This window comes from Haliotis asinina, chromosome 4, assembly GCF_037392515.1.
Source record: "Haliotis asinina isolate JCU_RB_2024 chromosome 4, JCU_Hal_asi_v2, whole genome shotgun sequence".
Lineage (NCBI taxonomy): Eukaryota > Metazoa > Mollusca > Gastropoda > Lepetellida > Haliotidae > Haliotis > Haliotis asinina.
Window position 1 is genome coordinate 58,427,643 of NC_090283.1, and position 276,531 is coordinate 58,704,173.

Consider the following 276,531-nt stretch of genomic DNA (forward strand, 5'->3'; position numbering starts at 1 on the left):
TAGTTGTTTTTTCCGTTCACTCCGGGAGAGAGCATAACTATTAATTAATTTTAGTAGTGATATACACTTGTGATCTTATTTAATAATAACCACGTTTTGCCGGAAGATAAGGGTGAACTTTGACATGCCTTCAGACATGAAAAACAAAGGGCTGTCTGAGAGACAAATAGGGCGTCTGACAGATATAAGAGAGCAAGGATATAATGTGACTAGGGAAGATGTGTTTGCTATGGAGGAATTCCGTGGCGAGAGTGACATATGGGCAGTATTGGACTTTCAGCCCAATGACCATAGGCCAACCCCACACCCCATGAATGTTGCGTCTGGTGGAGAGGCCGACGGGTCAGAGGCAGGGGACATAGCTGGGCTTTCCCAAGAGGCTGAAGGTGATGACCCCGACTATCAGGGCCATTTGTCTGGTGGGAAGGAGTGTGCCGGTGGCAGCCCCCCTGGGCGGAGGCAGGGAACACACGAGGGATTAGCAGTGGTGTTTGCAAAAATGATGAACACCATGCAAGGCCTAGATCGCAGAAGTGAGGAAACAGCTTCTCAGATACTGGAGACTGAGCGGAAGTATGATAGGATGATGCACGTCCTGGAGAACATGGACAAGAGGTGGTCAGCCGACAAGGAGGACATGATGTCAGCCATGTCCCTCTTACAGCAAAGGTCGGAGGACCAGTCAGTAAGGACCTTGAGGGACCGTCAGTCAGCAGGTTACCCAGAGGAGGAGTGCAGGGATGGCCCATACAGGGGGAGTGAATTTGATAGGCCCCGAGAGGAAGGAGTGGACAGATCAAGTCAGAAGTCAACGGCGCCAAGGGGATTCAAATCGGAATCCATAACTCCCACCCTGCCCCAAGTGGGGAATGCATCAAAGCCAAGACTGTCACAAGGGGAGGCTAGGGGTACGGATGTTCGCCCAAAAGCCCGAGGGGATCAGGCGGACACCAATATACAGTGCATGGGTATGGGCCCCGTGACTGACTTGATGAAGGAGCGGAATGCTAAGAAGTCAGCGTGCTATGCACCCCCGGGAGAGGCACTGGGGTGTAGAGTGGGCCTGCCCCACCGGGATTCAGGGCTCGGGCAGGCAGAGCAGGAGGAGGGTCAGGATGGCGTGGCGGAACCCTTTACGGGTGGACAGGGCTTGCAAAATAGGAGGCAGGAGCCCCATCAGGGTGCACTACAGCACCACCAGGACGAGATGTACCCAGGCACCCCTGGTGGACGGCGGAACCAGGGGCCCCGCCCGGCAGATCAGGAGGATCCCGGATAGCCTCCTCAGCACTGAGCTATGACGGGAAGGAGGCTTGGGCGCTGTTCAGGCTTAAGTTTGATAAGTTGGCCGAAAGGGAAGGATGGTCAGAGAAGGACAAGCTCTTTCCACTGCGCTTTTGTGTGCGAGGGGAGGCATGTGCTTTCTTTACCACATGTCAGCTGAGGGACCCCTATTTGTCCTATGGACAGATGATGAATAAACTGCAGAAGAGATTTGGCATAGTGGAGCCTCCACTGTCAGCGAGATTCAGGTTCCAATCCCTAAAACAGGAGCCAGGAGAATCACTGGAAGATTGGGCAGAGAGACTGGTGGCTACTTCGTCCCGAGCATTTCCGGGTCTTCCAGAGGACTTTGTTGAACAGGAGACCATAACCAGGTTCTGCATGGGATGCGAGAATTGGGAAGCAGGGAACTTAATCTACAACCTCAAACCTACCTCACTTGAAGACGCAATAGAAGCAGTGAGGCACTATCAACACAACTCCCAGGTGCCTTACAGCAAACCCCGTCAGGAGTTGCGGACAATGTCAGTAGAGGAGCCTGAAGAGCCACCAAGGGAGGTACGGACCTCTCACAGGTCTGAGGGGGATACTAAGAACAATGTACAGGTGGTCACAGATTTAGCTAAGAGAGTCTCACTAATAGAGACTGAGTTGGGGACGTTGCACAAGGAGGTGAAGTGTAACAGGTCGGAAATATCGCAGCTGGTACATTCAGTGCAGGAGCTAACAACTGCAGTGAGGAAGCTGGGGAGTGCGAAACCACCCATATCTAGGCCGGTGATAGTAAACAACGCCGGTCGAGACCTAAAAATGAAAGGTGGATAACTGACATGGCCCATATCCGCATTGGGGGTGTTACATACCGGCAAGAGGTGTTGGTGGCGCCGATCAATGACCAGCTCATCCTGGGATTGGACTTCATAGACAAACACTGTACCAACATCAATGTCAGACAGAGGACTATTGGCAGGTGCGAGATTCTTATGACACTGAAGAAGAGGGAATCAGGGGCATGTAGAGTAACCGTGGCTCAGACAACCTTGCTGGTGCCCCAATCTGTCACCAGAGTACCATGCTGTATGAGCCATGAGTTGGAACAATATGTGGTGGAGCCAGTGTCGGGAGTCGAACGGTACATGCTGATGCCGAGAACCTTGCACCAGGGTCACCAGTCCCTGGTGGTGTGCTTGGTAAACACGGCGGACCATACAGTCAAATTGCACAAGGGCCAGCTGGTGGGTCAAGCCTCAGTAGCCGAGGTAATGGGCCTCGCCCGAGGGGAGGGCGACAATGCCCAGAGCATGGTGTGCCGGGCCTCTCCCACAGAGGAGTTAGGAGGGGGGGATGTTGAAACAATCATCCCGGAACACCTGAAGGACTTATTCACACGGTCGAAGCAGGCATTGGGCCCCAGTGACCAAGTTGAACTAGCCCATCTGTTGATAGATTTTCAGGATGTGTTCGCAAGGCATGACTTGGACTTGGGCGACTTCACGGCCATTGAACATGCCATTATCACTGGAGAAGAGCGTCAAGCACCATATGCGACGAACGCCCTTGGGTTTCGCCAAGGAGGAGGAGGCTCACTTAAAGAAAATGCTGGAGGCAGGGCTGATCCCCCCTTGGGGATCAGAGTGGGCGTCCGCCCTGGTGCTCATACGCAAGGCTGACGGCGGCGTACGCTATTGTGTAGACTACCGCATGATGAACGAGAAATGTCAGAAGGACGTGTTCCCACTTCCGTTGATAGACGATTGCTTGGACACTCTGGCAGCAAGCTCCTGGTTTTCGAAACTGGATGCCAAATCGGCATATTGGCAAGTCCGTATCAGGGAAGAGGACTGTAAGAAGACAGCCTTCATGACCAAATATTGCCTCTTTGAGCATGTGAGGATGGCATTCGGGCTGTGCAATGCCCCAGCGACGTACGCCCGAGTGATGTCCTTGATACTTGCCGGCCTGAGCTGGGAGATTGCTCTAGCATTCTTAGACGATGCGGTGGTGACGGGACAAGCTGTACCTGATCATTTCCAGAATCTACGAACAGTATTACAAAGATTCAGGGAATACAAGTTGAAATTGAAGCCACGGAAATGTGAACTCTTCCAGAGAGAGATTGAATTCTTGGGGAGGATAGTGAGTGACGAGGGGATTAGGGTGAACCCCACCAGCCTGGGACCGTTGGAGAACTTCGAATGGAAGAAGGAACAAGAGGAAGGCTTCCAGGCCTTAAAGCAAGTCTTGCTGCAAACCCCAGTGTTGGGTATGCCCACCAAGACAGACCATTTTATTCTGGATACAGACGCCTCGGACTTGGCTATCAGGGCAGAACTCCTACAGCTGCAACAAGGCCCGGAGAGGGTGATCAGCTCCGGGAGTTTCTCACTAACCCCAGAGCAACGGCAGTATTGCACAACACGGAAGGAATTGCTGGCAGTGGTCCGGTTTACTCAACAGTTCCGCCATTACCTGTTGGGGCGGCACTTCCTGGTGCGAACAGACCACAGTAGCTTGAGGTGGCTACTGAATTTCCGGGTGCTAGAGGGGCATCTGGCTCGCTGGCTAGAGGAGCTAAGCCAGTATGATATGAGAGAAGAGCATCGCCCCGGGGCCAAACATCAGAATGCCGATGGGCTGTCCCATCTGGCGGATGAGGCCCCATGCGACAGTTACCGGCGATTCATGGATCTGCGGGACCTTCTCTGTAGGGGTTGCAGATACTGCCAGAAAGCCCACCAACAGTGGGGTCAGTTCCATGGAGAGGTGGACTATGTGGTCCCGTTGGCAGGTCGGCCACGAATGGTCAGGGCACTGTCCATGGCAGAAGGAAACACCCACGTGGCGGGAGGGCGTGGGGGAGAGGACTCCCAGGAAACAAGTGAGGACCAGGCAGAGGAGTCTGCTCACTCGTTGGAGGTGCACCGAGCAGGAACCACTTAGGACTCTAGCAGTGCCGGAAACCCCACAGAAGGGAGTAGAGGATCCCTGGAAGGGTACAGGGAGATCCTTGGCCACGGCCCAAAATGAAGACAGCGACCTCGAGCACCTACGGAAGTGGTTGGATGAGGGCAGCATCCCAACTGACTCAGAGCTCTACCTGTCCAGCCCAGCTGCAAAATCTTATTGGGTGGATAGGGATTTCTTCAAAAGAAACGGGGAGGGGGTGCTGGTGAAAAAAGAGATCCCAGAGGTACAAGTCTCAGAGAAACTACTGATCCCGAGAAGTTTGCAAGGAGAGGTCTTGGGACATGTCCATGACATACCCATTACTGGACATGTGGGAGTGGCCAAAACCAAGGAGAGACTAAAGGAGAGGTACTATTGGTATCGATGCGGGCAGGACGCCAAGGACTACGTAGCCGGCTGAGCCGTGTGTAGCCGAAATAAGAAACCATCAAGACATGCCCGGTCGAAGGTGACTTCATTCCATGCAGGCGCTCCAATGGAAAGGGTGCACTTGGATTTCATCGGCCCACTACCAATGAGCAGCACATACTGATGATGGTGGACCAATTCACCAAGTGGGTGGAATGTATACCCCTTCCGAGTCAGAAGGCAGAGGTGACAGCCCGGGCAGCAGTCAATGAGTTCTTTGACAGATTCGGCTTCCCTTTCCAGATACACACAGATAAGGGCCGAAATTTCGAAAGCCAGTTGTTCCAGGAGATCTGTCAGCTGCTGCAGATAACCAAGACACGAACGACAGGTGGAGAGGTTCAATAGAACTTTGATGCAAATGATCCGCTGCTATCTGTCCAAGTCCCAAACTACCTGGGATGAGTACTTGCCCCAATTGGCAAGGACTGTTGTCCCTGTCGGCGTGGCGATGGGGGGGGCGCAATACCGATTGCCAGTTCTTGTTGTTTCAGGAATCCGCATTTGACTCACCCGGAGAGATCATCTCAGAAATGGAAAAGAAGTTGTCAGTTCGAAGAAGAGAGAGGAGAGGCGACCCAACTTCTGGCGAGGCCAGACGCCCCACCTGAGCGGAGGTGGTGGCCCGGGGGTTAGGAGGACGGTATTGAGACGCCTGATACATCACCTACATTTCATAGTCAGCTGCGACAAATGCATCATTGAATTTCCCAAACATCTTAAAATGAAATTACAAATGGTCTTTGCCACCAATACCAACTGTCAAGATAAAACAAAACGAAAACTACTGGGTATGAAACCGAACACTGTGCTCGAAAGACTGCGCTTGTTTGAAATGTAAACAAAGAAAAATCCGATTTTACACAGTGTAGCACTTTCGGAATTTTTTCAACATTCGGCCGTCTAAACATTGCCTACAATGGCTCAATACGCCTATTATATTCAGGGGAAGAGTATCGTAGCAAGAAATAGCAAGAAATAGCAAAGATCCTTGAATCAAGGAAAGAGTCGTCGCAAAATCCTGTGTACCCTTGTCCGCGAATTTTGAAAGAAATCGGTCATCGGTAGTGATGTCACATATCCACATTGTTGCACATATTAGGCAATTTCTTTGAGGTGAAGTTCAGTTGAACATGAGTAAACACCATGGCCATATCATACCGATTGCACTTTCACTATATCTATATCGTGATGTATATTTGGGGTATTGTTAAGGTATTTTTTCATGAAACTGATTTCAGTGTCTATCCATGTTCAACATTATATCATATGTGGGTATAGGGTGTACGTTTTAATTGTTTGAAAGGCTTTGATTGTTTGAATTGTTACAAGTGTGTATTTCTGTATATTTTTTGTTATTAATTAAGTAATAATTATTATTGGGTCACAACGTTTACTGTTTTGTGAATAGTAATTATAATGGGTCACATTTCGTATAATAGATGATCCACATTTTTAAGATTCTCGCAGCAGGCTTGTCGGGGAATTATCTGCCCTTGACTTCCTGTTTGTTTGCTACTTCCGAGAGACATTGCTAGAGCATTCTACAGTGTGGGCGATGGCCGCAGGTGCACGTGTTGCCGTGTTGTGAGCGACACACATTCATATTAATTCGCTGGAGTTTAACATTCTTTTTTTATCATCTTTATTTCCACGGTTTACATGATACATGTGTGGTACATTCAGGTATATGTCAAGGAAGGTATAAGTAGTTACACAATGTATATTTGCTTGCAAAAGATATTTGCATGCTATACCTTTAACACACTTTCACAAATCCCAATCATGAAATAGATACATACTCCATTCCAACTGCAATGATTATTGCAAATGCACTTATAATATAATCTCTGGGTTATTGCACCTGAATAGATTATGTAGAGATGACCAGAAGGTGAAGAACTCGCAATTGCTACATGTAGAATATGCATTGTATTTTGTGATTTCATAGTATGTTACTATCTCCCTTACTACATGATTAAAATATGGAACTTGTTGTTTTGTTCTGTGTGTATATATTACCTGTTTCACTACAAGACATATTGCATTTAAAGAGTTATTGTTTCTCCCTTTAAACCCGAGTAGAATATTTTCTGGTGTAAACTCAATTTTGCCGTCAGTTGCAGTCTTAAGCCAGTTGGCCAGGTTCTCCCAAATCTTTCTAACATGACAGCAACCGTAAAACAGATGGATAATTGTTTCTGTTTCTTTCGTACAAAATGTACATATAGGTGTGTCATTTAGTCTAATTCTGTTTAAGAAAATGCTTGTAAGAATAATATCGTATAGTATCCTCACCCGTAGCCATTTCAAAGTACATAAACTACATTTTGTACATCGATTTGACATAATGTATGTGTTTCGTAACATTGTGTTATCATATTGTATTTCAAAGACCCTTTCCAACTTTTTATGTGCGTATGATTTGTTATAGTTTGGATCTAGTAGTGAGGTACAGAACGTTTCGATGCCTTTAACCTTCAAATTTAATTTGGATATATTAAAAGGTAGTATTGGAGAAAATGGTATTGTTATGAGAAGGGAAATGTCTTTTCTTTGTTATGGAAGATTTGATACTGTAATATATTAAGATATTTATTTTGACTCGATATATTTTTGCAGCTCTTCATGAGTGTAAAATTCTCTTGTAGTGGGGTTCATTAGATCATATATAAAGTATATTCCTGCACTGTACCAAATTTTTTTATAAAAAGTGACATGTTGCCTACTTTTAACATGTAATTAAACGAAATACTTTGACTTAATATATCCCTTGAATTTAGAGTCTTGTATTGTTTTTGTAAATAAGATCCCCATGCAGAGATGAAATCTCGCCAAAAGGGGTTTCTTATGTAAGGTTTTATGTGTTTTTCCATATATTCAGGGTCTGCTAACCAAAGTCTCTTGTAGGTAATTATACAGTTTTCAGCCAGTGCTTTCCATTTACAGGTACTTGAGTATAGTCTCTTTATCCATGATATTTTACATGCATAAATAATGTTCTTAATAAGTGGAAAACTAATTCCTCCGTACTCAGGTGGCATAGCGAATACATCCCTTCTAATTTTATCAGGTTTATTTTTCCATACAAATTTGAAACATACTTGGTGGAATTTATTTATTGTTTCATCTGGGCGTGATGGAATTGAAGAAAATAAATGATTTAATTTTGCTAGTAGTACTGACTTCAAAATAACATTTCTCCCAATGGGGCTAAGTGTTCTTGTTGACCATAACTTCATTTCATTCTCTACCGTTTTTAATTTATTTTCATAATCTAGTTTCACCATTTCATCAAGGTCTACATAAAAAATGACACCCAACACCTTAAAGCTGCTTTGGGTCCAATCTAAATGCCAGTCTTTACAAAGTTTATATCTACATCCTTTCTTAGAACCTGTCCAGATCAAACTTGTTTTGTCTGCATTAATTTTTAATCCAGGGAACCTTGCAAAGAATGATAAAGTATTCAGTAAGGCATACATACTACTCTCTGTACCATCTAAAGGTAGGGAAGTATCATCGGTGCAAGTACATATTCAATACTTCCTTTTTCAATACCTTTTATATTTTTTATTGTTTCTAATACGTATAGCCAAAGTTTCTGCACATAAGATGAAAATATATGGTGATACAGGATCTCCTTGACGACAGCCCCTAGCTATAGGGACAAAAGTGCTGACAAATCCATCACAAGTACACTTGATTTCATATCATTAAAATACGTTCTAGTCCTCTTCTGAAATCTAGGTCCGAAATTAAAAATGTCAATACGTTTAGGATAAAATTTCTTTCGACTGAATCAAAAGTCTTTTCAGAATCAGTCATGACTAACAGTCCTGGTATTTGGTAGGATTCTGTGTATTCCATTAAGTCGTAAATTAACCTTGTGACCTCACCAATATATCTTCCTGGTACAAAGCCCTTTTGATCCTCATTTATTTTTATTGGAAGTATCTTTTTCATTCTATTGGCTGTAACCGCTGAAGCAATTTTATATGATGTGTTTAAGAGAGAAATTGGCCTCCAATTTTTTAAAATATTGTTTTGTTTTGTTTTCTGTTGATTCTTGTTTCTGAGTAATTGATAGATTTTCATTTTGATACGCATAATTCAAAAGAATTTTAAAAATTCCCCTGTAAAACCATCACGTCCAGGACTTTTGTTGTTTTCCATGTTTTTAATGCCTCTAAGGTTTCTGCATATGTTAATTCACCCTCTAAAGTTGCGGTATTGTCTTCACTTAGTTTTGGTATATCGTAATTATTGAACAGGGAATCAAGATTAATTTGTGTGCAGTTTTCATTTTAATAGAGTTTTTTGTAAAAGGTTTCGGTTTCGTTCAGTATTTCTTCTTGATCTCTAATGGTTGTTCCATCATTTTTTTTAATTTCTGACTTAGATTTGTATACAAAAATTCTAAATTCCAAATTTAAAAAGTATCTACTTGGTTTTTATTTTGTTTTATTTGTTTCAAATTCATAAATTTCATTTTTTCATTTATTGTGTCTAAAATTTGTTCTTTGTTTGTTGTGGGTTGTCGTTTTTATCCAGTTCTATCTGTAAGTCATGCAGCATTGTTTCTAGATCGATGATTCTCGTCTTGTCCTTTTTTTCTTTCTTTATGCATAGTAAATTGTTAGGCCTCTAATCTCCATAAGAATCATTTCCCATAGTAATTGATCATTAATTTGATATTTTGAAATTTGGTCGTTGGTTTTAGATTTATATTTGTTGAAAGTATTCTTGATAGTTTCTTTGACTAACTGTACATACTTTGGATCTTGTAATAAAAAATTATTGAATTTCCAAAATCCTTTACCTCTTTGTGTTTCAGATAGAGATAATGTTATTGAAATAAGTGAATGGTCTGAATCGATACTTGGGCTTATATCACAGTTAGTAACATTTTGTAACAGATTATGAGAAATCAACAAATAGTCTAGTCTAGCTTGTTTAATTGGAGTAGGCTGACGCCAGGTAAATCTTCTCTCGAAGGGGTTAGTTTCCCTCCATGGATCTTTTAGGTCTAAAATATGAATAAAATTAGAATTTTTTCTCTAGCTTTTGTTTTATTAATATTTTGAAAATTGAAAGTATCTTTCATCGGGTCTTGTACTGTATTCCAATCTCCACATAAAATAATTTGTGACCCTCCTAATTGTTCCACGTGATCTTTAATAATGTCATAGAATTCTGGTGAATCTTGGTTTGGGCCATATATGTTTGCTAATGTGTAAAGTGTTTCACATATTTTCACATTAAATATTATATAATTTCCTGAAACATTCTCGACAACCACATTTTCAACTTTGAATTCAAAGTTATTATTAAGTAGAACAGCTGTTCCTCTGGCATTACTTTTGAATGTTGTCATATAGCACTGACTGTAGCCCCATTGTTGCCAAATGATTTGTTCTTGATCTTTAGTACAATGCACATCTTGTAAACAATAAATGTTAGCTTTTTTTCGTAAGAATCGAAACACTTTATTTCTTTTAAAAGGATTATTTAAACCCCTACAGTTTAGAGACACAATCTTGATTTTTTTTCTTTTTCAATCATTTTCAAAGGTACTAATTTCTTCGGCCCATAATACTATGTAGTCATAAAAATGGCATAGGATGGGATTTGTGAAAGTGTATTTATCAGTGGCATATTTTGTGGATTTTTCATTGTTTTGTATATGGAAATAAGAATTCAAACATCTTAAAAGTATGACTGTAAAAAGCACTTCCGACATCTGAAAACCAAAATAAATTAATGGTTTCTTTAGTACACTCTTTGTTTTTAAGAAACTTGACATATGGTTCTTTATTCTTGGAGAACTACAAACGTAACACTACTATTTCAGGCATTGTATTTTTATCCCTGTAATACTGTTAAAGCAATATATTGCCATTAGTGTAATATCTAACTCACCACAGTATACAACTAGAAGGGTATGTTTACCAGAGATGTGTTACATGACGTTCAAACAATGAAATGTACCTTTAGTTCTGTTAGATCTAGTATCACAGTATACATTACATAGTGAAATTACATTGTAGTTATTATTACATAAGTTACTGTTACGGATCATGAGCACAGTTATTCCTGTAATTAATCTTTACAGAAGTGTGAATTAAACGTAGCATTATATGTTCAAACTTTGTGTGTGACTTTGTATAGACTGTATGGTTTTGATCATTTATGTCAGTTGCACAACATTTGGTTGTAAGCTTAATACCTTACAGATTAACAAGGTATGGTTATGTCTATATACATGTGTCAGTCACTAAGTAAATAAACATCCCACTTACAGCTTGCTCTGGCGTAAGCAGTTTACAATACACTGACAACTGGAGGCTAGCCCTGAAGAGTTGTTCATTGTTATATGTAGCTTGGGAGTATCAGTGAGTAGACCGATGCAATAAAACATGTTATATTACTTACAAATCTTGTCCGTTACTCTCTCATTTGCAGATATTGATAAGTTTGGACAAGTAAACAATTTTGACGAGTCCCTTGAAAGTTTACTTATCAGGTTTCCACTGTATCACAGATAAAAATGTGTATTAATTTTCGCAACTTTGTTTGATTTTGTGTGTAACATATAATTTCAATGTGATTTGTATCAGTCATATACAAGAGAAGCTGTGTCACTTTGAAGTGGAGATTAGGAGGCTTGACGTATGGTTGTCCTTTTTAGCGCAACTACAATAGTATGTACTGCATTATACTACTGACTGGCGTTGTATAATCGATAATATTTTGTCAGTTCAAATAGTATGTTATCAATAAAGTAGTATCTATCCCACAGCAATGTGCACCTAGGAGGATGTATTCAGCATAAATGTATTACAATAGACATTGCAGTGACAGTTACTAATCAAAATACAGATCAAAACAGAATTATATGTATGGATTGTAGCTGAAAAAGGAAAGGAGCAATACATAATTACCGTACATCACATAGTTCCTGATCGTGTTCTATATCCTTCCTCGTCTCTATGGATGTGTACACATCCGGTTAAGAGAGTTTAACATTCTGTCTCTGCGAACGCTTTATCTACTGCTGTCAGACCGCTCGCCGTGTTACACTCTGCACGACTGTTTCTCTCTCACACTAAAACTTTGGTGAGTTTGCTATACTTTATATTTTGTGACCCATTGCCTTAGATTTTGTCTCACTTGTATTGTATTTGAAATCGGTATTGTTATGTTTACTTCTGACTTTGTATAACTTGCTCTCATTGCCTTAATACAAGATTTCAATATTTTAAACTTTATTCTGTTTTGCTAGTTCACAGGGGTTTTTCCTACATTGTTTGTCACGGTAAATTGTTAACCGTAACAGAATATTATTTACATGGGAAATTGACTCAGTAAGAGTACGATACCACATTTTGATCCTCTACACAAGTGTAGGAAGATCACACGTAGCCATTACTTCAACATGTGCTTTAGCTCCTGTACATGTGATGTACAATATTCAATACTTTTGGGACAAATATTGCAGTTTCATATGAACAGGTTAATAAACAACCATTTAATTCAACCCTATAAGTAATAAGTATTAATGAAAATGATTTAATTGTATGAATGTATAGGCACACATGTTTAAAGGAATTGTCTTGTTCATTGCATTGGTTTGTGTCGTTTTTGTAGTCAAAACAACTATGAAAATTGACCAGGTGCGAGTTTGTCAAAAACGTTTCATGATTCATTATCATTGTTTTCGATAGTAATGTCAATTCAAATTCGATTAAAACATATCCTGATGGCAACATATCTAACTCAAACAATACTTTGTGGGAAATTGTTTAAAAATATATAAACCAGGTCATGTCGACTTAATTTGGACAAACCTTACGTCCATATTCTAGTAGTTCCATACTAAAAGGCGATCTCTTTGTAGCTTTAATTGTATACTTATGAGCTGAAATAAATACATAATCATAAGAAGAAAAGTTTAGATCCTAAATGAATATTCAGCGAATATTCAGGCGTTGTGAAATTTTCATTTACGCTAAATTGATGCCAGTCAGGTGTGCGTGTTGCTCACAATAAACTACATGGTAAAACCGTCTAATTGTTGATATATTCAGGACACTATTTCAGTGGTAAAGCCATTCATTTTATGTTTTGTCCAAAAAGTGTTGAATTTTGACACAGAAGCCGAGATCTTTTACGCATTGAGTGGAAATTAGGTAAGATATATATACTAATCAGCAGGCCGGTGTCGTCTTTTTCTGACGTCACAAAATGTACAAAACATACCATGACGTCAACTAAAATGTCGCATTATTTTCAGTTATGTCATTACTTTTGAAGATGTGTCTGTTACTCCTTTCACAATGATGCAAAAGTAACCAAAATACATCTACACAAACAGGGGAATATGGGAATCTAAAAACTAAATTATGTATCGGATAGGGCCATCCAAATCGCTATTAACTGCTGTCTCACGTAGTACATTGGCATCTTCTCTTACAAAGTGTAAAATTACCTAAACATATCCTCTCACATTGGGGAACTTTGTACTGGAATAGTTTGGTTCACAGTGAACAAAACATAACGAAAATATACGGTCCGTATCTACAGCAATTTCTCTCCATTTGATCTTGCATTGACCTAATGTAAAGCATAGCGGAATTATGCCCCCTCATCTTTATAGGTGCATGACCTCCCTATCGACGTTTGACGTCATAGAAGAAAATCCATTTTTGACATTTATTGCGGGTCATTTTTTAAATTTTGTTTTACTGATATGGTTGAATTGAATTGCTGTCCATTAACCTGTTCAACTGATACTGAATATTGTGCACCACATGATCACAGCTGCAGCACATATGGTGTACTACATTAGGTGTGTCAATTTCATATGTGAATTGTTATAAAAAAATTAAAACCATTAAAACAACTAAAAAACAAAAAAAAAAAAAACCCAAAAGAAACAACAACAAAAAAACAAGAAAAAAATCCACACATCCTATATCCACGTATGATATCATGTTGTTGAACAAGGATAAATGTAGCTACAGAAGTTAAACAATATGTGTACGGTATATATCATAATACTGAGAGTAATCAAAATAGCGCGGTTGTGTTTACTCTTGTTCAACCGACCCTCGCCTCAAAGAAATTGCCTAATATGTGCTAAATGTTGACGAATGACGTCACTATCGCTGACCGATTTCTTACAAAATGGCGGCTTCGCTGACAAAGATTTTGCGAGGACCCTTCCCTAGATTGAGGAATCGTTTGTAGATGTCTAATTGCTGATATGTTCAGGACACTATTTAAATGGTAAAATCAGCCATTTTAAGTTTGTCTTAAGAGTGTTAAATTGTGACATAGAAGCTGAGACCCTTTACACAATAAATGGAAATTAAGTCAAGTATCCCAGTGTTAGGGGTTTTCGACGGTGTAAGACAAAAACGTATTTTTTATCCTTAATATCAATTTAAGTTTTGATTTTGCTAACCTTGAGTGATAAAGGTATATTCATCTATTTCACAACAAAGTTTCATGTGTTTCCAACAAAAATAGCGTTTTTACATCGCATCGGCGAAACTGCAGTCGTTTGTCACATCCGGGTATTGTTGTATGTGTTTTCGACGGTGAGCCATACCTTTCCCTCCGCACTGCGAGAGAGTGTTTTGATCACGTGGCTTCCTGCTTCATACATAACCTGTCACTAGCAGACGACTGATCTTGTTGAAGTTTGCTCGCTGTGTTTTGTTATATAGGCAATTGATTTTGCATCTGAAGTGGTATTAACGATCGAGGGGAAATAATATTGTTGTTTAATTGCTCTTTACATAACTTAATTTCTTGATTTCAATTGTCAATAAAACGTCTCACGACAGGAACTGATCATTCGCCCTACCGATGAAACTGTTTGGGCACTCCGATCGCGCACGTACTTCCTCGATATAGCGCTAGCAATGGAATCGTCGAAATCACCAGAACGTCGAATTCAGCTCGCTTTGGGATATATACTAATGAGCATTATATCAATGTCGTCTTTTTCCGATGTCGTAAAATGCATAAAGCCAGCAATGACATCAACTAAAATGTTGTACTATTTTCAGTAATTTCGTTACATTTAAATATGTGACCATACTCTGTTAATAATGAATTTGTCAAAAATACATCTGCGCAAACAGAAGAATACGCGAATCTAAGAACTACCTCATGTATATCGGATATATCCAAATCGCTATTACCTGCCGTCTTACAAACGGTGAAGCTACCAAACCGTATCCACTCAGATTGGGGAACTTTGTGTTGGAATAGTTTGGTTCACTGAGAACTAAACATAACGAAAACATAGCGTCCGCATCCACAACAAATTCTCTCTAAGTGTTCTGAGTTGGCCTATTGTCAAGACAAGGGGAGTTATTGCCCCTTATTGTTATACGTGTATGACCTCTCTGTCGTCGTTTGACGTCATAGAGGAAAATCCTTTTTTGACATTTGTTGGGAGCCATTTTTAATGTTGAGCGTATAACGTTATGTATAAGCACATAAACCCATTTCGATATGGACATAACGTCGTTCAGATATCAAGCTGCATTTTCCTAGCTCACACTTTCCCAGAAGATGCCAAATTGAAATAATCGCAGCACGGTGCCTTTTATCGGTGCACGACAAAAAGCGGACAAATTTACTGTTTTAACACGTACAAACATTTTTGACAGTGTTTAGTAGTGTCTATTTCTCAAACCGCCGGGGTAGTCGCACTTATATTTGTGCCAGCGGATAGGAAATGTTATATTCTACATATCTGTGTAACTTTATATCGAAGATCACGCGAAAGCTGTTCTCGCTCAACGTTCACTTTTCAGTCCTTATGAAACCGTGCGCCTTTAAAAAATTGTGACACTGTATTTATGTTGGTTTGTTTGTTTGTTTGTTTGGGATTTTTGGGTTTTTTGTTATCCATTGATGAACCTGTAACGTGTGTTGGGGTGGTGGTGTTGCCTAGTGGTTGCAGCGTATCGTTCATCTCGCCCTTAACAATTTCTAAATTACCTCGCCTTGATATTGCTGGAATATTGCTAAAAGCAGCATAAAACAAAACTCACTCACTCGCTTTAACGTGTGTTTATTTTACATTTGTACTATTTAGATTGTTATCTTCCTGTGTTATGAACATTTAGTTTTTCCTAAACGTTCGTATTTCGAAACCTTTGTTATTTCATTTACAGTGAGAGATCAAAGGCTCCGACAGTACGAAATCGGTGGGTCAGAAACCCATGTGAGAAACTGGTATCAAATACATGTCAGATTGCTTTCTAATCCCGTGGACCCTTGAAGGTCCGTGGTAGAATACGTCTTCAGCAACCCATGCTTGCTACAAAAGGCGACTGTGTTTGTCGTAAGAAGCGACTAACGGGATCGGCTGGTCAGGCTCGCTGACTTGGTTGACACATGTCATCGGTTCCCAATAGCGCAGAACAATGTTCATCCTGTTGATCACTGGACTGGTACAGACTCGATTATTTACAGACCGCAGGCATATAGCTGGAATATTGCTGAGTGCGGCGTAAAACTCAACTCACTCACTCATTCTAATCCAAAGACACATCGTTCTGCACTGGTAGCACCTGCCATTCGCTCAAGCGACATAACATCATACAGGGACCAAAAGTTTTTCCCACAATGACCGCCATAGTCGGAGTTCGTAGCTGTTTGGGTTTTCAAAGTCAAAGTGAGGGTAGAATATTGTGAAAATAATTGAACTTAGTGCCAGGATAACAATTTTTTACACTTTTCTGAATGGATCACAAAAACAAAGAGCCGAAAAACAAACTAATGTTGACACCCGGTGTTTGCAAAGACCTGACGCTCTCCACTGCTAGCACCCGCAAGCGACAAAACTAGGTACACAGCAACATTCCCGCATACAAAATGAATATATTTTTACTACCTGTCAGGTCAGCCAGGACTTGTCTGTATGTTGGTGACGAAGAGAATGCGGAAAACTACATTTAATATGCTGATCTTATAGAAGAAATGTCCCGGAGGTGTATGTTTTATTTACATGGGACAAATAAACTGTCTGTCCACCTTTCTTAAGGTTAATGAAAATACCGAAGGAGCTCTCCATACATGATTAAACACCCATTTCGGTTGATACAGGATACTATTATTTTCGAGATAAGCTCTATTAAGCAGAAATTTATTTTGCACAGAGAAATTTGACGCGGTTTCATTAAAGATATGGAGTATACATGAAAAGAATCACACACACACACACACACACACACACACACACACACACACACACACATATATATATATATATATATGGCGAGAGAAAGAGATGTGTGTGTGTGTGCGCGTGTGTGTATATATATAGTACAGACTTGGCTACGCTGAACATACTTTTAAATAAACAAGCTTCTTTTTTTTGCTGTAGCGTAAAGTTAAAAGTATCATTTTATATTTATAAGAACTAAGATTTATTACTTCTAGCTGGCTGATCTATTCCCTTTGAGTGTAAATTCTCTTTGAGTGTAAATTCGAAATATTGTTGTAAACATCCCCTTCAAATCTCTTAATAGTATTTATGATTTTTTAAAAATTTTTAATATGGTTTTAGGTAGATTGGGATAAATGGGTTCGGTGTTTTTGTTATTCTACTATAACGGCATTATATACACGCGCCTCGTCTTTGGAAAACACCTCTTGCCAATACTGTAAAACCTTGTCATAAAATGTGGCGAATCTGAACTTCTATTTTTTTTTCACCCTCAATAGGCTTACACCAATGACGAGCTGCACTCTGATTGGTCAAAAAAATGTACCAGTATTATTTTCATTTCTTGGCGCGTTAAATCGTGTTGGTGCAAGCCTATTGAGGGTGGAGGACAAGCATGGCAGACTCAATCTCTCGATACCGCTAATTTCCCAATAAAGTCGTGTATTGCAGGTAAAAGAATAACCTGTTTCATTTGAGAGGTTGTAGAACGAAAGCGGAATATCTAGCGATTAAGAAAAGGTTATGGTTTTTCGCCGACCGGGTGTTTGTAAGTCAGATACATACTTCTTCTCCGAGAGGCGATGATTTTCGTAGGCAGGTTTTTGGCGTACAAATGAAAAAGTCTTTTACTGAGTTCCAAGAAACGTTACTCGGTTCGTAGTGCACAGAGTTTAATAATTTTGGATTTATTCGAAAGGGAATTTATCTGGCTTTATGTCAGTAAGAATTGCAACTGTATATTCTACAATTTCCCACTCAAATTTGCCCATACTCGAGAGTGCGGTGTTTGACAACTTTGTGCGCGTTACATCCCTTTCCTTCTTTATATGTATATGGATATCGGTGTAGGCTTGTTGGAGCCAGGACGTATTATTTTCAGCAATACAAGTCCCAGTGTATACTACTATATGTATATTGATATCAGTGTAGGCTTGTTGGAGCCAGGACGTATTATTTTCAGCAATACAAGCCCCTGTGTATACTACTATATGTATATTGATATCGGTGTAGGCCTGTTGGAGCCAGGACGTATTATTTTCAGCAATACAAGCCCCAGTGTATACTACTATATGTACATGGATATCGGTGTAGGCCTGTTGGAGTCAGGACGTATTATTTTCAACAATACAAGCCCCAGTGTATACTACTATATGTATATGGATATCGGTGTAGGCCTGTTGGAGTCAGGACGTATTATTTTCAGCAATACAAGCCCTTGTGTATACTACTATATGTATATGGATATCAGTGTAGGCCTGTTGGACCCAGAATGTATTATTTTCAACAATACAAGCCCCCGGGACGTAAACACAACTGTGCAGATCCTGATACCTTTCGGTATGCACTTACCGAAACAATTCATCAAAAATGTCAATTCAACCTATAAAGTTGAAAGTAAGTAGCGCAAGTGGGTTGCACAGCAACTAGAAAATGACCAATCTTCGTACATGCGAGCGAAGCGGGCAAAGGTTGGCAATGTACTTTCCTCGCTTCGGTTCTAAAAATATTTTTCATGTCAAAATAAAATATCGTCACCATCAAAGGTATACACTCATTTGTTCACAAGGGTGTGCTCTCACATTCCCAGCCCCATGTTGAACAATTACTCACGTGAAATATTTATATTTTTCTAAGTTATAAGAATACCGTGTACTCGTCTCGCCTTTCTCTGCCCATCTTACTCTAGATCTAATAAAAACACTTTCAATACACTTTGTATTTTCCGTTTAGTATAATCTCTACTTACATCCATAATTCTATATAGCTGATCCATTCCCATTTTGAGGCAGGATGATTAAATTCGCCATCAACATGGTCTCAAAAATTACTTATTTCCTCCACATAAGCACAGTCATATAACAAAGATATGTTAAGTTTCTAAAAGTTATATTTGATCTGTTGTTCTAAAGATCTCTAGAAATTAAATCTATGGTCTGTCCTGATGTTAGCTACAGTTTTAATCTTACATAATGTGACTTTTTTACAAGGGGGCACTAAGTGAGCCCAAACTCCATCCTGGACTGATTGTGGTTACTTCTTCATGTATCAGGATTAAGATTCCTCCTAGGAAGTTAAACTTCAGCTTCGAGTACATCGATGATCTACTATATCGGTCAGTAAGCACCAAATCGCCTAAAGTCTTCCACTGACTTACCCGTCTGAGCTTGAACATAAAGAGACAAGGAAACCGTTCAACTGTTCCATATTTACATGTACGCATAAAAATTCAGAGGGCCAAAAGTCTCTTCACAAGACAAAAATGAGATCAGATTTCCAATAGTCTGCCTAACCAACATTCTAATCGCTCTACAACCTCTGTGCAATTGTACCATAAATTATAACGTACAAAAATGAACACATCTACTGGAAAGTATACGTTGTTGAGCACTAAAAAAATAAGGCTGGTACTATGGGCAAAGGTCAAGGTCGAATGTCGTCACTTATCTGTTTTGTTGTATGACGTTTCCATATTTTCAAAAAGTATTTAAAAAACCCTCGTCTTTTGTTGCTTGCCGTAAATGTTTCAAAACCGACGCCGTTGTTCTTATTCTTATTTTGTTTGAAATTCCATTAATTTTAGCTACAATGACGGTGACGTTATTCAGGGCATTAAGGTTCGTTCTCACGATGCGACGTGTAGAAAACTTGTACTATCTACATATAGGATTTTAAAATCGGATCTAAATGAGTTGATACTCGGTCTTTTCATCTGCCCTGCTTTGTCGGTTTTCTGCAAATGATAATGTCCTTAAACATAGGGTTACCCTTATATTAGAGCTAAAATGGATGCCTACTATCAAAAATGAGCGAGCCACTGTAACTTCATAATGCCCGCTTTCAAATACCTCGGACTTCTGCAAATGATAATGCCCTGAAAAAAAGCGTTACCCTCATAACAGTTGCCCGCTCATTTCTCGTAGCGGGTTCACGTACTAATGATAATTCTGTCCATTTCACACATTTATTGAACGGAACATAACGTCACCACTGTTGTCATCTCAGGGAACATAACGTCACCACTCATATCATCTTAGGGAACATAACGTCACCACTCATGTCATCTTAGGGAACATAACGTCACCACTCATGTCATCTTAGGAAACACAACGTCACCACTGATGTCATCTAAAGGGACATAACGCCACCACTTACATCATCTCAGGGAACATAACGTCACCACTCATGTCATCTTAGGGAACACAACGTCACCACTCATGTCATCTAAGGGGACATAACGTCACCACTTACATCATCTTAGGGAACATAACGTCACCACTCATATCATCTTAAGGAACATAACGTCACCACTCATATCATCTTAGGGAACACAACGTCACCACTGATGTCATCTAAGGGAACATAACGTCACCACTCAAATTATCTTAGGGAACATAACGTCACCACTCATGTCATCTTAGGGAACACAACGTCACCACTCATATCAACTTAGGGAACACAACGTCACCACTGATATCATCTAAGGGAACATAACGTCACCACTCAAATTATCTTAGGGAACACAACGTCACCACTCATATCATCTTAGGGAACACAACGTCACCACTGATGTCATCTAAGGGAACATAACGTCACCACTCAAATTATCTTAGGGAACATAACGTCACCACTCATGTCATCTTAGGGAACACAACGTCACCACTGATGTCATCTTAGGGAACATAACGTCACCACTCATATCATCTGAGAATTGAATCAACACAATACACTGAGCAAATATGTTTAGGACCACCGATCCATTTCACGAAGCAGATGACATTTTCCTGTTGTTGTTTTTTAACAAAATTGTTGAATATCTAAAATGCTTGTCAATGCCCCAATCATCTATTTGTCTTCCTAAAGGTTAGCTTGGAATATCAGTATCTCATGCCTGAAATTGCAGTCTTATCATTCGAAGGAATATGCGGCGTTGTTTTAATAGGTAAAGTTGACTTTTCGTCTGCTAAATATTAAATAGATAATAACTACATATAGTTAATTGTGTTTCATTTAACTTTTTAACATGTTAAAAGTTATCTGTTACTGAATCATGGTGGCTAAATCAGAGTAGCAAGGGGGAAATATTTTTATCCCATAATTTTGTTCCTATTTCTCTGCACGGGCTGATTTTCGTCCATATTTCCGCTGGTGATCGACCGGGAAGAAATTTATATAACCGGTTCCAGAGAAATGGTTAGTGTTCAAACAATATTTCCAACTTTCTGTCATATTTTTATTATGGTCACCAAAATTGTGTACAGAAAAACTGAAAATACCTTTTGACATTGATAAGTCAGTGAGAAATATCTTTGTACACAAATTTGTCGGTTTGGGGATTACTCAGTACCAGACTCAGTAGATTTATTAGTGACTAAAAATATAAAATACAGACAACTCACCAAAGATTACTCTTTTTTGATGACAAAGTATGGGAACAGTAAAAACCTGATATAGTATGTGTCAATAATTATACAAGACACAACAATGCTGGAAAATTAGGCGGACTTACTGATTTATGCTTTAATTATCACTCTCTGAATCAGTCTCGGTGTCTGAATCACTTGCAAGTCCTCAGTCAATCACTAGTCTGTCAATTTCCCTTTCTACTGCGATTTCGCGTTGCCAGCAACCATCTTCAATTGTTTTAACATGTTTACAACATTCCGACCATTCTTTTGCACCAATTGCAGACATCCTTTCATTTACGGCAACTCTTAAGGAACTTTTTGTGAACTGCAAGTTTTGTGAAGCGACATAATTTTTCACATTTGCCCAAATTAACTCAATCGGGTTTAGTTCTTCGTGGTATGGAGGGAGACGTAGTACATCATGACCATATTGCTTCAACATTGTGTCTACTCTGTAGACAGGGCCCTATTTGTTGGATTTTGAAAGAAACAATAGTTCGGCTTTAAGCATTTTCTCATCAAATGAGATATTGTGCCTTTGTAGCCACGCTTTTAAGTCACCTTTTCTGTTGGCGGTTGTCGGACATTTGTCCACTTGCTTGCTATGATATGGTGCATTAACCATAACGATGGCAGAGTGCAGTGGAAGATTTGGGATCAACCTTTCCTGGAGCCATTTGGAAAAATTATCACACTACTGTTAAACACATATTAGATGATCCTGCGCACTAAACGTATTTGTGACAAGAGAGGCGGTACAACGAATTGGGCGAGTACACTTGGCTGCTACAGGTAGCTTGACGATTATGCACGTGCAATACATGCTAACCGTGACATGAAATCAACACCGCTACTGATTAACACCTGTCTCGCTACTGTGTAACACCAGTCTCGCTACTGTTTTACGCCTGTCTCAATACTGTTAAACAGATTTCAGTTGTAGTAAAAAACGTCCAAGTTAGGAAAACATGGGCAAATAGTTCATTCTCAGGCAAGCATACAACATTAAATTCAAGTCAGCTTTGGACAGTGAAGCAGTGTTCTGTATAGCGGTCTTCACACTGCAAACTAAAGTTGGACAACATATGATGTTGAAATTTTTAAAGTTCTCAAAATCGTGCTTTCACATGTCAAACGCGTTATCAGACTTTCGTGTCATTTGAGCGCCATGTCACTAGACAATTTCGTTGATTGTGATTGGTCGTTTCTGAACCACGTCAAACTCCAGTTTGACAACATTTAAAGTTTGATGGAAAAGTTGGTGAGAATAGAGACCGATCCTATTTCTCGACAACAGTTTGACAACTCTGAAGTTGGTGCTGGTGGCGAATTGCTGGAATGTTCACACTTCACACATGTGTTGTCAAACTTCATTTTGTCATGTGAAGACCGCTTAACGAATCAGACCATCACGAGCACGAATTCAAGCTTCTACACGTCTTTGCACACGTCGTGGGGTGTCCTACCATTCTCTCTGTGCAGCCTGTTCAAGTTCATCAAGAATCTGCGGGAGAACATGAAGACCGTAAACACGACTTCCTAAAAGGTCCAAAGCATGTTCAGTGAGATTAATATCAAGTGGTCTTGCAGGCCAGTCCATGTGGTGTTGTTGATCTTAAACAACATCATTAACAACTCTTTCTCGGGCATCATCATCCGGGCATTAACATCTATAAAAATGAAGTGAGGACCCGTTTGTTGTACGAGAGGAATGATTACAGGCAGGTTTAACAGTAGTCTTTAACCTATCTGGCCACATGTGTGAAATGTGGAGCACATTCAAACCACACAGGTTGCATGTTGTTTCTGAGGGTGGTTGTTTCTGAAGGTGATGATGTTCTCAATATCAGACAAATCAATTTGACAGTAATTAAAGGTTATGCATTCTTGGAATATTTTCCTTTCAGTAACATGCCGGCAAAACCTAATTCCGAAATAGATAATGATATTACAATGAAAATACTTTTTTCGTTTGTTTGTTTTGGGGTTGTTGTTGTTTTGTTTTGTTGTTGTTTTTTTTGTTTTGTCTTTTTTTTTGGGGGGGGGGGATTATATACTGGATTCTGATAAAGATATTACACTCAAAATATTTGTCTTTTGTGACGACTATATACTGGACTCTTTTAGTCATGAGCTGGGCACAAATGAATTCAAAGAATCCTGAAAGATAAATGACATGGATATTCCGGCAAACGGCAGATATCCATCAGATTTTTAAAGCAGGTATATATATGTATATATATGTGTAAAGGAATGTATGCTATACATACTTGACACATATCCTTCTTCCTACATAATATATTTATCTATATGATTCTCAGTTGGATAAATCACCTTGATATCTATCTTTATATCCTGAATAGACATATCGGCATTTAAAACAGAGAAATGTTGCGTTGCAAGTCAGTTCACTGTTCACGGGGCTGTGTGGTAGCTTAGCGGTTACGCTGAGGACACGAGTTCCTCGTGGGTGCAATGTGTCTAGCCATTTATGACATTCACGTGATATTGCTGGAATATTGCTAAAAGCAGTATAAAACCAAACTCACCCATTCAAGTCCCAGTTCGTGATAAAGGTAAAGGTTATGTAAAGTTAGACACATCCCATCATTGTAGCACTAGACACGTCCTATGGCGATTCCCGTTTAACCACACTTACAACTACATTGTGGTACTACCACGGTTAACACTTATTATTCATCGCTAGGGGGACACCCAGACTGATTTGACATACTGTACCAATACTGGGGAATCGTGACAAACAAAGGCTTTAATGACTGTGTTTGATGAGGCATACATGTACAACTGCTTTTTGTTGGGCAAGCACTAAATAGCAGGCATAAGTTAGGACTAGTACATAAGTCATGATCAGTTAGGACGCTAGCACGCACGTACACACTGTATAAAAATAGTCTACAATAGTTTGGAAATGTCAGCTGTTCAAGGACTGGCTGACCAAAAATCTGACCAATCCTGAACAAACACAGTCAGTCCATGTACTATGTTCTTTTTTTCTGGCTGTTTTGTGGTTGATTTGTTTTTGGGGTTTTTTTTGTTTTTTTTTTATTTTTATTTTCCTTTGGGGGTGTGGGGGTGGGGGGTGGGGGGTGGGGGTGTGTGTGTTGTTATTTAAAAGAAACCTGAAGTGTGCTTTTCACTATATATTAGGTCATATCTTGTTTCCCAGAAAAAAACGCATTCGATGTTTTTGTTTTGCATGGGCAGATTTTACATATCGCTAGTGAGACCAGGTTTTACTTTCTGCAGTCATCTTTCCCGAACGCTAAATGAACATCAACATTCAAATGATTATAGGAGTGTTCGAAATCAATTGAAAAATATCGTTCGAGAATAAGCTGAAAGTGCAAATGTTTTCCCTTGCAAGATTGGAATTACAGACTTGTAGGCAGACGATCTACCACAAGGCCATTGGACCGACGAAAGAAATGAGGTAAAATTGTCAATATAATTTATAGTGTTAATGTCATCAAATTGATTTAAGTGCGCTTCAGTTATTGTTAAGTAGCTTCATTAAATGATCATCTACATTGTAATTACCCATCATTGACCATCATTTGTAACACTTCTCCTTGGTTTTGACAGCCAATGTAAAACCATCGGGGTCGGGAAATCCCTCCCCGTTCCGGTTTTACATTGTCTACCCAAACCGAGAAGTGTTACAAATAGACCGTCCTTCGCATAAAAACTCCGCCAAGGACGATGGGACTGGCTATGTTTTACAACACTCACACTCACACAAGTATATGTATATACTCTAGTGTAACAGTACAAGCTCTCTCCACAATCGATGTCTTCGCTAACCCTTGCGATATGGAGTGCTTCGCAGAGCTGAACAAATGTGTCCCTTTGTGTTCAGGTTTCAGAATGCTTATTAACATTTCATGATTTGAAATATTGATATACAGCTTGTATTGATAAAAAAGGGCTTATTTAAAGGGCAGGATTTATCTTTCATCTCGGAAAATTTCTTTTATAAAAACTAGAGTCAATCGATCCCACATCTGATTATCAGATAAAACTGTACAGCATTCTGTGCCAGACCTGGCCCTTTGTGACACGTCTGAGGACTTTGGAGTGAGTGAGTATGTATTTAGCTTTGTATTTGTATTTAGCTTTTAGCAATATTCCAGCAATATCACGGCAGGTGACACCAGAAATGGACCTCACACATTCTACTCATGTGGGGAATCGAACCCGGGTCTTGATAGGCGAACCTACAACTTAAGGCTACTATACCACCCCACTTGTAATACCTTTGAGAGGAACAGTCAGGTGTGCGAGACAGGATGGAGACAGCACGGCACAGGTACACGAATCAACAACTTGGTCGGCACCTGTGCACAGGCTTCAAGTTAACCTGTCTTTCCACTCCTCCCTCGTAGAGAACTGTGTCAAAAGTTTAATGATATGTTTAATTACTTTTTCACATTTAGCACATAAATTCTGGAAACATCACACAGTTGGTCTGATGTTCTAATTATGATCATTGTTTCACTGAGAGTTACATGTTTATTAGTTTTGAACCGGTCCAGCTTTGAGTCCATATGAGTATAGTTAGGACACCCGGCAAGCTTACAATCAGACTGAGCGGTGGGGTAGTCTAGTGGTTAAAGCGTTCGTTTATCTCGCCAAGTAACGGGTTCGATTCTCCACATGGCTATAGCCCGTTTGCAGTGAAAGTGTACTGAGTTAGTGAGTTTAGTTTCACGCCACACTCAGCAATATTCCACCTATATGAAGGCTGTCTGTAAATAATCGAGTCTGGACCAGACAATCCAGTGATCAACAATATTGGCATCGATCTGCGCAATTGGGAACCGATGACATTTGTCGACCAAGTCAGCGAGCCTGACCACCCGATCCCGTTAGTCGCCTCTTACGACAAGCATAGTCGCCTTTTGTAGCAAACTCATTGTCCTGAGTCGGTAGCCTTACTCAGAGAAATATTGTACTGTCTCTGTGCGTTATTGGTTTGACATCAAATTGAAAGGGTGTTTGTTTAAACTCAGTGTCCAAACACACGGCTATACTGTCCATAAAATATAGGGGAATCTTCACATGGTTACAGAAAGTGAGTTAGTGAGTGACTATCCGGTGATCAACATCATGAGTACTGATCTAAACAATTGGGAACAATGACATGTGGCAACCAAGTAAACGAGCCTGACCACCCGATCCCGTTAGTCGTCTCTTACGACAAAGATACATTTCTGAAGATACTCACCAGGATCTCAACAATGAATGCGCATATGGTGTGTTCACATGGAGATAGGCATTTGATCGTTGGGTCAGATGTGTTCGAAGGCAACGATGAAGTGTAATCTAAACTTACATTCAGCATTACAGACCAGAGCCCTGATACACAAAGCATTCCCAGGCTACTACATTCATAAACCCTTGACTCACTGTGGAGTAAGGGGCAGTAGGGTAGTGGTTCACTCCAACGGAACACGAAAGACCCAGGTTCGATTCCCCCATGATCACAATGTGTGAATCTTTTTCTGGTTCCATATTGCTGGAATATTGCTAAAAGCGGCGTATCACTCACTCACTCACTCTGAGGTAACAACAGTTCCCAATGCTTCAAGCACTTTATGGATTGGCACCCAGCCCTTGTGGCACGTAGTCTGTGGACGAATCAGTACTCAAGATCTATAACAGACTCTCATAGTCTCGGCCGCCTACAATTAACTACATGATGTTGTTATACACGGTGGCGGTGGTGTTGTCTAGTTAAAGAGCTTTTTGGTCACGCACATGGGTACTCTGTGTAAAACCCATTTCTGGTGTCCCTCCAGTTATATTGCTGGAATATTGCTGAAAGCGGCATAAATTTCAATTGCTCATTGTTATCCCAAGTTGCCCTTATGACTACCCTGGTACGCCTCGGGGATCTGAAACATGTACTTTTCAGAAACAAAAGATCTGATGTACATTCTACGCTGTTAAATGCTGTTCAGGACCAAAACATCATCAGTCACATCCAATGTTGTTATTTTTATTTCCCAATAACATACATAAATGAAAACGAAAAAATACAGGATTTTAAAAAATAAATACATGTGTATGTCCCATTGTCTAAGATTCACACGAAAGCCGCGGCTTCCTCAGGATGAATTCATTAAAATCCATTTCCTGTCTGCTACTGGGGGGACAATGTCAGCCTCATTGTAGTAAGATATCAGAGGCGGTGTCACCTTGACTCAAGGATAGAAGCTGATGATGATCATCAAGTGAATCTGGGTGAGTTCAGGGGAAATCGTGGAGTAAGGTCCTGTAGAAAGATCCTTCATTACGGTCCTGGAGAAAGAACCTTCATTACGGTCCTTGAGAAAGATCATTGAGTAAGGTCCAAACAAGCTTTTGCTCGAGACATTCATAGCCCTACGAATTCCTGAAGCCGAAATATCAAAGTTAAGAATTCTTAGGGCTACAAACGTTTCGAGAATAAGGGCCCTTGAGTAAGATCATGATAAGGTTCTCAAGCAAGGCCATGGAGTAAGGTGTTAGAGTAAGATCCTGGAGTAACGTTCTGGAATAAGGACCTGGAATAAGGTCCTAAAGTAAGGTATTGGAGTAACATCCCAGAGTAAGGTCCAGGAGAAGCTTCTTGGCAGTCTAAGTAAACTTAGCCTCGGTACTTTTCGTTATACTCCACTACTGACTTTAACATAACCATTAAGGGAGGTCGTGTTAGGTAACCTTTGAGATTCACCAATCAGAATACAGCTCACCAGATCGCAAGAGTGGACATTCGCACATACCTTTGTAAATTTGTATCTCGGAAAAAGTTCGTACCCGAACGATTCCGAGTGTTATTTAGCGTACGCTCGCTTCCGGGTGATGCACAGGGCGCACGTTACAACTACGACAAGGGTGAGTAAACAGTCACTGAAAATAGTGTTTTGGCCAATATTCAAGGATGTCAGCTTGCGGAAATATTAGCTAATGGTAACCATGTCAACAGAAATTCCAAAGCGTATATACTGCAGGTCAAATAACTGTGTTATATGCGGAGTTTTGTTTGTAGAGAGATCTATGTCAGTGACCTGAATTGTCCCTCCTATCCCCAAGTAGTAGCCGTTGCCTGATTGGTTAAATCTATTTAAGCGTCTAGCGTTTGATTGGACGGTCAAAGGTCGCTCAAAGGTTACCTGACGCGACGTTCTACCAGGGTTTGTTAGACTCAGTTTTGGAGTGTAACGAATAACACTGAGACTAGGTTTACTTAGACTCAACTTCTTGACCATCCTGTTCCTGTGATCTGGGACCTACTTCCCTTCAGCTGTCATTGCAGCCATTACAGCACACTGTTTCCTGTGGTTTATCAACCCTGGCCTGTACTTGTACACTTTCCCACACAGACATTTAAACACGGCACCCTCGTGGATAGATTCCTGGTGGTACTTCATGGAACTGTGTTTGATGAACATCTTGCCACAATAGGGGCAGGGCCAGCGTCTCTGAGAAGGCCTAGAAGACGGGCTCTGATCACCCTGACTCAGCTGCAGAAGCTGAGGATCACTTAGTTGGATGTGGGACAGTTCAACAGGGTGGAAGTGGAGAGGCTGAGAAGGTGCTGCAGAAGCTTCCTCTGTCCGGACATTGTCCTCCTCCTTAGAGAAGCCCGGAAATGGTGGCGCCAGATTCGGTGAAGCTGACTGACCTACAAAACATCAAGTTGAGATGGGTTATTGTACTTACAATGTGCTTGATAAAGTATTGTATCAAAAACAATCTTCCATGACAAATACATTTGTCCGTTTCTAGACTGAAATCTATTGCCAAAAGAACACATACACAAAGAAGTTAGTTAATCCCCCTGACATATCTCATTACTAAATAAGCCTCGGTCTTAACCGCGTGGAGCATATCTGGGACATGATTGGCCGTCGTGTGCAACAAAGGATCCTCCTGTACAGAACCTCGTCCAACTGCAAGCTGCTCTACACAAAGAATGGCATAAACATGCTCTTCAGAGGATCAGGAGGCTGACAGGGAGTATGTGGAAGTGACTGCTGGCTGACATACAGTCACATGGAGGTTGATCTTGAATGTAAGGCAAGCAAAGCGACATGTTGAATGTTCACAATCACCCAAAAATTCAACATTCCAGGGACATATTTGTACAAACATTCTTCAGCGTGAAAATCAGTGGGTGTTTTCAAGCAAGCAATATCACAATGAAATCAACATCGATTCCAATCATCTGTCATTTTCTTATGTGCCAACGGATCATACCAGTGAGGACAACTCACGACTTTTTTCATCTTGGTTACCAGGAAAAGGTTATTGTACATGTTGAAAACCTATCATAGCAAGAATACAGGGAGTCCTTCATTAAGCTATTTGTGTGTTATAACTTATTATCGACAGCCCCCGAACTGTCGCCTACTCTATGCGGATACACACCTTGCACTGCAAGATGATGTTTAGAAGTACACAGTGGACCGTGATATGATGAGATGTTTCTTTCAGTTGCGGAAATAGATTTTTGCATTACTCAAGACAGCAACAACAACACTGCCCTCAAACCCCTTGTGCAGAATTAAATCACCAAGCAGGGCCGGGTTAGTCTATTGGTTAAAGCATTTGCTGGTCACACTGAAAACGTGTTTTCCATTCCCCATATGTGTTAATGAGGTTTGTGCGGCATGTGACAGTAAGAGCGCCTTTTTATGTTACGCAGTTATTTCCCTTTATCTTGCTCCTAATCATACGTCATGACATTTTGGCCACACAAACATTTATCCTGACGTTAACCTGGGCAATAGTTATCAAGTTTAAATAAGGTATGCTGTTGTAATTGGAGATAATGTTGACACCCTGTAGTAACATATATTTCTTTTAGATTTTGAGTGAATAGAGTGAATGTACTGTATAAAATGCATTTTTATACAAAAATCTTGTTATTGTACAATTAGTTTTTTTGAGTGATGAATCAATACATTTTTTCAATTCCCGTTTTTAGAAGATAATTAATCTGTCAAATCCTACATACTGCCATGTAAATTGATTTTCCTGCTTTATTTCAGATCAGTAGTGACATGGTTTTTTTTAAAAAAAAAAACATATTGAATAATAGAAGTAAACAATATACTTTTAAGAGATTTTTATTGACATAATACTTTTTTACAGAAGGTGCCACGAGAGGGCGCCACTTGTCTAACAAATGCCATGGTGACTTCTATTTTTATTACATAATTACACTTCGGACACAGGTTTCTACAAAAGTGATATCGAATTTCTTCACCTTCTGATATTTGCTATGCAACCTCCTTGAGGCCATTTCTAGACTGAAAATTATTGAATCAATCACTCCATCAGTCCTTATGATTCGCCAGCCAGCCTCTCCACTCACTCACTCACTCACTCACAAAACACATTTAGGCAATGTATCAGGATCCATGAAACATTGATGTGTCACCACACGAGATGATACATCCCGATAATACTTAAGTAAATTATGAAGAAAACAAAACAAGAAAATAGAAATCTTAACAGGTCGAATGTAAGTTGATTTATTTTGAGACAATGCTGAACCCATTGTGAACCTAATGAACAATTAATCCATTTAGTTTGAATTTCTTAAATGTGTCATTTGAGAGTTAATTAGTTAACAAAGTTAAGTTTTAATTTGAATTTTTTATTTATCTCGGTTTTTCAGCTAAACTCCAAGTGATTATTTAAAGTATCAAGATACCTTCCCCCAACATTTTATTATGACGATAATCGTCTCGCAGGTTCCTTGCCAATAGTTTCATGATGTATCTTCTCGCCTCATTAAACTGGCTTTGGGACATATTGTCTCGCCCTTACGCATATACAATGTGTCTCAAGCGCTGTTGTTCCAGATGTGCAAAACACTTTTAAAATGACCATTGGTTGTCAATAATGACTGTGCGATCCAGGTATGGTTTACCTATAAACAGTTCAAATTAGACAGGGAAGTGGGGTAACCTAGTGGTTAAAGCGTTCGCTTTCACGCAGACAAAGACACGGGTTCGATTCTCTATATGGACACAGTGTGTGAAGTCCATTTCTGGTGTTCCAGTGATATTGTTGGAATTTTGCTGAAAGCAGCGTAAAACCAAACACACACTCACTCAAGTTTTTTCTATATCGGTTTTGAAGGTCAAATCAATGACACCTAAAATTGCTAGGGAACGTTCATAATCAATGGCTAAGGGAGGTGGTGGTGATATTTATGTAGAAGCATGTACAATGTGAAGTACAAAGCCCCCACCCTAAGCCCCAGCCCCCTCATTCACATAATTTTTAACATTAAACATTTCACATAATTATTATTATTATTTTTTAATTCATTTACAAAATTGCCCATCGCCCCCTTCCCCTCTTTAAAACCAGTCTCTCGCGCACATGCACGCACGCACGCACGCGCACACATTACCATAATTTATGAACGGCCCCTTACTTAGGTATGGTGCAGAGCTGTCTGCGTCATTTGATAAACAGGGCATGTCTTTCTGTGCAGCCAAATTCCATTCCTTGATCTGAAACATCTTCCACAAGGGCAGTTGAAGGTCAAGTTCTTGTGTATGGTACGGTAATGGTGCTTCATGACCCGGATGCTGGACAACAGCTTGCCACAAACCGGACACGGAACTTTGTTTCCTTCACCTCCCCTCACGGTAGAGGTGAAGGTCGCCCGGTTCACAAGGTCATTCATGGTAAATGTGTACGCTTCCATGTCAGGTGACTGAGGCTCTGCTAAACCAACCGATCTGAACTCACCTGAAAGTATACAATTAGTAGATGCTATTTACCTAACAGTATATTTGAAATATCGGCATTTACTTAATAAAAATGTGGAAATCTGGAAGTTTATATTGGTATATTGTGTTGGATATTTCATGGTTGTTTTGGTTTGGTTTTTTTCTTTTGTTTGGCAAGTCGAGTCAAGAAATAGATACTCAGAAATTGAAAACGAAATTGGGATATGATGATACGTGTCAGACAAGTCAGCAGACCTGACCACCCAATCCCGTTGGTCACTTCAGGACTAGCATCGGTAATTGAAGACCAGCGGATCTTCATGGGTCAAGACAGCATACGATATTACTGTGACAGACTTTTGTGCACTTTGCATGGGCAACGTGCACTTACAATTCTTGAAATTCTTTCACTGCCGGGTGCTACCTGTTATCGGCACCGAGTCTACGCCTAAGCTGATGTTCAGCATTCACAAGCAGGGGATGATTTAAATCGTGTTCAGTGTGTGGAGTAGGGTATATATTGGCCTTTTACTTCAGGGAAGACAAGGAGTGAGTGACCGTGTGAGTGAGTGAGTGAGTTTAGTTTTGCGCAGCTTTTAGCAATATTCCTGCAACATCAGAGTTTGATACACCAAACATGGGCTTTATAGACTGAACCCATGTGGGGAATCGATCCCGGGTCTTCGGCAAGGCAAGTGAACACGTTAACCACTAGGCTACCCCATCGCCCATCCTTGTGACTATGTAAGGAGGCAGCTGTGACCCACACGACTAGAAAATACAGCTCATGATGCAGGTATGGCTATACGGATGATGCAGCCAACACTATCGAGCAATACATAGTTGGGTGAGTGGGGTTTTAAGTTGCTTCAAGCAATATTCCAACAGCATCACGATGGAGAACACCAGACATGGAACCTGGTTCTTTGGCTTGACGGTTAACGCTTTAACCTCCAGACTACCCCCTCCACACCTGGTTCACCTAATATTGTGTCCAATTTGGGGTTCAGGGAGTCTATTCTGAAATTAACTCAGCGGAAATCTGCCAACTGGCGGGAAAGTACCATCCCTGTTATAGCCCCAGCCATGGCCAACAGCCATCAAACGTTCTATTGAGTGAATAATTATGGTTTTACATCGCTCTACGCAATATCACAACAGGAGGCATCCGTAATTGGCTTCAAACAACTTTCTTCTATTCTTTTACAACATGTATCTAGACTTCTACTGTTTCTCCCCTTGACAGTTGGAATTCAGTGCTAACCGATCATTGACACTGTTAAAGGTAAAGCGGAGATCGTGGATGTCAACTTCTGTAATACGAGGAACACAAGGCTCTGGCATATATTCTTACTCCACCATCTGGTGAGGATTTAAGCCAGAACCACAAATTTCACCTGTACATGTGCAACACTTCTCATTATCATTCCAACAGGTATCTAGAGTTTTAAGATTTTCTGTTGCAGCAATATTTAAGTTTTATTTTTTTCATCACTATTCTAGTGATTTCACCAACTGTGTTTAGCAACACAGACTAGCAGATTGGTTGTTTGAATGGCCGTCCATTCTTTCAGATATGAAGAGACACATCATGCCATCAGTAATCCTTGGAACCCATCCAAACCGCGAACATCCTTGGGCGTGAGTGAGAAACTTTAGTTTTAAGCCGCACTCAGCAATATCCCAGCTATATGGCGGCGGTCTGTAAATAATTGAGTCTGGAACAGACAATCCAGTGATCAACAGCATAAGCATCCATCTGCGCAATTGGGAACAATGACATAAGATAACCATGTCAGCGAACCTGACCACCCGTTAGCCGCGTCTAACGACATGCATAGTCGCCTTTTATGGCAAGTATGGGTTGGTGGAGACCTGTTCTACCTCAGATCTTCACAGGTCTGTTCTTGGGAAGCATGGTGTAATGTTTCAGTCTTGGACAAAAGCGTTATATCTCAACCGAAGAATGAACTAAGACTATGAGGAACGAAAACCACGGGCAGGATGAGTGAACACTTTAACCACTTGGCTACATCATATCCTCTTCCTCATCAAGACATTGAGCTTTCCTGAAGACTGATTTTGACACACATCAACTAACAATGACTTTGGGTTCATTAACCATTCAATAAACCACATGATTCTTCTACGATTCCAGAACCCATTTCTGGACTTGAATTTCTTCACAAGAGGTCAATAAAGTGAAGGTCAAGTTGTGATTTTTGTAAGGCATTGAGCTTTCCTGAAGTCTGGTTTTGTTTTCAGTCACATCAACTGACACTCGTGTTTTGATCATGAACCATCATGAACCATCACAAATCAATCTGTGATTCCAGAACTCATTTCTAGACTTGAATTTCTTCACAAATAGGTCAAGTTATTATTAATTTATTATCAAGACACTCAGCTTTCCTGAAGACTGATTTTGTTTTCAGACAAACGTCAGCTGACACTCGTGTTTTGTTCATGAACCATTCGATAAACCACACAGTTCTTCCTATGACTCCAATATCCATTTCTGGACTTGAAATTCTTCCCACAAGGACAATCGAAGGTCAAGTTATCATGAATTGTACGATGGTGATGCTTCATCGCACTGAGACAAGAGAACAGCTTCCCACAGACGCTGCAGGGGACTCTAGAATCTGCTAATCCTGAAGTCGAAATGGGATGAAATGTATGTCCAGAGAACCACCTGTTGATGGGTAATGGGTGTGTCTCATCACTATCCTGCTCACCAATGGAGCGAGTGAAACCAACCGAACATTCATCACCTGAAAGTAACAAAAGGCTCGGATAAGTTTCACATCATCTACAGATCTGTGAGCAAGAGTTTTTGAGTAAGGAAAGTTCAACATTAACATAAGGAGCTCATCACCTGAACTTCAAAGGTAGGAAATAATTAATCTACATATTACCCATAAAAAACAACCTTACTCTCATGACAACATAGAAAGTGGGTTAACCTTCACTTAAAGAGGCAATACCACAGGCTCCTTTCACGACGCAACCTTTACTAAGGTTAACCTGAACTCCCACTCTTTAACATTACACAAATGTTACCTTACTGAAATGAGGTCCTGGACAACAAGAAGTTCTGATATGAGAAACTTGATCAAGTCAACAAGACGTTCGGACAAGTAAATCTAAAAGAGGCATTGGCCAAGTCAGCAAGATGTTCGACAAGAAAAACTTTAAGAGGAAACAGCCAAGTCAACAAGATGTTGTGACAGGAAGATCTAAAAAAAGCATTGATCAAGTCAACAACATGTTGTGACAACATATGTCATATTTGGGATTTCACTTTCTTAGTAAAGTACAAAATCTAGTACTTTTTTCGGTTGAGTCCCATCCGGGATTCGAACCCGCACCCTCAGAGTCAGGCACCTAAACGCCAGCACACAAAATCAGCCGCCTAGCCCGCGGTATGACATATGTTGCATTTGACCACTTTCTAAATGGCATCGTGTAATCACGTTGTGACAACATGAAAAGCTTAAAGAGGCATTGACCAAGTCATCAAGTTGTTCTGACAACATGTAAAAATACTGATTAAACCAGCAGTGGATGAATTCTACTGGACGCATTATTTAGTCTTAGTAAGCATAGGTTCAGTATTATTCGTTACACTGTCATACTGAATCTAACAAATCACAGAAGGTCACGTCAACTAACCTTTGAGTGAACTATGACCGCCCAATGAAACGTGAGACGACCGAACGGATTTCACCAATCAGACAAGGGTAATTATTTAGATGGAACTTTCAAAATGTTTTCTGGATTTTCTTTGTCTGGTTTCTGATGACACGGTTACTATCAACTCACATTTCCGCAAGATGACATCCAGGAATACTGACATAAACACCATTTTTCAGCAACTATTTCCTCACTCTTGTGAGTTATGGCATTCTCTTCGTGTATCACTCGGAAGTTAACGTGTGGAAAATAGCATTTGGAATCATTCGACTTCAAACATTATTTAGGTATCTATTAGTTTGTGCGAATGTTAACTTTCGCAATTTCGTAAGGTGTGTTCTCATTGGTCAGTTTGATGACATGACCTTCTACTAGGGTTTGTTAGACTCTGAAACAGAAGTGTAACGAATACTGGTGAGTCAGCGTGAGAAACAACCACAGACCCGCCAGCCTGTGTCTTCTGCATGACAAGTATTAGATGACCCATGACCTGACAAATGACCCCAATTTATATATATGGAAACAGCCCCCCAGAACATTCTATTTGAAACAAGATGGAAACAGGTTGTCGTCTAAATATTGAACAGTTCAATTTCCTCGTGAGAATCGTGTTTTGGTTGTTATATCATATTACTGGATACTGTTAAACAGAAGCGGCACTGACTGCATTGCAAGTGCTTAATCCCCAATCTACCTCATGTACCTGAAACAACCAAGTGTATTTGTCTACATTCCCTGCCCCGCCTACCTCAAACGTCTCAAGCGCGTTTACTGCGTCAAGCACTACTTGTCAAGCAGTAGTAACATTCATTAGGGTCATTCCAAGGTCAAAGGGTCATTTAGTAATATAACACTATCCGGGCTAGTAACCGTCAGGCACAGACCAGCAAAATTTGGAGACTATTTTGCACACTGTACCGAGTTAACTGTGCCTGAGGGGGTAGCCTAGAGGTCAAGGCGTTAGCTCATCACGCTTTGAAGCCCCACATGGGTACAGTGTTTGAAGCCCATTTCTGGAGTCAACTGCCGTGATGTTACTGGAATTTTACTATAAACTGACTGACTGACTCTGAAAAACTGTGAAATAATGAGCTAATATGGGTGTACCAAAAGCTATTTCTCATCAAATGTAATTCCCAATTGTGAAGAAATGGATGACTCTCAATGACGTATTTTATTCAAAGATCAGTGCCACAGACGTTTCAAATATCTGTTGAGAGAGGTGCGTACATCCAAGTACATATCAACAAATATCAGGCAGTCCAATTATCACCATATTGTGCAATCAGATATAACTCACAACAATGTTTTCCCACACAATTCTTTTTCTAATAAATGAACTCTGGTCAAAGAGTAAATGTACTGTGGTTATTATGTTCATATCCAATACTCTCTTGGAGGATTCCATGGCAACAAGAGCTCCAAGATCCATGGTTTGTAGGGGTGTGAGGGTATAGAAAATTTACGATACGATACATATCGCTATATATTGGAACGATGCGATACGATTCGATGCACTTCACGATATGCTACTTTAGTTATTTTCCTTAAAAACGTATATTTTTATATCAAGTAACAGTGTAAATTTTCATATAACTGTCAATTTCTCGTGAAAATTAACAATTATAAGGTCAAGGATACGTATCACGATGCGAAAAAAATCGATATATTTATCGTCTGATAAAGTATCACGATACTACGATATATCGTCACAGGCACCCAGTATTCAGCAGAAACAACACCCAGTGAAAAGTAAAAACATTCATTCATCTATGACGTTCTCGGGAGATATTTACCTTTTCAACAGGGTTCAGGTGCCGAGTCATGGAAATAGGACTGCATTTTTTCCATTTGGTAAACTTGGCACTTTGATCGATGATTGAGAAGCCCAGGTCTATACTTGTAAACTTTCCCACAGACACATGCATGGGTTATTTTATCATGGACGGCAGTTTTGTGGAAGCTTAGTGTCGAGCTGCCAGAGAACACTTTGTCACACTGGGGACATTTGAGGGTCGCTTTGTGGGTCTCGCCTGACAAGTGGGGAAGTGGAGACCTATATGAAACCATCATGGATTCAGGCAACTGCCCGAATTCGGAAATAGATTGGCCTTCAGCTCCTCCTGGAGCTTGTCCGAAATTCCCACCCAGAAAGTGACTGAAACCCACTGAGCTCACCGCATCTGCAAGTAACAAAAAGCTCAGTTGAGTTTCGGTCATGATAAGAACTGTCTATTGATCAGAGAGATCAATAATCGTTAACTAAATATCAACCAATCGTCGATAAATATTGAAGCAGTATTTTTATGTTAAAAAGGCCAAAAACCATTTTTCCTTAAAGAAGATGCGAAAGAAATGAAAGAAATATTTCTTGTCTCTAGTTAGAGGTGGTGTAATTAGGTATGGATGTCCAGAAAGAAACATTCTCAATATCATCTGTTTGTAACTGACAAACAGAGATGAACTTAGTGTATTCTGTGTGTGAATTTCAACTTCACAATGCCTTTTTCATTGATGACAACATTTTCATAGTGATAATCACAAACAATTCTTCCCATCGATATTTCTGATTATCGATCTTCTCAACGAGTCACGACGATTAACATCAAGGCTACTACCAAACCAGGCCTGTCCGCTCTGTGCCAAGACATGACTGTCGTATTGTGCAGTAGTGTACTTAAAGGCAACACATCAGTTTATTGTGAAGTGGTGTCTTATGATAAACAAGCCAGACTTGTATGTAAATTCTTAACTCAGATGTTTTGGATGACCTTCAAGTGATTACCCTTGAAGAAAAAATGTGTCACCAAGCGTGGCAAACATGAAGAATACATTTATCCTAGCATCCGTCCAAGCATGGCAAACATGAAGAATACACGTATCCTAGCACACGTCCAATCATGGCAAACATGAAGAATACACGTATCCTAGCATCCGTCCAATCATGGCTAACATGAAGAATACACGTATCCTAGCATCCATCCAAGCATGGCAAACATGAAGAATACATGTATCCTAGCACACGTCCAGTCATGGCAAGCATGAAGAATACATGTATCCTAGCATCCGTCCAATCATGGCAAACATGAAGAATACGCGTATCCTGGCATACGTCCAATCATGGCAAACATGAAGAATACACGTATCCTAGCACACGTCCAATCATGGCAAACATGAAGAATACACGTATCCTAGCATCCGTCCAATCATGGCAAACATGAAGAATACACGTATCCTAGCATACGTCCAAGCATGGCAAACATGAAGACTACACGTATCCTAGCATCCGTCCAAGCATGGCAAACATGAAGAATACACGTGTCCTGGCATCCGTCCAATCATGGCAAACATGAAGAATACACGTATCCTGGCATCCGTCCAATCATGGCAAACATGAAGAATACACGTATCCTAGCATCCGTCCAATCATGGCAAACATGAAGAATACACATATCCTAGCATACGTCCAAGCATGGCAAACATGAAGAATACACGTATCCTAGCATCCGTCCAATCATGGCAAACATGAAGAATACACGTATCCTAGCATACGTCCAATCATGGCTAACATGAAGAATACACGCATCCTAGCATACGTCCAATCATGGCAAACATGAAGAATACACGTATCCTAGCATCCGTCCAGTCATGGCAAACATGAAGAATACACGTGTCCTAGCATACGTCCAATCATGGCAAACATGAAGAATACACGTATCCTAGCATACATCCAATCATGGCAAACATGAAGAATACACGTATCCTAGCATCCGTCCAATCATGGCAAACATGAAGAATACACGTATCCTAGCATACGTCCAAGCATGGCAAACATGAAGAATACACGTGTCCTAGCATACGTCCAATCATGGCAAACATGAAGAATACACGTATCCTAGCATACATCCAATCATGGCAAACATGAAGAATACACGTATCCTAGCATCCGTCCAATCATGGCAAACATGAAGAATACACGCATCCTAGCATCCGTCCAATCATGGCAAACATGAAGAATACACGCATCCTAGCATACGTCCAAGCATGGCAAACATGAAGAATACACGTATCCTAGCACACGTCCAATCATGGCAAACATGAACAATACACGTATCCTAGCACACGTCCAATCATGGCAAACATGAAGACTACACGTATCCTAGCATCCGTCCAGTCATGGCAAACATGAAGAATACACGTGTCCTAGCATACGTCCAATCATGGCAAACATGAAGAATACACGTATCCTAGCATACATCCAATCATGGCAAACATGAAGAATACACGTATCCTAGCATCCGTCCAATCATGGCAAACATGAAGAATACACGTATCCTAGCATCCGTCCAATCATGGCAAACATGAAGAATACACGTATCCTAGCATACGTCCAAGCATGGCAAACATGAAGAATACACGTATCCTAGCACACGTCCAATCATGGCAAACATGAACAATACACGTGTCCTATCATACGTCCAATCATGGCAAACATGAAGAATACACGTATCCTAGCATCCGTCCAATCATGGCAAACATGAAGACTACACGTATCCTAGCATACGTCCAATCATGGCAAACATGAAGAATACACGTATCCTAGCATACGTCCAATCATGGCAAACATGAAGAATACAGGTGTCCTATCATACGTCCAAGCGTGGCAAACATGAAGAATACACGTATCCTAGCATCCGTCCAATCATGGCAAACATGAAGACTACACGTATCCTAGCATCCGTCCAATCATGGCAAACATGAAGAGTACAGGTGTCCTATCATACGTCCAAGCGTGGCAAACATGAAGAATAAACGTATCCTAGCACACATCCAATCATGGCAAAAAATGAAGAATAAACGTATCCTATCATACGTCCAAGCGTGGCAAGCATGAGGAATACACGTATCCTAGCACACATCCAAACATGACAAACATGAAGAATACATGTATCCTAGCATACGCCCAATCATGGCAAACATGAACAATACACTAGCTGGAATATTGGAATATTGCTCAGTACGGCACTAAACAACATACAATACAAACCAATAATGACCCCACTTGGGGAAATGAGGCTTGTTTTGCTGCACAATGTAATTCCAGATTTGACATGGTATGATTACCTTTTGTCTGTTAAATGTGTTCATTTCAGAGAATAGGTGTTAGTCTACAAGATTTCCTGAACCAATGGGCCTAGAATCGAGACTAAACTAAGGTCTGTAATGTTCTGATCGTGCACGGTTTCCGTCAACTTGGAAAATACCATATTCTAGAACTCTGAGGATGATAAATATTCTCCTTTTCAGAAAGTTACTGATGCAATCCAGCGCAGCTGACTAATCTTGTACGGAAGAGAACATCATTAATTGATACTAGTATACAAGCTCTTTCTTGGGGATACATCCACTGCGAGAAAGAGGTTATATGTATTTCCATAAAATGTGCTCCTCTTCATCATAATGGCTTGTAAATACCACTTAAGGAAGATGTTCTTGTATACTAGCTTCAAAACTGTTTTGTCCATTTGAGATTATTCAAGTTGAAAGATATCATAAACTTTAAAAAAGAGAAAGCATTGCCCAAAAAATCATTGTTCATGTCTTCCTTATAATATTATGAACATTAAAAGTCATTACAAATATAACCTGTTTTTGTCAGCTGAATAAATGCAGTTTCATAATTTAAGCCTTGGTTTAACTATTTTTTACTTTGTTACCAAATGGGTCACATTTCATTATTGTCAAGTCAATATTCTGATAGTGTACTCCCAGTATTATTAGTGCTGGAGTAGTATAGGGAATGGGGGTTTTAAAACACTTTCACAAAAATGTCTCTACAAAGCCTTATTTACTAAATAAGGCTTTGGTTGGGCCATTAGCTCTTGCTACTATTACCCCTACTATAAAAAAGTTGGCGGTAATTACTGTGCCTTAGTAGGAGGTAATACTGTGCCGTACGGTACGATCAATAATTCTTCTCTTACAAATCCCCTACCCGGCCCACCCCTCAAGTAGTACAAGTTAGGTTCGTCGGCTTTCATATCCACTTTATCTATGTTGTAAGTTTTGACTGACCATATAGGATCGGTGGCCCGCTTACGGCTATCGCCCCTATGTTATGTTTATATCGATGAAACAGTTTAACGTGAACCGCCTACGATCTCTTTGGTGTTCATAATAAAGGCTTGCTGGGCTTTTTGTATCCCCTGTTCTATGTACTTTTTTTTCACGTCCTCACTGATAGCAGACTTACGAGATTTGGATCGAATATCTTGTTTCATTCCGTTATATTTTTTGAGTTCAGAGAGGATTGAACGAAACTCCTCTTCTGAGATCTTACTGTCAGAGAGTGCCGTGGAAATTCGCTCACTCACTGTGTTCAGCTTTGCTTCAGCCAGAACCCTGATCTCGTCGTGTTTCAATGCCTTACGATTAAGCCTGCGTGATACTAACTTAAGCGCCAACCCTACCAACCCTGTCACCCCAGCCGTTATTTCAATACCTAGCACTATAGGTGCAGCCACGATGGTGGTTAACAACCCAACGCCTGCCGCCCCTAGTCCCATGCTGGTTGCCATAAGGGTAGTGTCAGCCCCGTTCACGATATTGAAAGCTCTATTATACTTTTTACATAGTGCTTTCCGCGTGTCACGGTCTTGTTCTAGTTGACGTTTCACATCACATAACTGCCTCAAGCGGAATCCATCTACGGTTTCCAGCGTTTTCGCTACTTCCTCTACGACTGGGTACAGACCCATCCTATAATGTATATTTTGAAAGATATTTTAATTGGGTTTCAGTTAAAAATCTATCAATGAATTTGAAGTCTACAAGTTCTAGACCATCAGTTATGGTAATAGGTAAGAGGCTAATAGACTTTTCTGTTGTAATATAAACTCCCTTACGGAGGCTTATTAAGTGGTTTATAGGACCCGTGGTATCCCGTTGTATAACAATACGACAATATTTGTGTGCGTGTACGGCATGCCAGCGTATTGACACCCCGGGTAAAATTTGGTGTACTATTGCGATGTTTTCCTGGTTAAAGTAGACTTCTATGATGAGTGTGAAAGAGGAGTATATTCTATCAATGCTATAAGTATCATTGCTAAATGTTATTTTAGTTTTTAATAATACAGTCATTAACCTATTTTTCCTGTTACTTCTTATGGATAATAATACCTCCGGAATGAAATCCCCGGGCCAGATACCGTTATTCCTAATCTTAGAGACAAAACTATTTTCGTTTAATATGATATAAGGTGAGGTGAGTGTTAAGTTGAGCAGCCATTTTGGCTCTTTAAAATCTAATAACGACACCCGTCTGTACACGTTGTCTTCGAATTGTAGGATGTATAATTCACCTTCCTCACCAGGCTGATCGAATCCCTCCGTATCTCCCAGGTCGTTAAGCGTAGTGTTGGGATGATGACTAGTCATTATTATACTATTACGATATAATTTCCAACTGGTTTTCTGATAATAATTCAGGGGTTAACTTCATACCCATGAAGTGTATGTTGTCAGGCAGGAAGATATTGATTAGTGATATCTTGTTTTCCACGATCACGTTGACCCCCTGTAGACTGGTGTTGGAGCCGACACCCACCCGCACGTAAACGTTGCAAACTTGAAACTGGTGTCGTTTCCCCCACCCGAGTTTGATCCCCTTCACGATCTCGACATCATTCACCGATGGTTCCCCTAGGTAGACTTTGATGAACAGTGTTGAGTTTGCCGGTAGATCCTCTAGTATCTTGACCACGCCTTCGAATTCAGACACCAACTGCAATTTCACGTTTTGCATGGCCGGTTTACTCGATAGCATGTGAGCTGCTATAGTGTTGACTGGGCTGACGACTATACTACGTCTCTGAGTTGGGACGTAAGCCACGAGCAGGGTTCCATTGTTCACGACTTTGTTTAGGTGGTTGTCTTTGTTATCCGTGAACACGTAAGGGGAGACGAGTTTAATATTGAGAAACCATTTGTTATCGGGTAACAACACCCACTTGTCATCTTCGGTGAAGACGAGCATATATGGTTTGTTTTTGACGACGGTAGTGCTCTCAACATCGTCTAAGTCGAACAGTTTACCTTCGAACGATGGGTATATTACCCAATTATTATCACCGGTGTTGACAAGGGAGTACTTAGTGTTTACTGTTGCTCTTGTGGTATCTATCATATCACTTAGGGTTCCACCGGAGGGGATTTCAACGCGTTTGTAAATGTTGTTTTTCAGTTGCAAGGCATACGATTTACCATCTACTCCGGGAGCGTCGAAACCGCGTGTGTCTCCGAGGTCGGAGATCCCGATATTGACGCATTTTTTCACTCCGGGCCCTTGTGCGCTGGTCATGTTACGTGAAGCGTTAAGCTGAGGTATCCTATATTTACAGGATTATGATTTATATCTAACACCGATATTGTCAGCTCAGGTATGTTGCCCTGGGTTAATCTCTTATACTGCCGTGGTGAAAATGACTCGGTTCTACCGTCGTTGAATTTCTCAGTTTTCACCGGCACTGCTCTCAGTATAGTGGAAGGGTGACCTCCTTGAATGTTATACGTTGTGCTCACCTGACCGAGATGAATGTATAGCTCTCGGTACGGTACTAGGTCGGGTAACTTAGTGCCTGTGACGGTTGTTGTTGGTTTTATCTCGTCAGGAGACATACCGAGTATCCTCGCTAATGGTCGGCCTAGCCTCAATGAGGTTCTTCCGTTGTTGATTAACACCACTGTACCGTTTGAGTCGTTCATCTTGAGTTCGGCTCCCAGGGGTTTGAAGACCTCGTCGTTTAGAGAGCACACGCTGTAGTAGCCGTCAGTTATCTGGCTGCGAGTTCCACTGACGAACAGTTTATTGTTGCTGATATTAATGTTAGTCCATTGCGGTAGGTAGGTGATATCGCAGAGTGCGACTTCGAGTTGACCTGACGTGTTATCGATCGCGTGCGTCAGCTGAACGGCCTCACCGCTCGTTATTCCTGGAAGTGTTATGTACATATTATAATATATGAATTATATATTATAATATGGATTTAGCACACTTGAAAATCGTGGTGAATGCAGATGGTACGGGGTTTAAAACAACCTTTATTGATATCTTTGAAAAGTATGTCGTGTCCGTTAATAACGCGCAGGCGGTGGTAAACTGGAATCAAAACCCAATGCAGTTTTGGCAGAACCAACTCAACTTTGCTGTGTGGTGTGCGACGACAGGGTCGGGTGTGACACCAGACTACGGTATAGACGAACTGAGTAAGGCGGTTATTTTGTTTCATATTTATTATCAAACGAGACGAATATTGAAGGAAATAAGTGCTCCTCTTCCCCAAGATAAAGCGTGGAGTATGACGAATAACCCCTATGATAGACGCGCTTATGAACGTATTTGTGGGGAGTTTGAGATTCCAACGAATAAAGACTTTCGCCTTCCTGGTGTGAACCATGGTCTCGGTATAGTTCTCGTGTACTTCTACAGGTCCGGAACATATTATGCCGGTTCTAAAGATGGTTCATACAACCCAAACCGTCATACATTTACAGGCCCCACAACGAATGAAAAGATCCATGTCAGCTGTATAAAGCAAACCAGTCCTGATGCAGCCACAGCCTGGACTAAAATGATCTCAAAAACATCGAAAGGATTCACTCGTGCTGGTACAATACGCTTGAACGACTCGATTCGAACGTACGTGTGGGCGCTGTTGGGTGCGCAGTCGATGACGCGTTCCAACATCCTCGGTAAGGGAACTGCTTACGACGCTCAGACACAATTCGTTTCCAACGTTGAGGATGCTATCAATTCTCCAGTTGATCTCCCGAGGGCCATCGACCGTTACCAAAACGTGTTAGAATACGCCAGATCGAAAGTCAATTACGTGTTCGGCGTGGGGTTGTACATGGCTCCGAGTGATATGCAACTGAGAATAAAAAAAGTGGTGGGTTATAACAACAAAATAGTCATAGCCACGGCGGACCAAAAGTTGGGTATCAACCCCGATATTAACACCCCCTATATCCCACACATCCCACCACGTGAAAAGGGTATAGTGGCGCCACCCCCGGGGCCTAAAGTTCATGTGCCCCCCACACACCCCCATATTCATGTGGGGGTACCCCCCTATCAGCAGCATATTGATAATAAAACAGCCTTAGTGGTTGGTGGGGTAACTTTGGGACTTATTTGGTTAAAGATTTCTTAGCCGCTACGTACACCAGACCCGCCACGGCGACGATGGCTGCCCACAGGTTTTGACTGAGCCACATGGCAGTTTTAGACAGAGCGCTCAACAACCACGAGACGATGCTACCCAGGATGCCGGGAAGGGCTTCGGCGGCTTTACCAGCCAGTTTAGCTAGGCCTTCCCCGAGTTTTTTTATCCAGTCTTTAACACCCCCACCGCCACTTGGAGTTCCGCCGCCGCCGGCAGGCCCCACAGGGGTTCCCCCCGTCAGTGACACCACCAGGGTTGATATAATGAAACCCAATGCAGTCAGAATGCTGGCGATGGTGATCCCTTGCTCCCGGAACAATATCCGAATCCTGTTGGCTAAAGTTGTATCCTCATTCAGTATTCTATCGATTGTTTCCCGAATACGACTGATCTGGGATCGAAGCTGTTCACGATTCGAGGAAGCGGCTTCCAATCGTGTACGTCTCTCGTCTTCTAAATCGCGTAGTCGTTCATTGATACGGCGCTTCATATCATCGTTTTCAGTTTCGTTGAGTTTGGTTTTTTCCCTAGCGATGTGCTCGTCGATTTCGTTCAGTTTCCCCATGTTGTTCACGAGTTCTCCACGCACGCGTTTCACGGCTTCGTCTAAGCCGCGCAGTTCCCTTACCGGAAAGTCAAACCCCGGTAACGGTTTGTCCCAGTAGGTGCTCAACAGTTTTTCTATGCTGTCCGAGGCTTCTGTAGCACGCTCTGGTGTCATTTCATCTCTAGTGGTGAGGTGGGATCTGGTAGCTTGCAGATCTTCTTTAACGGCCTTAGGTATTGCACCACCGTAATCATTCATGTTTAGATTTTTACGGATAAATTCAACACCATAGCGGCTGGCTAGAGTTGACAAGGCCAGTGGTTTTTTATTGCTCTTGTTAAAGAGGTCAACCCCTGGGTCAGACTTAAGGCGTAGAACACCCTTTGTATCAATAAAAAAATCCTTATGGTATCGACCCTGTGGTTCAACGTAGTTTTTATCTCTTCTTAAACTTTCGAAATAATCATCTACCGTTGTTTCCAAGAGTTCTTGGTTCAATGGTGAACTAGTAAATGAGGTCTCCTGCTCATCATCGAATGCCTGGGCACTAGCGCCCGGCATCTCCGTCATATCTATGTCTTCATCCATTAGTATTAAAAATATATTTCTTTTATATAACAATGTACGGCAGAAAATTAGATCCTTTCAGAAAATTGAGAGAGCCATTAGGTGCCAGAGCCGTGCGCCAGTCGGTGACTATCACCAACAATCCCAGCAAGATAGACCAGAATCAAACTCTGCTGGTTAGATTTCCAAACCTTGGTGAGAATGACCTCATTGTACCAGGCACTGTTCGACTGGCGTTCAATATCACGTTGACCTCCGACAACGACAAACGCGAGCTAGTGCGGAACGTGGGTCGAGCTATCATCAAGAAAACGACCGTCAAGATCAGCGGTAACGAGGTGCTGAGCATCGACGACAGCGACGTGTTTCACTGCTACAAGGATCTCTGGAAAAGCGAGGGAGAACGAGTCAATGATGTGTACCAGGGTATCAGCAAATCAACCCGGGCGCGCATAGGATACGTCTTCACGACAGACCAGCAAGACAAGCTATCGGACGGTGAAAAGGCCATCGCTCTAGCATACGGGAATCGATTCTGCGTGCCGCTCGACTTCGAGTTGCTCACGGGACACGCGCCGTTTTACCAGGCCGCGCTGGGTGATAGGCTCGAATACGAGCTCACGTTTAACGACTATAGCAAAGTATTGCGTACGCCGAACGGTGATGAGGCCAGTTATACCATAGTGAACACGTAAGGGGAGACGAGTTTAATATTGAGAAACCATTTGTTATCGGGTAACAACACCCACTTGTCATCTTCGGTGAAGACGAGCATATATGGTTTGTTTTTGACGACGGTAGTGCTCTCAACATCGTCTAAGTCGAACAGTTTACCTTCGAACGATGGGTATATTACCCAATTATTATCACCGGTGTTGACAAGGGAGTACTTAGTGTTTACTGTTGCTCTTGTGGTATCTATCATATCACTTAGGGTTCCACCGGAGGGGATTTCAACGCGTTTGTAAATGTTGTTTTTCAGTTGCAAGGCATACGATTTACCATCTACTCCGGGAGCGTCGAAACCGCGTGTGTCTCCGAGGTCGGAGATCCCGATATTGACGCATTTTTTCACTCCGGGCCCTTGTGCGCTGGTCATGTTACGTGAAGCGTTAAGCTGAGGTATCCTATATTTACAGGATTATGATTTATATCTAACACCGATATTGTCAGCTCAGGTATGTTGCCCTGGGTTAATCTCTTATACTGCCGTGGTGAAAATGACTCGGTTCTACCGTCGTTGAATTTCTCAGTTTTCACCGGCACTGCTCTCAGTATAGTGGAAGGGTGACCTCCTTGAATGTTATACGTTGTGCTCACCTGACCGAGATGAATGTATAGCTCTCGGTACGGTACTAGGTCGGGTAACTTAGTGCCTGTGACGGTTGTTGTTGGTTTTATCTCGTCAGGAGACATACCGAGTATCCTCGCTAATGGTCGGCCTAGCCTCAATGAGGTTCTTCCGTTGTTGATTAACACCACTGTACCGTTTGAGTCGTTCATCTTGAGTTCGGCTCCCAGGGGTTTGAAGACCTCGTCGTTTAGAGAGCACACGCTGTAGTAGCCGTCAGTTATCTGGCTGCGAGTTCCACTGACGAACAGTTTATTGTTGCTGATATTAATGTTAGTCCATTGCGGTAGGTAGGTGATATCGCAGAGTGCGACTTCGAGTTGACCTGACGTGTTATCGATCGCGTGCGTCAGCTGAACGGCCTCACCGCTCGTTATTCCTGGAAGTGTTATGTACATATTATAATATATGAATTATATATTATAATATGGATTTAGCACACTTGAAAATCGTGGTGAATGCAGATGGTACGGGGTTTAAAACAACCTTTATTGATATCTTTGAAAAGTATGTCGTGTCCGTTAATAACGCGCAGGCGGTGGTAAACTGGAATCAAAACCCAATGCAGTTTTGGCAGAACCAACTCAACTTTGCTGTGTGGTGTGCGACGACAGGGTCGGGTGTGACACCAGACTACGGTATAGACGAACTGAGTAAGGCGGTTATTTTGTTTCATATTTATTATCAAACGAGACGAATATTGAAGGAAATAAGTGCTCCTCTTCCCCAAGATAAAGCGTGGAGTATGACGAATAACCCCTATGATAGACGCGCTTATGAACGTATTTGTGGGGAGTTTGAGATTCCAACGAATAAAGACTTTCGCCTTCCTGGTGTGAACCATGGTCTCGGTATAGTTCTCGTGTACTTCTACAGGTCCGGAACATATTATGCCGGTTCTAAAGATGGTTCATACAACCCAAACCGTCATACATTTACAGGCCCCACAACGAATGAAAAGATCCATGTCAGCTGTATAAAGCAAACCAGTCCTGATGCAGCCACAGCCTGGACTAAAATGATCTCAAAAACATCGAAAGGATTCACTCGTGCTGGTACAATACGCTTGAACGACTCGATTCGAACGTACGTGTGGGCGCTGTTGGGTGCGCAGTCGATGACGCGTTCCAACATCCTCGGTAAGGGAACTGCTTACGACGCTCAGACACAATTCGTTTCCAACGTTGAGGATGCTATCAATTCTCCAGTTGATCTCCCGAGGGCCATCGACCGTTACCAAAACGTGTTAGAATACGCCAGATCGAAAGTCAATTACGTGTTCGGCGTGGGGTTGTACATGGCTCCGAGTGATATGCAACTGAGAATAAAAAAAGTGGTGGGTTATAACAACAAAATAGTCATAGCCACGGCGGACCAAAAGTTGGGTATCAACCCCGATATTAACACCCCCTATATCCCACACATCCCACCACGTGAAAAGGGTATAGTGGCGCCACCCCCGGGGCCTAAAGTTCATGTGCCCCCCACACACCCCCATATTCATGTGGGGGTACCCCCCTATCAGCAGCATATTGATAATAAAACAGCCTTAGTGGTTGGTGGGGTAACTTTGGGACTTATTTGGTTAAAGATTTCTTAGCCGCTACGTACACCAGACCCGCCACGGCGACGATGGCTGCCCACAGGTTTTGACTGAGCCACATGGCAGTTTTAGACAGAGCGCTCAACAACCACGAGACGATGCTACCCAGGATGCCGGGAAGGGCTTCGGCGGCTTTACCAGCCAGTTTAGCTAGGCCTTCCCCGAGTTTTTTTATCCAGTCTTTAACACCCCCACCGCCACTTGGAGTTCCGCCGCCGCCGGCAGGCCCCACAGGGGTTCCCCCCGTCAGTGACACCACCAGGGTTGATATAATGAAACCCAATGCAGTCAGAATGCTGGCGATGGTGATCCCTTGCTCCCGGAACAATATCCGAATCCTGTTGGCTAAAGTTGTATCCTCATTCAGTATTCTATCGATTGTTTCCCGAATACGACTGATCTGGGATCGAAGCTGTTCACGATTCGAGGAAGCGGCTTCCAATCGTGTACGTCTCTCGTCTTCTAAATCGCGTAGTCGTTCATTGATACGGCGCTTCATATCATCGTTTTCAGTTTCGTTGAGTTTGGTTTTTTCCCTAGCGATGTGCTCGTCGATTTCGTTCAGTTTCCCCATGTTGTTCACGAGTTCTCCACGCACGCGTTTCACGGCTTCGTCTAAGCCGCGCAGTTCCCTTACCGGAAAGTCAAACCCCGGTAACGGTTTGTCCCAGTAGGTGCTCAACAGTTTTTCTATGCTGTCCGAGGCTTCTGTAGCACGCTCTGGTGTCATTTCATCTCTAGTGGTGAGGTGGGATCTGGTAGCTTGCAGATCTTCTTTAACGGCCTTAGGTATTGCACCACCGTAATCATTCATGTTTAGATTTTTACGGATAAATTCAACACCATAGCGGCTGGCTAGAGTTGACAAGGCCAGTGGTTTTTTATTGCTCTTGTTAAAGAGGTCAACCCCTGGGTCAGACTTAAGGCGTAGAACACCCTTTGTATCAATAAAAAAATCCTTATGGTATCGACCCTGTGGTTCAACGTAGTTTTTATCTCTTCTTAAACTTTCGAAATAATCATCTACCGTTGTTTCCAAGAGTTCTTGGTTCAATGGTGAACTAGTAAATGAGGTCTCCTGCTCATCATCGAATGCCTGGGCACTAGCGCCCGGCATCTCCGTCATATCTATGTCTTCATCCATTAGTATTAAAAATATATTTCTTTTATATAACAATGTACGGCAGAAAATTAGATCCTTTCAGAAAATTGAGAGAGCCATTAGGTGCCAGAGCCGTGCGCCAGTCGGTGACTATCACCAACAATCCCAGCAAGATAGACCAGAATCAAACTCTGCTGGTTAGATTTCCAAACCTTGGTGAGAATGACCTCATTGTACCAGGCACTGTTCGACTGGCGTTCAATATCACGTTGACCTCCGACAACGACAAACGCGAGCTAGTGCGGAACGTGGGTCGAGCTATCATCAAGAAAACGACCGTCAAGATCAGCGGTAACGAGGTGCTGAGCATCGACGACAGCGACGTGTTTCACTGCTACAAGGATCTCTGGAAAAGCGAGGGAGAACGAGTCAATGATGTGTACCAGGGTATCAGCAAATCAACCCGGGCGCGCATAGGATACGTCTTCACGACAGACCAGCAAGACAAGCTATCGGACGGTGAAAAGGCCATCGCTCTAGCATACGGGAATCGATTCTGCGTGCCGCTCGACTTCGAGTTGCTCACGGGACACGCGCCGTTTTACCAGGCCGCGCTGGGTGATAGGCTCGAATACGAGCTCACGTTTAACGACTATAGCAAAGTATTGCGTACGCCGAACGGTGATGAGGCCAGTTATACCATAGACAACATCTCTCTTGAGTTCGACATGGTCACTAGCCCGGAGCTGGCCAGGCAGGTTCGAAACCAGTACTCTGGGAAGATGGCTATCCTGTACGATCGCGTATTGAGGCATAGATCAGTCGTGCGAGATAAGAGCGACACTGTGTGGAATATCAACCTGAACGTGCCGGCGCGATCTATGAAAGGTATCCTGGTCGTCCCCGTGGAGAATTACGATCCATTCCGGAGGGACAGCGAGAAGTTTTTCAACCCCGAGATTGAAAAGGTGGAAGTGACCATCGAGGGCGTGCCCAACCAGCTGTTCAGTCATGGCATGAGACCACACCAGCAGTGGGATGAGATAAAAAAGCTACCAGTGGGGGATTACATAACAAAGGACCTGGACCTCGGCTCCGTGCAGATCGGTGAATACCTGACCACCAAGTACGCCCTATGGTTGGATATGCGATCCACGGATGATGATAAACTGCACGGTAGCGGGCGCCGTATAGATAACGGCAGCGAAGGGATAACCATCCAGATTACTAAGAAGGCTCAAACCGCTGGTAAGTTGAAATTATATCTGTACGTTATTATGGACGCGCAACTTAATATAGACAATGGGAGATTCGTGCAAGCCATCTACTGATGGGGGGGTACCCCCCACACCCCCCAACAATAAACTACCACAACTACCCACTGACCCACACTGCGCCATAGTGTGCGGGCAGACTGGCTGTGGGAAGACCGTTTTCGTGTTGGATATGTTGGAGGGTTACTACAAGGATGTGTTCGATAACATCGTTATCATGTGCCCTACTCTGAGCATGAATAAAACGTACGCGCGACCTTGGGTGATGACGGACCCGGACGTACACAAAATCGACCCTGGAACACGCCTGCAGGACTGGTTGAAAGCTCTTCACGAGAAATTTAAAGGGGAACCGACGCTGTTTATACTGGACGACTGCAGCGCTAATCGCGAGATAACAAAAAAGAGAGACATGCTATCGTACCTGGCCTTCTCCGGCCGACATGCAAATCACAGCGTCTGGGTGCTAACGCAGAAGTTCAACTCGGTGTTGAAAGACCTCAGGGAGCAGACGCGATGGGTGGCCTTATTTCACTGCAAGGACAGGGATTCGTTTGAGGAGTGTTTGAGAGAGAACGATGTGATGAGTAAATTAGAACGGGAACGGGTGAAGAAACAGCTCGCTGAAACTAAACACGCTAAGCTCGTACTAAAGACCGACCAACCAGTAGCATATATAGTATGCTAAAGCTAAGCAAAGCTAAGCTAAAGCTAAGCAAAGCTAAGCAAAGCTAAGCAAAGCTAAGCAAAAGCTAAGCAAAGCTATGATATTTGAAGTGTTTGTCGTGTGCAACTTAACCTTCATTTCTCTGTGTTTTGTCTGCATCGGGTATTATATAGTTAAAACTAAATCTTACTTGTTATATTATAAGATGGAGTGTGAGGAATTGCTCGAACAGTTGGGGGGTACCCCCACGCCGCCGGCAGGCCCCACTGATGATAAGCGAGAGAAACTGGTGGTGTTGGCTGTTGGCGGCAAAGCCAAACATTACTTTGGAGACTACACTCCGGATAAAATTCACAAAATGTCAGCCGAAGAAATCGATAAGCTGTACGCTAGATACGAGTCCCGGCTCGGAGCAGAAATGACAAAGACAATAGGATCGGCTATGACCCAGATATACACCGGTATTGTGTCACATTTCCTTCCCATTCCACCAGAGCGCCGACTTTACCTGTGGGAGGACCTCGAGAAAGACCCTTTTATCGAACACGCCGTGAGCTCTATCAGCTGCGGGCTGTACCACAAATATGGTATGTTGTTGGCTCCAGTGACGGCGGCGATTATCACGGCAAAACATTGTCAATTTGAGAGAAAGAATAATAATAATAGTATAGATGGATGCTGCACAGGAAACCCCAGTGGACACAGTGATGGAGGAGACCCCACCCCCAACAGTGAGTCCCGAGGTGACGGTGGAGACCCCTTCAGTGGGGGTACCCCCAACAGTAACCAGACAGAAGAATCCTAAGAGAGTAGCTGCCGGTAAAAAACGGTGGTGTAACCAACATAAAGTGACCAACCCAACCCGACTGTTGTTGGCTGTAGGTGTAACTGCTGCCGTGGTTATAACATGGTTATACGCCTCCCACAGTGAGCCACCACCCCCCACCCACAACAGTGGGGGTATGGGGGTATCCCCCATGGTAGACCCGCATATCATGTTATAATTTTAATATTTTATATCATATACATAATGTCTGAGGGGAAAACGTTCGTCAACGACGCATACCACGCCACAGTGGTCGCCAGTCTAGCCGTAGGGTACGCTCGGTTGACTAAAATGGTGCTTAAACAACCAACTATCAAGCTAGATTTCAACCTGCAGGATATGGGTATGCTCATAATGAACCTTGGTATGGCGATGGCCACAAAAGACATCCTAGTAAAACAAGGAATAATACCTGATAATATAATGAAATAAATATAGGGATGGCCACGATAGCTATGATGGTCGGTGGGGCGTTAGTGAATGCCCTGGCATTTTCCGGGAGTAATTACCTCTTCTCGAAACTACGAGATGATCACGCGGCTGAAATACAGGAAGAAAGGAAGCGGCACGATCTCGCTACTGAGAAATTACAAAAGGCACAGGCCGAGTACGCTAAAAAACGCCTCCAGAGGATCGATTTCATTAACGAACAACTCAAGCGTGAAAACCATGCCGTTCAAACATTCAACGATGTTGATGAAGCAATGAAAGAATACTACCTACTAACTGGTAAACAATTGGAACCGCTCAATAAACCCACACTCGCTCAGTACTACACACCATCCAAGGGACAAATGAATCGTGAACTGGGCTTCATAGTGTTGGGTATAGCAGCTACTGCGTTGGTTGTGAAGCAATTAAACTAAAATACCTTTATAAGTAAACATGAGACCCGCTCCATACCGATGCGAATACATACTTATGGGGAAGACCGAGGCCTGTGGTAGGAAATGCAGGAATCAGGGGTTCTGTTGTTTCCATATGGGAAGTCCTAACTACACGTGTTCTGTGTGTGGTATCGGGGTTAAAGGACACTACTGTCTATGTAAAGCTCACGGAGCGAACGTAGTCAGACATCAACTCATCTACGAGAATAAAAAAGGCTACATAAAAGAACGTAGGCGACTGCTCAAGATAGCCACTTAAGAGTTACCTCCCCTTACTGTGAACCAATTAGACATTAGTTCTCTTAGGTGTAAACACGATGTCTACTGTAAGCGAGCTCAAGAGGGTCGCAAAACAGAGAGGTGTTATCGGGTATTCTCGAATGCGGAAGTCAGCATTGTTGAGATTACTAGGTTTAGAAGCCCCTCCTACGGTAAAACAATTAAAAGCTCAAGCAAAACAGCTTGGACACACGGGTTATTCAAACCTGGGGAGAGCCGGGTTAACCGCATTGTTATCACATGCCCCCGTAGCACGTCCCACTGTAAAACAACTGAAAGCCGAGGCACACGATTTGGGTTTAGGCGGGTATTCCCGTATGAGAAAACCACAGCTTGTAGAATTATTACGACAGAATAGAGCTATTGACCTACAGTTCGTGCGCACTGAGCGCGCTGTAGGCAACTATTTGAGAGGTTGGCGCATGCACGTTGATAGAAACATAGACATTACAGATATCAAGCCTCTGATAGCTGATAAGGTCAACCAGGAACTAAATAACTTAGGAAGTATCAAGTTTCAGATCACAGTGAAAATGTCGCTCGATAAGCAGGTTGGGAGTACCACTGAGTATGTTCAGCCTTACTTCCGAGGTCAACAAGAGGTCGTCACACATGCAGAGACCATTGATACATCAATCGATACAAGTTTTCAGCAGATACGAGAATACCTAGAACGCTATACACACTTGGGGTCCGGGTGGGCTGTAGATAAAATCGATAATGTCCATCTAGACATAGCTAAATACGTGCCGTTCAGAGGCGGGTCATACCTAGCCTTGCCTCCCTACTATAGGAACAAACATGCCATAGTAAACGTTAAGAATAGAGGAAACGATTGCCTGAGGTTAGCTATCAGGTCAGCCTTATTTCCAGCTGACACTAATCCGAACAGGCCTTCTAATTATCCTCAGGATGATGGGCTTAATTGGGATGGTATAGATGAACCCACCCCAATATCCCAGATAACTAAAGTAGAAAAACAGAATAATCTGGCTATAAATGTCTTTGGGCACGAAGGTAACACAACAATAGTACACAGGGTCAGCACGGTGAAGGATTGCCAAGTTATCAATATATTCATGATCCAGCGAGGTGACAAGTATCACTACACATGGATAAAACACTTTAGCAGGCTGTTGTATGACCAATCGGCACACAGAGAAAAGACCCACTTCTGTGAACGATGCCTACATGGCTTCACCCGAGCTGATTTATTAGAATCCCACCGGGATGATTGTCAAGGTGTGGGGCAGACGGCCATACGAGTCGACATGCCTAAGGAAGGTGAAAATATCCTAAAATTCAGTAACCACAAGAACCAAATGTCTGTACCTTATATTATATATGCCGACTTCGAAGCCTTAGTTGTGGGTGGGGATTCCCCTAGTGGGGGTAGCTTCACCCACAAGACACAAGAGCATAAAGCCTGTTCGTTTGGATACATTGTCGTCCGTTGTGACGGGGAAACGAAAGCTCCGGTAGTGTATAGGGGTCCTGACGCGGCTGAAAGGTTTCTAAAGTGTTTGCAGGAGGAAGAAAAAATTATTAGGAATGCATTGTATAGAATCGCTCCCATGCGTATGACCCGAGCCGACAGGCTAGCTCACGCTAGTAGCACTAACTGTCACGTGTGCGACTCACCACTTAACGGTGATTCGGTGAGAGATCACTGCCACATAACTGGTAAGTATAGAGGCGCCGCTCACAACGCGTGCAACCTCAAGCTTAAAATCAACCCTAAGACAATAAACATCCCCGTTGTCTTTCACAACTTGAGAGGGTACGACTCACACTTGATCATGCAGGCCATCGCGAAAATCGATGGTAATATAACGTGCATCCCCAACAACATGGAGAGATACATCTCCTTCAGCTTAAACGGACTTAGGTTCATTGACTCGTTTCAGTTCCTCCTGTCGTCACTCGACAGTCTGGTCAAGGCCAACAATACCTTCCCTATCACCGATCGATACACAGACGCCGAGACTAGACCCCTGCTTATGAGGAAGGGTGTGTACCCCTATGAGTACATGGATAGTTGGGCCAAGTTCACCGAGACCAGACTACCCCCTATTGACTGCTTTTATAGCAAGCTGAATGAGGCGTCCGTCTCACGAGATGATTACTCGCACGCGACTAACGTATGGAATAAACTGGGTTGTAAGAACCTGGGTGATTATCACGACCTGTACTTGAGGACAGATGTACTGCTGTTAGCCGACGTGTTTGAAACGTTCAGGCGGACCTGTTTAAAGCAGTATAAACTCGACCCCGCATGGTATTACACCAGCCCAGGTCTGTCGTGGGACGCCTTGCTTAAAAAGACCGGGGTTAATTTGGAATTGCTTACAGATTACGACATGCACCTATTCATTGAGAAAGGCTTGCGAGGTGGGATTTCCATGGCATCCAAATGATACGCGAAAGCAAATAATCAATACGTGAAAGGTTACGATCCTAACAAACCAACCAATCACATTCTCTACCTCGACGCAAACAACCTGTACGGCTGGGCCATGAGTCAGTATCTACCTACAGGGGGATTCGAATGGGTACCCCACGTTGATGTTATGGAGGTTGCACCAGATTCGAACAAAGGGTATATCCTCGAAGTTGACTTAGAGTATCCCAAGGAATTACACACATCGCACAACAGCTACCCCCTGGCCCCCGAACGTATGAGGGTTAACCCAGACTGGATGTCTGAGTACCAACATAACTTGTCAGGTGGGCGTGTGACAGACGTTGAAAAACTCGTGCCTAACTTAATGAATAAGACCAAGTACATCGTTCACTATCGCAACCTACAGCTGTACCTGTCGTTGGGTATGAGGCTGACCAAAATACACAGGGTGCTCATGTTCGACCAGAGTCCATGGATGGAGCCCTACATCAGAATGAACACAGACCTACGAAAAAAAGCCACCAGTGATTTTGAGAAAAATCTCTACAAGCTCATGAATAACTCGGTGTTTGGTAAGACTATGGAAAACCTGAGGAAACGCGTAACCGTGAAGCTGGTTAGATCTAGTGAGGAAGACAAGCTCAGGAAATTGATAGCCAGTCCGGCATTCAACCGTAGTAAGATATTCACAGACAACCTGGTTGCCCTACACATGAAGAAAAGCCACATAAAATTCAACCGGCCTGTTTACGTGGGGATGAGCATCCTCGATTTATCCAAACACCTGATGTACGACTTTTACTACAACGAGCTCAAGAAACAGTACGGCGGCAGGTGTGAAGTGCTGTACACTGACACGGATTCCCTGCTGATGGAGATTCGAACCGAGGACGTGTACGAGGACATGAAAAAACACATCGATTTATACGACACCAGCGACTACCCTAAGACCCATACCCTACACAGCACGGTAAATAAAAAGGTCCTAGGTAAGATGAAGGACGAGTGTGCTGGCACGCCCATAGCCGAGTACATAGGTTTGAGACCTAAGATGTACTCCATACTGAAAGCCGACAATAGTGAGATCCGGAAGGCTAAGGGTGTTAAGAAGTATGTGGTGAAACAACACATCAAACACGCCAGATTCAAGGAAGCCCTGTTCAAGACCCGTACCTTTAGGCATAAAATGAACACACTTAGAAGTGATGGACATAAGATATACGGACTGACTATAAACAAGACGTCCCTGTCGCCTATGGACACGAAACGTTGGATAGCTATTGATGGGATAAACACATACGCGTATGGACATGAAAAAATTTGAGGCTATTTACTACAGCCCGCGTGGGTACTGGAAAGGAGCTAGCGCAGTAGATAAGCTAGCTAAACTAGCGCGAGTACCCCCGGAGGAAGCCAAAGCGTGGCTTGAAAAACAAGCCCTGTGGCAGATCTATTTGCCGGCACCACGCTACGTGCCTAGAAGGAGGTTCGGTATTAACATACCTAATAGCGTTCACCAGGCAGACCTACTGTTCCTACCCCACGACAAGAGGTACAAGTATGCCTTAACCGTAGTGGACGTAGCCAGTCGTTACAAGGAAGCCGAACCCTTGACCACGAAAGATTCGGCCCAGGTAGCCAGAGGATTCGAACGCATATACAAACGCAGCCCGCTGACGTGGCCAACAGAGCTACAAGTTGACCCCGGACGGGAGTTCATGGGTGCCGTGTCACAACTGCTAGCCAAACACGATACAAAGGTCAGGCGTGGCACGGCCGGAGCCCATCGCAGCCAAGCCATAGTTGAGAGATTTAATAGGACTTTGGCTGAGCGCTTGTTCGGCTATCAGTATGCTAGGGAGATGGCCACCCCTGGAAAACGATCGACTGAATGGGTCACGAGGTTACCCAAGGTGGTGTCGGCAATCAACCATGAAGTCACCCGTCTCACCGGTAAGAAACCGGCAGACGCTATCAAACTAAAATCAATAGTTGCAGAGTCGGCCGCTCCATTGCGTGGGAAGGAGAAACAGATACCAGATAGGGCCCTAGTGAGGTATCTATACCAGCCGGGGGAACACGAGGGCGATAGCCGTAAGCGAGCCACCGATCCTATATGGTCAGTCAAAACTTACAACATAGATAAAGTGGATATGAAAGCCGACGAACCTAACTTATACTACTTGAGGGGTGGGCCGGGTAGGGGGTTTGTAAGAGAAGAATTATTGATCGTACCGTACGGCACAGTGTTACCTCCTACCAAGGCACAGTAATTACCGCCAACTTTTTTATAGTAGGGGTAATAGTAGCAAGAGCTAATGGCCCAACCAAAGCCTTATTTAGTAAATAAGGCTTTGTAGAGACATTTTTGTGAAAGTGTTTTAAAACCCCCATTCCCTATACTACTGCTGGGGCAAATAGTACCAATAGTCTTGCAATGTGATGTAGCTCATAGTGTCATCTACTATGGTGGGACTCAATCTCTTACTTACCGGGGAGGTGTATGTTCTCAATCCCATGGGTGCACACATAATACATACTACACCTTTTACGTTTTTCATTTTTCAGATATTGCAATAGTTGGTTGCAATAGACTTTCGGTGTTGCAATAGCATGTTGTGATAGACTATCGCAACTGCAATCGGGGAGACGATATACTGTTGTTGATCATCCCTGTTGCAATATAGGTGTTTCCCTAATTGTTTTCACTCCTAATTGTTATGGTCTTGTCTCAGGTCATGTTCATTGAACTCCAGTCATAAATCAGTTGAGGTTCATCAAAACTGGGTTCGAAGGGTCCTTGGATGGGCGACCGCGTTTGACAGCTTGAGGTCTGTGAGTTTCTAGGACTTTAGTCCTGCCCCGCACTAAAGCAAGAGACATGTGGTCTCACCTAAAGAGAGTGAATTTGTTCATAAATCGACTCTGTTCACTCAGCAGAAAATGGGTTCCCTGTGGGTAAGTAATATTGGATATAAGGATTATTAACCTTCTAGTGCCTCACAGACAGCTTGGGTTATATGGGGTAATAATGTGATATGCTATTGATTGTTCACGCTATAATAACGTCAGCCATGTTATATGCACTTACAACAAGCCCATGGAGGTTGAGTTCAGTAGTGATGTTTCCCTTCTGGGATTCCACATTAATGCCAGATTGGAGTGAGTTTATGTTTACGCCGTACTCAACAATATTCAAGCTATATGGCAGCAGTCTGTAAATAATCGAGTCTGGAGCAGACAATCCAGTGATCAACAACATGAGCTTCTATCTGCACATTTGGGAACCGATGACATGTGTCAACCAAGTCAGCGAGACTGACCAGCCAATCCCCTTAGTCGCCTCTTACGACAAGCATAGTCGCCTTTTATGGCAAGCATGGGTTGCTATAAGCATATTCTACCCCAGGACCTTCATGGGTCTGCCAGTTTGGATAAAACATGATTCAGCAGACAATCACATCTTCAAATGTTGAACAGAACAAGCTGCTTTATCATACAAAACTTTATTATCACTTTATGTTAAATTTATAATCAGTGTTTGCCTGTTCTTGATAGTCTGTACAAGCAACATGGGTCAACAACATAGCTCTGGAAGATCCTATGTAACTAAGCATCTGGAATATAATGTTTTACTCGACCTACAAAACAAGTGGAACAGGACCACCAGTGGACAATCCCATGTAACATCTTGTCAATACCTTAACATATGGAGTACAAAGTTTTACACGACGTACAAAACAAGGGCCTTGGACCTCTAACTACTATCTTCAAGTGTCCGTCTGTGTATGGTAGACTAGTAGGTAAAACATTCCCTCATCAGCAGCCTTATCCTTGTTTACAACATTTCAGTTAAATGTTGAAGTTTGGAGATAAACATCATGTGTTGCCCAATTTCCGGGTGTTATTAGGTATTTGAGGCCCAGGAAAGCATTTGGAACCAACAGCGTCAGCCGGAGATTTCAAATGAAATATTCCCGTGCTTCAAATACTCAATAACACCCGGAAATTGGCCAACACATGATATTTATCGACATTTGTAAACAAAAAGGTAAACCAGAGGGTTTTACTGTCTACACTTCTTTACATTGAGTACGTGTACAGCAGTGAAGTGGCCATTTCATCTGCTGGCCATTTCAGCTGGTTCCCATGGTAGCATCTGGAGCTGCTCACTTGTGACGTCATTCTGACTTTACGTCACAATATCATTTGAATGACATCACACAGCCAACAGTCTTGCAGTTTCCAGGAATCGAATATCATGTGATCATGTTTTTCAACCAATCAGATTACAGAACACTGTGGCTTTTGGTTTACAATACAGGACCACACATAAAACCATCTGCCCACATAGGTGACTTAAGCTAAATACATAAAACCTTTCATTTCCTACAGAGGTTACTCAAATCATATCTTCCTACACATAAAAGCCATTCACTTCCTGTAGAATTTTCTATGTGCTATCTGCCTACAGTCATAGGAAGAGATGTGTTAAATATACATATTTCATTTCATCTCCACTAGTTTTCTAAAACTTTATTTTTGTTAGTGGCATGCTTGTCAGTTTAGGGTGCAGAGTTATCTCTCTTAGTAATCTCAACATTATACATCCTTGTGTTCCAACATGGGAAAGACAAGTTCATACAAAACACAAACTTACATCTGGCTTACATCAAACTTTATTTTTGTTAGTGGCATGCTTGTCAGTTTAGGGAGCAGAGTTATCTCTCTTAGTAATCTCAACATTATACAACCTTGTGTTCCAACATGGGAAAAACAAGTTCATACAAACCACAAACTTACATCCGGCTGGAATCAATGAAGTACTAAGGAACACAATCACCAGATGCTTTTGTTCTCTCATGAACTGAGTAACCTATGCAGGAAATTTGACATAAAACATCCAGTTGATGCTATCAGGCAAAGTAGATCTACTGTACTCCTTCACAAATGTTAATTTCACAATGCTCACAGATTTCAGCCACTGGATCAGTTTCAAGTACAATGTCTACAATGACATACATGAACACTTTGGCCACACAATCACACATTGTAGGTGCTCAGTCCTTCGGCGACACTCAAGCACGAGTTGACACTCACCACTTTGATAAAACACAAGAACATCTTGACACAGTCAGCCATGTAACTTGGATTAACTCAAAAGTTTGAAGTCTGATAAAAATTCTATTTACCCAATCTTGCAGTCAGAAGGTTAACAATGAGTGATTTTGGTTTCACTCTAATTTTGCCAATATTTCCAGCAATATCACAGCAGGGAACACCAGAAATGGGCTTCACACAATGTACCAATATAGGGAATCAAACCCAGTTCCTTGACATGATGAGTGAATGCTTTAACCACTACACTACCTCATTGCTCCAGAGGATTAAGAAACTGCTTGTGATGAGACACAGAACAAACAACATATATCTGGTTGGAGACTTCAGCCCCTGATAGCTACTACTAGACTATTAAAAATAAAAGGTCTCCTTAAAAAGGAATAAACTGTTCTGTGTCTACACAGATCATAGTCAACATAAAAACATTCAAATTCTTGTACCATAACAATTGGTCTGAAAATATTGCTTCTCAGCCTTGATTGTAGATTACACGAGATGAATTTGAATTATCAGAATCTATGCCAAACATTACGTATTTATGTTGGACCCCAAGTGATAAAACCAAACGCTGTCATGTGTAATTTTCCTTTTTAAGAATTCTTTGAAAATATCAAAATTTTTATAATAAAATTTGAAGTGGCAGTTGAATGTATAGAGCAAAATAAGACATTATGGTTTTCATCAGAAATCAAACTTTTAACCCTAGTGACTATCTAATTTGGGATTCAGTCAGTGCAAGAATCCAAACCATCCTCAGTGTAGATCTGTTGGTCCACAACTCCTGTTGTACTGCGTGGTATGGAAACTAGGTGCTAAGATGCATAGTTTCTCTCTAAAAGAATTTCTTTGAAAACTTCAGAATTTTCATTAACAAGTTTGTAGTGGCAGTTGAATGTATCTTGTACACTATAAAATTATGTCGTATATTAAATGTTGTATATTAAAAAATTATGGTTAATCACAAACACACTTTCTGAAAAAATAGCTTGAGTTTTGAAGAGACTATTAAAATCTACCTTTTCTAATACTATTTGCTTGCCATTTCACGTAAGTATTTTAGTTGCTACTAGATTGATTTATGTAATAAAACTTGTGTTGACAGTACCAGCGTTTGAATGGTGATATCCATATCAGGTTTTCCAGGAAAGCCCATCCAGTTTGGAAACTGACAGTCAAGGAACATGTATATTCACATATTGTACTTATGATTCACCATCTTGTACTAAAAAGTTTTTCCAGATTTTTGGTGACACCAGGCAAAAACACATCACACCAAATTGCTGTCGTGAATGGAGCTATCATTCTGTTGGTGCATTTTGTCCACCATCGCTGGACGACATCTGTTTCCACAATTCGCACGTCTGATGATGTCTGAGCAGTCCGGGACCATACCTGTACTGTTTGCCACAAACACAGAAATATGTCTGCTTGTCATGTACTGCTGCCTTGTGAACAAGCATGGCTCTCTTTGTGGTGAACACCTTCAAGCATATTGGGCAGTTTATAGCAGGGGAAGCTCCACTTCTGTCCCCTAATCCCGACTGAGCATGGGTGGCTTGGTTAATCATCCTATGGATGTCATGGAAAGGTGAAGAACCAACTCCAAGGTCGGACTGTGGACTAGTAAAGTAAGCCTGTCTTGAAATGGACTCCCCCCATCTGGCAGACTCCCCAAAACTGACTGGGTGACCTGAAAACATGAAAAGTTTGTTCGTGTTTCATTAAGGGACCACTCGCATCTGGAACATCATCTATGTCCAGATGGATACATGCACAGTTACAGACACGCATGGTCTCGCCTAAACAAACTTGGTGAAAACACCTCAACTTGGGCTTACCCATCTGTCAGTGTTGGAACCAGGGAGAACCATTATGTCTGACTGCTTCAAAATGGGAACATGTTATTAATGTCTCTTGTTGGGAGGGAGTAATTACTGTCTGACGGCCTCTTGATGCAATCAAGTAATTAATGTCTGACTGGCTTTTGATGGGAGTAAGTAATTAATGTCTGACTGGCTTTTGATGGGTCAAGTAATTAATGTCTGTCTGCCTTTTGGTGGGAACAAATAGTTAATGTCTGACTGCCTCTTGAAGGCAATGTGTAATCAATACTCAGCTACCTCTCAACGAGTATATAACGTAACAGTTGTCCTTTTATCACCCAAAAGCTATCATCATACATTTTCCCAACTGCCAAACAGATGGTTATCTGTCACATACCTCAATAATATTTGCCTTTCTGAGAATATCAAGTGTCCAACTGTAAAAATCTTCATCTCATGACATTTCTGGAATGCCAAAGTTTGAAGATGCTCGTTTGTAAGAATTTCTCAAAAAACAACTAAAACAAGTTTATTTAACTGCATGTTGCGTCTGCAACTCAAAGCCTTCAAATCTGGAGTCACACCAATGTTTAACTTTGGAGAAGGTGTGCTTGAATAAAGGTCACTCTTTCAAAGTAATTCAGGCTTTGATCACTGCACATATATTCAAGTTGAAGCAGAAATGAAGTGAAATCACATCTGATCCTGAAATTCCTCAGTTCCTTCCTGGAGCTAATAGTTCAGTGAACCAACTTTCCCACAGTTTAGTAAAGAACAGACCAGTTATGTTTGTAAAACAGAGTATGTAACATGCAAGATCACCATCTTGAAGCAGAAATGAAGTGAAATCACATCTGATCCTGAAATTCCTCAGTTCCTTCCTGGAGCTAATAGTTCAGTGAACCAACTTTCCCACAGTTTAGTAAAGAACAGACCAGTTATGTTTGTAAAACAGAGTATGTAACATGCAAGATCACCATCTTGAAAACAAAAAAAGTCTTGGAAATCTGGGAAATCACCTCCATAGACTGAATACAAAAAAAGTCTATCGTAATTAGTTTTTCTGGGGCATCAGTTTCTGTGCTGGAGATTCTCTACCTCCCTCTTAAACTGAACGTGAAAGAGGTCTATGGAAATTATCTATTCTCGGGCATAAGTGTCCATCCAGGATACTGTCCACCATATTACAAAGCAGAAAATGTTTCAAAGCTATGGGATCTTGACCAAGGAAGATGCTCATCCTGAATGCATCATCCGTGTATCTGACTTTGGACAAGTGGACAAGTGACCTTATGTCGTCTCAGCCCAGGCTTGTACTTGTAGCTCTTGCCACAGACACAGATATTGGCCACATTGTCGTGCACAGCCTTCTTATGGTCCATCATGGAGCTCTGGGCAGTGAACATCTTGTGACACTCTGGACACTTCACTCCTTCTGGTCTTTCTGCAGAAGCAGCTGGGGCAGTGTATTCATGGAAGATGGAGTTGGAGGTGGGATTGAGGAGCATGGCAATTATACCAGGTGGTTCCTGTGGATGGTGAACAGAACGTCCTCGGCTTACTTCCACAAACTGTCTGTCCATAGCAATGCCTGCCTGAGACTGACTGAAATCCCCTGAGCTTCCATAACCTGAAAGTAGGAAAAAGCTCAGGTCAATTTCAGTCTTTTTCTCAGGCAAGGCTTGATAAAAATTGCACGAAACATCACTCTGCTACTAAATGGATTAAACCCAATGTCAGTAATTTTAAGCATTTTTTCCTGAACATGCCTTCAACAGAATATGGCTATCCTTTCATACAACATCAACACATAAAAAAATCAGAGTGCTTCTTTCATATGTCAGACCTAAGTCTCCATTCAAGATGACAGTTACCCATAAATATCCATGCCTGAATGCAAGAGTTGTGGGGAATAACCGAACAGCCGGACACAGAGTATATTACCTGTCAACCCATACTTATCATAAGATGCGAGGAACAGGATTGATGGTCAGACTCGCCAACTTGGTTCATGACATCAGTTGGTGGATTGCCAGTCTGGCAATTATTTACAGACAACTGTTGCAGTGATATGATTTCAAAACCTCATAATGTCTACGACAGTCATTCATGACGAAATATTGATCAACTTGTTATTGAGCTCTAAATTTCATCTATTACTGCATGAAGGAAGTTTCCAGTGAGTAGATTATCCTGAGTAATTCACAAGAAATTCAAAACACAGTTCTGTAAATAATCAATATTCATTGAATCTGAGATGGATGTTACAAGCCTTTTCTTAAAAAGCATAACAAGTCGTATCAGGGTATGAAATTATTTTACAGCTGAAGAGATATACAAACACTCTCTGAGTATGACACATGAGAATGGTTCCTCAATTGTTAGCTGTTTTCTTGGGCATGCCTCCGAGGACATAAGTATTTACATTTTCTCAAACCAACACAAGGATGGTTGAGTTAATAATTTCAAACAGACACAGGTTCAAACAGACAAATCTTCCATGCCTCTGGTGCACCCAATATTGATACAATATGTCACAAATGTGTAGATGAATGGTAAATGTCAAGTAGTATTCAGCTGAAATGGACTACAAGCCTTTTGCTGTTGCACCCAATATTGATACACTCTGACAAAAACACAGGTGTAGATGAATGGTGAATGTGAAGTATTTCACTGAAACAGACTTCAAGCTTTCTGTTGTCTTTGGTGCACCCATGTATGGATAAAATCATGACATAGACACAAAGGTAGGTGAACTGCAAATATCAAGTAGTATTTGGCTGAAACAGACTACAAGCGTTCTGTTATCTTCGGTGCACCGAAGTATGTATAAAATCTGTCACCAGCTCAGAGGTAGGTCAACGGTAAACATCAGGTAGTAATTGGCTGAAACAGACTACAAGCCTGCTGTTGTATTTGGTGCTCCCAAGGATGTATAAAATCTGTCACAAACACAAAGGTATGTCAACAGTAAACGTCAAGTAGTATTGGGCTGAAACACACTACAAGCCTTCTGATGTCTCTGAAGAGCACCTAAGTATTTATACATTCTCCCACAAACACAAGGGTAGGTGAAGTTTTCATGGTTTGCTTCTCTGTGTCGTTTAACTCCTCGAGCTTCCGTGAACGTTTTGCCACAAACATCACAGGAATAAAGAACCTTAACACCAGAAGATTGTGGTCTGGTTCTTTTACTCCCCCTACCCAGAACCAAAGGAAACCCAGTATCTCCACAAGATTGCCAAATATTTGCTGATCCTGAAGGTTTGCTTGTAGCATGTGGTCCTGCTATAGATGGGATGAAACCTGATGAATCACCTTGAAAGCCTGCAAGCAACAAAACATTGATTCTATTTGAGTCAAATTGATCCTCGATGAACACATGTATTTAAGACTTGGAAAGAAGTATTCACATGATTAACTTAAAGATACAGAGTGAGTGAGTGAGTGAATGTGTGAGTGAGTGAGTGAGTGAGTGGATATAATGTCACGTAAAACTTATGATCTTCATTCCTTGTAAAATTATTGCCTTGGTGTCAAAACTGTAAACATCAATATATACAATATAATGACCATCCAATCCCATTAGCTACTCATTTTCAACAGCATAGTGACCATCCAATCCCCATAAGTTACCTTTCATACTCAACAGCTATGGTGATCGACCAATTCCCATAAATTACTTTTCATATTCAACAGCTTTAGTGACAATCCAATCCCCAGTAATAAGTCATTTCAACATCTACAGAGACCATCTGGATCAGGGGACCTTGTCTAACGTCAAGATACGTGGAAGATCAAAGCCTTGTGCTGATAAGTGAGTAAATTTTGGTTGGTTTGTAAAATTTACAATTCGCAAAGAGAAACTGCACATCCGTTATAGACAGTCACTTGTATAAGGTGAGGTTTCCAAATATCTGGTGTCGGAGCCTCACTGTACTTGGACATGTACATGAAGTGCAGCTGTTATTCTGCTTTTAGTCACACAATCATATTCTGTAGCATTTTCCTCACAGGTAACCTTACAGATTCAAAGCCTCCTCATATGTATGCCAGAACAAGTGGGCATGTACTTGATGAATGGTTCCACGGTGAATTAATGTCAAACAGTCCTTTTGTGTAACATTACCTCACATCGATGATGTTACTGAATACAAGCTGCAGCATTTCTGATGTCTCAGCAGAGCTTGGGGAAACGTGTACACTTTCCCACAGACACAACAATATGTAACCTTATCATGAATGGCTTCCTTGTGCTGCTTTCTGGAATGTGCACGTTTGAAAACCTTGCCACATTCATTGCATGGGAAAAGTGCTTTATCTTGCTGAGACTGACTATCCCCGTATCTATACAACACAGGACTGAAGCTTAAGTTTAATGCTGAAGACTGCTCAAGTATACTGCTAATGTACGGTCCCTCTGTGTCACGACCTTCAACAGAGTTGTGACCTTGACCTTCAGGTCTTCCTTTACCTGAAAGAAACAAAAGGTCAAGGTCAAGATTGATGTGTTTCTGTTTGTATTTTCCCCAATTTAAGAGAAATGGTTGTGCAGGCTTCAAAGCAAGAGTATGATGTATGCAAGTAGCTAAAAATATATTGACGTGATACATAACCGCTTTGGGGCATCATTGACAAAGCTGATGCATAATGTTGCATGCAGTGGTCAAAACATTAAAGCACATGGTTTTAAGATTCATGTGTAAATATCGGTGTTAAGGCAGCCTGTTCGCAATGCCAAACGTAATTTAGCCTAGTTAGTATTTTGACACCCCCACCAAAAAAAACGGATGCAAACTTTAGTATTTGGGGGACAAAATTAGTATGGACTTTTCCAAAGAATTAAAGGCCACATGCAACCAAGAAATCAAACATAATTTCACTTGTTCATGACATATAAAATGCACTGGTGATTGTGAAAAACCGAATAAACAAAATAATAAGCATACAATCGCAAATCAAAAGTGCAATCTTTTGTACTGAGGTTTACCTCTCTCGAAACGAAGCAGATGCGATACCAAACCCAGTCAGAGACAGTGGCTGTGCATTCATGTGTAACAATGACTTGTCATTGGCCAATGGTTCATTTGACATATGCTTAGCCGGCTCTGTGTTTATGGCGTGTAGCCCCATAGGTGCTAATTTCAAATTGCATGTGGTCAGTGATTGAAGTTGTGTATTGCATATTGTCATTATCAGACAGGCAGGCAGATATATAAGTGCCAATAAACCAGACACTGAAGTTTCTCTATAACAGAGTCTGTTTATAACAATCAACATGTATTTTTTGAGTAACTAGTAGCTTATTTACTTGCTTATGTACACGACCTCATACTCCGGGCAGGCATACTGTCTCAAGCTCCGCGAACCTACTCACTAAGCATGCATTATGAGAGCAGTGCAGCACAGCTGTTGAAACCACTTTTTTTTCCCCAGTGCTGGGGGAAAATCAGTGAATTGTTTGAACTCCGATTTCATGGGCTTTTTTTCAATGTGTTTTTTTTCCAACTTTAAAGGTTGAATCAGCATTTTTGATGATTTGTTTCAGTAAGTATACACCAAAAGGTGTCAGAATCTGCAAGGTGTGTTTTACGTTGCATGTGACCTTTAACAGATTCAATAAATATAGATCGATATTCAAAGAACTTGTTATTAACATTGTACCCACCTAAGTCAATAGTAAGTATTTACATGTACCTTGAAACTGAATAAAATGAGGCTGAAATTTATTGTGTATGAGATGTATGCTATTTGATAATTTTGTTCATTGTATTTTTTTATATTCATATATTTTTAGTGCTATCATAGTTGCATATTTTGTTTTGGGTTCTTTTTCCAATGAAATATGATAAAATAGTATTGGTTGGCATCACCGTGTTTGTAATCATGCAGATATCATGGTTTACCTCCCAGGAGGAAGATACAAGTGCTATCATCGCCAGCATAAATACTGACGGTACTCAAAACAAAAACCACCAAACAAAAGTCCTTTTAAGAACTTTCTATCCAATGTTAACAGTTTCCACAGCCATCCAAGAGAACTAAGTATATCATCAAACTGATATAAAACGACATTCCCACATTATATATCTAGAATTATGTGGACCCACTCATTTATCCATCCGATTACTTTCTTCTTAAACAGATATAACTGTAAGAGAACAGAGTAATTGTTTTATTTACAGCTGGTACCACTGTTGTAGACTCCAAAGTCTTATCATGGATTATCAGACAATGTGGCCTTTTCTTGGCAGGACTATCGTGGGTGAGTGAGTGAGTGAGTGAGTGAGCGAGTGGGTGGGTGGTTGGGAGAGTGAGTGAGTGAGTGAGTGAGTGAGTGAGTGAGCGAGTGGGTGGGTGGTTGGGAGAGTGAGTGAGTGAGTGAGTGAGCAAGCATGCTTTTCGCAATATTTCAGCAGTATCACAGCTGGGGACACCAGAAATGGGCTTCACACTTTGTACCCATGCGGGAACTGAACCCAGGTAATTGGCATGACGAGCAGATATTTTAAGGCTATCACATCACCCACAAGGCTACCATATCACCCTGACTAACAACAAAATGGGCCAAAACTGTGAGGGACTTGGTCCTGCAAATGCATCCACACACTGATGAATATAACAGGTCTAGTTTGTTGATAAAAACTAAAACCAGTACAATAATTATTCTATTATTTATTAACTGACTCTAAAAAGCTACTACAAACCAGAATCCTACTGTATGATGATGCAGGAGTATGTTCTTCCTATCAGAAGCAGTTGGTGCTAATCCAGTGTTTTGTATAACATTGAACCATGCCTAACATTTATTCACAGCCAACACCAGCCACTGTCGCAATGTCATATGTTGAAAAACACCTTCATGTTCCAAAGTATTAAGAGTGTCCCACAATTCATCCTAAGAGGCAACTAAAAGGATCGTGAGGTCAGGATTGCAGACTTGGCTGACATGTCATCAGTTCCCAGTAGATCAATGCTCGTGTTGATAACTGGATTGTCTGTCCATAGCTCGATTATTTACATACCACCATGTTAATAAAAAAAACCAACCATCCACAGTTCGTTCACAAAAGTGTCAAAAACACATAAATCACTTTCCATATTCATAATCCAGGGTAGCCAATCCTAGTCCTTGTAGAGAATCATGAAGTTGTAACACAGGTCCAGACTACTCAACTCATTATCGTGGCAGGTAAGAAACACCTTATATTGTATATCCATAACAGTTAGGGAAAACCCTGACAACACAAAAGGGACACATCTCGTTTTCACAATAATCAGTTTGCCTGGACTCCACAGGATCTGTGTGGTGCAGCAATGGTTCAAGAAACATCAACGACCAGTTTTAACATGAAGACACAATATGTCTTTTTTTCACAAAAATGAGTATATCTGCACCTCAGTGTTACCAGGACCCAAAACATCTATGACCAGTTCTACTATGAAGACACTGATACAAGATATACATTCCAGTTTCATATCTATGAGTATGTCTGCACCTTCACTGGAACTGTGAGTCTGGCAGGGCAGCAATGGCTCTGGAAACATCTCTACCAAATCTACCATAAGACATCTCTGACACAAAGAAAATGTCTCAGTTTCACAACAATCAGTATGTATGGACCTTCACAGGAACTGAAGTTCAGCTATGGTTTCCGAAAAAAAAAAAGGCAAGTCCTACCATGAAGACATCTCAGACAAAAGAGATGCGACTGTTTATAACATTCACCTTGTCTGGACATTCACAGGAACCAAAGTTCAGCAATGGTTTCAGAAACATAAATGGCAAGTCCTATCATGAAGACATCTCTGACATAAGAGATATGCCTGTTTATAACATTCACTGTGTCTGGACATTCACAGGAAATGAAGTTCAGCAATGGCTCCAGAAACATAAATGGCAAGTCCTTCCATGATAACATCTCTCTCGAATCCTCCTTCAGGTTCACATTTTGGTAGAAATCCTAACCTGTGTCCCAGCCGTCAAGGACTCTCCTTGGCCCCCTTACTTGCTGAAGGGCAAATCTTTTCATGATGACGTAGAGAACATTGATATTTGTACACCTTCCCACACGCACAGGAATATGTGACGTTCTCATGCTTGGCTCTCATGTGTCTGGATCTACAGTAAGCATCACTGAAGATCTTGCCGCAAAGCTCACAACGATACAAGGAAGTGTTTGATTCATTTGCGTTCTCAGTCACAAAGTATCTAGCCAGGCCATATTCTACAAGTCCTCTCCGTCTGAAGAGGGCGCCATCTCTGGATAGTCGATGCTTCTTTCCAGGCCAAGTGACGAACTGTTCTATCCCTGAAACGCAACAAGATGTCGTGATGACAAAGACTGTAGCTACACCATGACTATGCCTCGCCTAAAGACAGCTACAACATTAATCAATAGAAAACGTAAAACATGCTTTGCCCAACAACTTGAGTCTGTGGCATCAGACTGAAAAGATTAACAGCAAGTAAAATTCTGGAAACAAATATTTTATTAAGAAGGAGTAGAGTATTTAAGTGATTTTCTTACATCATGTACAGATATACACCATTACAGCAAACGGAAGACATTTCATTGTTAAATGCATGTTTATTAGTTCAGATAACTCATAAATCCTGATGATGGGATGTACATATACTTCTCATCAAAAGTTCAGACTCATATGAAACCTGCACTAGATGTCATGATTTCTCCACTAACTTGGGGAACCAACCGTGAACAGATGAATTGTGATGATCATGCATCAAATTCCCGAAAAGCATGACCAAATATGGTGCATATGAACAGTCACATTTTCGTGTTTTGTTATGAATTTGCCAACTTTCACTGTGTTTTTTTTATCATTTATTGCACTCATGACAATAATCTTTCCAACGTTATGAATTTGTATGGAATATTTTGCAAAATTAGTTAAGAACAGTGTCTACATTTGCACTTGTGAGTCTAAACCTTAGATGGGCAGTATACATCTGTGTTAGAGAGGTGGATGTATGTGGTACTCAATTCATACACAATCTCGGAGTTATGTCAACATAGATATATATATATATATTGCAAGAACAGTAACTATGAATATGAATGCCTCTTTTGAAAAAAAACTGACACAGATGAAAATTGTTATACAGAGTATGAATCACATTAGATGAAGTTGTCAAGATTTATGAACCAGGGCTAGATTTTCGAAACTCTTAGATAGTCATAAGCTTATGTTAATATATGGTTTTTACAACAATCTTAGCGCTAAGAGAGCTTCGAAAATCTAGGTCCAGTCTGACAAAAATGAACAAACTCTTGTAACAATTAAGCAATCTGAATAAATGAATATGAAAAACAAACGTGTGCCTGGTGGACAAATGAAACAGACCTGATGCTGATATCAACCCATTAGAAGATATTGCCAGTGCGGAATCTCTGCATTTCAATCTCTGGAAATCCTATTTGATTGACTAATTTGAACAAAATAATGAGCAAAACAAATGCTGTGGCAGAATTAATAATCTATGATGCTGAACACATAGTAAATCATTCAAATACTTAACAGTTATCTTACATGTGATCGAGACCCTTGACAGGGATTCAATTAATATCTGGCATGTTCCAGTAATACACTATTCTATACACACGTATACTTTTGAACGTGTCTTGATGCTGCTTTGGCAACATTTTCCACATACGTGCCTAAATTCTAATTTTGTTCACATGTCATCATATCCTAATTCTGTAGACAAATGCTCCTGCTGAATGGTCAAAACAAGATTTTTTACAGACCACTACCATACAGTTGAAAATATGGCTGAGTGCGATGTAAAGCTAAACTCACTTAGTCTAATTTTGTTCTTTCTCTGTACAAGCTCAAGACAAACCACATATTTAAAAATGCACTTCCGTGTGATTGTGATATTCTCTAGTTGAATCAAAAGGACTAACAAGATATGTTGATACCATATATAACACAGATATTTTCTTAGGTTCCCCTTCAACATGTTGCAGACGTAAACAAAAACTGTACCTGTACCTCAAGCCAATAAACAAATGTTTCTAAACCATATTTGTGTCCATCTTCGGCCATTCGGCCAAGTATACCATGTCAAAGAAACAACACGATTGATCTCTGTCCCAAAGGAACCTTAGTAATTTGTATGGTCACCATAAATTTTGTATGTAAGTTACATTTCACTAATCGCTACAACTGTGGAACATAAACCTGACCAGTGTAGACATGAGAAAGATATACTGAAAGGTAAAAGAAACATCATAACATTGGAAATGACATTTAAGTATCAATGGCGTATCTGAATTTTTAAAAAATATACTGGAGGTCAAGTTACAGGAAAGCATGAATTGTTCCTGTATAGCCTGTTTTGCCCAATACAGTATTGTTTGAGATTGAGGTATAACATGTTATTGTTTGTGGAAAGGGAAGGGTCCGCATAAACACAACACTGGAAACACTGGAATCTAGATGCATGTGATCATGCATGCAATCAGGCATAAATTGCTAGCTTGAATGGCAATCGTTCACTTGTTTCCTTCACACAGCAGCTACGGCTGCTTTAACACGGGATCAACAACAAGCCATTGGACATCTACACTATCTACTGACTGTTTATTTTGACTTTCAGTATACATAAAGACAGATAACATGATGACATGAGAGACTGTATCATAAAGCAATGTTTGAAGCCCATATCTGGTGTTTCCTGCCATGATATTGCTGGAATATCGCTAAAAGTCGCATAAAACCAACCAACATACTTATGAAAGTGGTTTTGTCCACCTATCTAAGGCCTGCTATGAATATTCAGTGGAGACCCACACACTTCATGCCAACCTGTGCCCAAGAGGCTAAGAGCAGAACATAAGAAATGTAGGTCTTCCTTGAATCTAAATAATGCCAGTTACAAATTTACTGTCGAGTTCCAAAAATGACACATCTGTTGTTGCCTTTGGAGTGAAAAGCAGTACATATACTCAGCATTCAAAATAACAACCAGTTCAGAGGCCCAGTGATGGTTATTACTGTATCGGACCAGCAGTGTAAAATATGTACAGGGCCTTTTGACCTTTGGTAAATTATCTGTCAATTATTATTGAACTGGAATATTTCTCCATTTTTGCTTCATTAATGTTCGAAAATCGTCCATCATGTAAAGTTAACATACAGTTTCACTTTCTGGTATATCAGCGCTTTGACGTAAGAATATCTACACCGGTCTAATAAATAAAAACTCTGTGTGCCATAGACTTCACTTGATTTTGTAGAAACAGTGATAAAACCTTGGTACAACGTAGTCTGTTTATTTTTTTTATTTGATTCACTTTAACCAAATGGGCCTGCAGATTTCATTCAGGGCCTGCAGATTTTAAACCAGCAGGCAGCAGCAGGTTTAACTGGTAAATTCAAGTATTGCAAGCACTGGATATACTCCTGAAATTTTTCCTTAAGCCCATGGTAAAAACCTGTTACATTGTCACAGCGGAGTTCGACAAACTACATGTCTGTTGGTGTCTTAGAAGTGAACTGTGGTAGATATATTCTCGACCACCCTGCCAAGAGCAAGTCTTTCTTCAACCCATCTAAAGTCTTTCCCACAAACTACATGACTGTTGGTGTCTTAGAAGTGAACTGTGGTACATATATTATCGACCACCCTGCCAAGAGCAAGTCTTTTTTCAACCCATCTAAAGTCTTTCCCACGAACTAAATATATATACTTTTATTATCCTCCAATGCGGAGAGAAATCACATCAGAAATACAATGAAGATCATATGATTACATAGGATGTAGGGAGAGACTCGGGCATGTTTCCATCATTCCCTTAGTACTGGTGGACAGTCTGTGTTTTGTAGTATGCAGTACACATCTTGTAAACGTACCATACGGCAGTAAGAGTGAATTGTGATCTATCACTTTCACTTAAAGTGAAGTTAGGATTGCAGGACAATAGATTTACTGTCAAATCGCCATCAGACATATTGTGAAGAAAAACACAGAAGTCAATTGGTCCAATATTGGCAAGTTCACACCACAGATCATCCCGCACTTCAGATGTATATTCACACGACGTTATAATGTGGGACAATGGATCTGAAAAGAAGCTACCACACTGTTCGCACAGATACTTTTCAGATTTTAGCAGCTTGTAAACAGAGACAATTTTCATAAAATACTCCACAGAATGCCTAAGAATTGGATTCTTCTGCACGGCTACCCAACCTGGGTGAAGTGATAATGAAGAGTGACCACCCTCGACCACCCTGCCAAGAGCAAGTCTTTCTTCAACCCATTTTAAGTCTTTCCCACAAACTACATGTCTGTTGGTGTCTTAGAAATGAACTGTGGTACACATATTCTCGACCAACCTGCCAAAAGCAAGTCTTTCTTCAACCCATCTAAAGTCTTTCCCACAAACTACATGTCCGTCTGTGTCTTAGAAGTGAACATCGGTACATATATTCCTGACCACATTGACAAGAGTAGATCTTTCTTCCACCCACCTAAGGTCTGCTATGGATGATCAGTTGAGTTCCACAAACTACATGTCCGTCTGTGTCTTAGAAGTGAACATCGGTACATATATTCCCGACCACACTGACAAGCGTATGTCTTTTTGTCATGGTTTGCTTCTTTATGTCGCTTCCTCCAGTGAGTTGCAGTAAAGACCTTGCCACATTCCTCACATGGGTAAACCCCTGTCTTGTCCTGAACAGTGCCCTCCAAGTCCATACTCTGTGCTGGCAGATCTACACCAGGAATCCCTGACCTCTGATCTGTTCCATCAAAAAAATATTCTGAATCCAGGTTTTCAAATGTTAGAGGGTGAGACTTTACGACTACATGCCTATCACTACCCTCTGGGTTCTGTGAACCCAATAGCCCTGTGTTAATAAACGTCCTCTCCTTGCTGATATGACTACTGGCAATTTGAGGACAGTCTATATTCAAGGTGGTACCAAGTGGTGACCCCATAGCTTCAGTGCTTTTGGCCATTCGATAACCTGCAAGGAACAGAAGGTGGAATCAAAATAATTTTAACTCAAGAATATTTTTGTGCAAAAATTTGTACAGAATCAAGATCATAACCTCATCTTGTAAGAAGACTTTTTGTACTTGGACTTGAAGAAAAAGCCAACAAACAAACGAAATGAAAAACACCCAAAACAAGATGTTCTAACACAATGAGTGATAAAGTCTGTGAGTATGGTTTTACACTCCTTTTAGAAATATCCCAGTGATATCAGAGGAGAGGCATGAAAAATGAACATATTCGAACGAATGCTTCAACCACTAGTCTACCCACCTCACAAACATGTGATCACTTTGAAGATTGACCTTCAGTCCTAAGGAACACCAAACATATGACAAGATGTTCTACATGAAAACACAAGAGGAAGCAAGTAATGCATCAAGGCCCTGAGCGAGTGAGTGAGTGGGAGAAAGAGAGAGAGAGAGTTTTTCACTTTTTACCAATATTCAAGCAATATCCCACACACCCCTGTCAAGTGGAACTGCCCTTGTGCACAAAGTAGAAAATATGGACACTTTATTACTCGTCCAACAACTCAAGGCTTGGTACGTGTACATATTTCACCACTGCATAAATCAGCTCCAAAAATCAATGTTATGACTTGATGAACTTTTAAATACAGGTTTTAATCAAACGTTTTGTGAAACTGTTCATCATGGTCGTAGGTCTGAACCAAGTCAAGTCACTCAGATATCATTTCATTAACAGACGTTTTAGTGCTTTTCACCTGCACGATGTTGAACATACAGCTTACGGTAATTCTGCTGGGATCAGAACACGGTATCCTTAAACCTCATGTGAGTGAGTGAGTGAGTGAGTGAGTGAGTGAGTGAGTGAGTGAGTGAGTGAGTGAGTGAGTGAGTGAGTGAGTGAGTTTTACGCCGCTTCTCACAATATTCCAGCAATATCACAGCAGGGGACACCAGAAACAGGCTTCAAACATAGTGCATGAGAAATCGAAATCTACCCCTAATTTACCCTACTGTTCCAAGAAAGCTTGAAGTAGAGATAGAGTCAATAGATCAGATCACATCTTGAGGAGACTTGTATGCCTTCCTGACAGCCTAATGATACTGAAACCTTTAGTACAGTCTAACATTTAGCTCCTAAATTGAAAATACTGATGGATATCTTTTACAGATTGATTGTTTTTCTTTTAAGTTTCTTTTGATCAGAAGGAGACCAGTGCAGTTTTTGGAGTAAGGGAGGGATTGAGTTTTACGCTGCTTTTTCAAGTAATATTCTGGCAAAATGAGGGCAGGAGATACCAGAAATGGGCTTGACACATTGTACTGATGTAGGGAATTGAACCCGGGTCTTCAGCATGATGACCAAACACATTAACCACAAGGCTACCCCTTTTAATCTGAAAATGATGGCCTATTGACATGTGGTAAGAACCTGTTTTGAATATTTTGGACATTATTGTTTCAGGTTCAGCATTAGAGAGTATTTGATCAACCATTACCAGTGTTGATGTAGCAGTTTTCACTGTTTCTCTAGAGCACTAAATCTCAATGCTTTACATATCTTTGAATGTCTCTGCAGGGAACACTGAAAGGAAAAGCTCTTCCCGCACAAACAGGCATAAGTCACGTGGTCATGCAGAGCTATTTTGTGTCTCTTTCTTGACCCTTCTGTAGCAAATACTTTGTCACACTGTGAGCATGGCCATACTGTCTTTCCAAGATTTCCCGCTGGCACAGAGTTATCTGCCCCTGAACTATACTTATCAAAGGGAGGTAATACTCCTGATGGGTCAGAGTTGCCATCTTGATGTTCAACTGGCCAGACATGGGGTTTATGGTCAGTTAGTTGCAGTCTGAATTGTCTGTTTCCTGAAAATAAATTGGAATGAAACTTAACGAGAATTTTGCTTTCAAACAATTTGACCATTTTCAACATACACCATAATCGTACGTCTGACAAAACACACAGACTATCTCCATAATCCAATAGCACAAGACTGCTGCAGCTGTAGTAAAAACAAAATGCAAAATGATTCACTCTAAAAATTTATTTGTTAATAACTGAACACAAGAAACCACCTTATAGCAGTTATATTTCCAGGACAGAGGCACTACTTGCAGTGACTTACACAAATTAAAATGTTTATCTTGTCAAACATATCAGCTTAACAATCATCTTCCTTATCATATAGACAAAAAAGTTAGGGATATAAGCAAATTTTTAAATTTTAAATAACAATCTATTCATTCATTGACACAATCATAAAATCAATCACATCAATCGTAAAAATACCAATATCCCTAACTTATTTTGCCCAGTATATGTTCAAGAAAAACTTCAAAAAGAGATTTAAAGAAACAAAATATATCATACTGGAAGAAAAATCTCAATATCTTCCAAGGCACTTTAGTGTAAAAAAAAAAATAGAGACTCACTCCATGAACGAAAATAATTTCACGTGAAAACTACAACCTAAGTTCCTCTGGGTGTAACATGGATTTTAATCTATTCCATGAAACATGCTCATCACGAGTAAATACTGAATATTTGTAAAGAAAGTGAAATAAGCACACCAGTATGCGTGTCTGACATGTGACATTCAGCCAGGGATTGATTTACTTCTCTGTTCCATGCTTTGGACCCATATGCAACAAGACCTTTATTTCAGAAGTGATGTTATCAATTTGCCTTATCGGTATCTTAGCATACACTTCTGTTGGAATGCAACAAACAATGAAGATTATTTTAGCAATATTGGACTTAAAGTCATAATACCTCAATATCGTGTGAGTGAGTGAGTGAGTGAGTGAGTGAGGGACCAAAAAACGATTATTTGGAACAGTCTTGTTCCCTATATTGTTATGATATATGCATTAAAACTAATCCATTTGCTTTTTAAAATGTCGCAAGAAGAAATGGTATGATCATGGTCAAGTCTTAACTGAATCATGTTTGTTTTAAGTAAAATTGGTAGACAAAACCAGGCACCACATGTTCATTTCTTTCCAAAAGTTCTCAGTGGGACTGAGATGTGAAGAATGTTGCTGTGAGTTACAAAGTGAGTGAATTTAGTTTTACGACACTCAGCAATATTCCAACACAAATGAATGCTTCAACCACTGTCCCACGTTGTCCTTCAAGATAAAAGGGGATATTGTCCTTCAGCATAAAAGAAGATACTGTCTTTCAGCATACAAGAGGACACTGTCCTTCAGCATAAGAGGATACTGTCTTTCAGCATACAAGATCTCTTTCAACACACACGAGGATATAGTCTTTCAGCATACAAGAGGACACTGTCCTTCAGCATAAAAGAGGATACTGTCTTCCAGCATACAAGAGGATACTGTCTTTCAGCATACAAGAGGATACTGTCTTTCAGCATAAAAGAGGATACTGTCTTTCAGCATACAAGAGGATATTGTCTTTCAGCATACAAAATGACATTGTCCTTCAGCATAAAAGAGGTCATTGTCTATCAGCATACAAGATAATATTGTCTGTCAGCATACAAGAAGATGTCTTTCAACATACAAGAGGATATTGTCTTTCAGCATAAATGAGGATACTAAGTTTCAACATACAAGAGGATAGTCTTTCAGCACAATGGATATTGTCTTTCAGAATACAAGAGGATACTGTCCTTCAGCATACAAAAGAACATTGTCTTTCAGGAAGAGGATATTAACACTGATACGGGTCAAGGACATTTACCACTTTGCTGAAACTGATGCTTAAATACACTGCAAGCAACCAGCTGATCCTCATGGTCAAATGGGGCACTACTACAAAAGTGTGGTTATTTTTAAATAAAATGATGACAGGAATATTTCAGCCGACTTTTTGTAAGTTAAGACTAACCCAAATTAAAAACATGAAAAGAACCATGGGTTTCTTCCTGAAACTATGTCATGTTTCAGATGTTCAATGGAAAACTCTATTTAACTTCATTATGAATGTTGCAAAGCTTTTACATCGAAGTTTCTTTTGAAAATATCAAATTCTTCATTAATTTCTTGCATGTTCCAACAGAGAATCTTTCACACTAAAAATGTTAAATTCTTCATAAACCTCTCACAAAGCCTAACAAAGCATGTATCATTTGAGAATCTGAAATTCGTTATAAATCCCTCACATACTTTATCAAAGCACTAGCCATTTTGAAAATGCAAAATTCTTCATGAATTCTTTACATATCCTTACAAAATGTCACTTTAGAAATCTGAATGTCTTCCTAAATTATTCTCATTTTCACTCATTATGTGATATTCTTTGCAATCATTTCTGTTTCTAGTTGTGCTGAATAGTGTCCCCAAACAGCTTGTAAGGCTCTGCACGCTGAGCAATTTGACAGATGTGTCTGTGTTGACGGAATCCCCGACGGTATTTGTACACCTTCCCACATGGACACAGGTACGTTATTTTGTCATGGATGGCCTCTCTATGGGCCTTCTTGGTGCCAGGGTCAGTGAAACTCTTGCCACATTCCTCGCAAACATACAGACTCCGGCCAGGATCACAAGGACCTAACAAGTCACTACCCCCATGATTAAACCTTTCTGGTGCATCGCAAGCTGCTGATGGTCTACCAGCCTTCTGTCCTTGTATTTGCAAGGCATGTTCAGCAAAATATAGTTTTGACCCTCCATTATCTGAAAATAATAAAACAGGATGGTATTGTTTCTTAATAATAATTCTGGTTTTTCTACCACAGTATCTGACGTTTGTCTTGGAATGACAGAATCAACATTGCTGTACATAATTTAAAGTTTGTCTTAATATTTTCACGGATATGCAAGTTCTTCCTTGAGTGGTCTTCACAAACAGCAATACATGGGTGTGCGCGTTGACAATTTCACTGATATCAAGATATTGATAATAATTAATTTTCGTATTATACCACAGCATATGATGTTAGTTGTAGAACGATGGATTTAACATTAATGTAGATACTATTTATTTGCCTTCTTTCACGAGCATTTTAGAAATTGAGATGCAGATTGGTGAAAATCTTTATGCATATACTGGGTGAAAATCTTTACACATATACTGGGTGAAAAACTTTACGCATATACAGCTTCTTTCATTCTGTGAAAAGCAACGTTTCGACATAGATTCTCATGCCTTTGTCACTTGCTTGACAATGACAGTATAATCTATGTCAAAACTTCGCCATTCACAGAATAAAAGAAGTTGCATATACATAAAAATTGTCATTATTCTTCAATATTCATTTGGTTTTCATATTTTCATGGACGCTTACCAAGTGCATGTGAACTACTTTCGAAAAACATGTGTTACTTGGTCTTCACTGATTGGACACAATATGACAGGTGTAACTATACATTCCTGAAGTATACACTAATATTAACAATATTCCGACAATATCAGCGACTGGCGATATCAGAAATAGGCCTCATAAACTGTCAAAATGGGAGGCTATAAACCACAATACCACACTGCTCCTTTAGCTCACAGAGAGTTGACTTTGTCAGACTAACAGCACACAGTAAAGCATTGTTATTAATGGTTCACCCTTTTGATATTTTCTCAAAACATAGAACCAACATAATGCAAGATGTTTCTTGGTGTCAGCCACAGACTTGATGAATGTAAGTTTCAATGTGTGTTGAACTTGTCAAACTTCGGTAACGTCAAACTTCGGTAAAATCAAACTTCGGTAACGTCGCAATATCACAGTGGGGGAACACCAGAAATGGGCTTCACACAATGAGCCCATGTGGGGAATCAAACCCAAATCTTCAGCGAGAAGAATCTTCTTTTAGTGTTTTAGCATGGCCAGATATTAACTTTCAGCTCTTTCAAAGACAATACAAAAGACCACAAGATACTACTCTTGCAGAATACATTATCAGCATCAAGGAAATTCAAGTGGACATAAAATGTCCAATTCGACATGTAAATCATCAAACATGCTCACAGCTCACTAGATATCATTGGTTATTATTTGATAATTGTGAGCTCAGCAGACATGTTTTCTTGTGAGTTCTCAGTCCAGTCCTGTACTTATATTCCTTCCCACAAACACATGCGTGAGTCCGACCCTCGTGATTTGCATCTTTATGGTTCTTCAGAGCTCCAAGATCTGCAAAAGCTTTGCCACACTCCATGCAAGGGAATGGCTTCCTTGTCGTCGGGCCCTGCTCTATGAAGTCTGGTATGTATGAACAGGGAGAAAGCGAGAAGCCAGCGCCTACCAAATCAGCACAAAAGTTAACACTACTTATCCCCTGGTTTTGCCTTCTCCCATCATGCAATTCTCCACCTATCGACCTTGTAACCATTGGCTGGTTTGACTGGTCAAAACCTGCAAATAACAAAAAAGCCAAGGCTATTGTTTTTGGCATTTCAGGGTTTTATTCACCAAACTGTAACAGTACCAAATCTTTTTCTGATATTTGATCATTTCCAGAAAATGAAACATGTAACATGTACAGAAATCTGCAAAAATGTCTCCAGGGTACGAGTTTACTATGTGGAGTACAGGGGTGCTCAAAGTGAAATACAAGGAGCATCAAAACCATGTTCCCCTTTCTGACAACAACTCTTCACAGAGGAAATATGCGTGAGTGACTTGAGTTTGATTCCTGTTTGAACAATATTTCTGAAATCTTCTGGTGTGAGAGCCAAATGCTGTAGGACCGAGAAAAAAATGTAGATTTAGAAAGAAAATTCATATTGTATCTACAGCAGGATATGCTTCTGTTGTGTGCAGGATATGCATGTCTTGAGTATACAGCAGGATATCCACGTGTTGTGTGTATAGCAGGATATGCTTGTGTTGTGTGTATGGCCGGATATGGTTGTGTTGTGTGTACACAGGATATGGTTGTGTTGTGTGTACAGCAGGATATGCTTGTGTTGTGTGTACGACAGGATATGCATGTGTTGTGTGTACAGAAGGATATGCACGTGTTGTGTGTACAGGAGGATATGCACGAGTTGTGTGTACAGCAGGATATGAGCAGGATATCACTATACATATTCATAAAAATTTGAGAAGAGGGACTGAATGGAAAAGGAAATAAAACATTCTGACACTTACAGATAAAGGCAAAAGTAGGAAATACTGAGCAAAGAAGCAGAAATACTGTGCTGTAAATATACAAAATACTATTTATAATCTGAGCTGAACCTTATCTTCTAACACAAATAGAATTTGACACTAAAATGGTAATCTAATGGGCCTTACATTGGGCAGATTGCCTAATGTCAACAAACATAATCACAAGAAAACGAAAGACAATCAAATGTGCAAGTCTCTGCCATATTAATAATGAATCAATAAAATCGAAAGGCCTGGTGTCGCATGTCTGACTCATCCCAGAACTAAAACTGAAAACGTATATATCATTTGTTGCATCCTACACACACAAACGCAATTACTGGGTGGGTGGGTGGGTGAGTGAGTGAGTGAGTGAGTGAGTGAGTGAGTGAGTGAGTGAGTGAGTGAGGGGGCAGTTTAGTTTTGTGCCATTTTGGGCAATATTCCAGCAATATGATGGCAAGAACGCTTCACACACTGTACCCATGTAAGGAATGGAACCTGGATCTTAAGTGTGACAAGGAAACCCTTTAACCAATACACTACCCCATCGCTTCCACAATTATTGTGATGAAAATGTACTAGACATGCATCAGACTGTCGTAATTATGCCATGATTTTCAAAACCTGCAGCAATGATTCACAATTCAAACCCTCTCATTGCTCTTGAGCCCTAGACTCTCAATTCAGTATACAATAAATATGTCTTGTCAATTCTAATACAACCCGTGAAGGTCCCAGGGTAGAATAGGCCTTCAGCAACCCATGCTTGCCATAAAAGGTGACTAACGGGATCGGGTGGTCAGACTAGCTGACTTGGTTGACACATGTCATCGGTTCCCCATTGCGCAGATCGATGCTCATGTTATTGATCACTGGATTGTCTGGTCCAGACTCGATTATTTACAGACCGTCGCCATATAGCTGGAATATTGCTAAATGCGACGGAAAACTAAACTCACTCACTCACTCAATTCTAATACACTAGAGCATTACACTGTTGTCAGTTTGTCAAACTTTCATAAACCAGTGGTAACTCTTCACAACTCAAATGCTATGATTCCAAAATAGCATCATACAGCCATGATTATGTCATACTTCTACAGACAAGTAGTTATTCTTAATTAAAATGGACCCGTGAAAGTCTGGGGTAGAATAGGCCTTCAGCAATCCATGCTTGCCATAAAAGGGGACTTTGCTTGTCGTAAGAGGAGACTAACAGGTCCAGCTGGTCAGACTCGGTGACTTCATTGACGACACATATCATCGGTTCCCAGTTGAGCAGATTGATGCTCGTGCTGTTGATCACTGAATTGTCTGGTCCAGACTTGATTGTTTACAGACCACTGCCATATAGCTGGTATGTTGTTGAGTGCATCGTAAACTCAACTCACTCACTCACTTAACTAAAATACCTCATGAGGACTTGTGCATGAGTTTATGTCCATTGAAGCCTGGTCAAGTCATAAATCAACTAACTTAGAAACATCATCTAACCAAAGAAAAGTTACCTCCTTCATACATAAAACTGTGATTTACCTAGCAAACATAAAATATCAGGGAGAGATTAAATCCAGTGGTCAAAGAACCATCAATGTCATCAATGGATAAAAAAAACAAAACAGTATTTATGTGACCTATCATCACTATACCGTGTGGTTGAATCGCCACTATACTATATATGTTTCACATTTTCCAAGCAAGATCATCTGTAAGAACAAATTGATTCAAAGCCATGATTCCTTTCTGAATTACTGAAAAACAATAAATAACAGAGGGGAAATAGAAAAGAAAGTGGCCACAGGTACATTAAAGAAACCTTTTCTTGGCATAAAGATGTCTGTGTACTGTCCAATAAGTGCATGACATCACTTATCAATCTTTTTAGCTGTTAGTGAATGTCTCACAAAATAAGATGGAACCTTTGGACAGTAGTCATTATGGCCAATCGCAACAGCTTGGCAAGTATTAGATGAACCATGACCTGACAAATGACCCCAATTTGAATACATGGGAACACTCTCCCGAACATTCAATGTGAAACAAGAGGGAAACAGGTTGTCATTAAAATATTGAAAAGTTCAATTTCCTCATGCGAATCGTGCCATGATGTTGTTTTGCTGAACTAAAATCAATCTACGAGACATGTGTTAAACAGTCGCAGTATTGATTTCAAGCCACGGTCAGCATGTATTACACATGCTTAATCACCTGTAACAACCAAGTGTATTCGTCGAGATGACTTGTCCCGCCTGCTTGTCACAAACACGTTCACTGTGCCAGATCATCTAATACTTGTCAAGCAGTATGTACTCTTACTGTTGTTCCTATTATTGCACTGAAGAAAAACAAGCATAACAAACATACTTAAGAGCCTACACAGATGACTACGGTCCTGTTCCTCAAGGCCATCGTATCGCTATGACTGTCGTATGTTAAAGAATGGGCTTTACAACCATCGTAGCGCTAAGATCCATTTTTAGGAACGTCCCCCAGTGCATTGAAACAAAACAAAGGCAATGCACCTTATCAGATGTTTCAGGTAACATTCCAGAATCACTACCACTACAAATATGGACGGCTGGAAATCTCTCCTTGAGATGTATCATCAAGATACACCTGAAGATACTCGACATAAATTATATATATTCTTCTACAAAATCACTATCAAGATACAAATAGATGTTCTGGACAAGTGGAAAACTCTCCTTGAGATCCATCATCAAGATGCATCAGGACACTCTGGACATGAGATATATATTCCTCTACAGAATCACTTTCAAGATACAAATAGATGCTCTGGACAAGTGGAAAACTCTCCTTGAGATCCATCAAGATGCTCCTGGACATGTCATACTCTCCTCAAGAATTATGATCTAGATACAAAAGGACATTCTGGGCCGATGGAATGTTCTTGCTCTGGACGTGTCATACCCTCTTCAAAAATCATGATCTGGATACAAAAGGACATTCTGGGCCGATGGACATGTTATTCCCTCCTCAGGAATCACAATCTGGGTGCAAATGGACCTTCTGGATTCATTGATGCTGCACAAATCTTACTTTGTCTGAGGTGTTTATGCAAGCTTGATCTATATTTGTAAACCTTCCCACAGATGCAGGTGAAGCTGAGCTTCTGATGGACGGCCTCGACATGGAATGTTCTAGCTCTGTAAGTCATGAACATCCTGTCGCAGTGGGGGCAAGGGTAGGACGGTTGAATTTCACCCCCACCCCCGCCAGCAAATTCTGCAGCATGGGAGGGCAGCCCATGATGCATGCTTGTCATGAGTATATCACCAGCACCACCAACACCAGAACCATGAAAACCTGAAAGTAACAAAAATTCCTTCTATACCCTGATCCTTAACAAGTAAAACAGAAAAATATCCATATCATTCTCTCTACTATTGTCACACAAACGCATCTGACCAATCATTTGGGTGTATCCAATCCATTATAAAATTCACTGCAGATATTCGGTGTTAGATAACTGAAGTTTGTTGTTGTATCCAACTATTGAAAGTAGTTTTGAGGAAGATCTGAGCTTCCAGAGGCAGCAGCACAAGAAGCACTTTGTCGGTGATGCTGTTGTAGTCCTGTTCGGTATTTGTAAACCTTGCCACATACACAAGAGAAGCTCCTTTGCTCATGGATGGCCTCAATGTGGTACATCCTTGACCTGGAACTGACAAATACTCTATCACAGTGGGGACAAGGGTGGGAGCCCTGTCCACCTGCAGGGGCACCTGGGGCACCTGCTGAGCCACCTGCAGGTCTGCTGACACAAGCACTGAGCAACACACCAGAATTGGGGATATCCGACAGAAAACTGCCATAATCTGAAAGAAACAAAAATTCTTGATCTAAAAAGTGTCCATTTGATGTTTACATCTACCACTCTTAGAGTCTATGTTACATTCTGTGTTGAACAAAGGACCTCTGAACAAAACCAAGTGTAAAAATACTCTTTATTCCTTTGTTTTATTATTCTATCTGAGAATTGTTACAGCAATAAAGACAAAGCATGATGGGGTTCCTAGATCCTGGATGATTCACTTAGAACACATCAGTCAAAATGTCTCACTTGATTTGTCCATCTGCACATTAACCTCTGCCATTGTGACTCATTTGACAAAGCTGGTTGAGCCACAATTACACAATTCACCTACTATACATTTTTCGTTTATGTCCATATCACTGCAAGGGGGTTACTGTCCATCAAGTGAATCCCATATCTGATTCATTATTCACACAAATATCAGTAAGACCTTCAACCATCTGTTCAATTATTGAAAGGATTGTTGATGAGAGTTTAAGCTTCCCATTACAGAAGCACATGTAAAACTCTGTCTCAAGTGTGTCTGTAGTCCTGTTCGGTATTTGTAAACCTTGCCACATACACAAGAGAAGCTCCTTTGCTCATGGATGGCCTCAATGTGGTACATCCTTGACCTGGAACTGACAAACACTCTATCACAGTGGGGACAAGGGTGGGAGCCCTGCCCACCTGCAGGGGCACCTGGGGCACCTGCTGAGCCACCTGCAGGTCTGCCCAGAGCAGCACTGAGGAAGACACCAGAATTGGGGTTATCTGCTGACAGAAATCTGCTATAACCTGAAAGAAATAAAAATGCTTGTTCTAGAAATATTTGGGTGTTAAAAATGTTCAAGAGACAGTTTTGATTATATATTATCATAACAATTTCATTCATCTGTAAGAACCCCAGTTCACGTTCTGAAACATAAACTGTGTATCCATGATATCACAAAAAGTTTGGAGGGTTGTTCTCTGTCAGGAACACAGAACAGGATTTCTGATGACGAATTAAGCCTGGTCTGTAAGCATAAGCCTTTCCACAAATACATGAGTTCCTCACTTTGTCGTGAATTGCTGCCTTATGATTGTATCGTGCACCGTAGTTGGTGAAAACTTTGTCACATTCTGAGCAAGGGAAAACCTGACTTTCCTGCACGCATAAGTTCATATCTCTAGAAGGATTTGTCAAAGCTGAAGAAAACCCAAGGTGGGTGGTCTTCATTCCTTCATAAGCATCTGTAAATGGACCAACGTCAAAGGCTCTCCCATAACCATGAAAATCTGAAAGTAATAAAAACCAAGTCTAGAATATTTGGTAGGTCATTTAGGACTGCTGGGTGATACTAAAAGCCTAAATCAGATGGAAAACTTTCTAAAATACCTGAGACCAAACCCTTTGTGTAATAAGAAATACTTCTTAATGTAGACTCTACAATACAGTACTGATTAAATCAAAAGAATGTTTTTGGGTCACTATCAGATAATATTAAAACAAAGCAAGTGAGTGTATTTTTAGGACACTTTTAACGATATTCCAGCAATATGACGGTAATGGGCTTCGCACACTGAACCCTCATGGCGTATAGAACCTGTATCATTTGCATGATGAGTGAACACTTAGACCACTAGGCTACCTCTCATCCCCACTGAAACTAGGCACATTCGTGCTACATCAGTGTATATCAACTGAATTTGTAATCAACAGTCAACATTACACTTAAAACCTTTTTCTGTATAAATACCAAACACATTTTTTTTTCAAAATGTGTAACAACTGACCAGCTGGTCAAAATGTTTTTACACCTTTAGGAATGTGTCTGAGGTTCAAAAACCTACACAAATTTCTTAAGTCACAGTACTTTAGGCTGACTGTTTTCACCTTGAAGTAAGTGAGTTGGGTTATACACTGCTTTTATCAATCTTCCCGTAATATCAACAGTCCAGACACCAGAAAATGGACTTCACATATTGTACCCATGAGGGGAATTGATCCCATGTCTTCAGCAAGATGAGCAAACACTTTAACCACGAGGCTACACCACAGGTCTTTCATCTTGTACCTGGCTGTGTATTTTCACTGTAAAAGCTTGGCAGTAAGTTATTATAGTATATTTATATAGCACACATATCCATACAACAAGCGCTTGCTCAAGCCACTGGTATTTGTTTCCCTCGATCATTAGATGTCAGTCTCAGCATCACATTGCATTAGCAATCTCAACTCCCTGAGGAGTATACAACTAGGCGCACTGAGTTTATTGTGGCTTTCTCATCCTAATCCTAGGTACCCAATTTGCAGCTGGGTGGACTGGGACACGTAGTCACAGTACTTTGTCCAAGTTTATTGCACATTGCTGTAGCTGCAATTCAATCTTTGCACGTATTCATGCGGCCACCTTCTGGCCATATAACATATAACAAAGGATTCGTGGGTTCTTTTAAGTGCACAGAGTTGTGTACTGTACACTAGGGGTTGTGACAACACTGAAAGAGTCTTCACACAAAGTTGACTCCCACTCGAAATTATAGTTATCAAGCATATTGCTAGTCTCAGGTTTTCACCTATATAACGCCTGGCATCTTTTCACCAACAAAATCTGGTTGTCAAATATATAGTTTAGCCTCATGTTTTCTCCTAAGACTCGATCAATGTTTCCACCATACCACTTGACCATGTTTTTACCTGCAAAGTTTCAATGAATGTTTTCCCCTATAAAGCCATGCTGCATATTTTCACCTAAAAAGCCAAGCTGTGTATTTTCACCAACAAAAGCCAGGCTGAACGTTTTCACTATACGGCTTGACTGCAAGTTTTCTTGTGTCGGATCAAGCCTTGTCGGTACAGATAGACCTTGCCACAAACACACACATATGTGACTTTGTTATGTTTAGCTGCAATGTGATGCCAGCGGGCTCCATGACTGGAGAAGACTTTGTCACATTCATGACACTGAAAGTTCCCTGTACTTCGGTCATGAGTGCTCCCAACAAAATGAGCTGAGTCAGCGAAACTGTGAAACGGTGAACTAGTGCTGAAACCGCATGGATCTGAAAGTAACAAAAAGTTTGTTCTGATCTCTCTTGATCTCTTGATAAATCTTGTAAGAAAAATCAAAATAACTTGCTCCTAAAATTCCCAAATTTATGTTGGAACCTATTGGACATGGACGTCTACTGTGACATACAAGAAATTTAGAAAGATGACCAGCACAATTTTATTTCATACTCAGTGACTAGTTTCAGCGACAAAGTTGAGATGTGTGTTTTCTAACACGAGCAGGACATTTAATGTATATATTTGTCCTCATGTCCGATGGTCAGATGTGTAATTCGTCACGTGACGATCTGTGTTAGAATTTTGTGTTCAACAATCCATATGCAGCAATCAACAGGATTGGGCAGACTTGTTCTCTGACTTGGCCGATTCATGTCATTGTATCCCAGTTGGTGTTCATGTCAATCATTCCATTGTCTGGTCCAGACTTAATTATCAACAGATAGCCATCATTCAGTCAGACTAATGCTGAGTGTTGTGTTCAACCACAAACATACAAACGAGAAACAGACACTGATTATTTGTGTCATAATCAGCCATACACCACACAAAGATAAGCAGATGTATTACAATCCTGGGGTAAAACACCTTATCCCATCAAAACATTCGTCACTATGTTCCTTGGGGTAATCTGTCAAAAGAAGTCCAAAGAGCCATTGCTTCAAGACATGGACAGTCAAATTCCCCCATCCCACAGGGATTCAAACTTTTTTTAAAGAGCCAATTGCCACTGGGCACTTGAAGTGACTTGAAGAAAGTAACTTGTCCTGACTAATTTTCCACATTTTCTGATTTTTATGTCATAATGAAGATGATGATGATACTATAAAAGAATAAATCAACATGATATTTGGTGTTAATGTTTACTAGACTCTATCAAAAAGTGATATATCTGGGTATAACTCTGCTCTTTTATCATTGCAAAATTTAATAACTACATTTTGAGCAGATATGAAATGAAATCAAAGTTTATTTGCAGTTTAAAAGTGTAAGCGCAAATTATCCAATAGCTTACATACAAGTAAGACTTCATTATGTGATTGCCCAAAATGAATACTTCTCCCAGGCATCAGGCGATGGGATTTTTTTAACCCCTACCCAACCTCAAGATATAGCTTGAAGACATGTCATGTTCCAATCCTTCAATGTGCAAGTGCAAGCAGGTTCTCAAAACTTCGTAGTTGTGCTGACTGTGGGATTCACCTGGATGTGCTGTTGGTTGACCAAATCACTGGGTGCCACTAGGCTAAAATGGTCAGCAATAAGGGTCTTGTGCAGCTTTCAGCAATATCCCAACAATATTCCAGCAATTGCACATCAGGTCAGACAGGAATGAGCTTCACACATTGTACCCATTTGGGACATCAAACATGGGTTTTCTGCATGATGAGCGAATGCTTTAACCATTGGGCTACCAGAAAAGTTCACAACATAAACAATACTTATGAAGCACATAAAGAACATTGCACACGAAACACTTTTTATTACCTGTAAAACAGATGCCGTCAGAATATGTACATATTCAACAGATCAACCGGAAGTGACATTATATGAGGAGAAAATGATGATTGGATGACCGACACCTTGAAGATGACAGCCATATTTTTTCTGTCATTTCAGAAACTGTGTACAGTGGTAGCTGTTAAAACCGGCATCTGTCCAGTTTGGTAGGTTGTGAACACCAGCATAAAATCTCAGTCCTATCTGTGGGTTGTACACTTATCGTAAGCCCTACATCTGGCACATTGTCTCAACTGGATTATTTCTTCAGTACCGATGACTGCCGGTTTAGACAGCTTTCACTGTAATGACAAATATCTCTTTCAGAAAGTCATGAAATATCATCACACAAAGCGACATTGATGTCACATTCCACAGGAAAAGTTCGTGTGACCAGGTTAGCTAAACTTTGCCAGATTCCTGATGTTTGGTGCGCATGCTCTCACAAGATTCACACTGCAATATGCTGAATCACACAGTGTGGAATGAGTGAGTGAGTTTGGATTTACATTGTTTTTAGCAATATCCCTGGGGACACCAGAACCGGGCTGCACAGATTGTGTTAATGACAGGAATTGAACCCACATCCTCAGTGTGGCAAACTAATGCTTCAACCACTCTGCTATACCACCCATTCCTGAATCACAAAGAACTATGGAATAACTATGTCCTTATGGACAATTATTATAATATTTCAACAAATCAATAATTATGCACTTCAAATATTATGGGTTTAAGAAATACAGTTCGCTCTACCACCATGTATAGTGTAATAAAGCACACTTTCCCCCTGAACGATCATAATGTTAAAGCACGAGGGCGCTTGTGTCCGAGATAAAGCACACTTTCGCCCTGAACTATTACATATTGTTAAAGCACGAGGACATTTCTGATATAATAGTTCAGGGCGAAAGTGTCCTTTATTACATCATACATGGTGATAGAACAAACTGTATTTCTTTTCTAAGATGCCGTATTTACTCATTTCTAAGCCTAATTTCGATTAATCTATGGCGGAAAACAAACGACTGTGTCTGTGACCTAAATTATGAATCCACACAGGGCTAACTGACACGCTGTTCTTTTGACGTGTCAGCCCCCTATGTTAAGACAAAGGTTACTAGAAAAACAAATGATGAACAGTTTGGTGAAGGTTTATGTTCGGTTTAATATCATCTCTAGATCATTTTAATTACATCTTTGATTCTCTTAAACCATACAAGGCAATATGACCGTCTCATTTCTACTACCAACAAAAGTTTAGATCAGTACATTCAGCTGTGTGATACAAATGCAAACCAAGAAACAGGATGCGACGAAGCAGTTTACTGTGGGAGGCTGTACGAGGCGATGGCAACTGACATCCATCGTGACGTCGGTTACATTGTGACGTAATGCAAAACAGTTCGATTACGAGGGGGCAGACTAGAATGGCGCAGTGATGTCAACACACTGTGACGTAATGCAAAAAGTGCACATTATCATCTGATAAAGTATTGTCGGCGCCTTTGATCTTTCACCGAAGCATCTTAGAATAATATGTGTTATGTGAGTTGTCCTGATGTACTTCAGTATCACTGATAAATAACATTTAGCCGTGACCTGGCAGTTTTAATAACGCATCATACATGTGAAAACTGAATGTTATGTCTGCGTATTTTCTGGGGCTTTCAGCCATGTTTCCATGAAACTTATCCTCTACCTGTGCTGCTTAGTGAAGTTTGATTGATATTGCATGTAAGATTTGATATTCCAGTTGGTCACAAACTATACAGAAGTCACACATCAATGATTGGTATTCATGGGCATAATCTAACTGGCCAGTATATTCATCAGTCCAGGTACATGTGAATTTGCCATCATGTGACCTTAGTTAAGCCAAATAATATAATAATTTAGACACCAAAAAGCAACATGTTGAGGGAGGGGGTGGCTTATCTACAGGTAATACACAGTAAAACATTACTGAGTGAGTGAGGTTTCATAAAGCTTTAGCAATATTCAAGCAGATATGTCAGGGAATACCAGAAATCAAAGCTGGGTCTTCAGCATGACAAACACACTCTTTAACCATTAGTCTGCTCCACCATCCCAAATACATTAGAAGATGTGAAGATCCAGGTTGACACGTGTTCATGCTGTTGTTCACTGGATTGTCTGATCCAATATTTACAGTCCACCACCTTTTAGCTGGAATATTACTGATTGCAGCATTAAACAACCAACCAGCCAGCCAACCAAACAAAGACATTACTACCTCGCATTGGGATTGACAGGAAAAGATCCCACTGGACAAAGCTTCTTGTGTGCAGTAAGCCCTGTGATATATGTGTACACCTTCCCACAGGCACACGGATAGGTGGCTTTGCGATGCTTAGCGGCCATATGATTCCACCTGGATCCTGGACTGGCAAAACTTTTGTCACACTGAGAACAAGGGTAGCCAATCTGGACTGGGTCAGTATTACGCGGGACAACATACTGCCCGAGTGAATTATGGGACAAAGATGGCGAAAGGCGAGTCTGTTGCATGTACAGGTTTGGTCCGCCATCAAAGCTGCTGCCATAACCATGAACACCTGAAAGCAAAAAAAAAGTCTATTCTCATCCACTTCCATGTCAAGAAGGGTCCATAGAAAATACATTTGGTTGAGGGGATTTCCCTGCAGCAACATGAGGACAGTATCGCTTGTGTCGGGTTAGGCTTGTAAGATAGAGGTACTCCTTGCCACAGACACAAGAAAACTTGGTATCGGTATGCTTTGATTCAAAATGGTTTCTTCTAGATCCCATACTAGCAAAGACCTTGTCACAATGTGAGCAAGGATAGTTTCCGGGTGCAGTCAACAATGCTTCATTTGGAATCTGAATCAGATCATTAAAGGCAGTCCCTCTCCTATTCTGGACACACTGCCCGGCTTGTCCTGGAGCCACAGGGCTGCCATACCCAAATCCTGCAATGAACAAGGAAAGCCTAGTCTGAATGCTTGCAATGTTAAGTGAGTGAGGGACAAGGTGTCAGGTTCAACAAGGATATGAACCTTTATTTGCTTCTACAATGGAGTCTAAGCTGGATGTAACAGAACCCAGAAGTATTGCAAGTCTGAAATGTCTTACACACTAAAGATACCCTGAGTGTGACGGTGCCAACAAAAAAACCTCCAGGATCATAAGGAACGCAAGTCTAGAATTAAACCTTTTATGACTCATCTTGCACAAGAAATGCTTGACTCCGTCTATCATGTCTGACATGGAACAAAGTACAAATTTGTTACCTGTCTTATCAAAGACGAAATGTCAAGGTCATCTTCTGTTCTCTTGCCTAACCTATATACAAAAAGCAAAATTATTTCATCTATAATGCTACACATAAACTATTGCGATGAAACGAAGTTTAAATTCACATTACCCAAGGTTACATTTATATTTATCAATGATCATAACATTTTGTTCACAAATATCAATCTATATGAACCAGATCAACAACCAGCCCTAATTACTGGTGATGTGATTTGAACACAGCGCCACAAGATCAGCGATATTACAGCTCTATGACAAGATAAAAACCGGCGCATGACCAAAATGAAATGTTGACTGTACACTGCCTAAACTGCCAAAATATCATCCAGAAATATATGAGAAACTTTTGCCAGAAGTTAACCAAACAAGACAATGTGGTTCATTTCAGAAGGTTTAATAAATCTGTGAAAGACGTACAAACAGAAGCAAATAAGAACAATAACATTTGGTGTGTCATGACTTATGCTGGCTTAACTTTCATCGGATCTGCTTGTCATGCGTGTTTGATTCTGATCACACGTGAGTGGGTGGGTGAGTGGGTGAGTGAGTGAGTCGTGTTCCAGCAATATCATGGCCGAGCACAACAGAAATAGGCTTCACACATTGTACCAAGGTGGGGAATCGAACCCGCGAAATTTCTATATATCATGATTTGATGACTACATGAATGTTTCATGTCACTTCACACAAAAGATTTAAGAAAACGATATCCAATACAAGGACACATTCTTGAAGTAAGTCAGTATAAAGGATTTGACAAGTTAAAAACTAGTACAAAGTGAAGACTGTCTTGAGTTGAACATCACAGTACACATCACCACAAGTCATTGGTCATGACCTGCATGATAAATTTGCTGAAGAAGGATCCAACCAAAAAACAGTCCTGTAGCAGATCACAGTCTGAACTGTGGTTGCTCCATTAGAATCAGCTGCGCTTGCACAAATAGCATATATCCTGGTTGGACCTACAGGCTATGCTCTGGTTGCACCATTAGTCTATGCTGTGACTACACAAATATATGCTTTGGTTGCACCAACCGTTTATGCTGTGACTGCACCATCACTCTATATTATGTTGCACGTGTAATCTATGTTGTGGTTGCATGGTGTGTGCTGTGGTTGCACAGCTTCTATATTTGGGTTGCACCATTCGTCTAAATTAGGGTTGTACCTGTAATCTATGCTGTGGTTGCACCTAAGAAGGTGGCACATGTCTTCTTGTGTTTAATCAGCCCTTGGCAGTACATGTAGGTCTTGCCACAGACACAAGCAAATTTAACGTTATTGTGCTTAGCTTGAATGTGATTCCATCGAGCACCATAACCAGAAAATGCTTTGTCGCACTGAGGACAAACATAATTTCCTTGACCAGAGTTTCTAGAGGGCGATAGGATGGAAATGGACTGGTCACTGACTTCTTGCAAATATTGTCTAGGTGGAATGATGTTTAGGTTGTCAAAACCATGAACACCTGAAAACAACAAAAAACAGCTCTGTATTCATGGTTTAACTTGCCTTAATCATTCTCAAAATCATGTCCTAAATATTTTGGTTCTTTTGTAAAAGAGCAACTACAATGGTTGTCCATTATGTAAACTGAACATGTATTTGTGGATGTAGGAACACAAGTAGAAACAGTAGTGAGTTCGTTTTTACGCTGCTTTTAGTAATGTAACAGCAATATCACGGCAAGGGACACCAGAAAAGGGCTTCACACACTGTACCGATTCGGGGAGTCGAACCCGAGTCTTCAGCATGACAAGAGAATGCTTTAACTACTAAGCTACCCACTGCCCTTGGCTGAGTCACCAATATACATGGAAACAGAATGTTGTCATGGACAAAACTTATGAGGTTTTACCAAACCAGTAACTTTGCACTTCAAACATTATGGATTGGAATTTCCTGCTACACGTTGATCCTGCCATATTTCCATTGCGTGTTGTACTTATGTACTTCAATATCACTGAGGAATAACATTTAGCAGTGACCTCATTTGGCAGTTCTTATCATGCTTTTCTCTAATCTTACGATGTTCATATAGAATTTTAGTCACACAATGACAAAACGTAAGGCATGCACAGTCCATATACCATTCTGTCGAACTTGAGGTTGCTGGAGGTAGCAGACTGGTTCCAGCATATTCCTTGTCAATTCTCACTTTGTTGTATAGGAGTATAGGAGAAAACACGCCTCCAAGGTTTTGGTAGACAATGTAAAACCGGAATTTCCCTCCCCATTCGGTTTTACTTTGTCTACCAAAACCATGGAGGCGTGTTTTCTCTAACATATATACCGTCAGTGATGGGTAATTACAATGTAGATGATCATTTAATGAAGCTACATAACAATAACTGAAGCAAGCATAAAATCAATCTAATGACAGCAACTATAAGTAGATATTTTAACCCCCCACCATAGGTGGTCGTGCGGTAGAACGTCTGGCTACACATGTGAGAATAGTAGTTCCAATCCCACTACGGAAAACATCTGTAATGAACGATATTTTTCAATTGATTTCAAACACTCATGTATCAATTGAAAGTTGATGTTTATATAAAGTTGGGAAAAGTAAAACCTGGGATGTGGTCTTACTAACGCAAAGTAAAACCTGGGAAGAGGTCTTTCTAGTGAAAAGTAAAACCTGTCCCTCCAAAACAAAAACCTCAAATGCGTTTATTCTTGGAAAACAAGAGATGAGATATTATAGTGAGAAGCCCACGTTAGGTTTATATGTTGTGCATAACCTCACATATGACTCACGCACGTCTGCTCAAGATTCAAACAATAGTGTCTGACTGGAGTATATATTGTTTTATTCAGTTTGATACAGGAAGCAATCAGCTTCAAGGGTTTCAAGACTATCATTATTGGCAATAAACACATTGTATACAAACGGTTTCCTTCCAAGTTGACAACTGGCTTTTGATAAACAATTAAAAAGTTCGTTTTTTTTTTAAAAAAAGTTTTTTTAGCAATTTACTTGAGGGATTGGGAAGGAAAATTAACCCTTTTTCAAACTTGCTTTACAAACTTGCTGTTACACAGAATCCAACATTGTACTTTGAAATTCAAGCATTCTAGGCTTGTGTAATGTCTTTTCAATTAAATGCAGTAGATGTTTCATCTTTTTCAGCTGCCATGCCGTACTGCTTCACTGCAGTCTTTATTCCATACTGTCCAACAAATACACATGGGACCCACAGAGGCTCTGTTCACTCCACAGTGAGTGGGTACCCGGTGGTACTAGTCATATGACTGTTAACCTTCTGTCTCTGATTGGGTGTAATTATGTTTCTGACCTTTGAGCAAGCAACCACATATGCATGGATACAGGCACTGTGTAAATGTCTATTATCATTATTACTAAGAGTTCCAAGAGAAGAACAAAGGAGATGTGTTGATCCTAGGAAACAGTTGAATATTTGCAGGTTTTCTTATGCCTCAAAAGTCCAGTTTTGTAAGCATAAGCCCGGCCACAGCTGCATGTGTAGGTGAGTTTATCATGTATTGCTGCTATGTGATTAAGTCGAGCCCCAGCACTAGCAAATACTGCTTCACACTCAGAGCAGGGAAAGTTCCCGTGGGCTGTGTCGCGATAAGCTTGTGTACTGTGATACAACCATACTTCACCAGACTCTCCACTACTTGTGCCATAGGCCTGGAACGCGGAGCCATGACCTGAAAGTAACAAAAAGCCTGCTCATATGTCCTCCAAACTTCAATAGGTGGATAATGACAACCGCACCGCTTGAAGAACTATTTGGAAAAGTCCTCAGACTTGGAGTCATCCAGAATTCTCAGAATCTGAGATTGAGAAACTACGTGGGAGAGATGGGTTTTTACACTCCTTTTATCAATATTCTACCAACATCACAGTTGGGGACACCAGTAATGGGCTTCACACATCGTACCCATGTGGGGAATCATCCCCACTGTTGGCGTGATAAGTGAACGATTAACCACTAGGCTACCTCAATGCTCAAAATTTTAACAAATTTAAACATAATTCATTGATGATGTCTTACAGCAATTGTTTATTGATTTTGTGAAGCAAACAAGCTCAGTGGCACAAGTACATAATTTCCAACCATTCGAACCATTAAAAGTACATCATTAAAGATTGTGATTTCACAGCAAAATATCCAAAACTACATCTGCAAGTGTAGGCAATGCAACTGTTGGTTAATTTAACAGATACTGATAACAGTGCAATCTGGTTCAGTCTACAGACTAAAGGTTCTGATGTTGACAGGTCATGCTTCACCAAGCTCCTTTCATCAAGTCCTGGACAGACAGCAACCACAAGCTCAGACTTCTGCACTGAAGTATAAACATGACCTTTGTCTCCAAGACCTTTGTTAAACAATACCATTAGTTCTCTGTTTGTGACCAAGGTACCTTTCTAAACCATGTTGGGAATTGTAAACAATACCAAAAAGACACTAAGTTGAATTGTGAAAACTGCCCAAGTGATAATATCCATGGTGCTCCCTCGATCTAATGACTGAGTTTGGTTTTACAACGCTAATAGCATTACTTCAGCAATACCATGGAGGTGACACCCAGAAATGGGCTTCACACATTGTACCCATGTGGGGAATTGAACCCAGGTCTTCAGCATGACAAATGAACACTGTAACCACAAGGCTACCCCACTGGCCCCTCAATGTTGCAATGAAGTCTGCCAAGAGACATCAACAGCAGACATGGCACGAGCTTAACTATAAACATGGAAACATATAGATCCTTCAATCAATCCCTGGACTGACAGACTGATGTAGGGTCACACAAGGTATCATAGTATTCATCATCAACTCGTGAAAAGGCAGACGCCGTTTCAGTCCCTGCTGGAAGTTAAAAACTGCTAAAAACACCATCAGACGTGTTAAGATTACCATAGTGCCCCTCAATGCGTAACTAGGAGAACCAACTGGCATGTATTTTTGTGCTTTATCAGCCCCTGCAAAGTGTAAACCTTGCTAAAAACACAGTCGAAGTGTCAAAATTACCATAGCTCTCCCTCAATGAATAACACATCACCTGCAGACATGGCAGTTCTTCTTGTGCCTTATCAGCCCCTGCTGATAACTGTAAACCTTTCCACAAACACACACAAAGTTGACCCTCTCATGCACAGAAACATAATGGTTCCTCCTCGCGCCTTGACTAGCAAACACTTTATCACAATCGGGGCAATAGTAGCTTCCTTCTACTGGCTCAGGCAATTGTCTCGTGGTCACATGACCAAGGAAAGGATCGGGTGAGGGAAAATCGTCAGGATGTCTCTTGTTAACCATATCATAGGTCTGTGGATACTTATACCCCTTGCCATGAAAATCTGAAATAGCAAAAAGATACCGTTCTAGACCAGTTCGATTGTAATATAGAACAAAGGAGTACTTTATATTCAACTACTCAACACTGTCCGACTCAATGCTGTGTACCGACACACTGAGAACATGTCTTGCGATGCCTCAGCAGACCCTGGCGATACAGATACACCTTGCCACAAACACACGTGTAAGTCACTTGGTTATGTTTAGCAGCGATGTGATGCCATCGAGCCCCATAGCCCGTAAAGACTTTGTCACATTCAGGACATGGATAACTGCCAGCACTGCTCTCCCGAGCTATTCCTGACTGAAGAACTGATCCGACTTGCTCATAACCGGACTGGACATACCGGTTACCATAGTTACCAAAGCCATCCATGCCTGAAAGACAAGAAAATTGGGCTCCAGTTTCTGACTGTTGTCTTAAATGTTTACAATGTTCTAACCTGAAAGTCTGAGTGGTGGTCTCATAACCGAAACATTACTCACATTCAGAAGCAAAATTCAAGAACCAAAACTAGTCTGATATCGGATAAGTAAACAAAATGCAAACATTATAAAAACAAACCTTTATTCAAATCAAATAGTAAAAAGGAAATGTACAAAATGATCCTATTATTTGATCTGTACATTGATAACATATTTACTATTTCAGGTCATGCCTTTAACTACAAGCCAGAGAAACATGGCATATCAGCTCTGCCAGTTTGGCTTGGAAAATACAATTACATATATAATACAATTGTCTAACAATTACCACAAACGTACAATGAAGCAGCTGCACAATAATATTGACGAGTCCAGTTTTAAACAGTGTTTAAGTGGAGAGCACAAATATTTGACTTGGATGTGGTGCTCTAAATACAAAGGAAAAGTAAATATGGTTTGACGTAGATTTCAGCAATGTAACCGAGATGGACACAAAAATGTTAACAGAACCTGGGTCATCTTTGACATTGGCTAGTCTTGCTAGTCTTGCTAATCTTGTTAAATTGTTGCTGACTTGTTCCAAAACGCCATGCTCAGCAATATTCCAGCTATATGAAAATGACCAATTCATACAATCTAGTGATCAATATCATAAGCAACTATCCACACTATCACGAAACGATGGCAAACAAATCGATTTAGTGGACTCACTAAAGAGATGAACAAATTGCCAAGAACCATCTATAAGCTAGTATAATCTTTGTAAAATTGCACAACACTTCTCAAACACATGGGGCCGTCAGTGCATGTGCACTCACACATGTGCATATGTCTCTCTGTCATGACAAATACCATTTTAGGGTCAACAGCATAAGCATCATGATTGTTGATGTATGCAATTCATGCATACTGATAAAAACACGCTCTATAAGTTGTGGGATTAGAAACGTTCAGGTTGCTGACATTACTGCTGAAGGAGTACCGCAATGAGGTAGTTTAGGTGGTTAGAGTTCAGTGAAATGCCACAATGAAATACCAGTTTCATGAAATACATTCCACTGCCATTCATCTCCAAAGACATATTTGTGCTCATGTTTAATATTTTCTATAGGTAGATTCATTTCAACCTTCACGGAGCAATTGTTGGTACGATTCATAAATCTAGACACAAAACACTTTCATGGTCATGGGTATGTTAAGTTGAGACAGTGAGACATAAATACTGGTTCTCAAGTCTACAGACAGTCACTGGCTCACTTGGTCCAAGAGAGAAAAACTGGCTCTCAAGTTCCAAGTCACTGGCTCATTAGTCCCCAGACACAAAATCTGGTTCACAAGTCCCAAGAATTGGTATCTATATCACAGAAACTGGTTCACAAGTTCCACAACAGTTGCTGGTTCACAAGTTCCCAGACACTGATGCTGGTTCACAGTCCTCAAGCACAGGTTCACAAGTACGTTAATCCTATAGTCTGATAATCACCAGCATTACCTGGTCAACTAGCATCAGCCAGTTAGAAGCTGTGGAGAACCTCTGATTTAACACACTGTGGCATCAAAAACAAAGAAACATTTCAAGGACAACATCAGATCATACAAGCCTTTTTAAACACTCAGATCATTTCTCTCCAAACAATATCCTGAGCCAATAGGCTAGTTACCAAACCCTAAGTACCGTATATACCCACGTATAATGCAAGTTTTTCGTACCTGGAATGAGGGGGTCAGGATGGGGAGTCGCATTATACACGGGGTATAAGATCTTACGTTTTTTCCAGCTGTTTCACTTTCAGTTTCCACTGATGATGTCAACCGGCATTTGATAGCCATCCAGGCACTTCACAAGAAAACGTCGCATTTAGTCTGAAATGACTGATAATATCCGAAATAAAGACCATTTTCATCTGGTTTTGTTGTTTTTTTACGCATATTCTCTGCAAATACTGATACTCTGACCACCGATCCAGATGTAAGCTACCAAACTCTAAGTAAAACATGGACCAATGCAAGGAATGATAAGTTTTCTTTCTGCCTTTACAGGTCTCTTGGCTTTCTTCCACAAAACAAAATCATGCTCAAACCACTGGTTATCTCTAGGGTGTCGCTTTCCCTCCACCCAGCTTTGCTCCTCTGACTCGCATTTTACAGAGTGCTCTAATCAATATGTTCATCCGAAATCAAATATTAAAGGATGCATGTTATATATTTTCTTTCTGGCTCATGCACTTCAATCTACTAAAGACTTCTATTCTAAGAAGTGAGTTACAATTTTCTTTCTCCAATGCAAGACATTCTCCAGCTTTACGTTGTAAAATTTGAGTCACAATGTTTTCTTTCTCCAATGCTTGACTTATGTGGTTCAATCTGCAGAATGCTCCCGGGCCTTCTCAAAACTTATGTTCAAGAAGATGAGTTACGATGTTTAGCATCTCCCTTTGCAAGACTCTTGCACATTATTAACAGAGCTCAGTTAGTGCTATGGTCTTCGGAATTACTGTGTTGAACAATGTGGGTAGGGATAATTTTTTCTTTGAACTCCAGGTAGTTGTACAACGCCTCCCTTGCACTACGACATTGGCGAGTCCCACGTTGATAAATGTGGGTTAGGATAACGTTTTCTTTGCTAGTGGGCAGGACTCCTGATGGTTCTGCAGCCCCTCCTTGAAGCGATACTGAGCACCACACACACATTCATAACACACATCCTTATGTATCTTATTCAAATGGTTGTATCGTCCTCCTGAGCTGGCAAACACACGATCACAATGCGGACACTCGTACTTCTTATACTTGCGATGATGCCATCTTAAGAAGTTTACACTGGACAGTCCTTCATGCAGATTTTGAACCTGGACAATATGACGCATTCCAAGATCACACCTGCCTGAAAGCAACAAAAATCAAGTTGGTATACAACTATAAGTTAACTGGACTCTGTCCTAAGGGTCTCTTCCTTCCAGTTCCGTCGTTCCAAAGCATTAACCATCACAATGTACCGTTCACTTGCAACCAAGTCACCATTACTCACGCTCATGTGAACACAAATGGATATATCATTTGTGCTGAAATGATGACAATGAGAATAAATAGACATCAAAATGTACCATATCTTCACATCTAGTCAGAGTAGAAAGTTCAGATGCAATTCGTCATTCACAATTTCCAGATGGTGTGGTGTAACTTTTTTAAAAATTTTCATCTGAAGATCTCTCTGGCTACCGTCTCTACAACCATGATCTACCAATGACAACATGCTATCAGGATCCAGGAAAGGGACCAGTATACTTTGAGCAAAGGATAACACAGATGAATGTCTTTAAAATCCACAGCCACAACAAGAACCACCTGGAAGCATGATTCAAACCATTTTCCACAAAACTTACTTCATCCAAATCACAAGCATGAAAATACTATATTATTGAGGGCACACATTACATTGATTCATCTTAGCTTTCACAAAATCTTCCATCCTTATCACAAGCAGAAAATAGTAAAGTCAATATTTTTTACTTTGGAAACTACATAGATTCATCCTGGTTTTCAACTTCTGAATCCAAATGAGGCATCACTTGTGTCTCCAAAGTACTTGGACCCTCCTTTGCAGCAGAAACATTGGGAGAGTCCTGCTCAGGTGAGGGTTTTGCTGCCTTGCTATCTAACGTTAGAGATAGGGGTTCAACTTGATGTGGTTCCATTTTCGACACAATATCACTTGAAGCTTCATGAAGTAAAACTACTTTGGCCTCAACAGCACTTGAAGCACTATATGGTGTTATTCTAGCTTCAACACCACTAGAAGCACTACGTGGTGTTATTCTAGCTTCAACACCACTTGAAGCACTATGTGGTGTTATTCTTGCTTCAACACCACTTGAAGCACTATGTGGTGTTATTTTTGCTTCAATACCACTTGAAGCACTATGTGGTGTTAGTCTTGCCTGAACACTACCATGTGGTGTTATTCTTGTGCCAACACCACCTGAAGCAAGATTTTGAGATCCTGCCATCGAGGGGCCCTGATAGGGAAGCACCCTTTCTACCTGGCTTAGGTATGAAGGACAAAGCTTCTGATGGCGGAGAAGGCTTGGTCTGCGATTGTATGCCTTTCCACACACACATGCAAGACAGACTCTCTCGTGAATGGCTTTGATATGATAGTATCGTGAGTTCCACAGGGTGAACACCTTTGAGCAATGTGGACATGGGTAAGTACGATTTTTGGGATCTCCTGCAGGCGACAAACATGACTGAGCAGACAAAGCAAATCGGATGCTGTCGTCCACACTTGCCATATGTGATAACGCCTGTAGAGATGGTCGACCCCAACGCCAATAACTCGGAAAACCTGAAAGAAACAAAAAACTGGATTTCAGTTGATCTCATGAGTGATGCCTGTCCGAGGAAGAAGCAGAATACAAAACTTCAAGCAAACGACAGAACTTATGCAAGTTTAGTTTTATGCCGCACTCAACAATATTCCAGTTATGGCTATGATCTGTAATAACTGAGTCTGGACCAGACAATCCAGAGATTGACAGCATGATCATCAACCCACACAAATGGGACATGATGACATGAGTCAACCAATAGAACCGACAGAACTTACGAAATAGGATGGTTCATCAGCAACACCATTGTGTTTTCACTGTAAAAGCGATGTGTCAATATCTTTTCATAAAGAAAGGATAAACTTGGAAAGCAAATCAGATGAAAAGATATAGCAAGTGAGTGATTGATAAAGGCTTTATGCCACCTTGAGCAATATTACACCAACATCAGTGCAGAGTGCAAAAGAAAAGGGCATCCCACACTGCAATGTAGGGCAATGAACAAGGTTCTTCACAATGACAAGTTAACACTTGAACCACTAAGCTATATCACCTCTCCTGAAAAGACCAAACTCACAGAATGGACTTCCAGTTATCAGCAGTTACAAGAATATTTCAAGAGAAATCGGTGAAGATCATCACAACGAAACAGCATATAAGCCACTGCTGTTCCAAAAGGCAAAGGTCAAGACAGGAATGTTGGAAAGTGAAACTAACCTCCAAGTTTTTGTGAAGGTGATAGAGGTCATGGGTCTCAGTCTTTCAGATATACACCTTCCCCAGGAGACTGAACTGTTATGTTTGAAATACTGGGACAGAGTTGACCTGTTTGTTGTACTATAAGGATTGTTTATGTCATGTGGCAGACAATTCCAGTATGTTGTTTACCAGCTAATATTTTTGCTCTATGCAGATTTTGTCAGTGGTATGACAATTAGTACAGCAGAACATGCATCCTGTTTCAGCAAACACCTCATGTTATCACAAAGTTTCAGTTACCCATTCTTAAAACTGTAAGAATTACTTAACCTTTGATGCCAATGGACACTGATTATTGATCATCTCTGACATCTATATTTTCAAAATATTCCAAGTTTTTGTTTACAATTCCTTGACAATTGTAACTGACTTGTGGACATTTAGTACAGTGTTGTTAAAATGATAGCACAATAATTCCTTTAACTGCTCTTGAATTTGACTGTGATTAATAGGAAGGTTTAGGGGAATTGTGTGATAATGAGTTCAAACAACAGTTCTGAAAGTCAGTGAGTGAACGTGTTTTCAGCCAAAGTCTATAGGCTATTAGCAACATTCCAGCAATTTCCCAGCAAGGGATACCAAATACAGAATTTCTTTGTGCCAATGATCAACACTGATTATTGATTATCTCTGGCATTTAACTTTTAAACAGATTCCAAGCTTTGGTTTCCGGTCCCTTGAGAAATGTAACTGACTTGTGTACTGAGAGTCGGCAATAGCAGAGTTGATACAGATAACATTTTTGTGCCGCTCTTCATGTTGACAGATTGTTTTTCTAGGAAGGATATGGAATAAACAGACATCAAAACATACATGTTCACAACTAGTCAGGAATAGAAAGTTCAGATGGATTGCGCTATACTTTCCAATGCATAATTTAGACATTTCAGACAATGCGATGTAATATAACAGATTGGCCCCTGACCACCTCACAGAGTTACTGCCCCTGTATCAGCCCTCACACTCACTGAGATCCCTTAACCAAATGCTTGTGAAAGTCATAAACATCAAAACCAATTTTGGCAAAAAGTCATTTGTTTTCAATGCAACGAAATGGAATGCACTACTGCTTGAACTCAAAACCAACACCTCACTGGCATCTTTTAAGACTGCCCTTAACACACATCTGTTCAAGTGTCGATTTCCATCCTAAGCACACAGAGCCCTTATTATAGTCATTATTACTGTTATACAAACTGGGACAGAGTTCTTATAGTGAGTGAGTCAGTGGGTGAATGAGTTTTCACTCTACTTTCAGCAACATTCCAGCAATATCATAGCTGGGGAGATCAGAAATGGACTTCACGCACTGTACCCATGTAGGGAATTGAACCCAAGTCTTTAACCACTAGGTGATACAAGTTAAGCTTGATGCTAAGGCTGTAAGAGTGCAGGTCACATGATAGCACCTGGACTGTAATACAAACACAGTAGATGGGATTGGATACTGATTGGCTTTGACTGCACAAAGTGGACTAGACTTATTGAAGGGACAAGCAGCTGACTACAGACTGCCGCCACGAGAGGATGCGTCATGCGAGTGAATAAATGTATAGCTGAGTTTTCACTAGGTTACCCCACCACCCATGACAGGAAAGCAGACTTAATAATTACTTTAAAGTTGCCAAAACCACATGTGTACATTGTGTGACTGTAAACCTACTGAATATCATTTGGAACACACAATGTTGCTTCAGAAATCCAAATCTTCAAAAGAACTGTCTGCAAGGTAGTACAGTAGTATCGCTTCTTCACCAAAACCGATTCACAACAAGATCTGTCTAAGATCAATAGCATTTTATTTGATACATCAGGTTTCTTTTGACATGTAACAGATTTGTTCAACAAGGATATTATAACGGATAAATAAACATTATACACTGTGCAAACATCAAACTGTTTTCACTAGACTTTATTCAGATTCAACTGCCTGTTTGTAAACTGAACAAACATATCACATGACAGGCAATCTCTCTGTTAAAATTGCCTGAAATTTTAACACTTGATGGCATAGAACGATATCATATAATAGACTGTGTTATGACGGTGATAAACCCATCCAATGGATTCGATCCCCAAATATACACAAGAAGATGCTAGGCATGGGCCAGCGAGTGTTACTCCACTTCTAGCAATATTCCAAGAATATCATGGCAGCGACACCAAAAATGGGCGTCACACATTGTGCCCATGTGGGGAATCAAACCCGCGCCTTCAGTATAAGGAGAGAACACTAAACCCCAAGGCTATCCAACTATCCCTGCTGACTATGACTTTTCTCTTTTCAATAAATATGACTTTTCTTTTTTTGAACAAGGTTTTCCATTATGTGTCAAAAAGGTGACAGATCTTATTCTGTGTAAATAATAGTGAGTTTAGTTTTAAGCCGCACTCAGCAATATTCCAGCTATATGGCAGTGGTCTGTAAGTAATCGAGTTTGGACCAGAACAATCCAGTGATCAACAACATGAGCATCGATCTGCGCATTTGGGGACCGATGACATGTGTCAACAAAGTCAGCGAGCCTGACCACCCGATCCCGTTCGTCGCCTTTCATGGCAAGCATGGTGTGAATAATAGTCCCCTCAAATGTTGATGTTTACACAGCCTCTCAGCAATAACTCAGAGCAGTTGCATCTTAAATGTTTTGACAATAGCATAATATGGTAAAGCTATGCTTACTCTTTGTGTTTCCATGAAAAACAAGATGAAAAAACAGCATTATGCATACCAAAATGATCTCTGTGAATTGTGGAAGCAAATAAGCCTACACTGAGCCAAGCCTACTCACATGAAACAAGGCTGCACAAAGTATGTGTTCAAATAATTATTTATGTGTGTTCAAAATAAGAATTTGTATGTGTCTCTCTTGTCAACAGATCTGGAATAAGGGAGGTAACTCTGACTGCATATTCAGGCTCATTCACCAACATCCCATCCAAATACAGCTGATGAAAGGGTCTGGTCCCTCCAACTCAGTTTTATGAAGTGTTTTATGAAGTCAGACGTTCTTTATCAATCACAGAAAAAATCACTTATTCAAACGTAACAAGTACAATTACCATTACAAAACAGAAACGTTAGATAAAACAGAAAACAAACTAAAAAAAATGTTAACAAGACATATTGCAGAAATCATGTTCATTCACAGACCTTGTGTCAGTGAGTCGTAAAGGCCACATGGCGGCATCTGGTTGATTACGCATCATCACTGGATTCAGGGGCAGATTTGACAGATAGTAAACATGGCTGACCAGCAGGTCTCATCAATACCAACTGATAGCATCCTAGCAAGCTAATTTGAAATGTGAACAAAATTTAATCACACCAACTTGGTTATAATCAAGCAAACACAAATAACTTAAAAAATACTAAATAACAAGTTTTGCACTAATCATGATGACAGCCGTTTGCTGAAGCATCATCTCAATCTGTCTCTGGGTAGTGCTCCATTTCCTAAGGGCACCAACTATCTCCAAAACAAGTTCAAAGATTAAATAAACTTTTCAAACTATAAAACCCAAGAAGTGCCAGGATGTAAAGGGCAAATTATTGCCTGAGTATGGCTTTATGCCTGTGTGAACTCTGTACATCTTGTAGGACAGCCATATATCAGCTTGAGAATTCAGAGAGGTTTTAGTCTTATGCTGCTTCCTACAATATCCCAGCAAAATCATTGCAGAGAACACCAGAAATAGGCTTCAGACATTGAACCCAGGTGGGGAATCAAACCCTCTGGATTGAAGAGCAAATGCTTTGACCACTTGGCTACTTAACCACTGCCCTAACTGTAGTAAATAACCTTATCCTCACTGGTTATGTTCGTTTCTTGTGGCTAAATACATGATGCACCTCTTTCTATGCAGGAACAGACCTGGCTGATATTTATAGACTTTGCCGCACACACAAGCAAATGTTTTATGCTCATGGATTGACTCGATGTGATAACCGCGGGCTTTGGCCGTGGCAAAACTCTTCTCACAGTGGGGACAAGGAAATAAGCCTTTCTTATACTCCACACTGGAGGCGGAGTGCACATTGTGATGCAGTTTCTGTAAAACCAGACTCTGACCTAGGCCAAAGCAAATGGGCAAGTTTTGAGGAGGATTTGTTTGGAGCTGCTCTTGTTTAGGAGTCCTCCAGCTACTTTCAGACTCAGTTACGGAAGTGGAAGGATTGTTTCCGCCCAAACAACTCGCACCTGAAAGTAACAAAAAGGCTGTGCTAGTTTCTGACTACTCATTACAAGTCAAAGCCAAAGTGAAAAGATATGTTTTCAGACTTCATGAACTGTATGAGATGGACAAAGACTAGGAGGCTTGGTGACTGATACAATATTTATTCAGGTTACAAAAAACGACACTTGAATCCACCGATTCAGTGTCACAACTTTTGATTTCTCTTTCAAAGTTGCTTATACATTAATTAAGATGCATGCAGTTGTGGTCCTTACACAAAATACATGGTACAACATTGATCACTGGTTCTTCTGTTGACCTCTAATTGAGTGAAATACTGTATTTTTAAATATATCTGGATTCCAGCTAAACATCCTTCACGATTCCTGTGAACAGTGAACATAAAACAAACTTTGGAGCACCAATCCTAAATTCCATCAATGAAACCTGGAGTTATGCAACCAAAAACTAAACGCTGACCAAAACATATTTTCCACTGTTTGAAACAAACTTGAAAGTACCAGGTCATCATCAGGACCCAGTTAGTTATGCCACCTTTAGCAATATTCCCGCAATATCATGGAAGAGGATACCAGAAATGGGTTTCATCCATTGTACCCATGTAGGGAATTGAACAAGAGTCATCCGTGGCAGCCCCTCCACAGAGTTTAAAAGCTGCAAGTCTGACCTCTTCAGGTCCTTAGTACAAACACTGGACGTTACTGTGACAAATAAATTGACATAAATTAACTGCAGGCACTAAGGGCCAATACAAATTTGAAAGTGAAACCCAACTCAAAATGAACAGCCACAGTGGGCTTGTTTCCAACAATGCTTCCACCACAAACCAAAATACTTTTAATCGGCAAAAAAGCAATTCTAAACCAGACAGAGCATTGTAAATTTTCATATCATAGACCTTTTAACGTGAAATGTGACTGAATAGTGGGTCTTCTTTACAGATATCAGATCAGTTTTTGTCCTCACACATTCCCTTAAATCTGTAACATACATGGGACTTTCATATTGGTGATTCAGTATCAGGACAGATTACTCAAACCAACTTATCACTGCATTTGGTTGGGCATGCTAGAAGACAGCTGATGCATAGGACAAAATTTCTGGTGGCCAAGTAGGCCTGTCCGATATTTATACACCTTGCCACAAGAGCACTGAAATGTCTGTTTTCGGTGTACCACTTGGATATGATTAAACCTCGACCCATGACTTGAAAAAGACTTTCCACATTCAGGACATACGAACAAGTCAGTCCTGCGATCACCATCGTGTGACTGACGCCGGACATTGGCGTTTATTAAAGGACCTGGAATGTGTTCTACCATCTGACTGACTCTGTCAACTAAAGACCTCTGAGAGGAACTCCATCCGAAATCTGAAAGTAACAAAAACTTGGTTCTAGTTTTGTTCACAACTGAAATCAAACAGGAATTGTCCTTCATATTTTTTGCTTTCTCAATTTTATCAATTCAATCATTTAAATTATATTCCTGCTCAAAAAGAAGACCCATAGTAAAATTTGCTGTTTCAAATCCTTTTCAAAACAGACATTCAAAAATGCAAAATCTCATATCATTGGATGAGCACTGAACAAAATCATATCCAAACCTAAACAAGCAAATTAAATTTCAGAGACATTTCTTACAGAATGGTTTGTATCTAAGATCAATACATAAAATTTCATGGCTAGAGTGGACAGTAACTGCTGATCAATATCAGGTCATGTGAAGGTCATCTGTATCAGAAGAGCAAACTGATGTCATTGTCCATCTGAGGGTCACCTTGGAATGTAACATGTCCTGATCTGCAGGAATGGTTCTCAGGCTGTAACACTAATCTTCCATGCAATACATGAATTGTCTTCCTGTGAGGTGTGACTTTACCAAAACATCAACCCAAAGCAACCAAAAGACATCCAGGCGAAGCAGTTATGGTATTTGCAGAGATTACCAAGTGATTTGTGCTGTGCCAAGCAACATGTTGGAATGAATGGTCAGCAGTGTCATAATGCAGTTGGAATCTCCACAGAACAAACCTGTGAAGTTAAAATTCATCCTGTAAATGGATGACCACAGGCCAGCAACTATGCCTGCTGAGCAAGATACACTACACACGTCCTCCTGTGTCCGAACAGTCCAGTTCTGTACTTGTAAGACTTGCCACAAACACACTGAAACGTCACATTGTCATGGATGGCTTCTCTGTGATAGTGCAACGATCGAGCATCCGAGAAAGATTTATCGCACTGAGGACATGCATACTTAGAGCAATCAGATCGTTCTCGGGGATGGAATTGTTTAAACAGTGTTTGGGTAGCCATGTTAGGCTGGTCTACTGACATAATGGATGGGTGTAAGCCCATATTTGGTATGTCTGCCAACCCAGTGGCTCTGACAGACGGATGCATGTCCATATATGGTCTCATTTCATCATGGGCAACAAGCTGACGTAGTTGCTGGGTCTGTCCTAATGATATATAACTCATTCTATGTCTCTGTTTCTGATTTTGGTCCCGAACATCTGAAAACAACAAAAAAAACTGTTTCTAGATGTAGCTTCTACCGAGCAGACACTGAACACTGTGGTTAATGGCAAAGTAGCTGACATCCACTTCCTTCAGGCAAGTCACTTCACAGACTATCCTACTGACACGTAAATAACAGTTATCGAATGTAGCATCCGTCAAGGAATTTTCTCCTGAAAACTTGCCACTGTTTAAACGTCACAAAAAAGCTCACTCCAGATGCTTTTCAATGAAATTTTCTGTGTACACCTGACCCTGAACCAGAAATTGATTGCATTGTTCTAAAGAAGCATTGTTTTTCTCAGTCATGGAGTGCTACATCCTTCGATGTGTCTTATCCAGGAGGCTTTCCACTGTCAAGGTAATTTCAAATGTCAGAAAATGACTTTGGATGTTTTTCAATGAAAATTTGTATGAACACCTGACACTAAACCTGTGATTCACTTCTGTTTAAGAAAGAAGTGTTGTTTAGTCTGAAAAATCATGAAATACAGCATCCCTCGAGGAGTTTCCTCTGTCAAAGCTTCGCTCGAAAGTCAGAAAAGCAAACTCATATGTTTTTCAGATAAACTAATCCATGTACATATGACCCTAAATGATCCTGAATGGTGTTGTCTGACTAAAACTGAACTCACGACTCTCCAGTAACAAATTAGCACCATCCATCGTAACCAACGGCTCTCCAGTAACAAATCAGCACCATCCATCGTAACCAACGGCTCTTCAGTCACAAATTAGCACCATCCATCGTAACCAACGGCTCTCCAGTAACAAATTAGCACCATCCATCGTAACCAACGGCTCTTCAGTCACAAATCAGCACTATTCATCATATCTCCACAACACTAAGACTCCAGTATCCAGAAGATGTCAGTACCACTGACAAGGTTTCATTCAAATGTCAGGCAGACTAAACAAAATGAAATGTATTACAATGAAAACCTTCCCTGCATACAAGATCCTTAAGAGCATGATCCAGTCCTGTTAAAAGAAAGGAGTCTTGTCTGAATGAAAACTTAACCAACGGCTCCCCAGTTACTATTCATCATATCTCCCTAATGCTAGGAAGCCATGTAGGTGCAAGTTTTCCGATGGAAAATAAGACTGGGCCTGTACTTGTACACCTTCCCACATTCACACATGAACACTTTGTTCTCATGTACAGCCTCCCTATGATATGTCAGAGCTCCAGAATCAGAGAACACTTTGTTACACTGACGACATGGCCACATTTTCTTCCTTGTCTTTCCAGTTAAATGATCAAGTTCACTCAGAGGGACAGGAAATAAGTTAGTGCCAAAATTGAAAATGCCCCTGAGCGGATCGTGTGTCGGACCAGACATATAGTGGTTCATTGTTCCACCTCTGTTGCTGGCGTCATTCCCTTGAATTTCCCTACTGGCCTCGAAAGTTTGGGTCAAATTGGATTTTCCTGAAAGCAACAAAAACCTTCAGCTAAATATTTCAGCATGAACATATTTCAAGGTTTAAATATTTAAACAATTTAATCCATCCTACAAAGCTCACCCAAGATAAGCACTATCAATTTTCCTCGAGTTTGACCAACGTTTACAGCTTTGGTGAGTGCGAAACATTCATTCTGAAAAGAACTATGAAATTCTGCATGTGGATGATTACAGCAACGACACTAATGCCATTCTATAACGAAGAAAACAAGCAAGTAAGGACTACGTTTTTTACACCCTTTTCTTGAAATATTCCAACAATATCACGGTGTATGCTTTGATTTCAAGTGGTTGAACAGTGACACTTTCACAATTTGTGATGTTATTAACAGCAGCTGAACGTGACTTGTTTCTGTTACAAAGTTGCTGTTGATGTAAATACATGTTCAGAATCCTGATGAAAGTCACATGATCTGGAGTTGACAAGGACACAGCACAGGCTCATATATAATCAAACAATTTTATTCACCCATTCATACACTTCATGAATGAAATACACTTCGCTTCCTCTCCTGGAAACTTCAAATGTTTTTAAAAGTGACAAAAAGATACAAAACAAAGTTCCTATTTTCAACATGTCCAAACTCTGGTTTGTGACTTCCTGTAATCGACTGTCAGCTTTTGAAAAGGTTACATTGTCACCATAAAGCTTTTCTGGAGAAAACAATTGACCTCATATGATTCATAAGAACAAGAAGACAGTTGCAATTATCCAGTATTAGCCATCATGATTAACTTTTCCAGCTGTAGGACCTGGCACCCTTTTAAGAGTGAAGAAAGGGCATTTGGTTATCAGACTGGCTTATGTACAGTCATATGGTACCAACTGTCTAAACTGGATGTGGTTCACATGTGGTCAGTGTATGAACTCATAGGGTTTAAGACAACCTGAAACTTTCACTTCGCAGATGCTTATCTACAAAAGAATTGGAGGTTCTTCAAGTTCTTCTGAACAGCTTTTGTTAAAGGGACTCAAATCCTACACCTTCGGCATGACGAAGTTAAGAGAGAGATAACGCTCCTAAAGCGTCACACCACCTATACCAATAATGGCATCTGCTCCTGGACAGAAGTATGTCCAGATTTGGGAATCAAATCTACACCAAATGAAATCAAGCAAGATGCATCTCTGAGAAAATTTAGTTTGCACACATCAAGCGCACCAATGATGGCAACAGCTCCTGCACAGAAATACTCCCATAAGAGAATTAAGGAAAGAGTTCCTGAATAGAAGTATTGCCATAAGAGATTCAAGGGACTGTTTGAATCCTTGAGACTGATCAACCCTGACCCATCTGGTATATTGAACATTTTCTCCTGTGAATCACCAGTCCTGTGCTGTATCGGTAAGACTTTCCACACACACAGCTATATTCAGTATTGTCATGGATTGCTTTCTTGTGGTAGTATACACCTGAACTATCGCTGAACGACTTATCACACAGAGGGCACTTGAAAAGCTTTCTCTTTTTCTCAGGTCTGAACCGCATCAAGCCCTGGTTATATGCAACAACTGCACTATCAAACAAAGGGAGGTAACCCTGGTCTGTACTTCCTGTATATTCTGAACTTGACCTTCCCAAACCATAACCTGAAAGTAACAAAAAGCCAAATTTGGAAATCCATCGCCAGCATGAAATGTTACACAAAGTTAAGTCCTTTGCATGTCAAACTTCAAGACAGGATGAATATGAGTGTGTTTTTTTTATAAAAAGACTTGAAAATCTTTCCCTTCTTTACGACACCAAAACCTATGTAATAAAGTCTGACGATGACATAACAAACCACAACTAAATCTTCCACCGAGTCTGACAATGCACAAGACCTTAAAACACTAACAAGACCATTAACATAATACCAGTGAAAATGGATAGGATCTTCCAAATGGATAGGATCTTCAAAATGGATAGATCTTCAAATCAAGTTTTCATGCTGCAAAAATTAAATAAGTAAGTCTGAAATTTTCAATTTATAACTGAATATATAAGGAGAAACAACTCAAACCTAATTTCAAACACTGTGACATCTCTGAGATTGTCACCTCACTGACAAATGTTCAGATTTTTCATCTGGATTTGACACTGAATAATCCGCATACATGCGACAAGCTTTCCTATGGGACACGAGGCCCGTTCTGTATGTGTATGACTTCCCACAGACGCACTTAAACACCAGGTTCTCGTGGAGTGCTTTCTTGTGGTTGTACAAGCCCCCTCTGTCTTTAAACACCTTATCACATTGCTGACATGGATATAATCTTTTATTTGTTTCAAAGTTTCTGACAGGAAAACTTTGTTGTAATAGATTTTGCAAGTTGATATTGTCTCTATCTGACGACACAGCACAGAGTCTGGAAGGTCCAACGTCTATTAGAGATGCTAAATTGCCAATACCAAGATTACCTGAAATCAAGAAAAAAATCTAATTTGAACTTGCAGGCATTTTTTCGACTAGTGCCGGTCATGATAATGTCCCATAAATGATATCAATGCCTTGAAATCTTTAATCAAAATGATTCTGGTTTTAAGCTACTTCTAGACACCATAAATGAATTTGTGCAGACACTGTGCTGATGAGGGGAATAAAACCCAGGTCATGGGTATAACAAGCAAACACCTGAACTATTGGGCTATCCACTGCCCACTTAGTATTCACATCTATGTTCATTAAGATTTAAATGAATATTGAAAAAATAATCAACGACCATTATGGACATAAGATCGACCAATCAAAACAGTTTTTCAACACACTTCCAACATTTGTTCATATTCTGCATACACAAAATAACTCGCTATCTTAGTAGAAGACAAAGAAAGGGGAACAAGTGAATTCCAAAACTAATGACAATATCTGAGCAGCATCTGAACAGATCCAGCTTCAAAGATGGATGGCACGAAAACGTGGGAAGTCCTTGACAGCCACATCATTCAAGCTTGCGTGGAAATGTCCTGACAATGACTGGCAGGTCCAGTACCAATCAATCTAAGACAACTCATTGCCCCGCTGAGCTCGAGTTATCACACAAATCTTTCCATGGAGTTGGATCACAAAACATGTACAGGGCATCAGTCACTTCCTTTAGTGTTGGGAATTGAAAATCCACTACCGATTAGCGGAGGACCTTTGATAATTTTTGATCATCAGAACACCACTACTCCCAGACAACGTATTATACAAGCCAACAGATAGTGAAGGCAGATCCAATACCAAACGTGCGACTACTGTCAGCTTTGCGGAGCCGTACACATGGAACACGACTTCTTGTGTGTAACTAGACTAGTCCTGTACGTATAGGCCTTCCCACAGATGCAGGCAAACACCAAGTTTTCATGGAGCGCCTTGGTATGGTTGTACAGACCACCTCTATCCTTAAACACTTTGTCACATTTGCTGCAGGGATACAATCGTTTGTTTGCTGTAAAATGATCTCTATTGAAAGCCTGACCACATGCGTTTTCAAAGTTCGAAATAATTTCTGGAATATCTGAGTGAAATGTAGTGAGTATTTTCCCGAAAGGTCGCACTTGATAATTCGAGTTGGCAAAACTTCTTACACTGCCAAATCCTGAAACGGAGAGAAAAAGAATCATTTTGGAGTTGAGAAACTGATTTTTTTTCTCATTTATATCATGGTACACTGGAGATAGAGAATTTCAAAAACAGTTTGAAAGAAACTGAACATTTCCTGCAGGAAATCTGTTTAAATTATTGCTACTGAACCTATGTTTCAAGTGCAAAAACCAGCAGAACATGGCTGACAAAGTGCCTGACACAAGGTGACGACATGCTTTGATAGTCCTATTCCAATAAGCCGTTTTAGTAACAGCGTGATGGATTTATTAATACCACAGTCTGGGTTGTGAAATAAACCAAAACCCAAGACAGTAGAGTCAGCAACTGGACAGCAACTGGACTGCAACCAGACACCAAAAAATTCCCTAAAATGTATGGAACATCAAAGATTTGCATCAGACTGCTGGGATGGCTAGCTATAAATATTCCTTCGGAAATCTAGAAGTCTTGGGCAGTCAGATGGACCTTATTTCACACACTGCCAGTGACCCTATTCACCAAGCATTTCGAACATTAAATCATTCGTAAACCATGACATAGTATTGAGAGTAGACAGGCCATAACCTTGTAATAGTTTAGTGTATCAGAACCATGAAGATAGTTGCTACAGAATTCCCTTTGGCGTCAAGTTCACAGATGAACTAGTCTCCCCATTGCAAGGGTATCATCACAACTGGAGTGAGTGAGTGAGTTGAGTTTCACACTACATTTAGCAATACTGCAGCAATGGCACGGTGGAGGACACCAGAAATGGGCTTCACACATTGTACCCATGTGGGGAATCAAACCTACCTCACTGTCTCCACCACAACTGGATGACTAATGCTATTGTCAACGCCACTAATAAACGTGGTCTACCACAACTTTATTAGATGACTTAAATCATCAATGCTTAATGATTTGTGATTTCATGAACAATAACTCAGCTGCACGGCAAATGTGTTTAACAACACTGCATGAAAATTTCACAAGTAGCACTTTCAACAGCGCAAACTTCAATAACTAGATCAGATATTCTTGAATGTGTGACATTTTATTCGTGTACACATAAAATCTGTTTAACAACTGTTCAGCACGATGGCGAAAGTGGAAGTTTCTTTCAAAAGGTTGGGTGAACATTTCACGAGTAACTCTGTCAATTATGCAAACTTTCATAACCTTAAATCCAGGTCAATCAGACAATTCTTGAATATGTGCAAGACAACTTTCTTTACCAGCTATTTATTTACTTCATAAACAGTAATTCCAGGTTACAGGAAACAGCACCTTGCTGAAAACAGGATACAGAAGTGCTGAAACGTCCCTACAATAAAGACAGCCATGACCTACTGAAACTGCGAAAGGTGCACAAAACATTTCTTCTGGTGGGTGACAAGGTTTGGCTTATATTTGTATGTTCGTTGACAAGCACATGTGTAAATGATGTTCTCATGAATTGCCTTCCTGTGGTAGAACAGTCCACAGTTCTTGCTGAAGACCTTATCACACTGCGGGCATGGGTAACCCTTCTTGCTTGGACTTGGTTGGGCCCATTGTCCAGCATACTGATGATGTTCCCCTGGAGACTGGGAGGAAAACCCCTGCAATGAACTGGGAACTGACTCTGAACTGCCCAAACCATGGAAATCTGAAAAGCATAAAACTCAATTTGGACTTATCTTTACAATGTTTTCCTTTCACAGTTTATTTCATGTCAAAATAAGTAAAATTCAAGGTGAACTTTTGAGCAGGCACTTCCTTCAGCTTTTACAAGACAGCGTGCAAGTGACAGCAGTATCACCGAGCGGACACCAGAAATGGGCTTTACACGCTGTACCAATGTGGGGAATCGAACCTGAGTCTTCTGTATGATAAGCAAATGCTGTAACCACTTGACTACCCCACCGCCCCAAACAAGACTGCATGTCTTCAGGCAAATTGCTGTTCATGTCTTTCAAATATCACTCATGTAATATACTTGATATCAACCGGTCAGAGATCAATATTGTAACACAGTGTCTTCATCTTGAACCAATCACTGCTTACAAGGTTAAGCCTTGACAATCAGTGGAGCGATAACCCTGTTGAAGGTCTATGTGACCTAATATAGGTCTGCGTAACGTAACAATTCACACATTTCACAAGTCAAGAAGAAAACATGATGTACGGTTCAAATATTTCTTTTAATTTCTTATGAAAGTACAATTTAGAACTGTAAACATGTGCCTAACATCACAAAGATTCAACTAGAAATCTAAACTGTATAACTATGTCAAGGGCATTTGTTGAAGAAAAAGAATTATTTATTTTGTCATAGAAACAGAAGCAGTCATTACCCTGGTTAAAAGACTGAAAAGATCAGTAGGGCTCACGAGGACCTTAATTTCAGTTATCGCAAGAAATGTATTTATGCCACAAAACAGACAGCACAGTACCTCAACACTTAATTTTAAAAAAAAAATGGATTTCACCTACTAAAATGGAGCTGTCCAAAAGAGTTGAAAAGTGACTGAGTTAGTTTTGTCTTGCGATGCTTTTAGCAATATTCCAGCAATGTCATGGCAAGGGACACAGGAAATGGGCTTCACAAATTGCTTAATCAATGAGTGGGTTTCAGCAATATTTCATCAATATCCCAGCAACATCAGAAATGGGCTTCACAAATTGCTTAAATCAATGAGTGGGTTTCAGCAATATTTCAGCAATATTTCAGCAATATCCCAGCAACATCAGAAATGGGCTTCAAAAATTGCTTAATCAGTGAGTGGCTGGGTTTCGGCTGGGTTTCAGCAATATTTCAGCAATATCCCAGCAACATCAGAAATGGGCTTCAAAAATTGCTTAATCAGTGAGTGGCTGGGTGGCTGGGTTTCGGCTGGGTTTCAGCAATATTTCAGCAATATCCCAGAAACATCAGAAATGGGATTCAGACAGGAGACTATGTGCGCATCCAACAGTGAAATTTGTTGCCATAGGCTGCGTGAGCTTGGGCATGTTGGTATTTTGGGAAGACACCCAAATTTCCCAAACTGCCTTATTAATGTCTATCCAAGACAGTGGAACTGGGCATGGGCATTCGGGCAACTGAAACAAACCGACAATGGAACAGAATACTGTAACCAAAACCAGAGCACAACATTATTTACAAAATCACATACTGACATAACTGTCTTAATCGGCAGCATACCATGTCCAAGATAGAACACAAATGGCATTAATCTTCGTGTGTTTGTAATTTTTATGTACAGATGCTTAACAAGAGAAAGCATGGATAAAATAGATCTATGAGAGAAACAAAAATTATGCAACAAGTGTATGAATTAAAGTGCATAAAATTTAACCGCTTCATATATGCGAGATAAAGGTCTTGCACTACTTTACGGAACACAAGAGATGTGGTTCACACACAGTGCTCTTACTGAGAAAGCTTTAGCCCCAAGGATACACCCATGCCCCACCTCTTTAACAAGAGTCTGTTCATATATATAAATTTGACACCAGTAAAATCTAATACTGACAATAAGAAAATACTGCCTCCATTTTCCATACGAACTGTCACGTTGGGAGTCATCATACTGCATGCCTGTACACACTAAGAGGCACTGTAACAAGATCATTTGACTGAGCACATGAGCACTGTTTGGATCGGTATCATTATGGAGGAAGACCAGAATAAAACCTGGAGTCTTTGGCAAGGCAAGCTAACATTTCAACCATAAAGCTACAATATCACCCTGAGTTCACTAAGAGTCTTGGGCACCACTTGGTTCCTGCTTAATGTGAATATCCAACAATTCATTTGATCCAGGCATGTGGTCCTGTCCAGCAATCTTAACTCCTGCAGCTTTCAGATTCTCTTCAACGTTCTCAGTTTCCAGATTTTCTACAAAATTATTAGTTCCTTCACACTGTCCAAGATCATCATTTTCTGTATTTTCTCCATCCTCCCCTATTTCTGAATTCTCTTCAGGATTGTCAATTTCAATTCCTGGTTCATCAATAGCAACCTTCTCCGTGCATTCCTGTTTGTGCTTCATGAATGCCTGGCGAAAAGCAAAACGTTTATTACAGAATTCACAGCAATGGACTTTAGGCAAGTGTGTGAGCACATGATTCTCAAGATGTAGTTTCTGGGTGAAAGTCTCACCACAAATACCACAGATCAACTTGCTCGGGGAAGAAACCTTTGTGCTTAATGAAGTGGGTTTTTCATTTCCAGTTGTTAGGGATTTTGTCTTTGCTAGCGATGATTTTCTCTTCTCTGGGTGTTTGGCATTGTTGTGCTGCTGAAGATGGAACTTGCTGTAGAAAGCTCTCTTGCAGATCATACATTTCCGAGAACTATCAATATGAACCAGTTTATGGGCATTGAACTTAGACTCGCTTGTACAAGAATATTTGCAGTTAGGGCAACGGTAACACTTCTGTGAGATGGAATTCTCATTTGGCTTCTTTTTAGGAGGTTTGGTCTTATTAGTTGGTGCACTTGACAACTTAAAATGCATAAGACTCATGTTATGTCTATCAAAATGGCTCTTTTTGTTTGTATGATAATCACACGTGTCGCAGTTGAACCTCATAGGATCATCACTGGGACTTTCTGGAACTGTCTTTTCTTTCACACTTTTGGACTTTGAGCAAGATTTCGATGGGGGCTTGACAACTGGGCTTTTCTTCAAAGAAGAACTGGATTCTTTGGTTGTAGTAGTGGAATATGTTGTCTGAACAACAGCAGCATCACTGGCTTTCCCAAAGTGGACACACTGTACATGTCTCACCATGCTGTGGTGGTTGTGCTCGACATGACTGCAGACCAAGCACCACCAACCACGTGATTTACTGTATCTGTAACAGCTTTCAATAGATGAAGAAGATCCCGACTGTTGCTGATCGGGGATCTTATTGTGAGCAGCCATGATATGTTGATCTATTTCAGATATCTTCGGGGACACATGCCCACAGACTGAACAAGAAAACATCACCTCGCCACTGACGATGATGCTGAGGACCTTTGGTGGATTGTCCTGAACGGGTTTGGTTGTTGGTGGCATGTCATCTTTCAACCTGGTCACAGTTTGATGTTTCTGATCCGTACCACAGTCCCCTTTGCTATATGCATATGACTGTTCTGATGCAGAACAAGACTTTGCAGTTCGTAGCGGTTCAAATTTAACTCGCTCGGAAGAACGGCTAACAGAGTTTTTGTCCCTTTTGTTGTATGCATAGGCATGTTCTGATGTTGAATAAGACTTTGAAGATAAAAAAGGATCAAATGTAACAGGCTCAGGAGAACAGCTAGTAGCACTCTTCGTATAAACAAACACCTTCTTACTTTTACCCTCCTTACTGATGTTCAACACCTCAATTGTGTCATAATCTTCAACACTGGAATGAGGAGACCCTGGCATGTCTGGTATGCTTGCAGAGTCACAAGTTTCTTTCTCCACTGATTCAGGCCTATTCTGATGATCACTGGAGGACAAATCATGTCTGGTGTGAGAGCCTTCAGATTTCCTCCTGCCATCCCGTTCAAGCAAGTGGGTTGGAGACAAGGTGGCATGAGAAGCCTTGCCTTGTCCAGAGCAATGGACACCACCCCCCACTGCTGATTTGGGGGCAGAGGACTTTCGACATTTACTGCTTTTCCCTTTACGGCTATTCCCTTTACTGCCTTCTGTCACATCCTCCCAATCTGAAAGATCACCAGAAAAATCCTTCAACTAACAGATCTTCACACAAATGCAAGCTACAGTGTTAACTACTTCTTGATGCACTTTATGTAACTGTCACAGAATGTCCTCTTTACTGACAATATGTTAAGATTCCAGATCTGCTGTTTCCACACAGACATTGTACATGACAGAACTATGTACTGCTAAACTTCATGCAAAAATTAAACACTCAAACACGTGTAAATCGAAAGGCCACAACAGAACAGGGAAATTGTATTGACAAAAGATGTTAGAGCTCAAACAATAACCAGAAAACAAGATGTGTTCTGTATGTCCTGAAGTCTATTTAACAGTAAACTGCTTGCCTCAGTATACACACCTACAAACCTGCCCAGATCTCAGACAATGTTTAAATCACAGGAATTACTTGCTATTTGATCAACTTTATGATGTACCAAAAAAAAATACAAATCCATTTTTGTCAGAACAAGATATACTATTTATTTGAGAGTATTCTCTATTAAAAGTACATACATTGGTCCTCGCGTACATTAAAGCTTAAGTTATGCATTATTACAAGTGACGAAAAGTCTAGTGAAAAGTCAGTTCTACACCGTGAACATCAACAAGATTAAAAGTAAACAAATATCATTGGTCCCAACAACCGTATATGTCATGAGAATTCACAAAATCTTAAAAACTATTCTACCATGACTTCAGTAAATACTTGATTGTGATTGGTTAATCAAAGTCATCCAGAGGTATATAATCACGTTATATACCTCTGATTTCCCAACACAGTATGTTTATCTCCTAATTATCCAATACAAAACCAAGCAGCAGCAGACTGAAATATCTTGACTGAAATGGCCCATTTTGGAAAGCCTGATCTGCCACCATGTGTCCACGGCCATTTCATCTTCTCAATTCTCAAAAAATGACACAAACAACTTCAGCATGTTGATAAACAAGTAAAGTTCAAGATATAGAAACACACAAAAAAAAGACTGAGGCACTTAACTACTTCCAGGTGAATCACCACACCCAAACAACAGTCTTCCTAACAACTACTCAACTGATTCTTATATCAGTCAATTCTTACTTGTCCTTCACAATGTCCCAGACAATCCTACTCGAAAGAGCAAGTTTAGGTTTACGTCGCTTTTAGCAATATTCCAACCATATCACAGCTGGGGACACCAGAAATGGGCTTCACACATTGTATCTATGTGGGGAATCAGCCCGGGATTTCAGTGTGACGAGTTAATGCTTAAACCACTGAGCTATCCTTCCACTTCCTACTCAAGAACCTGTAATTTAGGCTTAAGAGGCAAATGCCCTGAGGATTTGCGATGTCTAGCCAAGCCTGTTCGGTAGGCGTAAGTCTGGCCACAGCTACAGGCAAATATGACTCCTCTATGCTGTGAGTTCACGTGCTCCTCCTTCAACTGTCTCGACGCAAAGAACTTCCCACACTCATCACACTGGGCATTCTTCTTTTTCTCTGGTAACCTGACCTTCATGAAACTCTGACATGTGCGAGCATGTTCAATCAAACTTGACTTGAAATGGAACTGCTTTGAGCACCCAGGACAAAACTGAGGCCGGTCATTTCGGTGGAGGTTCATTATATGTTCCTGAAGAAGCTTCTCGCTGTCGAATCTTACACCACAATCCTCGAAGAGGCATCTTGGATGTTCGTCTATGTCCATATGGGTGATCACATGTTTGTTCAAGTCCTCGTTACATTTAAACTCCTCTCTACAAATACAGCATGTGTTAGGGTTTGGAACAGCGCCATCGGCAGGTCTTAGAAGGGAGGTAAGTGACATATCCGTCTGGGAGAAAACCATCCGAATTCCTTCTGGTACCGAACGCCCACTTTGGAGATTTTCTGTGCAGATGAAAAGTTCACTGTCAGTAAGTGGTAGCTTGTATTTGGATCATTCATCATGACAATAACACAGTGAGAAGCAAAAGGCTGGTACTTCCAAGCACCTGCAACTTATAAATATCTCTGAAGAGATGCAGCTTATGCATGCGATGGCCGATGAAGCAAGCAATATATTGAAAAACATGTAGGTCTCAAGTATCGATAATGATCACAAGCATTATTCAGTCATTCATGCATGGATCCAATGTCAACCTCTTCAACATCAAAAACTGATTTCCCTCGCTGTAACTGATTTCCCTCGCTGTAACTGATTTCCCTCGCTGTAACTGATAATTCCAGAAAACCCACCGATGCTCCACCATCAGAGTTTGTGTGATATTACTCAGGACTATCAGTACATAACCGCCATCTAGTGGACACCCTTCCCTCTTCACAAATACCATGTGAAACAAACTTTGAGCACATAACAATTCAAGTACATCCATATTATTGTGCTGGTTGAGCCATACTTCAACTTTTGGATTTCGACTAATACTGAAACAAAGCAAGGCAAGTACAATAAAGCCAACATCATTCCTCATCTGCTGTCTATAATGAACATCTCAAACTCAAGAATGTTTCTGTAATCTTGATCATCAAGACTGGGGAACTTTCCTTCTTCATTTTGGGTTTCTCTCAACATGTTGCAGGGTTTTAAGTGACTCCCAAATGTGTGACGAGTACATACAATTGCAGACAGAAATAAAAAATCACTTTGTTCAAATATTATTCATTGTACGAACAATATATCTAGGTCTTTGCTAAGGGTTTGGCCGTTTCCTTCAAAGCAGTTATGAATATATGCAGTTACAATCCACACGATCAAATGATTCATTCCAGGCTCAGAAGAAATTATCAAAATGTTCAGTTCTCTATACCGTTGCTTCGCTTGAGCGCCATGTTGCACCTACATTTAATATCTGGGTGTTCTCCATAACCTCAACACAACTTAGGACCAGGCAGATCTGAACACACCTAAGCTGTCTCGAGTCCTGATATGGCTTGATCTATTGAAAGCAAATAAAACAAGAGGTATCGTCCTCATGAAACGGGAAGAATTCTAGAGCGACTGAGGACGTGCTGTAGCCCTTCCCAATGGACTTGGCATACTTGTAACGGTACAACATCTGCCTATGGGGAACACATATCTTCTGTGGGTGGACATCGTCCTTATCTGTATTAATATCAATCTGGAATAACTCCCTTAGTTCCTGACAGTATTTCAATTTCGTGGATCCATGGGCGGCACTTTTCCCACATATTCGACACAATCTTGCCAATCGAAAGCTGTGGTTTTCCCAACTATGGCCAGCAACTGAAGAACAATGGAAAAACCATTGTCAGCATCTAACAGAACAACATTAGAAGGAAACTTTGGTGTTTGCTATGAAACAGTGCTGCTTGACCATTGGTCCACATAAATCAGCATTAGAAAATGACAGAGGAAAGCAACTAGAACAGAATTTTACCTACATGTCACATTAGTGGGTGAGCAAGTGTGGTTTTGGCCGCTAGTAGTAATGTTCCAGCATTACTACAGCAGGGAACACCAGAGATGGGCTTTACACGGAGTAATCGAGGGGGAGTAATCGCGGGGAATCAAGCCCAGGCTTTCAGCATGACAAGTGAACGCTCAACCACTGGGTTACCCCAACTCCCCCATAATTCTCAAAACAGTCAAATGTGAAAACAGTTAAGAATAACTATTCCCAACTGCAAAATATATGCACAGAATTTCTTTATTATCATAGATACAATTCATGGAAACATATTTCATGGGTGTGACATTTTAACTGTTGTCAAGCATGGAAGTCAATGCCACTCTTTTTCCTTGCTTATGTTGCTTGATTTCACCTTCGGTGGGAATGAGCATCCCATGGTTCATGATACACCAGGTGTAGCCATCGTTAATGTTGATAACACACCTGTAACAGGGGTACCCTGTTCATATCACACCTGTATCATGTGACTACAAAACTGATCTTCCTGTAACATCTGTTCCGTAAAAGACATCTTTCAAGCACATCAGCATCTATCAAACTGAAAGACTAACCTTAGTTCTGTCAACCTGGGAATTTCTACTATATAAGTCTCAACATGGAACGCTGTTCACAACTCCATTCAAGTTCAACCAGTTGGTCACACTCTACTTCAACAAAACACAATGGACGAACCTTGTCCAAATGCAGTATGTTTCAGATATCAATTTTAACTGCAAGTTCCCAATGCTCTGAAGAAACAGCTACCCAAAATAAGAGTTAAATCAGAGTTTTAACTGTCCATCACAGACATGATGGGAATTTTTGGATTGGTTAAAAATAAGGATTCTCTTTAGTGTCTACATTGTGGGGTATTTTGATCCTGCATTCAGCACACAAACGTTAACAAAGCATAAAAGCTTTGTTGTCCTTTTAAGATCTTAATATCAGAAACATATTTTCAAATTACCCTAACATAGCTACAGTATCAGAGAGAACAATCCATACATATTAGGACAAATTTCAATTTGAAATTTCCATTGACATGAGCTGTTTATCTGGAGCCAAGTTTCGGCCTCTGAGGTCTACATTTATTAATCCTCTACATGATTTGCATTCATATAGAAAGAACGCTTCTGTTTCTTTCCCACTAATATTTGACTGCGCGCAGAGAGAACACCAGATCATTAGTCCTGATATCACAATGCCTTCAGCAACTGAAAAAAGTGATTTCTAGCTGCTCAGCTAGAGCTTGAAACTGTTTATGAAATTTTGGATTGTCCACTCGTTGTAAGACGTAGTCAACATTCAAGCACCATCTGTTCTGTTTTGTTTCAAAATTATAATTGAGGAGAACACAGTTTCATGAGACAACACTTCCCACACAAAAATCAACAAACAACTTCAGAATTGTTTCTTCTGTAAACCCATACACTGATCAATCATCAAATTCACCGATCTAAAATATATGTGATTAAATTATGAACATGAATCTTTACTTTAGACTTCTTCAAGAAGCTAAGCGATGACAATATCTTAAGCGATTGTATTGAAAATGCAATCCGCTGTTGTTGCATCCACAATATGGGATCAACAAAAAGCATACAAGATGTCATTTATCAAGTGTATCCCCCCCTCCACATTCAATCTGTCGACTTCCATGGCCGGCTGTCACGTTATTATCAACATAATCAGTAAAAATTACACACATCAGTGTGTTATTTTCATATATCTGTTCTATTTCAGAACAAAATCAGAAGCATGTCAACAAATTTCAAGATCAAGTTTCAAAAATGCTATGCCCAATCTATATATATTTTAAGCAATCACTCCAATGTTATGCGACATAGTAATGGCTGTGTCAATATTTCATGCTTCTTCATCAAATATCACAGATTTTTTTAGCATCCACAAGAAAATATGGGCACAGTTTAAAACATTTGCAATCAAAATATTAACACAGACCACAATGAGCTACCAAAGACAATGAAAACCTGTGTGTGTCTGAGGTCATGGAAAAATATGCAAAATAAGTCTTCAAATAAATATCACTGATATTTTTTGTGTCAAAAAGAAAATATGGACACAGTTTAAAACATTTGCAATCAAAATATTAACACAGACCACAATGAACTACCAAAGAAAATGAAAACCTGTGTGTGTGTCTGAGGTCAAGGAAAAATATGCAAAATAAGTCTTCAAATAAAGTAACAAATTTTAAATGTTCTTGAGTAATAGAGGACGACATTCATCCAGTGTTTAATAATCAACAGAATTCTGATAAACATTCATGGTTGGGGATTTTGACAATCACCCGGTCACTAAGCTTATCAAAATCGACATGTATTGCATGCATGGAGAAACCATCAATCATTGAATACCGTCTTCTACAATCCATCCAATCAGCTATCAATGACATCGGATAATGTCCATAACAGCAGCTATGTATGAGTTATAGCCTGTTCTCGTGTATATACCTCACCATTACAGACTATTGAATCAGGACATAATTATGTTAAATATGGTACACATATGGCCAAGATCTTATTTTGCAGTATTTTACCAATGTTTTGACCTGGTCTATCTCTGCTGAGCTTGATGACGTCCTAGCCCAGGCCACAGTTGAGTCGGGAAGCTGTGTGTGGACTTACCTTGTGATGCCAGGATCCACGCCCCCATCATCGCTGTACTGTGGCACTGGGTGTGTCAACATGGCAAGTGACAATGTTGATAATAGCTGCTACATTTAACGATAAGACTGGTCTTTGTGGGCTTTATTTTCATGAATTGTTTGTTCTAATACTTTGTTTTATACATTTGATCTGCAGGAAAAACAACAATAATATCTGTCGACACAGGTAAATGGTGTTTCTAACATATTCGTCAATTCATGATGCACAACATACTAATGAACAGCCACACATCAACATTGTCACTTGAAACTAAACATTGAATAAATTAACTTCTAGTATTGTGTTGGTTGTTCTCATATTACACATGTGTTTCATTCAAATATACCAACACAAAACAGGCAAAGTCAGCACATTTCAACAAAGATGACTTCAATTTCAGGTTGTCTTTGGAAGGGGGTTCTTAACATAGCAATTATTTCACATGACGACTTAGCGAAATCAGTCTCAAGCTGAGGTTGTAGCCTCAGTGGCAGACTGGACAAAATATAAAATGAAACACACTTCTCCATTATCAACGCTGAGTTCAGCTCAGAACCTGTGAATTAGACCTGTCACACAAATATCGCCTAATGTTCTACTGCAAGATTCTGACAAATATGAAAAAATATAAATCATCTTCATCGTAATGTGCATTTACCTGTGACTACAACAAATTAAATAATGCGAAGATTCTGTTGCAGTGCTTGATTTTTGTCACAAGCTGTCAAGAATGTTACATTCTGTCAAAAGGGCCAGTGAGCATTATACAGCTGGAGTGTGTGAGTGATTGACTGAGTGAGTGAGTATGGTTTTATGCTCCTTATAGCAATATTCCAGCAGGGGACACCAGAAATGGGCGCCACACATTGTACCCATTTGCGGAATCAAACCCGGGCCTTCAGCATGACTAACAGATTCCGTGAGAGGAACAATATTGAACACCTAATACATGGAAACAGGCAGCCTTAAAGTTGTTTATGTTATTTACCACGAACATGTGCAGCCAGTTTATCTTTATGGTGCCACCATATTGTAGAGATTTCAAGGAGAGTATTTGAATACTCCTCTTTGAGTTAACCTTTTCGTATTCTTGACAATGACAATAATCGAACATTGAGCAAAATCGAGAATTGCTGGTCATTCCTATCATGCTTCAAATCTAACAAACCCTCAGATTTTATCCTATTTCTTTCTCCCCTTCAGTAAAACTGTTTCATCTGACCTCTGAGGAAAGCTGTTTTGTCCTTTCACGTCATTGTTTTGTCTACAAAGTTACAGTGTTTCTTTCAAACATAAATAGCACTATGACCTAAGTTTCAAAGGTTATACATGATCTAAAGCCAGAATTTTCAACCCTATTGGCCTGGGACCCAGCATCAATTTTCAACAGTGGTCCATTTCATGAGTATACTTGGAAACCATTTTTTAAACAGTTTTCAATAGTTAAACTTAATAGTTAACAATGCATTAAAGGTCACATGAAACGTAATATACTTCTTACCAGATTCTGATACCTTTCGGTATATACTTTCCAAAAGAAATCATCTAAATTGCCAATTCAACCCATAAAATTGAAAAGAAAAAGTCCGATGAAAAACCAAAGTCTGTCAAATTGGAGTTCAAGCGTTTCACTAAATATCCCCAGCGCTGGGGAAAAAGCGGTTTCAACAGATGCGCTCATAACGCATGCACAGTGAAAACGTTTGCGGAGCTTGAAACAGTATGCCTGCCCAGAGTACGAGGTCATGGGCTTAGTATAATCTTGGTTGTGTACACAAACAAGTAAATAATCTACATGTTCCATTAAAAAAAAAACTAACATGATGACTGTGATAAGCTGTCACAGACAAAACTCAATGTCTAGCTTATTCACACCTATATGTCTGCCTGCCTGTCTGCTAATGACACTATGCAATGCATATCTTAAATCATTAACTACATGCAATTTGAAATTAACACCTATCTGGCTTATACGCCATAAACAAAGAGACAGCGAAGTATTGGCAAATCAACCAGTGGTCAACTATAAGCTTTCGCTACACTTGAGTGCACATCCACTGGCTCTGACTGGGTTTGGTATTGTGACTGCTTCACTTCAAGGGAGGTAAACACAAGTACAAAATGCAGCACTTTTGATTTGTGATTACACTTATAATTTTGTTTATTTGCTTTTCCTTAATCAGCATTGCATTTTATGTCTCTTGAATAAGTGTCAACTGTTATAATTATGTTCAATTTTTTGGATGCACGTGACCTTCAAATTTCTTTCTCTTTTAAAGGTCATGAAATCAGTTTGAAATTTACATTAACTCTTTCCTTGGAGCCAAGTGTCGGCCTTGGGCCAGGCCTACTTACCTTCTAAATACAACATGTATTCATATGGAGAATGCTTCTGTTTTTTCCTTTCGATTTAATATAAGGCCAGACCAATTTTATTTCTTGTTTCACAGACCCGCTTGCCATATTTTTCAAGAATAAGAAACATAATAAAAAATAACTCCTCCCCACTTCAAAAAATAAAGTCCTAATGATTTTATTGGCTAAAAATGTAAACTCAACAAAATAAATTTTAGGTTGTTTTTTGACCTGAGCCCCGTATTTGTGGTCCCTGGGACTGATGTTTATGATTTTCAGGGGTCTTGCATTACAAAATGAGTGTCTCAGACACTTAAATGTTATTAATACTGTTGTTGTATTGTGTATCATTATCAACACATTAATTTTTACAGTAATGAAACTTCAAAAGATACCATAACTCTGATTGAGGCAAATTCAATGACAACTTTGTTACTTGACTGGAATTTTTAATCAAGTATTTGAACTTTTTCTGAGTTCCTGTGGATTTTGCAGAGTCCATTGTCAATTTTCATGCATACAGGACACAGGAATCCTATAAATCCTTGTAAAATATTTTTTTCATTGGAATATTGGGTTCTTGGTTGGGAGGAAGGTGTACAACCCTGCTAGATTATCTGCTCCATGTTACCCACCGGGAAGAAGCAAGCTGTTGCAAAGGAGGCTTTTCACCATAGCAAATTTACACTGACAAATATATTAAGTCTTTTCAATGTGTCACCATCAATGACTACTAATGCCTTTGCAAACCTAAAGCCTTGTTTCAAGTCAGGGCTCCAGATAATTTTTCAATGTCAGGAGTATATACTCTTTCTTTCAATATGGGAGTTCTGGAAAACCTTAAGTGTACATTTAGAGAAATGAATTTAAAAGCTTGCATCATTGTTGCCACAATGCTACTGGCCCTAAGTTCAGATAATCTAAGCTTGTAACTTGCAGTTGTTTAATCTAATTAGTTAACTGTTTGACAATCACAGTGGCTGTCTTGATGTCCACGATTCCCTCTCATGATACCAGAGAGTCATGATGACTCCTTAACTTTTGTGTCCAGGGAAAACACTGTAAACAATAGAATACTTTTTCAGATGATCTGTAAATGATCCTAAGACCATACACTATTGCTGCAGTGTGTATCTGCCATGTTTTCTAAATTATCACCGGAAAGATTTCCGTTTGTATCGCCCTCTTTTTACATAGAATATTTCCACCAGTGTAATATTCCAACACTGAAATAAACTCATTGAATGTTTTTATACCTTTTCTAGTTCACTGAATGTACATTTAGGGCAAGGTATACACGTCGGTTTGTAATCATGGCTTTTGATTGGGATAGGGGGTACGAGAGGTATATTTTTTATCAATGCATATGCCGATATTTCTTTTATCTGGAGCCCTGTCAAGTGATGTCTTCAGGCCTTAATCAAGGTTGGAAAATTATTTCGAGTGAAACAGGTCTCCGTCTTACATCCAGTTGAATCTCTCCTAACTTCTTCACCAAAGCTACACAGCTCTGCATCAGGAATGACCAGCAATTCTTGAAAGTAATGGTCAAAAGGAGATAATTACCGTCATTACTGTAATCTGCTTCATTATCGTTATCGTCGCCGTAGTCATTGTCGTCTTGAAACACTAAAAAGTCATCTGCACTTTGGTCACCATGATGAACTTGACTAGTACTGGGTTCGGCGTAATCTGGCACATGTGGAACATTTTGATGGAAGGATGAGGACGAAGATGCGGGTGATTGAGAATGCGATGATTGTGGATGAGAGAGTCGATCTAGAGCTGCTTGGGATGTTTGCGTATGAGGTACACCTGATGAAAAGTCTATTTGCATGTATGGAGTCTCTTTCTTTGGCTCAATATCGTTCAGTTCCGAGTCAGGTTCAATTTCTATTAAATCTGGATCTTCAGGTTCTTGTTTCACATTCACCGGTGGATCAACCGCAGATTTTGATTGAGAGTTGTTGGACGGACGTGAGGTGTTTTCAGGTTGAGGAATGTGGCGAGATTGCACTGGTTCTGAAATTCTTCTACTCTTTGGAGCTGGAGAAGACACTGGCACAGAAAAGTCATATGATCTTTTATGACTTACTGAATGTGTATTTTCAGACACTGACATTGTGATATTCTGTTCAGCTGGGGCTAAGGAACAGTCCACATCAAACACAGACAATTTTAATGTCTTACATTCACTTTTTGATATCATGCTTGCATTTGACGATACACCGTCCACTTTGAACGTCAATTTGTTTGATCTTAAAGCTACCTGAATGTTGGCATCTTGCGTTGTACCATACGAGTTCACTGATGCAGGGAATTCAAGATTTGATCTTGGCCCCCTTTTCAAAGTGGAAAATAGGTCACACAAATCCACTGGAATTGTGAATTCTAATGTTTCGATAAACATGATTGAGTCTGTTAACTACAGCAACACACACAAAATATCACAATACAGTCTTCTTAATACCGATCTTGAGAAGAGTCGAATGATTCGAAATCACCGTCGATGACACAGCATGAGCAGGTGCGCGCTCAAATCACCATGCATTGTTTCCCTCGAAAGCCGACCTGCTATCTCTCGTGTTTTCCTGAATAAATCGCTCGGATTTCTGAAGATATTATGCGTAGTACGTTGCAAGACTGTATTAAGCGACGTTTGCACTATTTATCGCTTCATTTACTTTGCGTATGTTGCGTATTTTCATCAAAATTCAGTCTTCGCTATCTTCCTTTCAACAATGTCGGCTTCTTCTACTATACTTCCGGTTATTAACATCATACTGTTGGTCAAACAACTACTATCAACAAAACATGCACACGTAACGGGGTCACAAAAAGTTTTGTATACACATATATTTTTTTAAACTGGACATCGGGGTAACCGTAATATGTAAAGTTGATTATAACAGTAACTGGGTTGTACAATTTGGCATTGTGAAAAAGCCGAAGAAAAATAGCTCCCTTTCTCTTTTTCTTCGCGAAACATTCTGTGTTCTGGTTAGCCATGATCAGCAAAACCTTCGGTCGTTTAATAAACCATGGAATTTCGGCATTTGATACTGGACTGACCCAAGTTTTGTATCCATCACGACCCTGCGCCAGCCACAGCCTGGTAGATACAACAAGGGAGCTAAACAACAAGAGGCAGATTGGATTGATTTTCTGGTTTGGCTTAAAACATCACGACCAATGATCGGCGTACTGATATCCTTCACGCCGACACACGCTGGGGCTAGTTACCGATTATTATTGATTTGTAATAATCATAAATAAATATTTATACAGTGATGTCGGTGCTGGTGATGTGGAAGAGCATAGTTCCTTAACACTGTTCCTAAACAGTATACTGTTGTATAATGATAGTGATGATGATGCATGTAGCTTGCAATGCTGTTGATGATTATGATGATGACGACATGTCCTGATTAGAAAGGTAGTTTTAAAGTAGTAGCATTAATGACGACGATGATGATGTGAGATCACCATCATCATCATTCCTTCAGAACAACTACCAGTGTATCAAAATGTCTCGATGGATCGATCATTTCCAAACTAATTAAACAGGCGCGTGATTGAGAGACACACGCAGGACTTACCGAGGTTTATGTGTGATATGACTTTGTCAAATAACTTAACACTTGAATATAGCTGAATGATCACAACATATTTCAGATTCACCTTCAATATGGTCTAAATATAAAGCTTTTCAAGCTATCACGACATTAATAAAACCTGCTTGCTGCTAGCCTGGTGGTGCGTTACATCGTCTTTTTGCATGTATTTGCATTTAATGATAAAGTGTTTTGTAAATTCAAACTAAGTCTTCTTGAGAAAGGTAGTTTTTGCCACACGTGACGTCCGGAGTATGTGTTCTTTCCTTGACCAAGGGCTGACGCTATTGCAGGTTATTGCAACTATGCTTGCACAGGTGACCCCAGGTGGTTTGTAGGATTGCTGTTTTACGCCGCACCCAAGCATTCCAGCGATATGGTGGCGGTCTGTAAGTAATCAAGTCTAGACTACACACTCCCAGTGAGCAACAGCATGAGCATCGATCTCAGCAACTGGAATACGATGATATGTGCCAACCAAGTCAGCGAGTGATCCCGTTAAAAGTCACGACAAGCATGGTTTGCTGATGACCAGTTCTAGTCCGGATCTCTCCATAGTCCTGAAGCATAGTCTATACAGTCTTTTAGTTAATGTGGTTAGTGAGGCGTTAAACAACAAAGACACAAAAAACTATGACAGTATCTTCGTTTCAGGAAGAAAAACGCCTGGACCTACTGGCCTGGTTTCAACTAATGCATGTAATGGGCACTAAGCCAGCCAAAGAAATATTACGTCATTTGTCAAGAATGATCCTTGGCAGCAGCTAGTGATAGGGATGGAGACAGTGACGTCATTCTGCGATAACAAAGGATTGCTGGGAAGTTACAGGATATTCAAGAACTGCGACATGTATAAGAACATGAGACAAGTGGTATTTATGAGTTGATCTTCTGCATAGAATGCTTGAGGTAAAGGACGGCTAACCGGTTAGGCCGGCCAGGATGACTTGGCAGACACATAACCCAAATGTCTAGATCGTTCGATGCTCATGATGTTGACCATTGGATTGCCTGGTGCAGACTCGATTATATACTGTCTTTTTTATAGTATAACTGGAATATTGCTGAGTGCGATGTTAAACACCAATTACACCATGTCCAGATAGTTACTCATGTCTTTGTTCATTACTGAGGGACACGCGCTTGCATTCCCAAAATGCCGATGTCCTGTGTCACTAATTTGGACGCAGAAAAGAGTGAGGCATTGCTTTTTGATAACGTTCGAAATACCTGCCTGCCCGACCCGTACGGCTTATTTTCAACTGCCACATTCTCAAATTCACACGCCCGACGGTCGCGTTAAGATTTAGCCATGTGTACGTAGATATTGCCAGTTGTCAACGCGTGGTGTATGGTGCGTCGTTGACTGGGGAATTAACTCATTAGATGAAGTGAACGTTAACAAAGACGAAGGATAGGTTGAGCTGGTTCCACGTGACATGGCAGGGTATGCATGAGTGGGGTGAGCGGAGTCCAGCTCCAGGGCGTTTCCAACGAGCGATATAATCCTGCCCGCAGCCGTCCCACCACAGACAGTCGGAATACCAGACGCCTTGACAATATAGATGTGAGCATATACACAGTTTTTGACAACAATGGACAGGCGAAGACTCAACAATAGACAGACAGAGAAACAACAGCACTTCCTTATACAGTTGATGTGATGACTGACACAGCCGAGGGGGGTGACCAATACCAATAAAGGCCACAATGTCATATACGGTATTTTAACGACAGTGACAGTATGGCACGGGGTGGATGACAAGACAATGTGCAGTGTCGTAGTGATAAGAATTAACAATGCAGACTAACTAATTACACTCTCACATGACTTGGCCACATACTGTTTGGTCTTTGCAAGTATTTGGACGATGGCTGTAAAAATGAGACGCTATAACAACTTCCTTTAGTCCGTAAAAAATAATTTGTGGGCAAGCATGTATTGGTCAGGGCTAGCAAGTGTTACAGTGAGTGAGTTTAGTTTTACGCCGCACTCAGCAATATTACAGCTGTATGGCGGCGGTCTGTAAATAATCGAGTCTGGACCAGACAATCCAGTGATCAACAACATGAGCATCGATCTGCGCAATTGGGAACCGATGACATGTGTCAACCAAGTCAGCGAGCCTGACCACCCGATCCCGTTAGTCGCCTCTTACGACAAGCTGAGTCGCCTTTTATGGCAAGCATGGGTTGCTGAAGGCCTATTCTACCCCGGGACCTTCACGGATCGCAAGTGTCACATCTAAAAGGCACTGTGATCTGTCTGAATTGTTTCGGAGTTTCAACCCCTTTTGTTTGTGGGAATGTTTTCTGGACAGAGCCTTCACAATAAACCTGCAGCATGCCCGGTAACCTTCACATCCCCCTTGGGACCTTCATGGGCAGAAATAGGCACAAGTACACCATGCCTGAGTTTGAGATAATGGTGATTATTTCTATGAACCGGTAGGTTCTTGAATCCAGAGGATTTGAAATGCACGCTTCATTTGAAAAGCAACGTTTCTGAGAGATTAACCAATGCAGAACATCCTCAGTCTCATTGTTCTTAGTGCTGTCGTGTATTGCAGGGGTTATTCCACAAATCAGTCGCAAAAATTGATACTTTTGGCAGAGATTATCCCAAAATACTTGAAGGGGTTAAGACCAACTTAACGCTAAGGTCGCCTTGTGGAACACTGCCCTGCAGACAATGCACCGGGACTGGACATCGCATCATGAGACATACATTTAGTTCAATTCGATCTTCAAGCAATACTGCCAATGTGGAATGAACACAAGGTAGAACGCGACCGTTAGCTGTGAAACCCTCCAACTGCATGCTCGGTGGGCTAGCCTAGTGGTTAAAGCGTTCGTTCGTCAGGCCGAGGACCCTGGTTCGAGTCCCCACATGAGCACAATGTGTGAAGGCCGTTTCTGGTGTCCCTTGATATTGCTGGAATATGGCAAAAAGAGGCGTAAAACTAAACACCGAGTCTGGTTTACGATTCAACAGTTTGTGTTCATGAATCGCTGCCAAGCAGTGATGAACCAGATGTTCGCGAAACAATGAGCTTATTCTGTACAAACACGTACAAAGGAATCACAGGTTTTTACATGTGAAATATTAAAGACAACATATTTTCAGACTAAAGAAACCTGTATACTGAAATTCATCCCAAAACAGACAGCAGACTAATAAAACTTCATTACATTCATTCATTAAATGCTCACTCGCGTATTTTCTAGTATGCTCCCGATCTATTGTTTTGCTCCCCGTAAGGACTAGCATTTCTCTGATTTTTTTCGCGCTACACTGTGTACTGTACTGTTCGCGCTGTACTGTGTAGAGGTAAAACGCATAATTATGCTCATATTATGTCATCAAAGACGAATATGACAAATTGACATTAGGTGAAAATATCCCCCAAAAGGTGAAAAACAACGCGAAACCTTTACTCGCGTGCGAAAAGAGAAATTCGAATACAGAACCAGTAGACGCCTCTAAACGTACGGTATAGTTGTAATCTGTCGTTAGGTTAGTAGTACGGAAAAATGTTCCGGAATATTCCGGTTCGGCTCCTCACCGCGTAGACGCCTCTCTGTGCCGACGCCCCAGAATACGGCAGTCCACGTGTCATTTCCAACAAGCGCAGCCCCGAGCTCTAATGCCCTACTCGACAACAATGGCGTTGTGAATAATAAATTTAGCGCGCACCTGTATCAAGGTTTACAATCGTTAAGAATGTAAGTACGGTTTTACTTGCCTATTTTGTTGTGGTACAATGTTTTTGTAACCGACGAGCATCTTACAGTAATTATTTTGTTCTCTATTTCAGTGTCCTACCACTAAAACAAAGGGGAAAAGACCAGTTGAAAATGGCGTGGAGTCTCATTTGCATAAAGGCCCAGAAATAACTAAATGTGTGAGCTCTGAAACCTGAAAACCTGTTCGCTGCTGATACTTTTGAAGTGAGACTTTGATATATTCTAAGGAAAGGACAACAAGTGTAGTCTGCAACAATGTTTATCGAAACGCTGGAGTTCACTATTCCAATAGATCTGTGTGACCTATTTTCCACTTTGAAGAAGGGGCCAAGATCAAATCTTGAATTCCCTGCGTCAGTGAACTCATATGGCACAACGCAAGACGCCAGCATTCAAGTGGCGTTAAGATCAAACAAATTGACGTTCAAAGTGGACGGTGTGTCGTCTGATGCAAGCATGATATCAAAGAGTGAGTGTAAAACATTAAAACTGTCCATATTTGATGTGGATCGCACACTAATGCCTCAGGAAAGCTACTATCAAGAAGAAACATCACATTCAGTTTCCATGTCATTTCCTGCCAAAAGATCACGAGACTTTTCTGCTCCAGTGAAATCACCTCCATCAAAGAGCAGTAGAACTACTTATTCAGAGTCCCCTCGGGGAAGTACACCAGTTCAGTATCATAATCAGAACAATTTTCGTACCTCAGAACAATCGCATTCTAGACCTTCAAGTGACTCTCGTGTTAATGTGAAACAAGAACCTGAAGATCCAGATTTAATAGAAATAGAACCAGATCCAGAACCTGACGACATTGTGCCAAAGAAAGAGACTCCATACATGCAAATAGATTATTCCTCAGATGTACCTCATACGCAAACGTCCCAAGCAGCTCTCGATCGACTCTCTCACCCACAATCATCACATTCTCAATCACCCGGTTCTTCATCATCGTCCTTCCATCAAAATGTTCCACATGTGCCAGATTACGCCGAACCCAGTACTAGTCAAGTTCATCATGGTGACCAAAGTGCAGATGACTTTTTAGTGTTTCAAGAACAAGACGATAACGACTGTGATAACGACAATGATGCAGATTTTGACAATGAAGGTAATTATCGATACTTTTTGCTCTCTTTGTCGGAGAGGTTGGTCAATTCCAAGGTAACCATAAGAAAGCAAACACTGAACCTGTTAGGTAGGTTTATTCGTGAGATGAAAAACAGATTTCTGTATGAAAACCCTGGTTTTATTATTATTATTCTGTGCCTGAGAATGGATGATTTTTAATCGTAACCCCCAACCATAAACAGTATTCAGTTGAGGCTTTCTTTTAAATACTGATTTGTCTGTGGCTGAGCAAACAGGTTTCCACTGGTGGAAAAGCTTTGCTGCAGCAGAAAAGGGTGAGGAAAATGCCAAGGTTTCACTTAAAAAGGATCCCTTAGGTGCTCCACTGCTAAAACTATCACATGTCTGTGTTGAGGTATGTGAGGCACAATCCCTTAGTACTAACATTGCTTTGAGCAAGTGCACCCAGTGGCAGGCAGAAAATATATCTTGGATGGGGGTTAGGCATCACTAAATGGCAGGATAATTTAAAAACACGGGAATCATTTGTTTCAATAACATACTTTTTGACCTTTTTCAATCAACAACAGAAGCAGGAAACAACTCCCAAAGTAGTTGGAAATGATTTAGGACATACAGGTTGTGATTTAAAATTTGCATAAATATGTGGGTTTTTTTATAACTTCTGTTATCACTTTTCAAGAAACATATAGCACTTACAACTGCTGTGGTAGTTATTGTCTCTGTGCACTATTGCTGTGACAGTACTATTTGAATATAAATATGCAGTCGGAATCCAGTACAACCAAACTTTAGTTGAAGTTCGCACCATTCTAACTATGCTGTGGTTGAATATTTTTTTTTCTGCAGATAGCATCTTCTTTATATGTGATTGGTAGTTTAAGATTATGTAAACTTTGTAGTTTACGTTGGAATTGACCAACTGATCTGGATTTTGTTCAGTTCTTGAACAGTTACATACGTTGAGAACCAAAACTCATGTTGTTGTTTGAAGATTTTAGAATCTTTTAGAAGATTTTACATCATTATCATGTCTGTGTTATTTTGTCAGTTTCTGGAAGCTCTTACGAACCACATTACTTATTGATGTATTCATCAGTTTAATCCAGTGAACTGCACTAGCTCAGTTTGTTTAGTCTTTCAAGGAAATTACTTTTAAATCAGGTATCAGTAACAGATATAAAAAAAAGAAGCCCTCACAGTTGTCGTTGGTGCAAAGAAGTGATTGCAACACAAACACAAGCTACTGAGGTGCTAAGAAAAAATATTGAGCTAAATTATCCCCCTTTATCTACTGAGTTGTGGCTCTTTGGCAGTAATGAACCTTTGTGACAATTTTGAAAAACATAAGTTTTATCAAATACTGTTTGTTTCATTCGCATTTGATTCATTTGATGAAATTTAATGTGTTGTCAGTTTACAGCTGATTGTGACAGGTTTATTTGAACAAGGACCTATTAATTGGTTAGCAGTTAACATTTAAATTTCAACAGTTACATCCTCGCATTTTAATGTAGATTGTGTATCTGGATCTTCCAAAGCTGCACTGTGCTTCATCTGAAAAGATATAAATGGGTCAAGTTCTCAACATTGTATGGATATTGTTCCAGTACTGATACAAAATGTGTGCACAATATTACCGGCATCATTTCAGTTTTCATGCCAGAAATACCCAGTAAATTCTTTCTTCCTGGTTATAAACGACCCTCAATATACCTTGTACTTGTACTTGTACTTGTTTAAGGAGCTTGAACACATGTATAACAGTTCTGGCCTGAAAGCTTAGCAGTTGGAACTTCACTTGAAATGATGCAACCTGAAACTGAAAAAGAAAGCTACAGAAAGCTTGCACTTAATCTGGTAACAGAATTTTAAAATTCAACATTTCTCTTTGTATTTTTGACAAAAAATCCGGATGTACCAGTTTCATATGAAGGTTTTCAATTGTTGATGCATATTATGAAATGCAGCAAGTAGTGCAGATGAAAGTGACAATGAGTTCATATTTGAAAGGTGCTTCAGAGTTCACAAATAAGTATGTTTAAAGCACACTTGTAACCAGTTTCTTGGAATTACGCTTTGATGCAGCGACATGTCAAATGCTTATATGTGTGATTTACATTGTTGCACGTTGCTGCCTTTCATTTTTTGAATTAGAATTATTTTTGAAATTGTATGATAGTTATCTGATTACAATTTATGTGAATTTTGCACATAAAGTGACTGACAAGATTGATTATGAGTTTTTTTGTCTGAAAGTTCTGGTCGTGTTGACAGATGTTAAGTTAAAAACCAACTCATAAGTACACTAGAATTTCATAATCCATCTTGTCACTTGCCATGTTGACACACCCAGAGCCACAGTACAGCAACGATATGGGCGTGGTTCCCGGCATCACAAGGTAAGTCCACACACAGCTTCCTGACTCAACTGTGGCCTGGGCTAGGACGTCCTGAAGCTCATCAACGATAAACCAGGTCAAGACATGTAAAATACTGCAAAATAAGCCATGTGCCATGGTGAAAGACGTGCCATATTTTGCATAATATTCTCATATAGGCATGATCCAACATGCAACTCATTAGGTTACCTGTGGGATACTAGACACGTCAGACAAGGAATTGATGCATCATTACCACTGAAGTAATAGATTAATCTGTGCATCTCTATAGCATTGTTTATTATGCCAAATATGGTACACTTGTTCCCCGGGTTTTTGGGGAGATATTTGTCTATATTTGATAAATGTTTGAATATTTCATACTTTTGAAGTGCAAAAAAAATCAGTTGATTCTTTCTCATGACAATTTGGGTGTTGCTTCATTCTGAAACTTATTTTGCACATATTTTCCAAGACCTGACAAAAACACTAAGATGTTGCCACGAATACTGTGAATGTAGAATACTTTATTTGAATATATGTCCTATATATCATCCAGGTAAGTATGGATTTGCAAGAAGCTAAAATCTTCATTTTCAAATGAGGGTCCCAAAGTACATCAAAATATTAATCGTTTTTGCAAAACCATACTTCACTGATGATGAAATATTTGTTATTTGCAATCTTCCCAACTTTGCTTGACATTTACCTTGTGCTGTCACATAATATGCTGAATATTGCTGTCGTGCTGAATTGATACAGATCTGATGGACGATTATCTCCCTTGTCTCACTTCAGACAGTGTGTCATATTGTACACAGTGTATTTCATTGAGAGCTCTGTTTCTTGGTGGTCCGATAGTCTCTCCTTTAACTTGTCTTGATGTGCGATGTATAAACATTGGTGGAAATGGAAACTATTTGGGGAGGGGGAACAGGTGTGTGAATAACCAGTGGTAAGCGTGATGAAGTGTATCATGCTTAGATTTATACCGGTATTTGACTATACCACCTTCATGCTGCTGTCGGATGGCTTATGATGAAGTTTGTGATAACTTTAATTGACTGTAGTGTGATGTGTTAATGGCGTCTGTGGAATACTCGTGATTGGTTTAGGAGACGACACAATTGTGGTGTTGCCATGTGATGTAATGGACAGGGTCTTAGAGTCATGGTTCAGTATTTGCATCTAACTCATTCATGTTTAACAAAATGTTAAGAGTATTTGAGGGAATTTTTTTTTTATTCCTGTTGCATTTTGATTGGTTGTCCTTGGCAACTTGGAGTGAAGAATCTTATGGATTTCCTGAATATACTGGAAAAGCATTGTGATGGAAACGGTTACTCCTGTACAGAATATTTTAGATCGCCATGGTATTTGCTTATAGTGGTGGAAAGAAAGTTGAAAAGACAACTGAAAACAGAACTTTATAGTGAACTTTTCCTCTGCACAGGACCCCTCAGAATTGGGACGTCAGGAAGTGAGATGTTTCCAAGGCAACTAGTTACCTCCATTTACCAAGGTGATCAAGCAGAGAGCGTCGCTGATTCTCAAATTGACTGCCATATTTGTGGGATTGTGTTGGGTAGACATGACATGAACAAACACATGGTAGCCCACATGGACAGTGAGAACAGGTGCTTGTTTGAGGATTGTGGAATTCTCTTCAGCAGTGATACTGAATTGCAGGAACACCTAATGGACATTCATAGAAATCAGAGACCACATTTCTGTCCAGGATGTCACAAACAGTTCCACTTTAAGAACAGCCTTCTTGAACATGCAAAAAGATGTAATGAATTTATGAATTTGAAAAATCCAGAAAAGAAGAAAACTGCTCAATGTGAGGAATGTGGAAACATGTTTGCTTCTCGACAGAAAAAGGAAGAACACATTCGCTCTCAGCATAGAGGACTGAAGTTCGCTTGCGTCTGTGGCCAAACATACTCCTATATATCAGGATTAAAAAGGCACATGAAAAACACAGGTCATACGCAACAAGACGACAACTTCAAGATGTCGTGAAATAATGAACCTGAGAAGTTAATGCTGTTTTCTCGTTTACGAGTAGGACATTATTGGGGGGATTTTTGTATTTATGAAGTCGTTTTTACAGCATGCAGGTGATATTTGTGGGCCTGCTTACATTTTGGACATTTGGAGAACCTCTTTGTTGTTAATGTGCCAGTTTCTCTCTGCCATTGTATTTCTAGTTTCTGCGGAAGTTGAAATACAGAAATTAAGATCACTTGTGTGAGAGGTAACATGTCTGTGGTATATGACCTTTGTCAGGCTGTCACGGGCAAAGGACAAGTTGTGAGGAATCTCAGTTTGATTTCGACTTCTGTTCACATCACCAATTTAAATGTTGGCAGTTTTTCTGCAATTCTGCCTTTGACAATGGACTAACATTAGGTTTATCGTTACCTTTTTAGAAATGTTTATCTAAAATTATATAGTCAACTACAAATGGAACCGGCAACAATTCTTAAGGAAGAGGCATTCTGGACATGCCAAATTAACCTTGAAATTAATATTGAGCTAACAATTGTACAGTGCCAAGATCAAGCTCAGCAGCTAGAAGTTGCTTTTTTTCCATGATCATTCCTGTCAATCTCAACAGCTCGTCATATCAATCTTAATTCCTCTGGGATCATATCCTGTAATCTCTAGCTTTTGTAGGCCAATAGTGGGTAGTTGAATACCACTGTTTAGTAAGTCCAAACACTTTGAACATAGTATGATTCTCAGTAAACCAGCTTGCTAAAGGTGTGGACTTTCTGTTGTTTTCAGGTTACCATGGGTATGGAGAAAATGGGGCCAATCAGGTGATAGGATTTTCTGAGTATGGATCATCACAGGAGAGTTTTGCTTCATTCAGTCCGAACACAGATTTAGCTTCAGGGTATCAGAGCTCAAGCAGGTTTTCCTCCAGATCCATTCATCCGAATAGAAAAATGTACCCATGTCCACATTGTGATAAAGTGTTTGGGAAGAGTTGTGGGCGAGACTACCATGTGAAGGCCATTCATGAAAAAATAACATTTAAATGTGTTTGTGGGAAGTCCTACAAGTACAGGACTGCACTGGTGTTTCACCAGAAAACTTGTGCTGGACATTTGTGTCTTGTATAGGTGAAGTCTGCGTGAAGAGCTCAGTTGTCATGGTTCACACTAGTCTTGAAAATTGGTTGAAGGATCACAATTGGTAATTTGGTCACTACCAGCGAGCAATCATCAAACAAATTGGATAACGCCATTTTTCAACTTTTCCTTTTCATCTTGTTGCTGCAGAAAAGTATAACATGTTTTTTGATGTTTACCAACTGCTAAATGTGGCATTTCAGTGAGTGAAGTGACTTTTCTAACAATTTTCAGGCCCTGCCAACTTCTAAGATATGTACAATTGTCAAGTGTTTCAAAACACCAAAACAGATTAAAAAAATTCAAAAGTTGTTTGTGCTGTGTAACGAACAATTGCGATAGATTGCTTGGTCGTGAAGTTACTGCTACCAGTCTTCAATTATTTTAACTAATTGAAACATCACAAGTTTACACTATTTATGTTGAAACTTGGTGAGAAAACTGTATGAGGGCTTGATGTTATGAAACTTCTTGCTCCAATTCTGTTCAGTTTGCTGTTTTCATGATCCCAAAATGTTTACACAGCATGGTGTAACTGTCAAACAACAGTTTGTTTTTCAGTTCCAGACATTCATTGAATTATTTTAAGGGGACATAAATGTTGTCAATGACAGACACATTTTATAACTGTTGTATGGTGAATACATCATTGTTACTGATAGTTTGATAAAACTGCAAATGATAGATATTATTTAAGTTAAATTTTATAAGACAATTTTTATTTTTATTGTCCAAGTTTGGGACAGTGAATGACAGTTTGCCTAGTGTGAATCATACTGTAACCAGGCCATGATTGCTTTGATATGGAAATATTTGGTGTGATATTCCAGCAAAATAATGGTTGAAAAAATGTGATGCAAACTATTTACTGATATACATAGGGAAGATCTAGCATGATTACAAGGGGTTGTACATTTGAAAATTTCTGATAGAAATTCAGTCCTTGCATGAGCATTGATTCAGTATTGAAACGTGACAGACGAAAGAGGTCTTCAGTGTTGGTTTTTTGTTACTTTCAGATTTTCATGGGTATGACACATCATGGGTGGATAGTCCCCATGTGGGAGACAAGCAACATGTATTGCATCCAGTTGAAACAAGTCGTATATCTAAGTCAGAACATATCAACACTTCCTTATATGTTCAGCCATTCCTTCAAAATAGACCTAAACCCTACAGATGTCCCTTATGTGACAAGTCCTTTGTCGATGACTCTGGTTTGTTTTATCATAAGACAGCCGTCCACGACAAAGTGACATTTCAGTGTCTTTGTGGGAAGTCGTACAAATACAAGACAAGTTTGCGTGTACACAGAAAAAAGTGTGCTCAGTACTTGTCTCTTGATCACTAGGGACATTCTTATTAAAGTTCCAGTGGAAGGTCACCTCATGGTTTTACGCTCACCATTGGAGGGCTGTTTGGACTGACAGACCTATTAATTCTTCAAGAATACTGTCCCCTAGTACGTCAAAGACACCTTAAAATGGTTAACATCTTTGCCGCAGTTTATGACTGTTGATTGAATTGATAAATTGATGAGAATATTGCTGGTCAGACTGTGCCAAACACTGTCAACTTGCAGAACATTGAAATAATCATCATCTGTGAACTTGAGCTGATGTCAGGCTTCAGGCATGTGGAAGCTCTAATGTCCAATGCATAATGTAATTAAGATGATATCCTAATCATTATACCAAATGTTTTTGTATGATTCTTGTCGCTGGTAATAAAACTTCCCAGAATTCCATTTTGGCTTTTTTATTACTTTCAGATTACTATGCTTATGGAGGCTCCGATTTGGGATCAGACTTGAACTATCCTGAATCGGGAGTTACAAATCCGACGTCCTCAGACAATTCAGGGGCTCAATACACCGATTATCCATTCAGTGCATCGTCATTTGATCACAATTCAGGCAGGCTGTTTCCATGCCCATATTGCAACAAATCTTTCAAGAAACGGGGTCTTTATTATCATATAAAGGCAATACATCAAAAAATAACTTTTAGCTGTGAGTGTGGAAAGTCATACAAGTACCAAACGGCACTAGCTTTTCATCAGAAGAAATGTCCTTTGTATGGAGTGCAGCAAACATAATGCTGTTCACTGAGTGACAGTTCAGAACACTGACAAGAAGTATGGAGAAAATAACTTATTTGTCAAAATGCTCAGATTTGAATGTTGTCCAAATCTCGGGGATGTGTTTCTCATTTTAATCAGCTGTTATTTGTGACTTTGTCTATTAATCTGTTGTTATGGTCAAGTTAATTTTCATTCCATATTTGAAGTTATTTTCATAGTTTATATATTAACAATAGGATGTTCTGAAAGTAGTGTCAGTGACAGGTTCAGATTGTAGGCAGTGAAGTTCTTTGCACAGAATGCTTCTGATGGTTAACTGGGCAAATGGTATGTTGGGAAGGTTCAAAATGATGCTTTTGTTTCCTCAGAAATTTAATTGTGATAGAGTAGGTTGGGTTGACCTCATCATTGAACACAGTGTTGTCCACTGTTTTCTGTGTGATTCATGCAATGAGCTTCAGTCGTCTTGTGTACTCACCTGTCGTGTATCATGGTCGTGTATCATGTGTACTCGCCTGTCGTGTATCAAATCTTTAAACTTGATTTGTGGAGAATGGAAACACTTCAGAGGCCTGTTTATTAGCTGAGAGCTCTGTTTAACGCTCCTGATGTCTGTCTGTACCTCAGAGACGTATTTGATACTTGTGATGTCTGTTTGATACCTCAGTGATGTGTTTGATACTTCTGATGTCTGTCTAATACCTCAGTGATGTGTTTGATACTTCTGATGTCTGTTTAATACCTCAGCGATGTGTTTGATACTTCAGAAGGTATATTATTTTTTACCAGTAGTACCAGCATTGGTGAATGACCGTCTTTTCTTCTTGTGCACATTGTTATTAGTTGTATCTGTTACATAATCAGGCATCCAGTATAACGCTTGACTAACAGATTACTAACTGCCAACGAGATCCAAGTAAGAAGAGAAACACTCAGTTCTGCGGGGAAGATATTGAGGATTATCCACATTCATAACTGCCTTCCATTTGACAGTTGTCAGAAAAGGGGCCTTTGCATGATGTTTGGTATCGTGTTCATTTCATCATCCAGGGCCCTTATTCTCGAAATGTTCATAGCCCTAAGAATTCTTAACTTAAGCTTAAGATGTTCGTAGGGCTACGAACGTTTCGAGAATAGCTAGCCTGTCCTGCAACCTACATGCGGTGATTTCCAGCGTTTGTTGGAATGTATGCCCACGAACCTTCATTGTTTGAACAACATTCAAATCTCCCAAATCCATCTTGGCTTTTTGTTGCTTTCAGATGTCTGTGTTTATGGAGACTCCGATTCAGGAACTCATAAGAATGTTCCTCCCATGGGAGCTGTTGGGTACTCTCCTCGTTCGAACAGTTCAGTTACTCCAGTAGGCAACGCTCCATCCAAAGATCTCAAATCTTCCAAACTTCACCCATGTCCCCATTGTGAAAAGTTTTTCAAAAGAAGCACCTTGTTCTATCACATTAAAGCTGTGCATGAGAAAGTAACCTACCAGTGTCTTTGTGGGAAGGTGTATAAGCATCAAACAACTCTGGCGTTTCATCAAAAGAAGTGTCATTTTCTGGCTCAGAGATGATATCAACATCATGAAGATCAATAATTTCCCACAGCTTATGTATTTAGTGCCTTGTCGTTTTCAAAATGGACAACTTCAACTGAGATCTGCAGCTGTCGCTCAGTGAGATTAATCATCTTGCTCAGTGTCTCGATAACTTGAAGGAGACATTTAAAATCACATATTCATCTATTATACCAAGCTTGATCTTACAGCAGACTACTGTGTGTTGATGTGTCATGCAGAGAAACCCTCCTGTGGAATTTATGTTGTTTATCCTGGGCGAAAGACATGATATTGTACATATCTTTGAAATGTGTCAGTGTTTCAACAGCTAGCCCCTGAACAATTTAAGATACATTGTGTTGTCCTGTTCAGGAAAATTCAATAAAAGACAATTTTCATTGATGCATAGACAGTTGCCTCTCAGTTCTGTAAGTGATTGGGTCAGAAGTGATACTTACATTTTTTTCTCTTGCCGAAGACTGAATTTGATCCCTTGCATTGGTAAATTGCTTGAAGCCCTTTTCTGGTGTTCTGTTTCCTTATATTGCTGTAAAATAGCTAGAGGCTTTGAAAAGTCATACTTACCCTGAAAAGATGATCACAAACAAAAATTCCTTATAAAGAAACATTTGCTGGCTTGTGTTTTCTTGTCACGCTTGAGCAATTACCAGTGACATCAGTATTTTACTTCTCCTTTCAAGCATTAATTTGAAACAGGGTATTATTATTTTCAAAGCCATGATGCACCAATTTGGCTTTTTGTTGCTTTCAGGTGGCCCAGGTTATGGCATGTCAGAATATCCCCAGTCACAAGGGTATTTTCAGGGTGGACATGGTGATAGGCAATTACTTCCTCGTCCTGACGTGGGCGACATGTATCAGTATGATTCTAGACAGAGAATTACTTCAAGAACAGGGCCAAGCCCCAAACTGTTTCAGTGTCCTCAGTGTAGTAAGTCCTTCAGCAAAAGCTGGGGTCTGAATTATCATATTAAAGCAATACATGAAAATGTAACTTTCTTATGTGAATGTGGGAGAACATACAGGTATCAGACTGCTCTTGCCAGTCATCAGAAGAGATGCCCAGTACACATGGAACATAAGGGTTCTTAGGTGTCTTATATGGGAACAAAGGTTTTCAATGTGTTCGGCATGGACTTCAAGGTCTCTTACATGGGACGCAAGGGTTCCTAGGTGTCTGACATAGGACACTAAGGTTCCTAGGTGTCTGTCATGGGACACAAAGGATCCTAGGTGTCTGACATGGGACATAAGGTTCCTAGGTGTCTGACATTGAATAAATCTGCCAAGGTGTCAAAGTGTCTATAAAGTCTATGTGAAGCATTCATTCACAATAGCGATGAGATGTGGTAAGGAGTAGTCTTTTCACAAACCATCTTAGAGAGAAGTTTATGTTAGGAGGTAAGATTTTTAAATTTATAAAGCAGTCTTTACACACTAAACTAAAGTTCGACAACACATGATGTCAGACTTGAGTTTGAGAGTGTGAACATATCATCAACCTGCCACCAGCACCAATCTCCGAGTTGTCAAACTGTTGTCAAGAAATGTTATCAGTTTCTATTCTCACCAACTTTTCCATCAAACTTTTGGTGTTATCAGACTGACGTTGGACATGTGAAGTGTAGTTCAGAAACAACCAATAGCAGCTAACGAAATTGTCATGTGACTGCACAAATAGATGTGTTCGACGTGTGAAAATTCAAGTTTGACAACATTACAGCATGTCAAACGACTGCGTGTTCATGGCTCAATACACTGATGTTGATTGCACAAAGCAGATGTTTGTCAGGGTCTAATTCCCTCAGATTGATTGCATTGTTTGTGTGATACTGGCCACTCCGAGGTCAGCTGAGTGCTGAATTGCATAATTTGCATTAATACTGTGTAAGTCATAACATGGCATATGTGCTTGAGTCCTACTTTTTACCTGATGCCAGGGTAAAATATGTGAAGAATTGTTTGCATTAAAGCTCTTTTTTGAGAAAGGGTAGATTTTGTAAACATATTCAACTATTTGTCTGTCATTGATTAGAGTGTTTTGTGTTTAACAAGAATGCTGACAGTAAAGATATGTCATTATCAGATTATTTTCTTATGAATAAAACTTAATCAGATCTGTGTTTTTTAGATGATCAATGAGACAGCATATGTGTTCACATGTAGATGCAGATTATCTGGCCTTTACTTATAACATTTGGGTAGCGTAATGGTTAAGGTGTCTGCTCATCGTTCCGAGGACCCGGGTTTGATTTCACATGCAAGTTCTTTGTTTAAAATCATTTCCCTGTTGTGATATTTGTGGAATGTTGCTGAAAGTGGCATAACCACCATATTCACTGACTTATGACATTGTCCATTGACTTATGACATTCTGATGTCCCCGCTGGAATATTGATGAAAGTGATATACCTCGCTCACTCACCCAGATCTGCATGAAACATCTGTATGGAAACAGATTCATTTCTTCTGTGTCGATTTAACGGAAATCATGGCTAATCAATCTTTATTTAACAAAGCGAATAACTAGCACAACGAGCCACTGATAAAATGAGAACATGGAATTTTTTGTTACTTTCAGGTGACCTGCCAAACATCAATTTCCACTCTTCCAAAAATGATGGGTCTTTTATGGGACAATGTTTCCCTATAGCAGACCAAGGCCGAAGTGCAAGGTTCCTTCTCCCACATAGTACTCCTAATTATGCCTCGAATCCCCAGTCAGACAGAGCTCATAGTTTCGTTTGTCCTGAATGTGACAAGACGTTCTCATCCCATGGCTCGAGATTTAATCACATACAGGTTGAACATAAACGGCAGACGTTTCTGTGCGTTTGTGGAAAGAACTACAAATATCGTACATCTCTGATTCCTCATCAGAAGTCATGCAGGATGTACTTAAGTCTGCATGGTAACCACTAGTCAGGATCACAAACCTGGACATAAACTCACAGTTTCTCAGTGGAGTAGCAGTATGGTAGCTTAGTGGTTGCGGTGTTCGCTCTTCATGCCATAGACCTGGGTTCAATTCCCCACATGGGTACAATGTGTGAAGCTCATTTCTGTTGTCCTCTGTCTTGCAGGAACATTATCAGAAGCAGCATTAAATCACTCACTCACTGGCTTGTGTCTCACCCACTCACATATCAAAAGGCATTTGTTTAGTGCCTATTGCTCAAGGAAGAAAGCTATTGTTTCTCGTTGAACTTTGGTAAAGTGGAGTGAAAATAGAATGAGCTGTAACAATCCATTGTTTGACAACTTGGCTAAAAGCAGTTATCACAGTGTTATTATTCATCAGAATCACATTAAAAATTCTGAAGTCTTCAGTCGTCATTTGCGGATGTGGGAGCTTAACTTTGTTTCATCATCACATCTTGGTTAGGGCATATCTATTTCTTGGCACCTTGGGTTGGTTGATTAGTCTAGTGGTCAAAGCGTTCGTTCTACCCAGGATTGATTTTGCACATGGATACAATTTGTGAAACCGATTTCTTACGTCGCATGCCTTGATATTGCTGGGATATCAAGAGGGAACATATCTTCATTCTTTGCAAGGGGCGGTGGAGTAGCCAAAGTGTCTACTCATCATATGGAATATCTGGTTCGCTTCTCACATAATTACTATGTGTCAAACCCATTTCTGGTGTGCCCCGACTGACATTCCTGGAATAAAAGCAACATTAAACCATATGTATTGTTGACCCACTGCAAATACACCATAGGAATTTTGTATTAGACACGTTTCATTCACTGGGAATACTCGGTCATCGAAAAAGTCCCATTGCCATGAGCCAGCGACAAGTCATTTCAGGCAATCAAGTAATGGTATCTTACTTGTCCGTGGGTTACTAGGCAATTTCTACTTACAGTTTCAAACTGCAAATAAATATTTGATCTCATTTCATATCTGTTATTAAGTTTCACAATGATACTAAAGTAGAGTTATCTTCCTTTGCCATTCATAACTTCTCAAATACATAATCCTCTAAACATTAACGTCAAGTACCATGTTGATTTATTCATAATTACATCATCATGATTGTAATACCCTAATACTATTTGGAACTCCCAGCTACAGTGTCTTCTACCTTGAGTGAGACTTGCATCCAACATTGAGTATTGGCCTCTTCAACAATGATTCATGTACGGGAATGTATTGCAGAATATGTTACACAAGATTGTTTTACGGACTTACACAACAAACTGCACCTGCACAATTTTTACAGCCATATGGAGGAACATTTTCCAGGATCTCAAAATGATGACAGCACACTAAGATAGAGAAATGGTCACAAGTAGGAAAATTTTATTTTGTTTTGTTTTCCTTTGTTTTTGCAGCATAAAACCATACTTACTCCAAAAGTAGTGCGTGATAATCGATACTTTAACTCAGGGAATACTTGAAATACAACTATGAGATTAAGTAGTAAAGCAACCTGAAGAGATTACGGGAATTTCCCATGCTGCTTTGACATTTCTTCAAACTCAAACCCCCTTTTCTATGAAATGACACTAAAAGTTGGTTTTCCACCCCAGACCACTGAGATTAGCTCTTTCTGTTTACAGGCTATGGTTTCTGGAGGTCTCAGGGTGAAGCACATTCAGATCAACCATCTCTAGGAATGAACTCAAATGCCGACTTTTACGATCCACATTTACAAGATATTGTTCAGATTCCATCATTTAACCAAAGAGGTCCAAAGGGGTTGAATGTTTCAGGGGAACAGCGACCCCGGCCCTATCCTTGTCCTCATTGTGGGAAAATGTTCTCCAATTCCAATGGACGGATGTACCATGTCAAAGCTATCCATGAGAAAGTCAGTCTGTCATGTATTTGTGGCAAGGTGTACAATTATAGGCCAGCCTTGCTTAGACATCAGAAAACTTGTGCGCTGTTGCATTGCAATGATAAAGTGAACTGAATCAGTGAATAGTTCACTTTAACTCTTGTTATGCTTGTCAGAGTGAGGTCCACATGATTTGGATGATTACTTGAGGCATGTCCAGTTGGGTCCAGTATTTTCTGCCATGCACATTAACATGTCAGTAGTTTTCAGGATGACATTGCACACCTTTGCCAGGGTACATTAACAAATACCAGACGTGTGTTTGTCTTTCTCTTTGATCTTTTCTGCTTATTTGGAAACAAATGTTTTCCAAATTTGAAATATTTGACTTCAGCCGTTATTAAAAAGGATGTGATATATTCACTACAGACCTGGATTTTTGCTGCTTTCAGGTTGCCATGGTTACCGACCGAGCCAGGCCTATGATCAAGATTACTGTCCATACAATGATAACAGTACAACAGACAATGATAGTTTCTACACAACTGACTCCAACACATTAATATTCCAACATCCTCAAAATGCTCACTCCTTGCCTCAAGGACCTTCTGTAGCATCTGTTCCACCAGCTTATCCTTGCGCATCATGTAATAAGGTGTTTGCCAGTGCAGGAGCTCGGCACAACCATGTGTCAGCTATCCACAATAAAGTCAAGTTTGAGTGCATCTGTGGGAAAGTGTACATTTATAGGCAAGGCCTGATTAGTCATAAGAAAACCTGCCCCCTGTGTGTTGGAATTTGAGAAATTGACTCAACCCAGACTTTATAGGTTATACTGCATGTCATCTCTTTAAAGAGACACTCTTTAAAGACTGATGTGTTGCTATCATATCATCATTCCAGGTGCCTTAAAAGCAAAAGTGTAAAAACCAAGTACATCAAATCTTGCACTGTTATTGCCAACTTGACACCATTGACAATGACGTAATGTCAGTGATTCATTTAACATCATCAAAGACACTGATTTTCTTCCATAAGGTCCCAAGGATGTTTCGTGAAAGGAATTTTGTAAATGATATGGCTGTCCTATCAAACGTCATAGAGCTTTTGTATTGTGTGAATGTTTGGTGTGTCATCACTGCCTGGTCTGTAGTCCATTTCCATGATTTTCACGACTGTTTTGCCCTTCACACTGAACAGAAGTATTTCAAGGAATAATCACAAGTGGTTGTTCTGTTGCATGGATGTTGTGTATCTCCTGCAAAATTTTAAAAACTTTTAGTTTGAGAGTGTAAGTGGACCTTGTCCAGCTTTGTCCAGACAATCTTCAATCTGTGGTAGCAGCATAGTAGACATTGTTTAAGACTGAATCAGACGGATTGCACCATCACCCTCTAAGATGCAGCTGTGTCACTGAACACGGGCCAAGTTGTCCTTATATTCTTTCCTTTAGAAGATATTGTGAAATCAACTGGAACCTAGTTCTCTTGTCCCCTCAGGATGTTATGGTGGCACTACTGATGATAATCCTAAGTGGTGTAGTCAATACTAAGAACAGCAAAATCTAGATAGAGGTGTTAACACTCCCAGCATACTCACTTCCTCAGCCTCCAGGCACATCCCTTGTCCCCAGTGTGAGAAGGCTTTCTCCAACTATCAGCCTGATGGCGTCATATTGCTGATTTACATGAGAAGGTTATTTATCTTTGTGAATATGGGAAGGTCTGTAGCTACGGACAGCGCTGGCTTTATTTGAAACACAATTGTTACCTGCACAAATCCATTCAGGGCCGCTTGTGTTTCAGAGCAGCATTCAAGTGTTTGCTTGTCATGCTGAAAACACAAGCTTGATTCCCCATATTGGTACAAAGTGTGAAGTTCTGGTCTCCTACACTCATTACTGGAATACATTTATTGCTTGAAAGGTGTTCAACTCAGACTTTCTCTCCCCCAGTCGGGAGAAAACCTCAGCTTGAAAAATCTGGGGAGAATGATAAACATGCCCATGACATTGTTTGCTCTGTCTTCTTTGGGGAAGAGTACATTGTTTGCTCTGTCTTCTTTGGGGAAGAGTTTTGTTACCTTATATGTTTTGCACATGTGACTTGAAATTTGATCATCTGCTTGGTTTTTGTTGACTTGTAAATTTTATGTACAAATGACTGTACTCAGTATTGTTTTGTCACAAAGTGTTCCTGCTGAAGGGGTTGCACATGAGTCATACTGACTTGTTAATGAAATAAACTGAGGAAATGGACCCAGATATTGGTTTGTTGTCAAATTTAAGAAGCAGTTTACATGGACTTGAAGTAGTTTAAAACATCTTAGGAGAGTGCATGCGTGTGTGCGATTTGAATTTCAATGAAATATTTGTTGTTTTAATTGGGTTCAGGGAAAAACAGAATTACTTTTAGAACATTTTCTTTGTCCTTTCAGGGATCTTTGCTGGCATCTTCGATCAGCAGGCTCTTCTGATGCCTAAAGGAAAAAGCCCCTTTTCAGACATGTCCCTTGACAGAAATTTCATTAAGTCTCTCTCTCGAGCCAATCATTTGCCATCTGCTGGAAACTTCCCTTGCCCCCAGTGCGACAAAGTATTCTCTGGTTCAGGCACCAGATGGCGACATATAGCGGCAAAGCACAAAAATGTTACCTACTCGTGTGTGTGTGGTAAAGTTTACAGCTACGGACACAATTTACTGGCACACCAGAAACTCTGTACTGTTCACCAGGCATCGCTGTCACAATAAGCCACAAGTCTTGGCCAGGGTCCTTCCATGTTGGACATCTGTAGCTTCATTGACACTTTTTATGCTAATCAATTTTTTTTGTTACATAAGATGGTAACAGATGCTTTTGTCCATGGATTTTACTGAAGCCACATGTAGAAATTGAAGGATGTTTTAGAACGAAGATATATCAGTGGTGTGATAATTAAGGTTATTACATTCCTTGTTTAAGAATGCCATCATTCCTATCAACAGCTTTGGAAATATAATTATTAAGGAAAATAGTATATTTTTACAAGTGTGTAATAAGGCTGTTACACTCACATATTTTATGATTCGAACCATAGCCTTTCATGAATTCAATTTGATATCCATGGTCGCCAGAACCGAGTATGAATGAATATTTACATTTTTCAATGGAGCATGTTCTTCTTGAGCCCTTATGTCCTTTTTCAAAGTGAGACATGCAAGTGTGGAGAATGTACTAGGATTGCAGTAGTGAAAGTAATGTTAATTTGCCATGGCTGAACATGATAACTAATAGTCTTTACGTGCCGCATTTGAGTGTCATGTCAGATCACTGGTTATTACTCCGACAGAATAACACTGTCAACATGAGTATTCCATGGTGTGCATCAATCATTTTACTAAACTATTGTATTTGTGAATAATTATTCATATTCATTACCCAATATTTGTGATACATATCATATTCGCCTCCTAGTGTGTTGGATATTTCTTGTGCACCATAGTCCATCCAGAGCATGCTCAAAGCGCTATATATAAAAAGAGCCCCTTGAGTGTATGAGGAAAGTGTGACTGTTGCTCAAAATGACCACGAGAGTATTTGGAAGTCTTAGGTTGTAGACGTTTTTGAAAAGGCAAGTTTTGAGTCGTGATTTGAATGTTGTAAGAATGTAGTATAAGAAACACTGTTCTGTAGAGTTGGTGCTGCAAATTTGAATGACCTACAGCGAAGGTTTTTGAGATAAACCTGGGGAACTGAGGGAAGATCTTGATTCTGGGAGCAGAGAGGGCAGGCTTCTATGCAGACAACATCTCAGAATACTTTGCATACAGTCTTGTTCAGGTTTTATTTTTCGATTTCGGTGGAATAAATTGACAAGCATTTTGTTCTGAAAGTTTTGGATGAAAGACTTTGTTTTGGTCTGAATTCGGTTAGTCACCAAATTTTTCATTGAATTGTTTGTTTTCCTTGTGAATTTCTACCCACATGAATAAGAATGCTGAAGACAAAACTGATTTCTTTCAACCATTCATGTAAACATGAAGAGAGGATGATGGATTTTCTTAACTACTACTTCCTATTTGAGTAAGTTTTGTCATAATCAAGCAAAATTAGAAATGTTTTTGAACCTCCAATCAGAAAGAAAGTATTAGTGGTGACAACAGCTTCATCCTCAGGAGACATTTTCCATATGCAGGTACTATCGGTGATTGTGGTACTTTGATGCTTGGTGTGCAAATTTTGCTAACTAGCTGCTTGTTGATCTCGTCTTTAAGCTGAGGAGTGTTTTGAAAGGTGTTTAATGGTTCAGTTAATAGGTTCTCAAGGTTTGTTACGGTGTATGAAGAACTGGCGGTGACCACAGTTGTTTAACGTAACTATTAGAACCACCTTCCAACTGGTTTTACCTGGAATGTCCTGTCTAAGATCAGTCATAAATGAAACCCCAAGACTTCAGTTTTCTTCAAAAATATTTTTGTTCAGTGTGTAATGATCATGTATTTCGTTAATCCAATTCATTCCTCTCATCAGAATATCAAATACATTATTTGGAACTAGAACCTATTTTCTTTGTTGTTTCAGGGGTTTTTGCCGGTAACAATCAACTTGGTGCTTTAAGGGACTTCAAATTACATCAGATTTCAGGACAAGGGCACATAAGCAGCTTGTTTTTGGATAGAACTCTTAGTGAAATTAAACCAGGACTTCCACAAAAGAATTATCCTTGTGCATATTGTACCAAAGAGTTCACCAGCTACGGGTCACGGTGGCGACATATTACTGCCATACATAAAAAGATGACATTTGCATGTGCATGTGGAAAGACCTACAGTTACAAACATAACTTAGTGGTCCACCAGAAATCATGTTCCTCTTGTATTGCATGAAGGAGTAGCTTCTACGTTCCATATTCCATCCATCCATTTCCTCCACCAATCAAAAGTGGACTTTCTTTGTGTTTTCAGGACGTTTAACACGCAGGAATGAAAAGGGTCATTTGATGGATTACTCATCACAAGTCCAACATTTTCCTCTCGGCCAGAACGTGTTCCCCAACATCTTTGGTAGAAAAATGACTCGGTTCACTGTACCCAGTGTAGGGGCTATAGATTCGCCAGGAAAACATTTTCCTTGTCCCGAGTGTACAAAGGTGTTTGCCAGTTATGGGGCCAGGTGGCACCATGTGACAGCAGTACACAAGAAAGTCACATTTCCGTGTGTTTGTGGGAAGACATACAGATACAGACACAATCTCGTTTATCATCAGAAGTCATGTTCACTATGGCACTCAAAGTAGCACCTCAAGTATTTTTAATATTGGATGGTGTTTTGGGACATCTGAACCTTCAGTATAGAAAAATCTACTGTTTGTTTGGTTTTTAAGATACAGGTTAGTGTGGAAAGGAAACTTCTTTGAATGACACACTATTATGTCATTCTGGTTGTTGAACTTTCAAGTGTTTGATTGTTAATAGAATGTGGTTGTGAGGACAGTTCTCAAGTTTAAGCAATATGAAATAAGGATGAAGGTGGAAAGGGTGTTGAAAATAGGAGTCAGCTTGAAAAACATGATCCATTATTCTCCAAACACGAACTTATTTATACTGTGAACATACTTAAGATTAGGTACTGAAGGAGATTGATCTGTGTCTCATGAAACATCTCTCTAAGAACAGTTTTCTTTGTCCTTTCAGGAGGTTATGGCATCAGTTCTATGAGCAGGTCTGGGCATCAGGTCCATCAGGTGCTGCCTGGAAGGGATCACTTATCTAACTTTAGACCATTTACTCGGTGCCAAGCTAATCCTGGATCTTTGACTAAACAGTATCCGTGTCAGCATTGTGAGAAGGTTTTTGCTAGTCCTGGGACCAGATGGCATCATGTGGCTGCCATACATAAGAAAGTCACTCACAGATGTGTCTGTGGAAAGGTGTACAGCTATCGATACAATCTACTGACTCACCAGAGAAATTGTGTTCAGTGTGTGAAACCGTAAACACATGCTAGTTTCTTGAATCGTATATCAAGCGAGTGTGGTTGAATATTCCTAATATAACGTCAGGTACACCAAAAATTGGCTTCACATTTTGTACCATCTTTGGAATCGAACCCATGCCTTCAGCGTGACAAGCTGACACTTTAACCATTAGGTTACCCCTCCATTCTTTAAGTCAAATATGGCCTGTGACATAAACACCAGCCTATCGTTTTGTGAAATAACCAGGTGGTGATTTTCCTTTGGTTATTTCTGCTTGGATTGTGAGGCTTAAACAAGAACAATGTCGCTGGAGATTAGAGTGTTTCTTTTTGTGATTTCAGGAAATTGTGGTGGCTTTGATGACAATTCTGTGAGAATATCTCGCATTCAGCTGCAGTCACAGAGCATTTACCACAATATGCCAGCCACTGGGGCTGATCATGAAACAAGGAACCCAGTCTTTAGGCTTGAATTGCAACATTCAACCACCAGACATTCAGGAGTTGGGGCCAGACAGTTTCCTTGTCCTGAATGTGATAAATCATTTGCAAGTTATGGCGCAAGGTGGCATCATGTCACTGCTATCCATCGGAAGGTGACCCACCAGTGTGTGTGTGGGAAGATCTATCATTATAAGCACAGTATGCAGTTCCATCAGAGATCTTGTCCACAGTGCATTAACTCCTGAAGAATGTCCTGTTCATGTAGTGCGATAAAACGTTTGGATCAAGTGTCTGAAGGGTTCCTGCGAGCAGTTTGTTAGTGCCCCAAGATGATCGTTGCTAAATATGTTATATTTAAAAGCATTTCACTCAAGCATCGTCAAAGGTCTTATTCTCTATTTTTCAATTCCTGAAGCCTCCCATGCATAAGTTTTAACTCACTTGTACTGCACTCAACAAAACTATAATGTCATGACAGATCCTGTTCACTGTTTCTATGACTAACACACTTATCAAAAGAATTTGTCAACTGTCCTGTGACAAACATTATGAGACTCCAAACATCACCAATACTTGCAGCCAAACTAGTCTTGGTGAGATAAACCAACCTCATTACATTGTGTCAGGTGTATGAATGCGCCATTGCCAAACTTTTAGTTGAAAAGTGAATTTTTTTGCCCTCGTTTATTACCATTGTAAAGTGAACCATTACTTAACGACTGGACTAGAACAAAGTCTTCTTTATTCTTTCAGGAAAATACGCTGTGGATACTGCAGTTAGGCATTTGAGTCATTTCCGTCATCCTGGACAGGATCAGTTTTGTTACCGTGGTAGACCATTTTGTGACAGCAGTGCCAGATCAGTTGGAGGCAGTACCGCCTTGAAGCAGTACCCATGTCCACAATGTGACAAGGTCTTTGCTAACTATGGCTCCCGGTGGCATCACATTTCTGCCATTCACAAGAAAGTCACCTACTCTTGTGTTTGTGGGAAAGTTTACAGTTATCGTTACAATCTTCTGACGCATCAGAGAACCTGTGTTCTTTGCAGCAAATCGTGATGATGTATGTCTGATGCTTGTTGGAAGGGTTACAGCTCCTGCTACAATCTTCTTACCCATCAGAGATATTGTGTTCTTTGCAGTATGTCTTGGTAGCGTACTGTCTTGAGTTGGAAAGGTTATCATTACACCTCCTTACCTATCAGAGAACCAGTGTATCCAGTCTTGATGATGTATGTCTCATGTTTGTGGAAATGGCTACAGTAATAGTTGCAATCTTCTTAATCCATCAGAGGACCTGTGTTCTTTGTAGCAAGTCTTGATGATGTACAAAGTGTGTTAAGCTGGACTAGAACAAGGTTTTCTTTGTGCTTGCAGGAACTTTTGCTGTCAGTGGCATTCAAGATGTTCAAGTTCATCCAATTCCTACAGGACAAGCTCAGTTTTCAGCTTTGTATAGAAATAAACCATTTTGTTCAGGCAGCTCTCAGGCAATCTCCAGAGGGTCAGCCAAATTGTTTCCATGTCAGCAGTGTGACAAGGTGTTCACTAATTATGGGTCCCGGTGGCATCACATCACAGCAATTCATAAAAAAATCACATTTTCTTGTGTTTGTGGGAAGTTTTACAGTTATAAACACAATTTGCTGTCTCATCAAAGATCCTGTGTGCAGTGTTTCAAGCAGTGATAATGGGACTGTCCATGCTAGGACTTCTGTGTCAGGAATATTGGACAATGGCATCTTGAATGCCTCAAACAACTTCATTCTGGGATGTTCTCATTAATCCTGAGTGGCCAGTCTTTACTAGAGTTACTTTGATATTCACCAGTTCAGGTTTTGATACCAAGATGTTTCAATTTTATGGGAATGTTAGAGAATGTTTTGTGGATTCCGCTAGAACACTCTCTTCTTTGTTGTTTCAGGAGGATTTTGTCATGGTGATATGACGACCTTTCAGCAAGGTCAGCAATTCGTAAAAGGACGCGGTCAGCTTCTCAACCTGTTCACTCATAGACTCCCTATTACCAATAGGATGGCAAATGCTCCTCCTTCAGAGACAAAACAGTTTCCCTGCTCACAGTGCACTAAGGTCTTCAATAACCATGGTTCTCGATGGCATCACATTGCAGCAATCCACAAGAAAATAACCTTCACATGCTTGTGTGGAAAGGTCTACAGCTATAAACACAATCTTCTGTCCCACCAAAGGTCTTGTTCTGCTTGTGTGAAGTTGTAGCATACTCTTATTGAGATCATTGATGGAGAAACAATTCTGGTTTGAAAATTCCAAGCCCAGTGTGATGTCTTAGAGAGACTCTTGAGTTTGTTATTTGTTATTTTTGTTGTTGTGGGAGATAACTGATTTTAGTTTCATGAGCCATGTGTGGCTTATTCACAGTAAGACTGTTGATTATGTTTGTGTTCACACTGACTTGAATGAACAAAACTGAACTGATGGTGTTCATGTTCACTCTTAGATCTGCCTTTGTTCGTTGTTTTTTGGGACTGAAGCTTTTGTCCTTGTTCAGGGTGTTCAGACACCTTTTCTACATTCTACCTCAGTAATGTCCAATCTGTTCAAGATGTTTACATCTCTTGGTGAACCTGGAAAGTGTTCTTTATGTTGTCAGGGAAATATATATCTGATACCAGAGGTTTATGTTCATTTTGGCAGGAGGTCCATCTTGGTCAAACTTTAAGTTACATAATGATTTGAAATTTTACTTCCAAAATCTAATTGATTTCAAATCACCTTCCAAACTCTTTCCATGTTCACAGAGATAAGTGTCCACAATGGCATCAAATCATAACAAATCATTAAAAAGATTCTACTTAATTGGGTCTGTGGAATGTCACTTAGCTACAAGCCAGATTTTACTGGCTCACCATAGGTCTTGTTATGAAAGCAGAACTTGCTCACTTTACTGGAAAAGATTTTTGTGACTTTAGATGTAGAAGCCTAATGAACGGAACATTGTTTCATCCACACACATCCCAACAGCTCAACCTCAGTAGTAATGGAACTGATCGAGACATCTGCATCGCTTGGTCTGATGAACTAGAACAAAGTTTTCTTTATGTTTTCAGGGAAATATGATGGCTGTGATGTCGTGGACTTGAACACATTTTGGCAAGAGGCCCATCATATGCCGAACATACAGTTAGCCAATTTTGGGAATAGGAATTTTCATACTAGTTCCAAATCACCTTCCAAACTCTTTCCCTGTTCACAGTGTGACAAAGTGTTTGCTAATAAAGGATCACGTTGGCATCATGTTACTGCAATTCATAAGAAGATAACATTTGAATGTGTGTGTGGAAAGTCCTACAGCTACAAACACGGGCTCTTGTTTCATCAGCGTACTTGCTGTATTTCTCGGGGACAAACTAAATAGGAATTTGTTTGGCCAGTCATCTTTTTGCAGGTTCCTGAAGTGTTAGGGCTCAGTCGATTGCATATCATGAAAATATGGATTCCATCTTTTTTCCCATCTGCGTTCATTTGTTAGTCCAAATCAAATACTGACTCATCAAACTTGCTTGCGTCTGTATAGTCTATTTTCAAAACACATGTCATTCATTTGAATAAGCACAGGGTTTTCTTTGTGTTTTCAGATAGTTTCGGTGGCAGTGGTGAAGCTGGTGATTTGAACATCTTTCATCGTGACCGTGTTAGAGGGTTTGCTCAGTTCTATGTTAGGCCAATGGTTGTAGGTGCTGTCAAGTCTTTTCCATGTTTCGAGTGTGATAAGGTGTTTGCAAGTCGCGGGTCCAGATATAACCACATAGCTGCAAAGCACAAGAACGTGATCTATCCATGTGTTTGTGGCAAAGAATTCAGCTATAAACACCATCTTTTATCTCATCAGAAAACATGTCTGGACCTTCCAAAAACTTAGTGGTCTGGTTCTGGGTAGAGGGTGTCATTGGATAGTTTCTTCTTGGTCAGGGGGCCAGTTTCCTTTGCGAAGCCTGTGTTCTTGATGCTGTACCGTTTCATCCAGTTAGATTGTGCCATCTGTTCATTTGTCATTACAAGTTTTGGTTCAGCCTATTCATTTGTCATCACAGGGTTTGGTGTCCATTTTCTATCCCACCTCTGTTAATTTTACTGTTTTGTCCAAATCACAACTCCTGACTTACCCCACTTGTAAGCTTCTGGTTTGTGTATCAGCCAAACTGGTATCTTCATTTGAATAAGAACAGGATTTTCTTTGTGATTTCAGATAGTTTCGGTGGCAGTGGTGAAGCTGGTGATTTGAACATCTTTCATCCCGAACATGTTAGCGAGTTTGCTCAGATATATGTTAGGCCAAGGTTAGCAGGTTCTGCAAAATCTTTTCCTTGTTGTGAATGTGGAAAAGTATTTGCAAGTCATGGATCTCGATGGAATCACATTGCTGCAAAGCACAAGAACGTGACCCACCCATGTGTTTGTGGGAAAGAATTTAGCTATAAACACCATCTTTTATCTCATCAGAAAACATGTCTGGATTGCCCAAAGTATTAAAGATGGGTCCTTCCTCATGAAGAGTTACCTTGGTAAATAGTCGTTGATTTTCGGAAAAAGACCATGTTTTGTTTGTTACAGAGAACGATAATCAGATTTTGAACACAGTTAATTTCTTTTGATTTTAGTTCATGGTGATCTCGAGAGCTTGGTGCAGCACAGTTTTAGTTGGTTGAAATCATTTTTTGAATGAATTATGAAGCCTTTATCATGTCATGGCTTGTTACAGCTCATAAATGAGGCACATTCTTTTCTTGAGATCTGACAATTCTGGACTGGGAATAGTCACAGTTTGTCCTTTTCCTGGAGGAAACAAAGTTTCACATATGATTTGGGCGTTGTGTAAGATTGACCCCTACCATTAAAACATGGATTCTTGCAGGGAACCTTGATTTATGCCATGTCATTCTCTCAGTACAAGTGTCAAACATCTGTCATTTTCCACACATTTGCATTGTTTCTTGTGTTGATGAAAGATGTCTAAAGATGTTTGTGAGAATCCAATTTTGTATTGTTTCTTTGGTACTAAAGATATATCGCAGGCAGTATTGCAAATGATCTGTAAATACAGAGTTTCTGTTGGTGAAAGAGCTGATGCTCAAACACATTTGATCAGCAGAGTTCATGTTGATTTTTGTAGTATGTCTCCTATTTGTTTACAAATAAAATATGAACTATGACTGGTTTGTTATTTCTCTGTTTTTCACACTTGTTGAATATGGATGTGAAAAAATATTAATTGCTGGATTGCAAGTTTGATTATCCTTCACACACCCCAGGTGAATACTGCTTGGTGAATTTTGTAATTTGCCTTGCAATATACAAATTCTTGAACTATGCGACAAAAAAGTGCATGATTTACATTCTGAATTGTCAGACAAGAAATCCGTTGGTCTTGTAACCATTGCTCCTAGGTTGACATTGACAGCCCTGAAATCCTTCACTTTGCACCAACATTCATAAGACATGCCAAGGTATTGCTGAAATGACACTCACTCACTCACACATTGACATGATATGGACATGGAATGAGTTTTGATTGTATGGTTTCAATATTGCCTATCCGAACTCACGCCAGAATTATTTCAATATACAGACTACGGTATTGTGACTGAAAGCTCACATAAAACTATGTCGTATAACTGATCAGGGCCCTCTTGCACAAAGTGATTTGAGCGTTACGACTATATTAAACTGTAGCCCTAAGATCGCTTTATGTAAATGAGGACAGGTCTCAGTTGTACAAGGGATGGGACGTAGCCTAATGGTGAATCTGACTGCCCCTCACTCTGAAATCTGGTCCTCTCGTCCCTTGCCATGGAATATTGCGAAAAGTGGAGTAAACCAATCATGCTCGCTCACTCACTCACTCACTCACTCACTCACTCACTCACTCACTTTGTGGCAAAGGAATCATAGCCCTATGGTAATTGTTAATCCCATGTCTTGAAATAGAGGAGCAGTTGGTTAGCCTAGTGGTTAAAGTGTTCATTCGTCATGCTGAAGGTCCGGGTTCAATTCCCCACATCTGTACAATGTGTCAATATTGCTGGAATCTTGCTAAAATGTGGTATAAAACCCTACTCACTCTAAATACTTCTCTGATCTTGAAATATTGAAAGAAAAACAAAAAAATCAATCAAACATATCCATCAATGTTCTCATTTTAGAAGCTAAATCTTAGGCTGTACGAAAGGTATTATGTTTAGGCTGTCTGCAAGGCATACAGGTCTACTCAAGTCTACTCAAAATGTAATCAAATCTATTCAAACCTACTCAACTTCTAGCATTCTTGCTTCAGTGGGATCAGCAAATGGTTGAAATGTATTCTTATCATGAGAAAGACCGGGGTTTGATTTCCCACGTGGGCTCAGTGTGTGAAGTCATATAATAACTAATCAGTTCTTCGTTCGTACAAGGGATCGGAGGTGGCCTAATGGAATAGATGCCCCCTGCCAAGATATTGCAGGAATATTGCTAAAAGTGACGTAAAATTACTCACTCACTCCATGCACAGCAGCAGGAACTCAGGTTATGTCCAGTTAGCCCACATGTGGGTACTGACAGACTACTTCTTAATGTGTCAGCAAAACTGGTGTCATTCATTTCAATAAGCACAGGGTTTTCTTTGTGTTTTCAGATAGTATCGGTGGCAGTGGTGAACCTGGTGATTTGAACATCTTTCATCGAGACAGTGTTAGCGGGTTTGCTCAGATTTATGTTAAGCCGAGGGTTGAAGGTGCTGTCAAGTCTTTTCCATGTTTTCATTGTCATAAAGTATTTGCCAGTCATGGGTCCAGGTACAACCACATATCAGCTATACATAAGAAGGTTATCTATCCTTGTGTTTGTGGTAAGGAATTCAGCTATAAACACCATCTTTCATCTCATCAGAAAACGTGTCTGGATGTCTGGAAACATGGCCAAAATGCCTAGAAAAAGGACTAGTTCTCTGAAGATATATTGAGAATGTCTTTTCAGAGTAATGTGCAGTTTTGTTGAACGGAGAGCTGATCAAGACATGGACTGATGTTAGTTTCTTTCAGTTTTTGTGTTGGTTTCTTTCAGCTTTAGTTCATATGACGATCTTGTGTGTGGTGTCACTATGGTATAATGATAGATAAGGACTTGCAGCTTGTTCCATTCGATAAATACTAAACACATTCCTTTACCAAGAACTGACAATCCTGAACTGTGAATAGTCAGTGTTCTTTCCAAGAAGGATAGTTTCTTTTACAGTGAAAGCTGTCAAAACTTGCAGCAATCCAATCTGGCAAGTTGCCGACACTGGCATAGAGTTTCCTCCATGGCTAATGATTGTATCATCATTTATAAGCTCTGCAATCCATCAGCTGTCTATTTCAGAGCTTAGCATGAAATAAGCTGCCAGATTGTGTGTTTATACAGATATCAACACTGTTTGATCTGGTGTGTGGCAAGAGGTCAGCTGGATGTCTGTTGTCACCAATAAATCCTGCATTGAAACTATATAGTTGCAGACGATAATTAATCCTAGTTAAGTATGGATATAGTTACACATGTAATTTGTGAGTATGAGCTCTCAAATCTTAGTCATTTATTGTCCGTGTGTGCAGTAATCGAGAACAAAGTGATAGTTATGCTTTGTAAATGAGAATGACAAAACTGGTCTCTCTAGTTGTATCAGCCCTGCAATTCGGCACGTCGTCCAAACACGTCGTCGTTCAGTCAGCTTTCTCTGTATGTACATGGGCTGTATAACTACTATTATAACACTGGATGCTTGTAGTTAACTTTGATATCATTCAGTGTACAGATGGGAAACACTGGTCAAATCCATTGTTACTTCTGTTATCATATCACATGTCACAGCTTGTTGCAGAAGGTTTATATTACATTATTCTTTTGTGAAGAGTTAGCAATCCTGGGCCCCGTTTCACAAAACTCTTGTAGCCTAAGATCTCGTAATTTTTCTCGTAGCCAATGTACCTCCTATACTGTAACACAGGAGCTACGGATGCTACGAGAAAAGTTACGAGATCTTAGGCTTACGAGAGTTTTGTGAAACGGGGCCCTGGGCTCTGTCCCTGTTATACCTTTTCCAGAAGCAAAGTTTCTTTCCAGTACAGACATGGGTTAGTGTAAGACTGTCAACCACTATTAAATCTTGGATTCTTGAAGTGAACCTTGATTAGTTCTCATGTCATGCAGTGCTCAGCTGTCAGATGTGTCTTTTACCACCATTTCCATTGTCCCTTGTGTTGGTGAATGACGTCTAAATGTCGTGCTGTGTGAGAGTCCAATTTTGTGTTGTTTCTTTAAAACTACAGATATTGGAAAGCATAGAGTCATGCCAACATATGATCTGTAAATACAGAGTTTCTGTCGTTGAAAGAGCTGGGGCTCAAACACATTTAATCAGCAGAGTTCATGTTGATTTTTGTAGTAAGTCTGATATTTGTTTACTAATAAAATATAAACAATACCTTTGTATGTTATTTCTCTATCTTTTCCATAATGGAATAAGGATGTTAAATGTTTTTGGATTCATTATTTGAATTTGTCAAGAGATTCTTAAGAGCCCAGATGGAGACAAAGTTGTTATCTCTTTTGTGTGTCTGTCTGTCTGTCTGTCTGTTTTATGAAGGGACACCATTTATCTGGTTCACTATATCCGTGCGTGCATTGGTGGGTGGGAAGTTGGTTAGGTGGGTGGTTTCCCAGTGGGGTACCCTAGTGGTTAAGGCATTTACCTGTTATGCAGGAGACCTGTGTTCAATTCCCCACATGGGTGCAGTGCGTGAAGCCCATTTCTGGTGTCCCCCATCGTGATATTTCTAGAATGTTGCTAAATATGAAGTAACACCATAGCCACTCACTTGGTTCTTTGTTTGCCAGCATCCATCCATTGTCGTGGTATCGCTGAAGTAGTTATTGTGACAGACGAACATCACTTCAGTCTTTCCTCACACATATGGCTGACTTGTATTGACGTCACTGGCTTGACCTTGAAGGCAGTCACACTAGACGAGGCTGAACAGTAGCATGTGAATGTACGACAAAATTATTATGGTGGCAGTTACATAAGTTCTGAACATTAAGGGCAGTGGGGTAGCCTAGCGGTTAAAGTGTTCACTCATCACCTGTGTTCATGGAAAAGTGAAACGTGGGAAGAGGTCTTTCTAGCGAAAAGTAAAACCTGTCCCTCAAAAAAAAAAAACAACTCAAGTGCGGTTATTCTTGGAAAACAGGAGATGACCTAATATATAAAAAAGCACACTTATATAAAAAAGCACACTTTAAGTACATATATAATGAAATTAGATTTTAGTATAGGGTTGAACCTCTAGATTTTCACTTACCTGATTTATGTATCATGTACAGCAGGTGGAATAAAGGGGTCTCCTTGACAGATCTTCTTTCTAGTAGCATGCACTAGATGTCCCCAAAATATTTAGTGAATGCATTTTTGACAAGAGTCACATTCATTCTTCACTTCAAGAAACACTGCATGCTCTTAGCTAAATCCTGCAGGGGTTTGATTTCCCCATTATATTTAAAGCTGATTCTGTAATAAACAAACACTTCACACCTTTGCCTATTTCCACCCAAATCCAAACTTAAACACACAACCTGCACAGCATCAAGTTGTGCATGTCATATCTCTGAGCATTCAGTATTGTTCTTTGTGAGGAAACTAGTATTTGATAACCACAGTGGAATGAGAACATTTCTCTTTGTCCTTTCAGATGGTTTGGGCAGCTACCTAGATCCCAATCAATTTGAGCAACACAGAAATTTCAACCTTCCCGCACAGCGAGATCAGTTTTCAGACATGTACCCAGATAGGAACATAGGTCGATCACAAGCTAGTGGTGGACATGGACAGGGAGGCTTTCCTTGTCAAGAGTGTAACAAAGTCTTTTCTAGTCACGGGGCAAGATGGCATCACATTGCCGCAAAACATAAGAAGGTCACCTACACGTGTGTCTGTGGGAAGGTGTACACGTACAGGCAGAATTTACTGCATCATCGCAAATTTTGTACCCAGTACCTTGAGTCTTAGTCCAAAGTGTTTGGGGAATAACCAAAGGTAATTTTTACCAAGAAATGCTATATTTTCTGGATGTTATCTTCGTTTGTCTTTGGCAGTGGGGTCACGCCAAAGACATGGTTTCGATTCTCTTCATGGAGAAGCACATTTCGGTTATAAGAGCGGTTTAATAACGGTTTAATTCTCAACTCTCTGACTCTTGTTTTGTGTTGGTTCTTGTGTGGTATACTTTTTTATGAGGAAGTATGACAGTGTCTTGACATTTTGGAATATCTCTTGTGATGTATGTTACTATTTTGATAGAAAAATTTTATTTCTTTCACAATATCACTCCATTATCATCCAGACACTTCACTCTACACCGTACATACGGGGCGGTGGGGTAGCCTAGTGGTTAAGGTGTTCGCTCGTCGTCCCAGAGACCCAGGTTTGATTCCCCACATGGGTGCAATACATGAAGCTCATTTCTGGTGTTACTGCCTTGATATTGCTGGAATATTGCCAACAACAGTGTAAAACTGTCGCTCACTATAAGTACATATGCATTAAACAAATGAAAGAAAATCTTTGTCCTTTCAGGTGATTTTGGTGGCTACAATGAAGTCCTTGCACAGTACCCAATACCCTCGCATCGCAAGGGTTCTACCAAACAAGATCAGTACTCATTTTATTCACACAGTAGACAAAACCCAGGCCAGCCAGAAGGAAGTTTCCCCTGCTCTGAGTGTGAGAAAGTGTTTGCAAGTCATGGTGCTAGATGGCACCATATTGCTGCAAAACACAAGCAAGTGACCTACTCTTGCGTGTGTGGGAAGGTGTATAGCTACAGACAGAGTCTCCTTCATCACAGACAATCCTGTTCTGTATATCTACTCCAAGGCCAGATGTAGAGGTTATGGCTGGTGGTATACACCCGGCCTTATCCCACACCATTGTGTTGGGTGGCTAAAGTGTTTGTCATTCGGAAGACCCAGGTTCGATTCTCCAGAAATCCTGTTTCTTGCGGCGTCCACTAATGTGATCTTGCTGGAAGGTTGCTAACAGTAACTTTAGTGCAGTGTTACAGAATGGGCGTTTAGGTTAACCTTAGTAATGGTTGCTTTGTGAAAAGAGTCCCAGCTGTGCGTTTGGTTCAGTATCGATGGAAGAAATTACTGTGAACTTTAGTGCACGAAGGGGCAGTTGCATTGCCTCATGGTGAAAGCTTTTGCTTGTCATGCAATGATCCAGGTTCGAATCCACACTTAGGTACATTGTGTGAAGCCATTCCTGTTACCTCTGCCTAGATAGAGTTTAAAGGAGGATAATGCCTAACTCAATCACTTATTCAGGGTTACAATTGATCTTAAGTAACCCATGCTAGGTGTAAGAAGTAGTCCACAGGATCGAGTGGTCAGACTCACTGACTTGGTTGACATATCATCAGTTCCCAATTGTGGAGATGGATTTGCACTCAGCGAGTGCTGCATAAAACTTAACTCACTCACTCACTTACGGTAAACTTACTCAATGTACTGAGCATGACTGATACACTGTCATACATCTCTCACTAGATGTGACAAGACTGGTCAAGTTTTTACAGTCAGACAGTGGGGCTTACGGAATGTGTGTTCAGGACTCATTACATCAAAGAACAGGGTACAATTCCTCACATTGGTGCACCATGTGACTCCTATTCAAGGTGTTTAAAATGCTGATGTTGTTTGAATGTTCAAGCTGTGTGATTTCAGTTATAATAAAGGCTGGAGACATACCTTCTGTTGGTACACTGTTTGTATTATTTGTAGACAACAGAGAGATTGGTTAAGGAATATTAGTCAATTTGTTGTTGCCTCTTGAGATGACACAAAACTTTTTCATTACCTTTATACTAGTATACTGCAATAATTTTTCAAATGATACATATTGCAATATTTTTATGAGGAACAGTATTTGAGTACAAGAATATTAGTCCAGACCATTTTTTTCATCCTGTTTTACAGATATTTGTGTTCAGAAATCCTGAAGGCAGGAGGGAAACAATATCAAAATAAAATCACCAAAGAAATGGTTCCACTTAATGCAAATAGTATTTTTCTTTTGGGAATTTATGAAGTGTTTATGATGGTGAAAAACAGCCTAAATGACGTTTACTTGTAAGTTTACATTTTTGGCCAATTGAAATATTTGGGTTTTATTTTTTTTTCTTCCTTTCCCCCCTTTCCTTCCTTATTCTTAAAAAACAAACAAAAACAACAACCGGGGGATCTGTAACACGAAATAACATTGGTCTGGCAATAGAAGCTTGTTTATTGCTGCAGTTTCCACACAATCTCACAACTGAAGTTTCTCTTCATAATTAATTGACAAGATTGCATACTTTTCTCTGAATTGAAAAGAGATCGGAACTATCAAGTCATAATTTGAAACTGGGGTAATCAGAGTCGTTACATACATTTGTCTTAGGATAGGATCTGCTTGTTGGAACAGTGGCACTGCCATATTATTGCTTCTAATACGCAACATGTTATAAATGTGTGTACGAGCAGTAGAATTCATTTCATTACGTCCATTTCAAAACAGACCCATTTTGAACCATGTGCCACAGACAGATACACAGCATAAGTGAGATGTTCAGTGACTTGAGTCTTCGGACCTTACCTTATTACCTTAACTGTGACCAATGTGATCAAGCATCACTGATGTCATCCAAACTGTAGAAATCAGGTTTTAGATTTCCTTGCAGTGGTAGTGAAGTCTTAGACTTGCATCTGTTCTGTTGTGTAGAAAAGTCACAATTAAATCAGCCCATCTTTAGTATGACATTTGCCACGGATGGGAAGTTTCCACTGAATTCTGCACAGTTGTTCCATCAAGGATCACTTTTTCTGAAATATGCTATAGAATAGCCTAGTTAAGTTATTCATCCGTCAGCCTGATTCCAGTTTGATTCCCCAGGTTTGATTCCCTAAATGTTAGCGTGTGAGGCCCATTTCTGGTGTCTTCTGCCATGTTGCTGGAATATTGCTAATAGGGGTGTAAAACCCAACTCACTAAACCGCATAATAAACCCCAAATGAAACAACCAACATATTTATCACTTTAGGAAAAAAATTGCAATTTGGGATATGTGTGGGGTTTTTTTTCACCCATTGAAGATACTGCAGTGTAATATTTTCACGGCAGTATTACACTAGTGATATACCGTAACTCATATCATGTCTTAAGGTTCACAGTTACGAAGTCACAATGCAATTGCTGCTGTCGAAAAGACCTTGCCCCATGACCTTGTTTGACTAGTGGAAAGCCAAGAGTCATCACACTGTAGGAAATTTTGCTGCAATTTTTCGAAATTTATGTTGGAGAGTAATAAAAAGAATCCTGAACTCACTTCCATAAAATACCATTTTTCCAACTCATGGAAAATTAAGTACCAAATCATTTAACTCGGGTAATAGGAAGTATGCTTTATCAATGCAGGGGGTGGAAAGTTGTCTGGTAGGTTTTGTTGCAATGATATTGGTCTGTATTGGAGAAATCTTTCTTATTGGTTTCAGGTTATCAAGATGTGAACCGCAGCTTTGACCCTGTTAGACACTTTGACTCTGTCCAGGGACGAAGCGTGGACATGAATACCTCAGCATATACATACAATGTGTCCCACCCTGAAGCTGCTGTTGGCACCTATCCTTGCCCTCATTGTGATAAATCATTTGCTAGCTATGGTGCTCGATGGAACCATGTTGGTGCAGTTCATGAGAAGAAAAGCTACACTTGCGTTTGTGGGAAGATTTATCTGTATAGCCATAATTTGAAAAGGCATAAAAAGACGTGTCCAGTGTTTGCATCAAGTGGATAGTTAATGTGTGTTGTGGATAGTTGTGATTGGTAGAGGTTCCTTTTCAAGGTGCATAAAGTGAGCCTCTCTGTGACATGGGGTCGTGGGATAGTTTATCGGAACAAGCGGTTGCTCATCATGTCAAGGACCAAAATTCGATTGCCCACATGGTTACACTCAGTGAAGTGTTTTTTTTTCTTCTTCCCCCCCCCCCTCCCCGATGATATTGCTGGAATATTGCCATGAGTTGATTGATTAAAAGAAATGATTGAAAAAGTTTTCAAACTTGTTTGGGTGTCGTTGAGGTTAAATCCATGATTTTTTAGCCATTTCCGACCCTGTTTCTTGCTGCATGTAAGAAAACATTAATCTCCTGAAGTGGAGCCCTACTCTAGGCTGATTATGGAGACAAAATCTGTCTGACTATGATGGTGCTTTTTTATTCAAATCAATCCTGAAAGATGCTAATAGTTTTTATGTTTCTTGGTGTTGTCTTTTTCTGATTCTATTTCTTTTAATAACAGTTTCTGGTTCTCAGAAACATGAATTCATGAATTATTGTGATTGTAAAGATGATGAGCTGAACGAACCAAACTCGAGCAAACTTTTGTTTGGTTTCAGATTACCCTATTCGTGACACCATTCTTGGATTTGACGATCCTAACCCCTTTCCCCGAGGAGATCTTCATGCCATTCCCACCGATCAGAATCAGTTCTCGAACTTGATGTCCCATAGAAGTCCACTGTTCCCCACCCGAGCACCCCCAGACTCACCTGGCAGTTACCCCTGCCCTCATTGCATCAAAGTCTGTGCTACTGCGGGAGCTAGGCGCTATCATATCATGGCCATACATCGAAAAGTTATATATAAGTGTGTGTGTGGAAGAGAGTATACATATAAACCCAACCTGCTGCGACATCAGAAATCATGTGCTGCTTACATGACAGCACAGACTTCAAAATCCAGCATTTGACACATTTGTTTAGTTAGGGTCAGTGATTCCTCTGAATATATGTGCATGTCAGTTCTTTGTGAATTACCTTTGGACATAAGGTGGCAAGATGTTGTTTGTCCAACATTTGAAATGACATATAAGCCAGCAGGTGGTTCGGTTCTTCTTGATTTCTCCAAACCAAATTTACGTGATCTCTGTCTCCAAGAATGGTGAGGTAGTCTTGTGGTTAAGGTGCCAGTTTGTCCTGCCAGTGACCCGGGTTCGATTTGCAACATTGGTACAGTGTGTGAAGCTCATTTGTGGTGTCCCCTGCATTGTTGTTGATGGAATAGTGTTGAAAGCGACTTAAAGCCACAGTCACTCACTTCTTTTGAAGAATGTGAAGTTTGGGCTGACAGTTACAGTGTTTTGTAAAGCAAATTTTGTAACCATGTAATAAGGAAGGATTATATAAACAAGAGCAGCATGGGTTTTGCCCCTTGGAAGGTGGACTGTTGTAACAAGACAACTGTCATGAGAGATTTTCAGAATTCTGGTGTGCATGAAGCATGAGCGCATGAACCTTTGTTTTTTCACTCGTTCCCCAGAAAAATATTTGCATGTCCAGTTACCCCATAAATCATGCCACTTACTACAGCAGACGATGTGGGTTTCCTTCTGCATTTCAGAAGATCTTACCAGTTGTCAAGAAGACAGTATTTTTGTTTCTTTCAGGCTATTATTATGGAGTTTTGGCAGGACCAGGCCAATCAAGCATTGGTGTAGACAAGCTCAGTGTTCAGGATTGGCAGGGTCAATCTTTAGAAGTGAGATCTGGAAGTTGTCGATGTCCTGAGTGTGGCAAAGTGTTTGCTGGGACAGGAGCCCGATGGAACCATGTAGCCTCTGTCCACAATAAGATGAAGTTCACATGTGTCTGTGGCAAGGTCTACCTTCATAATCCTAGTTTGATTCGACACAAGAAGATTTGTCCTTTCTGTGTCAATCCCAAACTGTAGTTTCCAAGCTGCTCTCACTATTCAAGATTAAGGACAAACTGATATATCCTCAGATTCATGTCATCAAATCATCAGGCAGAAGAGGGACAAGATGTTTGTCATTTTGATGATTTGATTTGAATCCCTATATTGGTGCCCTAACTCCATGGAAGGCTGTGCAAGACGGAGATGTGTCCCAACAGGTGAAATGCAAATGTTTCATTGTCACGGCTTGCTTCATTTCCCTTGTTTGCATTGGGACAGCCATGACAGTGACAGAACTGTTGAGGATTCTTGGTCAGAATAGGCTCTTAGTATCTTATAAGCTGTCAAAACTGGCATCTTTCCAATCCAACAAGTTGTCAACACTGGCATAAAATCTGAGTCCTGTCTGTGACTAGTACATTTAACATCAGCTCTACACTCCGGGACTTGGTCTAAACTAGACTATATCTTTAGTCTCAATGAGTGCTGGTTTAGACAGCTTCCACTGTACTTAAATATGTATCATGAGAAATCCCTCTGTGGCTTGCTTCAAGGAGGTAAACTTATGGTATTAAAACAATATTGTTCTCATTTTGAAGTATTTTTTCTCTGCTTGATTTGGGGTAGATTTACAGTTGTTCGTTCATATCTTGCATAAAGAGATTAGTAGCTTGGTTTGTTCTTTTTTAAATTCTTTTATTGGTCATTTCCTATGTTTGACAGTTTTTGACAAAACAGTACAAGTTTTGTCAAAAGAAACAAGGAATGTAACATCTTCTGTAACATACAGGTACCCGTTCTGATGAGGGTTTTTTTTAAAATTCTTTTATTGGTCATTTCCTATGTTTGACAGTTTTTGACAAAACAGTACAAGTTTTGTCAAAAGAAACAAGGAATGTAACATCTTCTGTAACATACAGGTACCCGTTCTGATGAGTTTTTTTTTTAAATTCTTTTATTGGTCATTTCCTATGTTTGATAGTTTTTGACAAAACAGTACAAGTTTTGTCAAAAGAAACAAGGAATGTAACATCTTCTGTAACATACAGGTACCCGTTCTGATGAGTTTTTTTTTTTAAATTCTTTTATTGGTCATTTCCTATGTTTGACAGTTTTTGATAAAACAGTACAAGTTTTGTCAAAAGAAACAAGGAATGTAACATCTTCTGTAACATACAGGTACCCGTTCTGATGAGGTTTTTTTTAAAAATCTTTTATTGGTCATTTCCTATGTTTGACAGTTTTTGACAAAACAGTACAAGTTTTGTCAAAAGAAACAAGGAATGTAACATCTTCTGTAACATACAGGTACCCGTTCTGATGAGGTTTTTTTTTAAATTCTTTTATTGGTCATTTCCTATGTTTGATAGTTTTTGACAAAACAGTACAAGTTTTGTCAAAAGAAACAAGGAATGTAACATCTTCTGTAACATACAGGTACCCGTTCTGATGAGTTTTTTTTTTTAAATTCTTTTATTGGTCATTTCCTATGTTTGACAGTTTTTGATAAAACAGTACAAGTTTTGTCAAAAGAAACAAGGAATGTAACATCTTCTGTAACATACAGGTACCCGTTCTGATGACATTAAAGTGTATATTTTGAATTATATCAAAGCCATGTGTGATCTACAACATGTAATAAGCATTTCGCTACAATTCTATTTATGGCTTGCATGTTGTTATTGGCCTAAAACACCATACACTGTAGAAACTGCTGTTTCAGATGACACCCATTCACAGGCATTACATGGATGGACGAGACAAAGCAAATTAATTGTCAAAAACTCACCTAAAAGAACCAGGTTTGACATTTTCATTGATGACCAAACAATCATCAAATTGTGATGTCACAATCACTGGTTTGCAGAACTAAATTATGCTCTTTATAGTGGCTGCAGACTTTGCTTATATAACCTAGTTGTGCTGAACTACATCTCATCAAAACCGCAATCTAGCAATGTTCAGAGTTCCGTTTCAGCATGCACATGTTGATAATGTGGACTGACGACTAGAAAACCGTTTTGTTACTTTTTCAGGTGTCCATTGTTCTCGACGATTTCTTGAACACCAGGAGGAATCAGGAAAGACTGAATATTCTCATTGGCCACAACAAGGAAGTCTCAAGTTCCGTCGTTGTGTACTTCCTGAACCAATAGGATCAAGGTTTCCTTGCCCAGATTGCAATAAAATGTTTGCAAGTGCTGGGTCAAGGTCAAATCACATAACAGCTATCCATGCCAAACAGACTTTCTCTTGTATTTGTGGCAAATCTTATCCTTACAGTCAGAATTTGCTGAGGCATAAACGATCCTGTGCTGTGTGTTTGGTGGATCAGTCGGCATAGATGTTGGTGTGGAATATATTATGATGGTGATGCTCATTTGTGACCGTACCTGTTACCTTCAGGTGGAACAAAGGATTCGTCGTCAACTGGATTTTGTTCTCCCATTATCAGCCTCAGTTATGAACACGTTATATTTTTGTGGCATTTGGTTAGCCTAGTTGTTTTGTTGAAGACCCAGCCCACTGTCCCCGTCACGGATATTGCTGGGATATTGTTAGAAGTGATGTAAAACTCGACTCACCCACGCACACTTTTGTTTGATTATTGGCCAAAAGCCACGCTGTATTCAGAACTGTTTCTGACCAACAAATGCAGACATTTTCTCATGCATGACTACTCCTTCATGATGACTTCATTTTGGATGTTGTTCCTTTCAAAAATATGCTTGAATCAACAGTAAAGATGAATATTTAGCTTCTTGAAGAACTAGAAATAGTCATTAAAGACATTTTTGTTGCTTTCAGGTAACCTATGCTTAAACAGATATGTTCACAATGTTGGGTCAAGACAGCATGAGGATTCAGACCAGGCTAGTCAGTCCTGGACGGAACAACACAATTTTTGTTCTCCATTACAAGAAAGTCCTAACCTACCAAGCGGAGTGTTTCCTTGTCCTCATTGTGACAAAGTCTTTTTAGGTTATGGTGCCCGATGGAGCCACATTGCTGCTATTCACCAGAAACTAGTTTACGCTTGTGTCTGTGGCAAGAAATATCCATACAGCCAAAGCCTGCAGAGACACAGACGAAAATGTCCAATGTACATTGCACAGCTTACTGATGAGATGTAGTGATACTCATTTGAAGTTCGTTTGTGTCTGTTCTCTATGTGAAGCAGGCAATGTTCCATTGTGCTCTTCTGTGGCCAATTTGGCTTCTTGGGCAGATTGTTTCATTCTAACTGGCTCCTGATTTTGTCTACTCGAACCCGTACATACTGTTCATCTCTCAGAAGATCTCCGCATGCCCATGCCGAAAATCCAGGTTCGATTCCCCACATTTGCACATTGTGCACAGCTCATTCCTGTTGTCACTAGGAATATTGCTAAAAGCAGTGTAAGACCATACTCACTCACTTTCTGAAGATCAGTCTCTGTCTCTCTTCATATAATTCTTCTTTTTCTAGTACTTGCCAATTTGACATTTAGGTAGCATATCTGTTCTACAATTACTTGTGTTCAAACCCAGTCATATGTCCTGTTTGGTTAGGTACCTTGATGAAGTGGTTAAAGCAATTGCTTGTAACTTTGAGGGACTAATCCTAATAATAGGCTTGATGAATAAAGTAGATTCTTGGTGTCCTTAACTAAAGTCTAGCAAAAAAGTGATGTTAAATCTCACTAACTACTCATAACAAGAAATTATCCTAAAATAAGTATTTGATAAATATTATCTGGTATGTGATAAATCCATATTTATTCATTAACGGTTACTCAAGTCAGTTTCTTCAGAATCTGTTTTTCTTTCTTTCAGATGAACATGTTCAGGATGTTCATGGTGGTGTCATTCAAAATTTCCATACCTTGGGTTGGACCTCCAAACAACCACAAGCTGGCTCAGGTCGGAATCCGTACAGAGTTTACCCTGAGCCAGTCAATGGGAACTATCACTGTCCTGTCTGTGACAAAGTGTTTGCCAGTCATGGAGCAAGATGGAACCATGTTGGCGCTGTCCATGACAGACAAGTGTATGCTTGTGTCTGTGGGAAGAAGTACAATTTTGGGACTTCACTGTCCAGACATAAGAAATCTTGTTCTTGGTGCGTTAAAATACCTTCCTGATACAGCAGAGGGTGACTTGTAGTTCCTGACTATTCTGGAATTTATGTGTTGACTGTATGGACACAACACAAGACCTTGATGACTTTGTAGTACTAGAGGTCAGTCTTCAGAATACTTGAGTTGTGATTGCCCATGAATATTCATGGATGCAAATTTGACTTTTCAAGGCAGGCACTCTCATAGATCATGTGAAACAATTTGCATTTTAGAAGAATCTGTATTAATAACCAGTAGTTTTAGTTGGTTTCTGTTGGTTACACCTGGTCACATTGCATCATTTTGAGACAAATGTTTGAAAGTCGGGTTATTCGTACAGTTTGATTTATTTGCATGAAGGGCATTATTTGGATGGATTCATTTAAACTCATTTCTTTGACGTTTTCGATTAAGTTTAGTGTTTCTTTAACCTGCTGTTGGATTTTGTGGACCTTTCAGTTCATTGTTTCTGTACAAGATGTCCTGCGACGCAAACTCTTGAACGCTTCCATGTACACACATCTTCAACCTGTATATATGTTACCTGAAACACCAAAAGTATACAAAGCATGCCATCTGAACCTGCTTTTTGTTTATTGCAGGTTTTGTCCTGGAGAACACCTTCCCCACAGGGCTGAATGAAGCCCTTGGACATATTCATGGCCGACCATTCTCAGAGCAGGCCAACATTACTATGACGCAATCTCGCTTTCCCTCCCACTCGGGACTGTTCCCATGTCCTAAGTGTGACAAGGTGTTCTCTAGTCGGGGGGCCAGATGGAACCATGTCAAGGCTATCCATGATCAGGCTACTTTCTCCTGTGTCTGTGGGGTGACTTACAACTACTGTAATGCCTTGTCCAGGCACAAGAAGAAGTGTTCCATGTGTGTTGGTTATGACACGTAGAAGATTTCTTGGAGGCTTGGAGGGAGAGTCCCTGACATTAGTGGCTGGCATTTGTTCAGTGCACTGCTTCAGATATTGTCAGGACTGTCCTAGATGTATTAAGCACCACGGTGTGCATTCCAAATTTGAATCCACTGGACATGCCACAAACCAAACATTGTAACAACCAGCCCAACTTGATTCTGTTCTAGGTTTGATGATAGATGAACTTGGTTTAACCAGAATGTTTGAAGATACTTCATTGCCCTGCACTTCCTTAAACATAGCTAGGCTTTCAAATATTGGTTTTGCAAGCTGTTCCCATTCAATTTTATGACACCAGAATTAGGAACTGAAAAGAGCTTTGTGCATGCAATGTTTGACCTTGCTGAAAGAGTCTTTAAGTCAGTTCCTATTGGGTACTTACTGTTCACGTTATGCTTGTATATCATGGTATGCAGAGTGCCTACTCTGAATCTATTCTTCTTTGAAACCATGGTGAACTTTTCTTCCACAGATACTGTCTAGACTGGTATTTTTAGTATGGGTATACAGTTCAGATTTCTTGATGTTATCAATGTCAAGATAAGAAATTATAAACTGTTGAGATTTGTTTTGCAGTTGTATCTGCCTTTACTCTTTTTGTTGAAGTTAGTTTGTCTTGGATACACAAGGTCGTGGTGTTTCGGGTCATGTTCAGAACTAGAATGTTTCTGTACAAATCAGAGAATATATTGGGTTAAAAATACTTCCCCCATCTGATCCTATCCTATCCCAGATCCCCAAGTTCCCTGAGGGCTTTGTCTGAATATCTTACAGCAGCAAATAAATATACAGGAAGTGAACGGGTGTTTTTTGTTGTTTCAGGTTCAGTGGGTTATGGAGGTGCTTCCCGACAAGCTGTAACATTGCTCAGAGGGCAAGCTTATCGTGGACAAGGTCCCTTAGGTGTTCAATTGTCAGAGAGGGGTCAGGATGATTCAGGGGATCTGTGTTCAGTAGAGGGTCAGGGGAATGAGTGGGACCAGTGGCGACAATCAGATCAGGGGAATCAAGGGGGTCAAGGGAATGAGTGGGACCAGTGGCGACAATCAGATCAGGGGAATCAAGGGGGTCAGGGGACATATCCATGCCCAAGTTGTGAGCGAGTGTTTGTTACAAGCACTGCCAGGAAATATCACATTGAGGCTGTACATGATCTTATGATCTTTACATGTGTCTGTGGGAAGATATACAAGTATCGCTCAAGCTTACAAAAACATGTGAGAAACAGTAAAGTGTGTGCTGCACATCCAAGCCAAGTCGTGACAACTTTCCACTGATTGAAGGGCAACTACCAAGTATCTCTACATTATAGTCACCCTTGGGCTTGAGGCCATGGTCAACAGGAAAAATACTGCATTATATTATTTCTGTTGAATATCGACCCGTGAAGGTCCCGGGGTAGAATAGGCCTTCAGCAACCCATGCTTGCCATAAAAGGCGACTGCGCTTGTCGTAAGAGGCAGCTAACGGGATCGGGTGGTCAGGTTCGCTTACTTGGTCGACACATGTCATCGGTTCCCAATTGCGCAGATCGATGCTCATGTTGTTGGTCACTGGATTGTCTGGTCCAGACTCGATTATTTACAGACTGCCGCCATATAGGTGAAAAATTGCTGAGTGTGGCGTTAAACTAAACTCACTCACTCTGTTGAATATCTGTGTTTTGAAATAATATGAAAATAGTTAAACAGTTTTTAAAGCAGAGAATGGCCTTTGTTCCATATTTCAAACAGTCATTTCTACCTTTTGTGTTGTTTTCTTCAGCAGATACTACGATTTTTTAATACTTTTACAAGATGTACATTTTTTCTACTGCGTGTGAGTCAATCGAATGACAGGGTGTCAGTGTGCATGTTCAAACTCCATTTTTTCATAATGGGTGAATAACATGATAACCTGCAATCAGGCTCACTGATTGACAGGCATCATCTTGTCTCATTGCGTAAAATCAATACTCTGTTGATCACTAGATTGTGTGGTGCAGACTCAGTTATTTACTGACAGCCACTATATATCTGTAACATCGTTGAATGTGACATTCAAAAACAAACCAACCAAATTATACTCTATCACTTAGAAAGTGAAATTCAGTTCCTGAATTTGTAGAAAACTGGAACAGACCATATGACTGCTGACATACTAATGAACAAAAAAGCAATTTCATCTTTTTATGTTCAGTGTTTTTAAATCATTTCTGTAGATATTGTTTCTCAAGCTACTCAAGTGAGTTTACTTTCATAGCTTGAATCAGCATTGATTTGACGTATTGTTGGGTCACTATTATTGGTCACATTCTTGTTTAGAGGTCAGGGACCTGAACTCTCAGTGTTTGTATATCAAGATGATTGAAGAATTCTTATACAGTGTACAGAGTGTGTCTGTTACCAGTGGTGGAATATACAGTTTTCATCATGTTTGTAAAATAATTGTCATAATAAAATTGAAGTGAATGATACTATGAGTTTGACGTTGTGTTTGCATCTAGGGATTGAAGAAAGGAAAGAAGATGATGACTGTGCGGTGTGTGTTTTATAGATGTGAGTGTGTGAATGTTGTTTTGTGCATGCGAGTGTTGACTGCATGGTGCAGTCCATGTATTTCTGGGTATGCCAACATCAATTTAGCCGGGCCTCACTGGTGACCACTCAGTTCTCTGTGATCATACGTGATGTCAGATCTATGGCTGTTGCCACAAATTACCGTGAAATTACACTTGTTTAACACATTGATTCCTCCATAGCTACATGTGGTGTTTACGTCATATAGTTTCCAAGCAGATGTTTTTAGAGGACAGTGGGCAAGCTTGGCGATTCAGGAACAAGCGTCTGGTCTGATTCGCACAAGGATGCAGTCTTTTCACACCAGTTTGGTGTATCTGTGATGGTGTTCCTTGAATCTTGCAGGAGATGTAACCTCACTCACTCACTCACTCACTCACTCACGCCCAGTCACTCACACATCCACACAAACTCGCTTTCGATGTGAAGGGCCTTGCCTGATTCCCTCAAGGGTTTGATCATGTCTTGCCAGTATCTCTCACTTAGCTTTGTTGCTAAACGTGGCCGACATCCAAACTCACACACAATAAGCGTCACTAACGTTAGCCAAAGAAGCAGAGGTGACAATGTAGCCTGTCATAATCCAAGTCAGTCTCCTCGTATCTAGCGATGTTTCATTTGTTGCTTTCAGATTCAGGTCCGCTTCTCCACAATGATGCTAGGTGGTTGTGGCCCAAGCTGGCGACAAACGCGTCCCAGTGTCCACCCAATGTATCAACTAGCCTACTTATGTCAGTTCAGGACGAGTCGTCCCCAGCCACCTTGACTAAGAAGAAGTCCATTTGTGACATCTGTGGCCGCGAGTTCAATGATAGCACTGCAAGGAGGGTTCATAGACAGGCTGTCCATGAGAATATCGTGCATGTGTGTGCTTGTGGGAAAACGTATCGCTACATGAGGTCTCTCAAGAAGCATCGACAAGCTGGGGTTTGTCCTGCAGAAGTCTCAGAAAGTAATGCAGTGATAACTGACATTGTTCAAGGAGGAAAGTGAACTTCATGCTTCTGTCAGAAGGTTGAGCAAGATTGGGAAGTGAATTTTTATTTTGGGAATTCATTTTCTTGCCATGTGATTTTAGAGGGCAACAACTTATCCTTGAGCGATAGAGGTTTATTCGTTGTATGTGATACTGGTGTAAGGCGTGAATGTTCGGCATAACGAGATACAGGTTATGTGTAATTCCAAGTTTCATGAAGAGCGTTCTATATTCTCATTCACGTTGCAAGAGAGAAGAAGGAAAGTGTAAGGAAGATCAGTCTTACAGAAAAATTTCTAGAAGACAGCCTTTAGTTCAGATGGCTTATGTCATCAGTTCAGTGTCATAAGTGAGTGAGTTTAGTTTCATGTTGCACATAGCAATATTCCAACTTTATGGCGTTGGTCTGTAAATAATCAGTTGTGGACCCGACAATCCTGTGATCAACAGCATGAGCATTGATCTGCACAATTGCGAACTGATGACATGTCATCCAACTCAGCGAGTCTGACCACCCAGTCCCGTATGTTGCAAGGCATTGTTGCCTTTTATGGCAGGTTGCTGAAGACCTAATCTACTCGGATCTTCAAAGGTCGGTTCGATGTCATGAGCAGCAGATGCCTTTTTGAGGGGACAACAGTTCAGCTGACCAATCAGCATTGTAGTAATTTGACCTCATATGGCTTCAGCTGACCAGTCAACATTGAGAATAACTAAAATGCCCATGGTTTCTCTGTGGGTAGTGTTAAATGGATCTTCCCTCACTCATGAACACTATGTTGAAAAGTTACTGAAGCAAGTCAGTTCATGGCATGTCTGTTCCATGTGCAGGAAAGTTCAAAATGATTCGGTTTTAGAACTTTGCTGCTTTGGTGAAACTCCAACAACTTAAAAGATGATGGTAAACAGGGAACAATTTCAAGAATCTTTCACTAAAAGCCATATTAGTTCAACACAGACAGTTGTGCCCTTGACCAACAGACTGGCAAAGTGTATGTTTCATTAGAACATAGTGCAATAGATGAACTTGCCTTATTCACTTTTGGATTTGTTGACACTTTATTTATGATGACTGATCACAACAAAAAGATAGACAAGTTGATCCCTTAAACTTTGTCTAAGGATCATACTATCTTGAAATTAATTTTAAGGATCAAGTTAATACCTCACAAAAACAGCTTATCCTTAGTAATATATGGTAAGCCGTTGTCTTAAGTTATATTTGCCGCTTGGATCATAAGTTATGACAAAGTGCTCCAGGAATACAAGTAAGCTAACCCTAAACATAATAAATTATCTTTTAGAATCTATAGATGTAGGATCTGCATGTATAGTGGTATGTGCTTTCACTTCTAGTATATTGCCATACCAATACCTCTATTGCAGCATATTGCAAGACACTGTTTTTGCCCAATACACAGCACAATAAGAATAATTGGCATCAAAATTAATAGAATATCTTTCGTTAATTTTCAGCTCTGATTAGCTTTCAAATTAACAAAATGTTATTCTCAGTACTCAGCGCAGTAAGAGTGATGAGCATTATAATCAGTACAATGCTTTACCCCAAACACAGCAGTCCTACATGCTCACGTGAGATGAGAATAATTGAAAATCCTATGTTTCATGAAAGATGGAATCTCCAGACACTAGAACTTGTTTTTGTTACTTTCAGGTTTTGGCTATGCTGGCTACACAGGCAAAGGTTTTGGACAGCATGTCACCAAAACTCATCCAAATATATACAGTTTTGGGCGAGCTGTATCTCAAATTGCTTCTGAACACTTGGCGTCTGCCGATACGGAAGATCTGTTTTCACGTAGACTGTTGGCTTGTAATATATGCGACAAAACCTTCTCTAACCCTGACACGAGGAGAATTCATTTCGAGGCTGTACACAGCAACATAACGTTTACCTGTGTCTGTGGGAAGGTGTACAAGTACCGTAGTGCCCTAAGCAGACACAGGAAGTTCTGTGAGAAGGTCTTAGCTGAACAGAAGTAGGCACTCATCTAAGCAGGACAAACATCAGTTGGCATCGAGTTAAATGACTTCACTCACTCACTCACTCCTAGCTGAACACAACAGTCAACATAGAAGCAGGACGAGCATGTCCCATTGGCATCAAGTCAAAAACCATCGGACCTCATCATTGCATCCTACAATTTCCGTTTGTTCCTATTTGATACAAATTGCCAAATAACTCCAATGTATGAGTTCTTCCTTAATTCATATGAATAACATGCCATTCTCCAAAAAGAATAGCCACAAGGACTGAGTTTTCAATGTCATTTGTGAAGAGAGGGTCATTTTCTAGCCATACGCTGTCTGCTGCCAACACATTATCATCTGGAAAAACTGTTTGTAGTAATACACTGAATTCATAATGTTTCATCTTGGTGTTAACTAGAAACTTACTGATAAAATTACCAACTCTCAAATTTGGGAATTAACATGAATATACTGTACTTAAGATGATTCATATCTTTGATGCCCAAACCAAAAATTTAAAAACACTAACTGCCATTGGATAAAGTTACCATTCACAAATGCAGACAGATAGCATAGTTGGTAATGTGTTTGCTTGTCAAGCTGATGACCAAGGTTGTTTTCCCAACGTTGGTAAAACATTCAAGCTCTTTCTTTGTGTTATCAGTATGGATGGTTATAGCAGGGGTTGTATTCTTATCTGACGCAATTCTGTGAAAAAAACAGGAGGTACCTCCTACCTTGGAACTTCACCTGTCACTTGGCCTTTGTCAGTTCTCTACAAGGAATCATGTCATTTGGAATTCATTTTGTACCACACTGATTTTTCAGGGAAAATGTAACCCAAATATGGAGTCAAAATGGGGAGTAACTGTTGCAAATTGTTGTGTTCAACAATTAACGACTCCAAGGATCACCTGTTCAAAGCAATGTTAACACTATAACTCACATTAACTCAGACTTAATACAATCACAATGCTGTGGTAGTACTCTGAGCATGTGGGTGCATCCGACCTTGCACCATATAGTGTCAGTAAGGATTTGGTGCACTAAGATCGTAAAACTTGATGACTGAAGTCGAACCCTTATGCCTCACATGCAACACAAAACAACTTGCGCAAAAGTGGATAAGAAACTGTGTAGTGCACCTTTCATTTCAATCAGTCTTGTGACCAAAACTTTATGAGACTATGAGACACAGCCAGCCTTTTTGCGTCATTTTCAGAAGAACTTATGGTAAATCTTCCCATGGGATCGTCACTGATACTGCTGACTGATAGAACTATTGTTCCAGCATGTACATTTGTCAGGAATGAAGAATTCGTCAGTGGTTGTGTTGCTGAAAATATTCATCTTTAAGTGTTCACATCTTGAAGAAAGTTTCAACAGTTTTCTTTTATTCCTTGCAGATATTGACATTGCCGGCATCAAGGAGAAGGTCCGGCATGTTTCTCCCCGATTTGGTTTCGGAAATAGCAATAGAACCAGTTCTGGTGTTTTTGCGTCACCAGGTGCCTCGTGGCTTAGCAGTAGTGGTGGTCAGAGGGACTCAAACAGCTTATTTCAGTGTGATATTTGTGAAAAGGTTTTCAAAAGCCATGACAGTAGAAAGGTCCACAAAGAAGCTGTACATGAGAACAAGACGTATGTCTGCCTTTGTGGCAAGGTGTACAGGTCTAGCAGTGCTCTGAGCAGACATAAGCGGTTTTGTAGCACTTACCAAGATCGGATATAGTTCAATACAAGTTAGTCATCGTCCATGAGGTCAAACATGGAACATTTTTGTAAAGCAGCATGACTGCTATGAATAGATTTAACTGGCAAAGGATGATGGTCCAGAAGTACTCAAGGCAGATGTGATTGTGAAAAGTAGCGCTTACCACGCTCAACTGTAGATGTTTGAAAGTTGGGTGACCTTCACACATGAGGTTGAACATGAAGCCTAGATTTTTTAAGGTCTCTTGGCGCTAAGATAGTCACATGTCAGTGTATGGCATGAATAACTGTCTTAGTGCTAAGAAAGCGTCGAAAATCTAGGCCTGGATATTAGGAGTATTGTCAAGCAGACAAATTGTGACCTGTTGTACTTAAAAGCCTGGCAGACAAGTAGGTTATCACTTACTCATGAGGACAAACCTGGAATGTTCTGATGGAAATGGTTGTAGATTTCATCATTCGGTAGCATGGTCTACCAGTGGTCTAAGCAGACAACCAGATGTTGCTAACCAGGCTTACCCATCACCCATAGGGTAAAACATGGAACACTTTGAACTTGGGAGTAATTGCAGCAGGCTTTCAGGTTAGTGGTGTTTGCGACAAAGAAGGTCTGTGACAAACAGAGAACTCTTTGAAGGAACAGCAGCTGGCATACTCTCTGAAGGTGACAAGTGCAAATGTCTAGCAGTTAACTGTGCAGACATGAGCAGACTTGTTTTATGTATCAGGCTCAATCAGACTCGTCAGAGGCTGGCCTTCACCCAGTCGGTCAAACATGGAACTCTGAACTTCTAACTTCTGAACTTTCATTATTTTCTGCCTGGAAGTGCTGCTTTTCGGGATATTTTTTATGCCTTTATGACCAGGAGTGATTGTGCGCAGGAGACTGACCGGGGCAGTCAGAGATGGTTATTGTCATTGTCTTTTCTGCCGCTTCTGTACTTGGACATCCATCTTAACAGCAGATCGCCAAGCAGACACCTTGGCGTATTACTCAAGACATTTGGTTATCCAATGACTAGATCTTTCTGCCAGTGCACTCATTGCCTGATGCCAACAGTGAGGGATAAACATAGTAATGATGTGCACATATGTAATTGTCTCCAAGCTGATGAAAACCACTGAAGCGTGTAATCTCATGATAATTGTGATCAGTATCCAAGACTGTTTAGGTATGATCAGATGCTTATTCTAAGTGATGCAGTTGTTCAAAACATGGCTTTCATTTTTGTTAAAAAAGAAAACTGTATGTATTTTCTTTTCTTTGTTTCTTGGTTCACTGATAGTTGACACGTAATTTTACAAATGTAGGAATAAAATCTCTGGTTCTGGTAATATGTTTTAATACACAAAAACAGAAGCGCTTCAGGATTACGCCCAGTTTCAGGTCTGCATTGACAGATGTATGCAAAATTTGAAATATAGTCAGTCTAAGTAAACTTAGTCTCAGTGTATTTCGTTACACTCCACCACTGCGTCTAACAAAACCTAGTAGAAGGTCGTGTCAGGTAACCTTTGAGCGACTAATGACCGTCCAATCAAACGTGAGACGCCTAAATAGATTTAACCAATCAGACAACAGGCTACTATTTAGGGATCAGAGGGACTTTCAAAATATTCAGGTCACTGATACAGATCTCTCCACAAACAAAAATCCGCATATAACACAGTTATTTGACCTGCAGTATATACTCTTTGGAGTTTCTGTTGACATAGTTACCATTAGCTAATATTTCCGCAACATAACATCCTTGAATATTGCCAAAAACACTATTTTCAGCAACTGTTTTCCCAGCATTGTCATGGTTGCAGAAGTGAGCGTATGCTAAATAGCATTTGGAAACGTTCGGGTACGAACCTTTTCGAGATAAAAAGTTCAATAGGAATGTGCGAATGAGCACTTTCGCAATTTGGTAAGCTGTGTTCTGATTGGTCAATCACAAAGGTTACCTGACACGATCTCCCATAAGATTTTGTTATACTCAGTGGTGGAGTGCAACGAAAAGTATTGAGGATAAGTTTACTTAGACTGGAAATATAGTATTCTACTCAGAATATGTTAAGGACAATTTGAATCTTTCACATTTCAAGAGTTAATCTGTCATGTGAGCAATAAGCAGTTTGCTGGAAAAAAGTCACAAGGGCTCTATTTGCTCAAAGACATTGAAAAAAGGAAAGGTCAATACCCTAAGAAGTAGGAATATCATTTCTCTACTAATGTTCACAGAAGTTCCTATATTCGAAATGGAAACAAAGCAAAACAAACAGCATCTTGAGTTTCAAAAGGACATAGCTGTATTTGACAGTAAGTAGTTCACATCAATAGTTCTGTTCACGGAAATATAGTTATCTATAAAACAAATCCAGAGACAATTCAGTCTTGCCAAATCATTGTAGAATTGAGTAGGTTTCCTAATTGATTTATTCCTCTCAGTTTGCCGGTTGCCCGACCAGAATATTGTAACAAAATGAATGGCAGACTGTCAGACTGCAACAAGTATGTCGACAGCAGACGTGGACAAAATATGTTGACAATGTGATCAGCTGACTTAATAGTTTTCTTCAACAACGTAACATTAACATTCTATGTGCATGTATTTGCATCGACAAGCTGATCTGAAAACTTAGCTGAGATCTTACCTTGACCCATAAAAGCAGTATAAAAATAATATGTTCCTTACGTAAACAAATGAGGTCATGATGTCTTGATTCAGGATGGATCAATTCATGATGTCTTCACAGCCAACTCATTTTCCAAGTACACATATATCTTTTCATGTTTGAATGAGGCAAAGGTAGCAAGTCATGCGAGTCATGTCATGTTGTCATGACACTGCAGATAGCCTTTTTTAACATGTGACATTGCAGGAAATATGCGTTTTAGTTCATAGTAGATTTATTGAAATAAAGATGTATCTTTTTACCTTTGTCTTTGTGGTAGATCATCAAATAATTTGTAGTTTGCTTTGTTATAAGATGGAGTTGGACATCACCTTTAGGATTGTACTTGTGTGTGTGTGTGTTACTTTCTTTCTCTAAGATTTAAATCTTTTGATACAACACACCTGGGGATCAAACCACAGACATACCACACATTTTGCTAGTTTCATGAAATATCAAAGATTTTCTCCCCCTCATGTTATTTGGCCCCATGTGACAATGTCAACATTGGACACAGTAAAATGAATATCAGCCAACCAGTAATCTTCATGCCTGAATGCCAGACACAAGGCACGGTATCAACAAGTACCATCTTTCATTTCGTATGATGCAACCTAGAATCAAACCAGTCACCTATGCCCTTGGCAGGAGTGAGTGAGTAAGCGTTATACACTAATGTTAGCACTATTCCAGCACTATACCAGCAATATTACAGTCGGAGGACAGCAAAAATCAGCTTCATACATTGTTCCCATGTAACTTTGGACAGGAACTGTATCCTCTTGACTATGAAAATATGAGTGAGTGAGGCAGGTTTTTTTGCTCACTACTTTTAACAATATCACAATGGGAACAGAACAAATGGGCTTCACACATTGTGCCCATGTTGCTAACTGAACCCAGTCCTCCGGCATAACCAGTGAATGCTTGAACCACTAAGCTACCCCACCGCACCTTGAGAATATGAACTTGCAAGACCAACAAGACAAGGTTTAACACTGATTACACCACAACTTTTACAGATAGACTTTTGATGAAGAAATGTAAACATGGCTTTTCAGATATACCTGGATGTTGTTCTAAATGAAAACCTTGAAGAAGTTATTTTACCAAAAAAAGTTTGTCAAAAGATTGTACAAGTCCAGCCTTTTTCTCTTTTCTTTTCAGAGTATAATAGTTTTGCTGGAGTGGTTTGTGAAGGCATGTCAAGAGATAGCAGTGGTATAACTGGGATTTGGAATCACTACGCTTTCCCGTGTGAAATGTGTGGCAAGATGTTCACAGATCAGTGGGTTTTAAAGAGGCATAAGAAGGCCAAGCACGAGCATGTAACATATCCATGTGTATGTGGGAAGGTGTACAAGTATCAGTGTACTCTACACAAACATAAGAAAACCTGTACTTTGGCTGCACAATGATGATGATGATGATGATGATGATGATGATGATGATGACGACGACGATGGGGAGTACTGACTGGCTGTGTTAACAGGAAGGAGTGTTCAAGGTCGGCTGGTTGAACCAGATTGTGTGGTCAATGTGTAGCAAAGTCAAGACAGTCTGACATTTTTAGGGTTTTGGTGAAAACTGCTGTCAGCAATATTTCTCAGAATTTATTTCACAACTGATAATAATCAACCCTGAGACTGATTAAGGAAACTTTTTATGTGACTTGTTAGGTATATTTCATAAATATTATGGTGAGAGAGACACCTAAAGTGGGCCTGACATATTGTATCCCTTTTGGGATGTGAACACAGGTTTTAGCACGACAAGTGATGGGTTTACATACGTACAACTTTCTGTGACTGACAGTACCCAGCTCAGCTGCTCAAAGGCATGTTGTTTTCCCTTGGTCATTGGATTTAAATCACAACGGCACACCATATTTTCAATCTCGTCCCCCAGGAGATAATACAATTCATGCAGTCTTTAGGCACACCAAGTTAATGTGGCTTTCCCTTCCGTTTAACAATAAGGCCACCCCACCAACCCAGTATTAACAGGAAACACTGAATGGAAAAGTATCAGGTTGGATATTTTATTTTGTCCATCTAAAGTATCATCCTAGCTCATTCCATGGGCATTCTGGGACATAAAGGGTTCCACAACCCACTGCTCGTCTCCCTTGGAAAATATGTTCAGGATATGATAATGAAATGGACATTTATATGGAAATATAAACTAAATACTTTCCGTATGTGTTAATAATGAAGGAATCATACTGACTGAGAGTGTTCAACTGTTCATAAACATAACATCAAGTTTGCACCTCAAGGGAATGAAGTATGAGGCTTATTATGCATTATAAATTATAGATCTGTGCTCTGCAGATGCCGTCTGCTCAGTCAGTGTGAGAGTCAGCAGACGTCACTCCGTTTCTGAGGATTTTCACACTCACATGGTTGTCCTTTGTTGAATGTACATAATTAACCAACCGTAGCCATGGTTACAACTGAAATATCACCTCTTAGATACCGAACTCACACCCTTGCACCCAGAAGAGAAAAATGATTGTTATCTAAGTGCATGGCTGTTCTTGTTCGGAAACACTCACACAGCGTTGTCTCATCTCACCAAGAATACACTTTTCTTGCTTTCAGACTTTGGCTCGTTTCCTGTTATGCCCAAGGCCTCTGTTCAGGATTTCAACCAAAGCGCTGGGTTGGAGACTTTGGGACCTTTTTCAGCAGGTTTCAGTTTTCCCTACAGTTTAAGTGTTGACAATATTGTTGTCAAGGATACTGCTTCTAAACAGAAACCGGCCATTCACCCCTGTGATATCTGTGGGAAAATGTTCACTGAGGCCAGATATGCTGAGAGACATAAGAAGGCCACTCACGAGAAGGTGCATCATCCATGTGTGTGTGGAAAGATGTATACCTACGATAGCGGCCTCCAAAGGCATCAGAAAGTGTGTCCAGTGTATCTGACCCAAGTTCATCAGCTCAATTCATAGACAACACAACACAGGCTCATATTTGGGTATGTTATGTTTGGGACTAGTTAATCAGAGTTAATCCATTATCTGATAGGAGTAAGTCTTCAGGGTGAATTCTGGACACTGATATTTGGGTGTGTTATGTTGGGACCTAGATGATAGGAGTAATTCCTTGCGTTGTCAGGTGTTAGACGTCTGTAAGCATCTGACACAGGATCCTGATATTTAGATATTCTATGTTTGGACCTAGATGATTGGAGTTATTCCATTATCTTTGAGGTGTTAAGACTTCTGGATGGATCCAGCATAGATTCCTGATATTTGGGTAGGATATGTTGGGAACTAACTGAGTTATTTCATGCGCTGTCAGTGGTTTTCTGGATGGATCATGTCCTTTAGGTTTAGTCCTTTGTTTCTTGTATACACCAATGATTAACCTTGTTTATAGCACCAAATAGTCAAATATAGAGCGAAGACAGCCATGTCTCAACATCCAGTCATCCAATTTTTGTTAGTTAAATTGGATCAGTGATTTTTCCTCATTTTAACTCTGGAAAGACTATGACTATGGCATCGCCCTGTAAGAAATCTAGATTAGTCCATTTGTAACCTTGAAATATATAAAGTAACCAAATGGATTGGGTTGTAAGGCTTGGTGACTTCATTTACTTCTTGTCATGCCTCATATGTATGGACTGTTGCTCATATCACTTGGGTATCATTAAAAAAATGATAAATAATCAACAAGAGAACAGTAATTTGAGCATACTGATTTGAACTTACACATATTTTATCTGTTATACATATTGCACTGTCACATTTATACATATCATAGAGTCATAGGTCCATGAAAGTCCAGGGTAGAATAGGCCTTCAGCAACCCATACTTGCCATAAAAGGTACTACGCTTGTCATAAGAGACGACTAACAGGATTGGGTGGTCAGGCTCGCTGACTTGGCTGACACATGTCATCGATTCCCAATTGCGCAGATCGATGCTCATGCTGTTGATCACTGGATTGTCTGGTCCAGCCTCGATTATTTACAGACCGCCGCCATATAGGTGGAATATTGCTGAATGTGGCGTAAAGCTACACTCACTCACTCACTCACTCACTCACTCACTCACTCATAGGTAACATGTGTGACCCTTAACCAACATCGTCATATCGGTGGATCATCAAGGTGATGACGAGAATCCAAACTAGACAAGTTAAAAAACATTTATAAAACAGTCTAAGGCCTAAAGTTTTTACATTGATTTTGGTAATTTGAAATGGCCATCTGTCCATTTTCAATCCCAATCATGAAAATCGATCTTCCACTTGTTGATCTCAGTTGATTCAGACTAGTTCCTCACCAACAAGGTGTGAAAGAAAACTGAATAATTCTCCTTCATAAGTTGGAATTATGTCTGTTAAGATTCCTCTAGAAGACTTACCATCCCAACCAGGATTTGTTCTTGCAACGGAAACCATTCTTTGACCATTGTGGCAATTGGTCCAGATGCAAGTGTTAGATAGTCACAAGTGACAGCTGTAATCTTTGAACAAAAATGGTCTGACATAATCAGTTCTTTTTTCTTCTTATTATGTAATTTCTGGAATAAATATCAAGACAAGATAGATCAAATTTTAATAATGCCAAAATATGTCAATCCTGACAACGGTAACACCTCACAACTTGGATTAGAATCATTCAGACTAAGGGTATTGTTTCTGTTCTTTCTTCAAGATATTGGCAAGTTTTCTATGAATATCAAGCCCTGGTCTTTTGTTGCTTTCAGGTCATGGCAATCCAACATACTTTGACCCCTCATATCCCGAGCCTGGCTGTGAAAGTAGGAATATTGGTGGATATTACAGACAGTTTGGGCAAAATTTAGGCAGCCATGAAGGGTACTCTGGTATGGGAGTGTCTGGGACTGTGAGTTCCGGTGATGGCAAACTCATGTATCCATGCTCTATATGTGGGAAGGAGTTCAGTCGACCAGATTATAGGAAGCAGCACAAAGACTCCATCCACGATAAGGTCACTTTCAAGTGTGTTTGTGGGAAGGTGTACACATTTGTGCAGAACCTTATCCGACATCAGAAAAACTGTGCCTTACATTTGTTGTCCTCAAATAATTAGGGTAATTTGAAATTTTAAATGCAATGGTGTGTGGGAAGGTGAAATCCGACCTTTGTCTGTCTTCAAAAGAACTGTTCCTCACATTGTTGTCATCAATTAATTTGTGTCAGCAGTGGGATGTGCTAGCAGTGATGTGCAGGAAGGTGTTAGCAGAATATCATGGGACATCTGAAGAGCTGTTCGTTACATCTGCATTGCTCACATAATGAGCATCAATAACATGTTGGGCATGCAGTTATGTTAGAAAGGTACATCAGAGCTCTGGATGAAGTCAGGAGAACTACCTGCATATGTGGTCATTGAAAGATTTGTGTCATCTACAGGTTTGATAAACAGTGAGGGGAAATATGTTCCTATTTAAACATCATCAACAAGTTTGACATGCAGAGATGTGTAGGAAGGTGTTAACATCAGAAGGTGATTCCTGACATCTGTTGTGTTCAAATAGTCATTGACGATAGTGACGTGTAGTAAGATGAACCAATAACCACCTGCTCGTCTGACGTGCGATGATGTATTGGAAGGTGTTATCTCAATCGTATTGTAATTAAAAGAGAGCTGTACATTCCATCTGTTGTAATCAAATATTGGATGCCACCGACAAGTTTCAACATGTAATACAAAGTCAATGGTGCACAACCCAAGGATTTGGAAAAGCATCCTCACCCCAAATGTTGGTCCAAGTTCTATGACAAGATTGTTCAGAAAAGTGTGTTCAGAAACTTGTTTGACATTAAGGAACTGTACCTTGTACTTTCTCTCAACAGTGTTGACAGCAAGATCTTCTGAGAAAATTCACTGATCAGGTCTGAATTATACCTTTGTGTCTAATCACAGAAATCCAAATGTCTTCTCGATATCTGTTGCTCATTCCTCCCCCTCCTACCCCCTCCCCCTCCTTCCCCCCAAAGTTTGTTTCATGCCATGATGTCTGATTGGAAGGTTTATGTGTGTGGACCAAATCAAAATTGTACAGCAAACAATCCCTTTGTCTGTGTACCAGAACAGTTGGTGGTGGCACTTCATAACTGCATAGCTGCAGTCTTAGTTTGTATCACCAACAAATCTGTGACAGGCAGCACTTGGGAAAGTGTGTTCCTCTTAGTAGTGTGAATAAGCACTCATGTGAAAACTCAGATTATGAAAAGCATTGTGTTTTACAATATTTGTATACCTCATATTAGTAAAGGATTTCAAGAGATATCTGAAAAAAATTGACCTTGGCTTGCTCGGTTCTATGCTTCTTTGGAAGGGAGTGTTTTCAACCAGATTGAAGTTTATGATAGAGATGATTGGCTTGCATACAGGTTTGTTGGGGAGCTTTGCAGTTGGTTTGATGTTGGTAATATAGATAACTGCACCACACGCTGGTAGATTATTTCATTGTGTCAGGAAGGACTAATCACTCACAATGTTGTTGACTGTGAGATGATCCATATATTTTGAGTGGCCAGACGTAACAATAAGATTGTTCTTCAGCTGTACATGTCTTCTAGCGCGTTGATTTATTTTCTCACTCAAAGACTAGAACTGAACTTTTGTTGCTTTCAGACATGGAAAATTCTGTCAGTATGAGTGCGAGATTAACGAATGAAGCTGTCCAAGATGTTGACTTAGCCAGCTTTAGTTCGGGACAGTTCTATGAAGAAGCAACAGCACAAGAAGAACGTGATTTGCCTTTGCTCTTCAGTTATCACAGGAATACTGTACCAAAGAAAAAGAACCTTTACCCCTGTGAAATCTGTGGCAAAGTGTTTACCGAGGGAAGGTACAGGAGACGACACAGAGAGGCTGCTCACGAAAATCAACCTCGGCATTGTGTTTGTGGCAAATCTTATGTGTATGACAGAGGACTATGGAGACATCAGAAGATGTGTCCTATATACCTGGCTTCCAAATCTGTTAACCCCTGAGTGTCCGTTTTCATGTGATCCTTGTCCTAACTTTTCAAGAAAACTGAGTCTTTGTCCTTTGTTATTTTCAGATTCTGGCCTTAAGTTTGCTCACCAGCAATCATTCAAGTGCTATGATATGGAAACAGGCAAAGCAAAGGATCGAGGACAGGCTTCTCAGGATTATCTGGTGTTCCTGGAGGACGGTAGCAGCACAAATCTTCCCTCTAAATTCACGAATGAAGAAGGCAAAGCTGTTTATCCCTGTCACGAATGTGGGAAGGTGTTCACCCATCCTCACTCGAGAAAGCAACACATACAAGCCATTCATGAGAAACTGACGTTTCCATGTGCATGTGGAAAGATATTCTCTTTCCCCCAGAATTTACAAAGGCATCGGAAAAGCTGTTTCAAGTCCATCGGTGACCTAACTTTGTAAATGGATAAGCCTCTTTTTGTACAATGTGGTTACTGAATTTTCTGAAAAACGACCCTATTTGCATGTTAGAAGATCTTTTATAGGACTCTGTGAAGATCCCGGTTAAAAGTGGTCTTCAGTAACCCATGCTGATCATAAGGTGACTTATGGGGTCAGGTAGTCAGACTCATTGGCTTGGTTGATACATTGTATCATAGATTGATAGTCATCGTGTTAATCAGTGGATTGTCTAGTTCAGATTCATTTTTCACAGATTGCTGCAGTATAACTGGAATATTGCTGAATGCGGCATTAAACAACAAGTAAACATTTGACTCATATTATCTGAGCCAACTGACTATCAGAGACGTTACACCTATCAGCTCATCAGCAAGTGAACCTGGTGTTTCAGCAATTGAACATGTCCTTTTAGATCCAACCATTTGGACAAGGATTATTTTCATGCTGGATCTGTGAAGCCTATGATCTACGTGGTGCTTCAGGAATTGAGCATGTTCTTTTAGATCCAACCATTTGGATAGGTATCTTGTTCATGATTTTCATGGTTGCTGGGACTCACAGCAGTGAACCACTGTGTAAAAGAGCACCTGATCCTGATTGAACAAGTGTTATATGACAGTGAGCGAGTATTGTTTTACACCAATATCACAAGGGGACACTAGAAATGGCTTTCACATACTGTACCCATATGGGAAATGAACCCAGATCTTTGGCCTGATGAGCGAATGCTTTAACCACTAGGTTACCCCACAAGCCCTGCTATGTGAGAGAGCTGTGAGAGTTGCTACAGAACATTGAACCATCCTTTCATCTGTGATCAGGGACATTGGGATGGGCTGGTGTGTGCTTGTTACGTTGAAGGTGAGGGTACAATTTCACATGTCCATGTATCATGCCAGAATGTAATTTCAACTGTTCCTGCTTTGATGTTGTGGGCGCATTGCTGGTGTCAGATTATACTCAGTCTCTCCTGATTTTTACTTGATTTTTACTCGAGTTTTACTTTGAGTATGATCAACTGTTTTTGTGTACCCAAGGAAGCAGAAAGCCTTCTCTGACTTCAGGAATACAGGACATGGCCTTGAGCAGCGTCTGATTATATAAATGAAGCATAAATCAATTGACATTGTTAGTTGTGTGGTTAGATAGGCAAGCCTAGTGGTTAAAGCTTTTGCTCGCCACGCCAAAGACCTGGGTTTGATTCCCCATATGGGTACCATGTGTGAAGCCCACTTTTGGTGTTCCCTGTCGTGATATTGCTGGAATATTGCCAAAAGCAGCATAAAACCCAACTCACTCACTCATTCACTGTTAGTTGTGTGTGGGTCAAGACAGCTCTTACACTTGTGCTCCACTGTAGCCTATGATGGACCCATGCCAACAGACCTGACTGCATCCTTTGATAATCAGTTAGTCACAAAGAAAAAACATCTTCTCAAGATGCATTAGCGCTAAGATCATACCCTCCATGCCTCAGTAAAATTGTAAAATTCAGTAAAAAGTCCACAAAATGATCCTAGCATAGAGAATACTGTGACATATTCATCTTCAACATGAACCTGTGTCATTCTTAGTACTAAGAATAAATTTTAGAATGATCTTTATTCTACGTCTAGCCTCAGTCCCAAGGCAAGAGCATCCATAATTCAAATAAAATATGTATGGATGTAGTGCTAAGATGCACCGAAAGATCTTTGCACTTTAAAGCTAATTCCCTGCTTCAACATGAATAACACTTTGGGTCACACAGAGGTTGCAGAAAATGATCTTCCACGGAGACAGTTACATCCCTTCACTATAACAGCAATGATGACTGAATATTAAGATTTGGGGGTTTGTCAGGCAAAACAAACTTGTTTTAGCTTTGTGGTAAAAGTATTCTGACATCACTCCAATGGCCCAGGTTCGATTTCACCAATGGATACAATGCATGACACCCTTTTTGTGTGCCCCCCACTGTCATATTGCACCTGACCTACTCAGTCACTAATTTTCAAAGAAGAGGTCACTTTGCAGTTAACCTGGCAGCCTGGTGGTTACAGCGTTCACTTGTCACGCAGATGACCCAGATTTAATTCCTCAAAGTCTATTTCTTGTGTCCCCTGCTGGGATATTAGTGGAATGTTGCTAGAAACTGCATTAAACCATACTCACGGGTAAGTGAGACCTTCGACTGAAATAGTGTCTGAAGTGCAAGTCCAGGTATTTGTCAAGGTTCATCCCAATAATGCATATCGTCATTCCACACCTGCATAATTTGTTGTGTTGTATATTTGCATCTTCTCGTCAGGAATTCGACATCTTTGAATCAGGTTACATGCATTATATCAAATTCTGTGTTGTTTTGAAGATTTCATAAATCTCCTGTATATTTTAACTGTCAATGTTCCTGTCAGTGTACATAAAATTATGTTTTAGACTTGCTTAGATAATTGAAATAAATGTTTTAAGAATATAAGAAGTATTTTGTTGCTTTGTGCAGTGAATTCATGTCCGGAATGCAATGACATTCAACTAAATGATATTTTGATGAACATTAAATGATTGTGGTTGGTATTTCAAGAGAAAGAATTCAGAGAAAGAATCTAGAGTTGTTATCTTAGCTACTAGACGACTTGTAACAGAACCTTTTCAGGATATAATTTACACTTTTGAGGGTTAAAAAAAGACTGAGGTGGTCCGTAAACAAAATGTCTTATAGAAGTTGTTAAATATGACCAAGATGGATAACTTAATGAAAAAAATTACCAGATGAAGGGGTCTGAAATGACCTCGAAACGTTGTGTGTTAAAGAATTGAAAGAAGATTTATCCATGAAAGATCTTGGACAGGAAACAAAATGTTCTCAAAATGATAGTGTTTAGCTAAAGGGTGAATGAAAGACTCAGTAACTTGTTCACTTTCTGCTCCAGTGCTGCGGCATTTACGTGAATGTTGACATACAAACAGCTTGATTCTGTGTGTCAAGGTCGTTGTGGTATAACTGGAATGTTGCTGATCTGATCAGACAGCATCCTTTACTGGTTTGTCCTTGTCTAGAGACTTGTCACACTGGAGTAAATTGTGATAGGGTTGCTTTGTAGCTGCAGTGTTCGCTTGTAACACTGAAACCACAGGATCGATTCTCCACATGGGCACAATCATTGAAGCCCATTTCTGGTGTTAACAGCTATGATATGGCTGGAATATTGCTAACATCATCAAAAAAACTCTCTCTCACTCACTCACTCACTCAGTCAATCAATCATCTACTCTGTCTGGAGTAAAGCATTTAGTTATGATGAGATTGGCTACAGCGGGAAAGACTGAGACCTTGGTGACAGACACAGCAAGACTTAGTGAAGGCTTCAGATCTTGAATAAAACAAACATTATCTCCAACTGACTCACGCTTCTAATCACCAAGGAGAACAAGATTCATGTTAGTCATCCTGTTATTTTTGCAGCCAAATTGATAATATGTCTGAGATACACAGTGTAACATTTGGTATTGATTTTTGGCATCTGGTTCAGACTGTTCAGTCTGGCTGGAGCAACACAGTAATGCTAACTAGGACAAATATTGATCTGAAAGAAAATGAATGTGGTATTTAATGTTGATACAAATATTGCGGTTATTACTTATTGTGTGTAGAAATTCAACCCAGAAATTGGTAGGAAATGGCGCTCATAGGTCATTATTAAACATTAAACCAAGGAGTTCTACAGTATCTCCTGTTATCAGTGTTTTAAGCCAGCCCTAGTACCCATGGAAAACTGCAGTATTGTATGTCTGTGAGCAGAGGACTGTAAAATCAGCGTTGATGCAAAGCCACACACAGACACAAGGATACTCAGACATGTAGTTACACACAGATACACATACACAAGGCACAAACGTACACCACTACACTATACAGTAATCCAGGACATGATGTGAATCTGTATTACCTCCCCTGAATCGTCTGTCGCTCACTGGACATACCTGTTCTTCACGTTTCCAGCTATGAAAATCCACGTTAGAACTGATCTTTTTCAGTAGCTCTTGCTTGTTCGCAGAGGCAATTAGGACTGTTGATAAGAGTCACTGACTTTGTTGACACGCATCATGATGTCCCAATTGCAGAATGGATTGATGCTCATGATGTCAGTCATTGGATTGTCATCTAAGCTTGATTATTCACAGACAGGCGCCATATAGGTGAAATATTGTAGGTGTGGTATTGGCAACAATAACCAAAAATATCATCAGATCAGGTCTTTCTGTGGGTGTTTCTGTAATGGATGTTTGTGTGAGCTGTAGACAACATCTTCTCAGTAGAACTTTGCAGAGACTCGATGAGATCTTCTTGTTATTTCAGATGAAGAACCACAGACCATTATCAGTCGGGCTGGTGGTCAGGTTTCTGTTGATTTGGAATGGAATCTCAATCGGCATTTCAGAGAATCCAGATTTGGAGACCCATCCTCTCAGGTTCCTCCTGGTGTGGTGCCTAAGACTGTCCACACAAGTACTATGAGAGATTTGATTGGTCAAGGCACCTTGCCACTCCGACGCCGCTACAAATGTCCATTCTGTGACAAGAGCTTCTTTGAGATGCAGTCTGTTCGCGTTCACAAAGCCTCTGTGCATGATAATGTGTCATATACCTGTGAATGTGGGAAGACATTTGGCTATCAAAACAGTTTACAGAGGCACAAGAAGTACAGTTGTAATTTGACTAAGTGACGGATGCCAGATCGGTGGAACAGCTCTGCCAGTTCTGGCTGAAGTATCCCAGCATTCAGCAGTATTCCAGCCGTATAAAAATGATAATGGACATTTATAAAACACCTGTTTCCATGCACTAGACTTATCCCACTTACTGCTGGGTGAACATTTTGTGATGGCTACTGTCTGTAAATAATGAGTCAGTTTAGTCATACGCCGCTTTTAGCATTATTCCAGCAATATCACGGCAGGGGACACCAGAAAATGGGCTTCACACATTGTACCCATGTGGGAAATTGAACCTGAGTCTTCGTCGTGATGAGTGATCGCTTTAACTATTAGGCTACCCCACTGCCCCGCAGTCTGTAAATCATCATTCGTAACCACACAAACCAGTGGTCAACAGCATTAGCATCAATCTAACCATTTGGAATATGATTGACAACTTCCGTTGTGAGTAGACTGAGAATTATGAGACACTTCCACACAAAGAATACTGCCCATCAAAAGTTTACACTCACTTAAGGCACTCACTGTGTGTCATGTATGTGGTTACATTGAAGATGAATTTCTCAACTACTTAGGGAACCAACTGCAAACCTTAAGAACATGAAGGGCATGAGGATCATGCATCAAATTAATGAAAAGCATGTGCAAAATTGTGTATGTGAACAAGAATGCTTGTTCAGAGTCTGACAATTTTCGACCGAGCTTCATCATATATTAAACTCATGACAATAATCTTTGCAACATTATGAATTTTCTTTACAAAACATCAGTTCATGTGTAAACACTACCTTTAAACAGGATGGAATCTTTTCAAATGTCTTGTTTGGAACATTTGACTGAAGTAAGTGGCTACAATTACAAACTGTAAACTTTTGATGGGTGGCATATGTAGATATGTCTTTTTGTATACAGTGAAATGACAACAATAACTAGAAGAGTATATGGATGGCAACTTCTTTATTGTATAGCACAAGATTTCTGGGCTACTTCTTGCCTGCAATGCTGTGAAGAAGAACTTGCCATCTCTATACTCATCTGATATATTCACCAACTTCTTCTCTCAAGAATCTCTCAAGACTATAACTCTCAAGACTATAGCTTGAGCTGATACCATGATCAGCCGAGTTGGATGTCTTTTGGTGAGAAAGCACCAGAAACTTGAGGAAGTTTACTAAACAAGATCTTGTATTGACAATTTGAAAAGAAAACATGCAATTTTATGGATCCCAATTTCTATGATTTTGGCTCTGTTACCAAGCTGTTACAACAAATAGGGTTGGCACCAGGAATTGTATTCAGACATAATCAAGTTTTCATGTCACTTTACTTCAAATCAGGTGTTTCAGTTTGAGGTTTGATTGACAAGACAAAATGGACACGTTCACATCCTTCAGGTTAACAGTATGGCCTCATTTGAAACTTCTGATTGTTCAGTCAGAATGTTCCCCAGCTTTATACTGTGGCCATCATTTGGAAAGGTTTCAAAGCTTTATCTGCTGTTGCTTCATCTCTTGCTGTTCTAATTTGAGATTGTCATTGTGATTTAAGACCTCTGATTGACAATTTCATATCATTCAGGTGAACAGAGTGGCTGTCCTCAGGAAAGGCTTCCAAGATTTATCTGCTGTTATGTCACCTGTTGTTGTGTCGCTGTAACTACATGTATATTGTTGTCGTAGTTTGATTTTTATAATTGTCATTTGAAACCTCTGATTGATAAGACAAAATGGACACTTTCACATCCTTCAGCTTTACAGTATGGCCTAAGACTCAAAAGATGTTGTCAGCTGTTACCTCTTGTAATGTCACTGTAACTATTACTTTTGTAATTTGAGGTTGTGGATGTGATTTGAAACCTCTGTTTGCTCAATTGTATGTACTCCAGCTTCACGGTATAGGTGTCACCTTTCACCTCAAGATTTATTTGCTGTCACGACTTGTAATGTTGCTGAACCTATTGCTGTGCTATTCACTGAGCTTCTTTGCCATCCTAATGGCGATTCTGCTACTTGAAGAAGACTGCCATAGCACCAGACCCCTGAGACTGACTGAACCTTGGACTTTTTGTTGCTTTCAGATGGAGGAGGTTCACCAGGTTTCAGTCAGTCTCTGGCACTGTTTAAAACAGAGCGGAACATTACCCCAACTGGAGCTCAAGCCTACTCAAGCCTTGCCAGCAAAGCAGGTGCAATGTTCATCAGTCCTGAAATGGAATCTGTCCAGGTGTTTGGATGCTATCCTGGGGGTATCCCAGACAACAGTAAGATCCCCTGCCCAATATGTGGAAAGACCTTCTCGGGGATGGGTCCTCTTATGGACCACAAGGCCGCTGTCCATGACAATGTGTCGTATGTCTGTGTCTGTGGGAAGAAGTACAAGTACCGACCCGGTCTAGTCCGCCACCATAGATCATGTGCTTACAAGAATGGACTTGGAGAAAATTAGGATGTCTCCAGGGTAGATGGTTCTCTAGGTTAGACTTGTGATTACTCTGTCAGTATTCTACCAAGGGACTGTCTGTCAGTGTTCAGCAGTTCTCAAGTTAAATTACCTGTGATTGGATGATAGCCCATAGTCAGGAAGCCTGGTTATTCTTCAGATGATTACAACTTTGCTTAAATCCACAGCCACTGGTATAGTGCTCACAAACCGAGAGATATAATTATGGCAGATGTTAACACAAAAGTCGGTGGTTCATGGTGTGTCCAAGGGACATAACTCTGCACCACAAATTTTGGAACTTTAGATGAATGGGCTACCATTTGAGGGGTCCTTTACATCACCTGATAAAAATACAAAAAATTCTTGAAAATAAATTGAATGCAATGAATTTATGATGACTTATAGCCTTGATCTAAGACTATACTGAACGTATACTGTACAGTTTTCTATCCTGAAAAGTTTCTGGGCTTGTTTGTTGTTGAACGCTACATTCAGCAATATTCGATCTGTAGGATGGCACTTTGTAAGTAATCAAGGCTGTACCAGACTGTTTAGTGATTGACATCAGTAGCATCTATCTACACAATGAGGATACGATGACATGTTAAAAAACATGAGTGTGGCAAACCACCTAATCCTGTTTGTTGATACACAATGGGATTGTTTTATCATAGGAGGAATAATTCCAGATTGACCTTTGACCCAATTCGTTCACTTATTGTCTCCCAGATATTTCTGCACCACCATTTGAACAGCAGGAACTATTACCCTTACAACTTATAACCAGGAATTGAATCAGCTGCATTAATTACGAGACTGAAAGTATTGGATTTTATGTTTCATACGATCCCCAAGAGGCAAAACGTCACTTTGTCATGGTGTGATGACGTCATGGACAATGCTATGACGTCACGCTTCAGTCTCTAATGTTGCATTTTAATGCGTCAGTGGAGAGTAGCTAGCTTCTGTTTGAAAGTAGATTTAGGTTTCTTTTCCTCAATTTGACAACATCTGCAATAAACAAACACTATATTCATGACAATATCATACCATATTAACAACACCAGTGCCTAAATACAACACATATATGATGACGTATTGCTTTGATCTAAGACTATACTGACCAATAAGTCCGTTGATCTATTTCGATAATAAATTACCATTATATTTGTGTCCAAATCATACTATGTTTTCGACACTCGTGCCTAAATATCAGTATATCCTGCACAGTCACTCAAGCAATACCAACATCTAGGCACTCTCGTCGTAAACATAGCATGACGTGAGCATGCATATAATATCCTTATTTTTAAATGCGTCCTGACACTAAACTCACTCGCTAACTCATATAATATCCTTTATATATTGTTCTATCATTATAATACCCCCATCTGACTGACTGAAACAAGATTGAACTTTTTTATCTTTCAGATGAGGGAAGTTCAGTGAGTTTCAGTCAGTTTCAAGTTGACCATTCTGCCCAACAAGGAAGCCATGTTCTTGGACATTCGTTCTTACAGAAACTCCCACATATTAGTCAGATACACTGTTCAGCATTCAGCTCTTCAGTGTCTGTGAGCTCCATTCCTAATGTCCAATGTCCATACTGTGAAAAAACATTCACAACCAAGCGAGCAATGACAGTCCACAAGGTGTCTGTGCATGATAACCAGTGCTATGTTTGTGTGTGTGGAAAACAGTACAAGTACAGATCAGGGTTACTTTATCATGGGCGGACATGCCCTGTGAAGAAGGAATCCTCCACATAGTTGTCGGTAAATACTTTTTGACAGTATTTTTTCAGAATTTGTAGACGATACAGTTCTATATTTGTATTTGTCTCACATTCCATCAACTAAACAAGTGGACTTCAAATATGTTACCACCTGCAGGTGTCATCTAGATACTTGTCGGTAAATACTTTTTGAAAATATTTTTAGAATTTGTTGTTAAGTATTGTTACTACGTTGGCTCCACACATTCTATGGTCAAAACAACAACATTGTGTAACTTTTTTGTGTCACACTGACTGCAGTCTAAGTGGGCTACTGTCACTCACTCACCCCCTCCATGGCCTCTCCAGGATTAATACGTGCACTCAGATTTAGCTTCTATGAACAGTGACTGCAGTGTAACAGTTTCAGTATGTTCATGGAGATTCAGTGTCCTATTTTGTGTCATAGGACAAGCAACGATTTTTGTCCTTGCAGGTTCAAGATCAGTGGTTATCAGTGTAAGAAACAGGTGTACAGCTAGCCATATTTTTCATGTAAAACCAATCTTTTGGAAAGCTATATATTTAGATAGTATTGAGGGCTTGCCCAACCTTTTAAGCAGCAGGTATGTGTAAGCCCGGGCTATTATAATAATAGTAGCTACACCTCTGCAAATTCAAGGAGTTGTTAAATGAGATTTAGAGGCCTATTTGGTGTCAAAAAACTAGCTCAGACTTTTTGTCCTTTCAGGTTCCGTTTCAATGGGCTTTAGTCAGTCAGTGGCTTCAAACTTCAGCTTCTCTGAAAACGGCGCAAACATGCTTGGCCGCCTCAGCACTTCCATCAGTCAACCGAGAACCTTTCATGGCCTTGACTCACCTCAGTATCCCATTCCTGAAGCCGCACGTTCTTTGTCCGGACTGATGTGCCGGAAATGTGGGAAAATGTTCGCAAGCTCTTCGACTTTGTCGGTTCACAATACTGCGGTGCACAAAAATACTTCATATGTTTGTGTCTGTGGGAAGAAGTACAAGTACAGACCTGGTCTTCTGCATCATAAGACGACATGCAGTATATTGGCTCAGCAGAAACAGGAGGCATCAGATGTGCAATGAGCTGTTTTGTTTTGGCAGAAATGTATGGGATTGGATGAATGTTGAGCTGTTTCGGTTTGTGAGAAACAAGAGGCATCAGGTGTACGCTGAGCTGTTTGTTACTTGTTTAAACGTGAGTTATGTTCAGCAGATGGCACAGTTGTTATGGCATTCACTTGTCATGCAGAAGAACAGGGTTCAATTCCTTGCATGTTTAAATGCAGATGATGTTGCTGAAAAATTGCAGGAAAATTGCCCAAAGTGTATTCACTCAAGCAAGTCATCTATAGTAAGAAGGCGGCTCAAGTCAAGTCGTAGCAGTGGACTTGAAGTGAAATGCATGTTATATCTCATATAACAAGGCAAACAGAAGTGCTCATACTGCACTATGTACCATACCACGGTAAGAGTGCACTGTTTCTCTCCATGGTTTTACTGTCATTCAAACTTAAATGACACAGGTCATGTGAAGTAGACCAGGATGTCACAAGATTGCAATAGCACTGCAGCAGTGTTTACTGAAACAGTGTACAGTAGTATCTATAGTTGAGTTTTTTATTATTGCAACAGAATTGCGTCAGTGTGTCCAACTTTTCTGGTTACCTCACAGTTGTGTGTATAACTATTGCAATAGTCTCACAGTTGTGTGTCATAGTTGTGTGTATAACTGTTGCAACAGTGTCACATTTGTGTGTCACAGTAGTGTGTATAACTGTTGCAATAGTCTCACAGTTGTGTGTCACTGTAGTGTGTATAACTGTTGCAATAGTCTCACAGTTGTGTGTATAACTGTTGCAATAGTCTCACAGTTGTGTGTGTAAAACTGTTGCAATAGTATCACAATTGTGTGTATAACTGTTGCAATAGTGTCACAGTTGTGTGTATAACTGTTGCAATAGTGTCACAGTTGTGTGTATAACTGTTGCAATAGTGTCACAGTAGTGTGTGTGTAACTGTTGCAATAGTATCACAGTTGTGTGTATAACTGTTGCAATAGTGTCACAGTTGTGTGTATAACTGTTGCCATAGTATCACAATTGTGTGTATAACTGTTGCAATAGTATCAAAATTGTGTGTATAACTGTTGCAATAGTATCACAGTTGTGTGTATAACTGTTGCAAGAGTATCACAATTGTGTGTATAACTGTTGCAATTGTGCCCCAGTTTTGTTAATAACTATTTCAATCTATTGTGAGACTGAAAATAAACAACAGTCTCCAACAGTGGCGAGGTGAAAATGGTTTTCCTGATCTCTAGCTGGTGTACCAGTGTTGTGTCATATTGGAAGGGATTTTACCCCAAAACTCCTCCTCATTTAAACATCAGACTGATTGCTTATTTGAAAATTAATTTACGTCCCTGATAACTGATGTCAAAGTAACTTTGACAGTAACTGGTGTCTTACAATTGTGCTGTATTTGAATCTGTGAGATGAAGAAACGTGCTGGGTTAAACTTTTCTGTGTTACATTTCTGTATACAGAAAATATCTGTGGTGTATATCTGTGTTAAAATATCAGCAAGATGACATTTCTAGACAAAGACAGGTAGCTGCATTAAATTTCTGTTTTTGAATATAAGTCAGATGGCATTTCTTGACAGTGAGAAAGGTACATAGGATAAATTTCTGTTCTGTTTCTAAAAATATGCAGACTTTCATTTCTATTCACAGGAAGGTACCTGGTGTAAATTTCTGTTTTCAAATATAAGCAAGATGGCAGTTTCAGACACAGCAAAGTACCAGTCATAAATATATATTTCAGATGTCCTCAAAATAGCATATTTTACTGACTTTTCTGGATTTTGTGTATAAGCACAAGTGCGTGTATGAGCAGAGTTAGATATTGAAAAAAACCCTTACTTTTTTATATTGTTGCTTTCATTGCTTAATGAGGTATGTCTTCATATTATTGTCTTAGCTTTGTAGCCTTCATTCATCAATAAAGAGTTTAAGTTTTCTATCCAAACACATTCTGATTTTGTTTCTACCCTTTTAAAGACAAGGGGCTAGTTTTTCAAAGCTTTCTTAGTGCTAAGATAGTCATAAGTCAATGTTAATGTATGGCACTTACAGCTATGTAAGAGAGCTTCGAAAATCTAGATTCTGAGTCCAGCAGCATAGAGCTATGGTTTCACATATCAGGAATCATTGTTAGACATGATCCAGTGTTTAACAGAGATGCAGTGGTCTTTTTATTTCAATTTCTCTGTCCAAGAACTTGAATATTGCAGCAGAATGAACAAAGAAACAGCAAACATTCAAAATCATGGGAACGATGTTACAGAGTGTGACCGAGCTTCACTACTGAGAGATGGCAACAGTTAGTGATTCAGTATCAGGCTTCGAATGACCAGTGGGGTCACTGAGTGGTTAAAGCATTAGCTCACTGCACTAAAGACCCAGGTTCATCTCAGCACATGGGTACAATGCAGGGCTCGACCTAAGAGATGTTAACCTGCTTGCACCAGGTACAGCCTAAGATAAAAACCTAATTACCCCAGCCAAATATGAATTCGACCTACATAAGACATCAGAGGTTTCAGTGAGTGAGTGAGTGAGTGAGTGAGTTTACTTTTATGCCACACTCAGCAATATTCCAGCTATATGGTGACGGTCTGTAAGTAATTGAGTCTGGACCAGACAGTCCAGTGATGAACAACATGAGCATCAATCTGCGCGATTGGGAACCGATGACATGGATAAACAAAGTCAGCGAGTCTGACCACCCGATCCCGTTGGTCGCCTCTTACCACAAACATTATCGCCTTTTATGGCAAGCATGGGTTGCTGAAGGCCTATTCTACCCTGCAACCTTCACAGGTTTCAGAGGTTTCAGTGCACGTTAGCACTGATGTAGTACCCATGAAACCATAGCAATACAGAGACACAGCTGATCCCTGTTTACAAGAGTTGTTATACTGTTGAACCAGCATTAGAATGAGGTGCGCATGTGTGTGAAAGGAGAGTGGTGAGCGTGCCCTGAACTGATCCACTACCTACTGGAAAGGGGAACAGGTTTGAAAACTTCGTGCACATGATTTTTGTGATCCTTGCACTAATCACTTTCTATGCAATGATTTGGAAGTGGAGTGTTTCTGCTCGAGCAAATGTATACTTGTATCTTGTAAAGCAGACTATGAAAAATGTAGTAAACTTTGCAAGTATTGGAAACTTATCATGTCACACTCTAAATTGGGTAGATGGGGAAAAGTCATTCAGTCACAAACACGTGAGGCTGCCAACAATGTCATTCAGTACATGTGTACTATTTCCCACAGCACACAGTATGCACTCAAAAATGCTAGTGTTATTTCTGGTATATCTGTCAGTACCTTGCACAAAATAAATGAGTAAAGTAAATGCGTTCCTGCAATGGGTACCAATAAGTTCATAAGCCCAAGGAAAGTGCCTACTCATACTGAATCAAAAATTGAATTTGATGACTTTGATAAATGCGCAGTTCGCCTGTACATTCAACACTGCTATACAGTAACCAAGACAATGCCAACACTGACAAGCGTTATGAAATTGGCTACTGATGATTTTGGATATACAGGAAGTAAAGAAACAATGCGTAAATGTTTAAGAAAAATTGTTTTTAAATGATGGAAAACTCTGTCAGATAGACAGGCCCAAGCAGAGCGAAAAAACATTTTTGCATGGCATTTGAGATATCTCAGAATGATTCACCAGTACCGTAATGAAAATTGTCCGAATTGTGTGTATCAACAAGACAAGGGTACTAGCCCATCACACGGCATCAATATGTTGGAAAACTGATGAGAGGGGAGTAGTTGGTGGTATCTGAGTATCATCTGGACAGTCCAATAGTCCATGCCAGTTCATTCCTAATGCTTCTTTGATAATTAATGTCAAACAAAAGAGCAGCGATTACCATGACGAAATGAATTTCAACAATTTCTCTAAGTGGTTGCAAAAAAAAATCATTCCTTATCTGCCCCAAAACTCTGAAGTTATAATGAACAATGCCCCTCACCTGAGCAAACAAACAGACAAAGCTCCAACAACTGCCAATCAGAAGGATAAAATGAAATCATGACTTCACAGACATGATGTACCCTTTACACTTTCAATGTGGAAGGCTGAATTGCTTGCTCCGTATACCATGTGGATGAAATTCTGAAAACCCATGGGCATACTGTTCCCTGATTACCTGCTGTATCATGTCAATTTCAATGCAATAGAATAGGATTTTGTCTCAGAATATAGATGTCAAAATGGCTTCTGTACAGAAGGCTTGCGAACTACTATTGTCATCTATTGCCCAGACGGAATGGTCAGACTGTTGCAGACATGTGATGGAAATTGAGGATCGTTGCTGGCGTTGAGAAATTGGCTGAGAGGATGAAATCGGAAAAACTTGTCATCGAACTTGGCGTTGATATTGATGACAGTGATATCAGTGATATTGATGACGAGTAGCAGATTCAAGAGACTTACATGTTGCAGATAGCAGATATCTACCGTTGAGCAATCAAATTAGTAAGTTTTATTTGTTTTGAATTTACATAACATAATTTCATTTCTCTTGAGGACAGAACAAACATATTATCCATAAAATTTTCACACACACAGTACCTAATCTGGGACAGAAATGAACCTTTTGGTATTTTTTTTCAACACAAAATTTATCATTCAACACAAAAGGGTGTTGTATCGGGTTGTGTATGAAAATCATCAACTGCAAAAGAGAAAATCTATCCTGTTCCAATAGAATGAGAGTAGACTGCACTGCTATTCAGATTCAGGAGTTCAGATGACAGGTTGATATTATTCTTAAGTATGTCTCACAGTAGTTGATACATGTCTATGAATAGCACTTTTACGGTGCCATAGTTATTCAAAGTTTATGAGAAAAGTGAGCTGACATATTTATACTTTTAATGTTAGATTTATTGTTGATTTATATCACAAAAATCGACTTGCACCATGTGCGACTTATACTCATAATTAGGTTCCTTGTAATATTGGGTAGAACCGGTTAAGTAACAAAGCACTGAAGCACTAAATCGAGCAATGCAGTCTCTGAAGCTTGGCATCCACCACTGTGATATTGCTGGAATATCCAAAAACAACTTAAAGGTCACATGCAACCAAAAAATCAAACATAATTAAAACACATTTATCACTTATTCATGACGTATAATATACATTGCTTCTTTTAAAAAACAAATAAACAAAATTATAAGCGTACAATCGCGATTCAAAAGTGCAATATTTTGTACTTGGGCTTACTTCCCCCGAAACGAAGCCCTCAGGAGACCGAACCCAGTCATAGCGGATGGATGTGCACTCAAGTGTAACGACAGCCCCTGATTGGCTGTTTCATTTGCTGATATGCTGAGGGTTCATTGTGTGTACAGAAAGGTGATCTGTTTGATGGGCATTTTAGAAGTATGGTCAGTCACATGAAAGTAAGATTCTTTATGGATAACAACTTCTTTTTGTGTACTTGATGCGTCGTTTCAGTATGGATTCATATACTGTTGTCAAACAAAATCATACACACTAAAAGAAGTCGTTATCCAGAAAGAATGTATATAGAGATGCTGGATTTTGAAAATACATGTTCTCTGAATTTCCGCTCGATCCAATCAAAAATCATGTCAGTAAAGATGGTAAACTACTGCGTGGCTGGAATCTGTCATTCGTCCAAGTGCAAAGCAGGACTTGAAACTGACAAGAGTTTGCACCAGTTTCCGTCAGATCCAGTCATCCGAAAAAAAGTGAATGTAGTTTGCTTGCAACCCACAGACATAAAAACATGTCATGTGTATCACACGTGCCTAATTACATAATGTGGCAGAGACGGGGCTCGGGTGCACGAGTCATAAATCAACTCATTTTCTTTATGTCGTATAGTCTGATAGGTGTTAAGTTCAAATTGCACGTGGTCAATGATTGAAGCTGTGTACTGCATGTTGTCTTTAGCAGACAGGCAGGCAGACATATAGGTGTGAATAAACCAGACACTGAGCTTTCTCTGTGACAGAGACTGCTTACCACAATCAACAAGATTTTTTACGTAACGAGTAGATTATTTACTTGTTTGTGTACACAACCGACCTCACGACCTCAGACGCTGAGCATGCATACTGTTTCAAGCTCCGCGAACCTATTCACTGCGCATGCGTTATGGACGCAGCGCAGCACAGCTGTTGAAACCAGTTTTCCCCCCAGCGCTGGGGGGAATTTAGTGAAACGTTTGAACTCCGATTTCGCGGGCTTTTTTTTCATCGCGTTTTTTTCAACTTTATAGGTTGAATTGGCATTTTTGATGATTTGTTTCGGTAAGTGCATACCGAAAGGTACCAGAATCTGCAAAGTTGTATTTTACGTTGCATGTGACCTTTAAAAAAAACCAGCGTAAAACTCACTCAAATGTCCTGCCATAGGACAGTCATAGGATGTCATCTGTATGACACACAATGTGGATGAAAGTGTCAAACTGTGGATGACAGTGAGACTCGCCACAAAACAAATTCCAGGTTACAACACAGAGAGAAGGTCCCATGTTGCCAGATGCAGTTGTTGCGAAGCCCAGTGGTTAAGGTGTTCACTTGTCATGCTGAAGACTCAGGTTTGATTCCCCACATGGGCACCATGTATGAAGCCCTTTTCTAGTGCCCCCCAGTATGATATTGCTGCTGAAGGTTGCGTAAAACTAACCTCACTCACTGCGTTTTATGTTGACTTCTTTTGTGTTTAATATACGAGGGGATGTCAATAAGTTTTGAGCCTTGCAAAGAAAAACACAAAATATTAGTATGAACCACATTTATTTTTCAACATAGTCCACTTGTGAATCAAGACACTTGTTTCATCTTTTCTGCCAGTCGCTGATGCCATCTCTGTAGAAGGCGCCATTTTGGTCCTCAAACCAAGCATCAGTAGCAGCAATTATCATCCTGAAATCTACGACCACACAATTGTTTCTTGAGATTTTGGAACAGATGGTAATCACTTGGTGCCAGGTCTGGAGAGTAGGAGGGATGCGGCAAGATTTCGTACCCACATTCCTGGACAGCAGCGGCTGCAACGCGAGAGGTGTGTACTGGTGCATTGTCTTGATGTAGAAGAATACCACGTCTGATCTTCCCCCGGTGCTTCTTGTTGGTTGATTGTCGCATGTGGTAGAGCATCTGCCTACAGAGGAAAAAATTGCAGTTCCAGGTCTGCTGTGGAAAATCTTTGTATACTCTCATGTATGATTTGAATGTTGTTGATATGAATATGAAAAAACGGAGGGGGAGGGATTACCCGATCCCAATGGTTTTACACTTTCTACCAGAACCGAGGAGAAGTGTTTTCTCTAACACATATACCATCAGTGATGGGTAATTACAATGTAGATGCTCATTTAATGAAGCTACGTACATAACAATAACTGAAGCATGCGTAAAATCAATTTATTGAGAGTAACTATAATTTAACCCATGCATCTTCGTCGGCGCGATGGTCCTGCGGTTCCAATACCACTAGGGAAAACATTTGTGTTGTAAGATTGATCTTGAACGATATTTTTCAATTGATTTCGTCCGAACACACATGCATCATTATTTTGAATGTTGATGTTCATGTAACGTTAGGAAAAGTCGAACCTGTGAAGCGGTCTTACTAACGAAAAGTAAAACCTGTCCCTCCAAAACAAAAACCCCCAAATGCAGTTCTGGGAAAACAAGAGATGACCTAATACACAGCGAGAAGCACACTTTAGGTTTATATGACAGGAAAATCACTGAGTGCTGCATTAAACTACAAACAAACTTTATCACTTCCCAAACTTGAGTACAGTGAGTGCGCAAAGCTTATTCCTGGTGACCTCTGCCATGATAATTGCCAGAAGCTTCGCATACTCTTAATCACATCATGCCTTCATGTGCCATCTGTTATTTCAGTGAAATTGTTCCTTGCAGGCTTTTGGAATAATTGTGGTGGGAAAACTGAAACAGGTATAAGTTTCATATAAACACAACAGCAGTCTCAATGAAACTGCCACTTGTTTCAGTTCTCGATCTGAAATGAGAATAAATGGGTGTTGGGAAGGACTGACTGATTCTGATTGCACTCTTCTGTTCCTTTCAGGTTGTGGGAGTTCACTTGGTTTCAGTCAGTCCACATTGCCACCAGGATATCCAGGCACAGGTGTCAAGGCGGGTCAGAACCTTCCAGCAGACATCCTGCAGCAATTCTATGACAATGACCTCCTTTACAATAACTGTACTTACACCAGGCAGAAAAGACCAGGAACTGGCAGCTTTCAATGCCCTCAGTGTGACAAGAGCTTCTCCAGCCGAACGACCCTCAGCTTTCACAAGTCTGCCGTCCATGACAAGATTGTGCATACTTGTCCTTGTGGAAAGTCTTACAAATACAAGCCTAACATTCTGTCTCACAGAGTCAAGTGTCCTGTGTATCTGAGTCAGGTTCACCATCATCAGTAGTCCAAAGGATGTTGTCACTTTCTGATTAAACTCTTATACAATCAGATATCAGATTTTAGTTTCAGATTGAACTTCAACAGTATGTAGTAGTTCAAAAAGTGATGTCAGACACTTGAGGTTTAGATTAAACATGAAACCAGTCAGTTGTAGAATGGTTGTTTTGTTTTGTTTTGTTTTTTGTTTTGTTTTTTGTTTTCTTTACTGATAAATTTCACATTTATCAAAAAAAGAAATCAACTAAAGTAAAATTAAGACTGAGAATCCTCATAATTTTACTTTGCCAGTTGAACATTTGAATAACAGAATTGGATTCAAGTTAGAAAAACGTTGTTTAGCAAATGATCAGAGTTTCAAATCTCTATTATTGGTTTGTATTACAAGGGCATGTGCACATCAAATGAAACACCAAGGACAAGTAGGATTGGTCTGAGTTAACATTCATCACGTATCGCACATGCGTTAGAGGGGTGTTTAGCCTAGTGCTTAAAGCCATTGCATACAAGATCTGGGTTTGATTCCCCACATGGGTACAGAGTGTGAAGTCCATTTCTGGTGCCCCGAGCCATGTTGAAAACAGCATCAACACATCAAAGCGACATTGTTCATAACTGATGGAGTCATGCTGTGTGTCCAAAGCTTGCGTGTATGAACCAAACATTCACAATATATACTTTAGTCATGTGCGTTCGCATTGCTTCTGTTAACAATCGTTTTGATGTTTCTGTTCAGTACAGAGGCCACCGTCCCGTTATACAGGTGCAGAAAATGATAACGATTGTTAACAGAAGCAATGCGAACGCACATGACTGTTTAATGTTGTTTGTTTAATGTTGCTCTTCACAATATTCCAGCCATATGACGGCTGGACTAGACTGAAGCCTTAAGCATTTGCTTTTTTTGCTGAGCCGTCATCACAACGGGCGCCTCGTATGTCATGGAGATAATTACATCCTTGGAATAATGAGTCACTTGTTGTTTCACAGCGTCATGTCAATGAGTGATTGAATATTCTAGCTGTATGCTGAGGATCTGCATATAGTCGAGTCTGAAACAGACAATTGGGTGATCAACAGCATGAGCATCAATCTACCAAATGGGGTACGATGGCGTGTCAACCAAGTCAATGATCCTGACCACCTGAATACTTCTAGTCATCTCTTTACAACAGACATGGGTTACGGAAGATCATTTCTAACCCAGATCTTCACAGGTCCTGCACTGAAGGAACCATCAACAGCTGTTCAAAATGGCAGTAAACACAACAAACTCACTCAGTCAATCACTCACTCAGTTGTTACATAATTCATTGTACAAACAGTAAAATTGCAAGATTAACCTGCTTATCTCATAGTCATGTTTCTTTTAAAAATCAAAACTGAAATTATACACATTGATCTACATATGTCACTGAGACTGACCAAACAATGTCAGTTGTCATGATGCTCTGTCCTGGTAGGACATGGCCTCTCAGTATGCTTAGACTGAAAAAGTTGCATGAAGTGACAGACACATGCATCCTCAATATGTTACTGCTATGTTATATTTCTCCAGTGCATCATTAAATCCCATTTTACCTGAAATCATTAAAATCACAAACATATATGTATAAATCCGATATTGATGTAAAATATTTATGACACCAGGTGTTTCAGAATTCACATCAAGGCCAATATTGGCATTATAATTTTCCATCTAAATTTTATCGCCATCAATTACCAATATTTCAGTGTATGACATCACAATCTTGTACAACAGTGTGTGACTATCACAATCTTATATGACATCACAATATTATACGACAGTGTATGACTATCACAATTTTGTATAACATTGTATGACCATCACAAATTTGCATAGTAGTGTAGTAGTGTTTGACATAACAATCTTCAATGACAGTGTATGACATGTATGACAGTGTATGACTTGCAGTCTCGTATGACAGTGTATGACCATCACTAACATGTATAGCAGAATATGACATCACTATCTTGTGTGGCAGTATATGACCAGCTCAAGTTTCTATAGCAGTGTATCACATCACAATCTTGTACGACAATGTAAGACCACCACCAACTTGTATAGCAGTGTATGACATCACAATCTTGTACAACAATGTATGACAACACCAGATTGTACAGCAGTGTATGACATCACAATTGGGCATAACAGTGTATGACCAGCACCAGCTTGTATAGCAGTTTATGACATCACAATATTGTGTGACCATCACCAATGTCTATAATAGTGTATGACATCACAATCTTGTATGACAGTGTATGAACTTCACCAGCTTGTATGGCGCATTTTTACCATCAGCAGCTTGTATATCAGTGTAATAAGGTCACTAACTTATGTAAGAAAATATGACCTTCACCAGCTTGTATGATGCATTTTTACCATCAGCAGCTTGTATGTCAGTGTAATGAGGTCACTAACTTATGTAAGAAAATACGACCTTCACCAGCTCGTATGACACATTTTTACCATCAGCAGCTTGTATGTCAGTGTAATGAGGTCACTGACTTATGTAAGAAAATACGACCTTCACCAGCTTGTATGACACATTTTTACCATCAGCAGCTTGTATGTCAGTATAATGAGGTCACTGACTTATGTAAGAAAATACGACCTTCACCAGCTTGTATGACACATTTTTACCATCAGCAGCTTGTATGTCAGTATAATGAGGTCACCAACTTATGTAAGAAAATATGACCTTCACCAGCTTGTATGGAATGTTCATAACCATCACGATCTGGTTCATGTTTTTGTGTTCCCAGATCAATACTTTGAACTGCTTTCACTTTTGATGTGTTTAATTCTGGCCGGAGAAAAGTTCCGTCGTTTGTAGAAACCACCGCTTGTTGTCAGAGCTCCACCAGCACCCTGTCAATATCCCCTGACCGAAACCTTCAACTTTTTGTTGCTTTCAGGTTACAAGAGTTCAATGAGTTTCGTTCAGGGAGAGAGTTCCACAGTTTGGAGAAACCACGAAGCATTGTCAGGACACCCACAGCAACCAGCTCGGAAGCGAGATCCATCTCCTGATGCTGGGTTCAGGTCACCTGAGACCAAGGTTGTATATGTCAATGATGTGGAGAAGGTTGCTTGTCCACAATGTGAGAGGACCTTCTTAAGTATCTACTCCATGAGAGATCACTTCCGCACCAGCCATGAGAACATGACGTACGACTGTGTGTGTGGAAAGTCTTACAAGTCAAGAAACGGATTGTGGCTGCATCGGAAGACTTGCGTCATGTATCAGTATGACAAGGGTGGTGGCCATTGACCTTGAATCCTGGTAGCAAGGATTGGTGTTGAAAGGACACGACTTATCTTGACTGAACAAATCTTGAAAGAAAAACGTTTTTGCTTTTAAAAAAACAATTCTTGAAAGGAAAGGCTGGAACGTGATCAAAAAGTGTTTCATCAGTTTGTGTTTCATCAGTTTGAACACAGTGTGTCAAGCCGATCATTTAATAATCTTTTAGAGTTATACAGTGTGTTTTTATTTCTCCATTAGACAAAAGCTTAGTCACATAACCTTCAAACTGATGTTCATGGGTTTGTAGATTTTGACGTTCACATGTTTTCCACAAAACTATTTTCTTGAAATTATGTAAACAGGACAGAGAACATCAACATTCCTGCGTAAATCCCAAGCTATTCCCAAACACAAATACACATAGAATCATATTGTCCTTAAGTTAAACAGACATCATGTAGAGATTTGACAGTCAACAGAAATCTGTAAATTTACCTGCGTAAATACAGAATCTCACCCAGGTGTCTAGTGATATCAATTATATCAACATGAGTTGATTAAGTTATGAATACCCAAGGCTGGCCGAGGTTATTTTTACCTTTTAATATCAATGAATGTTGATATAACTGATATCGGTAGACACAAGGGTGAGATTCTATTTATCATTCAAAATCATCATTATTCGTACTGTACTACCGTAAAACTTGCAGTGCATCGATGTCATAGCATTGTGACATCATCAAGTTCATGACATCAAAGCATTGTCAGGGCATGGTACAAAATCTACTGTCAAGCAATATCTCCAAGGAGATATCATGTGATCTCACACAAGCGTTAATTCCTGTTGAACACAGTTTTGGATGATAAATTACTCTACACATCTTTATAAACACCTTTCAGTTATTGGCTGGCTGATCAGAGGTTTATGAACAGAGTTGACGTTGATCCTTGAAATGAAAATGTTCATGAGTTGAACAGTTTATCCTGTATTTGTGTTGTTTTGGTTTGATGGGTATCTCTTTTGTATCATCAACATACCCTGAGCGTAAGACTGACATACATAAATTGCAGCTTCTACAAACCTCAAATGTGACATCTACATGCTTCAAGTGTAACACCGCCATGCTTCAATTATGACATCAACATGCTTCAATTGTAATATCTCCATGCTTTAAATGTAACAGCTCCATGCTTCAATTGTAATGTCTCCATGCTTTAAATGTAACAGCTCCATGCTTCAATTGTAATGTCTCCATGCTTTAAATGTAACAGCTCCATGCTTCAATTGTAATGTCTCCATGCTTTAAATGTAACAGCTCCATGCTTCAATTGTAATGTCTCCATGCTTTAAATGTAACAGCTCCATGATTCAATTGTAGCATCTACATAGCTCAATTGTGACATCTACATACCTCAATTGTGACATCTACATACCTCAATTGTGACATCTACATACCTCAATTGTGACATCTACATACCTCAATTGTGACATCTACATACCTCAACTGTGACATCTCCATGCTTGAACTTGACATGCTTGAACTTCAACAAACCTCAATTATAACATCTGCATTCTTTATCTGTAACATTGACATACTTAGATGTAACATCTACATACCTCCAGGATAAGACTGAAATACCTCAATGTAACATCTACATACCTCCAGGATAAGACTGAAATACCTCAATGTAACATCGTCATACCTCATTTGTAGCATTGACATACTTCATTTGTAAGCGCTACAAACCACAATTGTAACATTTACATATTACGATTGTAACATCATAATACCTCAGTTGTAAAATCTGCTCACTTAAGTTGGTGCGCTGATATATCTCGACTGTAATATTCATGTACCTCAACATTTGCATACGTCAGTCGTTACAATTACATACGTCAGTTGTATCAGCTACAGAATGTAAAATACTAGGATACATATATAGAGATTACTATACCAACCAGTGTGCCATCTGACTTATTACGAAATGAGTGCATAATTTTACCTTACCTTATTTTCTTCAGTTTCATGCACAGTGTCCCTAGGGGATTTAGTATTTTGGAGAAAGAAAATGTTTGAGTATTATGTGCAGATAAAAACTACATTGTATCCCTTCAGCCAATTCAGCTGTCAACACATATGTATCAATAAACTTTAAAAATTTAAAACTGGATCTTAAACATCATTAGATACAATAATATACCATTTGAATATTTTATCTCCGTTTCCTGGCATTGTTTAAAATCAGGAGATTAAATTGACAGTGTTGATTTCTTTGAGAGGTATTTTAGAAGTCGTATTGGTGAAACAAAACCAAGTTCTTTTGAAAACCAACTTCTTTATTGCAATGAGTGGAACATTTCGCTGTAAGTACTAACACTGTTATCAAGCAAGTGAGTAGTACCTGCACCAATAAGTTGGTTTTCCCTTTACCATGTTTTTGTCTCATAGACTAAGCTGAAAACTGCCGTCAGCTGTAAATATGTTTCCTGTCAGAGTAACAGTGATTTACTTGTACCAACTAAGTAATCCGCTTGTCATAAGAGGCGACTAACAGAATCGGGTGGTTAGACTTGCTGACTTGGTTGACAGATGTCATAGGTTCCCGGTTGCGCAGATGGATGCTCATGTTGTTGATTACTGGATTGTCTGGTCCAGACTCGATTATTTACAGACCGCCTTCATATAGCTGGAATATTGCTGAGTGCGGCCGTAAAACTAAACTCACTCACTCACTCACGAAGTAATCAAAGGAAACCTTTAAGCATTGTTTATTTTGTGCTTCAAATTTAATATTCACATTATCATTAGCAACTGTGTTTGTTATGTTAATATTGATTTGACCCAAATCTGATTCTTGTGTAGTGTAACTGCCTTCGGTTAATAAAACATGTCTTGAATTGTAGATTTTGTGCTACTCTATACATGCACTGGTCTTACAGTTCTACAGGACATCCATCACAGGAAATTATTCCCCCTATGCCTACCATAAAGAATACAGCCGGTACATGGATAGTAAACCTGGGTGTTAAAAAAACCAGGGACAATAAATCCCTTATACCCTGCAACTAAACGAGAAGCTACAGGTTGTGTATGAGTCAGTGAAAGTCATGTGACACGGCCGAAGTTAATTCAAGCAGTTGTTGTTTCCTAACAGGTTTTGGATGGTGTTTTTGTTGTTTCTTTTTTTTTTTTTTTTTTATTTTGTTTATTTTACTTTCGGTGGTAGATTGGGTACAGTGTGACATCTCACATCACATTACATCATATTAAAAAATTAAACTAACTTCTTAAAGACAACTTTATCTATATCACAAGCCATCATCTGAGAATTTACAATGTCTGTGTGGCGCAACCCTCCACTTTATAGTGAAAGTAAACACTCCCATCCAAATATGTATGAAAAGTATATAACCTGACAATACATTGATATATTCTAAGCTAACAGCGCTATAATTACATAACATATGATTCAAGTATCCCAGAAGGAAGCACTACAATATGTACTTTATTCTTATTGTCAGTCCTAAATACAACAGATATTATGTTTGACCACTTTCTGATAATTATGGAATATTCATAGCTCACAACTTACATCAATACACGCTAGTCAGACCATAGCCATAGTGAGTAATCTGGACAACCAGTTGTCAGACTTCCTTTTCCAGAAGGTTACATCATTGACTTTGTGTGTTAGTTATTAGGTGCCTCTTGGAGTGTGGATTCAAATCCTGAATGGTACTAACCCAGGGTATAGATTTTTTAAGGTCTCTTAGCACTAAGATAGTCGTAAGTTAATGTTAATGTATGGCACTTACAACTGTCTTAGCACTGAAAGAGCATAAAAAATATAGGCCCTGGAATTGAAGTTTCTGGAAATTAATGCAGAATATATATGAAAGAACAGATCTGGGTGAATATGGCCTTTTGTTCGAACTTGAAGGCAGCTGTGGAAAATCATAGTAAGGTCAATCAATTTTACTGGATTTGTGTTTGAACTCTTTTTGATTTGGTCTTGCTTTTCTTCCATTCCTTGATTTATACATGTGGACATTTGTTTGAGGGAAGTGTATTTGAATCCTGATTAGTTATAATTATGTGTGTCATACGATACCTGTGCTCATGTGATCCACCCAAGTGATAAATGAGATCAGCAAAATTACTTCCTCCTCCCATATGAAGATGGCATGACTTAAGTACAAAATGCCTCAAAGCAGCCTTAACCCATACTCTCACACACCACTAGACACTGCAGCTGGATCACTTATATGACTCAGACTGTTTGCCTCACAACTAATTAATGTGCAACTGAAGATGATCCTGTTTATCCTTCCAGGGAATGCCACCATCAATATGGACAGAAGTGAATTGACCCAAACATCAGAAGATAATTACTACGGCCAAACAAGCTCAGGGCCCAGGACCAAGAATCAGGACAGACCAGAAAGAGATTCTTCCCAAATTTCAAGCTCTTCCTCAAGAAGCACCTCAAACATCCAGAAACAGATGACTGTAATACAGGCATCACATTACCAGACCAGCATGGATGACCTTCACCGGAACCCTGGCTACGTTACACAGGGTTTGGATCATGTTTCTGAGAGGTTCCAGTATGAGGTCGATCCTACCCAGCCCGCTTCAGACGACCAGCCCCTATGGAAGTGTGAGTACTGCACCAGAAGGTACAAGTACCTGACTTCTCTCCGTGCTCATGTGAAGAAGGACCACACAGGGGACAGCCTATACAAGTGTAACATCTGCGGTGCCAAGTATCAGGCCAAGGCCCTGTACCATGGACACATGAATAAACACAGCAACAAGAAGGGGGAGATGTGTCCCTTGTGTGGCAAGGAGTTCCAGTATAAACACAACATGATCACACACATGAAGACTTGCAAGTTTGCATGAATACTGTGGTTAGTCTGCTTCAGTGTTTGAAACCTTGAATGATGTAGATTTTCTTTGATTTACTCTGAGGCCAGAGGAGTCTTTTTTCTTTTTTTTCTGGATTTTGGTCCTCAGAAAACCTAGTGTCAAGAGGAAAAAAATATAATAAAAATCACAAAAGTAATAATCCTTTCAAGTTACTAAATGTATTTTACTGATAAAGTATTAATGGTGAGTGAGTGAGTTTAGTTTTACGCCGCACTTAGCAATATTCCAGCTATATGGCGGCGGACTGTAAATAATTCAGTCTGGACCAGACAATCCAGTGATCAACAACATGAGCATCCATCTGTGCAATTGGGAACCGATGACATGTGTCAACCAAGTCAGCAAGTCTGACCACCCGATCCTGTTAATCGCCTCTTACGACAAGCACAGTCACCTTTTATGGCAAGCATGGGTTGCTGAGGGCCTATTCTGCCCCGTGACCCTCACGGGTAAAGTATGTATGAAGTGTATATGAGGCAAAAAAAACTCTATATTTTGTGGTAAATTTAGATTTTTGGCCAATAAACACAATAGGATTATATTTTTGGAGCAGGTAAAATTAATTTGTAATTGTTTTCTTATTCTTGAAACAATACAAGTTGTGGGGGCAAGTAAAACGAGAAATTGCTCTGGCCTAACTGATTGATAGCATCAAGTTTACAGTCAACTCTACTCACCAGACATAATTCAATATTAACATGCCATTTTCATTTGCAAGAAAATAAGAAGATATCCTGCCATAGATGTTCTGGTCAGTCACTTGATTGTCAAGATTTATCAGGATGACATCAGGAAACAAACAAACACTTGTTGATGTAAATTGTGTAAAATGTTTCTTTTTAGGAAAACCTGGTGATTGTCAGTGGTACATCTATATAAGTTCAGTGCAATTTTGCTTTGTTTACAGAATATAATCAGCCTCAGACAAACACCTGGTGTCTGGTGTTGCTGTTGTGTATACTTATAGTACTCGAACTCCATATCAGTATGAACATATATTCACATAATATTCTGATTCCGATTCTTTTGCTTCCAGGTAACCCTTTTCTGCAGATGTCCATTCCTTCAAGTGATCCAAGGACCCACAGGATATGGGCATCTCCAGAAACAGATGTAGGACCTCTAGGATCTCTGGAAGTCCCCACCATCAGGACAACGGACAAGCGGAAGTATCCTTGTCCTGACTGTGGCAAGGAGTTCCTCAAACACAGCGCCATGAAGTACCATCGAGAAGCGATCCATCAAGGCATTGTGTTGAACTGTGTGTGTGGTAAAGTGTATAAATACCGCCCGGGCCTGACTCGACACTGCAAGGTGTGTCCAGTTGTTGCCATGGGAACCAAGATGTCTGACATTGGAGCAGCTGCCCAATGATGTACAAGGTCATTATGGGAAAGGTTTGATGAAGGTCAGTGAGTTTGGTAGTTTTGGTTTTATTGTAAAGTTTGATGGTGAGGCCATAGAATGTTGGAATGCTTCACTATCAAATACCAAATATCATTTTCTTGTTTCGAAATACTTACAGACGTACAAACCCTTTCTTCATTTGATGGAATACGCCATCCTGGCGTACATACTTTAGACACATGCACATCAACCTTTGGTGAATTTCTTCATAGAATTGTAAATAATGTTCTGTGACTCCCAGAATGTTCTTCCAGATATATATGCAATATGCAAATTCAGTCCTTACATCTATAACCTTTTTTCCTGCGAAATTTCAACAGCTCTTAGCTGTGATGAGGAAAAAGTGTTTTGTGAACTAGACATGTAAGAGTGACGTTGACCTCCACCGAACATGTGGATTAAAACTTTCCTTTTTTCATTACATGCTGAAGTTGGCATTTACCACAAAATGTCATAACACAAGGGCATGTTGATTTTGATTGATTTCATCAGAATGCATGAAACAGACTAGTGTTGCCTGGAAATGTTTGCATTGGATTTAATATTAATTGGTTTTTTTTTATTGCTTTATGGATACAACATCCTACTGTCTCATTTCTGTACATGATTTACTCTCCATTCCAGATATTGCTGAACTGAGGTCATGGTCACTGTCAAGGTCAAGGTCATGGTAAAAGTCTTGGTCATTTTCCGGATCTCCACTAAGGTGTATATTGATTGATGATTGGCCGAGGCAGTACATTTGGCAGCCGTATTGTGTGACTGACTATGATTGATTGTCCCTCTTGAGCATATAACCAACATATGACATATCAAAGAACCTTGCCGATTTTCACATGTTGACTTACATGTGCTTTGAAATAAACATTTCTGAAATGAGCCCAGACTCAGTTGTGAATATTATAATGAATGAGTATACATAGTCTTGTGAGCCGCACACGGGTCCCCAAAACACTAAGTTTCGGTTCAGCAGTGCGTCTGTTCCTCACCAGCTTGGATGAGTACATTGCAGCTTGACTTGCACCAGGGAGCTCAGGATGAAATTATCAAAAGTTTGGAAAATAACACTTAAGTACCTTATTAATGTACTTATTATGGTTCATAATGGTGGTGAAATGTCAAAATGGTGATAAGTGGAATCTGCAGCTCAGAGGATCCAGTATTTCATGACAGTTTTGTTTTGCTTTGTTCGTAAGTGGCAACCAACGGAATTAGATGGTCAGGCATGCTGACTTGGTTGACACATGTCATCGTATCCCAATTGCGTGGATGGATGGTTATGATTTGGATCACTGGGTTGTCTGGTCCAGTTTCCATTATTTTCAGACTGTTGTCATAGAGCTGTTAAGTTAAACAACAAACAACAGAACAATCTTGTCGCCTTTTGAGTTTTGTTCTACAATGTTCAGCAACATGGAATCAATGTTTTCATTAACGTACGCCAACACCAACAGTGCGGAAATTCGCTGAGTAAAACTAAACTCACTCACTCACAAAACAGTGCGCCGTAGAACTAAAATCACTAACATGATTCTTTGGGACAACACGCGACTCTTTCTTCCAAAGATGTCTCGACAAGACAGAGTATATATTTAAGAATCATAAAACTGATAGAATTCGTTTTGCATGCATCGTTATTGTCTTATTACTTTTATTGTTCTTGCATGTGTTCATATGTAGGAACACAAGCAAACTGTAGCGCAAGTGGGGTTGCGCAGCGTGGAGAATATGACCAGTCTTCGTATATGCGCGCGAAGCAAGCAAACGTTGGCAACACACTTCCCTCACTTCGGTTCAAAAAGTATTTTTCGTGTCAAAATAAAATATCGCCACCATCAAAGGTACACTCCCATTTCCTCACTAGGTTGTGATCTCAGATTTCCAACGCCATAGTTAACAATTACTCACGTGAAATATGTTTTATTCAACATTTTAAGCGCCACTCGTGGTACATGAGACCGCTCTTCGCCTCCATTACCCCTGCCAGCTTCCGGTTCAAAGCAGTGAAGGAATAAGTTTTTATTCCGTATGGAATACATAAAGAGTTACCTCCCATGCTTCATACGCACACTAGTGTGTTTATTGTAGAATAAATGTTACAAAAAGATCTAACAACAACGCCGACACTTAAGACAAATACATTCCAACAGAATCATGATAAAATTAGACAATATGATATATCTTTACAATTTCTGCTTATTCTTGTTCCTTCACTCCGTTGAGCCGGAAGCTGGCAGGGGGCGGCTATTTGTTATTGTCCCACGTATTGAAGGGGGAGCTTCAGATTTGTACAGAAAAAAATCCTCATCGCCACTAGTGATAAATTATGAACGGTCCCTAACCGTCCCCGACGTTATTTAGGAGATAAACATCATGTGTTGGCCAATTTCCGGGTGTTATTTATAATAGGATGTTAAACGAGCTTCCCCTTTCATATCAAATTTATGTTCTAAAACTCGTGAGAAACCAAAACTGTTTCACGAGGGACATAAACTTGATATGAAAGGGGAACGAGTGGTGTGTCCTAGTTATTATCAACGTTCTAAAAATTGAAAATATCGTTAAAATAAAGCAATATTTTGCTTTCCTATACAGAACCATGTAATGCGGATTAATACATCATATGTTGGTTATGTCAACCGCTTCACTCCAGGAAAACGTACGCTGCATAGAGGCAATGTATTTCCTATGCGGCCCCTAATCACAAGAAAATAAACAAATTAAGACGGAATCAAGTCGTACTCAAAATTTAATTCTTTTCAGTTGAGGATTTGTTGCCAAAAGCAATAATGTAATTCATCAAAACACTTGTGAAGTGTAAATATTTTTAACTTGACTACGTGACCTAAATCTTGCCTGAACGTCAGTCGGTCATCACTGTCGGGTTTTATAGCTAAAATACATGGAATTATCGTGATACGGACCTCCTATTATCAGATATTTGCGGGCCGCTGCAAATGATATTGGACCGCTCAACCTTAACGACGGGCCACTATCAGTTCTGTTGTCAAGTGACGTCATAATGGGCGCGTGGGCAGCTTTGATGCGTCGAACGCTGACAATACAAGATGGGGTCTGATTGTGTTGGTACGGCAGCGTCAGTTCGTGAGATGGAAAGGACGCTTCGTGAACCTACCGATTCTCTTTGGGGCGACAAATCGCATATCAGTGAAACTGGCAGCGATTTGGATGAAGAGGCTCTTGATGAACTCCAAATGGAAGGGAAATCAGCAAATACCAAAAAACAAACTTGCTGGGGGACCAAGGCATTCACTGGTGAGCTTTGACGCGAAGCCTAATTTTGTAACAATTTCGATATAGTAATTCATGAGCCAGATAAAATCGCCACATTTTTTTTCTTACAAAGCATATTTTTCATTGCTTTTTAGATTGGGCATCTCGACGTAATATCAACACTGATCTAAAATCAGTCGAAGCGGAAGAACTGGCCAAAATATTAAGAAAATTCTATGCTGAGTACCGCACAAAGAAGGCGGAGCTTCCCACCCCTAGCACACTTAGATCATTAAGAGCTGATCCACCTTTCTCGCGGAACATAAACATTATGGCTGATAAAGAATTTACAAACGCAAACAGTATGTTCGAATCCCGTTGTAAAGCCTACTTTACAGATGGAGGGAGATCTCTCCAGCACAAACCTTCCATTGAGAGAGGAGACATGGACAAACTGTCAGGATACTTTGGGGATTTAGAGAGTACTGACTCAACCAGGCTTCAAGAAATGGTTTGGTTCAATCTGTGTTTCTTTCTGGGAAGGCGAGGGCGTGAGGGTTGGAGAAGGTTTACTAAATCGACACTTCAGCTGAAACGCGACGATAACGACAAACCCTTTCTTACCTTCACTTCAGCTGAGCAAACAAAGAACTGGCAAGGCAGTAATCCATCTGATCAGGACTATTCAGATGTCAGAATATACGAGAACGAGTCATCCAAGGATCCAGTTAGTATTTATCTGTTCTACCTGTCAAAACTCCATCCTGACTGCGATGCTCTTTTCCAGCTTCCTCGGAAGGATTTCGAGAAATCAGGAGTTTGGTACAATAATGCTCCCTTGGAAAAGAACGCTTTGGGCACCATTATGCAAAAGATTTCCAAAAAGTCATCATGTTGAGAAGTGTTCACAAAGAAGATTATAGGAAGCATTTAATTAGGATCAGCAAACTCAACAGCAAAGATGAATGTGAATAACAGGGAACTGTATGTCTCAAATAGCTTAATGTTCTTCATCGGAGGACGAGTTACTGTAAATAATTCGGTGATGCTTTGCGCAGGATGCCAGTGACGCCTTCTCATTTCAGCTTGGAATTCCCACTTGTCGACATTCGATGTTTATGTTGAAGACTCCACCGAAAATTGGGTCTGAAAACACCATGGTGACAAACCAAAATTATTTAACTCGGGACATAAATTTGATATGAAAGGGGAAGCTCGTTTAATACCATGGCCATTATCATGATAGGGTGGTAGAACTGACTATTATCATGATAGGGTGGTAGAACTGGCCATTGTCATGATAGGGTGGTAGAACTGGTTATTATCATGATAGGGTGGTAGAACTGGTTATTATCATGATAGGGTGGTAGAACTGGTTATTATCATGATAGGGTGGTAGAACTGGTTATTATCATGATAGGGTGGTAGAACTGGCCATTATCATGATAGGGTGGTAGAACTGACTATTATCATGATAGGGTGGTAGAGCTGGTTATTATCATGATAGGGTGGTAGAACTGGTTATTATTATAATAGGGTGGTAGAACTGGTCATAATCATGATAGGGTGGTAGAACTGACTATCATCATGATAGGGTGGTAGAACTGACTATTATCATGATAGGGTGGTAGAACTGGCCATTGTTATGATAGGGTGGTAGAACTGGCCATTGTTATGATAGGGTGGTAGAACTGACTATTATCATGATAGGGTGGTAGAACTGACTATTATCATGATAGGGTGGTAGAACTGGCCATTATAATGATAGGGTGGTAGAACTGGTTATTATCATGATAGGGTGGTAGAACTGGCCATTATCATGATAGGGTGGTAGAACTGACTATTATCATGATAGGGTGGTAGAGCTGGTTATTATCATGATAGGGTGGTAGAACTGGCCATTATAATGATAGGGTGGTAGAACTGGCCATTATCATGATAGGGTGGTAGAACTGGCTATTATCATGATAGGGTGGTAGAACTGGCCATTATCATGATAGGGTGGTAGAGCTGGCCATTATCATGATAGGGTGGTAGAACTGGCCATTATAATGATAGGGTGGTAGAACTGGTTATTATCATGATAGGGTGGTAGAACTGGCCATTATCATGATAGGGTGGTAGAACTGGCTATTATCATGATAGGGTGGTAGAACTGGTTATTATCATGATAGGGTGGTAGAACTGGCCATTATCATGATAGGGTGGTAGAACTGGCCATTATCATGATAGGGTGGTAGGACTGGCCATTATCATGATAGGGTGGTAGAACTGGCCATTATCATGATAGGGTGGTAGAACTGGTTATTATCATGATAGGGTGGTAGAACTGGTTATCATCATGATAGGGTGGTAGATCTGGCAATTATCATGATAGGGTGGTAGAACTGGCCATTGTTATGATAGGGTGGTAGAACTGGTTATTATCATGATAGTGGGGTAGAACTGGCCAATATAACGATAGGGTGGTAGAACTGGTTATTATCATGATAGGGTGGTAGAACTGGTTATTATTATGATAGGGTGGTAGAACTGGCCATTATAATGATAGGGTGGTAGGACTGGCTATCATCATGATAGGGTGGTAGAACTGGTTATTATCATGATAGTGGGGTAGAACTGGTCATTATCATGATAGGGTGGTACAACTGACTATTATCATGATAGGGTGGTAGAACTGGTTATTATTATGATAGGGTGGTAGAACTGACTATTATCATGATAGGGTGGTAGAGCTGGTTATTATCATGATAGGGTGGTAGAACTGGTTATTATTATGATAGGGTGGTAGAACTGGCCATTATAATGATAGGGTGGTAGAACTGGCCATTATAATGATAGGGTGGTAGAACTGGTTATTATCATGATAGGGTGGTAGAACTGGCCATTATAATGATAGGGTGGTAGAACTGGCTATTATCATGATAGTGGGGTAGAACTGGTCATTATCATGATAGGGTGGTAGAACTGACTATTATCATGATAGGGTGGTAGAACTGACTATTATCATGATAGGGTGGTAGAACTGGCCATTGTTATGATAGGGTGGTAGAACTGGCCATTATCATGATAGGGTGGTAGAACTGGCCATTATAATGATAGGGTGGTAGAACTGACTATTATCATGATAGGGTGGTAGAACTGGCCATTATCATGATAGGGTGGTAGAACTGGTTATTATCATGATAGTGGGGTAGAACTGGTCATTATCATGATAGGGTGGTAGAACTGGTTATTATCATGATAGGGTGGTAGAACTGGCCATTGTTATGATAGGGTGGTAGAACTGGCTATTATCATGATAGGGTGGTAGAGCTGGCCATTGTTATGATAGGGTGGTAGAACTGGCCACTATCATGATAGGGTGGTAGAACTGACTATTATCATGACAGGGTGGTAGAACTGACTATTATCATGATAGGGTGGTAGAACTGGCTATTATCATGATAGGGTGGTAGAACTGGTCATTATTGTGATTGGGTGGTAGAGCTTGTCATTATTGTGATTGGGTGGTAGAGCTGGACATTATCATGATAGGGTGGTAGAACTGGCCATTATTATGATATGGTGGTAGAACTGGCCATTATAATGATAGGGTGGTAGAACTGGTTATTATCATGATAGGGTGGTAGAACTGGCCATTATCATGATAGGGTGGTAGAACTGGTTGTTATCATGATAGTGGGGTAGAACTGGTCATAATCATGATAGGGTGGTAGAACTGACTATTATCATGATAGGGTGGTAGAACTGACTATTATCATGATAGGGTGGTAGAACTGGCCATTATCATGATAGGGTGGTAGAACTGGCCATTATCATGATAGGGTGGTAGAACTGGCCATTATAATGATAGGGTGGTAGAACTGGCCATTATAATGATAGGGTGGTAGAACTGGCCATTATCATGATAGGGTGGTAGAACTGGCCATTATCATGATAGTGGGGTAGAACTGGTCATTATCATGATAGGGTGGTAGAACTGACTATTATCATGATAGGGTGGTAGAACTGGTCATTATTATGATAGGGTGGTAGAACTGACTATTATCATGATAGGGTGGTAGAACTGGTTATTATCATGATAGGGTGGTAGAACTGGCCATTGTTGTGATAGGGTGGTAGAACTGGCTATTATCATGATAGGGTGGTAGAGCTGGCCATTGTTAGGATAGGGTGGTAGAACTGGCCATTATCATGATAGGGTGGTAGAACTGACTATTATCATGACTGGGTGGTAGAACTGGTTATTATCATGATAGGGTGGTAGAACTGGTTGTTATCATGATAGGGTGGTAGAACTGGTTATTATTATGATAGGGTGGTAGAACTGGCCATTATAATGATAGGGTGGTACAACTGGCTATTATCATGATAGGGTGGTAGAACTGGTTATTATCATGATAGTGGGGTAGAACTGGTTATTATTATGATAGGGTGGTAGATCTGACTATTATCATGATAGGGTGGTGGAACTGGTTATTATTATGATAGGGTGGTAGAGCTGGCCATTGTTATGATTGGATGGTAGAACTGACTATTATCATGACACGGTGGTAGAACTGGCCATTATTATGATAGGGTGGTAGAACTGGCCATTATAATGATAGGGTGGTAGAACTGGCTATTATCATGATAGGGTGGTAGAACTGACTATTATCATGATAGGGTGGTAGAACTGGCCATTGTTATGATAGGGTGGTAGAACTGGCCATTATCATGATAGGATGGTAGAACTGGTTATTATCATGATAGGGTGGTAGAACTGGCCATTATCATGATAGGGTGGTAGAACTGGCTATTATCATGATAGGGTGGTAGAACTGGTTATTATCATGATAGGATGGTGGAACTGGCCATTATCATGATAGGGTGGTAGAACTGGCCATTATCATGATAGGGTGGTAGGACTGGCCATTATCATGATAGGGTGGTAGAACTGGCCATTATCATGATAGGGTGGTAGAACTGGTTATTATCATGATAGGGTGGTAGAACTGGTTATTATCATGATAGGGTGGTAGATCTGGCCATTATCATGATAGGGTGGTAGAACTGGCCATTGTTATGATAGGGTGGTAGAACTGGTTATTATCATGATAGTGGGGTAGAACTGGCCAATATAACGATAGGGTGGTAGAACTGGTTATTATCATGATAGGGTGGTAGAACTGGTTATTATTATGATAGGGTGGGAGAACTGGCCATTATAATGATAGGGTGGTAGAACTGGCTATCATCCTGATAGGGTGGTAGAACTGGTTATTATCATGATAGTGGGGTAGAACTGGTCATTATCATGATAGGGTGGTAGAACTGACTATTATCATGATAGGGTGGTAGAACTGGTTATTATTATGATAGGGTGGTAGAACTGACTATTATCATGATAGGGTGGTAGAGCTGGTTATTATCATGATAGGGTGGTAGAACTGGTAATTATTATGATAGGGTGGTAGAACTGGCCATTATAATGATAGGGTGGTAGAACTGGTTATTATCATGATAGGGTGGTAGAACTGGCCATTATAATGATAGGGTGGTAGAACTGGCTATTATCATGATAGGGTGGTAGAACTGGTCATTATCATGATAGGGTGGTAGAACTGACTATTATCATGATAGGGTGGTAGAACTGACTACTATCATGATAGGGTGGTAGAACTGGCCATTGTTATGATAGGGTGGTAGCACTGGCCATTATCATGATAGGGTGGTAGAACTGGCCATTATAATGATAGGGTGGTAGAACTGACTATTATCATGATAGGGTGGTAGAACTGGCCATTATCATGATAGGGTGGTAGAACTGGTTATTATCATGATAGTGGGGTAGAACTGGTCATTATCATGATAGGGTGGTAGAACTGGTCATTATCATGATAGGGTGGTAGAACTGGCCATTGTTATGATAGGGTGGTAGAACTGGCTATTATCATGATAGGGTGGTAGAGCTGGCCATTGTTATGATAGGGTGGTAGAACTGGCCATTATCATGATAGGGTGGTAGAACTGACTATTATCATGACAGGGTGGTAGAACTGACTATTATCATGATAGGCTGGTAGAACTGGCTATTATCATGATAGGGTGGTAGAACTGGTCATTATTGTGATTGGGTTGTAGAGCTTGTCATTATTGTGATTGGGTGGTAGAGCTGGACATTATCATGATAGGGTGGTAGAACTGGCCATTATTATGATAGGGCGGTAGAGCTGGCCATTGTTATGATAGGGTGGTAGAACTGACTATTATCATGATATGGTGGTAGAACTGGCCATTACTATGATAGGGTGGTAGAACTGGCCATTATAATGATAGGGTGGTAGAACTGGCTATTATCATGATAGTGGGGTAGATCTGGCCATTATCATGATAGGGTGGTAGAACTGGTAATTATTATGATAGGGTGGTAGAACTGGCCATTATAATGATAGGGTGGTAGAACTGGCCATTATAATGATAGGGTGGTAGAACTGGTTATTATCATGATAGGGTGGTAGAACTGGCCATTATAATGATAGGGTGGTAGAACTGGCTATTATCATGATAGGGTGGTAGAACTGGTCATTATCATGATAGGGTGGTAGAACTGACTATTATCATGATAGGGTGGTAGAACTGACTACTATCATGATAGGGTGGTAGAACTGGCCATTGTTATGATAGGGTGGTAGCACTGGCCATTATCATGATAGGGTGGTAGAACTGGCCATTATAATGATAGGGTGGTAGAACTGACTATTATCATGATAGGGTGGTAGAACTGGCCATTATCATGATAGGGTGGTAGAACTGGTTATTATCATGATAGTGGGGTAGAACTGGTCATTATCATGATAGGGTGGTAGAACTGGTCATTATCATGATAGGGTGGTAGAACTGGCCATTGTTATGATAGGGTGGTAGAACTGGCTATTATCATGATAGGGTGGTAGAGCTGGCCATTGTTATGATAGGGTGGTAGAACTGGCCATTATCATGATAGGGTGGTAGAACTGACTATTATCATGACAGGGTGGTAGAACTGACTATTATCATGATAGGGTGGTAGAACTGGCTATTATCATGATAGGGTGGTAGAACTGGTCATTATTGTGATTGGGTTGTAGAGCTTGTCATTATTGTGATTGGGTGGTAGAGCTGGACATTATCATGATAGGGTGGTAGAACTGGCCATTATTATGATAGGGCGGTAGAGCTGGCCATTGTTATGATAGGGTGGTAGAACTGACTATTATCATGATATGGTGGTAGAACTGGCCATTGTTATGATAGGGTGGTAGAACTGGTTATTATCATGATAGTGGGGTAGAACTGGCCAATATAACGATAGGGTGGTAGAACTGGTTATTATCATGATAGGGTGGTAGAACTGGTTATTATTATGATAGGGTGGTAGAACTGGCCATTATAATGATAGGGTGGTAGAACTGGCTATCATCCTGATAGGGTGGTAGAACTGGTTATTATCATGATAGTGGGGTAGAACTGGTCATTATCATGATAGGGTGGTAGAACTGACTATTATCATGATAGGGTGGTAGAACTGGTTATTATTATGATAGGGTGGTAGAACTGACTACTATCATGATAGGGTGGTAGAGCTGGTTATTATCATTATAGGGTGGTAGAACTGGTTATTATTATGATAGGGTGGTAGAACTGGTTATTATCATGATAGTGGGGTAGAACTGGTCATTATCATGATAGGGTGGTAGAACTGACTATTATCATGATAGGGTGGTAGAACTGGCCATTGTTATGATAGGGTGGTAGAACTGGCCATTGTCATGATAGGGTGGTAGAACTGGCCATTATAATGATAGGGTGGTAGAACTGACTACTATCATGATAGGGTGGTAGAACTGGCCATTATCATGATAGGGTGGTAGAACTGGTTATTATCATGATAGTGGGGTAGAACTGGTCATTATCATGATAGGGTGGTAGAACTGGTTATTATCATGATAGGGTGGTAGAACTGGCCATTGTTATGATGGGGTGGTAGAACTGGCTATTATCATGATAGGGTGGTAGAGCTGGCCATTGTTATGATAGGGTGGTAGAACTGGCCACTATCATGATAGGGTGGTAGAACTGACTATTATCATGACAGGGTGGTAGAACTGACTATTATCATGATAGGGTGGTAGAACTGGCTATTATCATGATAGGGTGGTAGAACTGGTCATTATTGTGATTGGGTGGTAGAGCTTGTCATTATTGTGATTGGGTGGTAGAGCTGGACATTATCATGATAGGGTGGTAGAACTGGCCATTATTATGATATGGTGGTAGAACTGGCCATTATAATGATAGGGTGGTAGAACTGGTTATTATCATGATAGGGTGGTAGAACTGGCCATTATCATGATAGGGTGGTAGAACTGGTTGTTATCATGATAGTGGGGTAGAACTGGTCATAATCATGATAGGGTGGTAGAACTGACTATAATCATGATAGGGTGGTAGAACTGACTATTATCATGATAGGGTGGTAGAACTGGCCATTATCATGATAGGGTGGTAGAACAGGCCATTATCATGATAGGGTGGTAGAACTGGCCATTATAATGATAGGGTGGTAGAACTGGCCATTATAATGATAGGGTGGTAGAACTGGCCATTATCATGATAGGGTGGTAGAACTGGCCATTATCATGATAGTGGGGTAGAACTGGTCATTATCATGATAGGGTGGTAGAACTGACTATTATCATGATAGGGTGGTAGAACTGGTCATTATTATGATAGGGTGGTAGAACTGACTATTATCATGATAGGGTGGTAGAACTGGTTATTATCATGATAGGGTGGTAGAACTGGCCATTGTTGTGATAGGGTGGTAGAACTGGCTATTATCATGATAGGGTGGTAGAGCTGGCCATTGTTAGGATAGGGTGGTAGAACTGGCCATTATCATGATAGGGTGGTAGAACTGACTATTATCATGACAGGGTGGTAGAACTGGTTATTATCATGATAGGGTGGTAGAACTGGTTGTTATCATGATAGGGTGGTAGAACTGGTTATTATTATGATAGGGTGGTAGAACTGGCCATTATAATGATAGGGTGGTACAACTGGCTATTATCATGATAGGGTGGTAGAACTGGTTATTATCATGATAGTGGGGTAGAACTGGTTATTATTATGATAGGGTGGTAGAACTGACTATTATCATGATAGGGTGGTGGAACTGGTTATTATTATGATAGGGTGGTAGAGCTGTCCATTGTTATGATTGGATGGTAGAACTGACTATTATTATGATGCGGTGGTAGAACTGGCCATTATTATGATAGGGTGGTAGAACTGGCCACTATAATGATAGGGTGGTAGAACTGGCCATTATCATGATAGGGTGGTAGAACTGGTTATTATCATGATAGTGGGGTAGAACTGGTCATTATCATGATAGGGTGGTAGAACTGGTTATTATCATGATAGGGTGGTAGAACTGGCCATTGTTATGATGGGGTGGTAGAACTGGCTATTATCATGATAGGGTGGTAGAGCTGGCCATTGTTATGATAGGGTGGTAGAACTGGCCACTATCATGATAGGGTGGTAGAACTGGCTATTATCATGACAGGGTGGTAGAACTGACTATTATCATGATAGGGTGGTAGAACTGGCTATTATCATGATAGGGTGGTAGAACTGGTCATTATTGTGATTGGGTGGTAGAGCTTGTCATTATTGTGATTGGGTGGTAGAGCTGGACATTATCATGATAGGGTGGTAGAACTGGCCATTATTATGATATGGTGGTAGAACTGGCCATTATAATGATAGGGTGGTAGAACTGGTTATTATCATGATAGGGTGGTAGAACTGGCCATTATCATGATAGGGTGGTAGAACTGGTTGTTATCATGATAGTGGGGTAGAACTGGTCATAATCATGATAGGGTGGTAGAACTGACTATAATCATGATAGGGTGGTAGAACTGACTATTATCATGATAGGGTGGTAGAACTGGCCATAATCATGATAGGGTGGTAGAACTGGCCATTATCATGATAGGGTGGTAGAACTGGCCATTATAATGATAGGGTGGTAGAACTGGCCATTATAATGATAGGGTGGTAGAACTGGCCATTATTATGATAGGGTGGTAGAACTGGCCATTATCATGATAGTGGGGTAGAACTGGTCATTATCATGATAGGGTGGTAGAACTGACTATTATCATGATAGGGTGGTAGAACTGGTCATTATTATGATAGGGTGGTAGAACTGACTATTATCATGATAGGGTGGTAGAACTGGCTATTATCATGATAGGGTGGTAGAACTGGCCATTGTTGTGATAGGGTGGTAGAACTGGCTATTATCATGATAGGGTGGTAGAGCTGGCCATTGTTAGGATAGGGTGGTAGAACTGGCCATTATCATGATAGGGTGGTAGAACTGACTATTATCATGACAGGGTGGTGGAACTGGTTATTATCATGATAGGGTGGTAGAACTGGTTGTTATCATGATAGGGTGGTAGAACTGGTTATTATTATGATAGGGTGGTAGAACTGGCCATTATAATGATAGGGTGGTACAACTGGCTATTATCATGATAGGGTGGTAGAACTGGTTATTATCATGATAGTGGGGTAGAACTGGTTATTATTATGATAGGGTGGTAGAACTGACTATTATCATGATAGGGTGGTGGAACTGGTTATTATTATGATAGGGTGGTAGAGCTGGCCATTGTTATGATTGGATGGTAGAACTGACTATTATCATGATGCGGTGGTAGAACTGGCCATTATTATGATAGGGTGGTAGAACTGGCCACTATAATGATAGGGTGGTAGAACTGGCTATTATCATGATAGGGTGGTAGAACTGACTATTATCATGATAGGGTGGTAGAACTGGCCATTGTTATGATAGGGTGGTAGAACTGGCCATTATCATGATAGGATGGTAGAACTGGTTATTATCATGATAGGGTGGTAGAACTGGCCATTATCATGATAGGGTGGTAGAACTGGCTATTATCATGATAGGGTGGTAGAACTGGTTATTATCATGATAGGATGGTGGAACTGGCCATTATCATGATAGGGTGGTAGAACTGGCCATTATCATGATAGGGTGGTAGGACTGGCCATTATCATGATAGGGTGGTAGAACTGGCCATTATCATGATAGGGTGGTAGAACTGGTTATTATCATGATAGGGTGGTAGAACTGGTTATTATCATGATAGGGTGGTAGATCTGGCCATTATCATGATAGGGTGGTAGAACTGGCCATTGTTATGATAGGGTGGTAGAACTGGTTATTATCATGATAGTGGGGTAGAACTGGCCAATATAACGATAGGGTGGTAGAACTGGTTATTATCATGATAGGGGGGTAGAACTGGTTATTATTATGATAGGGTGGTAGAACTGGCCATTATAATGATAGGGTGGTAGAACTGGCTATCATCCTGATAGGGTGGTAGAACTGGTTATTATCATGATAGTGGGGTAGAACTGGTCATTATCATGATAGGGTGGTAGAACTGACTATTATCATGATAGGGTGGTAGAACTGGTTATTATTATGATAGGGTGGTAGAACTGACTATTATCATGATAGGGTGGTAGAGCTGGTTATTATCATGATAGGGTGGTAGAACTGGTAATTATTATGATAGGGTGGTAGAACTGGCCATTATCATGATAGGGTGGTAGAACTGGCCATTATAATGATAGGGTGGTAGAACTGGTTATTATCATGATAGGGTGGTAGAACTGGCCATTATAATGATAGGGTGGTAGAACTGGCTATTATCATGATAGTGGGGTAGAACTGGTCATTATCATGATAGGGTGGTAGAACTGACTATTATCATGATAGGGTGGTAGAACTGACTACTATCATGATAGGGTGGTAGAACTGGCCATTGTTGTGATAGGGTGGTAGCACTGGCCATTATCATGATAGGGTGGTAGAACTGGCCATTATAATGATTGGGTGGTAGAACTGACTATTATCATGATAGGGTGGTAGAACTGGCCATTATCATGATAGGGTGGTAGAACTGGTTATTATCATGATAGTGGGGTAGAACTGGTCATTATCATGATAGGGTGGTAGAACTGGTCATTATCATGATAGGGTGGTAGAACTGGCCATTGTTATGATAGGGTGGTAGAACTGGCTATTATCATGATAGGGTGGTAGAGCTGGCCATTGTTATGATAGGGTGGTAGAACTGGCCATTATCATGATAGGGTGGTAGAACTGACTATTATCATGACAGGGTGGTAGAACTGACTATTATCATGATAGGGTGGTAGAACTGGCTATTATCATGATAGGGTGGTAGAACTGGTCATTATTGTGATTGGGTGGTAGAGCTTGTCATTATTGTGATTGGGTGGTAGAGCTGGACATTATCATGATAGGGTGGTAGAACTGGCCATTATTATGATAGGGCGGTAGAGCTGGCCATTGTTATGATAGGGTGGTAGAACTGACTATTATCATGATATGGTGGTAGAACTGGCCATTACTATGATAGGGTGGTAGAACTGGCCATTATCATGATAGGGTGGTAGAACTGGCTATTATCATGATAGTGTGGTAGAACTGGTCATTATCATGATAGGGTGGTAGAACTGGTTATTATTATGATAGGGTGGTAGAACTGACTATTATCATGATAGGGTGGTAGAACTGGTTATTATCATGATAGGATGGTGGAACTGGTTATTATTATGATAGGGTGGTAGAACTGGTTATTATCATGATAGGATGGTGGAACTGGCCATTATCATGATAGGGTGGTAGAACTGGCCATTATCATGATAGGGTGGTAGGACTGGCCATTATCATGATAGGGTGGTAGAACTGGCCATTATCATGATAGGGTGGTAGAACTGGTTATTATCATGATAGGGTGGTAGAACTGGTTATTATCATGATAGGGTGGTAGATCTGGCCATTATCATGATAGGGTGGTAGAACTGGCCATTGTTATGATAGGGTGGTAGAACTGGTTATTATCATGATAGTGGGGTAGAACTGGCCAATATAACGATAGGGTGGTAGAACTGGTTATTATCATGATAGGGTGGTAGAACTGGTTATTATTATGATAGGGTGGTAGAACTGGCCATTATAATGATAGGGTGGTAGAACTGGCTATCATCCTGATAGGGTGGTAGAACTGGTTATTATCATGATAGTGGGGTAGAACTGGTCATTATCATGATAGGGTGGTAGAACTGACTATTATCATGATAGGGTGGTAGAACTGGTTATTATTATGATAGGGTGGTAGAACTGACTATTATCATGATAGGGTGGTAGAGCTGGTTATTATCATGATAGGGTGGTAGAACTGGTAATTATTATGATAGGGTGGTAGAACTGGCCATTATCATGATAGGGTGGTAGAACTGGCCATTATAATGATAGGGTGGTAGAACTGGTTATTATCATGATAGGGTGGTAGAACTGGCCATTATAATGATAGGGTGGTAGAACTGGCTATTATCATGATAGTGGGGTAGAACTGGTCATTATCATGATAGGGTGGTAGAACTGACTATTATCATGATAGGGTGGTAGAACTGACTACTATCATGATAGGGTGGTAGAACTGGCCATTGTTGTGATAGGGTGGTAACACTGGCCATTATCATGATAGGGTGGTAGAACTGGCCATTATAATGATAGGGTGGTAGAACTGACTATTATCATGATAGGGTGGTAGAACTGGCCATCATCATGATAGGGTGGTAGAACTGGTTATTATCATGATAGTGGGGTAGAACTGGTCATTATCATGATAGGGTGGTAGAACTGGTCATTATCATGATAGGGTGGTAGAACTGGCCATTGTTATGATAGGGTGGTAGAACTGGCTATTATCATGATAGGGTGGTAGAGCTGGCCATTGTTATGAGAGGGTGGTAGAACTGGCCATTATCATGATAGGGTGGTAGAACTGACTATTATCATGACAGGGTGGTAGAACTGACTATTATCATGATAGGGTGGTAGAACTGGCTATTATCATGATAGGGTGGTAGAACTGGTCATTATTGTGATTGGGTGGTAGAGCTTGTCATTATTGTGATTGGGTGGTAGAGCTGGACATTATCATGATAGGGTGGTAGAACTGGCCATTATTATGATAGGGCGGTAGAGCTGGCCATTGTTATGATAGGGTGGTAGAACTGACTATTTTCATGATATGGTGGTAGAACTGGCCATTACTATGATAGGGTGGTAGAACTGGCCATTATAATGATAGGGTGGTAGAACTGGCTATTATCATGATAGTGGGGTAGAACTGGTCATTATCATGATAGGGTGGTAGAACTGGTTATTATTATGATAGGGTGGTAGAACTGACTATTATCATGATAGGGTGGTAGAACTGGTTATTATCATGATAGGGTGGTAGAACTGGTTATTATTATGATAGGGTGGTAGAACTGGCCATTATAATGATAGGGTGGTAGAACTGGCTATTATCATGATAGGGTGGTAGAACTGGTTATTATCATCATAGTGGGGTAGAACTGGTCATTATCATGATAGGGTGGTAGAACTGGTCATTATCATGATAGGGTGGTAGAACTGGCCATTGTTATGATAGGGTGGTAGAACTGGCTATTATCATGATAGGGTGGTAGAGCTGGCCATTGTTATGATAGGGTGGTAGAACTGGTCATTATCATGATAGGGTGGTAGAACTGGCCATTATAATGATAGGGTGGTAGAACTGGCTATTATCATGATAGGGTGGTAGAACTGGTTATTATCATGATAGGATGGTGGAACTGGCCATTATCATGATAGGGTGGTAGAACTGGCCATTATCATGATAGGGTGGTAGGACTGGCCATTATCATGATAGGGTGGTAGAACTGGCCATTATCATGATAGGGTGGTAGAACTGGTTATTATCATGATAGGGTGGTAGAACTGGTTATTATCATGATAGGGTGGTAGATCTGGCCATTATCATGATAGGGTGGTAGAACTGGCCATTGTTATGATAGGGTGGTAGAACTGGTTATTATCATGATAGTGGGGTAGAACTGGCCAATATAACGATAGGGTGGTAGAACTGGTTATTATCATGATAGGGTGGTAGAACTGGCCATTATAATGATAGGGTGGTAGAACTGGCTATTATCATCATAGTGGGGTAGAACTGGTCATTATCATGATAGGGTGGTAGAACTGACTATTATCATGATAGGGTGGTAGAACTGACTATTATCATGATAGGGTGGTAGAACTGGCCATTGTTATGATAGGGTGGTAGAACTGGCCATTATCATGATAGGGTGGTAGAACTGGCCATTATAATGATAGGGTGGTAGAACTGACTATTATCATGATAGGGTGGTGGAACTGGCCATTATCATGATAGGGTGGTAGAACTGGTTATTATCATGATAGTGGGGTAGAACTGGTCATTATCATGATAGGGTGGTAGAACTGCTTATTATCATGATAGGGTGGTAGAACTGGCCATTGTTATGATAGGGTGGTAGAACTGGCTATTATCATGATAGGGTGGTGGAGCTGGCCATTGTTATGATAGGGTGGTAGAACTGGCCATTATCATGATAGGGTGGTAGAACTGACTATTATCATGATAGGGTGGTAGAACTGACTATTATCATGATAGGGTGGTAGAACTGGCTATTATCATGATAGGGTGGTAGAACTGGTCATTATTGTGATTGGGTGGTAGAGCTTGTCATTATTGTGATTGGGTGGTAGAGCTGGACATTATCATGATAGGGTGGTAGAACTGGCCATTATTATGATAGGGCGGTAGAGCTGGCCATTGTTATGATAGGGTGGTAGAACTGACTATTATCATGATATGGTGGTAGAACTGGCCATTATTATGATAGGGTGGTAGAACTGGCCATTATAATGATAGGGTGGTAGAACTGGCTATTATCATGATAGTGGGGTAGAACTGGTCATTATCATGATAGGGTGGTAGAACTGACTATTATCATGATAGGGTGGTAGAACTGGTTATTATTATGATAGGGTGGTAGAACTGACTTTTATCATGATAGGGTGGTAGAACTGGTTATTATCATGATAGGGTGGTAGAACTGGTTATTATTATGATAGGGTGGTAGAACTGGCCATTATAATGATAGGGTGGTAGAACTGGCTATTATCATGATAGGGTGGTAGAACTGGTTATTATCATGATAGTGGGGTAGAACTGGTTATTATCATGATAGGGTGGTGGAACTGACTATTATCATGATAGGGTGGTGGAACTGGTTATTATTATGATAGGGTGGTAGAACTGACTATCATCATGATAGGGTGGTGGAACTGGTTATTGTCATGACAGGATGGTAGAACTGGTTCTTATTATGATAGGGTGGTAGAACTGGCCATTATAATGATAGGGTGGTAGAACTGGCCATTATCATGATAGGGTGGTAGAACTGGTTATTATCATGATAGGGTGGTAGAACTGGCCATTATCATGATAGGGTGGTAGAACTGGTTGTTGTCATGATAGTGGGGTAGAACTGGTCATTATCATGATAGGGTGGTAGAACTGCTTATTATCATGATAGGGTGGTAGAACTGGCCATTGTTATGATAGGGTGGTAGAACTGGCTATTATCATGATAGGGTGGTAGAGCTGGCCATTGTTATGATAGGGTGGTAGAACTGGCCATTATCATGATAGGGTGGTAGAACTGACTATTATCATGATAGGGTGGTAGAACTGACTATTATCATGATAGGGTGGTAGAACTGGCTATTATCATGATAGGGTGGTAGAACTGGTCATTATTGTGATTGGGTGGTAGAGCTTGTCATTATTGTGATTGGGTGGTAGAGCTGGACATTATCATGATAGGGTGGTAGAACTGGTTGTTATCATGATAGTGGGGTAGAACTGGTCATTATCATGATAGGGTGGTAGAACTGACTATTATCATGATAGGGTGGTAGAACTGACTACTATCATGATAGGGTGGTAGAACTGGCCATTGTTGTGATAGGGTGGTAGCACTGGCCATTATCATGATAGGGTGGTAGAACTGGCCATTATAATGATAGGGTGGTAGAACTGACTATTATCATGATAGGGTGGTAGAACTGGCCATTATCATGATAGGGTGGTAGAACTGGTTATTATCATGATAGTGGGGTAGAACTGGTCATTATCATGATAGGGTGGTAGAACTGGTCATTATCATGATAGGGTGGTAGAACTGGCCATTGTTATGATAGGGTGGTAGAACTGGCTATTATCATGATAGGGTGGTAGAGCTGGCCATTGTTATGAGAGGGTGGTAGAACTGGCCATTATCATGATAGGGTGGTAGAACTGACTATTATCATGACAGGGTGGTAGAACTGACTATTATCATGATAGGGTGGTAGAACTGGCTATTATCATGATAGGGTGGTAGAACTGGTCATTATTGTGATTGGGTGGTAGAGCTTGTCATTATTGTGATTGGGTGGTAGAGCTGGACATTATCATGATAGGGTGGTAGAACTGGCCATTATTATGATAGGGCGGTAGAGCTGGCCATTGTTATGATAGGGTGGTAGAACTGACTATTATCATGATATGGTGGTAGAACTGGCCATTACTATGATAGGGTGGTAGAACTGGCCATTATAATGACAGGGTGGTAGAACTGGCTATTATCATGATAGTGGGGTAGAACTGGTCATTATCATGATAGGGTGGTAGAACTGGTTATTATTATGATAGGGTGGTAGAACTGACTATTATCATGATAGGGTGGTAGAACTGGTTATTATCATGATAGGGTGGTAGAACTGGTTATTATTATGATAGGGTGGTAGAACTGGCCATTATAATGATAGGGTGGTAGAACTGGCTATTATCATGATAGGGTGGTAGAACTGGTTATTATCATCATAGTGGGGTAGAACTGGTCATTATCATGATAGGGTGGTAGAACTGGTCATTATCATGATAGGGTGGTAGAACTGGCCATTGTTATGATAGGGTGGTAGAACTGGCTATTATCATGATAGGGTGGTAGAGCTGGCCATTGTTATGATAGGGTGGTAGAACTGGTCATTATCATGATAGGGTGGTAGAACTGGCCATTATAATGATAGGGTGGTAGAACTGGCTATTATCATGATAGGGTGGTAGAACTGGTTATTATCATGATAGGATGGTGGAACTGGCCATTATCATGATAGGGTGGTAGAACTGGCCATTATCATGATAGGGTGGTAGGACTGGCCATTATCATGATAGGGTGGTAGAACTGGCCATTATCATGATAGGGTGGTAGAACTGGTTATTATCATGATAGGGTGGTAGAACTGGTTATTATCATGATAGGGTGGTAGATCTGGCCATTATCATGATAGGGTGGTAGAACTGGCCATTGTTATGATAGGGTGGTAGAACTGGTTATTATCATGATAGTGGGGTAGAACTGGCCAATATAACGATAGGGTGGTAGAACTGGTTATTATCATGATAGGGTGGTAGAACTGGCCATTATAATGATAGGGTGGTAGAACTGGCTATTATCATGATAGTGGGGTAGAACTGGTCATTATCATGATAGGGTGGTAGAACTGACTATTATCATGATAGGGTGGTAGAACTGACTATTATCATGATAGGGTGGTAGAACTGGCCATTGTTATGATAGGGTGGTAGAACTGGCCATTATCATGATAGGGTGGTAGAACTGGCCATTATAATGATAGGGTGGTAGAACTGACTATTATCATGATAGGGTGGTAGAACTGGCCATTATCATGATAGGGTGGTAGAACTGGTTATTATCATGATAGTGGGGTAGAACTGGTCATTATCATGATAGGGTGGTAGAACTGCTTATTATCATGATAGGGTGGTAGAACTGGCCATTGTTATGATAGGGTGGTAGAACTGGCTATTATCATGATAGGGTGGTAGAGCTGGCCATTGTTATGATAGGGTGGTAGAACTGGCCATTATCATGATAGGGTGGTAGAACTGACTATTATCATGATAGGGTGGTAGAACTGACTATTATCATGATAGGGTGGTAGAACTGGCTATTATCATGATAGGGTGGTAGAACTGGTCATTATTGTGATTGGGTGGTAGAGCTTGTCATTATTGTGATTGGGTGGTAGAGCTGGACATTATCATGATAGGGTGGTAGAACTGGCCATTATTATGATAGGGCGGTAGAGCTGGCCATTGTTATGATAGGGTGGTAGAACTGACTATTATCATGATATGGTGGTAGAACTGGCCATTATTATGATAGGGTGGTAGAACTGGCCATTATAATGATAGGGTGGTAGAACTGGCTATTATCATGATAGTGGGGTAGAACTGGTCATTATCATGATAGGGTGGTAGAACTGACTATTATCATGATAGGGTGGTAGAACTGGTTATTATTATGATAGGGTGGTAGAACTGACTTTTATCATGATAGGGTGGTAGAACTGGTTATTATCATGATAGGGTGGTAGAACTGGTTATTATTATGATAGGGTGGTAGAACTGGCCATTATAATGATAGGGTGGTAGAACTGGCTATTATCATGATAGGGTGGTAGAACTGGTTATTATCATGATAGTGGGGTAGAACTGGTTATTATCATGATAGGGTGGTGGAACTGACTATTATCATGATAGGGTGGTGGAACTGGTTATTATTATGATAGGGTGGTAGAACTGACTATCATCATGATAGGGTGGTGGAACTGGTTATTGTCATGACAGGATGGTAGAACTGGTTATTATTATGATAGGGTGGTAGAACTGGCCATTATAATGATAGGGTGGTAGAACTGGCCATTATAATGATAGGGTGGTAGAACTGGTTATTATCATGATAGGGTGGTAGAACTGGCCATTATCATGATAGGGTGGTAGAACTGGTTGTTGTCATGATAGTGGGGTAGAACTGGTCATTATCATGATAGGGTGGTAGAACTGGCCATTGTTATGATAGGGTGGTAGAACTGGCTATTATCATGATAGGGTGGTAGAACTGGCCATTGTTATGATAGGGTGGTAGAACTGGCCATTATCATGATAGGGTGGTAGAACTGACTATTATCATGATAGGGTGGTAGAACTGACTATTATCATGATAGGGTGGTAGAACTGACTATTATCATGATAGGGTGGTAGAACTGGTTATTATTATGATAGGGTGGTAGAACTGACTATTATCATGATAGGGTGGTAGAGCTGGTTATTATCATGATAGGGTGGTAGAACTGGTAATTATTATGATAGGGTGGTAGAACTGGCCATTATCATGATAGGGTGGTAGAACTGGCCATTATAATGATAGGGTGGTAGAACTGGTTATTATCATGATAGGGGGGTAGAACTGGTTATTATTATGATAGGGTGGTAGAACTGGCCATTATAATGATAGGGTGGTAGAACTGGCTATCATCCTGATAGGGTGGTAGAACTGGTTATTATCATGATAGTGGGGTAGAACTGGTCATTATCATGATAGGGTGGTAGAACTGACTATTATCATGATAGGGTGGTAGAACTGGTTATTATTATGATAGGGTGGTAGAACTGACTATTATCATGATAGGGTGGTAGAGCTGGTTATTATCATGATAGGGTGGTAGAACTGGTAATTATTATGATAGGGTGGTAGAACTGGCCATTATCATGATAGGGTGGTAGAACTGGCCATTATAATGATAGGGTGGTAGAACTGGTTATTATCATGATAGGGTGGTAGAACTGGCCATTATAATGATAGGGTGGTAGAACTGGCTATTATCATGATAGTGGGGTAGAACTGGTCATTATCATGATAGGGTGGTAGAACTGACTATTATCATGATAGGGTGGTAGAACTGGTTACTATCATGATAGGGTGGTAGAACTGGCCATTGTTGTGATAGGGTGGTAGCACTGGCCATTATCATGATAGGGTGGTAGAACTGGCCATTATAATGATTGGGTGGTAGAACTGACTATTATCATGATAGGGTGGTAGAACTGGCCATTATCATGATAGGGTGGTAGAACTGGTTATTATCATGATAGTGGGGTAGAACTGGTCATTATCATGATAGGGTGGTAGAACTGGTCATTATCATGATAGGGTGGTAGAACTGGCCATTGTTATGATAGGGTGGTAGAACTGGCTATTATCATGATAGGGTGGTAGAGCTGGCCATTGTTATGATAGGGTGGTAGAACTGGCCATTATCATGATAGGGTGGTAGAACTGACTATTATCATGACAGGGTGGTAGAACTGACTATTATCATGATAGGGTGGTAGAACTGGCTATTATCATGATAGGGTGGTAGAACTGGTCATTATTGTGATTGGGTGGTAGAGCTTGTCATTATTGTGATTGGGTGGTAGAGCTGGACATTATCATGATAGGGTGGTAGAACTGGCCATTATTATGATAGGGCGGTAGAACTGGCCATTGTTATGATAGGGTGGTAGAACTGACTATTATCATGATATGGTGGTAGAACTGGCCATTACTATGATAGGGTGGTAGAACTGGCCATTATCATGATAGGGTGGTAGAACTGGCTATTATCATGATAGTGTGGTAGAACTGGTCATTATCATGATAGGGTGGTAGAACTGGTTATTATTATGATAGGGTGGTAGAACTGACTATTATCATGATAGGGTGGTAGAACTGGTTATTATCATGATAGGGTGGTGGAACTGGTTATTATTATGATAGGGTGGTAGAACTGGTTATTATCATGATAGGATGGTGGAACTGGCCATTATCATGATAGGGTGGTAGAACTGGCCATTATCATGATAGGGTGGTAGGACTGGCCATTATCATGATAGGGTGGTAGAACTGGCCATTATCATGATAGGGTGGTAGAACTGCTTATTATCATGATAGGGTGGTAGAACTGGTTATTATCATGATAGGGTGGTAGATCTGGCCATTATCATGATAGGGTGGTAGAACTGGCCATTGTTATGATAGGGTGGTAGAACTGGTTATTATCATGATAGTGGGGTAGAACTGGCCAATATAACGATAGGGTGGTAGAACTGGTTATTATCATGATAGGGTGGTAGAACTGGTTATTATTATGATAGGGTGGTAGAACTGGCCATTATAATGATAGGGTGGTAGAACTGGCTATCATCCTGATAGGGTGGTAGAACTGGTTATTATCATGATAGTGGGGTAGAACTGGTCATTATCATGATAGGGTGGTAGAACTGACTATTATCATGATAGGGTGGTAGAACTGGTTATTATTATGATAGGGTGGTAGAACTGACTATTATCATGATAGGGTGGTAGAGCTGGTTATTATCATGATAGGGTGGTAGAACTGGTAATTATTATGATAGGGTGGTAGAACTGGCCATTATCATGATAGGGTGGTAGAACTGGCCATTATAATGATAGGGTGGTAGAACTGGTTATTATCATGATAGGGTGGTAGAACTGGCCATTATAATGATAGGGTGGTAGAACTGGCTATTATCATGATAGTGGGGTAGAACTGGTCATTATCATGATAGGGTGGTAGAACTGACTATTATCATGATAGGGTGGTAGAACTGACTACTATCATGATAGGGTGGTAGAACTGGCCATTGTTGTGATAGGGTGGTAACACTGGCCATTATCATGATAGGGTGGTAGAACTGGCCATTATAATGATAGGGTGGTAGAACTGACTATTATCATGATAGGGTGGTAGAACTGGCCATCATCATGATAGGGTGGTAGAACTGGTTATTATCATGATAGTGGGGTAGAACTGGTCATTATCATGATAGGGTGGTAGAACTGGTCATTATCATGATAGGGTGGTAGAACTGGCCATTGTTATGATAGGGTGGTAGAACTGGCTATTATCATGATAGGGTGGTAGAGCTGGCCATTGTTATGAGAGGGTGGTAGAACTGGCCATTATCATGATAGGGTGGTAGAACTGACTATTATCATGACAGGGTGGTAGAACTGACTATTATCATGATAGGGTGGTAGAACTGGCTATTATCATGATAGGGTGGTAGAACTGGTCATTATTGTGATTGGGTGGTAGAGCTTGTCATTATTGTGATTGGGTGGTAGAGCTGGACATTATCATGATAGGGTGGTAGAACTGGCCATTATTATGATAGGGCGGTAGAGCTGGCCATTGTTATGATAGGGTGGTAGAACTGACTATTTTCATGATATGGTGGTAGAACTGGCCATTACTATGATAGGGTGGTAGAACTGGCCATTATAATGATAGGGTGGTAGAACTGGCTATTATCATGATAGTGGGGTAGAACTGGTCATTATCATGATAGGGTGGTAGAACTGGTTATTATTATGATAGGGTGGTAGAACTGACTATTATCATGATAGGGTGGTAGAACTGGTTATTATCATGATAGGGTGGTAGAACTGGTTATTATTATGATAGGGTGGTAGAACTGGCCATTATAATGATAGGGTGGTAGAACTGGCTATTATCATGATAGGGTGGTAGAACTGGTTATTATCATCATAGTGGGGTAGAACTGGTCATTATCATGATAGGGTGGTAGAACTGGTCATTATCATGATAGGGTGGTAGAACTGGCCATTGTTATGATAGGGTGGTAGAACTGGCTATTATCATGATAGGGTGGTAGAGCTGGCCATTGTTATGATAGGGTGGTAGAACTGGTCATTATCATGATAGGGTGGTAGAACTGGCCATTATAATGATAGGGTGGTAGAACTGGCTATTATCATGATAGGGTGGTAGAACTGGTTATTATCATGATAGGATGGTGGAACTGGCCATTATCATGATAGGGTGGTAGAACTGGCCATTATCATGATAGGGTGGTAGGACTGGCCATTATCATGATAGGGTGGTAGAACTGGCCATTATCATGATAGGGTGGTAGAACTGGTTATTATCATGATAGGGTGGTAGAACTGGTTATTATCATGATAGGGTGGTAGATCTGGCCATTATCATGATAGGGTGGTAGAACTGGCCATTGTTATGATAGGGTGGTAGAACTGGTTATTATCATGATAGTGGGGTAGAACTGGCCAATATAACGATAGGGTGGTAGAACTGGTTATTATCATGATAGGGTGGTAGAACTGGCCATTATAATGATAGGGTGGTAGAACTGGCTATTATCATCATAGTGGGGTAGAACTGGTCATTATCATGATAGGGTGGTAGAACTGACTATTATCATGATAGGGTGGTAGAACTGACTATTATCATGATAGGGTGGTAGAACTGGCCATTGTTATGATAGGGTGGTAGAACTGGCCATTATCATGATAGGGTGGTAGAACTGGCCATTATAATGATAGGGTGGTAGAACTGACTATTATCATGATAGGGTGGTAGAACTGGCCATTATCATGATAGGGTGGTAGAACTGGTTATTATCATGATAGTGGGGTAGAACTGGTCATTATCATGATAGGGTGGTAGAACTGCTTATTATCATGATAGGGTGGTAGAACTGGCCATTGTTATGATAGGGTGGTAGAACTGGCTATTATCATGATAGGGTGGTGGAGCTGGCCATTGTTATGATAGGGTGGTAGAACTGGCCATTATCATGATAGGGTGGTAGAACTGACTATTATCATGATAGGGTGGTAGAACTGACTATTATCATGATAGGGTGGTAGAACTGGCTATTATCATGATAGGGTGGTAGAACTGGTCATTATTGTGATTGGGTGGTAGAGCTTGTCATTATTGTGATTGGGTGGTAGAGCTGGACATTATCATGATAGGGTGGTAGAACTGGCCATTATTATGATAGGGCGGTAGAGCTGGCCATTGTTATGATAGGGTGGTAGAACTGACTATTATCATGATATGGTGGTAGAACTGGCCATTATTATGATAGGGTGGTAGAACTGGCCATTATAATGATAGGGTGGTAGAACTGGCTATTATCATGATAGTGGGGTAGAACTGGTCATTATCATGATAGGGTGGTAGAACTGACTATTATCATGATAGGGTGGTAGAACTGGTTATTATTATGATAGGGTGGTAGAACTGACTTTTATCATGATAGGGTGGTAGAACTGGTTATTATCATGATAGGGTGGTAGAACTGGTTATTATTATGATAGGGTGGTAGAACTGGCCATTATAATGATAGGGTGGTAGAACTGGCTATTATCATGATAGGGTGGTAGAACTGGTTATTATCATGATAGTGGGGTAGAACTGGTTATTATCATGATAGGGTGGTGGAACTGACTATTATCATGATAGGGTGGTGGAACTGGTTATTATTATGATAGGGTGGTAGAACTGACTATCATCATGATAGGGTGGTGGAACTGGTTATTGTCATGACAGGATGGTAGAACTGGTTATTATTATGATAGGGTGGTAGAACTGGCCATTATAATGATAGGGTGGTAGAACTGGCCATTATCATGATAGGGTGGTAGAACTGGTTATTATCATGATAGGGTGGTAGAACTGGCCATTATCATGATAGGGTGGTAGAACTGGTTGTTGTCATGATAGTGGGGTAGAACTGGTCATTATCATGATAGGGTGGTAGAACTGCTTATTATCATGATAGGGTGGTAGAACTGGCCATTGTTATGATAGGGTGGTAGAACTGGCTATTATCATGATAGGGTGGTAGAGCTGGCCATTGTTATGATAGGGTGGTAGAACTGGCCATTATCATGATAGGGTGGTAGAACTGACTATTATCATGATAGGGTGGTAGAACTGACTATTATCATGATAGGGTGGTAGAACTGGCTATTATCATGATAGGGTGGTAGAACTGGTCATTATTGTGATTGGGTGGTAGAGCTTGTCATTATTGTGATTGGGTGGTAGAGCTGGACATTATCATGATAGGGTGGTAGAACTGGTTGTTATCATGATAGTGGGGTAGAACTGGTCATTATCATGATAGGGTGGTAGAACTGACTATTATCATGATAGGGTGGTAGAACTGACTACTATCATGATAGGGTGGTAGAACTGGCCATTGTTGTGATAGGGTGGTAGCACTGGCCATTATCATGATAGGGTGGTAGAACTGGCCATTATAATGATAGGGTGGTAGAACTGACTATTATCATGATAGGGTGGTAGAACTGGCCATTATCATGATAGGGTGGTAGAACTGGTTATTATCATGATAGTGGGGTAGAACTGGTCATTATCATGATAGGGTGGTAGAACTGGTCATTATCATGATAGGGTGGTAGAACTGGCCATTGTTATGATAGGGTGGTAGAACTGGCTATTATCATGATAGGGTGGTAGAGCTGGCCATTGTTATGAGAGGGTGGTAGAACTGGCCATTATCATGATAGGGTGGTAGAACTGACTATTATCATGACAGGGTGGTAGAACTGACTATTATCATGATAGGGTGGTAGAACTGGCTATTATCATGATAGGGTGGTAGAACTGGTCATTATTGTGATTGGGTGGTAGAGCTTGTCATTATTGTGATTGGGTGGTAGAGCTGGACATTATCATGATAGGGTGGTAGAACTGGCCATTATTATGATAGGGCGGTAGAGCTGGCCATTGTTATGATAGGGTGGTAGAACTGACTATTATCATGATATGGTGGTAGAACTGGCCATTACTATGATAGGGTGGTAGAACTGGCCATTATAATGACAGGGTGGTAGAACTGGCTATTATCATGATAGTGGGGTAGAACTGGTCATTATCATGATAGGGTGGTAGAACTGGTTATTATTATGATAGGGTGGTAGAACTGACTATTATCATGATAGGGTGGTAGAACTGGTTATTATCATGATAGGGTGGTAGAACTGGTTATTATTATGATAGGGTGGTAGAACTGGCCATTATAATGATAGGGTGGTAGAACTGGCTATTATCATGATAGGGTGGTAGAACTGGTTATTATCATCATAGTGGGGTAGAACTGGTCATTATCATGATAGGGTGGTAGAACTGGTCATTATCATGATAGGGTGGTAGAACTGGCCATTGTTATGATAGGGTGGTAGAACTGGCTATTATCATGATAGGGTGGTAGAGCTGGCCATTGTTATGATAGGGTGGTAGAACTGGTCATTATCATGATAGGGTGGTAGAACTGGCCATTATAATGATAGGGTGGTAGAACTGGCTATTATCATGATAGGGTGGTAGAACTGGTTATTATCATGATAGGATGGTGGAACTGGCCATTATCATGATAGGGTGGTAGAACTGGCCATTATCATGATAGGGTGGTAGGACTGGCCATTATCATGATAGGGTGGTAGAACTGGCCATTATCATGATAGGGTGGTAGAACTGGTTATTATCATGATAGGGTGGTAGAACTGGTTATTATCATGATAGGGTGGTAGATCTGGCCATTATCATGATAGGGTGGTAGAACTGGCCATTGTTATGATAGGGTGGTAGAACTGGTTATTATCATGATAGTGGGGTAGAACTGGCCAATATAACGATAGGGTGGTAGAACTGGTTATTATCATGATAGGGTGGTAGAACTGGCCATTATAATGATAGGGTGGTAGAACTGGCTATTATCATGATAGTGGGGTAGAACTGGTCATTATCATGATAGGGTGGTAGAACTGACTATTATCATGATAGGGTGGTAGAACTGACTATTATCATGATAGGGTGGTAGAACTGGCCATTGTTATGATAGGGTGGTAGAACTGGCCATTATCATGATAGGGTGGTAGAACTGGCCATTATAATGATAGGGTGGTAGAACTGACTATTATCATGATAGGGTGGTAGAACTGGCCATTATCATGATAGGGTGGTAGAACTGGTTATTATCATGATAGTGGGGTAGAACTGGTCATTATCATGATAGGGTGGTAGAACTGCTTATTATCATGATAGGGTGGTAGAACTGGCCATTGTTATGATAGGGTGGTAGAACTGGCTATTATCATGATAGGGTGGTAGAGCTGGCCATTGTTATGATAGGGTGGTAGAACTGGCCATTATCATGATAGGGTGGTAGAACTGACTATTATCATGATAGGGTGGTAGAACTGACTATTATCATGATAGGGTGGTAGAACTGGCTATTATCATGATAGGGTGGTAGAACTGGTCATTATTGTGATTGGGTGGTAGAGCTTGTCATTATTGTGATTGGGTGGTAGAGCTGGACATTATCATGATAGGGTGGTAGAACTGGCCATTATTATGATAGGGCGGTAGAGCTGGCCATTGTTATGATAGGGTGGTAGAACTGACTATTATCATGATATGGTGGTAGAACTGGCCATTATTATGATAGGGTGGTAGAACTGGCCATTATAATGATAGGGTGGTAGAACTGGCTATTATCATGATAGTGGGGTAGAACTGGTCATTATCATGATAGGGTGGTAGAACTGACTATTATCATGATAGGGTGGTAGAACTGGTTATTATTATGATAGGGTGGTAGAACTGACTTTTATCATGATAGGGTGGTAGAACTGGTTATTATCATGATAGGGTGGTAGAACTGGTTATTATTATGATAGGGTGGTAGAACTGGCCATTATAATGATAGGGTGGTAGAACTGGCTATTATCATGATAGGGTGGTAGAACTGGTTATTATCATGATAGTGGGGTAGAACTGGTTATTATCATGATAGGGTGGTGGAACTGACTATTATCATGATAGGGTGGTGGAACTGGTTATTATTATGATAGGGTGGTAGAACTGACTATCATCATGATAGGGTGGTGGAACTGGTTATTGTCATGACAGGATGGTAGAACTGGTTATTATTATGATAGGGTGGTAGAACTGGCCATTATAATGATAGGGTGGTAGAACTGGCCATTATAATGATAGGGTGGTAGAACTGGTTATTATCATGATAGGGTGGTAGAACTGGCCATTATCATGATAGGGTGGTAGAACTGGTTGTTGTCATGATAGTGGGGTAGAACTGGTCATTATCATGATAGGGTGGTAGAACTGGCCATTGTTATGATAGGGTGGTAGAACTGGCTATTATCATGATAGGGTGGTAGAGCTGGCCATTGTTATGATAGGGTGGTAGAACTGGCCATTATCATGATAGGGTGGTAGAACTGACTATTATCATGATAGGGTGGTAGAACTGACTATTATCATGATAGGGTGGTAGAACTGACTATTATCATGATAGGGTGGTAGAACTGGTTATTATTATGATAGGGTGGTAGAACTGACTATTATCATGATAGGGTGGTAGAGCTGGTTATTATCATGATAGGGTGGTAGAACTGGTAATTATTATGATAGGGTGGTAGAACTGGCCATTATCATGATAGGGTGGTAGAACTGGCCATTATAATGATAGGGTGGTAGAACTGGTTATTATCATGATAGGGGGGTAGAACTGGTTATTATTATGATAGGGTGGTAGAACTGGCCATTATAATGATAGGGTGGTAGAACTGGCTATCATCCTGATAGGGTGGTAGAACTGGTTATTATCATGATAGTGGGGTAGAACTGGTCATTATCATGATAGGGTGGTAGAACTGACTATTATCATGATAGGGTGGTAGAACTGGTTATTATTATGATAGGGTGGTAGAACTGACTATTATCATGATAGGGTGGTAGAGCTGGTTATTATCATGATAGGGTGGTAGAACTGGTAATTATTATGATAGGGTGGTAGAACTGGCCATTATCATGATAGGGTGGTAGAACTGGCCATTATAATGATAGGGTGGTAGAACTGGTTATTATCATGATAGGGTGGTAGAACTGGCCATTATAATGATAGGGTGGTAGAACTGGCTATTATCATGATAGTGGGGTAGAACTGGTCATTATCATGATAGGGTGGTAGAACTGACTATTATCATGATAGGGTGGTAGAACTGACTACTATCATGATAGGGTGGTAGAACTGGCCATTGTTGTGATAGGGTGGTAGCACTGGCCATTATCATGATAGGGTGGTAGAACTGGCCATTATAATGATTGGGTGGTAGAACTGACTATTATCATGATAGGGTGGTAGAACTGGCCATTATCATGATAGGGTGGTAGAACTGGTTATTATCATGATAGTGGGGTAGAACTGGTCATTATCATGATAGGGTGGTAGAACTGGTCATTATCATGATAGGGTGGTAGAACTGGCCATTGTTATGATAGGGTGGTAGAACTGGCTATTATCATGATAGGGTGGTAGAGCTGGCCATTGTTATGATAGGGTGGTAGAACTGGCCATTATCATGATAGGGTGGTAGAACTGACTATTATCATGACAGGGTGGTAGAACTGACTATTATCATGATAGGGTGGTAGAACTGGCTATTATCATGATAGGGTGGTAGAACTGGTCATTATTGTGATTGGGTGGTAGAGCTTGTCATTATTGTGATTGGGTGGTAGAGCTGGACATTATCATGATAGGGTGGTAGAACTGGCCATTATTATGATAGGGCGGTAGAACTGGCCATTGTTATGATAGGGTGGTAGAACTGACTATTATCATGATATGGTGGTAGAACTGGCCATTACTATGATAGGGTGGTAGAACTGGCCATTATCATGATAGGGTGGTAGAACTGGCTATTATCATGATAGTGTGGTAGAACTGGTCATTATCATGATAGGGTGGTAGAACTGGTTATTATTATGATAGGGTGGTAGAACTGACTATTATCATGATAGGGTGGTAGAACTGGTTATTATCATGATAGGGTGGTGGAACTGGTTATTATTATGATAGGGTGGTAGAACTGGTTATTATCATGATAGGATGGTGGAACTGGCCATTATCATGATAGGGTGGTAGAACTGGCCATTATCATGATAGGGTGGTAGGACTGGCCATTATCATGATAGGGTGGTAGAACTGGCCATTATCATGATAGGGTGGTAGAACTGGTTATTATCATGATAGGGTGGTAGAACTGGTTATTATCATGATAGGGTGGTAGATCTGGCCATTATCATGATAGGGTGGTAGAACTGGCCATTGTTATGATAGGGTGGTAGAACTGGTTATTATCATGATAGTGGGGTAGAACTGGCCAATATAACGATAGGGTGGTAGAACTGGTTATTATCATGATAGGGTGGTAGAACTGGTTATTATTATGATAGGGTGGTAGAACTGGGCCATTATAATGATAGGGTGGTAGAACTGGCTATCATCCTGATAGGGTGGTAGAACTGGTTATTATCATGATAGTGGGGTAGAACTGGTCATTATCATGATAGGGTGGTAGAACTGACTATTATCATGATAGGGTGGTAGAACTGGTTATTATTATGATAGGGTGGTAGAACTGACTATTATCATGATAGGGTGGTAGAGCTGGTTATTATCATGATAGGGTGGTAGAACTGGTAATTATTATGATAGGGTGGTAGAACTGGCCATTATCATGATAGGGTGGTAGAACTGGCCATTATAATGATAGGGTGGTAGAACTGGTTATTATCATGATAGGGTGGTAGAACTGGCCATTATAATGATAGGGTGGTAGAACTGGCTATTATCATGATAGTGGGGTAGAACTGGTCATTATCATGATAGGGTGGTAGAACTGACTATTATCATGATAGGGTGGTAGAACTGACTACTATCATGATAGGGTGGTAGAACTGGCCATTGTTGTGATAGGGTGGTAACACTGGCCATTATCATGATAGGGTGGTAGAACTGGCCATTATAATGATAGGGTGGTAGAACTGACTATTATCATGATAGGGTGGTAGAACTGGCCATCATCATGATAGGGTGGTAGAACTGGTTATTATCATGATAGTGGGGTAGAACTGGTCATTATCATGATAGGGTGGTAGAACTGGTCATTATCATGATAGGGTGTAGAACTGGCCATTGTTATGATAGGGTGGTAGAACTGGCTATTATCATGATAGGGTGGTAGAGCTGGCCATTGTTATGAGAGGGTGGTAGAACTGGCCATTATCATGATAGGGTGGTAGAACTGACTATTATCATGACAGGGTGGTAGAACTGACTATTATCATGATAGGGTGGTAGAACTGGCTATTATCATGATAGGGTGGTAGAACTGGTCATTATTGTGATTGGGTGGTAGAGCTTGTCATTATTGTGATTGGGTGGTAGAGCTGGACATTATCATGATAGGGTGGTAGAACTGGCCATTATTATGATAGGGCGGTAGAGCTGGCCATTGTTATGATAGGGTGGTAGAACTGACTATTTCATGATATGGTGGTAGAACTGGCCATTACTATGATAGGGTGGTAGAACTGGCCATTATAATGATAGGGTGGTAGAACTGGCTATTATCATGATAGTGGGGTAGAACTGGTCATTATTCATGATAGGGTGGTAGAACTGGTTATTATTATGATAGGGTGGTAGAACTGACTATTATCATGATAGGGTGGTAGAACTGGTTATTATCATGATAGGGTGGTAGAACTGGTTATTATTATGATAGGGTGGTAGAACTGGCCATTATAATGATAGGGTGGTAGAACTGGCTATTATCATGATAGGGTGGTAGAACTGGTTATTATCATCATAGTGGGGTAGAACTGGTCATTATCATGATAGGGTGGTAGAACTGGTCATTATCATGATAGGGTGGTAGAACTGGCCATTGTTATGATAGGGTGGTAGAACTGGCTATTATCATGATAGGGTGGTAGAGCTGGCCATTGTTATGATAGGGTGGTAGAACTGGTCATTATCATGATAGGGTGGTAGAACTGGCCATTATAATGATAGGGTGGTAGAACTGGCTATTATCATGATAGGGTGGTAGAACTGGTTATTATCATGATAGGATGGTGGAACTGGCCATTATCATGATAGGGTGGTAGAACTGGCCATTATCATGATAGGGTGGTAGGACTGGCCATTATCATGATAGGGTGGTAGAACTGGCCATTATCATGATAGGGTGGTAGAACTGGTTATTATCATGATAGGGTGGTAGAACTGGTTATTATCATGATAGGGTGGTAGATCTGGCCATTATCATGATAGGGTGGTAGAACTGGCCATTGTTATGATAGGGTGGTAGAACTGGTTATTATCATGATAGTGGGGTAGAACTGGCCAATATAACGATAGGGTGGTAGAACTGGTTATTATCATGATAGGGTGGTAGAACTGGCCATTATAATGATAGGGTGGTAGAACTGGCTATTATCATCATAGTGGGGTAGAACTGGTCATTATCATGATAGGGTGGTAGAACTGACTATTATCATGATAGGGTGGTAGAACTGACTATTATCATGATAGGGTGGTAGAACTGGCCATTGTTATGATAGGGTGGTAGAACTGGCCATTATCATGATAGGGTGGTAGAACTGGCCATTATAATGATAGGGTGGTAGAACTGACTATTATCATGATAGGGTGGTAGAACTGGCCATTATCATGATAGGGTGGTAGAACTGGTTATTATCATGATAGTGGGGTAGAACTGGTCATTATCATGATAGGGTGGTAGAACTGCTTATTATCATGATAGGGTGGTAGAACTGGCCATTGTTATGATAGGGTGGTAGAACTGGCTATTATCATGATAGGGTGGTGGAGCTGGCCATTGTTATGATAGGGTGGTAGAACTGGCCATTATCATGATAGGGTGGTAGAACTGACTATTATCATGATAGGGTGGTAGAACTGACTATTATCATGATAGGGTGGTAGAACTGGCTATTATCATGATAGGGTGGTAGAACTGGTCATTATTGTGATTGGGTGGTAGAGCTTGTCATTATTGTGATTGGGTGGTAGAGCTGGACATTATCATGATAGGGTGGTAGAACTGGCCATTATTATGATAGGGCGGTAGAGCTGGCCATTGTTATGATAGGGTGGTAGAACTGACTATTATCATGATATGGTGGTAGAACTGGCCATTATTATGATAGGGTGGTAGAACTGGCCATTATAATGATAGGGTGGTAGAACTGGCTATTATCATGATAGTGGGGTAGAACTGGTCATTATCATGATAGGGTGGTAGAACTGACTATTATCATGATAGGGTGGTAGAACTGGTTATTATTATGATAGGGTGGTAGAACTGACTTTTATCATGATAGGGTGGTAGAACTGGTTATTATCATGATAGGGTGGTAGAACTGGTTATTATTATGATAGGGTGGTAGAACTGGCCATTATAATGATAGGGTGGTAGAACTGGCTATTATCATGATAGGGTGGTAGAACTGGTTATTATCATGATAGTGGGGTAGAACTGGTTATTATCATGATAGGGTGGTGGAACTGACTATTATCATGATAGGGTGGTGGAACTGGTTATTATTATGATAGGGTGGTAGAACTGACTATCATCATGATAGGGTGGTGGAACTGGTTATTGTCATGACAGGATGGTAGAACTGGTTATTATTATGATAGGGTGGTAGAACTGGCCATTATAATGATAGGGTGGTAGAACTGGCCATTATCATGATAGGGTGGTAGAACTGGTTATTATCATGATAGGGTGGTAGAACTGGCCATTATCATGATAGGGTGGTAGAACTGGTTGTTGTCATGATAGTGGGGTAGAACTGGTCATTATCATGATAGGGTGGTAGAACTGCTTATTATCATGATAGGGTGGTAGAACTGGCCATTGTTATGATAGGGTGGTAGAACTGGCTATTATCATGATAGGGTGGTAGAGCTGGCCATTGTTATGATAGGGTGGTAGAACTGGCCATTATCATGATAGGGTGGTAGAACTGACTATTATCATGATAGGGTGGTAGAACTGACTATTATCATGATAGGGTGGTAGAACTGGCTATTATCATGATAGGGTGGTAGAACTGGTCATTATTGTGATTGGGTGGTAGAGCTTGTCATTATTGTGATTGGGTGGTAGAGCTGGACATTATCATGATAGGGTGGTAGAACTGGTTGTTATCATGATAGTGGGGTAGAACTGGTCATTATCATGATAGGGTGGTAGAACTGACTATTATCATGATAGGGTGGTAGAACTGACTACTATCATGATAGGGTGGTAGAACTGGCCATTGTTGTGATAGGGTGGTAGCACTGGCCATTATCATGATAGGGTGGTAGAACTGGCCATTATAATGATAGGGTGGTAGAACTGACTATTATCATGATAGGGTGGTAGAACTGGCCATTATCATGATAGGGTGGTAGAACTGGTTATTATCATGATAGTGGGGTAGAACTGGTCATTATCATGATAGGGTGGTAGAACTGGTCATTATCATGATAGGGTGGTAGAACTGGCCATTGTTATGATAGGGTGGTAGAACTGGCTATTATCATGATAGGGTGGTAGAGCTGGCCATTGTTATGAGAGGGTGGTAGAACTGGCCATTATCATGATAGGGTGGTAGAACTGACTATTATCATGACAGGGTGGTAGAACTGACTATTATCATGATAGGGTGGTAGAACTGGCTATTATCATGATAGGGTGGTAGAACTGGTCATTATTGTGATTGGGTGGTAGAGCTTGTCATTATTGTGATTGGGTGGTAGAGCTGGACATTATCATGATAGGGTGGTAGAACTGGCCATTATTATGATAGGGCGGTAGAGCTGGCCATTGTTATGATAGGGTGGTAGAACTGACTATTATCATGATATGGTGGTAGAACTGGCCATTACTATGATAGGGTGGTAGAACTGGCCATTATAATGACAGGGTGGTAGAACTGGCTATTATCATGATAGTGGGGTAGAACTGGTCATTATCATGATAGGGTGGTAGAACTGGTTATTATTATGATAGGGTGGTAGAACTGACTATTATCATGATAGGGTGGTAGAACTGGTTATTATCATGATAGGGTGGTAGAACTGGTTATTATTATGATAGGGTGGTAGAACTGGCCATTATAATGATAGGGTGGTAGAACTGGCTATTATCATGATAGGGTGGTAGAACTGGTTATTATCATCATAGTGGGGTAGAACTGGTCATTATCATGATAGGGTGGTAGAACTGGTCATTATCATGATAGGGTGGTAGAACTGGCCATTGTTATGATAGGGTGGTAGAACTGGCTATTATCATGATAGGGTGGTAGAGCTGGCCATTGTTATGATAGGGTGGTAGAACTGGTCATTATCATGATAGGGTGGTAGAACTGGCCATTATAATGATAGGGTGGTAGAACTGGCTATTATCATGATAGGGTGGTAGAACTGGTTATTATCATGATAGGATGGTGGAACTGGCCATTATCATGATAGGGTGGTAGAACTGGCCATTATCATGATAGGGTGGTAGGACTGGCCATTATCATGATAGGGTGGTAGAACTGGCCATTATCATGATAGGGTGGTAGAACTGGTTATTATCATGATAGGGTGGTAGAACTGGTTATTATCATGATAGGGTGGTAGATCTGGCCATTATCATGATAGGGTGGTAGAACTGGCCATTGTTATGATAGGGTGGTAGAACTGGTTATTATCATGATAGTGGGGTAGAACTGGCCAATATAACGATAGGGTGGTAGAACTGGTTATTATCATGATAGGGTGGTAGAACTGGCCATTATAATGATAGGGTGGTAGAACTGGCTATTATCATGATAGTGGGGTAGAACTGGTCATTATCATGATAGGGTGGTAGAACTGACTATTATCATGATAGGGTGGTAGAACTGACTATTATCATGATAGGGTGGTAGAACTGGCCATTGTTATGATAGGGTGGTAGAACTGGCCATTATCATGATAGGGTGGTAGAACTGGCCATTATAATGATAGGGTGGTAGAACTGACTATTATCATGATAGGGTGGTAGAACTGGCCATTATCATGATAGGGTGGTAGAACTGGTTATTATCATGATAGTGGGGTAGAACTGGTCATTATCATGATAGGGTGGTAGAACTGCTTATTATCATGATAGGGTGGTAGAACTGGCCATTGTTATGATAGGGTGGTAGAACTGGCTATTATCATGATAGGGTGGTAGAGCTGGCCATTGTTATGATAGGGTGGTAGAACTGGCCATTATCATGATAGGGTGGTAGAACTGACTATTATCATGATAGGGTGGTAGAACTGACTATTATCATGATAGGGTGGTAGAACTGGCTATTATCATGATAGGGTGGTAGAACTGGTCATTATTGTGATTGGGTGGTAGAGCTTGTCATTATTGTGATTGGGTGGTAGAGCTGGACATTATCATGATAGGGTGGTAGAACTGGCCATTATTATGATAGGGCGGTAGAGCTGGCCATTGTTATGATAGGGTGGTAGAACTGACTATTATCATGATATGGTGGTAGAACTGGCCATTATTATGATAGGGTGGTAGAACTGGCCATTATAATGATAGGGTGGTAGAACTGGCTATTATCATGATAGTGGGGTAGAACTGGTCATTATCATGATAGGGTGGTAGAACTGACTATTATCATGATAGGGTGGTAGAACTGGTTATTATTATGATAGGGTGGTAGAACTGACTTTTATCATGATAGGGTGGTAGAACTGGTTATTATCATGATAGGGTGGTAGAACTGGTTATTATTATGATAGGGTGGTAGAACTGGCCATTATAATGATAGGGTGGTAGAACTGGCTATTATCATGATAGGGTGGTAGAACTGGTTATTATCATGATAGTGGGGTAGAACTGGTTATTATCATGATAGGGTGGTGGAACTGACTATTATCATGATAGGGTGGTGGAACTGGTTATTATTATGATAGGGTGGTAGAACTGACTATCATCATGATAGGGTGGTGGAACTGGTTATTGTCATGACAGGATGGTAGAACTGGTTATTATTATGATAGGGTGGTAGAACTGGCCATTATAATGATAGGGTGGTAGAACTGGCCATTATAATGATAGGGTGGTAGAACTGGTTATTATCATGATAGGGTGGTAGAACTGGCCATTATCATGATAGGGTGGTAGAACTGGTTGTTGTCATGATAGTGGGGTAGAACTGGTCATTATCATGATAGGGTGGTAGAACTGGCCATTGTTATGATAGGGTGGTAGAACTGGCTATTATCATGATAGGGTGGTAGAGCTGGCCATTGTTATGATAGGGTGGTAGAACTGGCCATTATCATGATAGGGTGGTAGAACTGACTATTATCATGATAGGGTGGTAGAACTGACTATTATCATGATAGGGTGGTAGAACTGGCTATTATCATGATAGGGTGGTAGAACTGGTCATTATTGTGATTGGGTGGTAGAGCTTGTCATTATTGTGATTGGGTGGTAGAGCTGGACATTATCATGATAGGGTGGTAGAACTGGTTGTTATCATGATAGTGGGGTAGAACTGGTCATTATCATGATAGGGTCGTAGAACTGCTTATTATCATGATAGGGTGGTAGAACTGGCCATTGTTATGATAGGGTGGTAGAACTGGCTATTATCATGATAGGGTGGTAGAGCTGGCCATTGTTATGATAGGGTGGTAGAACTGGCCATTATCATGATAGGGTGGTAGAACTGACTATTATCATGATAGGGTGGTAGAACTGACTATTATCATGATAGGGTGGTAGAACTGGCCATTATCATGATAGGGTGGTAGAACTGGCCACTATAATGATAGGGTGGTAGAACTGGCCATTATCATGATAGGGTGGTAGAACTGCTTATTATCATGATAGTGGGGTAGAACTGGTCATTATCATGATAGGGTGGTAGAACTGCTTTTTATCATGATAGGGTGGTAGAACTGGCCATTGTTATGATAGGGTGGTAGAACTGGCTATTATCATGATAGGGTGGTAGAGCTGGCCATTGTTATGATAGGGTGGTAGAACTGGCCATTATCATGATAGGGTGGTAGAACTGACTATTATCATGATAGGGTGGTAGAACTGACTATTATCATGATAGGGTGGTAGAACTGGCTATTATCATGATAGGGTGGTAGAACTGGTCATTATTGTGATTGGGTGGTAGAGCTTGTCATTATTGTGATTGGGTGGTAGAGCTGGACATTATCATGATAGGGTGGTGGAACTGGCCATTATTATGATAGGGCGGTAGAGCTGGCCATTGTTATGATAGGGTGGTAGAACTGACTATTATCATGATATGGTGGTAGAACTGGCCATTATTATGATAGGGTGGTAGAACTGGCCATTATAATGATAGGGTGGTAGAACTGGCTATTATCATGATAGTGGGGTAGAACTGGTCATTATCATGATAGGGTGGTAGAACTGACTATTATCATGATAGGGTGGTAGAACTGGTTATTATTATGATGGGGTGGTAGAACTGACTTTTATCATGATAGGGTGGTAGAACTGGTTATTATCATGATAGGGTCGTAGAACTGGTTATTATTATGATAGGGTGGTAGAACTGGCCATTATCATGATAGGGTGGTAGAACTGGCTATTATCATGATAGGGTGGTAGAACTGGTTATTATCATGATAGTGGGGTAGAACTGGTTATTATCATGATAGGGTGGTGGAACTGACTATTATCATGATAGGGTGGTGGAACTGGTTATTATTATGATAGGGTGGTAGAACTGACTATCATCATGATAGGGTGGTGGAACTGGTTATTGTCATGACAGGATGGTAGAACTGGTTATTATTATGATAGGGTGGTAGAACTGGCCATTATAATGATAGGGTGGTAGAACTGGCCATTATAATGATAGGGTGGTAGAACTGGTTATTATCATGATAGGGTGGTAGAACTGGCCATTATCATGATAGGGTGGTAGAACTGGTTGTTATCATGATAGTGGGGTAGAACTGGTCATAATCATGATAGGGTGGTAGAACTGACTATTATCATGATAGGGTGGTAGAACTGACTATCATCATGATAGGGTGGTAGAACTGGCCATTATCATGATAGGGTGGTAGAACTGGCCATTATCATGATAGGGTGGTAGAACTGGCCATTATCATGATAGGGTGGTAGAACTGGCCATTATAATGATAGGGTGGTAGAACTGGCCATTATAATGATAGGGTGGTAGAACTGGCCATTATCATGATAGTGGGGTAGAACTGGTCATTATCATGATAGGGTGGTAGAACTGACTATTATCATGATAGGGTGGTAGAACTGGTCATTATTATGATAGGGTGGTAGAACTGACTATTATCATGATAGGGTGGTAGAACTGGCCATTATAATGATAGGGTGGTAGAACTGGCCATTATCATGATAGGGTGGTAGAACTGGCCATTATCATGATAGTGGGGTAGAACTGGTCATTATCATGATAGGGTGGTAGAACTGACTATTATCATGATAGGGTGGTAGAACTGGTCATTATTATGATAGGGTGGTAGAACTGACTATTATCATGATAGGGTGGTAGAACTGGTTATTATCATGATAGGGTGGTAGAACTGGCCATTGTTGTGATAGGGTGGTAGAACTGGCTATTATCATGATAGGGTGGTGGAGCTGGCCATTGTTAGGATAGGGTGGTAGAACTGGCCATTATCATGATAGGGTGGTAGAACTGACTATTATCATGACAGGGTGGTAGAACTGGTTATTATCATGATAGGGTGGTAGAACTGACTATTATCATGATAGGGTGGTAGAACTGGTTATTATCATGATAGGGTGGTAGAACTGGCCATTATCATGATAGGGTGGTAGAGCTGGCCATTATCATGATAGGGTGGTAGAACTGGCCATTATCATGATAGGGTGGTAGAACTGGTTATTATTATGATAGGGTGGTAGAACTGACTATTATCATGATAGGGTGGTAGAACTGACTATTATCATGATAGGGTGGTAGAACTGGCCATTGTTATGATAGGGTGGTAGAACTGGCCATTATCATGATAGGGTGGTAGAACTGGTTATTATTATGATAGGGTGGTAGAACTGACTTTTATCATGATAGGGTGGTGGAACTGGTTATTATCATGATAGGGTGGTAGAACTGGTTATTATTATGATAGGGTGGTAGAACTGGTCATTATCATGATAGGGTGGTAGAACTGGTTATTATCATGATGGGGTGGTAGAACTGGCCATTGTTATGATAGGGTGGTAGAACTGGCTATTATCATGATAGGGTGGTGGAGCTGGCCATTGTTATGATAGGGTGGTAGAACTGGCCATTATCATGATAGGGTGGTAGCACTGACTATTATCATGATAGGGTGGTAGAACTGACTACTATCATGATAGGGTGGTAGAACTGGCTATTATCATGATAGGGTGGTAGAACTGGTCATTATTGTGATTGGGTGGTAGAGCTTGTCATTATTGTGATTGGGTGGTAGAGCTGGACATTATCATGATAGGGTGGTAGAACTGGCTATTATTATGATAGGGCGGTAGAGCTGGCCATTGTTATGATAGGGTGGTAGAACTGACTATTATAATGATATGGTGGTAGAACTGGCCATTATTATGATAGGGTGGTAGAACTGGCCATTATAATGATAGGGTGGTAGAACTGGCTATTATCATGATAGTGGGGTAGAACTGGTCATTATCATGATAGGGTGGTAGAACTGACTATTATCATGATAGGGTGGTAGAACTGGTTATTATTATGATAGGGTGGTAGAACTGACTTTTATCATGATAGGGTGGTAGAACTGGTTATTATCATGATAGGGTGGTAGAACTGGTTATTATTATGATAGGGTGGTAGAACTGGCCATTATAATGATAGGGTGGTAGAACTGGCTATTATCATGATAGGGTGGTAGAACTGGTTATTATCATGATAGTGGGGTAGAACTGGTTATTATCATGATAGGGTGGTGGAACTGACTACTATCATGATAGGGTGGTGGAACTGGTTATTATTATGATAGGGTGGTAGAACTGACTATCATCATGATAGGGTGGTGGAACTGGTTATTGTCATGACAGGATGGTAGAACTGGTTATTATTATGATAGGGTGGTAGAACTGGCCATTATAATGATAGGGTGGTAGAACTGGCCATTATAATGATAGGGTGGTAGAACTGGCCATTATCATGATAGGGTGGTAGAACTGGCCATTATCATGATGGGGTGGTAGAACTGGTTGTTATCGTGACAGGGTGGTAGAACTGGTCATAATCATGATAGGGTGGTAGAACTGACTATTATCATGATAGGGTGGTAGAACTGACTATTATCATGATAGGGTGGTAGAACTGGCCATTATCATGATAGGGTGGTGGAACTGGCCATTATCATGATAGGGTGGTAGAACTGGCCATTGTTGTGATAGGGTGGTAGAACTGGCTATTATCATGATAGGGTGGTAGAGCTGGCCATTGTTAGGATAGGGTGGTAGAACTGGCCATTATCATGATAGGGTGGTAGAACTGACTATTATCATGACAGGGTGGTAGAACTGGTTATTATCATGATAGGGTGGTAGAACTGACTATTATCATGATAGGGTGGTAGAACTGGTTATTATCATGATAGGGTGGTAGAACTGGCCATTATCATGATAGGGTGGTAGAGCTGGCCATTATCATGATAGGGTGGTAGAACTGGCCATTATCATGATAGGGTGGTAGAACTGGCCATTGTCATGATCGGGTGTTAGAACTGGTTATTATCATGATAGGGTGGTAGAACTGGTTATTATCATGATAGGGTGGTAGATCTGGCCATTATCATGATAGGGTGGTAGAACTGGCCATTATCATGATAGGGTGGTAGAACTGGTTATTATCATGATGGTGGGGTAGAACTGGCCAATATAATGATAGGGTGGTAGAACTGGTTATTATCATGATAGGGTGGTAGAACTGGTTATTATTATGATAGTGTGGTCGAACTCGCCATTATAATGATAGGGTGGTAGAACTGGCTATTATCATGATAGGGTGGTAGAACTGGTTATTATCATGATAGTGGGGTAGAACTGGTCATTATCATGATAGGGTGGTAGAACTGACTATTATCATGATAGGGTGGTAGAACTGGTTATTATTATGATAGGGTGGTAGAACTGACTATTATCATGATAGGGTGTTAGAACTGGTTATTTTCATGATAGGGTGGTAGAACTGGTTATTATTATGATAGGGTGGTAGAACTGGCCATTATCATGATAGGGTGGTGGAACTGGCCATTATAATGATAGGGTGGTAGAACTGGTTATTATCATGATAGGGTGGTAGAACTGGCCATTATAATGATAGGGTGGTAGAACTGGTTATTATCATGATTGTGGGGTAGAACTGGTCATTATCATGATAGGGTGGTAGAACTGACTATTATCATGATAGGGTGGTAGAACTGACTATTATCATGATAGGGTGGTAGAACTGGCCATTGTTATGATAGGGTGGTAGAACTGGCCATTATCATGATAGGGTGGTAGAACTGGTTATTATCATGATAGTGGGGTGGAACTGGTCATTATCATGATAGGGTGGTAGAACTGGTTATTATCATGATAGGGTGGTAGAACTGGCTATTATCATGATAGGGTGGTAGAGCTGGCCATTGTTATGATAGGGTGGTAGAACTGGCCATTATCATGATAGGGTGGTAGAACTGACTATTATCATGACAGGGTGGTAGAACTGACTATTATCATGATAGGGTGGTAGAACTGGCTATTATCATGATAGGGTGGTAGAACTGGTCATTATTGTGATTGGGTGGTAGAGCTTGTCATTATTGTGATTGGGTGGTAGAGCTGGACATTATCATGATAGGGTGGTAGAACTGGCCATTATTATGATAGGGCGGTAGAGCTGGCCATTGTTATGATTGGGTGGTAGAACTGACTATTATCATGATATGGTGGTAGAACTGGCCATTATCATGATAGGGTGGTAGAACTGGCCATTATAATGATAGGGTGGTAGAACTGGCTATTATCATGATAGGGTGGTGGAACTGGTTATTATTATGATAGGGTGGTGGAACTGACTATTGTCATGATAGGGTGGTGGAACTGGTTATTATCATGATAGGGTGGTAGAACTGACTATTATCATGATAGGGTGGTAGAACTGGTTGTTATCATGATAGGGTGGTAGAACTGGTTATTATTATGATAGGGTGGTAGAACTGGCCATTATAATGATAGGGTGGTAGAACTGGCTATTATCATGATAGGGTGGTAGAACTGGTTATTATCATGATAGTGGGGTAGAACTGGTTATTATCATGATAGGGTGGTAGAACTGACTATTATCATGATAGGGTGGTGGAACTGGTTATTATTATGATAGGGTGGTAGAACTGACTATTGTCATGATAGGGTGGTGGAACTGGTTATTATCATGATAGGGTGGTAGAACTGGTTATTATTATGATAGGGTGGTAGAACTGGCCATTATAATGATAGGGTGGTAGAACTGGCCATTATAATGATAGGGTGGTAGAACTGGTTATTATCATGATAGGGTGGTAGAACTGGCCATTATCATGATAGGGTGGTAGAACTGATTGTTATCATGATAGTGGGGTAGAACTCCTCATTATCATGATTGGGTGGTAGAACTGACTATTATCATGATAGGGTGGTAGAACTGACTATTATCATGATAGGGTGGTAGAACTGGCCATTGTTATGATAGGGTGGTAGAACTGGCCATTATCATGATAGGGTGGTAGAACTGGTTATTATCATGATAGTGGGGTGGAACTGGTCATTATCATGATAGGGTGGTAGAACTGGTTATTATCATGATAGGGTGGTAGAACTGGCTATTATCATGATAGGGTGGTAGAGCTGGCCATTGTTATGATAGGGTGGTAGAACTGGCCATTATCATGATAGGGTGGTAGAACTGACTATTATCATGACAGGGTGGTAGAACTGACTATTATCATGATAGGGTGGTAGAACTGGCTATTATCATGATAGGGTGGTAGAACTGGTCATTATTGTGATTGGGTGGTAGAGCTTGTCATTATTGTGATTGGGTGGTAGAGCTGGACATTATCATGATAGGGTGGTAGAACTGGCCATTATTATGATAGGGCGGTAGAGCTGGCCATTGTTATGATTGGGTGGTAGAACTGACTATTATCATGATATGGTGGTAGAACTGGCCATTATCATGATAGGGTGGTAGAACTGGCCATTATAATGATAGGGTGGTAGAACTGGCTATTATCATGATAGGGTGGTGGAACTGGTTATTATTATGATAGGGTGGTGGAACTGACTATTGTCATGATAGGGTGGTGGAACTGGTTATTATCATGATAGGGTGGTAGAACTGACTATTATCATGATAGGGTGGTAGAACTGGTTGTTATCATGATAGGGTGGTAGAACTGGTTATTATTATGATAGGGTGG

The 276,531-nt window shown here is 40.3% G+C and overlaps 3 protein-coding genes across 31 annotated transcripts; 2 read left to right on the forward strand and 1 right to left on the reverse strand.

Annotated features, from left to right (window-relative positions):
- Positions 1 to 121,167: 121,167 nt before the first annotated feature.
- Positions 121,168 to 135,893, reverse strand: LOC137281722 (uncharacterized). The gene is made up of 2 exons (XM_067813237.1): positions 134,680 to 135,893; positions 121,168 to 124,695 (listed from the first exon to the last, which is right to left on the reverse strand). Exons 1-2 carry the CDS (start codon positions 135,521 to 135,523, stop codon positions 122,747 to 122,749), a joined length of 2,793 nt encoding a protein of 930 aa, XP_067669338.1. The 5' UTR covers positions 135,524 to 135,893; the 3' UTR covers positions 121,168 to 122,746.
- A 4,378-nt stretch (positions 135,894 to 140,271) lies between these two features.
- LOC137281723 (zinc finger and SCAN domain-containing protein 26-like) lies at positions 140,272 to 228,961 on the forward strand. 29 transcript variants are annotated; one of them, XM_067813239.1, is made up of 5 exons: positions 140,272 to 140,453; positions 140,546 to 141,588; positions 226,077 to 226,656; positions 227,712 to 228,083; positions 228,707 to 228,961. In XM_067813239.1, exons 2-3 carry the CDS (start codon positions 140,730 to 140,732, stop codon positions 226,646 to 226,648), a joined length of 1,431 nt encoding a protein of 476 aa, XP_067669340.1. In that variant the 5' UTR covers positions 140,272 to 140,453; positions 140,546 to 140,729; the 3' UTR covers positions 226,649 to 226,656; positions 227,712 to 228,083; positions 228,707 to 228,961. The 29 variants fall into 29 exon arrangements, with proteins under 29 accessions (XP_067669340.1, XP_067669355.1, XP_067669356.1 ...); XM_067813254.1 differs by lacking the exon at positions 226,077 to 226,656; XM_067813255.1 differs by lacking the exons at positions 226,077 to 226,656; positions 227,712 to 228,083; positions 228,707 to 228,961 and adding exons at positions 208,633 to 208,976; positions 209,667 to 211,979.
- Positions 228,962 to 231,150: 2,189 nt separating this feature from the next.
- On the forward strand, positions 231,151 to 232,214 carry LOC137281044 (uncharacterized). Its single transcript, XM_067812197.1, has 2 exons — positions 231,151 to 231,358; positions 231,472 to 232,214. The coding sequence occupies exons 1-2, from the start codon at positions 231,151 to 231,153 to the stop codon at positions 232,212 to 232,214; spliced, it is 951 nt and encodes a 316-aa protein (XP_067668298.1).
- The last annotated feature ends 44,317 nt before the right edge of the window (positions 232,215 to 276,531 follow it).

Coding starts and splice junctions, on each gene's coding strand:
- LOC137281722 (XM_067813237.1), bottom strand. CDS start 135,523: ATGTTTATCGAAACATTAGAATTCACAATTCCAGTGGATTTGTGTGAC. Junction 124,696..134,679: donor AGCAGATTACAGTAATGACG/GTAATTATCTCC, acceptor GTGATCTTTCAG/ATTGGGAGGATGTGACAGAA.
- LOC137281723 (XM_067813239.1), top strand. CDS start 140,730: ATGTTTATCGAAACGCTGGAGTTCACTATTCCAATAGATCTGTGTGAC. Junction 141,589..226,076: donor TGCAGATTTTGACAATGAAG/GTAATTATCGAT, acceptor TTATCCTTCCAG/GGAATGCCACCATCAATATG.
- LOC137281044 (XM_067812197.1), top strand. CDS start 231,151: ATGGGGTCTGATTGTGTTGGTACGGCAGCGTCAGTTCGTGAGATGGAA. Junction 231,359..231,471: donor GGGGACCAAGGCATTCACTG/GTGAGCTTTGAC, acceptor ATTGCTTTTTAG/ATTGGGCATCTCGACGTAAT.